Here is a 288358-nt window from a genome sequence, read left to right as displayed (position 1 = left end):
TATGTCAGGCCGGTAACTTTTATTGAATGCTGAACTACACGTCAAAGTGACACAGGTAAATGATACTATTTTTCAGTGTAGTCACCAAGTGTCTGTAAAGAAAGGTTGGAACGTAACACTAGTCGTGCAATTATTAGACGATACAACAGGCTTGCCGCAGTGGATACACCGGTTCCCGTCAGATCAGCGCTGTCGGGCGTGGCCGGCAGTGGTATGGGTGACCGTCCGGGCCGCCATGCTCTGTTGCCATTTTTCGGGGTGCACTCAGCCGTAATGCCAATTGAGGAGCTATTCGACAGAATGGTTGCGGCTCCGGTCACAGAAAACCATTATAACGACCTGGAGAGCGGTGTGCTGACCACACGCCCCTCCTATCCGCATCCTCAGCTGAGGATGATACGGCGGACGGATGGTCCCGATAAGCCACTTGTGGCCTGAAGACGGAGTTCTAATTATTAGATGACAGAAATCTTGGAGCCATTCGAGGAACCGCAAATTATCTTTGCTCCAGATGTTCTTTCTTTACTGTCTGGACATTATAAATGCATTAAATGTTATAATGGGTAAAACTGATGAACGTATAGGTTAATGAAAGCTCGTTAATCTACTATTGCTGAATATTTTGAAGTCCTTGGAGATTCGCACTACCGATTTCGCTACACATTCTGGTGCATGTACTGCCGTTACATGTTAGTTTGTAATTGGCAGGTCTCACGATCGACGCCGTAATATCCTCAGCGATTGTGAAAATTAAAACTTGCCTGACCACCTTTGTGGGTATCGTACCAGCAGGAACATCTCATCGGATGTGCACATGCCCTGTGCAAACAAGAGCAAGTTACCAACAGTAATGCTCGTTCCGCTCGTCGTCGACCAGTACCGTGGTGGACCAAGGACGTCGCAGTCGCTATCCAGAACCGCCAAGGGCGCTGCAACGATTTAAACGACACCCTCCACAGATGAACCTTGTCATTTTCATCTTCTTTGTGCTAAGGCCGGCTGCCTTTTCAAGCAGATTAAAAATGATTGCTGGGAGCGCTGTGTTTCCTCTCTCGGGACGTATGTCTCTTCATCACTAGTAGTATCTAACCTCTGTAGCCTTCTGTGCCGCCAGCGACAACCAGCTGTCCTGATTCTTCTAATACAGGGTGGTCTGTATACTGATTCATCGGTCCTTACAGAACACCTCTCGAGGCGCTTTGCGACGTGATCAGCGTCCTCTTCCTATCCTACTACATCTTCCCGGCAGAAACGACGAGTTGAAACCCCCCCCCCCCTCTGTCAACCCCCATCCAACTGAAAAATTGTTCAAATGGCTCGAAGCATTATGGCACTTAACATGTGAGGTCATCAGTCCCCTAGACTTAGAACTACTTAAACCTAACTAACCTAAGGACATCACACACATCCTTGCCCGAGGCAGGATTCGAACCTGCGACCGTAGCAACAGTGCGGTTCCAGATTGAAGCGCCTAGAACCGCTCGGCCACAGCAGCCGGCCCATCTAGCTGAAGCCTATAATGAACCCTTCACTGAATGGGAATTCGTGCACGCTCATCCAGCACTTGGACGTTACCCAGAGGCAACATCTGCTCAGGGTCTTCAACCGGATTTGCTTCACAGGTGCTCTCTCCTTGCAATGGCTAGGAAATATAGCTATACCCGTCCTTAAATCCGGAAGCACCCAACATCTCTGGACAGCTACCGACCAATTACCCTGTCCAACGTACTTCGTACGCTGCTCTAGAGAATGGTTAGCTTCAGATTATGGTAGGTACTCGAATCCCAGGGCCTTTTGTCACCATATCAGTATGGCTTCCGGGAAGGTCGATCTCCATGTCACCATTTACTCATATTAGAAATCCGAGAGGCTTATACTAATTGCCGAAACCTTGTCACGGTCTTCTTTGACCTACATAAAGCATACGACATGGCTTGACGCTGTCACATTTTAGTTATCCCATATGGCTGGGGCTTTCGCGGCAGCCTTCTGATTTTTGTCCCACTGGCTTTTCCGGATCGAGTTGACACCTTACTCAGCACCTCTTGGACCGAGGAGAACTGTATCCCACAGGTTTCTGTGTTGTCACACTTTTCTTAATCAATGACCTTATACTTTATGTTGAGCCTCTGACTACCCCATCGTTGTATGTCGACAGATTTCTGCATCTGGTGCACCTCCCACTCGGTAGCATCTGCTGAACGCCAACACCAAGGTGCCATCCGATGGGTCTCAGGGTAGGCCACTTCGCATGGCTTCCCATTTTCTCCCTACAGAACACGGGTTATGCACATTTGCCGTAGACCCATAGTACATCCCGATCCAGAACATTATTTAGGCGATCGACAATTAGATGTTGTAGCTCATTTCCATTCCTTGGGCCTTCTTTTTGACAAAAAGCTGACGTGGCTGCCCCATATCCGACACCTGAAGACTGCATGGAGACGGAAGCGTAATGCTCTCCTCCTCCTCCTGACCCCACACCTTGGGATGCAGACCATGCTATCCTTCTCCATCTTTACCATGCCAGACTAGATTATGGTTGTCAGCTTTATTGCTCAGCGGCTCCTTCCATTCTGAAACTGCTTGATCCTGTTCATCATTATGGGGCGACAGCCTCCTTGCAGAAGTGGGGATTCCCGTTCTGTACATACGACGGAGCCAACTCCTGGTTCTTTATGCACACGCCATTCGACAATTCCCTGACCATCCAGTTTACGCTGTCCTCTTTGCAAACGGCTAATGTCACCCTTCTGATATCCGTCCTCAGAGGGTATTGTTGATTGGAATGCGTCTCACTTCCTTCTGTCGGAATGTCCATCTCCATTCACTGGAAAGTTCCCTGTGTATTTCCTCCCGCACCCCCTTTTGGATGGTGCCTCGACCACGGATTAGGACAGACCTATTCCAGGATCCTAAGTTTTCTGTCGCCCCTATGATATACCGCCATCTTGTATATTCCATCCTTGAGGAGTTCCAAGGTGCTACCATCTTCTTTTCTGCTGGTTCTAGACGGATATATGACGGGACATGCTTTTACGTTTCCTACTCGCAAAGAACACGATTTACTGCTAGAGTCATGTTGTGTGTTCACAGCAGAGCTGCTAGCCATTAACAGGGCCCACCATTTTGCTAGTCAGGCCTACACACAGTTTTAATATATACCGACTCAATGAGCAGTCTGCAGGCTATAGGCAAATGCTTCTCTCGTCACCCTTTGGCCTCTGCTATTCATGAGCTTCCCTCTGCCCACGGCTGTGCCGTCTGTTCAGTTGCCTTCCTCTGCGTCCCAACTCAGGTGGGCATCCCAGGGAATGAACTGGCTGACTGTTCGTCTAGGGAGGCACACTCCCCATTCTCTTTCACGATTCCAGGTGCAAATATGCGGATTCACACCAAATCTCTTTTTGTCCAAAACTGGAATAACATTTGGTGCGCTACCGCTATCAGTAATAATCTCCGCACAATCAAGGAGACTACTACAGTTTGGCGCTCTTCCGTCCGCTTTCCTTGGAAGGAGTCTACTGTCTTATGCCGTCTACGCATCGGTCATATTTTCTCTTGCGTAACGAGCCCCCCCCCCCCCCCCTCTCCTACTGGTTGTGGAGCCAGACTGACTGTATCCCATATATTGGTGGAATGACCATTTCTTTTGGCCCTTCTTACTAAGTATAGCCTTCCAGATTCCTTGTCTTTAATATTATCAGGCGATTCATGGATGATTGAACTGGTCGTGAAAGCGGTTTTCATTTTCAGTTATAAGGTTTTGCTTTCCTCCTGGAGCAGGGGCGGGTGGTTTTGGTTGGGGTGTCTCTTCATGTTTTCTGGGTCTGGCACCCATGACCACTCCCCTGTGCAAAGACCACTCTTTTATCCATCTGTTTTTCCAGCTATTTAGATTTGGATTATCCTTTTATGCCATCTAGTACGTGTATTTTTAACTTCCTTGCTTTATTGTTTGGCCTCTTTGAGTGGATCCGCCCTCTTTTAGCAGACACCTCTGTCATACATAAGTAATTTTTGAACTGTGGGACTGATGCCCTCACTGTTTAGTCCCACAACCCCCCCACAATCTATCGATCAATCAGTCATGTGTTACCTCTCATGCGGCTGGTCCCGGCGGAGGTTCGAGTCCTCCCTCGGGCATGGGCGTGTGTGTGTTTGTCCCTAGGATAATTTAGGTTAAGTAGTGTGTAAGCTTAGGGACTGATGACCTTAGCAGTTAAGTCCCATAAGGTTTCACACACATTTGACATTTTTGTTTTTTTTTTTTTTTTTCTCTCTCGTACAACGGTCTCATACACCCATTTTCCAACAGACCATTCTCGTCCACGCACGGTACATGTCTCTATAAACAGTTTGCGTGTTGTTGTAATACTCCTGTGACTAGCACGGTCGCCAAATCTGTCACAGATAGAACATGTGTGCGACTAGCTCGAATGTCAACTCTGTCCCTGCATCCAAGACATCAAGGATCAGTTAAAACAGCTATAGGCCGGTATGCTTCATGAGAGGATACAATGGCTTTTGACACCCTTCCCAACCGAATCAATACTTACACAGAGTGCGCTACATCGCACTGGTGACTGGCCTCATAGTGGCAAGTTATTTTTGAAATTCACTCGAATTTAAAATCACTGCAGTAACATCAGATACCACTCAACTCGTGAAGTTTAATTTCGGTTTCCTCATCCACTTGTGAGTGCTCCATTTTTCTTCACATTACGTCACTTGCTCGCAGGGCCATCATGCGATGTTCAACTCGCGGTGGACAGTGTCGGCTCATCAGTTTACGTTATTACACAGCAGGTAACATCGTAACAAAATCGTTATGTCGTCGACATTTTTGTGCGAGGTTGACAAATTTCCACTTTGCCGTACCACACGCTGTAGCGCCAACCGCGCCATTGGCATGAACTACGGCGTGACCAAGTGACGTCAGCAGGTGACAATTGTGCTCTGGAGCTCACCTCTCGTTCCACCCCCGCCACATGGCCTATGGATTATCATAATTTATTCCGGCTTATCTGCCTCCCCGCACCTGTTACGCCAATAATCACAGCCCGCCGCCATTACGTATGGTAATTTATTCCTCAAATTACCAGCCAGTTGCGCGCCACCCAAGTGATGGGCGCAGAAATTGGGTTGTTCGCATTCATTGCGTGACGTGAATCTACTCTTCCGCGGTGCACAGTCGGGGCGAAAGGGTAATCTCCTCTTATTTGTCCGACTGGTTGGTAGTCCCGTGCTATTTATCCTGATGCACAGCAAAGCGTGCAATGGAATTGTTGGAATTTTTAATACGACATCGATCACTGTTGTTACAGTTCCGAACGACAGCATTTCCTCCTTGTGAGTGCATTGCTGTTCCGAATTCATTTACCACGGCGATTTGTACATGGCTCGCGCTACAACTTCAGATCCACCACCATGTCGTGGCTAATTGCCGATTTTATATCTGCTTTCGATTATACTTGTTATATGAGATAACAGGAAGTCTATAATTTCGAGTGTTCCTTTAGTCCGATATGCAAGATTTTTTCCTTGTTGTGTTGGTAAACATGTGTGAAAAGTATCTGAACACCCATATCTGATATTTAGTCTCGTCGTAATCAGAATGAGATTTTCACTCTGCAGCGGAGTGTGCGCTGATATGAAACTTCCTGGCAGATTAAAACTGTGTGCCCTACCGAGACTCGAACTCGGGACCTTTGCCTTTCGCGGGCAAGTGCTCTACCAACTGAGCTACCGAAGCACGACTCACGCCCGGTACTCACAGCTTTACTTCTGCCAGTACCTCGTCTCCTACCTTCCAAACTTTACAGAAGCTCTCCTGCGAACCTTGCAGAACTAGCACTCCTGAAAGAAAGGATATTGCGGAGACATGGCTTAGCCACAGCCTGGGGGATGTTTCCAGAATGAGATTTTCACTCTGCAGCGGAGTGTGCGCTGATATGAAAGGTTCGCAGGAGAGCTTCTGTAAAGTTTGGAAGGTAGGAGACGAGGTACTGGCAGAAGTAAAGCTGTGAGTACCGGGCGTGAGTCGTGCTTCGGTAGCTCAGTTGGTAGAGCACTTGCCCGCGAAAGGCAAAGGTCCCGAGTTCGAGTCTCGGTCGGGCACACAGTTTTAATCTGCCAGGAAGTTTCAACTGTCGTAATGGTTACATGTGTTTGAGAAGTATTGGTTATTATTTACGAAAATGGGCCATATCTTTGTATTAAATTTAGATATGAGAACGGCAGAATGTGCCGTTAGTTTAATAAACGCTAAGTATTCCTTTTGATGGGGCTACTACCAATATATCAAGGATTTACGACTGTCATGACGACCGTGAAGACAACCAGCGCCATAGTCGCCTCAGATCATCATCAACCGATGAAATCGTTGGAAAAAATTGAGGAAATGATTATAAACGAAGGCTAAATCGGAATTAGAAAAGTCGCTAATGGTGTTGGTATACTTTTTCAGATATTTCGGATACGAAACATGTAACAGAAAATTTCTTACAAAAATGTTAAATTTCGACGAAAAACACCGGCGAATGGAAGTTGCTTAGTAATCGCTAGATAAAGTCAACAACGATACACATAGTGAAACATGACTTAACGGATGATGGAGCATGCACTCAAACATTTGACGTCGAAATTAAGGCACAACCGACACGGTGTAGTTATTCTTGATCACCAAGGTCGAAAAAAGGTCTATATGTGTGGTCCAATATGAAGGCTATATGCGCAATGTGTTCTTCGATCTCCATAGTGCACAACGGGTTATTGTCAATAGGTATGAATTAGGGGTACTACATACAGGTTCAACGCCGTTTTCCTGAAATAATTCAAAAAACCCCCCGGACTCATGGCGAGACAAATAGTCTCTTTTGTAACGTAATAACACCTCCACTCTTACTTCGTTCCTAGTACGTGAATGTTTGGCCAAAAGAAATACTCTAATGATGTCCCAGACTCTTTATTTTCCAATCATTACGTGTGAGACGTTTTTCTGTTTCCGAAACATAAGGAATACTGTAATGACATGTTGTGTACAAGTACAGATTAAAAGTGCATCGCTGAGGGAGTTAAAGCCTTCTCGAGGTCCAGAAGTGTTTCGGGAATAAGAAAAAGTGCTGGTAACGGAGAGTAATGAACAGGTAAAATTGATGTAGAAGAGAGGTGGTCAAACTTTTCTGCGCGACAGCCAGACCTGGTGTTATGGGGTGCCATCTCGGCCTGCATGTACACCCGTCTTATTAGTAATTTGTAACGTTCATAAATTAGTATGTAGTGATTCCCCAGTAGACAAGATACAGTAAGGGCGCGGTAAGTTGGCCACCGGCTCCAGGCTTTGAGGTTCGCCGATGACATTGTAATTCTGTCAGAGACAGCAAAGGACTTGGAAGAGCAGTTGAACGGAATGGATGGTGTCTTGAAGGGAGGATATAAGATGAACATCAACAAAAGCAAAACGAGGATAATGGAATGTAGTCGAATTAAATCGGGTGATGTAGAGGGTATTAGATTAGGAAATGAGACACTTAAAGTAGTAAAGGAGTTTTGCTATTTGGGGAGCAAAATAACTGATGATGGTCGAAGTAGAGAGGATATAAAATGTAGACTGGCAATGGCAAGGAAAGCGTTTCTGAAGAAAAATTTGTTAACATCGAGTATAGATTTACGTGTCAGGAAGTCTTTTCTGAAAGTATTTGTATGGAGTGTAGCCATGTATGGAAGTGAAACATGGACGATAAATAGTTTGGACAAGAAGAGAAGAATAGAAGCTTTCGAAATGTGGTGCTACAGAAGAATGCTGAAGATTAGATGGGTAGATCACATAACTAATGAGGAGGTACTGAATAGGATTGGGGAGAAGAGGAGTTTGTGGCACAACTTGACCAGAAGAAGGGATCGGTTAGTAGGACATGTTCTGAGGCATCAAGGGATCAACAATTTAGTATTGGAGGGCAGCGTGGAGGGTAAAAATTGTAGGGGGAGACCAAGAGATGCATACACTAAGCAGATTCAGAAGGATGTAGGTTGCAGTAGGTACTGGGAGATGAAGAAGCTTGCACAGGATAGAGTAGCATGGAGAGCTGCATCAAACCAGTCTCACGACTGAAGATCACAACAACAACAACAGTTGTCCAACGAAGTTGTGTTGCGTTATCTGTGTGAGCGAATGATCACCTCATCAACAACAGCAATTATATTTAAATGGATTATGCAATATGAGTTACCACCACAAAAGTATACAAAATGAATATCTTACTTAGGGTATAGTCAACAGCACGTACCAGTTTAAAAAAAAATGTGTTAACAATGTCCTGCCCGTAATAATGTTGTTTTATTTTGCTATCGGTTTCGATTCTGAACCGTGATCAACGATAGCTGTACAACATACAAAAGTGGACAATGTGACAGGTAAAAGGTTAAATCGATCGGAATACTCACGAACATTATCACAGATATATCACATGTCAAAGACGCTATGACATAAGTTACAAAGGAAAACCACAACTGCCAAGAAAAATGCAAAATTGTGGCGAGATTAAAATATAATGGCACATTGACACAAGAACAACCTGTGATACACAGCAAAACAAGTCAAAGAACTTCAAAGTCAAAAATGACAGTCTTGACCGAATCCAAAGAAGTCGCCATTAAATACTTCTGTGATAATCAGATTACGATATTGAAGTATTAACAGTTATACACCTGATTGATATTGCATAAAAATACCAATAAAATGAAATATAAAGTAACAGATAATCAGGACTAACGTGCGAGTAAAGGTTGTAGATGAATGGTTTACAACATATGGAAGTTTGGCTCTGGCCGTGAGTCGTGCTCGGGTAGCCAAATGGTACGGCGACCGCACGCTATAAGCGACAAATCCGGATTCGAGTCCCGGTCCGGCAAAAATTTTTATTGACCCCATTCCACTATACAGCTGCGAATATACATAATGTAAAACGTCTTGTGTCCCGCTTTCAACTCCCACTCCGACTTAAATAACAAACAATGACGACCGGAGACTTCGATTATAAGGAGTTATCCTCGATCTGCCGACGGCATTATTAAAGAGGCCACAGGATCCGGAGAGGTTCGGACACCATCTTGAATTTGCTCAGCAATGGTGAATGGCGTGGCGACGCAGAAGACGACGGAAACATACAACGTGTATCCACAGGATATGTGGCCTGTAATTGAAGAAGTGTCATGATGGTCTCTCCATTGACAAAAGATTTCAGAATCTCTGGGAGGGGACTGCCAATAGGTAGCTGAGTGGTCAGCTGAGTGGTCGGCGCGACAGACTGTCAATCCAAAGGGCCCGGGTTCCATTCCCGGCTGGGTCGGAGATTTTCTCTGCTCAGGGACTGGGTGATGTGTTGTCCTAATCATAATCATTTCATCCCCATCGACGCGCAAGTCGCCGAAGTTGCGTCAAATCGAAAGACTTGCACCAGACGAACGGTCTACCCGACGGGAGGCCCTCGTCACACGACATTTCATTTCATAGGGAGGTGACCAGATGAAATAGAATAAACAACGAAAAGATAACGTCTGCTAGTCGGGGTGTAGAATGTCAGAAATTTTAAGTTGCCAGGGAAGCTACAAAATCTGAAAGGGAAATGCTAAGACTAGATCTAGATAGAGTGGGGTCCAGTGAAGTGATGTGGAAAGAAGACAAGGATTTCTGGTCAGATAAGTACGGGGTAATACCAACAGCAGAATAAAATAGTATAACAGGAGTAGAATTCGTTATGAATAGGAAGAAACGGCAAAGAGTGGGTTACTGTGAACGGTTCAGTGATAGGCTTGTTCTCATCAGAATACATAGAAAACCAACACCGACAACGATAGTTCGGGTATACATGCCGACATCGCATCGAAAATGAAGACACAAAGGAAGTATACGACGATGTTGAACGGTAATTGGAGATGAAAATCTGATAATCACGAAGGATTGGAATGCGCTTGTAGGAGAAGGAGTAGAAGAAACGGTTACGGGAGAATATGGGCTGGGTACTCGGAATGAGAGAGAATAATAGAGTTCTGCAATAAATTTCACCTAGTAAAAGCGAATACGGTGTTCAAGAATCACTTGAGGTGGACACGTACTTGGAAAAGGTCGGCAGTTACGGTAAGATTTCAGTTAGGTTACATTATGTTCAGGCTGAGATTTCGAAATCACACATTGGATTGTACGGTGTACCCAGGAGCAGATATAGACTCAGATCACAATTTACTATTGATAAAGAGTAAGCTGAAGTTTGAGATTAGTCAGGAAGAATCAATACGCAAAGAAGTAGGATACCGAAGTACTAAGGAATGACAAGATATGCTTGAACTTCTCAGAGGTATACTTTGGAGACAGTTCAACAGTACAGGAATGGACATTTTTAAAAAGGGCAATAACAGAAGCTGGGAAAAAATATAGGTACAAAGAAGGTAACTGCGAGAAAACTATGGGTAACGGAAGAAATACTTCCGTTGATCGATGACGGAAGTACAAAAATATTCAGGAAATTTAGGAGCACAGAGATACAACTCATTTAGGAAGGAAGCTCACACAGAGAAGCTAGGAGGCAATGGCTGCATGAAACATGTGGAGGAATCGAAAAAGAAATGATTGTCGGAAGTACTGACTCAGCATACACAAAAGTCAAAACAACGTTCGGTGAAATTAAAAGCAAGGGTGGTAACATTAAGAATTCAATGGGATTTCCACTGTTAAATGCAGAGGAAAGAGAGGATAGGTGGAAAGAGTGAGTTGAAGACCTCTATCAGGGGAAAGACTTATCTGATGGCGTGATAGAAGAAGAAACAGGGCTCAATAAAAAGAGACAGGGAATCCAGAATTAGAATCATAATTCAAAAGAACTTTTGAAGACTTAAATTCGATTAAGGCAGAAGGGATAGATAACACCCCATCAGAATTTCTGAAATCAATTGGAGAAATGACAACAAAGCGACTATTCACGCTGGTGTGTAGAATGTTTGCGTCTGGTGATATACCATCTGACTTTCGAAAAAATAGCATCCACACAATTCCGAACACTGGAACAGCTGACAAGCGCGAGCATTATCGCACAATCGGCTTAACAGCTCATGAATCCAAGTTTCTGACAGGAATAATATACAGAAGAATGGAAAATAAAATTTAGGATGTGTTAGATGACGATCAGTTTGGCTTTAGAAAAGGTAAAGGAACCAGAGAGGGAAATCTGACGTTGCAATTGAGAATAGCAGGAAGACTAAAGAAAAATCAAGACACTTTCGTAGGATTTGTCGATCTGTAAAAAGCTTTCGAAACGTCAAATGGTGCAAAAAGTTTGAAATTCTGGTAAAAATAGGGGTAAGCTATAGGGAGGGACGGGTAATATACAATATGTGCAATAGCCAAGAGAGAATACTAAGAGTGCAAGACCAAGAACGAAATGCTCAGATTAAAAACGGACATAAGACATGGATGTAGTTGTTCATCCCTGCTATTCAGTCTATACATCGAAGAAATAATGACGGAAATAAAAGAAAGTTTCAAGAGTCGAAGGATGTCAACAATAAGACTGGCAGATGACATTCCTATCCTCAGTGAAAGGATCTGCTGAATGGAATGAACAGTCTATTGAGAGCAATTCGGAGAAAGACAAAGTAATGAGAAGTATGAGAAACAAGAATAGCGAGAAACGTAAGAACAGAATTGGTGATCATGAAATAGACCAAGTTGAGTAATTCTACTACCTAGGAGCAAAATAACCCATGACGGATGGAGCAAGGAGGACATTAAAAGCAGGCTAGCACTGGAAAAAAAATGGCGTTCCTGGCAAAGAGAAGTCTACTAGTATCAAACATAGGCCTTGATGTGAGGAAGAAATTTCTGATGTTCGTTTAGAAGACAGCGTTTCACGGTAGTGGAATAAAGACTGTGGGAAAACCGGAACGAAAGAGAATGAAGCATTTGAGACGTGGTGCTACGGACCAATGTTGAAAATTAGATTGGCTGATAAGGTAAGGAATGACGAGGTTCTTCGCGGTATCTGCGAGGAAAGGAACATGTGGAAGACACTGAAAAGGAGAAGTGACAGTGTCACAGGACAGCTGTTAAGACATCAGGGAACAACTTCCATGTCACTAGAGGGAGCAGTAGAGGGTAAAACCTGTAGAGGAAGACAGAGATTTGAATGCATCCAGCAAATAATTGAGGACGTAGGTTGGAAGTGCTACTCTAATATAAAGAGGTTGGCACAGGAGAGGAATTCGTGGCAAACCACCTGAAACTAGTCAGAAGACTGAGGACCCAAGGGAAAAAAACTGAAAATGCTAAGCTGGCAGTTAAGCAGCAACCCTTCATTATTTGAAATGAAAATGAGTCAAAAAATTTGAAAAGGGTACTACAGAGAATTGAGGGCGTTGCTCCATATGTTGATGAACTGTGGTAAGCCTCCAAGGTCAATAAGAAGAAATGATGGAAAAGTAGTTTTGGAAGTTATCATGTAACAAGAAGAGAGACAAGTATGGACAAGTCGCAGGAACGATGGCCTTCTAAAATACACTACGTGATCAAAAGTATCCGGACACCACCAAAACCATACGTTTATCATATTAGGTGCATTGTGCTGCCACCTACTGCCAGGTACTCCATATCAGCGACCTCAGTAGTCATTAGACATCGTGAGAGAGCAGAATGGGGCGCTCCGCGGAACTCGCAGACTTCGAACGTGGTCAGGTGACTGGGTGTCACTGGTGTCATACATCTGTTGACTGACAGAGACCGCCGACAGTTGAAGAGGGTCACAATGGGTGATAGGTCGTAATGTGTGATAGGCAGACATCTATCCAGACCACCACACAGGAATTCCAAACTGCATCAGGATCCACCGCGAGCACTATGACAAGCGAGAGGTGAGAATAATTGGATTTCATAGTTGAGCGGCTGCTCATAACCCACACATCATGCCGTCAAATGCCAAACGACGCCTCGCTTGGTGTAAGGAGCGTAAACATTGAACGATTGAACAATGGAATAACGTTGTGTCGACTGACGAATCACGGTACACAATTTGGCGATCTGACAGCAGGTTGTTGGTATGGCGAGTGCCCGGTGAACATAATCTGCCAGCGTGTGTCGTGCCAACAGTAAAATTCTGAGGCGGTGGTGTTAGGGAATGGACGTATTTTTCAGGCAGAGGGCTTGCACCCCTTGCTGTTTTGCGTGGCACTATCATAGCACAGGGGCAACGGCCTTACCGTAGTGCTTACACCGGTTCCAGTGAGATCACCGAAGTTAAGCTCTGTCGGGTGTGGTCGGCACTTGGATGGGTGGACCCGCATCTCGTGGTCGTGCGGTAGCGTTCTCGCTGCCCACGCCCGCGTTCCCGGGTTCGATTCCCGGCGGGGTCAGGGATTTTCTCTGCCTCGTGATGGCTGGGTATTGTGTGATGTCCTTAGGTTAGTTAGGTTTAAGTAGTTCTAAGTTCTAGGGGACTGATGACCATAGATGTTAAGTCCCATAGTGCTCAGAGCCATTTGAACCATTTTTGAACTTGGATGGGTGACCAACCAGGCCGCCATGCGTTGTTGCCATTTTTCGGGGTGCACAGCCTCGTGATGCCAATTGGCGAGATACTCGATCGAATAGTAGTCAAGAATACCATCATAACGACTGGGAGGGCGGTGTGCTGACCCCACGCCCCTCCGATCCGCATATTTCTCTGAGGGTAACACGGCGGGCGGATGGTCGCGGTAGGCCACTCGTGGCCTGAAGACGGAGTGCTATATCATAGCACAGGCCTACATTGATGTTTTAAACACCTTCTTGCTTCCCACTGTTGAAGAGCACTTCGGGGATGGCGATTGCATCTTTCAACACGATCGAGCACCTGTTCATAATGCACGACTTGTGGGGGAGTGGTTACACTACAATAACATCCCTGCAATGGACTGGCGTGCACAGGGTCCTGACCTGAATCCTATAGAACATCTTTGGGATGTTATGGAACGCCGACTTCGTGCCAGGTCTCACCGACCGACATCGATACTTCTCCTCAGTGCAGCACTAGGCGAAGAATGGGCTGCCATTCCCCAAGAAACCTTCCAGCACCTGATTGAACATAGGACAGCGAGAGTGGAAGCTGTCATGAAGACTAAGGGTGGGTCAACACCACATTGAATTCCAGCATTAGCAGTGGAGGGCGCCACGAACTTGTAAGTCATTTTCAGCCAGGTGTCTGGATACTTTCGATCACATAGTGTATGGCGTTAGACACTTGCTTGACACTGGAAAAGTGGAAGACCGCGCTTACACTTTAACGCTGGACTGAGATCAGAGCCATCCAAGACTAGAAAGATGGAAGGAGTTGGAAACTCGGATGCGAGAGACGCCGCGTGGTGTGGAAAACTAGTAAACAGAAGGAGTAAGACAGGTTCTAGATTTTCGGCGGTTCTCCGTTTTCGGAGAGTGCCCCAGTAAGAGAGTGTAGACTGGCGCAATGCGAGCAGAGGCCACACACGCGAACTGCGGCCGCCGCATCGCCTCTGCCCGGGACGAGGAGCCGGCGCTTATCGTTAATTACAGCCGGCCGCTGATTAACGAGGCGCTAAGTTTTAATTATGCAAAGTTTGGCCCGCCGTCACGGCGAGTCTGCAGGATCAGAGGGCGCTTGCGTGCCGCGCGCTGGCCCACATCCCAGCTGATCCACCGTCTCCACCGCTACTGGGGCTGGGGAGGTGGGCAAGACGTGCAGACTACCCACGTCTGGGGGCGGGTTCCATAATGGACAGCACACGCTAGTAAAGGAGAGGGGTGTGTGACATCTCCCCTCTCTTTATCCTGCAGCGTATAGTGTGAACGGTCTGTGATCTATGTGTAGGCACTTCCATGTGGTACCATTTGTAGACGAACGGGACGAGAATCCTATTGCAAGCAACAACTTATTTTTATTACTTTTGAATGCATTACGGGAACAGCAGTGATCAATGTCTTATAAATATTTACTATTAAAAACAGTCTTGATCACGATTTATTTCTCAAGGTGACCGGTTTCGACCACTACTGTGGTCATCTTCAGACCATTGACTAGGAACCTCTTTCTGTTGGAATGGTCTGAAGATGACCACAGTAGTGGTCGAAACCGGTCACCTTGAGAAATAAATCGTGATCAAGACTGTTTTTAATAGTAAATACTTATTTTTATGGTTACAGTATCTGATCAGATTTGCCTGACCATCCGTGTGTAATGCGGAACTGATGCGGTGAGAGGTGTACCCGCCGGAATAAAACGAGGCAGAGAGTATTTTGGTGGAAGTAGAGAAGCAGTAACGCCAGAATAGCTCAGGCCACCTCAGTGACTTCTCTGAAGTCAATGAGATGACAAAAGCCATAGAATACCTTCTAATATCTGTGGGGCCTTCTTTTGACCGACTTAGTGCAGGTAGGTTAGAAAATTTAAAAACGGATAGGTCAGACATAGTGGGAAATTAGTGAAGTTCGGTGGCAGGATGAACAAGACTTCTGGTCAGGTGAATACAGGGTTATAAATACACAATAAAGTAGGGGTAATGCAGCAGTAGGTTTAATAATGAATAAAAAATATGAGTACGGGTAAGCTACTACAAACAGCATAGTGAACGCATTATTGTGGCCAAGATAGACACGAAGCCCACTCCTACTACAGTAGTACAAGTTTATATGCAACTAGCTCTCCAGATGACGAAGAAATTGATGAAATGTATGAGGAGATAAAAGAAATTATTCAAATAGTGGAGGGTGACGAAAATTTAATAGTCATGGGTGACTGGAATTCAAGCGCAGGAAAAGGGAGAGAATGAAACATAGTAGGTGAATATGGATTGGGGCTAAGAAATGAAAGAGGAAGCCGTCTGGTAGAATTTTGCGCAGAGCATAACTTAATCATAGCTAACACTTGGTTTAAGAATAATGAAAGAAGGTTGTATACATGGAAGAACCCTGGAGATAATAAAAGGTATCAGATAGATTATATAATGGTAAGACAGAGATTTAGGAATCAGGTTTTAAATTGTAATACATTTCCAGCGGCAGATGTGGACTCTGACCACAATCTATTGGTTATGAACTGTAGATTAAAACTGAAGAAACTCCAAAAAGGTGGGAATTTAAGGAGGTGAGATCTGGATAAATTGAAAGAACCAGAGGTTGTAGAGAGTTTCAGGCAGAGAATTAGGGAACGATTGACAAGAATGGGGGAAAGAAATACAGTAGAAGACGAATGGGTAGCTCTGAGGGATGAAGTAGTGAAGGCAGCAGAGGATCGAGTAGGTAAAAAGAAGTGGGATAATATAAATCCTTGGGTAACAGAAGAGATATTGAATTTAGTTGATGAAAGGAGAAAATATAAAAATACAGTAAATGAAGCAGGCAAAAAGGAATACAAACGTCTCAAAAATGAGATCGGCAGGAAGTGCAAAATAGTTAAGCAGGGTTAGCTAGAGGACAAATGTAAGGATGTAGAAGCATGTATCACTAGGGGAAAGACAGATCTGCCTACCTTTGGAGAAAAAAGAACCAATTGCATGAATATCAAGAGCTCAGATGGAAACCCAGTTCTAAACAAAGAAGGGAAAGCAGAAAGGTGGAAGGAGTATATAAAGGGTCTATACAAGGGCGATGTACTTGAGGACAATATTATAGAAATGGAAGAGAATGTAGATGAAGATGAAATAGGAGATATGATACTGCCTGAAGAGTTTGACAGAACACTGAAAGACCGAAGTCGATACAAGGCCCCAGGAGTAGACAACATTCCATTAGCACTACTGATAGCCTTGGGAGAGACAGCCCTGACAAAACTCTACAATCTGGTGAGCAAGATGTATGAGACAGGCGAAACACCCTCAGACTTCAAGAAGAATGTAATAATTCCAATGCCAAAGAAAGCAGGTGCTGACATGTGAAAACTACCGAACTATCAGTTTAATAAGACACGGCTGCAAAATACTAACAAGAATTCTTTACAGACGGATGGAAAAACTGGTAGAAGCATACCGTGGGGAAGATCAGTTTGGATTCCATAGAAATGTTGGAACACGTGAGGCAATACTAACTCTACAACTTACCTTAGAAAATAGATTAAGGGAAGGCAAACCTACGTTTCTAGCATTCGTATACTTAAAGAAAGCATTTGATAATGTTGATTGGAATACTCTCTTTCAAATTCTGAAGGTGGCAGGTGTAAAATACAGGGAGCGAAAGGCTATTTACAATTTGTACAGAAACCAGATGTCAGTTATAAGAGTCGATGGACATGAAAGGGAAGCAGTGGTTGGAAAGGGAGTAAGACAGGGTTTTAGCCTCTCCCCGATGTTATTTAATCTGTATATTGAGCAAGCAGTAAAGGAAACATAAGAAAAATTCGGAGTAGGTATTAAAATCCATGGAGAAGGAATAAAAACTTTGAGGTTCGCCGATGACATTATAATTGTGTCAGAGACAACAAGGGACCTGGAAGAGCAGCTGAACGGAATGGACAGTGTCTTGAAAGGAGGATATAAGATGAACATCAACAAAAGCATAGCGAGGATAATGGAATCTAGTCGAATTATATCGGGTGATGCTGCGGGAATTAGATTAGGAAATGAGACACTTAAAGTAGTAAAGGAGTTTTCCTACTGCCGCGCGGGATTAGCAGAGCGGTCTAGGGCGCTGCAGTCATGGACTGTGTGGCTGGTCCCAGCGGAGGTTCGAGTCCTCCCCCGGGCATGGGTGTGTGTGTTTGTCCTTAGGATAATTCAGGTTAAGTAGTGTGTAGGCTTAGGGACTAATGACCTTAGCAGTTAAGTCCCATAAGATTTCACACATATTTGAACATTTTTTGAGTTTTCCTATTTGGGGAGCAAAATAACTGATGATGGTCGGAGTAGATAGGATATAAAATGTAGACTGGCAATGGCAAGGAAAGCGTTTCTGAAGAAGAGAAATCTGTCAACATCGAGTATAGATTTAAGTGTCAGGAAGTCGTTTGTGAAGTATTTCAATGGAGTGTAGTCATGTATGGAAGTGAAACATGGACTATAAGTAGTTTGTACAAGAAGAGAATAGAAGCTTTCGAAATGTGGTGCTACAGAAGAATGCTGAAGATTAGCTGGGTGGGTCACATTACTAATGAGGAGGTATTGAATAGAATTGAGGAGAAGAGGAGTTTGTGGCACAACTAGACTATAAGAAGGGATCGGTTGGTAGGACATGTTCTGAGGCATCAAGGGATCACCAATTTAGTATTGGAGAACAGCGTGGAGGGTAAAAATCGTAGAGGGACACCAAGAAATGAATACACTAAGCAGATTCAGAAGGATGTAGGTTGCAGTAGTTACTGGGAGATGAAGAAGCTTGCACAGGATATAGCAGCATGGAGAGCTGCATCAAACCAGTCTCAGGACTGAACACCACAACAAAAACAACGCTACTAAATGAGAGGGGGTGGGGGTGACATCTCCCCTTCATGTATCTTTTCTTTATCCTGTAGCGTAATGGGTACCCGATCTCTGATCCATATGTTGGCACTTCCATTTGGTACTATTTGTAGACGATCGGGACGAGAATCCTACTGCAAGCAACAACTTATTTTTAAGGTTACACTATCTGATCAGATTTTTCTGATCATCCCTGTGTAATACGAAACTGGTGCGGTGACGGGTGTACCCGCCGGAACAAAGCGAGGCAGAGAGTATTTTGGTGGAAGTAGAGAAGCAGTAACGCCAGAATAGGTCGGCTACGCGACCTCAGTGACTTCTCTGAAGTCAATGAGATGACAAAAGCCATAGAGTACCTGCTAATATCTGTGGGGCCTTCTTTTGGCCGGCTTAGTGCAGAAACTCGACGTGGCATAGATCAACAAGTAGTCGAAAGTCCCCTGCAGAAATTTTTATCCATACGGCCTCTATAACCAGCCATTATCACGTTAATGTTGCCGGTGCAGGATTTTCTGCTCGGATTGACTCCTCGATTATCTCCTATAAACTCTCGATGAGAATCATCTCAAGCAATTTAGGTGGTCAAATCATTCGCTCGCACTCTCCAAAATGTTCCTCAAACCAGTCGCGAACGATTGTGACCTGATGATATGGCGTTGTCATCCATACAAATTCTACCTTTGTTTGGGAACATGAAGTCCATGAATGGCTGCAGATAGCCTTAAGTAGCCGAACGTAACCATTTCCAGTGAATGATCGGTTCAATTTCTATCATAAATACAATAGGATCTATAGGAAGGTGCTGCTTGCTCCAAAAAGTCATTTAATGACAAAATAGTACATAATGCAGAGAATAAAACAAAGCAGTCTGGGATGTTATAAAAAAGAAAACGGGGAGAGGCAAACAAACGCTGAATAACATACTGCTAAGGGAGGGGGATAAGGTAATAAATCATCCACAGCACTTAGCAAACTATGTAAGCGAGCATTTATCAAGTATTGCAGAGAAGTTATGTTACTTCCAACCACAGAGAATGAAGTCAGTAGGCTTAGATGAAGTACCAATGTTTGTACTGAAACAATGCATAGGGATTACACAAGGCCCCTTAACAAATATAATAAATGAATCCTTCACATCAGGGACATTTCCAGAGCAGTTAAAACAGGCAAGAGCTCTACCGTACCTTTGCATTAGAAAGGTAATGCAGAAGACATAGAAAATTACCGGTCCATTTCCCTGCTGTCAGCATCCTGAAAAATAATAGAAGCAATTATGAAAGACAGATTAATGAATTACCTGAATAAATACAATGTTTTAAGCAAATCAGTTTGGTTTCTGAAGTGGCAAAAATACGGAGTCAGCCATAGTAGAATTCACAAAAGTTGTACTTGATGCTCTTGGTAAAGATGAGTGTGTAACAGGTTTATTTTTGGGCCTTTCTATGGCGTTTGATACAGTCGACCACAAGATTATATTAAATAAATTAGAAGCATTAAGAATAAGATGGGTAACTAATGACTGGTTTCGATCATACCTAACAGATACGGTACAAAGATTAGATATAACACATATTTAAAATAGATCTAAACATTTAGTAAAACACTTCTCAGAACCAAAATACATTAATATAGGAGTTCCGCAAGGTAGCCTATTAGGAACAGTACTGTTCCTGATGTACATCAATGACTTTCCCAGTAGTGTTACTCATGGTGAAAACATCCTCTTCGCTGATGACAGCAAATTATAGTCACTGAGAAAACAAGAGAACTCCTTGCCGAGAAAGCAAATGAAACTCTCAAGGAAGTTTATGATTGGTCAATAAGTAATAAAGTGACATTGAACATAAAGAAAAGTAATGCCATGAATTTCAGTTTGAAGAGAAAAAATGGCAATTTTAAATTAAATGTAGATGGCACCTGTATAGACTGTGTAACAAATGCAAAATTTCTAGCAATGAATATTGATTCTCAGTTGAAGTGGTGTGAACACACAAAGGTACTTGCAAACAGAATATCATCAGCATATTATGCCTTAAGAATTTTATCATCAGTGTGTAACATGCAGTGTCTTTTAGTTACATATTATTCATAAGTACACTCAATTCTGTTTTGATATGAACACAATTTTCAGACTCCCGGGAAGAGCCATAAGAATAATAAGCAAAAATACTAGTCGAGCTCATTGTAAAGATCTGTTCAGAACACTGGGGATTTTAACTGCTCCATGTGAATACATTTACCAGTCAGTTGTACACATCAAAAATAACATTGGTAATTACTGCGCCGGCCTGAGTGGCCGAGTGGTTCTAGGTGCTGCAGTCCGAAACCGCGCGACCGCTACGGTAGCAGGTTCGAATCCTGCCTCGGACATGGATGTGTGTGATGTCCTTAGGCTAGTTATGTTTCAGTAGTTCTAAGTTTTAGGGGACTGATGACCTCAGAAGTTAAGTCCTATAGTGCTCAGATCCATTTGATTTGAATTACTGCACAAACAGCTCTGTCCATGGCCATGCAACAATAGATAGCCCCGACTTACATTTACCAAGAAAAAATAAACATAAAACTCAAAATAGTATTTTCTACAAAGGAATAAAAATGTACAATAAATTACCAAAAGAGATTAAAGAGATTGCCAAAATACGCATATTTAAAAAGGCAGCTAAAAAGTACCTGTTATGCAATACATTTTATACATTGAAGGATTACTTAGCTAAAACAGAGTAGGGGTTTAATAAATAATGTTATACAAATAAATAATAATAATTATTATATCGATCATTCCACATAACGCCTTCACTTTATGTTTCTTCCTTCTTTTTCTCCTTTCTAGAAATACTTACCCCAAAGCTACACATAGCACAATACTATTCCTCTTTCTGAGCTCAACATCTCACTTATTATGGAGAGATAATTACTCAATTTTTCAGGATAGGAAATGGAAAGTTGCGGTACAGAAAATGGACCAGGGATCATCAGTGTGTGTGTGTGTGTGTGTGTGTGTGTGTGTGTGTGTGTGTGTGTGTGTGTGTGAAGTGTTATGGAACACTATGTGTATAGTGTGTGCAGTGACTGATAGTGAGATATGAGTGAACAATGTGACATTACATTATTTAATAAGTAACCCTGATCCAGCCTGTTGTTCTATATGGCTGTGAGACATGGAGTATCCGGAAACAGGACTTCCATAAGCTCCTTGTCTTTGAGAGAAAAGTGCTTCGGAAGATCTTGGGTCCGGTTGTGGATGCAGGTACAGGGGAATGGAGGATCAGATACAACCAAGAGCTTGAGGAACTATTACCAGCAGCCCAACATAGCAGTAGCTGTCAAAGCCAAACGAATGCAGTGGGCTGGCCATGTGGCCCGCATGGAGGATCACAGATGGCCTCGGAAGCTCCAGGATTTCACACCTACAGGAAAGAGACCGCCAGGGAGACCCAAGAAGCGTTGGAGGGATGGACTCCATGAAGATTTAAAACAAATGTCAATAGATGTGGACGGATGGCGGATAGCAGCAATGGACAGAATACAGAGGAGGAGGAAACTTGTAGATGTGTGCGGTCCACTGGGCCTGATCACGTAGTAGTAGTAGTAGTAATAAGTTATTTGAAAACAAAGTATTGTATACCAGGAGTAAATCTAAACAGAAGCTGTAAATATATGTGTATACAAATTAGCTTATTTTAAATTGATCTAAATTTGTAAATACTTTGACATGTCGTGTATCCTTGTAAAAAGAGATCTACGGATGAATAAAGTTACTACTACTAGTACTACTACTACTACAGAGGTCCCAGTCCAGTCCATGTAAAAGCACCCCATATTATAATGGAGCCAGCACCAAGTTGTACAGTGCCTTGTTCACAGCCTGTGACCATGACTTGGTGGGGTCTACTCCAGACTCGAGCCCTACCATCAGTTATTACCAACTGAAATGGGGACTGCTATGACCAGGCCACGGTATTTAACTCGTTCAGGGTCCAACCGACATGGTCACCAGGCCACGTGAGGTGCTGCAAGACATGTCGTGCTGTTATCAATTTCATTGTAGCCATTTTTGTTACTGCTTTTGGTGAATAAAAATAAAAAAAGTTAAAAAAAAAAGGTATTCGCGTCAGTAGTCTGCTGCAGTAGCCGATTGATCCCAAATTTCACCGCGCTATCGTAACGGATACGTTCTTACGTCCCACATTGTTTTCTGCGGTTATTTCACGCAGTGTCGCTTGTCTTAGACCAATGACAACTCTACGCAAACACCGCTGCTCTCCTCCGCAGCTCGTGGTCGTGCGGTAGCGTTCTCGCTTCCCACGCCCGGGTTCCCGGGTTCGATTCCCGGCGGGGTAAGGGATTTTCCCTGCCTCGTGATGACTGGGTGTTGTGTGATGTCCTTAGGTTAGTTAGGTTTAAGTAGTTCTAAGTTCTAGGGGACTGATGACCATAGATGTTAAGTCCCATAGTGCTCAGAGCCATTTGAACCATTTTTGAATCGCTGCTCTTGATCGTTAATTGAAGGCCGTCGGCGACTGGGTTGTCCGTGGTCAGAAGTAATACCAGAATTTTGGTATTCTCGGAACACTCTTGACACTGGGGATCTCGGAATATTGAATTCCGTAACGATTTCCAAAATGAAACATACCATGTGTCTAGCTACAACTTGTATTCCGCGTTCAATGTATGATACTATTCGATATACAGGGGGGGCATTTAAACAGTTATACGTTGCCTTATTGTTTGTAATTTTGTATATCTAACCATTTTGATTAAGAATTTTTTTAAATATTTAAAGAATTTCTAGAATAATTTTCTGTAATGATAAAAAGGTTTTTATGTGTAAATTATATTTAATGAATTTATAGATAGTTTTTTTTTACACTGTAGAACGAGGACTTGGCTTATGTTATGATGGTAATTTAGGCATATGTAATGATCTGACATAGTATATCGATGTCGTAGTCTAATGTGAGATTATGATGTCGATTCATACCAGCATTGCCCCATCCGACGTCCTTATGTATCAGTAAGAATGTTCACACTGGGATCTGCCAGCTCTAAAGTGGCGATGAATGGAGCACTTGTAATCGGCGCAGTAACGTGTCTACATAGCTGATATTTTAAAACTGACATGCCGACTTCCGGTTTTGTTCGTGGTAGCATTGGATCACTTACTGTCATGATGAAGGCGATTGTGTACTGATGTTGGAATCTGGTTTTTGCTGGACAGAGCGGATCAGGTTATGGTTGTGGAAAGGGGCGAAGATCAGTTACTGTTAGTAGCACACAACACACAAACTTTATTTTCCTAAAAACACTTAATCACAAATGCCCTTAAAAGGATTCGAAAACAATACTGCTGAAGGCCCGAACACAAGTTATTAAAATTGCCTTAAGCGATACACACGGCTGAAGGCCTTAGTTACAAAATTTTTACATAAATACTCGGCTGAAGGCCACACACTAGACATAGAACTGAGGCTTAAGATCTGGATAACAAAGATTTCAAATGGAGGCAAATATGCTTTTTAAAATAGTTTTAAACCAATCAATTTTGAAAGCTTAGTTTAAGTCGGCTGAAGGCCTTATTTTAAAATTAAAACAAACTAACAGACGCCTGAAGGCCTCGCACAGTACATCAGACAAAACTGAAAATCACAATCTAAAACCAACAGAACAGTAGTGCTCAGAAGTGTTCCAAGAGGGGGCCTCAAGAGGTACCTCTAACGTAAAGTTAGGTGAGACAGGCAGCCAAGTAAGATTAAATAATCGGATGGCAACCCGACCCAGGGACGGCTGAAGGACCGACCAACAACCTAATCAATTCCCTTCCGGCCGACCAACGGCACGACAACGGAAAATAGCGAGGACGAAGATACCAACAGCACTACGTCTTCAAATATTGGCGTCTAAATACAGCCATGGCACAATAACCACTCAAAATATGAACATACACCAAGGGCTGTCCAACTACACGCCGTGCCGGACAGCATCAACACGAGGAGGAAACACACACTCGCTGCTCTGTCCGAACCGCCCGACCGTCTACTCCAGTACGCAGAGGGCATTCGTCTGCTTAGTGGAAATCACAGAAGCTAAACACAGTTCCACGTAAACACTTGCTCCAAGAACGCCGACAATCCTAAAACCAATCTCTGTGGAACCACAACAAGAAATCACAATTCGACACAAATAGAGTTTCCATAAGCGGTCGGCGACCAATAACACTTCGTCCGACCAGACGACCGACTGAACGACCAACCAATGTCGTCCCCACTTAATTTATGTGTGTCGGCAACAGTTCGGCGAGTCATGGCTGTCCGGAGCTCACTGCAGCTCCATCCCGACTCCCTCGATGTCCGTTCGGAACTCGGAGACACGGCGACCCGGGCACACTGGCTCGGACCCAACCATGCAGAGGGAACACTTGCCCATTGGCCACCCGACATCTCTGCACAAGGGAGGAACCGACCCACGGCCCATAGACGCTGAAAAGACCAAATACACGTCGCCCGATGAGACGACCAAGCGAACGACCAACCAACGGTCGTCGCCGCTCAAGTCTTCTTCCGTCGTACAGTGCATGTGTGTGTTCCCAGCGGTCGGGCGAGTACTGGCTGTCTGGACCTCACTGGCGCTCCGTCCCAACTGAACTGCCGACACACGACTACCCGTAAATACTAGCGGTCGCTCCAGAGACAGTACGACAGTGCACTTATCGATAAGCGCTGCTGTTGCCACTCATGGGCAGGCAGGCAGCAACTTTGTGACGCCAGTAAATCGAATAAGATACGAGGCGACAGTTCCGTAAAGACTAATTGTCAAGCAAGAAACGCCATGAACACGAGCCACGCATGGCTCAGATGTAAACATAGGTATGGTGTTATTCTTCGTATATGTTAGGTGTACTGTTATGTTAGTTGCTGTAGGCTAGCATTATCAGTCCCATCTTTTGCAGACCCGAGGATGGCAGCAGAGAACTGTCGAAACAGGTTACCTATATGAGTAAATTGGTTGGTTGGTTGTGTTGGGGAAGGAGACCAGACAGCGAGGTCATCGGTCTCATCGGATTAGGGAAGGACAGGGAAGGAAGTCGGCCGTGCCCTTTGAAAGGGACCATCCCGGCATTTGCCTGGAGCGATTTAGGGAAATCACGGAAAACCTAAATCAGGATGGCCGGACGCGGGATTGAACCGTCGTCCTCCCGAATGCGAGTGCAGTGTCTAACCACTGCGCCACCTCGCTCGGTATGAGTAAATGATTGCAGCGATTTGGGCAGCTGATAATTTATTCAGTGTGATGACAAAAGTCATGGGATACCAACATGGACATATACAAATTGCGGTAGTATCGTGTACGCGAGGTTTAAAAGCGGTGCAGTGACGGGACTGTCATTTTTACTCAGGTGGTTCATGTGAAAAGGTTTCCTACTTGATTATGGCCGCACGACGCCAGTTGACAGACTTTGAACGCGGGATGGTAGTTGGAGATAGGTGCATGGGACGTTCCATTTCGGAAATCGTTAGAGAATTCAGTATTCCGATATCCATAATGTCTAGAGTGTACCGGGGATATCAGATTACCTCTCACCACAAACAAAACAGTGGTCAACGACCGAGAGCAGTGGCGTTCGCTCAGGGCTGCCAGTGCTAGCAGACAAGGAACACTGCGTGAAATAACCGAAAAAGTCAATATGGGGTGTGTGACGAATGTATCCGTTAGGACAGTGTGACGGGCTGTGGCAGCAGATGACCGACTGGAGCGTCTTTGCTATACGCACAACCACGCCTAGAGCGCCTCGCCTCGCCTCACCTCGGGTCCTAACCATATCGGTTGGACTCAAGACGACTGGTTCGGTCAGAAGAGTCCCGATTTCGTGAGAACTGATGGTAGGGTTCGAGTCTGGCGCAGACACCTCGAAACCATAGACCCAATTTTGTCAACAAGGCACTGTGCAAGCTGTTGGCGAGTAAATAACAAAGTGACCTGTGTTTACGTGGAATGGACGTGGCCCTCTGGTCCAACAGAACTGATCGTAGATTGGAGATGGTCATATTCGGCTACTTGGAACCATTCTCAGCCATTTATAGATTTCATGTTATGAACAATAATGCACCATGTCATATGGGCACAGTTGTTTGCTACTGGTTTGAGCAACATTCTAGACAATTCGACCGAAGGACCTGGTCACCCATATTGCCCGAAATGGAACGCATCGACAACATGTGGGACGTGATCGAGAGGTCAGTTCGTGCACAAAATCCGGCGCCAACGTTTCGCGACTATGCACGGCTGTAGCGGCAGCATGGTTCAGTATTTCTACAAGAGATTTACAGCGAGTTGTTGAGTCCGTGCCACACTGATATGCTGCATTACGCTGGTCAAAGGAGGTCCGGCATGGAACTGGGAGGAATCCCATGACTTTGTCACATCGGTGTACGTAGCTTAATTTTAATACACCCAGGAATGGCTCGCTATCTACACGCACTGATACGATATTGCGGTGTGAGCAGAGAAGCAATAACAGTAAAACGCTTGAGTGACGTAGACCGTGGACTAGTCTTTGGATGTCACCTCAGTATCGAACATTTCAACCCCTCAAAACCCTTCTGTAGGTCGACCGCACAGTAATAGCGGAATGTGTGGACGCTGGGATCTGGACCAAAGTCGACGCTCTAACTCATTCCAAAGGTTTTCCAGTGTGTTCAGGCTGGGCCTCTGGGCAGGACTGTCCATTTCAGGAACGTCATTGTCAAGAAACTATTGTCTCACAGAATATGCACAGTCATACTGCTGCAATAATCGTCTCGAACTGTTGCTCTACAGTGCTTCAAAATGTGTTCGAATCCTTTCAAATTTTGCGTTTCTTAAGCGCAATAACAGGACCACACTCTGACCACGGAAAACACCCCCATGACGTAACACGACCTCCTCTGAACTTTGCTGTTGGCACTGCACATGATTGTAAGTAACGTTCTATAGGCAATCACTAAGTCCAAACCCATCCGTCTGATTGCCCCCCCCCCTCCCCCAGTATATAACGTGATTCATCACTCCAAATCACTTATTTCCAGGTATTCACTGTCGCTCTTTACACAGTCTCGAGAGCCGCTTAGCACTGACTACAGAAATGTGTGGTATACGAGGAGCTGCTCAAGTCATCTGAGTAGCCTTCTTAGATAGTTTGCAGATGATGCTGTCATTTACCGTCTTGTAAAGTCATCAGATGATCAAAACGACTTGCAAAATGATTTAGATATCTGTATGGTGCGAAAAATGGCAATTGACCCTGAATAAAGAAAAGTGTGAAATTATGCACACGAGTAATAAAAGAAATCAGCTAAATTTCGATTACGTGGTAAGTCACACAAATCTGAGGGCTGAAAATTCGACTAAATACTTAGGGATTACAATTACAAATAAACTAAATTTGAACGATCACATAGATAATATTGCGGGTAGAGCAAACCAAAGACTGCGATTCATTGGCAGAACACTTACAAGGTGCAACAGGTCTACTAAACAGACTGCTTATACCACGCCTGTCCCATTGTGGAGTACCGCTGTGCGGTGTGGGATCCGCATCAGGCGAGACTGACGGCTGACATCGAAAAAGTACAAAGAAGGGCAATTCGTTTTGTATTATCGCGAAATAGGGGAGATAGTGTCACAGACATGATACGTGAATTGGAGTGGCAATCATTAAAACAAAGGCGTTTTTCGTTGCGACGGGATCTTCTCATGAAATTTCAATCACCAGTTTTCTCCTCCGATTGCGAAAACATTCTGTTGGCACCCACCTACATAGGGAGAATTGATCATCACGATAAAATAAGAGAAATCAGGGCTCGCACGGAAAAATTTAAGTACTCGTTTTTCCCGCGTGCTGTTCGAGAGTGGAAGAGAGACAGCATGAAGGTGGTTCATTGATCCCTCTGCCAGGCACTTTATTGTGAATAGCAGAGTAATCACGTAGATGTAGATGTATTGTACACCATTCTTTCTAACTCCTTACGCCAGTCATTGTGCTAGCTGGATTCCTTCCACCGATATCACGAGATTTTTGCAACTGCTGTACGCAGTTGTCGGTGGTTTCTGTCCTTCAGTACGTGAGGTCTTTCTGGTCTCAGTTTAGGTACATTTGTACTTCAAATTAACAGTTAACAATGATGTTACCAGCAATCGACCTATAGAAGGGTTTTGAAGGGTTCAAATGTTTGATACTGAGGTGATATCCAATGACTAGTCCACGGTCTAAGTCACTCTTGCATTTTACTATTATTGCTAAAGCAAAGGATCAAAGTTTGAATACTAGACACTTTCTCCAGCTTAGGCAAGTGGAGCAAATCGGTTGGTTCTCTTTGCGCTAGATTTGGTCTACGGCGTGCTTTAAGGGGCTCATAGAGGCACCATTTAGTTCGTGGTCTGTTCCTGCGAAATTTTCACCATTTGTTCCACTCAGCTGCGGATATCTAAATTACCAACCGCTCAAATTTTGATGGTATATTCTCTACGCATTCCTCTAGAAGCACAATCTCCACTTTTTCTAAAATCTTTATCAGTTGTCGAGAAACATCAGTTTTACAAATTTACTATTAGCACAGATAGATATTCTTTCACCATGAATTTTAACCCCAATCCTGGCCGTTATGAGGTGGTATTTTAAATGAGAAAATAAAATGTGCTGAGCTATTCTTACGTAGAAACTGTAAACATAAACACACAAGAATCCATCGGGTAGGTAGATAGGTAAGACACCGTGATACATATGGAGAGTTGCATGTAATTTGCTGTACAATAAAACACGCCAACACGTTTGAAACTACAGCGCAACACAACTCGTGCCACACAGCTCGAGGCTGCCTGGCGCTCAGACATGTGTTCCTAGAGTGCTGTGGTACAGAAGGACGTCAGAAGAACTCCGTTGTCCATATTGACTCAGCGCCAATGCAATCACTGTGGTCAAATCCGCAACCAAACGTGTTTCAACTCCTGCTTTCAAGAAGTGTTCAGATCCTAGAAAGAACCCGTTTTCGGTCACAGGTTTATTGAACTTTTTCCCTCTAGTGCAAAATTATAGAGTCCGTGGAAGTTTATGAACTGATTAGTCAGAACTAAAAAATGTTATCAGACTGATCGTATTTCATAACAAAGGACAGCCTATCTTGAAAGTAATTCAAACTAGCTTCCGGTGTATCCATGACAGAGTCATTGTCAAAGTTAGTGAACTGCCCCTTGCAGCAGCTTGTATGAATGGGGATAATGTATGGGACAGTAGGAAAAAGGCTGTCCGACCTGTGGAGAAAGCGTCCTGGTCGCTCTAAGGTTGCCAGGGAGACGCAATGTAGGTCGATCAGTACATGATATGAGTAAGTGATATGCGCATGAGTTCCTGTTACCATTAAAAATTTTAATTAAGACACCTTGTCCACAGGTAGCCTCTTTGGCCCAAGTAAGACTAGCAGGTAGCCATGGTTGCTAGATTGGCATCCCTGCTATCATCTTTGGCCCTAGTAAGACGATTAGGTAGCCATGGTTACTACAGTGGCGTCCGTTCCATCATCTTTGGCACTAGCAAGACGAGTAGGTAGCCATGGTTACTACAGTGACGTCCTTTCCACCTTTCCATCATCTTTGGCCCTAGTAAGACGATTAGGTAGCCATGGTTACTACAGTGGCGTCCGTTCCATCATCTTTGGCCCTAGCAAGACGAGTAGGTAGCCATGGTTACTACAGTGACGTCCTTTCCACCTTTCCATCATCTTTGGCCCTAGTAAGACGAGTAGGTAGCCATGGTTACTACAGTGACGTCCTTGCCATCATCTTTGGCCCTAATAAGACGATTAGGTAGCCATGGTTACTACAGTGGCGTCCTTGCCATCATCTTTGGCCCTAGCAAGACGAGTAGGTAGCCATGGTTACTACAGTGGCGTCCTTGCCATCATCTTTGGCCCTAATAAGACGATTAGGTAGCCATGGTTACTACAGTGGCGTCCTTGCCATCATCTTTGGCCCTAGCAAGACGAGTAGGTAGCCATGGTTACTACAGTGACGTCCTTTCCACCTTTCCATCATCTTTGGCCCTAGTAAGACGAGTAGGTAGCCATGGTTACTACAGTGACGTCCTTTCCACCTTTCCATCATCTTTGGCCCTAGCAAGACGAGTAGGTAGCCATGGTTACTACAGTGACGTCCTTTCCACCTTTCCATCATCTTTGGCCCTAGTAAGACGATTAGGTAGCCATGGTTACTACAGTGGCGTCCGTTCCATCATCTTTGGCCCTAGCAAGACGAGTAGGTAGCCATGGTTACTACAGTGACGTCCTTTCCACCTTTCCATCATCTTTGGCCCTAGTAAGACGAGTAGGTAGCCATGGTTACTACAGTGACGTCCTTTCCACCTTTCCATCATCTTTGGCCCTAGTAAGACGAGTAGGTAGCCATGGTTACTACAGTGACGTCCTTTCCACCTTTCCATCATCTTTGGCCCTAGTAAGACGAGTAGGTAGCCATGGTTACTACAGTGGCGTCCTTGCCATCATCTTTGGCCCTAGCAAGACGAGTAGGTAGCCATGGTTACTACAGTGGCGTCCGTTCCATCATCTTTGGCCCTAGTAAGACGAGTAGGTAGCCATGGTTACTACAGGGCGTCGTTGCCATCATCTTTGGTTTGGTAGATAACAGTACATGATAGAGGGCCACACTGTTTAGGTCGCAGTAATTACCTTTTTACACTATATTTTATAAGCTATAAGATTTTAACGTGTTTTATAAGTGCTATAGATGCTAATAATGACTAACAGTAACTACCACGTTACTTTCTTAAGAGGCAGAAATGCAATTTACGTGATTGGCTATCCATGACGTTATGCCGGAGACGGTGGGCGGGGCTTCATGTATTTAATTAGCGGCTGGTGTTCTTCACGTTGCAGTACACCACCAGCCCCAAGGAAGAGGGTTGCCAAGCGCCACCGCCTCCGGCAGACATTCTTGGTATATCAGCGTTATTTACTGCTTTATGAATATGATTTCGTCCTTTATATGTTCATATCAATTTCTGTTTATTGTAGGTCTGAAGATGATCCGATAAAAAGTTCGAAACCGGTCACCATATTAAAAAAAGTTAATAATTAAAGATCGCTGTTTTCCTATATGAGAACTATGTTCTTTAAATTGTTAAATCTTCTGTAGCCCAAGGGCTATCAAAAGGACTTGGCCCTACCATTCTGTCACCAGCAGAAGCCGAGTTGTGAGCCCCAGAGAAGTCCCGTTTTATGCGCGGTCTTTTGGAACAATGGTAGCACATGCTGTCGCATGCAAAACGTTTATTTACTACCTTTGTCACCAGGCAGTAGCATCTTATAAAACCGTAAGTTCGTGGCATGTCATCTTTAGTTAACTGTTGCTACTGCCGCTAGATGATGTAAGCGTTTACAAAACTACACTGCTCAGCAAAAGTTCGTAATACTATCGTATTACGATACTAGAGGTCTCATTGACCAAGGCACTTCATGCATTTTCCAGTTACCATATGCCGGACTGTTTACTACTGGCATGCTCTGTGGTCGTTTCCCAGGCATGTAAACATACCGCAGCCGCAGCGGCACCCCGCGAACAGTCCAATATCGATAACAGCTTCATTCAGTTTGTTCAAATGGTTCAAATGGCTCTGAGCACTATGGGACTCAACTGCTGAGGTCATTAGTCCCCTAGAACTTAGAACTACTTAAACCTAACTAACCTAAGGACATCACAAACATCCATGCCCGAGGCAGGATTCGAACCTGCGACCGCCTAGAACCGCTCGGCCACTCCGGCCGGCTGAGAAATGTGGACGATAGACTTCGCAGTGATTGTTCACGTATGACAACACCGATGCAGGATCGTTTTCTTCAACTGTAGTCTCACAGGCACCCAGCATCAACTGTCAGAAATATTGGAAATGACTTCTCCCGGACAACAGGGATCCGTTATCTCAGACTAAACAATGGGTAGAAGATTGCATCAGGGTGGTCTTCATTCCAGAAGACCAATGAGATACTTTGCACTGAACCAACGGAACCGACGCAGTCGAAGCGCCTAGGCTGTTGCACATAAACATTGTAATATTGCAGAGTGGAGTAATGTCACCATTGCTGACCAGGACACAGGACGTGTTAGGGTTTGGAGATGCCCTAGACGACACCAAGAACGCCGCTACCTTCACCTAGTCCATCCGTTTGCAGGTGGAAGTTTAATGTTCTGGGCGGCAATAATGATGGGACGTAGATTCCCATCTACGGCAATGTGATTGGTCCCCGATAGCTCAAAGAGGTCCTGCAAACGTTTGTAAGGCCCTACAGACGCGAAGCCGGCGAAAACTTCATTCTTGTCGATAATAATGCAAGACTGCACAGTAGCAGTTCTCTTTATTTTCAATGATGCAACATCAACCGGATACATTGGCCAGCACAGTCCCCAGACATGAATGCAATTGAGCGTGCATGGTACCAGTTGAAGGTGGCCATTGCACAGCGTCAGAATCCACCTGACAATCCTCAGGAACTCACCAAAGCTGCCATAGGAGTGGGGAGCTCACACCCCAAGATGATGGTTTCATCCAGAGCATGCCTCGCAGAATGGAAGAAAACCGTCTGAAATGAGGACACATTCACTACTAAAGATTTATAATCACAATAATGAGATACAGATGTTCATTGTTTTTGTTTTTGAGATATCCAGTTAGGAGAGAGCCTGCATTGCTTTGTAATGAGTTTTTGTAACTAACCAAAATCGTTCTTGTCTTCAGAAGGAACTATGTTTATTTTGTTAATAAGGTATTGTACAAACCTCTGTGGTTGTACTGTAAGAAGCCATTGCAGTAAACGTGGTGATATTCCAAACTTTTGTTGAGGTATATAATAGTTGAGGTGTGTAATAGCTGCTAGTACATGTAGACAACGCAACGAAATAAAACAATTAATACATGTATCACTCTAAAGTCTACTAGAAGTTTATGAGAACGTACGTTTGTAGCATAGCACTGTATGAATGTGAATCGTGGTGCGTGGGAAACACAAAAAGGAAGAAATTAGAAGTTTTGAGATGTTGTAAATGAAGTAGACCGATAGCATGAGAACTGAGAAAGTTCTGCGAAAAATCACCGAGGGTAGGGACGTGTGGAAGTCGTTGACAAGGAGAAAGGATAGGGTAATAAGATACGTGTACTTGAAGGAGTTGTTAGGGTAAAAACTGTACGGAAACACAGATACTGGAATATATCGAACAAATAGTCGATGATTTTGGGTACAGCCGCGCGGGATTAGCCGTGCGGTCTGGGCGCTTCAGTCATGGACTGTGCGGCTGATCCCGGCGGAGGTTCGACTCCTCCCTCGGGCATGGGTGTGTGTGTTTGTCCTTAGGATAATTTAGGTTAACTAGTGTGTAAGCTTAGGGACTGAAAACCTTAGCAGTTAAGTCACATAAGATTTCACACACATTTGAACATTTGAACATTTTGGGTACAAGTTATACTCTGAGATAAAGTGTTTGGCGCAAGGGATGAAGGACCGCAACAGACCACTCCTGTATCCCGACTCAAAAAAAGAACAATATCTTAATAAGAGAGATGGTGCTTAATACTTTCTCGTACGGTTTAGCAAATTGAAGTAGTCTGCGGCTCTGTGCCCACAACTAAGGAAAATATCACCCTGTAGAGATGTATTACTAATAAGCTGTTTTGCTCAATTTTCCAACGTCTTAGGCCCGTGTTTGCAAATATCTCTGATAAGCCTTCCTTATATGAGCTAGGACCACTACGGGACATATGGACACATACACTCCTGGAAATTGAAATAAGAACACCGTGAATTCATTGTCCCAGGAAGGGGAAACTTTATTGACACATTCCTGGGGTCAGATACATCACATGATCACACTGACAGAACCACAGGCACATAGACACAGGCAACAGAGCATGCACAATGTCGGCACTAGTACAGTGTATATCTACCTTTCGCAGCAATGCAGGCTGCTATTCTCCCATGGAGACGATCGTAGAGATGCTGGATGTAGTCCTGTGGAACGGCTTGCCATGCCATTTCCACCTGGCGCCTCAGTTGGACCAGCGTTCGTGCTGGACGTGCAGACCGCGTGAGACGACGCTTCATCCAGTCCCAAACATGCTCAATGGGGGACAGATCCGGAGATCTTGCTGGCCAGGGTAGTTGACTTACACCTTCTAGAGCACGTTGGGTGGCACGGGATACATGCGGACGTGCATTGTCCTGTTGGAACAGCAAGTTCCCTTGCCGGTCTAGGAATGGTAGAACGATGGGTTCGATGACGGTTTGGATGTACCGTGCACTATTCAGTGTCCCCTCGACGATCACCAGTGGTGTACGGCCAGTGTAGGAGATCGCTCCCCACACCATGATGCCGGGTGTTGGCCCTGTGTGCCTCGGTCGTATGCAGTCCTGATTGTGGCGCTCACCTGCACGGCGCCAAACACGCATACGACCATCATTGGCACCTAGGCAGAAGCGACTCTCGTCGCTGAAGACGACACGTCTCCATTCGTCCCTCCATTCACGCCTGTCGCGACACCACTGGAGGCGGGCTGCACGATGTTGGGGCGTGAGCGGAAGACGGCCTAACGGTGTGCGGGACCGTAGCCCAGCTTCATGGAGACGGTTGCGAATGGTCCTCGCCGATACCCCAGGAGCAACAGTGTCCCTAATTTGCTGGGAAGTGGCGGTGCGGTCCCCTACGGCACTGCGTAGGATCCTACGGTCTTGGCGTGCATCCGTGCGTCGCTGCGGTCCGGTCCCAGGTCGACGGGCACGTGCACCTTCCGCCGACCACTGGCGACAACATCGATGTACTGTGGAGACCTCACGCCCCACGTGTTGAGCAAATCGGCGGTACGTCCACCCGGCCTCCCGCATGCCCACTATACGCCCTCGCTCAAAGTCCGTCAACTGCACATACGGTTCACGTCCACGCTGTCGCGGCATGCTACCAGTGTTAAAGACTGCGATGGAGCTCCGTATGCCACGGCAAACTGGCTGACACTGACGGCGGCGGTGCACAAATGCTGCGCAGCTAGCGCCATTCGACGGCCAACACCGCGATTCCTGGTGTGTCCGCTGTGCCGTGCGTGTGATCATTGCTTGTACAGCCCTCTCGCAGTGTCCGGAGCAAGTATGGTGGGTCTGACACACCGGTGTCAATGTGTTCTTTTTTCCATTTCCAGGAGTGTATTTATTAGCAAACGGGTATCAAGGCTCATGGTTCGTTCATCACAATTCAAGCTGCGGGCTGCCTATTTAACGACTTGCAGGGGCAATAGGCAATGGATTTTTAACATTTCATGTAATTATTCACTAAATTGGAAAATATAAAATACTGCCATAATCCACTCAGTAAGAGGTAAAATCTTATATTAAAAATTTGAAGGCAAGCATTACAGTTAGAAATCGTGTGTTCGTCTAGAGAAAGAGAACTCTCCTGCCCACACACCGGTATTATATTGTTTCGATATTTGATAATGAGATCACTTAGCGACTACCAACAAACTTTACAGTAATTTCAAACCTTTATGAAACATTTCCTCGCTGACAGACCCTCCAAAATGACGAAACGAAAAAAGTTTATCGCTTTTTACATTTTAGCTGATCTTGCAGTAAAACTTCAGGATCAGGTATGACATTTTAGTCTATCACTTCCTTATTACTGACTCTATTCACAACACACGTTGCAGTTAGTATTAAGTTGTGTTTGATCCCCTCATCAACACTTCGCATAATCCTCTCAGTTTTCCAGTACTTCCCACATCGTCTGTTTCGTCTTATTCTTCCATTTTCCTGCATTTTTTAACTTCTTTTTATGTTATTCTGACTGCCTGTGTACCCCATACATTCTTTTTTACAACTGCTAATCCTTTCTTTTACTTGGTTTCTGTATCGTTTTCGATGGGTAATACATCTTTAACGGGGCTTGTCACGTACTAAACTTATTTTATTCGGTTTGTTTATTTAATGTAAACCGTTATATAGGCTCCGTTTATCGAGTTTAGTGTTTATGATACTCCTGTTTGCACGCTTTATATTTATTTATTGTTCAACTTTTTACCTTTTCAACCGCATTACCATCGCACTGTATGTTTGTACCTTCGTCTAGATAGGTAACCTCTTTTCCAAATTTGTTTACAAACAACATGACTTCTGTAAAGATAAAGTTAAAGAAAATGTTCAAATGACGATTTTTTAAATTCTTTCCGTTTATCCTTATGTTAAAGTATTATTTATAACTATTTTTGTGAAATCTAATGGGACATAACTTCTAAGGTCATAAGTCCCTAAGCTTACAAACTACTTAACCTAAATTATCCTAAGGACAAACACACACACCCATGCCCGATGGAGGACTCGAACCTCTGCCGGGACCAGCCGCACAGTCCATGACTGCAGCGTCTCAGACCGCTCGGCTAATCCCGCGCGGCAGCCAGTTAAAGTCTGATGATGGTCTCGTAAACTGAAAACCAGTTAACCTGAACTAATTAAGCAATATAGCGCTTTGCATTTATTATTAGGTTGCTGTATCAATAGCCGGCCAATGTAGCCAAGCGGTTCTAGGCGCTTCAGTCTGGAACCGCGCGACCGCTACGGTCGCTGGTTCGAATCCTGCCTCGGGCATGGATGTGTGTGTGACGTCCTTAGGTTAGCTAGGTTTAAGTAGTTCTAAGTTCTAAGGGACTGATGACCTCAGATGTTAAGTCCCATAGTAATCAGAGCCATTTGAACCATTTGCTCTATCAATAATAGCCGGAAGAATCAGTTAACACGATATAACACTGTGATTCATTTGTAAAGTAATGAGAAGATTCGGGCTGTTTTTACATAGTATTTCGATACCTTAAAGTATCAGAAGTTAACTGGTGCTCTCTATCATCCGCAAAGGTTAACGGTGGAAGACCCGCTCAGTCGTTACTCCAGAGATGGACGGAACTTCTGGAAGCAGAGCGCGTTGATTGAGTCATGCTCTAGAATTCTTCGTATTTCATGAGTAACTGCAGTATACAAACCATCTTCAGCGTATCCACGCTCTGAGGACACAAGAACGCTATGGCAGATTTCAGTTCTGCCATAGCATTTTGCAAAGATGTGGTGCAGATCCTGTACTTGGGGAGGAATTGAGATTTAGAAGAGGTGGCGTTGCTAATTTTCGTAATCAGCATACTCAAAAAATGGTTCAGATGGCTCTGAGCACTGTGGGACTTAACTTCTAAGGTCATCAGTCCCCTAGAACTTAGGACAACTTAAACCTAACTAACCTAAGTGTTGTGGATTGGCAGGAGGGCCAACCCACGAATGTTAAAGGAAGCCGAAAGGCACGCGTTTTAGCTCACGCAGGCTGGCGTGAGGTCTGGAACAGGACAAGGAAATTAGAACTTAGAAAAACGGACGCAGATGGTGGAATACTTAACTTTAATCCATTAATGTTGAACGTAGCTCTTGTCTGTACATTATTTACAATATCAATAGTAACTGAACATGGCGCCTTGCTAGGTCGTGGCAAATGACGTAGCTGAAGGCTGTGCTAACTATCGTCTCGGCAAATGAGAGCGTATTTTGTCAGTGAACCACCGCTAGCAAAGTCGGTTGTACAACTGGGCGAGTGCTAGGAAGTCTCTCTAGACCTGCCGTGTGGCGGCGCTCGGTCTGCAATCTCTGATAGTGGCGACACGCGGGTCCGACGTATACTAACGGACCGCGGCCGATTTAAAGGCTACCACCTAGCAAATGTGGTGTCTGGCGGTGACACCACACTAAGGACTTCATACACATGCATGCCCGAGGCAAGATTCGAACCTGCGACCGTAGCGGTCGCGCGGTTCCAGACTGTAATGCCTAGAAGCGCTCGGCCACCCCGGCCGGCTCAGCATACTCGATGTGGTGAAAATCCATGTGCAACTGCAGAATGAGCATTATTTCTCAGTCAATGTACGGGTAGATTAGAAGGGCCAAACTTGACACCCCAGAGAGAATAATAATAACCAACCCCACTTATCGAACTGGGGAGAGGGTACCCAAAGTTTAACGTGGAATCCGAAGCACGTGTCGCTCCTGGCAAATCTTCACAACACTGAGAGGCAAAGAAGAGATTAATGAAGACTGAAAATTTCCATGGTCCGACCGGGGTGCTATCCCGTGACCTCTCAAATTCGATGCAAGTGCCTCACCACTAGACCATCAGACACAACTTGTATACTGTCTTATGTTCCTATTTCATTAGCGTGAGAGGGAAAAGTGGAAACCTAATTGCGAAGGTGTCGTTAAGTAAACTGATGAATCAAAAATTCGAAACAAAAAGAGAGGAAAGGGTTACTATATGTGTGTTGGTTGTTGTGGGGTGGGGGGGGGGGGGCTGGTTAGGGGGGGTATTTAACTGGTTTTTTGTGTTTTAATAATAGAATTGCCAAAACTATGATTCATTTGTTCAGCGTATTATGGATGATGAGTTCAACATTATTTGGGACTGAATTATCGGGTCAGTTATGAGAAGTTGAAAAGCATGGTTATAATTATTTCGGTGTCAATCACAAGTTTGATATTAGGAACGGCTAGCTTGGTGCTTCCAGTGACACTATACAAGGGCACTGATGATCTCAAGAAATAGGAAAAGAATTTTTGTACTTTTGGTGGTGTACAAACATAGGAAACCTCTCAAGATAAGTGGAAGTTTCTCGTCAATATATCGTCTACTTTGCTGGAGAATGTGCCGTCTCAGAAAAGACTAAAGATGTGATTCATGCACAGTGGCACACCAGCACATTTTCGCGACAATGCGCTTGAACATCTGACGCTGAAATTAAAGAATGGACTGGTCAGAACAACGTTTTCCCTTCGCTCCACAGAGGTCAATCCCTAGGGCGTTCGGTTATAAAGACACTCGAATCATTTGGTCTACGCCTCTAGAGCTATTGATGCAGGACCGCAGGTTCACTGAGTGGAAGCACTTACAACAACCACTGGATCAGTTTTAAGGGATGTGTAGATTCCCTTACATATGTAGGGTCCAGGGATGCATTGCTGTGAATGAGCGTCGGGTTGAGCCGTTCCTACGAACAAGCTTCCAGATCTCATAAAGTATACGCTTCCACGATCGACCGCAATGGTCTTATTTTTTCTTGTTTATGTGAGTACAGCCGGCTCTCTAAAAAAATTGGAGACTGTTCAGGGTTTCGTACCTCAATTGGTAAAAACGAAGCTTTTATAGTATCATTTTGTCCCTTTGTCTGTCTGCCTCTCCAACCGTTAATACCACTTTTTTCCCAGTAACTGCTAGAGGTATGAAGTTTAAACTTATGTCCCATACTAAGATCTACGGTCCCTTGACGATGTGAAAAACTTAAGTTTCTAAGTCAATGAAATCAAAAAACACGGCTAATTTTTGATACTCGCAAACTCGCTCTCAAAACACACAGGGTTGACATAGAATCATCAAATTTGGCAAAAAACAAATTTTCACAGTACAAGCAAAAGAAATCCAAGAAATTTCTAATTTGTAATTGTATTACACAAACAAATATTTTTGCCGTTACAAATTTACACGTCATTCGTAATATGTCGAGAATCTCGGATTTTGATCTGGTTTCCAGCAGCACGAAGGCTTGTGTATTTCGTTGTGGCTGACCGAGCTATGACCAAGTGAAGTACCCTGGCGCTGTAAAAAAAGATGCCTTTGCCACGTAGCAGCGATAGACGTAAGGCCACGCCAGTGCTTGCATTGCAGGTCGCTAACGAACTGCTCATTCTGCGTACAAACAATCCGTGACAATCTACGCATACGACACGTACATCATGTGTAATGTTTCAAAGCAAAGTAACACTGGTAACTGATGCAGGGTTGTACTTTCATTATTTCGAATGAAGTTCCAATATCACGTATGTCACATATTTTAACACTCGCAACCTCACCCATCAAAACCCATAGGGTACTTCCCATTGGCCTAGACTCATGAAATTTGGCAAAAAGGAAGGTTTTGTAGTACAACCAAAGAAAAAATCAGAATTTGTGGCTGTATCATACGAAATAATTTACGCTATGGTCGCTGGTTCGAATCCTGCCTCGGGCATGGGTGTGTGAGATGTCCTTAGGTTAGTTAGGTTTAAGCAGTTCTCAGTTCTAGGGGACTGATGACCTCAGAAGTTAAGTCCCATAGTGCTCAGAGCCATTTGAACCATTTGAAATAATTTTTTCTGCCCTTACTTGTCTAACTCTCGGCAACGGCCTTGCCGCAGTGGATACACCGGTTCCCGTCACATCACCGAAGTTAAGCGCTGTTGGGTGTGCAGGCACTTGGATGGGTGACCGTCCGGGCCGCCATACGCTGCTGCAATTTTTCGGGGTGCAGTCAGCCTTGTGATGCCAATTGAGGAGCTACTCGACTGAAGAGTAGCGGCTTCGGTCAAGAGTACCATCATAACGACCGGGAGTAAGATGTGCTGACCCCACGCCCCTCCTATCCACATCCTCAGCGGAGGATGACACGGCTGTCGGATGGTCCATTTGTTGCGGAGAGCATTTTATCTAACTCTCTATTCGTCCGTCTATTAGACCCCTTTTTCTAAGGAACAGGTAGACGTATTTAAGTCACATACTGAGGTGTACAGTCTGTTCACGGTATAATAAACGTTAGCGTTTAAGTTAGTTTAAGCAAAAGGCACGCCGCTGTATGTCATATTTTGATACTCGCAAACTCTCTCATCAAAACCTACAGGGTGACCAAGAATCAAGAAATTTTGCAAGAAGCAAGGTTTCACACCGTTAGATAAAGGAAAAACTCCGACAATTGTTAATTTGTACTTACACGACAAGAAAAAAAATTTCTTTTGTCATTTATTATCCGATGACAAACCTGAAAATTTTCACAAACCTAAAAAGAAAAAGATCTCAGAGGACGACGATCTGAGAATGACGATGCAGTTATTGATTCTGTGAACGCTCGGTTGGACTCGAAATCGAAGATCTTTTATTCGTGCCTGCAAATGTATTATTGTACACGGTACTATATATTGAGAAATAAATTGGTATTATGAAATTTCTGTCAGTCGTTATTTGTTAAGCTAGAAACTTTTCGACCCCCCTCATACATAATTACGTTTTACGGGACCCGCATTGCGCGAGTCCTAATCGCACTTGGCCAGTTTTTTCTTGTCTGGAGATTTCCGTCAAATCTTACTACTAATCGCAACAGGAACAAGAGCTATGCCAGTTAGCATAGCACGTTAGTTTAACCCGAAAAATGATAGAATAAATGAAAATTTAAAATAGTGAATCCAAAATTGCACAAAAAAATGTAAAGAAAAAACTTAAAAGCTTCAGAAAATCTTGGAATTCCGGGACCGATATATTGCCAGTATCGATGTCGATAACAGGCCAAAACCCTCGAGATTCTCAATACCCGGTATGGATGAACTGTCTACGTCCATAATTAAATTTTTAGGCTACCCTGAGAGGGCGAGTCATACTCGCAACTGTCCGCCTTTTTATTTTTTGTACCCTGTCTACTGGCTCCAACAGGACAGTTAGTGTAAGCAGTTGTGGAAGGACCAGCTGTACATAGATGGTCAGCAGGTCAGGCCATCAGCGCACAGAAACGTCTGGTTCGATCTGCCCCGAAGCCACGCTGGCGCTCTGGAGACGAACCCCTCGAGGCGAGGGTGGTGTGTTGACGTATCGACCCACTGTCGACCGCGCGCGCCCTCACGCCTTTTACCACCCCTTACAACCCATCCCCCACCCCGAATCACATCCCGTGCCCGAACACCCCTGCACCCGTCCCCCCACCGAGGAGGCGAACGGAGGCGTTCGACTGGCGGGTCTCCAATCAGCATCTATATTGCGGCATTTACACCTTGATTCTGCGCCTTGTCTGCTGTGCCGACACCGAAAGGTGCTGGTGGGCGAGCGAGGCGGGTTTACTACGGCACCGGCCCACATCTGGAGTCACCACTGGTAGTGCTGGACATTTTCCCATATAGTCACGCATCCACATACGCTACTGGCCATTAAAATTGCTACACCAAGAACAAATGCAGATGATAAACTGGTATTCATTGGACAAATATATTATACTAGAACTGACATGTGATTACATTTTCATGTAATTTCGGTGCATAGATCCTGAGAAATCAGTACCCAGAAGAACCGCCTCTGGCCGTAATACGGCCTTGATACGCCGGGGCATTGAGTCAAACAGAGCTGGGATGGCGTGTACAGGTACAGCTGCCCATGCAGCTTCAACACGATATCACAGTACATCAAGAGTAGTGACTGGCGTTTTGTGACGAGCCAGTTGCTCGGCCACCATTGACCAGACGTTTTCAATTGGTGAGAAATCTGGAGAATGTGCTGGCCAGGACAGCAGTCGAACATTTTCTGTATCCAGATAGGCCTGTACAGGACCTGCAACATGCGGTCGTGCATTATCCTGCTGAAATGTAGGGTTTCGCAGGGATCGAATGAAGGGTAGAGCCACGGGTGGTAACACATCTGAAATGTTACGTCCATTCTTCAAAGTGCCGTCAATACGAACAAGAGGTGACCGAGACGTGTAACCAATGGCACCCCATACCATCACGCCGGGTGATACGCCAGTATGGCGATGACGAATACACGCTTCCAATGTGCGTTCACCGCGATGTCGGCAAACATGGATGCGACCATCATGATGCTGTAAACAGAACTTGGATTCATCCGAAAATATGACGTTTTGCCATTCGTGCACCCAGGTTCGTCGTTTACACCATCGCAGGCGCTCCTGTCTGTGATGCAGCGTCAAGGGTAACCGCAGCCATGGTCTCCGAGATGATAGTCCATGCTGCTGCAAACGTCGTCGAACTGTTCGTGCAGATGGTTGTTGTCTTGCAAACGTCCCCATTTGCTGACTCAGGGATCGAGACGTGGCTGCACGATCCGTTACAGTCATGTGGATAAGATGCCTGTCATCTCGACTGCTAGTGATACGAGGCAGTTAAGATCTAGCACGGCGTTCCGTATTACCCTCCTGAACCCACCCATTCCATATTCTTTTAACAGTCATTGAATCTCGACCAACGCGAGCAGCAATGTCGCGATACGATAAACCGCAATCGCGATAGGCTACGATCGGACATTTATCAAAGTCGGAAACGTGATGGTACGCATTTCTCCTCCTTACACGAGGCGTCACAACAACGTTTCACTAGGCAACGTCGGTCAACTCATGTTTGTGTATGAGAAATCGGTTGGAAACTTTCCTCATGTGAGCACGTTGTAGGTGTCGCCACCGTCGCCAACCTTGTGTGAATGCTCTGAAAAGCTACTCATTTGCATATCACAGCATCTTCTTCCTGTCGGTTACATTTCGCGTCTGTAGCATTCCATTTTCGTGGTGTAGCAATTTTAATGGCCAGCAGTGTATGTACCCACGGTTGGCTATTGTACAACAAGCCACACATACGAGAAAACTGACGTAGCCTACATCACGACTCGAACCACACAGCTGACTGCAGACCACTTACTGGTACGTACAGTACTGCGAGTGAGACATCATAATACACTGCCGACACATGTGACAGGGCGCCAATGCAAATCACTATGCTAATATCCGCAACCAAGCGTCGTGAAGCCTTTCCTATAAACACTTGTTTATCTCGGATAGCATGCACTTCCGGACCCACGTTTATAGGACTTATTTTGCTTGTTTCGATGAGTACTACCACCTCTCAAAGTTTTCGACATTTTTTTTGAACACCCTGCATATCGCGCGAGTTCGAAACGAGCAGCGCCAGGAACGTCTCTGGTAATCGATATCAGGGAGGCTTGCATAGAGTGTACGTAGCTCATGTAATCTGAGACCGTGGAGGAAGCGCAGTATTGTTGGCTAGTTTAGAGTCTATGATCAGTACGTTCGTCTGCCACTTCTCGCTGCCCATGTATGGAGTACAGCGCCTGGATTAGTACTGTGCAGTTGCGAGCATCTGGTGCAGGCTATCTGCCTCTGATTTTCTTGGTGCCGTGTACAGAAGAAGACACCCCTACAGATGCCGCCGAGTTGCAGGCAATGGGTGCAGGCCATCTCTACCTGCTGTCTACTCGTTGATGCATATGGAATACGGCTCCTGTACTCCTGTCACATTGCGCTAGGTTTTTTTCTGGTCATCAGTCTGCTGACGGGTTTGATGCGGCCCGCCACGAATTCCTTTCCTGTGCTAACCTCTTCATCTCAGAGTAGCACTTGCAACCTACGTCCTCAATTATTTGCTTGACGTATTCCAATCTCTGTCTCCCTCTACAGTGTTTGCCCTCTACAGCTCCCTCTAGTACCATGGAAGTCATTCCCTCATGTCTTAGCAGATGTCCTATCATCCTGTCCCTTCTCCTTATCAGTGTTTTCCACACATGCCTCTCCTCTCCGATTCTGCGTAGAACCTCCTCATTGCTTACCTTATCAGTCCACCTAATTTTCAACATTCGTCTATAGCACTACATCTCAAATGCTTCGATTCTCTTCTCTTCCGGTTTTCCCACAGTCCATGTTTCACTACCATACAATGCTGTACTCCAGACGTACATCATCAGAAAGTTCTTCCTCAAATTAAGACCGGTATTTGATATTAGTAGGCTTCTCTTGGCCAGAAATGCCTTTTTTGCCATAGCGAGTCTGCTTTTGATGTCCTCCTTGCTCCGTCCGTCATTGGTTATTTTACTGCCAAGGTGGCAGAATTCCTTAACTTCATTGACTTCGTGACCATCAATCCTGATGTTAAGTTTCTCGCTGTTCTCATTTCTACTACTTCTCATTACCTTCGTCTTTCTCCGATTTACTCTCAAACCATACTGTGTACTCATTAGACTGTTCATTCCGTTCAGCAGATCATTTAATTCTTCTTCACTTTCACTCAGGATAGCAATGTCATCCGCGAATCGTATCATTGATATCCTTTCACCTTGTATTTTAATTCCACTCCTGAACCTTTCTTTTATTTCCATCATTGCTTCCTCGATGTACAGATTGAAGAGTAGGGGCGAAAGGCTACAGCCTTGTCTTACACCTTTCTTAATACGAGCACTTCGTTCTTTATCGTCCACTCTTATTATTCCCACTTAGTTGTTGTACATATTGTATATGACCCGTCTCTCCCTATAGCTTACCCCTACTTTTTTCAGAATCTCGAACAGCTTGCACCATTTTATATTGTCGAACGCTTTTTCCAGGTCGACAAATCCTATGAAAGTGTGAGAGGCACCCAAATGCCTTGCTCATACTGTGGCATCAAGCAGTCAGGCCTGCAAGATGAGTGGTCTGCCAAGCGAGTGAATTCATTCTTATTTATCGAGTAACATGAACTCTCGTACTCACAATTAAGTTACAAATTATCCTCCTGTATGAATAATACGCAACGGAAACACGAATCTGACTATCAGTAATTTACAGATCTCTGACTGTTCACTACGCACTGGCAATACCACATTTTCGTTTTGTCTTTTATTTAACGGCTTTTATCAACACGTGGCCACCGCACTGAATATGAATGGCGCACACATTATAAATTCGGGATATCATGACAACATACAATTCGAAGCAAAAGTCCACCAATCTTTTTCTTTTCACTATCTTATTTATTCCGGTAAATTCTATAACCTAAACACACAAATTCTATAACCTACAACAATAACACATGAGAAATTCCGCCCAGTGGGCATGGCTTTACATTGGTGATTCTCTACCTTATGGTCTCGTAATTATTTAACGCTACAGTGCACTTTCTGGATAGGATGGTGGATCTTTTATTATATCTCACACTTCGACTCTCAGAATCATTATCACGAAACTTTCCTCCAGATAGAGCGCTACAGAAGGAACACGCATAACCCACTAATCTTTTGAAACTACCTCGCTACTCTCCCATGCAAACCACACATACCCAAATTACATGACATACACCACACTACAACATGGAATACAATACCATAAATAGTCACAATACTATCACTTTCATCTTTCCCACTTCAATTAGTATTTATCCCAGTTTCACACGACACTGCCCCACTTTGTAATTCTACTTTCCTATTATGAACTCTGGAGATATATGCACGTCTTCCTGTGCAATGCAAGCCAAGTGGCGTTGCTGGATAGACGGCCGACTCACCTTGCTTCTCTCTCAGAGTTTGAATCTAGCGTCACACGGAATCATATCACGCAAAGTAATATTAAGAACATATTCATCACACACGCGAGTCCGCAACTGATACCATGGACGAGTACTTCTCTTTATCCTTTGTCTCATACACAGATTGAGACTCACACAGTACTCACCACGTGGAAGTACTCGTCTTTAATTTCAAGTCCTGCACACGCCATTTCTTAAATATTTCAACTTATGGTACACACGCTATTTCTTAAATATTTCAACTTATTGTACACACGCTAGTAATTCAGCTTAACTTAAGCACACAGAAGTATTTCAACTTATTGCTACACGTGGTTTCATTGTGACCGTTGGTCACTTCCGAAGATTACTACGATCCCATTAATATTACCTGCCTGACATTTAATTCTCCCCACAAAAGTTCCTGAAATAGAGAAATTATTATTTCAAACTACTCTTAAATATTCCACATGCATACCATGTCTCCACTCTTTTGTCATTACGGAGCACAACTAAAACAGGTCTTAACAGCACAAGATCCAGCGGCAGAGTGCTGAAACATGGCCGTTCTCTAGGTTCTCTCACACCTCTGTCGAAGTGGGGGGAGCACCTTCTTACCGTATTGGTCAGCCACATTTCAGGCGCTCAAAGCTCAGGTAAATTTCATCTCTTTGGTCCCACCAAAGGTGGCCAAAGGATCGTCTCAAAGATGATCATATATTCACATTCACTATCTGCGGTTAGCAGACGACCATACATTCATTCATTTCACAGATCTCACCAAACTGGCTGTAGGGATTTATTTTGTGGGAGTGCACATGTGATCAATTAAATAAATAAATTGTCATTCTTTCCCACACTGGTATCCGGCTTCGCTGTATTAATTGAAATTGAGTTATTATTAGAAAAAAATAAGTTGTACCTATTTTCAATGTCGGGCGGTACTGTACCCTTTCAAGTGTCTTGATTTTTCTTTAGCCTTGTTTCCATTACCATCCGTAACGTCAGAATTGCCTCTCTCGTCCCTTTGCTTTTCCTAAAGCCAAACTGATCGTCACCTAGCGCATTCTCAATTTTCTTTTCCATTCTTCTGTATATTATTCTTGTAAGCAACTTCGATGCATGAGCTGTTAAGCTGATTGTGCGATAATTCTCGCACTTGTCAGCTCTTGCCGTCTTCGTAATTGTGTGGATGATGCTTTTTCGAAAGTCAGATGGTATGTCGCCAGACTCATATATTCTACACACCAACGTGAATAGTCGTTTTGTTGCCACTTCCCCCGATGATTTTAGAACTTCTGATGGAATGTTATCTATCCCTTCTGCCTTATTTGACCGTAAATCCTCCAAAGCTCTTAAAAATTCCGATTCTAATACTGGATCCCCTATCTCTTCTAAATCGACTCCTGTTTCTTCTTCTATCACATCAGACAAATCTTCACCCTCATAGAGGCTTTCAATGTATTCTTTCCACCTATCTGCTCTCTCCTCTGCATTTAACAGTGGAATTCCCGTTGCACTCTTAATGTTACCACCGTTGCTTTTAATGTCACCAAAGGTTGTTTTGACTTTCCTGTATGCTGAGTCTGTCCTTCCGACAATCATAGGTTTTTCGATTTCACATTTTTCCTGCAGCCATTTCGTCTTAGCTTCCCTGCACTTCCTATTTATTTCATTCCTCAGCGACTTGTATTTCTGTATTCCTGATTTTCCCGGAACATGTTTGTACTTCCTCCTTTCATCAATCAACTGAAGTATTTCATCTGTTACCCATGGTTTCTTCGCAGCTACCTTCTTTGTACCTATGTTTTCCTTCCCAACTTCTGTGATGGCCCTTTTTAGAGACGCTATTCCTTATTGCTTTATCTATAGCGTTAGAGAACTTCAAACATATCTCGTCATTCCTTAGTACTTCCGTATCCCACTTCATTGCGTATTGACTCTTCCTGACTAATGTCTTGAACTTCAGCCTACTCTTCATCACTACTATATTGTGATCTGAGTCTATATCTGCTCCTGGGTACGCCTGACAATCCAGTATCTGATTTCGGAATCTCTGTCTGACCATGATGTAATCTAATTGAAATCTTCCCGCATCTCCCGGCCTTTTCCAAGTATACCTCCTCCTCTTGTGATTCTTGAACAGGGTATTCGCTATTACTAGCTGAAACTTGTTACAGAACTCAATTAGTCTTTCTCCTCTTTCATTCCTCGTCCCAAGCCCATATTCTCCTGTAACCTTTTCTTCTACTCCTTCTCCTACAACTGCATTCCAGTCGCCCATGACTATTAGATTTTCGTCCCCCTTTACATACTGCATTATCCTTTCAATATCCTCATACACTTTCTCTATCTGTTCATCTTCAGCTTGTGACGTCGGCATGTATACCTGAACTATCGTTGTCGGTGTTGGTCTGCTGTCGATCTAGGTATCGATGACGATTTCACGGGATCGTATTAGTATGGTGCTCAGCTGTGGCTGCAAGATAATAGACAGCTGCCACGCCCATAATCGTCGGAGTGAAGTCATTATTTGCGTGTTGCAGTACGCCATATGTTTTGCTCTCGCACAGGCTGTTTCATCTGTTTTACACCCTACTGCTGTTTGATGGTTCTGCGGTCTGACGGGCATGTCAAATGTGCTTGCTGAATTTCTGAGCGACGTTATTTGGCAGAAATTATTGTTAATCAGTATTAGTGTGATGTTGGTAGGCAGAAATAGAAAGAAATGTTTCACTACAATCCAGAAACTAACTCAAAAATATACGCAACGAGACGAACACAAATTACTCTTTTATTCAAAAAAATGTTCAAATGTGTGTGAAATCTTATGGGACTTAACTGCTAAGGTCATCAGTCCCTAAGCTTACACACTACTTAACCTAAATTATCCTAAGGACAAACACACTCACCCATGCCCGAGGGAGGACTCGAACCTCCACCGGGACCAGCCGCACAGTCCATGACTGCAGCGCCTAAGACCACTCGGCTAACGCTTTTATTCAAAGACAAAAAAAATACACAATAGTCATCGTGATTTATTATGATATACATATTTCCATGTGTATAAGCGAAGTTGTTTTGCCAGTCATTGTGGTTCGTTATGAGGTTATCATTTTAATTGTATCTTTAAGACATGTCTGTGTCATTAGCTGGTTGGGTTACTATTACCTCCTCAGTTGAACTTGGGCCATTGTTAAACTCAGTATATGATTCTTTGTCTCTGGTATAAGCGAGAACCGTATCGTTCGTACCCAGCTTTAAAATTAGTGTAAAGTTTGGATGGTTTTTGCTTATATAACCCTATAACGGTATCTCTCTTGAGTGAAGTTTCACTGAGAAATTAAATTATGAAGTTTGCCACCAGTTGATTGCCTTTAAATATTTCCAGCCCTGATAGCGTCGAGGCTGTCCACCAGATAATTCGAAATATGCGAAGCTATTGATCTCAAGTTGGCACCATTTGTTTATCTATATTTTAGAGCGCCAGTTGCGTCAAGGTTATCTGACGACTTCAATATGTGCCTGGGCAATTCTCTTATATTTGTTATCTACGTTTTTAGAGAGTTTTGTGTCAAAGAAATTGTTAATTACTTGTAAATGTCTTTTGCGATTCCCAAGGAGAAAGGATTGTTGCTTGTAAAGTTACTGTTACTGTAACTTCAGATATTGTTGTGACATTTTTTGTTATGAAGTTGGCCCTCAGCATTTAGTTTTACAGTCACTTTTGGTGAACGATTGTGTCTTAGTACTATGTATGAGGTTGAGTGCTGATTTTCTTATAACGTGCCTGAAATATTAGAGCAATATGGTGTCAAATTGCTCTTTCAGTGGAGTGTAACCTTCAAATCTCTTTTCATCCCCCCTGCCCCCGTCCTAGCGTATGAAAAAAAGTCTAGAAGCGGCCCTAGGTCACACCATCATTGGTTCGCAGTAAAGCATAGCGTGGAAGCAGCGACGCTGAAGGCGACCAGGGCAACAGCGCCACGGGGACAACACTTTAAATTTATTTACTTAATTTACGCGTCTAGTTTCTTAGGACCAAATTGAGGAGCAAATCTCCCAGGTCATGGAACGTTTCAGTACATGAAATTACAAAAGAAAAATAAATAAGATAAAATAAAATTTTTATGATCCCAAAAAAATACCAGCCGTAGGTTTATGTAAACGCAATCAACAATACAACACAGGAATCAGCTTAGCTTTACAAGGAACTTCTCGACAGAACAGAAGGAGTGACCCATGGAGAAACTCTTCATCTTCGATTTGAAAGGGCTTGGATTACTGTTAAGATTTTTTAACTCGTGTGGTAGCTTATTGAAAATGGACGCAGCAGTGTACTGTACACCTTTCTGCACAAGAGTCATGGAAATGCGATCCAAATGCGGATAGGATTTCTGCCTAGCATTCACTGATATACTGTTAACAATAAACGACAGTAAAAAATATGTATATAGAGAGGCCAATGTCAAAACACCCAGACTAGTGAACAGGGGTCGACAAGAGCTTCGCGAACTCGCACCACTTATTACCCAAAGTGCACGTTTCTGAGCTAAAAATATCCGTTGAGAATGGGAAGAATTTCCCCAAAATTATAATACCATTCGTCATAAGTGAATGAAAATAAGCAAAGTAGAGTACTTTTCGTGTCGAACTATCACTTACTTCAAATACCATTCGAATAGTAAAAATGTCAGCATTAAGTATTTGAACAAGAGCCTAAATGTGGGCTTCCCACGACAGTTTACTGTCTATTTGAACATCAAGAAATTTGATGTGTTCAGTTTGACTAATCATATGCTCATTATGTGAAATCAGAATTCTGGGTTTTGTTGATTTGTGTGTTGGAAAATGTAAAAACTGAGTCATACAGTGATATGGCCTTAATTTATTTTCTGTAAGCCATGAACATATGTCATGAATTGCACTATTTGAAACAGTGCCAACGTTGCACACAACAACCTTTACTACTGTCATCAGCAAACAGAAATACACTCCTGGAAATTGAAATAAGAACACCGTGAATGCATTGTCCCAGGAAGGGGAAACTTTATTGACACATTCCTGGGGTCAGATACATCACATGATCACACTGACAGAACCACAGGCACATAGACACAGGCAACAGAGTATGCACAATGTCGGCACTAGTACAGTGTATATCCACCTTTCGCAGCAATGCAGGCTGCTATTCTCCCATGGAGACGATCGTAGAGATGCTGGATGTAGTCCTGTGGAACGGCTTGCCATGCCATTTCCACCTGGCGCCTCAGTTGGACCAGCGTTCGTGCTGGACGTGCAGACCGCGTGAGACGACGCTTCATCCAGTCCCAAACATGCTCAATGGGGGACAGATCCGGAGATCTTGCTGGCCTGGGTAGTTGACTTACACCTTCTAGAGCACGTTGGGTGGCACGGGATACATGCGGACGTGCATTGTCCTGTTGGAACAGCAAGTTCCCTTGCCGGTCTAGGAATGGTAGAACGATGGGTTCGATGACGGTTTGGATGTACCGTGCACTATTCAGTGTCCCCTCGACGATCACCAGTGGTGTACGGCCAGTGTAGGAGATCGCTCCCCACACCATGATGCCGGGTGTTGGCCCTGTGTGCCTCGGTCGTATGCAGTCCTGATTGTGGCGCTCACCTGCACGGCGCCAAACACGCATACGACCATCATTGGCACCAAGGCAGAAGCGACTCTCATCGCTGAAGACGACACGTCTCCATTCGTCCCTCCATTCACGCCTGTCGCGACACCACTGGAGGCGGGCTGCACGATGTTGGGGCGTGAGCGGAAGACGGCCTAACGGTGTGCGGGACCGTAGCCCAGCTTCATGGAGACGGTTGCGAATGGTCCTCGCCGATACCCCAGGAGCAACAGTGTCCCTAATTTGCTGGGAAGTGGCGGTGCGGTCCCCTACGGCACTGCGTAGGATCCTACGGTCTTGGCGCCCCACGTGTTGAGCAATTCGGCGGTACGTCCACCCGGCCTCCCGCATGCCCACTATACGCCCTCGCTCAAAGTCCGTCAACTGCACATACGGTTCACGTCCACGCTGTCGCGGCATGCTACCAGTGTTAAAGACTGCGATGGAGCTCCGTATGCCACGGCAAACTGGCTGACACTGACGGCGGCGGTGCACAAATGCTGCGCAGCTAGCGCCATTCGACGGCCAACACCGCGGTTCCTGGTGTGTCCGCTGTGCCGTGCGTGTGATCATTGCTTGTACAGCCCTCTCGCAGTGTCCGGAGCAAGTATGGTGGGTCTGACACACCGGTGTCAATGTGTTCTTTTTTCCATTTCCAGGAGTGTATTTATGAATCACCTGTAATACTAGAGGGCATATCATTTATATAAATAAGGAAGAGGAGTGCCCCAGTACTCGTCGCTGGGGTATTCCTCCCACCTCCCCCCCCCCCCCCAACACATTTGACTGCGCCCTGCTCAGACCCCACATCATAGTCATTCTCAACACTCTGGATAAATCCCTTTGGCGGTGAATGGTTGAGAACCCGTGATGACAGGGCCCGTATGATGGCAGTCTTACAGAGCGTTTCGGGAGAGATATTAAACATTTTAGGAAGAGCTAGGACAGACTGATTCGAATAAATCCTCGCGTACAACTTGTTACAGGGATACACCTGGTTATACAGATAAGTTTGCCACTCCAGTGGCCATGAGTTTATTCGCCAATTGTCATTTACGTTTTGATGTTCAAGTTGTGAAATTATAACAGAATGTACATAATTTACCTTCCCAGCAGTGATTGTGATTTGGTTCATCACAGTAATAGAAGAGATTTCCTGAATTCGTTCGAAAGCAGCTTTCTGCTTCCTGATGTACTTCACTTGAGTGAACAACGCGGTACTTCATTTTTATCTTTCCTTGCCTCAATCGGAAACAACGGAACCCTGGAAACGAAAAGGTTGTGGAATCGAATCGCATTCGAATCACGTGCCGTTTTTCTTCGTTTTAACCTAGCCATCCCCTCTCAATGATGTGAGGAGTCGTTAGAAGCAACACGTGGTTCAGATGCCACGTTCAAGTGGTTGGATAACTGGGGTAGTTCAGAGACATGCAAGACGATAAAGTGGCGTCCGATAGAGAGACTTGCACCGGGCCATTCAGCCACACGAAATTGTTATTACTATCATCATCATCATTATTATTATTATTATTATCATTATTATTATTATTATCTATATGTACAGTTAAGTTTCGACAGAGCCTTCATAGCGCTAGTCCAACTTGCACTTGTGCCACGTTTTCTAAATCCACTTCTATTTTTTTCAATCTGTCGCCTTGCTATAGCGAACTACAATTGTTTCTGAGTATTGGTTGTTGTTGTTGTGGTCTTCAGTCCTGAGACTGGTTTGATGCAGCTCTCCATGTAGAATCGAATCGAATCGAAGACTTAAACCAAGGACCTCTCGTTCCGCAGCTACTCACACGAACCACGAGACCACGGCGCTCTTGAGCTCGCAGTGTCCTTGATATTGCCTATCTTCCACATGGACTACTCAGTTTGTATATTTTGCTTATGTTTTTCATAGTTCCACACAACTTCTTCTTGTTTTCTCGAGTGATCTGTGTTCAGTTTTTCAAGGCCTATCCACTGTGCCAACTTATAACTAAATCTGAGGGGGGTGCGATGTGGAGGTTCCCTTGTAAGATCACTGGCCACCGACTGACTTGGTTCGCGCCCGCCAAAGCGCGCCAAACGTTTCCGCTCCCACCTTTTCCTACGCTTACACAACTTTCCGTTCCTGACGGAACTACTCCATCTTTTACACTACACATATCTTATACAGCCCTAAGTGAGTGCGAGTGACTATTACATACATAATTACATTATAGCACCTTTTTACTTTTAATAGTTATAACAAATAGATATCTTTACAATATTTAAAAGTAAATATTACACCCTTTTTCTTGATATATACATTCATTTTAATCTTATCAAAGAGAATCAGTATCGATCTCGCTTCAAACAAGATGTCTCTAGAATGAGATTTTCACTCTGCAGCGGAGTGTTCGCTGATATGAAACTTCCTGGCAGATTAAAACTATGCGCCGGACCGAGACTCTAAGTCGGGACGTTTGCCTTTCGCGGGCAAGTGGTCAACCAACTGAGCTACCCAAGCACGACTCACGCCCCGTCCTCACAGCATTACTTCTGCCAGTACCACGTCTCCTACCTTCCAAGGCAAAGGTCCCGAGTTCGAGTCTCCGTCCGGCACACAGTTTTAATCTGCGAGGAAGTTTCAAGATGTCTCTACTTCTGCTTTAACAGTTTCAATAAAATATTTAAAAAAAATTTTTTTTTAATGTGAACAGTAATGTCACATACGGAGCATTTGTAAAGCTGGCAGTCGTTAGGACGTAGTCCTTTCATAAGAACACGCAGAATTTCTAGAAGTATTGGTGTACCACACACAGAATGTGGCAGATATTACGCATGCGCGCATTACGCATCTGTTGTGTAATCAGAACCTTCGAGAAGGAGATGAAGAAAGACGATTTGAATTTTGACTTACAAGGAGACGGCACGACCGTGGGGTCGGGGATTTGTCCGAAATTTTGTGTGGTGGAAGAGGACCCCTAACACCTCACGTGGTTAAAATATTAGTACGCACTACTCGGAAAATCCCGAGAAAAATCGATCCAAAGTTTCTTAGGTGCCGTATGAGTATAAAATGTTAGTCCATTCCCCAGCCGCCGCTTGGCCTACATGGTTAGCGCTCGGACCGTTACGCCAGAGGTCTCGGGTTCGAGTCATCCTCTGGTACTTTTCTTTTCTAACTGTTGCTTGCAAAATTGCAGCGCATTGTTACAGGAGGATCGTGAAATTTAATCCCTGGAAGATTGTATAAAAATTCATTCTATAATTCACATTCAATTATCGTCACCAATATTCCGAGACATGATTCAATATTCCTGGTTTGCCTCAAAATTATCAGAAAATCGAAACATTTTCGTAAATGTTAATGGGGCATGTTTTTGTACAGATTTATTGCAAACGCCCTGTGATTGTAAAAAATCCGTTTTTATATGTTGCGCAAGATATCGCAAAAATTATTGCTTTGTTTGTTTTTACGATAATTACCACTGCAGTTCTTGTTTATAAATATTATATGTATAAAAATTGAATGTTTCCCAATCGACTTTGTTATTATGATTAAAAACCCAATGTTTTTACTCATATACTTTACAATGAAAAATGGAAAACCCACCGCCATCAATTTTGTTGTTGGACAAAAAGAAAATAATTTTTATTCAATAATGTAACTAATTTGTTAAAGGTAATGTAGGCTGCAAAATACTAACGCGAATTCTTTACAGACGAATGGAAAAATTGGTAGAAGCGGACCTCGGGGAAGATCAGTTTGGATTCCGTAGAAATGTTGGAACACGTGAGGCAATACTAACCTTACCACTTATCTTAGAAGAAAGATTAAGAAAAGGCAAACCTACGTTTCTAGCATTTGTAGACTTAGAGAAAGCTTTTGACAACGTTAACTGGAATTCTTTCAAATTCTGAAGGTGGCAGGGGTAAAATACAGGGAGCGAAAGGCTATTTACAATTTGTACAGAAACCAGATGGCAGTTATAAGAGTCGAGGGGCATGAAAGGGAAGCAGTGGTTGGGAAAGGAGTGAGACAGGGTTGTAGCCTGTCGCCGATGTTATTCAATCTGTATATTGAACAAGCAGTAAAGGAAACAAAAGAAAAATTCGGAGTAGGTATTAAAATTCATGGAGAAGAAGTAAAAACTTTGAGGTTTGCCGATGACATTGTAATTCTGTCAGAGACAGCAAAGGACTTGGAAGAGCAGTTGAACGGAATGGACAGTGTCTTGAAAGAAGGATATAAGATGAACATCAACAAAAGCAAAACGAGGATAATGGAATGTAGTCAAATTAAATCGGGTGATGCTGAGGGGATTTGATTAGGAAATGAGACACTTAAAGTAGTAAAGGAGTTTTGCTATTTAGGGAGTAAAATAACTGATGATGGTCGAAGTAGAGAGGATATAAAATGTAGACTGGCAATGGCAAGGAAAGCGTTTCTGAAGAAGAGAAATTTGTTAACATCTGGTATAGATTTAAGTGTCAGGAAGTCGTTTCTGAAAGTATTTGTATGGAGTGTAGCCATGTATGGAAGTGAAACATGGACGATAACTGGTTTGGACAAGAAGAGAATAGAAGCTTTCGAAATGTGGTGCTACAGAAGAATGCTGAAGATATGGTGGGTAGATCACGTAACTAATGAGGAGGTATTGAATAGGATTGGGGAGAAGAGAAGTTTGTGGCACAACTTGACTAGAAGAAGGGATCGGTTGGTAGGACATGTTTTGAGGCATCAAGGGATCACAAATTTAGCATTGGAGGGCAGTGTGGAGGGTAAAAATCGTAGAGGTAGACCAAGAGATTAATACTCTAAGCCGATTCAAAAGGATGTAGGCTGCAGTAGGTACTGGGAGATGAAGAAGATTGCACAGGATAGAGTAGCATGGAGAGCTGCATCAAACCAGTCTCAGGACTGAAGACCACAACAACAACAACAGGTTTGGGAAACTTTCTGAATAATTGGTGGAATAGCAAAAGAAAATGAAACAGAAGAAAAAACAAGTGCCGGAGGAGGAATCAAACCCGAGACCTCTGGCGTAAGAGTACGAGCCCTAAACATCTAGGACGGACGGCGGCTCGGCAGTGCACTAACATTTTGTACTCATATGGCATCTAATAAACTTTGGATCGATTTTCCCGGGATTTTCCGGGTAGTGCGTCTTAGTATTTTAACCACGTTAGGTGTTAGGGGCCCTCTTTGACCACACAAAATTTCGGACAAATCCCCGACCCCACGGTCGTGCGGTCTCCTTGTTAGTCCAATTGGAACCGCCGACTAAACCCGTTAATACAGGTTGCTGGTGAAGCGAGCTACACTCGTGTCGGCATCAGCGTCACTCCTGCTGCATCCCGCCCCTAATGCGGGTGAAGGCCGAGACCCAGTGATGCTCCGCTACGTGCCCGAGGCGCTGCCCCGCCGCCTTCGCACCTGCCTTCTGCAGAAATCTTGACGCGGAGCCGCTCCGCCACCCCCTCTCTCCCGCCCCTCCATCAACCCCATCCTTCACCCAGAGCTGCCAGCGCTTTTCCGGCCGTTTCCCAATTTTCTGCAGGTGTCGGCGCAGGCGTCGGCGCCGAGCCCTGGGGCTGCTTATAGTCGCGCGCTTCTGCTTTGCGTCTCTTGCCGCGTAACAAGTGGGCCGTCGCTACGGCTTTGCGCTGCAAAGTCGGAACCCCTCCCCCACGTTTCTATTCTACAGCCTCCAGCACACACTCTTTGCCGGTCTTCTCATCGCACAAAGTCGTTAACTTACTCCTCATCTCACTGCGTGGTTTCTTACTTTCAGCGTTCGACCTGACTTACTACATAATTTCACACAACTGGTTATATACTTGAACCGTGAATTTACTTCCAAACGTTTCTTAAGAATTAACTTTAATTACCAGGGATTCATCAAGAACATTAACACATTTAATCACACTAGGTGAGCGTGGAAGTAGTTGCCAGGGAGTAACTGATGAAATCAAAATTAAATTACTTTTAACTAATGGCAATTTTATTCCTAAGCTTTTTTTTTAGAAACAGATTTAAAATTAAAAGCAGAAAGCACCCTCTAAATATCAAGTTTTTATTCAGAGGCAGAAAGAAACACATTTTTGTGTGTATGAGCTTTCGGGCTGAGAACCTTGCCGCTCCCTTTTGACACGGCCGTAGTCACGACCGCTCACAACAACCACTGAAAGACTATACAGGTGCAAATCTGCAACACACCAGATCACCTTAAAGTAAAAGTTTTAACAATTCACACAAGCACATAAACTATGCACCTCGTAGGAGGGATGGAAATGATAAAGACACTAACATTAAAAGATTAACTTGCCACCGAAGGTGCAACTTGATAAAAACAAAAACAAAAAAAAACTCCTACGGTGGAATGGTGGCAACTTTATATACTAAAATGACCATTTAAATGAAAACCCATGAAATGCAGTCGTACATAAAATATACAAGGTTGGCCAAACATGCTCTACATTACACACATACAGCCTCTCAAGGTGATAGGCAAGATGAAAACATACATCAGGAATTCGGCCGTTACACTTCAAGCAATAAATTCGTTATCACCGAATCCGACAAACATGACAGCGGTAGCTATTAACGTATGGCAGATTGACAGGGAGATTACCGAACAAACCGCAGGTTGCTCTAACCCGCCCCTACTCCACAAGGGAGAAACGGACCACCCAATTTATAAACAACCACCTTCCCGCGGGTGGGAAAAGAATGGTGGGACGACCCCAAAGCAAAACGGCTGGGGACCTCACAAGAAAACAAGTAGAATTTAATTTTAAATGAAACAACATATCACCAATCACTTAACTTCTAATAAACTGCGATTTCTCGAGAAGGCCTGGCGCAGCACCCTCAAATCGCTCTCCCGAACCGTCCGCTGCCAGCTGCTCAAACGGACGCAGGAAGGCGCGCCGATCTCCCATCTCACGGCGTCGCCAGACCGATGTCGTGGGTTGACTCCTGTTGCTCTCGTGTCGGCCTCGAAGCCACTACCCCCTCGCTATACGGAGCGACCCACTGGACTCACGTGGTGACCTCACATGCGCCGACGCTCAAGACGGACCAGTCATCTTGTGTCTCAGTGCGCACCGACCAACCGATCGATCCAACCGCCAATGACCGTTGCCTCAGCAACTCGAGCTGACTGGCGGCCTAACGCGCAGACTCAGATGCAGGAACTAAGCCCCGACCGGGCGACCACTAGCTGAGTTCTGTTACTGGCGGAGTGGCAAGACTCTCATTTTGCCGGCTTTAAGGTTTGATCCAAACGACAGACATACTCGCACTCCGAAAGAGAGACAGACACTAACTGCCGCACAAATGCGGACGAGAGACAGACTAGCAAGCTGGGGACGAGAGACTGACCCAGACTCACTCCGACTGACCAACTGACCAGACTAGCCGCCTAGCGAGCTCATAGCGCCCCTTAAATTCACGTGAACAGGCTACCTTTCCCCTTTCCCACCACAGGGAGACATCAAAGCTGCGATTGCCACAGCGGCGCCACCGCCAGAAATGGAGGGCGACTTATTCACACTACGCGCTGCGGCGCGCTCTTTAAAACAGCAGATTTACCACGGCTCAATACTGACGGAAAAATCGCAACACCAAAAAGTAATTAATGTACGGTAATGAAATTTCGGGAGTATATTTGCGTAGGTAACATTTAGTCCGCCTCTCGTGGTCTCGCTGTAGCGTTCTCGCTTCCCGAGCACGGGGTCCCGGGTTCGATTCCCGGCGGTGTCAGGGATTTTTCCTGCCTCGAGATGACTGGGTGTTGTTGTGTCGTCTTCATCATCATCATTCAACCCCATTACGGTCGGAGGAAGGCAACGGCAAACCACCTCCATTAGAACCTGGCCTAGCAAGGCGGTGCGGGTCTCCCGCATCGTTCCCCTGCGCTCTGTAAAGAAGCATGGGACTTCATTTCCAACATATTTTAGGTGATTAACATTGCAAGGCCAAAGGTTATTATAAGAGCGAGGTAAGTAGTGGAATATGTGAAATGCAATATTGAATGCAAGCATGTTAACGTGCGTGAATTACACTGAAGAGCCAAAGAAACTGGAACAGCTGCCTAACATCGTGTAGAGACCCCGCAATCACGCAGAACTGCCACACCGCGACTTAGCATGGACTCGACTAATGTCTGAAGCGGTGCTGGATGGAACTGACACCAAGAATCCTGCAGACCTGTCCATAAATCCGTAAGAGTACGAAGGGTGGAGATTTCTTCTGAAAAGCACGTTGCAAGGCATGCCACATACGTTCAGTAATGTTCATGTCTGGGGAGTCTGGGGGCCAGAGCAACTCTTTGAACACAGAAGAGTGTTCCTGGAGCCACTCTGTAGCAATTCTGAACGTATGCGACGTCGCATTATCCTGCTGGAATTGACCGTCGGAATGCACAGTGGACACGAATGGATGCAGGTGCTCAGACAGGATGCTTACGTACGTGTCACCGGTCAGAGTCGTATCTAGACGTATCAGGAGTCCCATATCACTCCAACTGCACACGCCCCACACCATTACAGAGTCCAACCAGCTGCTGACATGCAGAGTCCATGGATTCCTGAGGTCGTCACAGTACCCGTACACGTCCATCCGCTCGATACAATTTGAAACGAGAGTGGTCCGACCAGGTAACAGCAGTCATCAGCAGTCCCATGCCGGTGTTGACAGGCCTAGGTGAGGCGTACAGCTTTGTGTCCTGCGGTCCTCAAGGGTACACGAGGCAGCCTTCGGCTCCGAAAGCCCACATCGATTACGTTTCGTTGAATGGTTTGCACGCTGGCTCTTGTTGATGGCCCAACACTGAAATCTGCAGCAATGTGCGGAAGGGTTGCACTTCTGTCACGTTCTTGCAGGATCTTTTTCGGGCAGCAGCGATGTCGGAGATTTTATGTTATACCGGATTCCTGATATTCACACTATAATCATGAAATAGTCGTACAGGAAAATCCCCACTTCATCGCTACCTTGGAGATGCTGTGTCCTATCGCTCGTGCGCTAACAATAAGTCGTTCAAACTGACTTAAATCTTGATAACCTGTCATTGTAGCAGCAGTAACCAATCTAACAACTGCGCCACACGCTTGTTGTCTTATACAGTATAGGCGCTGCCGACAGCAGCACAGTATTCTTTCTGTTTACGTATCTGTATTTGAACACGCATGCCTATACCAGTTTCTTTGGCGCTTCAGCGTATGTTGTAAAGGTGTCGGATGTAAGTTTGTGGGATGGAGTTCCATGCCTGTTGGTCAGTCAATACAGCGTATGTTAATACAGGTTGTTGGATGACACTGGAGCTGCCATCCGATGATGACCCATATGTGGCCGACTGGATACAAATCTGGTGATCGAGAACGCCGAGGCAACATGTCGACACTGTAGAGCATCCAGAATGAGATTTTCACTCTGCAGCGGAGTGTGCGCTGATATGAAACTTCCTGGCAGATGAAAACTGTGTGCCCGACCGAGACTCGAACTCGGGACCTTTGCCTTTCGCGGGAAAGTGCTCTACCACCTGAGCTACCGAAGCACGACTCTCGCCCGGTACTCACAGCTTTACTTCTGCCAATACCTCGTCTCCTACCTTCCAAACTTTACAGAGCCTACAGAGGCTCAATGATATTGATGTCTGGCGACTGTGGTGGCCAGGAAAGATGCGCAATTCGTGTTCCCGAAAACAGTCCTGGACGATGCGAGCTGAGTGAATAGCGTCCCTGCCATCGCGGAACGCAGCATCACCGTTGGGGAACAGACACTGTACGATGAAGCTGATCTGATCTGGCAAAACAGTCACAAAATCCTTGGCAGCAACGCAGCCTTGTAGAGTTACCATGAGGCCCATGGAACAATACGATATGGCGGCCCAAATCGTCACCGAACCCCCACCATCTGTCACCTTTGGGAAATGGTAAACAGTGTGAAATAAGACTCGTCCGATTAAATGACTTTCTTCCATTGCTCCACAGTCCAAGTTTTATGGCTTCGGAACCACGTTTCCCAGTTACGGGAATTTGCATCACTGGTGAAGGATTTTGGAATTCCAGTTCGCCTTCCTATTCCGCGGTTACAGGATCCGCGAGTACGTACATTTCAGTTCTACAGTGACTTTTGCAGCTGTTGTCCTCTTATTTTTCGTCAAAATCCTCTTCAATGAGCGTCTGTCATTGTGACTTAGCGGATGTCTTTTTCCGCTTTCCCTCTATTCTGCGTAAGTCTTCGCTACGGGCAAACGTACTCAGACATTTCTCTCTTTACTTATTCCTATCATCACTAAACTGACACACAATCTTTTTAACGCAACGCAATCTGACTTTCAATAATCCCTACAAAAGAATGGCCCTGACTAACAATAACCTATACCTTTCATGAAGCACTCGCCTCACAAAAATCGTCGTTATTCGAACTACTGCAATACAGGGAGCGCCGATAGTGCCAGCTAAATAAAAGATTCTAACTACTGAAGGCACTAACTACTGGCGGGCATAGCAAATGAAAATTTTGATAGAAAACAAACAATGTATTTACCTTAATAGTGTTCAAAAGTCATTATATAGTCAGTTCATGACATCCAGTCTTACAAATTTCATTTTTGTGGGGGACCCACGTCCAGATCGTCCGCTCTCAAAACTCTGCCATCTCTCTCCTCACATCCACCACTGCTGGCGGCTCACCTCCAACTCTCCAACACTACAATAGTGAATATTCCAACAATGCCAACCAGTCACAGACTGCACACAGCACAGTCAGAGATTTTCATACAGAGCGCTACGTGTCGTTACCAACATGAAAACCTAAACAGCCTACTTATAGTATATTCATGGACTTTCTCTGTAGCTTATTACTGTTTCTCTGAGAATGTCGCAAATTTGCTCCTTTTATATCATCGAACGCGTTTCCCGGGTCGTCAACTCCTATCGACACCTCTCGATTTTCCTTAAGTTTTGCTGCCACTATCAGTCGCAACGTCGGAGCTTCCTCTCTGGCGCGTTAACCTTCCCTACCAGAAAAGAGGAATCAATTTAAGCGATAGCACAATTTTCGGACACCGCCCACGATGGTCTCTTTCGCCCGCTGCCTTCTCCTGCGCCAGGCCGCTGGAACTGGAATTCCCGACCAGCCGGCACGTCGCCCGCGCGTTCCTCCAGTGGCGCTCCAGGCTTCTCGATTGTTCGCCCGTCGCGGTCGGACATGTGCCGATAGTCGCACATCGACTTTCCCGCGGGCGTGCTTCGCATATCGACCCATCGCTAGGCCGCTCGCTGCTGCAGAGGACCGCCCGTGGCGACGCCGCGCCGGCGAGAACACTCCAGACCGCAGCCGCTGGAGTCCAGCGCCCGCGCCTGCCGACCAGTTCGCGAAGCGAAGCACAGGGCATTCCGACCACATTTCTCGAGTGCGCCGTAGTATTTACAAAACAGTCAGTTGTACGAATGAATTTTGAGGATCTGTTAGATGACTGGCCGGCCAGTGTGGCCGAGCGTTTCTAGGCGCTTCTGTCTGGAACCGCGTGACCGCTACGGTCGCAGGTTTGAATCCTGCCTCAGACATGGATACCAGTTCAATTTTACACTACGTGAAGGAACTTGCCCCCCTTCTTCCAGCGGTGTACCGTAGGTCTCTAGAAGAGCGTAGCGTTCCAAAGGATTGGAAAAGGGCACAGGTCATCCCGTTTTCAAGAAGGGACGTCGAACAGATGTGCAGAACTATAGATCTATATCTCTAACGTCTATCAGTTGTAGAATTTTGGAACACGTATTATGTTCGAGTATAATGACTTTTCTGCAGACTAGAAATCTGTAGGAATCAGCATGGGTTTCCAAAAAGACGATCGTGTGAAACCCGGCTCGCGCTATTCGTCCACGAGACTCAGAGGGTCATAGACACGGGTTCCCAGGTAGATGCCGTGTTTCTTGACTTCCGCAAGGCGTTTGATACAGTTCCCCACAGTCGTTTAATGAACATGGTAACAGCATATGGACTATCAGACCAATTGTGTGATTGGATTGAAGAGTTCCTAGATAACAGAACGGAGCATGTCATTCTCAATGGAGAGAAGTCTTCCGAAGTAAGAGTGATTTCAGCTGTGCCGCAGGGGAGTGTCGTAGGACCGTTGCTATTCACAATATACATAAATGAACTTGTGGATGACATCGGAAGTTCCTGAGGCTTTTTGCGGATGATGTAGTATATAGACAGGTTGTAACAATGGAAAAGTGTACTGAAATGCAGGAGGATCGGCAACGAATTGACGCATAGTGCGGGGAATGGCAATTGAATCTCAATGTAGACGAGTGTAATATGCTGCGAATACATAGAAAGAAAGATCCTTCATCATTTAGCTACAATATAGCAGGTCAGCAACTGGAAGCAGTTATTCCATAAATTATCTGGGATTGCGCATTAGAAGTGATTTAAAATGGAATGATCATATAAAGTTGATCGTCGGTAAAGCAGAAGCCAGACTGAGATTCATTGGAAGAATCCTAATGAAATGCAATCCGAAAACAAAGGAAGTAGGTTACAGTACACTTGTTCGCCCACTGCTTCAATATTGCTCACCAGTCTGGGATCCTTACCAGATGGGGTTGATAGAAGAGATAGAGAAAATCCAACGGAGAACAGCGCGCGTCTTTACAGGATCATTTAGTAATCGCGAAAGCGTTACGGAGATGACAGATAAACTACAGTGGAAGACTCTGCAGGAAAAACGCTCAGTAGCTCAGTACGGGCTTTTGTTGAAGTTTCGAGAACATACCCTCACCGAGGAGTCAAGCAGTATATTGCTCCCTCCTGCGTATATCTCGCGAAGAGACCATGAGGATAAAATCGGAGAGATCAGAGCCCACACAGAGGCATACCGACAATCCTTTTTTCCTCGAAGACTGGAATAGAAGGGAGAACCGATGGAGGTACTCAAAGTACCCTCCGCCACATGCCGTCAGGTGGCTTGCCGAGTATGGATGTAGATGTAGATGTCCTTAGTTAGGTTTAAGTAGTTCTAAGTTCTAGGGGACTGATGACGTCAGATGTTAAGTCCCATTGTGCTCAGCGCCATTTGAACCATTTGTTAGATGAGGTGGCTGTAGGAAACGTAAAAGCACCAAGAGGCAGCTCAGACGATTCGATTGATATTAGATTAAAGGCTCCAGAATGCTCAGAACACATTCATAGGAACAGTCATGCTGGTTGTGGTTGGGCGCGTGCTGGAGCGGAATCAAAGGCTGTCCGAACAGGCGAAGTACCTTACAATGCATTTAATGCAGTTCACTCCATCTATCAATTGCACCTCACCCGACACAAATATGTCACATTTTATGGAAAATTGAGAATTTCTTTTAACTTATGCTATGTCGACTGGAATACTCTCTTTCAAGTTCTGAAGGTGGCAGGGGTAAGGTACAGGGAGCGAAAGGCTATTTACAATTTGTACAGAAACCAGATGGCAGTTATAAGAGTCAAAAGGCATGAAAGAGAAGCATTGGTTGGGAAGGGAGTGAGACAGGGTTGTAGCCTCTCCCCGATGTTATTCTATCTGTATATTGAGCAAGCAGTAAAGGAAACAAAAGAAAAATTCGGAGTAGGTATTAAAATCCATGGAGAAGAAATAAAAACTATAAGGTTTGCTGATGACATTGTAATTCTGTCAGAGAGAGCAAAGTACTTGGAAGAGCAGTTGAACGGAATGGACAGTGTCTTGCAAGGAGGATATAAGATGAGCATCAACAAACGCAAAATGAGGATAATGGAATGTAGTCGAGTTAACTCGGGTGATGCTGAGGGAATTAGATTAGGGAATGAGAGATTTAAGTAGTAACGGAGTTTTGCCACTTGGGGAGCAAAATAACTGATTGTGGTCGAAGTAGAGAGGATATAAAATGTAGACTGGCAATGGCAAGGAAAGCCTTTCTGAAGAAGAGAAATTTGTTAACGTCGAGTATCGATTTAAGTGGCAGGCAGTCGTTTCTGAGAGTATTTGTATGGAGTGTAGCCATGTATGGAAGTGAAACAAGGACAATAAATAGTTTGGACAGGAAGAGAATAGAAGCTTTCGAAATGTGGTGCTACAGAAGATTGCTGAAGATTAGATGGGTAGATCATATAACTAATTAGGAGGTATTGAAGAGAATCGGGGAGAAGAGGAGTTTGTGGCACAACTTAAAGAAGGGATCGGTTGGTAGGACATGTTCTGAGGCATCAAGGGCGGTGTGGAGGGTAAAAATCGTAGAGGGAGACCAAGAGATGAATACACTAAGCAGATTCAGAAGGATGTAGGCTGCAGTACGTAATGGGAGATGAAGCAGTTTGCACAGGAAAGAGTAGTATGGAGAACTGCATCAAACCAGTCTCAGGACTGAAGACCACAAGAACAACAGCTTTATGTGGTCATTACGTTGACTGATTCTTTACCACATTGATCTCTGCGGTTATTTCAAGCAGTGTTGGTTGTCAGTTAGTACTGACAATTCTACTCGAACGCCGCTTCTCTCGTTCGTTAAGTAAAGGCCGTCGGCCACTACGTTGTTCTTGGTGAGAGGTAATGTCTGAAATGTGGTACTCTTGGCACACTCTTAACACTGTGGATCTCGTAATGTTGAATCCATCGACGAAATGGAATGTCGCATGCATCTGGCTCCAACCACTATTCCGCATTCAGTGTATGTTAATTCTTGTCGTGTGGGCATAATCACGTCAGAAACCTTTTCACATGAATCCACTGTTTATACCTTGTGTACGCAATACTACTGCCATCTGTCCGTGTGAATATTGCTATACCATTCCTTTCGTCACCTCAGTGAATATTGCAAAATACATTGTTGGCAGGGAGGGGAGAGGGGTAGGAGCGAGTAGAAGGTGTGAAATGATATTGAGCCTTGCACGGCTAGTGCTAGTGCCGTTTACTGCTTGACATCTTGTCTTTGCGGTACTGCCGTCCCGTTTCGTATTCGATTTACTGGTGTCACTAAGTCGCTGGCTTGCCTGCCCGTAAGTGCCAGCAGGAGCGCTTGATAAGAGCACCGTCGTACTATCTTCAGAGCGACCGCTAGTATTTCCAGATCGTTGTGTCGGGAATTCAGTCGGGACGGAGCAGCAGTGAGGTCCGGACAACCATGACTCGCCCAACCCTAGCCGACACACATTTGAGTGGGGACGACCTCGGTTGGTCGTTCAGTCGGTCGTCTCATCGGACGACGTGTATTTGATCGCCGACCGCTTCTGGGTTCTCCGTGTGATTCGTCCTTGTTGTTCCACAGTCACTGATATTATTATTGTTCGAGTTGTTTGTGCAAGTGTTTTCATGGAACCATGTGTAGCTTATCATACAATGAAGGCTTTCACGACCGGATGGTACTGTTGTTGATAATTCTTCCGGGTTATATGACCGTGGTCCCTGGAATACTTCTGTTCCTAACGTTTCGTCCAATACTAAGTTGGACATCCTCAGAGGTATGGCTGGTCCTGTTCAGTCCTGCCGGCAGGACTCAACAGGACCAGCCATACCTCTGAGGATGTCCAACTTAGTATTGGACGAAACGTTAGGAACAGAAGTATTCCAGGGACCACGGCCATATAACCCAGAAGAATTATCAACAACATGTGTAGCTTGTGTGGTTTTGACTGAGCAGCTAATTTAAAGCTGTCTACACGCTGGTGGCAATCGGTCGGTTGGGACAGAGCAGCGAGGAAGTCTACGTGGCGCGAGGTCAGGCCGGGCCCCCTGGCGGCGTGCACGCGCTCTCGGATTGTGAGGCGCTAGCCGCGAGAGCTACAAAGTTCGTTGACCACCGAGCCTGGACACTGAAGTTGAGTGATCAATTAAACTGTTATGAAACCTCAACGGCTGTGACATCTCTTCGTTCATTGCTGGTTGTTGCTTCTTGGGGCGTTCTGGCTAGCAGCAGTGTATGGTGTGTTGTAGTTGGCGAAATTTTGCAGCCGTCTTCGTGTATGGTCTTTAACTATTAAATTGGTTGTTACTTATCGGTGAAGTATACCAGTGGTATTTTCTGCCTTCTGACCATTAACGCCCCAGTCACCTGCCCTGGTCGTTAGCGTAGTGTTCCGGCAGTGTGTTCTTCGTCGCCATGTTAATGCTGTCCAGCACGGCATGTAGTTCGACAGCCTTTTAGTTGTTTGTTCATATTTCTTTTAGAGTGGTTATTGTTCCTTGGCTGTTTTTAGACGCCAATTTTGAAGACGCAGTGCTGCTGGTATCTTCATCCTCAGCTGATACTGTTGTCGTGCCGTTGGTCAGGCGGAAGGGAATTGATTAGGTTGTTGGTCGATCCTTCAGCCGTCCCTGGGTCGGGTTGCCATTCGATTATTTAAGCTTACTCTTGGCTGTCTGTCTCACCTAACCTTACGTTAGAGCTACCTCCTCAGGCCGACTCTTGGAACACTTCTGAGCACCACTGTTTTGCTGGTTTGAGATTGTGATTTTCATTTTAATCTGAAGTACTGTGTGAGGTCTTCAACTAATTTAGTTTGTTTTAATTTTAAAATAAGGCCTTCAGCTCACTTAAATTAAAATTTGAAGATTGATTTGTTTAAAAAGCAAATTTTGAAACTTTGTTCTATCTGAAATTCTTCGTAACCAGGCCTTAGGCCCTGAGTTGTTCAATATCCGCCGGCCGGAGTGGCCGTGCGGTTCTAGGAGCTACAGTCTGGAACTGCGCGACCGCTACGGTCGCAGGTTCGAATCCTGCTTCGGGCATGGATGTGAGTGATGTCCTTAGATAGGTTTAAGTAGTTCTAAGTTCTAGGAGACTGATGACCTCAGAAGTTAAGTCCCATAGTGCTCACAAGGGAACCTCCCCATCGCACTCCCCTCAGATTTAGTTATAAGTTGGCACAGGGATAGGCCATGAAAAACTGAACACAGATCAATCGAGAAAACAGGAAGAAGTTGTGTGGAACTATGAAAAAATAAGCAAAATATACAAACTGAGTAGTCCATGCCCAATGTATGCAACATTTAGGAGAGTGCCAGCTTACGAGCGACGTGGTCCCGTGGTTAGCGTGAGCAGCTGCGGAACGAGAGGTCCTCGGTTCGAATCTTCTCTGGAGAGAAAAGTTTAATTTTTTATTTTCAGACAATTATCAAAGTTCACGCTCTCACACATAATCAACTTCGCTCTCCAAAATTCCAGGGCATGTTCAGATTTGCTTGGACATATGCAAAATTTTACGGTCTACACACGGAAACATTTGAAAACGTAAAAAACATATGTTTTGACAGAGCACAGGGAAAAATGTGCGACTGTGAAACTGTTGCATTCATTTGTTGCAGTTTATGTGACAAACTCTTGTGTTTTCATCACTTTTTTGGGAGTGATTATCACATCCACAAGAAAACCTAAATCGGGCAAGGTAGAAGAATCTTTTTACCCTTTCGCCTAGTGTGCAAGTTAGGTGGGTCGACGCACATGCCGTCACCTGTGTCGTATACAATATATCAGACGTGTTTTCCTGTGGAGGAATCGGTTGACCTATGAACTTGCGATCAAATGTTTTGGGTTCCCATTGGAGAGGCACGTCCTTTCGTCTACTAATCGCACGGTTTTGCGGTGCGGCCGCAAAACACAGACACTAAACTTATTACAGTGAACAGAGACGTCAATGAACGAACCGTCAGATCGTAACTTTGCGAAAATAAAGAAAGTAAAATTTTCACTTGAGGGAGGACTCGAACCCAAGACCTCTCGTTTCGCAATTGCTCACTCTAACCACGGGACCACGGCGCTCCTCAGCTTACATTGTCCCTAATGTTGCATATGTTGCACATGGACTACTCAGTTTGTATATTTTGCTTATTTTTTCATAGTTCCACACTTCTTCCTGTTTTCTCTATTGATCTGTGTTCAGTTTTTCAAGGCCTATCCACTGTGTCAATTTATAACTAAATCTGAGGGGGGTGCGATGGGGAGGTTCCCTTGTCAGATCCATTTTGTTCAATATCCAGTGTATGGCCTTCAGCCGAGCTTTTACGTGAAATATTTTTAAGATAAGGCCTTCAGCTGTCTTAAAATAAAATTTGAAGATACATTTGTTTAAAACGAATTTTTTTTAAATAAAATTGCTCTATCTGAAATTCTTGTTATTCAGGCCCTAAGCCATGAGATGAACAATCTCATGTGTTTGGCCTTCAGCCGAGTATTTACGTGAAATATTTTTTTATTTAAGGCCTTCAGCCACGTACATTCTTTAAAGCAAATTTTTATAACGTGTTCAGACCTTCAGCAGTTCTTGTTTTTGGTGTGGTTTTGGCCTTCAGCCCAGGAGGTATCTCGAGCTTTCTTAACTAGGCCTTCAGCCATATTTTTTTATTTCCATCCTTTTAATGCAACGTGTAATTAAGTGGTTCTTAGGAAAATAAAAGTTTGTGTGTATTGTGCAACTGACAGTAACTGACTATGGCTCCCTCCACAACCATAAATTGATCCGCTCTATCCTGCGAAACCAGATTTCAGATATGCAGCAAATCGCTGCTGCTGTTTAACTTTTCTTTTGAAAAGGGCACGAATCACGACCGATGGCTTTCTATCTTTAAAAGGGCGTAAGTCATTGATTGATGCCCGTATAAAAATAACATCGTTCTTCATATTCCCACAGAATGTGCACTAACGGACGGACTGAAACCAATTCAATGTCAATTTCTACAATTACATTTTTAGCATCTAGAGGGGTAACAAACTCAAAGTCACCAGATTTCGGACTCGTGCCTTATTAAAAATATACGATTAACTCACAAAAACCGCCGCCATGCTGCAGTAAATTATGACGAGATTTGTTCTCTGCCAGAACTACGGTTCGGTAATTTTGGTACAGTACGCAAATAGTAGGATTACCGGCTGTATTGGTAGAAACATAAATGAATGTTTGAGAGAGGAACTGTCTTTTGTTTATTTTGCACATGATTAGAAACGCATATCTTTTAGTGTTAGTCCGCTGTGTATTTTATATCGTTGTAGAATATTAATTGCATTTTATAACTAATAAAAATTAGCTGCTCTCGTAACTGCTACTCTTTTATGTAACCAAAGAGTTTACTTTTGATGCAAGCACAGTTTAAATGCACAAACACAAAGAAACAATATAATTATTGTTGTTGTAGTTTTGTAGTCAATACATTTTTCATCAAGATCAAAGGGAGGAATTCCCAGTTATATTTATTGATAAGAATGGAAGTAGGTTACCAATAACAGAAACATGTTTTATATAAGCGCGACAAAGCACTGAAGCAATGTTTGATATTTTTTGTTATGCATTTTTTTAAAATTTAACCCTCTTTTTTTTAGTAGTAGCGTTTTCAGCGCTATATGATAAATGTGTATTTTAAAAAAAATTACGACAAGATCCCTCCCTTTCACGTTAAAAATCAACAATTTTCGAATAAAACCTCAACTAAACAACGGAAGTTTCAAGTTTGTCATGAAATCTTTTTGTTTTTAATTAACAGACATGTAGAACAAAAATTTTCTGTAGGTTACACGGCTCTTAATATACCCACACTCAGTTTCAAGGTGGTTCAGTGCTTCCGGTTTCTATGAAATCAAGTAAGACACAGGTCGCATACGCAAACAAAGCAATCGAAATAAAGTAACTCCCGATACATATGCATCACGCGTAACATATAGGTAATGCGGTTGCGATCTTGATTCACCAAAGTTACGAGCAGAACTACAACAGTCTATGCTTGCTTACGACAATCTACCGTAGCCTATGGTAGTTTTACAACTCTGGTTATGACACCTAAAATCAGTGAACCAAAATGCTTAACTATTCGGGCGAGCTATCCACTCGGAGTTCGCTGACGTCCCCTCCGCAACACTTTAGGGATGAGGCCCGACGAATCATGTCGAAACCTCGTCTTACCCTGGTGACGGCGTTTGCGAGGGTGGTGGGCATATCACCAGCCAAGCCGAGAGTTGCCCTGATACCAGTAAGCAAGGTACAGTAAACCAAACCACGCTGTACCGGAAGTGGTACACCAGAAACTTTACCCTATTATTAAGTCTGGTGAGCAGCATTTCCTTCCATCGGTATAGTTGGCACAAAGTACGCTATGCTTGCGTGTTCGGCTGAGTGACCCCAGGTTGTTATTCACCACTTATAACCGTTCGGTTTTCCACTGACGCATAATTCTTCTGTGCGACATAACATGATCGCGTGAAAGGCGATGGCACATGGACAAATGACAACATCCCGACATGGTTCCTCTGTTTCTCTGTCGACTGCATCGTTTCACTGTATGCGGACATGTTCCAGAGAACAGCAGAAGACTCTCCTTGCCTAACTGCTGCTTCCGATGTAAGATGTCATGCATGATCCGAATCAACTGGACTAATTTATACGTTTGCTTGTCGCCCTGAGCGAGTCAGAACACACGAGAAATTTTGGATCATTCACCCTAAAAAAGCTTTAGGTCTTTTAAAATGCTGTAAGATGTTCGAAATTCTGCGAAAAATAGCAGTAAGCTATTTTCACAAGCTACGACATTGTCTTGAATAAGACAGTGACCCTTATATAGAATAAATTTCCTTTAATTTACGTCTATGGTCACAAACTTTTTGTTCACAGATTACCGGTTTCGGTCTACAATGACCATCTTCAGATCTTTGTTTTATAAAAAACAGTGTAAGCTATATTTATGAGGCATCAGGCCTCTGAATGGTTTTCATGCTGTCCACGACGAATTCCTCCACTGTGCCAATCTTTTCATTTCAAAGTAGCACTACAGCCTATGACCTCAATTATTTGCTGGATTCATTCCAATCTCTCTTCCTCTACAGTTTTTACCCTCTAGAGCTTCCTCTAGTACGACGGAAGTTATTCCCTCATATCTTAACAGATGGCCTATCATCCTATCGATTCTTCTTGTCAGTGTTCCTTTCCCCGCCGTTTCTGCAGAGAAACTCTTCATTCCTTACTTTATCAGCTTACCTAATTTTCGATATTCTTATGAAGCGTCATATCTCAAATGCTTCGATTCTCTTCTGTTCCGATTTTCTCACAGTCCATGCTTCACTGTCGTACAATGCCGTGCTCCAAACGTACATTCTCAGAAATTTCTTCCTCAAATTATGGCCTATGTTTGATACCAGTAGACTTGTCTTGGCCAGGAATGTCCTCTTTGCCATTGCTAGTTTGCTTTTGATGTCGTCCTTGCTCCATCCGTCATTAGTCATTTTTCTGCCTAGTTCGTGGCCATCAATCCTGATGTTAGGTTTCTCGCTCTTCTCATTTCTGCTTCTTCTCATTACTTTCAACTTTCTTCGATTTACTCTCAGTCCATCTTCTGTACTGACTAGACTGCTCATTCCATTCGGCAGGTCCCGTAATTCTTAATCACTTTCACTCAGGATAACAATGTCATCAGAGAATCATACCGTTGATATCCTTTCACCCTGAATTTTGATCCCATTCTTGATCCTTTCCTTTATTTCCGTCACTGTTTCTTCGATGTACTGACTGAAAGGAAAGGGTGAAAGACTTTTCCTCTCCCCTACACCCTTTTTCACCCGAGCACTTCGTTCCTGATCTTCTAGACTTATTGTTCTCTCTTGGTTTTTGTACACACTATATATTACCCTTCTTTCCCTATAGCTTACTTCTATTTTTCTGAGAATTTCGAACATCTTGCACCATTTTACATTGCCTTTAGTTTTGTATCGCGCCTGGATAGGCGGTGCGTGGGTCTGTTCCTGAAACTTGAAGGGTAGGCCGAACGCAGGAAGCTAGGAGGAGCAGATGAGGTAGAACACATGATACTGCAATTAAAAGTGCTTTTACTATGTACTTTGGCTGAGATGAGCACGCAGGTGCGAAGCAGTACATCAAGTTACGAAGTTACAAGTAGTGTCTCCCCACTATGAAGTAGAAACAATGTTGCTTGGTCGTCTGCTCGGCATCAAATAGGGTGAATCCGGAGCGGCGCTCGTACAGCTGCACATCACCGGCTAGAGGGCGCTGTCGTTGTCGTCGGTGTTGTAGTGCCAACCTAGGAGAGCACACCTACGTTGTGGCATCGTAGTTATCGACACCACATTTGCCTTTGCCACAGCCAAACTGATCGTCATCTAATAGATCCTCAATTTTCTTTTCTATTTGTGACATAGCTCTAGTCAGTTGAACAACTGCAGAGTCTGTTGAATGGTGTGACGAGTCTAATGAGCACAGAATATACATTTAGAGTGAGAAGAATAGAGACGTAGGTAATGATGAGTGGTCTGAAAAAGACTAGTGATAAACTTAACATGAAAACTCAGGACCATGAAATAGATTAGATAAAGACATGTTCCTGCTTTCGAAACAAAATACACATCACGGATGAGGCAAAGAGGATATAAAAAAGAGACTAGGGCAAGCAAAGATGGCATTCCTGCAGAAAGATGTATACTAGTATCAAACATTGATCTTAACAGCAGACTCCACCCTAAAACTTTCTTTTTTGTTTCAGAAAAGTTTTAATGGCTATTTCACAGCGTTGCAATATTTATTCTCAGAGCCCAAAATCGTTTGGCGGTATTCGAATTACAAGTCATCTAAGAAATATTTGAAATATAGACTACTTGAGGAGGGGTGTTGTGGCCCACTGACAGATACCAAATTGCTGAAAATAATACCTGTCTACCAGAGACTTTTATCTGATGCAGTACTGGCATGGTACACCGATGGTAAGAAACAAAATGTGCATAAAATTCTGCATTTGTCATTTGACCCAACTGTCCCAAAGAAAAAAAAATGCCGAAGTGCGAATAGGATCCGCGTGGTTATGATTCCGTACAACATCAATTAGGTATATAGGTAGTTCATCCATTTCAAGAATCGAAAGTCAGGACGATTTTTACCTCTTTTCGGTATCGATACTGGCAGGCTATCGGTGGGAGTATCAAAATCTCTATAGTAGTTCCTGAGACTAGCCTTGGGATACAAAAAGAAGCGAGCAGGGGCTTCATTTTAAAAATGAGTAGGTTTGAAAAATGTTTTTATGTACTTACTAAAATATTAATCCAACTTTCGCTTTACGTCTGTAGGCAGTAACATTTTGTTATACTTACGACGGATGATAATGTTCTCTAAGATGTAATGGCAAAACGATATTTTTATGTGATGTGATAACAATTTAAGAATTATCACATTCCTTTTACATGTGCTGTGAAACGTTGCTTCTCGACAAATTTCATGATTCTGGGTCAACGGGAAGTACGCTATAAGTTTTGATGAGAGAGAGAGAGAGAGAGAGAGAGAGAGAGAGAGAGAGAGAGAGAGAGAGTGTGTGTGTGTGTGTGTGTGTGTGTGTGTGTCAAAATACAGGATGATCAGAAACAAACTGGAAAGCTTATAAAGATTTAGCAGGGTAGGTTATATTGAGGAATAATTGTTAAGAATAAAATTCGGTACGTTGCGCGGTTCCCGAGTTAACTGGAATTGAAGTTAGCCAGTCAGGCAGCTGCACGCTCAAATTCGGGCGTTTGATTACAGTTCTCACAGTACAGTTGATAGCGCACAAGACTGCTCAGCCTTTGGCTCGGCTTCCGTTCTTACTATCGTCCCATATCCAATTTTTGTATCGCTTTCATCTTTTATTTCAGTAAACCAAATAAGGAACTCGTCTCTGGTGACCCTCTTGCACGTGCGCACGCAACGGCCTGATCGACTAACTTTAATGCCAATTAAATCAAAAACGGCCCAACGTACAGAATTTTTTCTTAACAGTGACTTCCCAGCACAACCTACCATGCAATAGCCTTGCAGACTTTTCAGAAAAATCGTAGACTTTGGTACGTGACACAAATTTGAGCTCGGTACTCTACTCGTTCTTGACAAAAAAGTATCTTAACAGATGGACAGATAAACGTATAAAAATAACAAAAGTGTTTTTTCGTGTAGTATAGTTTCCAATAAACAATTTTCGGAATGTGTGCTGTACTTTTACTGTGTAACCGTTTTTCTTGTCAAATTTCCTTACTCTAGGTAAACAGGATAGCCTTTGACGAATTGGCAAGAGTACCAGTTTCCGTTTTCTCGTTAGTAACTTTCCTTTAACGGATATGTTTGCGAACCGTTAAAGATCCAGTTGTTCTCAATTTATCATACACATATTTAAATGTACGTGTAGGATAAGTACGTTGAGGGTATCTTTCAGTCTATAAGCCTCTAGCTCACATTGAATTTCGTTGGCATTCTCCGTAAATGAGAAGCGTATCCACTTGTTCTTCGAAGAAATACATCATTTACATTTGCGAGATTCGACGATACTAGTCTTACCGTTCCTATTAGTGTCGTATTGCGAAACCGTCGAATGGTGTTGACATGTCAAATGGTTCAAATGGCTCTAAGCACTATTGGACTTAACATCTGAGGTCACCAGTCCCCTAGACTTAGAACTACTTAAACCTAACTAACCTAAGGACATCACACACATCCATGCCCGAGGCAGGATTCGAACCTGCGACCGTAGCAGCTGCGCAGTTCCGGACTGAAGCGCCTAGAACCGCTCGGCCACAGCGTCCGGCTTTTACATATCAATGGCACGTTAGATCGACACGCCGTACTCGGTGAATATTTACTATTTGCACGATACACGAGACAGAATTGTCAGAGCATGTGCTTCGATAAGTGCCGAAGTGAAAAAGAATACCACTCAATCCATTATAAGAAGATTGCAGCACTGCATTGATACCAATGGTCGTCACTTCGAACACCATCTGTAAGTGGACGATCATGCCACCTTTATGACCTTCGTTGACCTTCGAAGACCTTACTGTTACACATCACTGGATTCGTCTCGATAGCCGCTATCAGAAAATGAGTACCAAACTATAGCATCCCATTTAGAAAAAAACAAAGTTGACCTTCATATCTCTGACGCGCCCCTACCTAGCAACAAAAAACCAGCGTCATATTATGGCACCTTTGTCCACTATAACATTTGTCCCACAGACGTTTCAGCTACTATCATACTTTCGGAGTTAGTGACTTGGTTCAAATGCCTCTGAGCACTATGGGACTTATCTTCTGAGGTCATCAGTCCCCTAGAACCTAGAACTACTTAAACCTAACTAACCTAAGGACATCACACACATCCATGCCCGAGGCAGGATTCCAACCTGCGACCGTAGCGGTCGCGCGGTTCCAGACTGAAGCGCCTAGAACCGCTCGGCCACTCTGGCCGGCAGCTAGTGACTAATCCTGTATATAAATCTGTGCATAATCCAACTGGATCGATTTCAGTCACACTTGGTACACGTATAACTTACTGTCTGAAGTCTGAAGAGAATCATGGCACTGGGGTGGGAGGGAGGGGGGGTAATAACCTAACCACGTATTACTACTCAAAGGGTTGGAGTTAGGGGTGAAAACCCAGCTTAACTCATGCCATACAAATAATCAGCCTATATTCATCCATTATTTCAGAACGAAATGAAATAGTCACTTGCGACATAATTTCCACAAAGTTTAAACCCCAACGAGAGTTGTTCTCATTGACACCCGCCACAAAATAATAAAAGGGAAAGAGTTCATTGCTTACCACAGTTTTCGCCGTTTATGGAGTAAAACAGCCACATCGTGCATGACTTTAATTTATTACCTTTACCCTACTAACTCAATTCGCAAAAAGTTTTGAGGAACGTATAAACATTTACCACCAGCCTTCAGAACTATGCTCGTGCTCGCTCCGCGTCTGATCTCTGTTACCCCGCCGCTGGCTTCGCGCGTTCTGCACACAGCCGCCGAGCCCGCGACGGATCACAGCGCGTAGCCAGAGCAGCGGTGCGCCACGTGACGTCATTAGGCGCGTCATCAGCGACCAATTAGCGCCAATATCCAGCCGCCCTGCACCACGCAGGCGTTTGTTTCGGTCCTGCGGTCGCCCGCAACAGGCCTGCGTGGCGCAGCACGCACAGTGGACGATGGTGTCCAGCTGGTCTCACGTGGGAAATTCCCCATCTCAACCCCTTCAGATTTAGTGGTAAGATGGCCCAGTCAAAAACTGAACACAGATGAAGCACGAAAACAGGAAGAAGGTGCACTGAACTCTGAAAAAGAAGCAAATTAGAAATAGTTAAGGGTCCTAGCTCAAGATGAGGGACATCGAGCGCTTGTCAATAGTCGCTGCGTCGTGGTTATGTGCTCACGGTGTAGGACTGCGAAGGGGCAGATCCGTGTTCACTTGTGCCCCAATTTTTTTTTTTCCACAAAATTAAGAACTGTGTGTCGGGTCATTGATGTGTCTGTACGCTGTATTCAAATTTGTGTCTAAGTCGTGGTATAACGTCCGTTTGCAACAGCGAGGTTTACCGAAAGGGCCTCCAGATGCGCGTACCTCCTATTTGTTCTATACAAGTTGAAGCGTAGCGCCGTATACCGATCCTGCCTTGAAGGTGGTTAAGTGGGAGATGTGTCTCAGAGCTGGATAGTGACAGATGGTGACGCGAGACTGGACGCGCACGTAGTTTATGTATCAGGCGATAGAGGACAGTATTGGATAGGGGACTGTGATTTAGTTTCGATTGTGCCCACTAGAGTGCACTAAAGTAATAAAATGTTTTTCATAAACTGTTGTAGTATTTTCATAGTTATTATGTCTTTTTGTGTATGTAAAATGTTATAAATGTGTTTTAGCAGTATGAATGATGCGTGAGTGTGGTTTAAGGTTAATATGATGTGGACAAAGGGGATTTTTGTAGAATAGATTTGTAAAGTAAGTTTATGGTAAAGGGAAAGTTAATTCAGGTATAAATAACAATAGTAAATAACTTTATGCATAAACGAGACTTCAGCATATTAGATAATTACGTCGGTTAAAAGTGCAGTCGTTAGGTTCACTATTTTGCGATTGGTTATTGATGAAAAGCGCGGACTGACGTGTGAGAATGTTGTTTTGCTATTGGCTGTTAAGTAAACTGACCAATGGTAAAGCAATATTCGTCGCGCGCCTTTCTCTGCTGCTAGAGAAGACTTAAAGTATTCTAGAGAGGAGTCGGAGCCTAGCCATGAAACAGTTCGGACGTGTGTAGTAGTAGTTCCGATGGAAATGATAAGTTGCCGGATCTAGCAGTGTTTCATACATCAAAAGTGTTGTAAAGTGACGGCATAATTATTCCTATGGGTGTGTAGAAATTTCGGAATTTTTGAGTGAATTTTGTGAAGAAAAAAGACATATATTCCGCGTGGCGTATTGAGCAGGTCGGTGGCTAAAAACTTTGACTGCATTTGGTACCGACAGACTTAATATTTGTCGAGCATTCTCAATGAAGAACAATCCGTATTTTTGTAGCTATTACGTTTTCGGGAAATGCAGCACCATAAACTTGCTAACGTGAGTGAAAGGGATTGTGCGTGACTGTGTTAAGGCTAGCACGGGCTTCGCAGTGATACTTGTTCACCTAAGTTTCAGAATATATTAATTAAGGAAAAAATTTCCAACCTTTCATTTCGTGTGAAAACTTTCTCCCGAAACGTAGATTAGTGACTTTAATTGCAGCCTGTTTCACGTCGAAGTACAGTAGGTTTCGCTCGGTTTCCGTACTGATCTGTTGAGACAATGTTCGCAGGAAGGTGCAGGTTCGTCGTAAAGGGACGGAAGGAACCGCGCCGTCGCAAAGTACCGTATGTTACGACTCTTGCGTCCCATTTTGGAAGTTTTGACTCTTGAATTCCTGTGTTGTAGCGTAGTTCATACCCGTTTATTTATTGTTTCCACTTCAGTGAGAGGTCTATGCAGCATCCTCGCCTGCTCTCACTATTCATCACATTTACTTTTGACAGTAATATATTATTATCACATTACCCCTATTCCGTAAGCAATGTATAGTGTCAAAATTGCCAACACTACAGAAGTAGAACACACGGGATGGAAAGTACATAATTTTGTAAAAAAAAAAAAAAAAAAAAAAAGAGAAATGGGGCACCAGGAAGATTTTAACACGCATCACCTGCTCTGAAGTCCAAAACCATAGCCACACAACTATGTGGCCATGGGTCTTTCGCTCTACGTTACACATGTTGAGCTTGGACTGGTCCCTGTTTCTATTTTGCTTCCTTTTTCATAGTTCAGTACATCTTCTTCCCGCTTTCACGCCTGATCTGTGTTCAGTTCCTGACAAGCTATCGATTGGGACATTTTTCCCTTGTGAAGACTGCACGTCGAACCTCCGTGTACTGCAGTTGTAAATCCGCTAACGAGTCCATGCGTTGCACCACAGACCGGTCAGCTCTTTGCTGATATTTTAAAATATAGATGATACAGACAGTGCGTGACGTCATTGTGCTGAAACCATTATTTCGATCAGATCATTGGTGGCGATAGCCATTTGCAGGCGATATTTGTAATGCTGGTCAATTCGTCTCTCGAAGAGGCAGCGTGCTTAGCTGAGTTTGGGTGTTACCTTTACCTCGCTTTTTAATGAAGTGTTACAGGTTAGAGTAGTGCCGACCTCGGTCAAAAATTGTCTTAATCCCGAAGCGCACTGGACCGGCGGCCCCTGACTGGTGGTTTCGGTTTCGGTTGCTGCTGTAACGTCCGTCCCTTGTGCCCTTGCTTCTCTACACTTCAAAAAAATGTTCAAATGTGTGTGAAATCTTATGAGACTTAACTGCTAAGGTCATCAGTCCCTAAACTTACACACTACTTAACCTAAATTATCCTAAGGACAAACACAAACACCCATGCCCGAGGGAGGACTCGAACCTCCGCCGGGACCAGCCGCACAGTCCATGACTGTAGCGTCCTAGACCGCACGGCTAAACCGCGCGGCTTCTAGACTTCGGTAACGCGTTTCATCGTGTTAATCACAACTTTCTGCTTGGAATTCTGGAGGCAGTTGGTTTCACTGTTGACACACGGCGAGTGCTCTCAAATCTGTTTACGGGTATTTCGGCTTCGGTAGTTGTTAATGGCCAACTGACGCCCCTAATAAATATCCGTAGGTGAGTGCCTCAAGGAAGCCCGCTGTCAGTGACTTTGTTTGTGTTGTCTCTGGAGCCCGTACTTCGGATGCTAGCATCCCACCTGACAGGTTGGACGCTTTCCGGCGGGACTGTAGCTTTTCGTGCATAAGCAGATGACGTGATGGTTCTACTTTGTAATCCTGCTGAGATACCTCGACTGAAGGCTGTAATCGATGATTTTTGTTGGAGTTCAGGTACGAAACTTAATGAAGGTAAATGAAAGCTTCTTGCCTTACGAGATTTTAATGACGTGGTTCTTCCATGGGTTACTGCGTTGGATCGGTATACGTTTCTCGGTATCATCATCGATCGTTGTCCACTCAAAATGGCGGTGCTCAGCTGGAAGTTTGTTACGCGAAAAATTCAGGGAGCGATACTAGAGCATGAAAGACGTTCTCTTACTCTGCTCCAGAAAGTCCGAGTACTGGATACATATGTCTTATGCAAAGGTTACTACGTGGCCCAAGTTCACCCGCTTCCCTCGATTGTGGCGAAGAAACTACAACAATTGAGTGGTCGTTTCTTATGGAGAAGACATATATGAGCTGATCACGAGGCTGTACCTGATATACGAAGGAAGGTTGGTTGGTTTGGGGAAGGAGACCAGACAGCGAGGTCATCGGTCTCATCGGATTAGGGAAGGACGGGGAAGGAAGTCGGCCGTGCCCTTTGAAAGGAACCATCCCAGCATTTGCCTGGAGCGATTTAGGGAAATCACGGAAAACCTAAATCAGGATGGCCGGACGCGGGATTGAACCGTCGTCCTCCCGAATATATACGAAGGAAGCAGATGCTATAGTTGCGTCGTACTGGTTTCGACAATGGCTCAAGAAAATCTCATATTCACGTCTCATTTATTTCTCTGTGTCCGTCCTACTAGTCTTGAACCTTCTGCTGATGTTGGTCGCATAAAATATAAAACATATTCGTAACTTTTTTTCTTGCGGTGAGCTATTTAGGGACTAACATCTTACGGAGATCTGTCCTCACCATGAGATTCCTAAAGACTCGTTGGGAAGTGTTCCCTTGCCCGAACCTCTTTGAAAGAGAATCGCCGCAAACAATCTGGACAACAGTTTGGTTCAATATCAGTCTTCCGATTTTGCCGATGCACGTAGCGTCCTCGTAGTAAAAGGTAGTAAATAACTTGATTCCAACGAACGAGCGACTTTTCCGTATCGGTCTTAGTGACACGGATTTATTTAGTCGTTGTACATCTCCAGATACGATACGACATCGCTTTACTTGGTCATACGGCAAACTGGTCTTGGATCAGGACACAATTGGCCTTCCTTACTCGATCTTCTGTGACTGCGTACACTACGGACATCATACCGAGCCCAGATTCTTCTTTCTTTCCACGGTCGAAAACCCATACCGTTATGTGGTTTTGGGATCGTTTATTATGTTGTAGAAGGCGATGGGGAAGATCACATGACCTTCGTGCAGTACATAATCACTGCCTATTGGACATGCTTACGAATGCCTCCATATTGAGACCTCTTCGCCATCATGTTGAATCTTGTTTTCCATCGGCAAAGTATGGGTTAATTTAATTTTTCTACTGATAAGTTTTTTTCTTTGTTATGTATTTTCCCATCTGATTGCTTCGGCTTGTCCTCTCCTGGTTTCCCTGTTCGTTTTGTTTTGTGTTTTGACTCAGCCTCGCTCCAGTTCTATTTTAAAGTGTGTATAGATGAAGTATAGATACACATGAGCGTTTACAATCCTTCAATCAAATTGGGAATTTCATTAGTTTGCTTTTTCGAATGTAGTCTGGTTTCGTTTTTCCTTCTACTTTTAGATTCTATTACAAACTATAAAAAATATATTAAAAAACAAAATAATAAGAAAGAAAAAAATTGCTAAAGAACCACACAAAGATATTTGGTGATACATACCGTGTGAGCTTGGTGGTGGTTTTTCGGCTACGTTCTAGGTTTTTTCCTTCTCCTTTTATTTATTATTCAGTTATCATAATTTTTCTCACATTTGTAGCTTATATTACATGATGATTTGACGATGGTCTACGGAAGTGTCATGATAGTACCAAGTCATTATGATAATAAAAAGAGTAGTAACGTGTTTGGCTACCATGCAACTGGTCGAGGTTCGATTCCCGGCCGAGTTGAAGATTTTCTCCGCTCGTAGGTTGGTTGTTGTGCTGTCCTCATCATCCTCTCGTCATCACCGACGCATAAGTCACCCAATGTCACGTCGCCTGAAATAAGACTTGCAAACCAGCGGCAGAACTTCTGCGGATGGGGCCTCCCGGCCATTAAAGCGTCACGATCATTTGTTATCTTTAGGGGAGAGTGTTGTACCTGGAGAACTATGTTCCTAGGAACACATGATGTTTCCTAGTCAGCTTTTCCGTATCATGATTGATTTTAGACTCACATGAACAAATTTGCACTAGAAACTGCCGTAAGCAGTTTGACATTTCCCACTGCATTTATTGTGTTGAGACATGAGGCTGTCTTCTGTGGAGCATCTGTAAATATTACGTCTTCTATATAATTGAGTACTGAGTAATATATTAAAACTATTTGGAGGAAACCGTTTTACAAAAGTGTATGGTGAGCAAAATTCTGTATATTTTTTAAAACTAGTTACATAACGTTTTGATCGTCAAACTACACTTTGTTGGTCGTGCACCATCTTGGTCCTTGAAATGGAAGTAATTTTTCTGCTATGGAACACACAATATTATCGAATGAACTAAATTTGTTTAATTTCTTATCCGTTTTATCCGTCTTCAGAATATCAATTCGTGTTACTAGCTAATAGCTTCTATTCCTCAAGGTTTTTAACTTGTAACTGGTTTTTGATGATATTTTTTCTTAATTTGACTGATTATTCGTGACTATGAGAGTAATATCGTAACACATAGAATACTGAATACAATACTGACAAGGTTTTCTAGATTGCTACACTTTTTTAATTTGAATAGAATATTTTTTGTAAGTGCAGGACCATGTTGTACCTTGAAACAGTTTTCACATTGGAAAAAACCTTACTGTTGTGGAGAAATTTTTGTGAATTCAGAAAAAAGGGTTCAGCACGCATGAAGTGAATGTTGTCGTTTGAATGTGGGATAAGAAAATACGTCAAACTTTTATTACAGGGATGAAAAGTGTTGCAAGGTAAAACATTCTCCCATACTTCAATGACGTTTAACATGTTTAGTCTTGGTTAATACAAGTTCATTACGAGATAGACATCCGAGCTTAGGATCCTGGTGCCTTCATTTGATGAAATATTAAGTTACAGAGGCATTTATGAGAGTGGTATATGAGATGGGGTCTTTCGTGTGAGTGAGTGTGTGTGTGTGTGTGTGTGTGTGTGTGTGTGTGTGTGCGTGTTTTAGTCTTGGGTCTGTAGCTTCATAGTAGCTCCTTAGTTGCTAAAAGTTAAGGATTCTCTAAAATTCTGAAATATGTATTGTTTGCTAAATCATTTAAGATTGTGGCGTGATTGAATGTTAGAGTGAAAACCTCTGATTGTCCCAGAAAGTCTCTATTTACTCCCTTGTCAAGAGTGTGTAAAATATGGAGATCGGATTTTTTTATGCCTGTAATGGAGTGACTGTTTTGGCTGGGTAGGACGCAAAACAGAATTTATTGAGGCTTTTTAAGCTTCTTTATATCGGATTTTCAAAGTTTCTTCCTGTTTGCCCTATATAGTATCAGCTGTCACAAGTTAGTTTACGTATACCAGATTTGTGAAGAGGTGTGGTTTTTAATCATTGTGTGGTTTTGAAGCTCTAGTAGTAGCCATGTTTGCAGGGTACATTGAGGGAACGATTCAAGCAACTGCTCTTTTTAATGCATTGACGTGTTTCGAGAATCTTTGAGCCATTATCAGCACATCCTTTTATTCGGGTCTTATTCTCTAGAACGTTAAGTTCTATAAATGTTTTCTTAGCACAAAACGGGGTGCACGATGCTGAAACTAAAAGTAAAATCTGAAAAAAAAGGAAAAAGGTTATCATTTAAAACTCCTATTCCGTAAAAGAATTGCTATTATTGTGATGTGTAATTGGTACTGGGCAAGAATTATTGACTCACATCAGTATATTTAATAGTAATATAATAATAACTATAATAATGATGAAACTTATAAATGTTTAACATGTACCTAAATGTAAAAAAAATTGCCGATGTGAATGTAAAATAACTCATTCAACATCACTACGATTTATCGCGCAAATGATCCATGGAACATGAAACTAAGTAAAAAACTAACACATTTTGAAGATAGTATCCTCACATACCACTGAATACGGATACAAAATTATATCACATAACTCAGGAAATATGACGTCATAGATACTGAGGTGCGTAAAAAGTAAGATTTTTCTCAAAACGGAGCAAAAATGAGGGATGCTACATTCATCCATGTCGGCGCCTAATATTTGGCACATTAACTCATTTGGAGATTAGTCATAAGTCTCAGTCTTAAGTCTGAACCTTTTTCACACGTGGGAGCTAGATTCTTTAAGGGTCTCGCTGTGAGGTTACTGGTTTGTACAGGAATGACATCAAACATAGTAGAATATGCGGTGCAGTCGAAAGTAGACCTACCCTACGAGATGCGCTTCACAGATGTTTCCACAGCATGGATGTAGATTTAGACAGAACCTTTATTCTTAACGTGGTTTCTGGAAGGCATATTCAACATCGCAGATATTGCGGGAATGGAAAGTGGTATTGATATGTGGTTTCTACACAGTGCATTGGCGATCAGGGATTCATACTGTTAACCAGTAAGAATATTGTAATAAAAGCTAGGAAGTGTATTTTTTTGCAAATTTACACTTTTTTAAATAGGACAATGGCTCTTGACATTAACAGACAAAACGTAGGGTAAATTATAACGTCGGTGACGTTCGTTGCGGGGTTTCTAGTGCGAGTCGTTTACGAGGCATCGTATTTTGAAAAGTTCCGACACTGACACTTGTACAATACCCGTTACACTATGTGGATTCTGACCAGTAACGAAACAACTGACCATCACAAGATGACCACCGGCAACGGCAATACACGCTTCACGTCTGGTGTGAAACAAATGCTGCATTTCAGTGGAGATGTCCGAGCAGGCTGCAGTAATACGTCATTGCATAGCAGCGGGTGTAGTAAATATATCTTTGTAGACAGCATCTTTCAGCTTTCGGAGCAGAAAAAATTGTCTACAGGCATGAAATACCGGGAATCGGCTCTCCAATGCACGGGTCCTCTGAGTCCACTCCAACGATTTGGAAACTTTTCGTGAAGACATGCTGTAGTTCCTTATGCACTATGGGTTGGACATTCACCATGTTGGCACCACCATGCTGGCATCACAGGTTCCTGCTAGTCTGCAGAGGAACTTCTATCATACGTGAAGGATGGTCTGTTACTTCTGCGATACTTCTGCGCTTTCTGTGTTCGGTGTATGAAACACGGGCCTATGACCTGATGGTTCATCACCACAAACCAAACGTTTACACTCCATGGACGCTCAAATTCCACCTGCCGAAGCCAACGGTGATTGTCAACAGCCAAATAGTGAATTTTTCGGCGGTTTATCTCTGAAGATTGATAAATATGGCTTCATCACTAAACAAAACACATGATACGAGGGTTGAATGAAAGGTAATGCCTCCACCTTCGTTAACTGTATTTGGATGGGATTATTTTCATAAATCAAATGCAGAATTAATCCTTAGAATGTGATTTTTTTATTACCAATATTCTCTTTTCCAAATAACCTCCAGCCAATTGGATACATTTCTGACAACGATGCACAAGTTCTCTGAAGCCGTCACGGTAGAATTCGACACTCTGTTTCCGCAACCACAGTCTCACAGTTCTCTCAAGGTCTTCAACAGAAACATAACGATGTCCCCGCAGATCGTCTTTCATTATCGGTAACAGATGGAAGTCAGTACTGTATGGAGGATTGTCGTAAGGTGGTGAGAGTCAGTCTCTGAAGATCTGTTGTGGTGGAACGTGCAGTGTGTGGTTCGGCATTGTCATGCTGCAGAAAAACATTTCCCTTTTCCTTTAGAGACCCTTGTTAGCCGTCGTTCCAGAGTTCGCAGCGTTCTGATGTAACGCTCTGAATTTATTGTTGTTCCACGTTCAAGGAAATCAACGTGGATAACACCATCTGCGCCCCAGAACACTGTGACCATGATTTTTCCAGCTGAGGGCTGCGTCTTGAATTTTTTTTTCTGGGGGAGTCTTTGTGTCGATATTCCATAGACTGACGTTTCGTCTCCGGGTCGTAATGGTGTACTCAGGTTTCGTCTCCTGTCACAATTGAATGGAGAAAGGCGTCACCTTCAATCTCGTAACGTGTGAGGAGTCCCTGGCAAATTTCAAGTCCGTACTCTTTCATTTCAGGAGTCAGCATCTGGGCCACCCATCGTGCACAGCTATTCCGATAGCCAAGCAAAGCAATAATGTGACCCACACGTTCCTGTGAAATTCCGGTTGTGCTTCCAATTTCTCTCTGAGTGATACGACGGTCGCCCTCAATGAATCTGTCAATATTTTGCTTGTGAAACTCGGTGGTTGCTGTCACAGAACGTCCCACTATTTGTTTCTCAAGCAGGCCAGATGTTCCCTCTTCACCATCTTAAAACTTACTCGCCCTACGACGCACAGTGCTCACATCAACACAATCACCTTAAACTGTTTTCAGTCTCTGGTGAGTCTCCTGTGAGCTGAAACCTTATGCTGTCAAGAATTCAATGACTGCACGTTGCTTAAGTCGTATTGACCGATAGTCTACGCAGGGTTCCATACATTACACTGTAAAAACACAGCCGTTCAATGCTAAGGCTTCCCGCCAACTGGAGCTGTAGAGAAGAGGCTGCGGAATAAGCCAGTACTTGCCGCATACCAATTCTGCCAACTGTTGAAGAGTTACGAGTGTACATTACTTTTCACTCAACCCTCGTACATCTGGAGTATGCTGTCTTAATGCCCATGTACCGAGGCTAACACGATTCCCATAGTCATTTCCATGCAGGTCTTGATGGAGAGAGATGTGGGCGCTATGTCTTCACAGAAGGCGTAAACCACATGCCTGACTAACGGGCGGATGAACTGCACGAGCAGCAAGTACATTAATTTGCCCCTCTTCTGTCGTCCCTTGTTTCCTTCTGACACGTCATTACTGCATCACGTTCACGTAACTTGTTGAAGACGTTGATAAATAGCTGCCGAGGTCGTTGACTTCTGTTGTGATACCTTGCCTCGCTTACACCGCACAAGAATGAGCTGCATTCTTCCTACGATCTCCACACTTCACGAGCATGCCGTCTTTTTTTGCATTGGTAAATCTCATCGTCCACTCACGACTCTCGCACACTAACTGACTAGCAAGTCGAAATGTGCTAAAGTGAAACACAAGCACATTGTAAGCTAACATAGCAAAACACCACCGACGTAATTTACCCTATATGTAGTATGCTAAAGTCAATAGATACTGCTCCATTCAAAAAAGTCTATGTTTGCACAAGAAATACAAATTATGAATATTATTACACTCTGTTGATTGGATAACAGTAAGAGCCCCTGTCTATTAATCCGTTCTCTGAAAACCGCACATCAATAGCACTTTACATTTACTTAACATCTTCAGTGTAAATTTTAGTTGATTGACCCTATATATACTGTAGTCACTTGTTTGCGTCCATCTATATATGCAGGCTAAGATCAGGAACTACTGTACGGAATTTGATTTGGTGCTGACTAATAAATACACTGATTTACGAGGAAGGTATTTGTATGCAATTTATAAATTTTTCATTAAAGTTTTCTGAATTATGGTGAATTAAAGCGAAGTTCTTTAAAAGGTATCATTGTCCCCTAGCGAACAGCCAACATAATGTGAGAAAGCTGTATTGCCCCAAGACCACAGCAAGTGGAATCGAATTCACATCTGATGTGGTGGTCTTGCGATAGAATACGAGGGTGGAATCTGAAAGATAGAGAAATATGAGACTTACAGTATGAAATAATCAATTATTTTTAACCAATAGTTACCCTGCAGTCATTTGACAACAGCCGCATAGCGAAAAAGATGCAAATCTAAAACATGTGATGTTCTACTTCTTATGGTACAAGTAAAATGTTTTCCGAAAAGCTGCTTCAGCAACTTTGCTTGGTTACATACATTATGCTGTTTCAGCAGCGCAACAGATAAATCAACTTTCAGTTTTCTGCCCTCCTTGAACGAACCCTAGGTGTGGATACGACTCCTTGCGTGATCGGCGCAGAAGTCTGCCATTAAGAGTCCACGACAATGAATTGCAGCGATGAATTTTAACAATGCGTCACAGTCTTACTAAGCCTTACAAGAGGAATGCTGTAACATGAACTAAACACGTACATCGTTTCTTTTATTCGTGCCACCTCGACCAGCTTATGATACATGTTGAATCATTCAAATACACATAAACCCATTATGGCATACAATATTTGCACTGGTTGTAAACATATTATTTATATCGTGATATGCTCCAATCCGGCAACGGCTTCACCGCAGTGGATACACTGGTTCCCGTGATATCAGCGAAGTTAAGCGCTGTCGGGTGTGGTCGGCACTTGGATGGGTGACCATCCAGGCCGCCATGCGCTGTTGCGATTTTTCGAGGTGCACTCAGCCTCGTGATGCCAATTGAGGAGTTACTCGACCGAATAGTAGCGGCTTCGGTCAAGACTACCATCATAACGTCCGGGAGAGCGGTGTGGTGACCCCACGCCCCTCCTATCCGCATCCTCCTCTGAGGATGACACGGCGGTAAGATGATCCCGACGGGCCACTTGTGGCCTGTAGACGAACTGAATTGAATATGCTCCAGTCATTGCCATGAGATGTCACTCCAAACGCCAAGCCATTGTGGAACACACAATATTCACGCTTCGAGACAACTTTTTTTCCGTGCGCTGCTTACATCGCGTAAGTTATATGAAAGTGACGATATTAAGATATTCAACAGTTGTTATCTACATTTTATTCATAACGCTACGCAATGGCCCGAGAACAAAATACGCAGCTGCAGTTCACAATCAATGCAAGCCTTTTGAAGCCAGTCCGGACTGCTGAATCAGTCATCTTTACTCTTCTGATTAATTCAGCTAGGAAAAGAGCAGGGCTTTCTATCAAAGCATACTGCCCAGTAACATAAGTGCGACTACCTGTCAAATGCCCGAATAACAACCTTTTGCAGTGCGGACCGTTGCCATACGTGCAGGGACAGTCAGTGAGGTTCTGGAAGGTACGGACTGGGATGGGGAGCCATACTGACTGTAGTGCCATAGGCAGCCGCATTACGTTTCTCGTTTGGATTCATGTCGCGATTAACTCGATCGAGGTCGTCCTACGATTTCTCGGTTGGTCTTAAATCGGGAGAGATTGGTGGGTAGCAGAGTACTGTAAATTCATTCTGGTGCACGCACGTACGCTACGAGCCGCGTGACAGTTGCTTTGTCCGGCTGGTAGATGCCATCCTGTCGAGAAAAAGAAACTGCATGTAGGGGTGGACATGGTACCCAAGAATAGCTCCATACTTGTGCTTAACCATGGCGCCTTCCAGATTGACGAGACCACCCAGGAAATACCACGAAAACATTCTCCAGACCATGACGCGCCCTCCTTCGGCCATGGCGCTTCCAACGATTATTGAGCGGTGTATGCAGTTTCACACTGATGCAGCATAAAACGTAATTCGTCTGAAGAGACCACCTGCCGCCATTCAGTGGGTGTCCATCTGCGGTACAGGGGTGTAAACTCCCGCCTTCTTCGCTGATGAACAGCAGTCACCATGGGTGCGTAAACCAGGTACCTGCTATGGAGGACTACCTGCTATGGAGACCCACACGCAACGACGTTCGCTAAACACTCGTAGAGAAGACAGTGTTGGTAGCGCCCTAGTTCATCTGGAGGGTCAATTGCTCAAAACTTGTTCATCTGTTTGGCTATATATCTCTTGTACATCGTTCACCCCTATCATCTATAGTCGATTCTGTACTGCAGTTGGCTCAGCGCCGGATTTGGATGGCGCCATTTCGCCTTGCATTACGTACTTTATCAAGGGCTGCACGTGAAAAAACTACTGGCTATTAAAATTGCTACACCACGACGATGACGTGCTACAGACGCGAAATATAACCGACAGGAAGAAGATGCTGTGATATGCAAATGATTAGCTTTTCAGAGCATTCACACAAGGTTGTCGCCGGTGGCGACACCTACAACGTGCTAACATGAGGAAAGTTTCCAACCGAATTGTCATACACAAACAGCAGTTGACCGGCGTTGCCTGGTGAAACGTTGTTGTGATGCCTCGTGTAAGGAGGAGAAATGCGTACCATCACGTTTCCGACTTTGATAAAGGTTGGATCGTATCCTATCGCGATTGCGGTTTATCGTATCGCGACATTGCTGATCGCCTTGGTCAAGATCCAGTGACTGTTAGCAGAATATGCAATCGGTGGGTTCAGGAGGGTAATACGGAACGCCGTGCTGGATCCCAACGGCCTCATATCACCAGCAGTCGATTACAGGCATCTTATCTGCATAGCTGTATCGGATCGTGCAGCCGTCTCTCGATCCCTGAGTAAACAGATGGGGACGTTTGACAGACAGCAACCATCTGCACTAACAGTTCGACGACGTTTGCTGCAGCATGGACTGTCAGCTCGGAGACCATGGCTGCGGTTACCCTTGGCGCTGCACCACAGACAGGAGCGCAAGCGATGGTGTACTCGACGCCGAACCTCGGTGCACGAATGGCAAAACGTCATTTTTTCGGATGAATCCAGGCTCTGTTTACAGCATCATGATGGTCGCATCCGTGTTTGGCGAAATCGCGGTGAACGCACATTGGAAGCGTGCATTCGTCACCACCGTACTGGCGTATCACCCGGCGTGATGGTATGGGGTGCCATTGGTTACACGTCTCGGTCACCTCTTGTTCGCATTGACGGCACTTTGAACAGTGGACGTCACATTTAAGATGTGGCTCTACCCTTCATTCGATCCCTGCGAAACCCTACATTTCAACAGGATATTGCACGACCGCATGTTGCAGGTCCTGTACGGGGCTTTCTGGATACAGAAAATGTTCGACTGCTGCCCTGGCCAGCACATTCTCCACATCTCTCACCAATTGAAACCGTCTGGTGAATGGTGGCCGAGCAACTGGCTCGTCACAATACGCCAGTCACTACTCTTCATGAACTGTGGTATCGTGTTGAAGCTGCATGGGCAGCTGTACCTCTGTGCACGCCATCCAAGCTCTGTTTGATTCAATTCCCAGGCGTATCAAGGCCGTTATTACGGCCCGAGTTGGTTGTTCTGGGTACTGATTTCTCAGGATCTATGCACCCAAATTGCGTGAAAATGTCATCACATGTCAGTTCTAGTATAATATATTTGTCCAATGAATACCCGTTTATCATCTGCGTTTCTTCTTGGTGTAGCAATTTTAATGGTCAGTAGTGTACTTCCACACTTGGCGTAAAGCCAACGGTCATGCTCTTTTGAACGTCATATAAAACGCTCCGTTCCCGCATTACGGCCACGAGTGTATTCTTGTCCACTTTATACACACAGCTGGCAGCTGTCTTCTATGAGTGGTTACTGCACGGCGACATCGTGCGTAGTTGGTGGTCACATTAATGTGACTCGCTAGTGTACATAGGACGGAGCTGAAAGAGTGATGCTTAACTGAAACAACATCTATGATCGTGTGGTTGTCGAACCACGAACGTTCGGAGAGGTAATCACACCCAGATAATCAACCAAAAATGATTTTCTTATAGGAATGTATTATCCTGGTAAAAACCGAGAGACTGCATTAATTTTTTTAAGACACTTATTTAGTGTTTAACAGTTTATACGATAAATCAATAGTGATGCTGTGTAAATAATCGAAAAGCTACAAAAGTAGGGCATCTTGCTAAATGACTCTACTGACGCAAATTTTTATTGAGCGGGAAAGCTACATTAGACTCGAGGGTGAATTTTGTAATGCTAACCAACAGCTACTTCAGTGATCCTGGATTCGTCACACAAATACATGTCTGTAAGACAGAGCTTACTGTTGCGTTCTCGTAACGGGACTGAAAGTCCGTGATTAGCGACGAATGGTCATTGTGAACATAGTTTCAAATTCTGCTCGTGGTCAGTCTGGTAATAGATTAATAATAACAGTATGCCAAATTACATACATTCAATACCGCGTCAATTAATTTTTCAAACTTAATTTTTCATCTGAGTATGCTATAAAAAACGTGAAATATGGACTACCTTGCTGATTAATTTTAGGGGCCCCCGATAAAGAAAGAGTAATTTGCATGTAAATGAACCTGAAGGAAATTACCTTAGAGAGACGAGCATTAGTTCTTTTGCATTTTAGGTATGATGAACAGTTTTTTGCTCTGCCTCCTACGTCACCTTATTTTTCTGCCTTCTTTACGAGCTGCAATACTCTCCGTACTCCACAGCAGTCGCTAAAGAAGTGAGCTGTATTATATTTCGCCATTTTTTCATATTTTGTGCAGAATTACAGTACTTTCATCACCTATACAATCGTATGATGACTTTTGTAAAAGAGAGAAACTGATTGTTTTTATTCAGTCAGTCAGATTTATTTTCCACCCTTGTGACCAACTTAAAAAGTTGCATTGCAAGTTTCCTACCTTAATGTCATTACATTTAATCTGATTAGTTCAAATGCCTCTGAGCACTATGGGACTTAATTTCTGAGGTCATCAGTCTCCTAGAACTTAGAACTACTTAAACCTAACTAACCTAAGGACTCACACACATCCATGCCCGAGGCAGGATTCGAACCTGCGACCGTAGCGGTCGCTCGGCTCCAGACTTTAGCGCCCAGAACAGCTTTTTTTTTAATCTCATTTTTGTTCACTTTTGTTCGTTGCATCTGTTCGGGGCGGACGTCGTAAGACATCTGTTTAAGTTCGTTGTTGATCGATTAGCTTAGTTTTTTTTTAATTACAGAGGGCTGTTAACCCTCTGACCGAACACGCTGAGCTACCGTGCCGGCGATTGGTTTCATTCTAGATAACGCTAAGTAACTGATGGACTGGAACATCCTTGAGCCGGCCGCGGTGGCCGAGCGGTTCTAGGCGCTTCAGTCCGGAACCGCGCGACTGCTACGGTCGCAGGTTCGAATCTTGCCTATGGCATGGATGTGTGTGATTTCCTTAGGTTAGTTAGGTTTAAGTGGTTCTAAGTTCTAAGGGACTGATGACCTCAGATGTTAAGTCGCATAGTGCTTAGAGCCATTTGAACCAAGAATATCCCTGTTTTTGACGGGGCACACTGAGCTAACGAAAGCCATGGGATACCTCCTGATACCGTGTCGCACCTGCTTTTGCCCGGTTTAATGCACCAACTCGACGTGGGATGGACTCAACAATTCTTTGGAAGTTCTAACAACCTTACCACAACAAAGGTCAAAAATTAATTATGATTGTAGTGTTGCTCACGCTGCTAAATATTGCATTTTCGGGCAACAACGAAGTTATATTATGTGGCAGGTGTCATTAGAGCACAGTTAATAAAGTCATTTCATGAAATAATGAATAAATTAGGCACTCATCTTCTCGTGTTTCCCACGCTGGTCTCGTTGTGAACTCGTGACTCAATCGTCGAAAATCTAGGTGGTGATGATTCCAAGCTCGGATGCAAAGAGGCGTAGGTGTTATTCTGCGATACTCAAAAGTTTTATAGATGTGTTTCACAAACCATTCTTGAAGATTAAACCTTTGAAAGTTAGGACAATGGTGATGTAAAAACGTAATCAGCACTCCGAATTTAAGTTACACTTTTTTTACTTTTGTTGCAATATCTCGTAACTCACAAAACATCACTTCACTATATAAAACATACTTGAAAATATCTTTCTCACTGTTAAAGTTCACATTTTATAAACTGACTACAATTTGCGTCTTTTCAACATTACGACCAAGACTTGACTCTTTAATAACCGCTCACGCGCCCAAAAGTACGACAAAGATCATTGTAACAAAGAAAGAATTCACATATGAATAATATCATTGCAATATAAACATATCGATGTATCAAAGTACCTCTACATTAATAAAATCAAATCCGAATGTTGTCTCAGAAACATGTTAACTACTTTAGAGAAACACAGTAGAATATTGCTGGTATCGAGAGGTTGAGGTGAGGTGCATTAATGGTTACGTAATTCAGCCATACTGCCTCTGTAGCCGTCCGTAGTTGCAAAAGTGTTGCCAGGGCACGATGTGGTTCACGAACTGACCTCTCTCTTTAGTAGCACAAATGTTTTTGGGATTGACGTTAGGAAATGTGGGTGGCCAAACCATTCACTCGGATTGCCCAGAATGTTCTTCAAACCAATTGCGAACAACTGTGCTCCAGGTAGCAACAGAACCGTTTCCCGTCTATGATTAGTTCAGCTGGAGCTGAGTCCAATCCATGTGTACACAGCCATTATGGGGCGACCATCAGCTTGCATACTGCCTTGTTGACAACTTAGGTCAATGGCTTCGTGGAGTCTGCGCCACACTCCAACCTTGCCGTCAGCTCTTACCAAATGAAATCAGTGCTCATCAGACCAGGCCACGGTTATCCAGTCGTCTGGTGTCCAATCGATATGGTCAAGAGCGTAGGAGAGGCACAGTAGGCGATATCGCGTTGTTATCAAAATCTCTCTCGTCGGCCGTCTACTGCCATAGCCCGTTAACGCCAAACTTCGCCGCACTGTCCTAAGGTATACGTTCGTCGAGCGTCCCACGTTGTTTTGTGCGGTTATTTCACGCATTGTTGCTTGTCTGATAGCACTGACAACTCTACGCTGACACCACTGCTCTCGGTCGTTAAGCGAAGACCGTCGACTACCGCACTGTCCGTGGTGAGAGGTAATGCCTGAAATTTCGTGTTCTCGGCACACTCTTGGCGTGCGATCTTCAATGTTCGTGTTGTGTGTAACGTTGATCCGTCTTGCTGAATGTAGCCGGTGACAGTAATTTGTAGAAATGTCTTATGCGACAAAGGTTTCTATCATGGCGACGTGCCGATCCTATACGGGAGTAGTCGCATGGCCAACTCACGCTAAAATAAATAAATAAAACATAATAATGCCTGTTACGTCATATCACGACACAGCCCACCACGCGGTAACTTAGTTGCATTGCAATGGAGTTTGCTGTAGCTGAGTAGGTTTTTCTTGTGCCCAGTAACGAAAGTTTTATGTATTAACGAGTCCATTAAGATATAAGTGGGCTGCTTCTTGCATCCTCCGGTGAATAACAAACTCAACTGCCGGCTTCATTCTTTTCAGCAATTCGTTCACACAGCTGTTGTCGCGTTAGGTGAGCGCTGGGTTTCGGTTCGTGGACGATATAAACGTTGTGTGTATAGAAATGTAAGTCCTGAACCAATATTCTTCGAACACTTGAAATATGCAACTATAAGACAATGTGTAACGACAGATTCAGTGATGTGGGCTTCCAATTACAACAGCTCGTATACCTTCGACATTGTGCGGTGTACGAACGGTTCGTACACGGCCCTCGAGGTTTCTGTTTGACTGCTGAATCTGCACAAAATTACATATCCACTTGTTACGTATATATGGTGATGGAACTTCATTGTGGCCTCTTAACTAAAAGTGATGGCGAAATTCTCTCTGGGCAACTTCTACACTGTCATTGTTTCCGTAAAAGGCTTTGTCGGCAAATACTCGTTCCACACCTCTCCTAGAATACATGTTTATTAAATGGCAAGATGGTCTGAGCTGGTTTCTATATGTTATTCAGAGTTGACAATCGCCTAGAGCTGTCTCGTAGATTTCGTCTTCCTTTGTGTGAGAAACGCGTTCAGTACTGCACTACGTCGTTGATATACACCTAGGATACGATAGACAGAGTGTGTTTGTTCATTGCGATGAGATAGCCTCGATGAACTTTAGGCCAACGCAACCTTGAATTTAAAAAAAAAACTCAGTAAATGTAGACGATTTATTGTACATGGTCCAGTCACGGTCTACATCCATATTCCTCAAGCCACCTGACGGTGAGTGGCGGAGGGTACCTTGAGTAGCTCTATCACTTCTCACTTCTTGTTCGTGGAAAGAAAGATTGTCAGTATGCCTCTGTGTGGGCTCTAATCTCTCTGATTTTATCCTCATGGTCTCTTCGCGAGATATACGTAGGAGGGAGCAATATACTGCTTGACTCCTCGGTGAAAGCATGTTCTCGAAACTTCAACAAAAGCCCGTACCGAGCTACTGAGCGTCTTTCTTGCAGTCTTCTACTGGAGTTTATATATCATCTCCGTAACGCTTTCGCGATTACTAAATGATCTTGTAATGAAGCGCACTGCTCTCCGTTGGATCTTCTCTATCTCTTCTATCAACACTATCTAGTACGGATCCCACACTCGTGAGCAGTATTCAAGCAGTGGGCGAACAAGAGTACTGTAACCTACTTCCTCTGTTTTCGGACTGCATTTCCTTAGGAGTCTTCCAATGAATCTCGCTCTGGCATCTGCTTTACCGACGATTAATTTTATATGGTTACTCCATTTTTAATTAGTCCTAATGTCTACTCCCAGATCATTTATATAATTAACTGCTTCCAGTTGCTGACCTGCTATATCGTAGTTAAATGATAAAGGATCTTTCTTTCTATGTATTCGTAGCACATTACACTTGTCCGCACTGAGATTCAATTGCCATTCCCTGCACCATGCGTCAATTCGCTGCAGATCCTCCTTCGTTTCAGTACAATTTTCCATTGTTACAACCTCTCGGTATACCACAGCACCGTCCGCAAAAAGCCTCAGTGAACTTCCGATGTTATCCCAAAGGTCATTGATATATATTGTGACTAGCAACGGTCCTACGACACTCCCCTGCGGCACATCTGAAATCACGTTTACTTCGGAAGACTGCTCTCCAATTGGCCGTGCGGTTCTAGGCGCTTCAGTTTGGAACCGCGTGACCGCTACGGTCGCAGGTTCGAATCCTCCCTCGGGCATGGATGTGTGTGATATCCTTAGGTTAGTTAGGTTTAAGTAGTTCTAAGTTCTAGGGGACTGATGACCACAGATGTTAAGTCCCATAGTGCTCAGAGCCATTTGAACCATTTGAACTGCTCTCCATTGAGGATGAATGCTGCGTTCTGTTATCTAGGAACTCTTCAATCCAATCACACAATTGGTCTGATAGTCCATATGCTCTTACTTTGTTCATTAAACGTTATTGTGACCACCGCCTACACTCGACGTCAACGTGCAATAACCACTCACAGATGGCAGGTGGCAGCACTAGCAGTGGAGGGTATATAAAGCACGTCGGGGCATGTGGAAAGCAGCGCAGTCGTTCTCGTAATGCGGAAAGAGAGCGATTTATCTGACGTTCAAACTGGCTTTCGGGTTAAGGGTGGAAGCATTTCCGAAACTTTTCGCGCTGCCGTCGTTAAAGTATGCCGTGTATGGCGAAACAGTGCTGTCCAAAATCAGCGCCGAGGCAATTATGGTGTACCACAGGCCATAGGTGACTCACTTGAATGACGGCTGCGGAGATGTGTGTGGGTGAATGGGCAAGTAGCTGCTGACAGCTGACCGCCCAGATAAGTCAGGGGGCTACCAACAGTCTGTTGTCAACCACCGTTCAGTGAACGTTGCTGCCTATGGGCCTCTGGAACAGGGGCTTTGTTCGTTCACCCATGCTGACTGCTGTTCATCTGCGATGGAGGTTGGAATGAGCACAGTAACTGGACGTCCACCGACTAGGGACACATTTCCACATCCGCCTTTTAGCCTGGTGCACCACGGTTGCCTAGCCACCGGTTTTGGAGAGTGCTATGGTGTACTTTTACCATGGCCGCATTCGAACAGTTTTACAAACTTCGGAAATGCTTCCACCCTTGGCCGGAGAGCCAGTGGTCGTGCCCCTTTATACGCCAGATAAATCGTTCCGTTTCTGCGTTACGACAACGACTGCGCTGTTTCCCGCCTCCTAGCGACACACTTCGTACACCCTCCACTGCTAGTGCTGCCACCCACCTCTGTGAGTGGTTGTTGCACGATGACGTCGAAGCTAGACGGTGATCACATTCATGTGACCCGTGTATGTCGGTGCGTGAGAAGCAGCTCGGAAAACTGGAAGCATAAACTCGAAGAGTCCGTCCACAAATGGCACACCCTCTCCTTTCGCATGACAGAGTAGAAAAATGGGAAAGCATTATGTTTCAGCCCGTTGTACTACTTTCACTGTGATGCTCTAAGTAAGCAGGTGTTGACAGATGTGAAAATTACCGATCTATCAGTTTAATAAGTCACGGCTGCAAAACACTAACGCGAATTCATTACAGGCGACTGGAAAAACTGGTAGAAGCCGACCTCGGGGAAGATCAGTTCGGGTTCCGTAGAAATACTGGAACACGTGAGGCAATACTGACCACACGGCTTATCTTAGAAAATAGATTAAGGAAAGGCAAACCCACGTTTCTAGCATTTGTAGACTTAGTGAAAGCTTTTGACAATGTTGACTGGAATACTCTCTTTCAAATTCTGAAGGTGGCAAGGGTGAAACACCGGGAGCGAAAGGCCATTTACAATTTGTAGAGAAACCACATGGCGGGTTATGGAGCCCCTCAGGAAAATAGCGGGTAGGTCGGGGAAGAATGCCAGTGTGCACTCGGTGTGCTTGCCGGGGGGTCTCGTCCGTAATGTGGAGGAGGCCCTTCCGGCAGCTATTGAACGCACTGGGTGTGACCGGCTGCAGATAGTAGCACATGTCGGAACGAATGACGCCTGCCGCTTGGGTTCTGAGGCCATCCTTGGTTCCTTCCGGCGGCTGGCTGATTTGGTGAAGACAACCAGCATCGCACGCGGAGTGCAAGCTGAGCTTAATATCTGCAGCATAGTGCCCAGAGTCGATCGCGGTCCTCTGGTTTGGAGCCGTGTGGAGGGTCTAAACCAGAGGCTCAGACGACTCTGCGACTATAATGGTTGCAAATTCATCGACCTCCGTTATTGGGTGGAGAACTGTAGGGCCCCCCTAGACAGGTCAGGCGTGCACTACACACCGGAAGCAGCTACTAGGGTAGCAGAGTACGTGTGGCGTGCACACAGAGGTTTTTTAGGATAGAGGGACCCCCCCTTGGGCGAAACGATAAAATACCTGACGGCTTACCAGAGAGAACATCAGCATCGTTGATAAAGAACGTCCGTCCTCAGAGACCAAAAACAGGAAAAGTTAACGTAATATTGGTAAACTGCAGGAGTATCCAGGGCAAGGTTCCTGAATTAGTATCGCTTATTGAAGGAAATAGTGCGCATATAGTATTAGGAACGGAAAGTTGGTTAAAACCGGAAGTGAACAGTAACGAAATCCTAGACACAGAATGGAATATATACCGCAAGGATAGGATAAACGCCAATGGTGGAGGAGTATTTATAGCAGTAAAGAATTCAATAATATCCAGTGAAGTTATTAGCGAATGCGAATGTGAAATAATCTGGGTTAAGTTAAGTATCAAAGGTGGGTCAGATATGATAGTCGGATGCTTCTATAGACCACCTGCATCAGCAACCGTAGTAGTTGAGCGCCTCAGAGAGAACCTGCAGAACGTCGTGAAGAAGTTTCGTGATCATACTATTGTAATAGGGGGAGACTTCAATCTACCAGGTATAGAATGGGATAGTCACACAATCAGAACTGGAGCCAGGGACAGAGACTCTTGTGACATTATCCTGACTGCCTTGTCCGAGAATTACTTCGAGCAGATAGTTAGAGAACCAACTCGTGAAGCTAACGTTTTAGACCTCATAGCAACAAATAGACCGGAACTTTTCGACTCCGTGAATGTAGAAGAGGGTATCAGTGATCATAAGTCAGTGGTTGCATCAATGACTACAAGTGTAATAAGAAATGCCAAGAAAGGAAGGAAAATATATTTGCTTAACAAGAGTGATAGGGCACAAATCGCAGAATATCTGAGTGACCACCATCAAACGTTCATTTCTGAGGAAGAGGATGTGGAACAAAAATGGAAAAAATTCAGAAACATCGTCCAGTACGCCTTAGATAAGTTCGTACCGACTAAGGTCCAAAGCAAGGGGAAAGATCCACCGTGGTATAACAATCATGTACGAAAGGTACTACGGAAACAAAGAAAGCTTCATCATAGGTTTAAGAGTAGTCGAATCATAGCTGATAAGGAAAAGCTGAACGAAGCGAAAAAGAGCGTAAAGAGAGCAATGAGAGAAGCATTCAACGAATTCGAACATAAAACATTGGCAAACAATCTAAACAAGAACCCTAAAAAGTTTTGGTCATATGTAAAATCGGTAAGCGGATCTAAATCCCCTATTCAGTCACTCGTTGACCACGATGGCACCGAAACAGAGGACGACCGAAGAAAGGCAGAAATACTGAATTCAGTGTTCCGAAACTGTTTCACTGCGGAAAATCGTAACACGGTCCCTGACTTCAGCCGTCGCACGGACGCCAAAATGGAAAATATTGAAATAAACGATATCGGAATTGAAAAACAACTGCTATCACTTAGTAGCGGAAAAGCATCCGGACCAGACGAGATACCCGTAAGATTCTACAGTGATTATGCTAAAGAACTTGCTCCCTTTCTATCAGCAATTTATCGTAGATCTCTGGAAGAACGTAAAGTACCTAGCGACTGGAAGAAAGCGCAGGTCGTTCCCATTTTCAAGAAGGGTCATAAATCAGATGCGAATAATTATAGGCCTATTTCGCTTACGTCAATCTGTTGTAGAATAATGGAACATGTTTTATGTTCTCGTATTATGACGTTCTTAGATAATACAAATCTCCTTCATCATATCCAACATGGATTCCGCAAACAGAGATCATGTGAAACTCAGCTCGCCCTATTTGTCCAAGAAATTCACAGTGCCGTAGACACTGGCGAGCAGATTGATGCCGTATTCCTGGACTTCAGGAAGGCATTTGATACGGTTCCGCACTTACGTTTAGTGAAAAAAATACGAGCTTACGGAATATCGGACCAGGTTTGTGATTGGATTCAGGATTTCCTAGAAGAAAGAACACAACATGTCATTCTTAACGGTTCAAAATCTGCAGATGTAGAGGTAATTTCGGGAGTACCGCAAGGAAGCGTGATAGGACCTTTATTGTTTACAATATACATAAATGACTTAGTTGACAACATCGGTAGCTCCGTGAGGCTATTTGCAGATGACACGGTTGTCTACAAGAAAGTAGCAACATCAGAAGACTCGTACGTACTCCAGGAAGACCTGCAGAGGATTAATGAATGGTGCGACAGCTGGCAGCTTTCCCTAAACGTAGATAAATGTAATATAATGCGCATACATAGGGGCAGAAATCCATTCCAGTACGATTATGCCATAGGTGGTAAATCATTGGAAGCGGTAACGACCGTAAAATACTTAGGAGTTACTATCCGGAGCGATCTGAAGTGGAATGATCACATAAAACAAATAGTGGGAAAAGCAGGCGCCAGGTTGAGATTCATAGGAAGAATTCTAAGAAAATGTGACTCATCGACGAAAGAAGTAGCTTACAAAACGCTTGTTCGTCCGATTCTTGAGTATTGCTCATCAGTATGGGACCCTTACCAGGTTGGATTAATAGAAGAGATAGACATGATCCAGCGAAAAGCAGCGCGATTCGTCTTGGGGACATTTAGTCAGCGCGAGAGCGTTACGGAGATGCTGAACAAGCTCCAGTGGCGGACACTTCAAGAAAGGCGATACGCAATACGGAGAGGTTTATTATCGAAATTACGAGAGAGCACATTCCGGGAAGAGATGGGCAACATATTACTACCGCCCACATATATCTCGCGTAATGATCACAACGAAAAGATCCGAGAAATTAGAGCAAATACGGAGACTTACAAGCAGTCGTTCTTCCCACGCACAATTCGTGAATGGAACAGGGAAGGGGGGATCAGATAGTGGTACAATAAGTACCCTCCGCCACACACCGTAAGGTGGCTCACGGAGTATAGATGTAGATGTAGATGTAGATAAGATTCGAGGGACATGAAAGGGAAGCAGTAGTTGGGAAGGGAGTGAGACAGGGTTGTAGCCTCTCCCGAATGTTATTCAATCAGTATATTGAGCAAGCAGTAAAGGAGACAAAAGAACAATACGGAGTAAGAATTAAAACCCATGGAGAAGAAATTAAAACTTTGAGTTTCGCCGATGACATTGTAATTCTGCCAGACACAGCAAAGGACCTGGAAGAGCAGCTGAACGGAATGGACAGTGTCTTGAAAGGAGGATATAAGATGAATTATCAACAAATGCAAAACGAGGATAATGGAATGTAGTCGAATTAAATCGGTTGATGGAGAGGGTATTAGATTAGGAAATGAGACACTTAAAGTAATAAATGGGTTTTGCTATTTGGGGAGCAAAACAACTGATGATGGTCGAAGTAGAGAGGATATAAAATGTAGACTGGCAATGAAAGCGTTTCTGAAGAAAAGAAATTTGTTAACATCGAGTATAGATTTAAGTGTCAGGAAGTCGTTCCTGAAAGTATTTGTATGGAGTGTAGCCATGTATGGAAGTGAAACATGGACGATAACTAATTTGGACAAGAAGAGAATAGAAACGTTCGAAATGTGGTGCTACATAAGAATGCTGTAGATTGGATGGGTAGATCACATAACTAATGAGGAGGTATTGAATAGAATTGGGGAGAAGAGAAATTTGTGGCACAACTTGACTAGAAGAAGGGATCGGTTGGTAGTACATGTTCTGATCATCGAGGGATCACCAATTTAGTACTGGACGGCAACGTGGAGGGTAAAAATCGTAGAGGGAGACCAAGAGATGAATACAGTAAGCAGATTCAGAGGGATGTAGGTTGCAGTAGGTACTGGGACATGAAGAAGCTTGCACAGGATAGAGTAGCATAGAGAGCTGCATCAAACCAGTCTCTGGACTGAAGACCACAACAACAAACAACTGTAAGTACTAGTAATAAATAACTAAGTGAAGGCACCAGAGAAGCCATTCCGATGTTGCGCTAGATAATGGTAGCAAGACTGAAGAAAAAGTAAGTCAACTTCATAGGATATGTCGACCTGGAAAAAGTGTTCTACAATGTAAAATACAGCAAGACATTGGAAATTCTTAGAGAAGTACGAGTAAGCTGTAGGGAGATACTGCCGACATACAATATATGCAAGAAACAAGAGGACACAATAAGAATGGAAGATCAAAAACGAAGTGCTCGGACAAGAAAGTGTGTAAGAGAGGCCTTCAAACTTTCGCCACTTCTGCTCAGTCTATACATTGCAGAAGCAATGACGGAAGTGAAAAAACAAATTCAAGATTGGGTTTAAAATTCAGTGTGAAAGGGAATCAATCACAAGATTAGTTGATGACATTGCTACTATGAGTGAAAGTGAAGAAGGATTACAGGTTCTGCTGATGAAAAGAGGCCAATGGCCTAGCCGCAATGGTAACACGGGTTCCCGTCAGATCACCGAAGTTAAGCACTGTCGGGCTGGGCTAGCACATGGATGGGGGACCAAACAGTCTGCCGAGCGCTGTTGGCGAGCGAGGTGCACTCAGCCCTTGTGAGGCAAACAGGGGAGCTACTTGATGGAGAAGTAGCGGTTCCGGTCTCTGACATACGGCCTGGAGAGGGGTGTGCTGACCACGTGTCCCTCCATATCCGCATCCAGTGTCGCCTGTGGGTGAGGGTGACACGGCGGCCGGTCGGTACCTTTGGGCTTTCCAACGCCTGTTCGGACGGAGAGAGATGGAATGGTCAGGTGAGTACAGAATAAGGATTGAGAATAAACTGAAGAAAGACGAAAGTAATGAGAAGCAGCAGAAATGAGAAGAGCGAGAAATTTAGCATCGGTATTGGGGATCACGAAGTAGACGGAGTTAAGGAATTCTGCTACACTGGAGGCAAAGTAATCCATGACGGACGGATCAAGGAGGGCATAAAAAGCAGACTAGCACGACAAAAGACAAGTCTGCTGATGTCACACGTAGGTCTTCATTTGAGTAAGACATTTTTGAGAATATACGTTTGGAGAAGAGCGGTGTGTGATTGTGAAACATGTGCTGTGGAAAAGCCGAACGGAAGAAAACCGAAGCATTTGAGGTGTGGTACTACACAGTAATGTTGAAAACTACGTGGACTGGTGAAGGTAAGAAGTGAGGAGGTTCTCCGAAGGAACGACAAGGAATGAAATTTATAGAAGAATGGTTGGACATCTGTTAAGACATCACGGAATGACTGCCATGGTACTAGAGGAAGCTGTTGAGGGTTAAAACAGTTGAGGGAGACAGAGATTGGAACACAACTAGCAAATAACTGAGGTCGTAGGTTGCAAGTGCTACTCTCATATGAAAACGTTGGCACAGGGGACGAATTCCTAGTGGACCGCATCAAACGGTCAAATTGGTCAGAAGACCGATAACACAAATTAAGAAAAGAAAATGACGAAACACCTTTTACAAAAGGAACAGCTAATAACAGCAAACAAAGTGTTGTCAGTTCGTCGCCAATTCATGTGGCTACTGTCACTTCCGCAAGTTGACGACAGCCTACAATGTGATGCTGATACGTCTGTGTGAACAGACGCATTTCTCCTCCTTACACGAGGCATCACAACAACGTTTCACCAGGCAACGCCGCTCAAGCGAATCACAGCATCTTCTTCCTGTCGGTTCAATTTCGCGTCTGTAGACAGCGCTACTCCCATCGAAAGGTATCAGGAACGCATGCACATACACTACTGGCCATTGAAACTGCTACACCATGAAGATGACGTGCTACAGACGCGAAAATTAACCGACAGGAAGAAGATGCTGTGATATGCAAAAGATTAGCTTTTCAGATCATTCACACAATGTCGGCGCCGGTGGCGACACCTACAACGTGCTGACATGTGGAAAGTTTCTAACCGATTTCTCATACACAAACAGCTGTTGACCGGCGTTGCCTGGTGAAACGTTGTTGTGATGCCTCGTGTAAGGAGGAGAAATGCGTACCATCACGTTTCCGACTTTAATAAAGGTCGGATTGTAGCCCATCGCGATTGCGGTTTATCGCATCGCGACATTGCTGTTCGAGTTGGTCGAGATCCAATGACTGTTAGCAGAATATGGAATCGGTTGGGTTAGGAGGGTAATACGGAACGCCGTGCAGGATCCCAAAGGCCTCGTGTCACTAGCAGTCGAGATGACAAGCATCTTATTCGCATGGCTGTAACGGATCGTGCAGCCGTGTCTCGATCCCTGAGTAAACAGATGGGGACGTTTGACAGACAGCAACCATCTGCACTAACAGTTCGACGACGTTTGCTGCAGCATGGACTGTCAGCTCGGAGACCATGGCTGCGGTTACCCTTGACGCTGCACCACAGACAGGAGCGCATGCGATGTTGTACTCGACGACGAACCCGGGTGCACGAATGGCAAAACGTCATTTTTTCGGATGAATTCAGGTTCTGTTTACAGCATTATGATGGTCAGTATCAAGGCCGTTATTACGGCCAGAGGTGGTTGTTCTGCGTACTGATTTCTCTGTATCTATGCACCCAAATTGCGTGAAAATGTGATCACATGTCAGGCCTAGTATAATATATTTGTCCAATGAATACCCGTTTATCATCTGCATTTCTTATTGGTGTAGCAGTTATAATGGCCAGTAGTGTACATGGTAACGTTCTCTGAACACTTTCTAGCCAGTTGGTTCATCTGAGCGGTCAGATGGTAAACAGCGGCACACCTATTCTCCAGTACAATTGTCTGCAGCCGTTGTTCCCCACTGCCGTCAATAGCCTGTAGTACATCACAGATGTCTTCGCACCGGTTTTGGATAGCAGTATTCCTGCCATGCACGGTACACTTTAACCACAGCAACATGCGAACAGTTTACAAACTTACATGTTTCGGAAATGGTTCCATCCTTGGCCCAAACCTAACGGTCATGCTATTTTGTGCAGCAGATAAATCTCTCCGTTTCTGCTTTACGGCCGGTTGGAGTGGACGTGCGGTTCTAGGTGCTGCAGACTGGAACCGAGCGACCGCTACGGTCGCAGGTTCGAATCCTGCCTCGGGCATGGATGTGTGTGATGTCCTTAGGTTAGTTAGGTTTAATTAGTTCTAAGTCCTAGGCGACTGATGACCTCAGAAGTTAAGTCGCATAGTGCTCAGAGCCATTTGAACCATTTTTTTTCCTGCTTTACGACTACGACTGCATTGTTTTCCGTATCCCCCACCCCACGTGCCTTACATACCCTCCACTGTCAGTGTTGTCAGTGCCACCTGCCGCCTGTGAGTGTTTACTGCACGTTGATGTAGAACAAGGACGGTGCTCACATTAGTGTTTACTGCACGTTGATGTAGAACAAGGACGGTCCTCACATTAGTGTTTACTGCACGTTGATGTAGAACAAGGACGGTGCTCACATTAGTGTTTACTGCATATTGATGTGGAACGAGGACGGTGCTCACATTAGTGTTTACTGCACGTTGATGTAGAACAAGGACGTTCCTCACATTAGTGTTTACTGCACATTGATGCAGAACAAGAACGGTCCTCACATTAGTGTTTACTGCATATTGATGTGGAACGAGGACGGTGCTCACATTAGTGTTTACTGCACGTTGATGTAGAACAAGGACGGTGCTCACATTAGTGTTTACTGCACGTTGATGTAGAACAAGGACGGTCCTCACATTAGTGTTTACTGCACGTTGATGTAGAACAAGGACGGTCCTCACATTAGTGTTCACTGCACGTTGATGTAGAACAAGGACGGTACTCACATTAGTGTTTACTGCATATTGATGTGGAACGAGGACGGTGCTCACATTAGTGTTTACTGCACATTGATGTAGAACAAGGACGGTGCTCACATTAGTGTTTACTGCACGTTGATGTAGAACAAGGACGGTCCTCACATTAGTGTTTACTGCACGTTGATGTAGAACAAGGACGGTCCTCACATTAGTGTTTACTGCATATTGATGTGGAACGAGGACGGTGCTCACATTAGTGTTTACTGCACGTTGATGTAGAACGAGGACGGTGCTCACATTAGTGTTTACTGCACGTTGATGTAGAACAAGGACGGTGCTCACATTAGTGTTTACTGCACGTTGATGTAGAACAAGGACGGTGCTCACATTAGTGTTTACTGCACGTTGATGTAGAACAAGGACGGTCCTCACATTAGTGTTTACTGCACGTTGATGTAGAACAAGGACGGTCCTCACATTAGTGTTTACTGCATATTGATGTGGAACGAGGACGGTGCTCACATTAGTGTTTACTGCACGTTGATGTAGAACGAGGACGGTCCTCACATTAGTGTTTACTGCACGTTGATGTAGAACAAGGACGGTCCTCACATTAGTGTTTACTGCATATTGATGTGGAACGAGGACGGTGCTCACATTAGTGTTTACTGCACGTTGATGTAGAACGAGGACGGTGCTCACATTAGTGTTTACTGCACGTTGATGTAGAACGAGGACGGTGCTCACATTAGTGTTTACTGCACGTTGATGTAGAACAAGCACGGTGCTCACATTAGTGTTTACTGCACGTTGATGTAGAACAAGGACGGTGCTCACATTAGTGTTTACTGCACGTTGATGTAGAACAAGGACGGTGCTCACATTAGTGTTTACTGCACGTTGATGTAGAACAAGGACGGTGCTCACATTAGTGTTTACTGCACGTTGATGTAGAACAAGGACGGTGCTCACATTAGTTTGACGCTCACATTAGTGTGACTGGACCGTGTACTTCGTTCTATGCTGGCGATTTTTGCTGTGGAGCGCTCGGATTGCTAACCATGTGCTCCGCCTGGAAGGTTAAGCTACCCGCGCGTCCTGACTTGCTAGAGGGAAGGCTAGCTTACAGTGGAGTTACAACTTCGCGACTCGCAGCCACAAACTAACGAAAGTGAAAATCCTTTCCCATTGCTCTGAAACCATGTGTATATTATATTAATTATCAACTAATATATTTTAAAATAGTAAGTATAAAATTTTGGGTCTTACGAGTCCATCTTAATGCAATTGGGCTATTATAGCGTCTTCATGTGTTCTTATACACGGTTTTTTGCATCCGCTGTTAATGTCATATGACATATGTATGCTGGATATTGCCATAGAAATAAATTGTTTTGTTATTAAAAGAGACGTTTACGACTGATGTGGCAACGTAAAATAGCTCCAGAAACAGAGAAAATGATTTACAGTAATTTAAGGATGTTTCAATGTAGGTAAGGATGTCAACAAACTAAAGATGAAAATGTGTGAAAAGCGATGTTATGAAGAAAACTGAAACAGAGGTACAGGTAAGTTTACGAAGCACATTAAACACTTACCCATTGGGATAACCAGGGTTCACACATTACGTAGGCAGTTCGTTGTAAACATACATTATGCTTATCGTATAGGCTAGAGTGGAAGAAGTTTAAAAAACGATTTTCAGATTGAGAAAGGCATAAAATGTTTTAAACGTTCACATCCACCACGATGCAGAAAATGACCAAAGCTCGAGTTACTCTATCATTAGAAAATTTATCAACAAAACTTAAAGCAGCCAGCTAATTTGCAGAACGATGAAACTAAATTTAAATGACACCACAATCTGAATAACTTCACTGATGCCCCTCTGCTAAATTAATAATCGTTTCACATAAAGGTAAAGAGTTTTAAGTAGATATTTTCATACATCTACTCTCTCAACTCAAGAATAATGTGTATTTGCCTTAATATGTAATGATTTAGTATTCGCTGAATGATTATCTGTAAAAAGCAGTATCCCAAACACGAACAACCGATGTTTCTCTCCATACAGTATACTTTTAGGCGTGTCTTCTTACGCCAACATAATTTTCCACCACTATGTTGTTGAATATTATTCGGCTGCAGTAGGGCTACCCACACTGCAATTGCACGAGTTTTGACTGCAACGAACATTGTGAGCAAAGCAAATATCCAGAAGCGGTGAGGAGTATAACTTAACATTTTCTAAATACCGTAATTCGAAACGACGCAGCAACACAAGGAACACAATCTTATTGCCAGGAAAGCACTACTAAGCTATAAGTTTTTGTTACCCGTCTGAAGATCGGTAACATTTAGTGAACGTGAAACTTAGAAACGTACGTATTAAACCAATTATTAGTTGAATGAAATGTTCTCGGGTTTTCACACGCGACAAGAGCTTAAAATGCCACGAGCTTTCGACGAAGCATTCCCTGGTCATTGTCAAGTGGAATAACTGGCGATGAGCTGCAGGTACGCCTTACATACGCTAGCTGACGCCTGTGACGCCACTGGTGCTTGCGGCATCGCCAAATATTGGAATACGTTGGCGCGGCGTTCGATGCGCCTGCTTCAGCCCTCGATCGATGGGTCCAAAGCTGCACTGCGTTGCAGCACATCGTGTCTGTTAAAGATGTTGTCGGTGGTATTTATTTGAGCAGCTTCTTCAATTACACAGTCCCACCAGAAGTCGTTGGAGCGAGTCACGGCAGAGTTTTCGTCAAATTTGATCCGGTAACCGTTTTCTAGAGCATGTCTGATACTAGCGTAGATTATAACACCTTTCATGCTCCTTCCTATGTTATTATGCGCTACGTACAGTCTGTCCGACGTAAGAGTGGCCGCACTCACAAGGTAACTTGTAGATTCTGAGACTTGCTGTGTCTTCAACTGATCTCAGTAATTGACGGACGCCTGAAGATCGACTTGACCTTGTGCCTTTTCAGCAGCCACCTTATCTTGCCCGGCACGGAGGCACAAAACGGCAAGGAAGCGATTTCTGCTCTTCGTCAGTGATCTCACTTTGATTCTTGCTTCAGATTACATCATATACACTACTGGCTATTAATATTGCTACACCAAGAAGAAATGCAGATGATAAACCGGTATTCATTGAACAAATATATTATATTAGAACTGACATGTGATTACATTTTCACACAATTTGGGTGCATAGATCCCGAGAAATCAGTACCCAGAACAACCACCTCTGGCTTTGATACGCCTGGGCATTGAGTCAAACAGAGCTTGGATGGCGTGTACAGGTACAGCTGCCCATGCAGCTTCAACACGTTCAACATGATAACACAGTTCATCAAGAGTAGGGACTGGCGTATTGTGACGAGACAGTTGATCGGCCACCATCGACCAGACGCTTTTATTGGTGAGAGTTCTGGAGAATGTGCTGGCCAGGGCAGCAGTCGAACATTTTCTGTATCCAGAAAGGCCCGTACAGGACCTGCAACATGCGGTCGTGCATTATCCTGCTGAAATGTAGGGTTTCACAGGCATCGAGTGAAGGGTCGTAACACATCTGAAATTTAACTTCCACTGTTCAAAGTGCCGTCAATGCGAACAAGAGGTGACCGAGACGTGTAACCAATGGCGCCCCATACCATCACGCCAGGTGATACGCCAGTACGGCGATGACGAATACACGCTTCCAATGTGCGTTCACCGCGATTTCACCAAACCCGGATGCGACCATCATGATGCTGTAAACACAACCTGGACTCATCCGAAAAAAAATGAAGTGTGGCCATTCGTGCACCCAGGTTCGTCGCTGAGTACACCATCGCTCATGTCTGTGATGTAGCGTCAAGTGTAACCGCAGCCATGGTCTCCGAGCTAATAGTTCATGCTGCTGCAAACGTCGTCGAATTGTTTGTGCAGATGGTTGTTGTCTTGCAAACGTCCCCATCTGTTGACTCAGGGATCGAGACGTGGCTGCACGATCCGTTACAGTGATACGAGGCCGTTGGGATGCAGCACGGCGTTCCGTATTACCGTTCTGAACCCACCGATTCCATATTCTGCTAACAGTCATTGGCTCTCGACCAACGCGAGCAGCAATGTCGCGATACGATAAACCAAAATCGCGATAAGCTACAATCCGACCTTTATCAAAGTCGGAAACGTGATGGTACGCATTTCCCCTCCTTACATGAGGCATCACAACAACGTTTCACCAGGCAACGACGGTCAACTGCTGTTTGTGTATGAGAAATCGGTTGGAAACTTTCCTCACGTCAGCACGTTGTAGGTGTCGCCACCGGGGCCAACCTCGTGTGAATGCTCTGAAAAGCTAATCATTTGCATATCACAGCATCTTCTTCCTGTTGGTTAAATTTCGCGTCTGTAGCACGTCATCTTCGTGGTGTAGTGTAGTTCAGGCACCTGACGTCTGTGCGTAGTTATTGCATGCTGACATCGAACGCAGGTGGTCTTCACATTAATGTGCCCCGACCATGTGCCACTGCTACAGCCACGTTTCTAAGAATCAGCGTGAAATGTTGCAGAATGTATCTCATTTACGTATAGCGATAATAATGATGGCCCTAACACTAATCCTTGAGGGAACACTGATTTCATATGCGTCCATTGCCAAATTTCGAATAAACTCGCATCTTTGACTTATCATCCCCGCTCTGGAGACAGCGACGCCGCTCCTCAAGAGTAGGGAGGGTGGCGCTAGGGAAATTTCTTTTCTCGGCCGGCTGTAGATTTTCGCCCGCGTTATCGCCCGTCGGCCCAGCCTCGGGTCGGCTTGTTGACTGTCGGCGCGCAGAGGAGAGCAGGGCACGGCACCGCACAGTAGATAAGCCGCGCGGGGCGGGCGCGCCGCCGCGTTTCCGGAGACGTAAACACGGTTACGCGGCGTGCGGCGCGCGCATCGACCGACAAATTACCGCCTCCGGAGATTGCCGCGGGCGCTACTTCGATGGGTCGATACACCACGAGGCGGGAACCCCCTCGCGTCTCGGAGCTTCTGTTGCTCCTCCACTTCAGGCGGTGCGACTCGAGCGTCGCCGTAGCTTCCGCCTCCTCCTATCAGCTCACATCTGTTGCATCTCGACTGCCTGCTGTGTCGTGTGGCACACTAGCCACGTAATTACGAACCTCTGGAAGTTCGTCTTGCTACAGATACCGAAAAGCGTCAGTGCAGAACGTTTTGCCTCTTCCAATCCAGCGTTACGTTATTATGGAGATTGGTCACATTTTTACATGCAAATTAGAGTCCATTTGATACGCAAATCAACTGCTTTTCGAATGCAATCGAAATCCGGGAGACTGTAAAAACGCTAGTTTATTTTCAATTACAATACAACAGCAGTGATTGCGTAGCCTTTTTCCTTCCTTTCCTTCGAGCTAGACAGTTGTACATGTTACAGTGGATGTAATTGGTATGGGCTAATACTACTTCTGCTTGCTGTGCCAACCACAAAGCTGCAAGGCAGTGCAACAGAAGAACCACGCCAACCGGTGCTAGTTTCTACGATACTGCAGCGCCTGCGTAGTTCATAAGAACGATGCAGTGTTCCTTCAGATGCTCATGCATATGCGAAGGAAGAGACACTGCGCCGACTACAGCCATAATGAAATATATGAAATGCATTCGGAGTTGCGAGTACGGACAACCATCAGATGTATAATGGATTAACAGCAATGAAAATTTATGATGTGTTGGGACTCAAACCCAGATGTCGTATTTATCGTGAGTGGTCGCCTTAACATTAGGCCTTCCGAGCATGCTTCACTTCTATGTGTAGACACATGGTTGACGACATATCAATGTTTCGGGTTAGCCGTGAAGTGTGCTCGGATAGCCTATTTGTAAAGCGACGACTCAGGATTAGCAGGAACTCCGGGGTCGAGCCCCACTCCGGCACAAAATTTCACTGTCGTCGTTTCATGATGGTTGCCCGTATTTGCAACTACGAATACATTTGATGTATTTCCTGCTGGTTTGTGTCGATCTCTGGCGCCAGACTCGAGGAGGGGGAACACAGATGCTGCAGACAGCCGTGCATTGTTGTCTATTGGCTTCCTGGAGAGACTTTTTCAGCTAACTGCATCAGTTTTTTGAGCCGTTGTTGGAGAAGAATTTCTGTAGGAGACAACGATCTCGAAAGCTTTCTAAAAGACACGAGGAGTCCCTAGAACAACGATCACACACTTTGGGCTCCTGTTCGTCTTCTAGCCCAACACTTTTCCCTTTTCTTTTTTCTCTTTCTGTGTTCCCCTGCTATAAAACAATACGTGAAAGGCGCCACGCACAAAACATCAGAGATGGCTGAAATGTCGTGACATAAAATTCTTTAGACTCTGAAAAGGTGTTTCAGTACACTTGATTGGGAAGGCCACATTTTTCCTATGGCGGTGGTAATACAGCGGCGTCTGTTTAATTTTACATTCACAGGACAAAGGTGTTATTTTGTTATTGGCAATTACTGCTTGAGATGAAGGAAATGTCCTCAGAACAGACGCGCTCTGTAAGCCGCTCTTTCTCACAAATAAAAATGAATGTCACGACCTTACTTTTCACTGGTGATTATTTAAACTTCATCACTTCCTGCTGTAACTTCACTTCGTTTCCAATCGATGTGCTCACACTGACTAATGAAAGGCGTAGCTTCCTTAAAATGTACCACTTTTGAGATTTAATTCGTTGTAGCCTGCTCAGTAAACAACTGCAGGATGCTGTTCTTGGTATCTGATTTACAGACGAGAAATTCCGACAAAAATAAACACACTACACTTGATTTTTTTAAGAATTACAAGTGGTACGAATTAGGAAACCGGTTTCTTACTTTGTACCTATCGGGGTAGAGCTTCTACCACCCTCATAAATTGTCTGAGTTCTATCACATGTCTTAGGTTAAGTATAAATAAATATTCCATATTTAACTTCTTACATCACTATATACAGGATGAGCTGTGCTGCGGCTCGCGTTGGTGCTGTTGGTAGGTTTCCGTCCTCTGTTGGAGGCCAGACCATATCGTTTAGCTGACATGGTTGTGGTTGTTTGTCTTCTTCTCGTGTTAACTGGCGCCACTTGGTTTCGCAAGAGTTGCCTGTCCACTATTGGCAGAAGCGGCTGTTATCGATATCTAGTAACTGTGGCTCTATCCTTGGGGCGACGTCGTTGTTGTTCCGGGTCGTCTGAGTCAGGAGGAGCCAGGTCCACGCCGGGACCGCTGGCAGCGCGCATGGACTGCTGGATCGAAGGTCTGTGGTCACGAGGGCGCACGACCTCGTCGTAAACCGGATCCTGCAAGTTTTAAGTTCAGTGCATTTGGATTCAAGTAGAGAAACCTCCACCATTGTGACATCTCGCGATTCTCGAGTGACTTGGGTCGGTGTTGCTGATTGTAGTGTTGCCGAGGTGAAGAGCAGCGAGTAGAATGCTTGGGGAAGACGGATCTGATTAGCTTTCCTGGACTTCTAATTACTATTTATTGCGTTCATTTTATTATTTTTTAAGTTCAACCAGCGGTATTTTCCCTGCCTCGTGGCCGCTGACGCCCCAGTTACCTGCCCTGGGGGTTAGTGTATGTAACGGCACTGTACGTTTCCTCGCCTTGCCGCTGCTGTCCACTGAGGCGTGTAGTTTTGACAGCTTTCTTGACTGTAGGTTGGTTGGCGATTCTCCTACTCATGTGGTAATAATAATGAGCGTATGGCGTTGGTGTCCGGGAGACCCCTCGCGGGGCGGTTCGGCCGCCGCTTCACAAGTTCTTTAACGCCACTTAGGCGACTTGCGAGTGAATGTGGATGAAATGATGATGAAAAACACACAACACCCAGTCATCTCGAGACACAGAAAATCCTTGACCCCACCAGTAATGGAACCCGGGACCCCGTGCGCGGGAAGCGAGAACGTTACCGCAAGACGACGAGCCGCGGACACTCTGGTGGTAGTGATTCCATTCTCGTTCCAGGCGCTCTAAGCACAGTATTCCGGGGGTGTAGTGCAATCTGCCGGTTCCGGCTTTGGCGTTCTTGCATTTGTTTTATTGGACGTTAGGTAGGAAGATTATCATTAGTCATTCGTTAGACTGCCACTAGTCTCAGTGAAGTGAAGTGAAGTGAATGCAACTCTTGGCTGCCTATTTCATCGCTCGCGAAAGTGTTTGTTGCCGGACCTTCTCAGAGGTCGATTCCTGGTGCACCATCTATGACTGGCCCTTGTGTTTTATTATTGTATTTGCTGTTTTATTCTATGTTTTGAAATTTTTTTATATAACTGCCATTCTTGGCGTTACAGCAGGTTTAAATGGTTGTGCTACCAAGTTTACCATCATTTGTCTCACCCGTTTGGTGATCAGTTACCTACCTGTCGTTTTAAATTAACCTTGCTATTGCATTGCTGTTTTACAGTATGTTTGTTAAATTTTTTATAATTGCCGTTCTTGGCGTTAAAGGCTTCCAGCCGTGACTGGTTACTTGCCTTAATATTCTAATTGGGATCACAATGGCTTGTTTTTAAAATATCATTTGCTGTGTCTGTATTTTATGCTCATTTGGTAAATTGTAACGCACTGAAAGCACTATTAATTACACAGTTGTTTATTCCTTCATGAATAACGTATGGTATCATTATTTATTTCTGCGTCTGGAATTACCGTTTTAAAATAAATATGTGTAATTGCAAAACGGAACCAACAGTAAACGATTACGGCCCCGTCCACAATCGTAACCAAATCCTGCCTTCCTTGATTATACCAGGTTCCACTTTGTGCTTTTAATTTCGCTTTGGATTTTGCTCTGGGCAGAGCGGCTTTAGGCGCTACTTGGGGAGAGGACACTTCGGCCTCAGATTGCAGCAGAGACACTTAGGGTCGGCACGCAGCTCTGGTCAGGTGAAGACTTCGCCCAGGAGACTCCTGGGTCAGACGTCGGCTGCGGAGCCCATACAGCGGCGGTTAGCGAGCCATCTGTGCCTCCCGCAGTCAGGAAATTCACACGCCAACGCTGGTGGGGATTAACGGCAGCACCGGCTATGTAGCAAGCCATGAATTTAATAACCGTCAATAATTTCACAATCAGGTTGAACCTGGACAATAGAGCTGCTACTTCACTTACCTGGGGACAGTTATTGAAGTACACTCCTGGAAATTGAAATAAGAACGTGAATTCATTGTCCCAGGAAGGGGAAACTTTATTGACACATTCCTGGGGTCAGATACATCACATGATCACGCTGACAGAACCACAGGCACATAGGCAACAGAGCATGCACAATGTCGGCACTAGTACAGTGTATATCCACCTTTCGCAGCAATGCAGGCTGCTATTCTCCCATGGAGACGATCGTAGAGATGCTGGATGTAGTCCTGTGGAACGGCTTGCCATGCCATTTCCACCTGGCGCCTCAGTTGGACCAGCGTTCGTGCTGGACGTGCAGACCGCGTGAGACGACGCTTCATCCAGTCCCAAACATGCTCAATGGGGGACAGATCCGGAGATCTTGCTGGCCAGGGTAGTTGACTTACACCTTGTAGAGCACGTTGGGTGGCACGGGATACATGCGGACGTGCATTGCCCTGTTGGAACAGCAAGTTCCCTTGCCGGTCTAGGAATGGTAGAACGATGGGTTCGATGACGGTTTGGATGTACCGTGCACTATTCAGTGTCCCCTCGACGATCACCAGTGGTGTACGGCCAGTGTAGGAGATCGCTCCCCACACCATGATGCCGGGTGTTGGCCCTGTGTGCCTCGGTCGTATGCAGTCCTGATCGTGGCGCTCACCTGCACGGCGCCAAACACGCATACGACCATCATTGGCACCAAGGCAGAAGCGACTCTCATCGCTGAAGACGACACGTCTCCATTCGTCCCTCCATTCACGCCTGTCGCGACACCACTGGAGGCGGGCTGCACGATGTTGGGGCGTGAGCGGAAGACGGCCTAACGGTGTGCGGGACCGTAGCCCAGCTTCATGGAGACGGTTGTGAATGGTCCTCGCCGATACCCCAGGAGCAACAGTGTCCCTAATTTGCTGGGAAGTGGCGGTGCGGTCCCCTACGGCACTGCGTAGGATCCTACGGTCTTGGCGTGCATCCGTGCGTCGCTGCGATCCGGTCCCAGGTCGACGGGCACGTGCACCTTCCGCCGACCACTGGCGACAACATCGATGTACTGTGGAGACCTCACGCCCCACGTGTTGAGCAATTCGGCGGTACGTCCACCCGGCCTCCCGCATGCCCACTATACGCCCTCGCTCAAAGTCCGTCAACTGCACATACGGTTCACGTCCACGCTGTCGCGGCATGCTACCAGTGTTAAAGACTGCGATGGAGCTCCGTATGCCACGGCAAACTGGCTAACACTGACGGCGGCGGTGCACAAATGCTGCGCAGCTAGCGCCATTCGACGGCCAACACCGCGGTTCCTGGTGTGTCCGCTGTGCCGTGCGTGTGATCATTGCTTGTACAGCCCTCTCGCAGTGTCCGGAGCAAGTATGGTGGGTCTGACACACCGGTGTCAATGTGTTCTTTTTTCCATTTCCAGGAGTGTACATCCAAAAATCCATTTACCGTAGAAATGGAACAGGGCAATAGAATATCCTTCCTAAATGTAAGGACATAAAGTTGTTCTAAAAGTTGCGCATGGGTTCAAGAAATTAAAAGTCCCGTTAGGAGCGCCCTGAAAAGTACCAAAGACGGAACATCTCTGTACGTTTGTCGTGGGAACGAAGGGCCATAACCGACTATGGGGTGTGGAGGCAGTTGGTATAAATATTGACCCACTGCACTTGACAATCAGTCTCAGGTAGCTCCCGATGAAAAGAACGAGTTACCGAGTCATAAAATTGTGCATAGACGACACAGCTATCCGGCAGATCGCACCCTCAAGAATTACGAAAGAGGATGGGACAGTAACGAACAGTAATTTTCTTCTTCTCTGGTATTGCAGCTGGAATGTTAAGATTTCACTACGATATGTATGGAAGTTTACACTACAGAGGGTATTTTCATGTGCAGTTTTAGCAAGAGAAGCCTGAACTACAAAACAAACACAGCCATTCACAGGACTGCCGTCTGCCTTGATGATGCTGAGGCCTTAGGCCATGAACGTGCTGTAGATGATGTGTGTACAGAAATTGTTCATGAAGTAACCCAGAGATAAGAGAGTGACGCACGCCTTCTGGTGCTGCAACCCGTCGGACTCTGGTCCCGAACGTAGCACACGCTCCTCCATGACAGGCGTGCGAAGTTATGCTGGTATTTCCACTGTCAATCTTCCCAGGTGCAAGAGTACCTGTCCCTCAGGACGCTGGAAAAGTATGCTGAACAGCTCATCAGAGGGCGTTCTGCACTGTGGATATGTTTCGGCGTAGAAGGCAAGGGCTAGCAGGCTATGTCCATTTGCTAAACACACTACTGGCCATTAAAATTGCTACACCAAGAAGAAACGCAGATGACAAACGGGTATTCATTGGACAAATATATTATACTAGAACTGACATGTGATTATTCACGCAATTTGGGTGCATAGATCCTGAGAAATCAGTACCCAGAACAACCACCTCTGGCCGTAATATCGGCCTTGATACGCCTGGGTATTGAATCTAACAGAGCTTGGATGGCATGTACAGGTACAGCTGCCCATGCATCTTCAACATGATACCACAGTTCATCAAGAGTAATGACTGGCGTATTGTGACGAGCCATTTCCAGGAGTGTATATGAAATAAAGTCGTCATAACTTCTGAACTGTTTGCGTTGGGGCGTTCAATCTTCATTGGTAGCCGTGGGCCATGCCATGATGGGAATTAGTATGCGCGGTATGGTTTGGTTTAGCGACGAATTCCGCTTTCATTCGTCGATAAGCAAAATTGGCGCATTTGGGGGGACTGAAAATCCGCATTTCGCGATCGAGAAGTCTTTTATCCTCAGCGGGTAACTGTGCAGTGTGCAATGTACAGTCACGGAATAATCGGTGCGATATTCCTTGATGGTGCAGTGACTATCGAACGGTACGTGTTGGTTTTGGAAAACGATTTGATCCCCGCTATCCAAAGTGACCCTGATTTCGACAAGATGTAGTTCATGCAACACAGAGCTCGACGCCATCGAAACATGAGGGTGTTTGACGTCCTGGAGGAGCACTTTGGGGTTCACATTCTGTCTCTGGGGCACCCAGAGGCCACTAGCATGGGTCTCGATTGGCCGCCATCTTCTTCGGATATGAACACCAAACGACTTCTTTCTGTGCGGAAGGTCCAGTGCCGTCTGCGATAAGCCAACAGGAATCAACCAGGAACGGTAGATGTATGAAAGACAAGGTGTACAGCAATAACAATGAAACCATTGCTGAGCTGCAAACACCCATTCTGGAGGTCATCGACAGCATCGATGTTCCGACACTTCAGCGTGTCATGCAGAATTTTGCAATTCGTCTGCTCCACATCGTCGTCATTGGTAGCAGGTATATCGAACACGCCATAACCTAAATCGGAATATCTGTAGTGACGTTTACGTATTGAATAAAGAGTGTGCACGCAATAGTTTGTAACTAAATTATGTTGTTCATATATTTCAATAACTGTGATCATGTATATTCCAAGTATGTACGCAACACCGTTGTCGAGTCGTGGTTTTGAATCAGTCAAAGTTTAATATGTTAGCTGAACTTACCGAGCTTCAAAATGGTTCAAATGGCTCTGAGCACTATGGAACTTAACATCTGAGGTCATCAATCCCCTAGAACTACTTAAATCTAACTAACCTATGGACATCACACACATCCATGCCCGAGGCAGGATTCGAACCTGCTACCGTAGCAGTCGCACGGTTTCTGACTAAAGCGCCTAGAACCGCTCGCCCACCGCGGCCGGCGAAGATTTCAAGGCAGATATTCCAGGAGTTTCGTCTTCTATACAGCAATTAGTAGTGTGCGGTGATTCTGATACATACTGCTGGCAGCTGTGTAAAGTTTCAGCCACCCGTTCCCTACAACGCTAGTTGGAGCTAAAAACAAATGGCGACTCGTTTGGAAAAGGCGGATAGTGAAGAATTCCGCCCAGTTATTCGATTTCTGTGGCCAAACAGGTGAAATTCCCGGCAGCTGGCAAGGGTTCTACATCTACATCTACATTTATACTCCGCAAGTCACCCAACGGTGCGTGGCGGAGGGCACTTTACGCGCCACCGTCATTACCCCCCTTTCCTGTTCCAGTCGCGTATGGTTTGCGGGAAGAACGACTGCCGGAAAGCCTCCGTGCGCGCTCTAATCTCTCTAATTTTACATTCGTGATCTCCTCGGGAGGTATAAGTAGAGGGAAGCAATATATTCGATACCTCATCCAGAAACGCACCCTCTCGAAACCTGGCGAGCAAGCTACACCGCGATGCAGAGCGCCTCTCTTGCAGAGTCTGCCACTTGAGTGTATTAAACATCTCCGTAACGCTATCACGGTTACCAAATAACCCTGTGACGAAACGCGTCGCTCTTCTTTGGATCTTCTCTATCTCCTCCGTCAACCCGATCTGGTACGGATCCCACACTGATGAGCAATACTCAAGTATAGGTCGAACGAGTGTTTTGTAAGCCACCTCCTTTTTTGATGGACTACATTTTCTAAGGACTCTCCCAATGAATCTCAACCTGGCACCCGCCTTACCAACAATTAATTTTATATGATCATTCCACTTCAAATCGTTCCGCACGCATACTCCCAGATATTTTACAGAAGTAACTGCTACCAGTGTTTGTTCCGCTATCATATAATCATACAATAAAGGATCCTTCTTTCTATGTATTCGCAATACATTTGTCTATGTTAAGGGACAGTTGCCACTCCCTGCACCAAGTGCCTATCCGCTGCAGATCTTCCTGCATTTCGCTACAATTTTCTAACTCTGCAATTTCTCTGTATACGACAGCATCATCCGCGAAAAGCCGCATGGAACTTCCGACACTATCTACTAGGTCATTTATACATATTGTGAAAAGCAATGGTCCTATAACACTCCCCTGTGGCACGCCAGAGGTTACTTTAACGTCTGTTGACGTCTCTCCATTGATAACAACATGCTGTGTTCTGTTTGCTAAAAACTCTTCAATCCAGCCACACAGCTGGTCTGATATTCCGTAGGCTCTTACTTTGTTTATCAGGCGACAGTGCGGAACTGTATCGAATGCCTTCCGGAAGTCAAGAAAAATAGCATCTACCTGGGAGCCGGTATCTAATATTTTCTGGGTCTCGTGAACAAATAAAGCAAGTTGGGTCTCACACGATCGCTGTTTACGGAATCCATGTTGATTCCTACATAGTAGATTCTGGGTTTCCAAAAACGACATGATACTCGAGCAAAAAACATGTTCTAAAATTCTACAACAGATCGACGTCAGAGATATAGGTCTATAGGTTTGCGCATCTGCTCGACGACCCTTCTTGAAGACTGGGACTACCTGTGCTCTTTTCCAATCATTTGGAACTCTCCGTTCCTCTAGAGACTTGCGGTACACGGCTGTTAGAAGGGGGGCAAGTTCTTTCGCGTACTCTGTGTAGAGTCGAATTGGTATCCCGTCAGGTCCAGTGGACTTTCCTCTGTTGAGTGATTCCAGTTGCTTTTCTATTCCTTGGACACTTATTTCGATGTCAGCCATTTTTTCGTTTGTGCGAGGATTTAGAGAAGGAACTGCAGTGCGGTCTTCCTCTGTGAAACAGCTTTGGAAAAAGGTGTTCAGTATTTCAGCTTTACGCGTGTCATCGTCTGTTTCAATGCCATCATCATCCCGGAGTGTCTGGATATTCTGTTTCGAGCCACTTACTGATTTAACGTAAGACCAGAACTTCCTAGGATTTTCTGTCAAGTCGGTACATAGAATTTTACTTTCGAGTTCACTGAACGCTTCACGCATAGCCCTCATTACGCTAACTTTGACATCGTTTAGCTTCTGTCTGAGAGGTTTTGGCTGCGTTTAAACTTGGAGTGAAGCTCTCTTTGCTTTCGCAGTAGTTTCCTAACTTTGTTGTTGTACCACGGTGGGTTTTTCCGTCCCTCACAGTTTTACTCGGCACGTACCTGTCTAAAACGCATTTTACGATTGCCTTGAACTTTTTCCATAAACACTCAACATTGTCAGTGTCGGAACAGAAATTTTCGTTTTGATCTGTTAGGTAGTCTGAAATCTGCCTTCTATTACTCTTGCTAAACAGATAAACCTTCCTCCCTTTTTTTGTATTCCTATTAACTTCCATATTCAGGGATGCTGAAACGGCCTTATGATCACTGATTCCCTGTTCTGCACATACAGAGTCGAAAAATTCAGGTCTGTTTGTTATCAGTAGGTCCAAGATGTTATCTCCACGACTCGGTTCTCTGTTTAATTGCTCGAGGTAATTTTCGGATGTGCACTCAGTATAATGTCACTCAATGCTCTGTCCCTACCACCCGTTTACGGAGAGACTGTAATGTCTCGTCAGTATGTCGCAGAATGGTGTCGACTGTTTGCGGTCGGCAGAGAAAACACCGAAAGCTGTAGCAGTGGCCGACACAGCAAGGCCTCAACAGATTTGAACACAGCCAGCGTGGAGAAGGCGATTCGGGTGCACAGCATGATCGCGTTAAGACATATGACGGTAGAGCTGGGAACGTTCTTCGGAAGCGTTCGTCACATAGATAACCATGTTCTGCATTACGGGATGTGTTCCACGATACCAAGAAAAGGAGAAGCGCGTGGGAGCAGGCCTGCAATTTTTGCTACGGTTCTCCACCGAAGGTAACAGTTTTCTTCACCGCACTGTCACCGGTGACGAAATATGGATCCACCCAATAATATCCAAACAGCAGACTCTGTATACAATTTATTAAATTGCCAATACTAAACTCTTTTAAATAACAACAAATTCATATAACTTACAGAACTTAACAAATGGTTAAAAGTATAAGCTTTAAAAACAATAACGGCGGCTTGCTACCATAAAATCAAAGAACCTTTTAGAATAGTGCTTTCAGATTTTACGCAAGAGACAAAATCCAATAATAAGTTAACTTGGCAATACAACTTAAGATCATTTACAAAAACCTTTAAGAATGATATTGACACTTGGCACCATAAAATCGGAAAGCATTAAGAGCAGTAATAAACTAAAAAAAATTAATAATAATGGCAACTTGGCACCAGAAAATAAGATCAATTTCTTCTGCGAGAAGTAATTACAATGGCGCTTTAAAAGATTTTACTCCACAGACCAAGATCCAATAATAAGTTAACTTGTCATTACAATTTAAAATCATTTATATAAAAAAACATTGAGAAAGATAATGGCACTTGGCAACATAAATCAAAGAAGCGCAACACACAACCAATAAATATAATAACAAAATAATAATTTGATACAACCAAAGGGCGAGGGCAACTCCCAACGCAATCACAGACGAGGGAGCTCTCAACGCTTCGGAGCCTTCCCACTTGAAACGGTTCAAATGGTTCAAATGGCTCTGAGCACTATGCGACTTAACCAGAAACGGTCCCCGAAATAAACCGCTGAGAGCTCCCCGACATGCCTCCCACAACTGCCCATCACTGACGCACCTTGGTTATGTTCTGTAACACACGGCAGATAATATCAACGAAAGATAAAATTCAAAAATCATCCCGACAGCACATGATAACCACGGCGCCGTTAACTCTGGCGCTCTTAACACGTGCCGGAAGCCAACACACACAAATCTTAATAAACAATTCTCGCTTCTTATAACAAAACAATAAAAGCCAAGCACACATGAATAGTCAAACCACAGTCTTAGAAGTGCCTTAACGACACCAAACGCGACTATTCTACCAAGTTAATAATAACACAGTGAGATAAAAATACAGAACATACCACTAAATGCTGTTACACAAACCAAATTGACGAGATCGTGTTGTTCAGGTCCCAGAAGACCACATATACCAAGCAGCAGTAATTCACTGTGTATATACTGTCCAAAACCGCCTTTCTTAGGCAGACTTTACCTAACACATCAAATGCCATATATACCATACATGAACGCAACTCCGGGCAGGTAACAGGAACCACCTACGTGAATTCCTTCAAAAAGGAACAAACAGGCACCACCAAAGGTAAAGCTGAGCAGACCGGGTGGCCAACGACCCACTCAGCGGGATAACCAAAAGATACTCCAGTTGAGCAAATACATTAGCACCAACAAATATCGTAACGTGCCACACACACACACACACACACACACACACACACACACACACACACACACACACACACACACAGAGAGAGAGAGAGAGAGAGAGAGAGAGAGAGAGAGAGAGAGAGAGAAAACTTCCAACAACGCCGTCCCACATCAGAATGAAGTTCAGAAACCGCTGCTGGAGCTTCCAGCGGAAAATGTGACGAGCCAACCGAGCCCACACCCTAACTTGGCAGACGACTCCAAAATTCAGCAGCTAGTTGTCTGCGGGCCAGAGTATCACAGGACCCCACCGGACCTCCACATCAGATAGGCAAGCAGAACGAGTACACCGACTCCAATTAATCCCCACCGCATGGCCAGCACAGCGGCGAGTCGCCTCCGCCCCAGACCACTCTGCTCATATTGCGAGGCACAACAACCATAGCGCTAGTCACCAGCAGGTCAGGCAGAGCGAACTTCACGCTCCGTACAATACCCGGAAACTGACTGACGTCTCGCTTTCCGCCGGCCACCGCAAACACACGCCAGCGACGTAATAGCAAATCACCACCGGAGCGCCACCCGCACCAGAACAGCGAACTATAATCGACTATAGCGCGAGCGCTAAACAAGATCACAGGATAGCGGAGCGCGCCATATCAATAGAGACTATGTCGAAAAATAACCTAAAGTATGTACTACCAGTTGGCTCTATTCATTGTAAGAAGTAACATATACACATTTCGCTGCAGGCTAATCCTATTTTCTGACCACCCCTCGTAAAACGTTTTCCTCTCTGTGGGATAACACTCGATAGCTTGTGTAGTTGCGTAATGGGGTTGCAATGTTGCTATATTGTTGTGGTCTTCAGTCCAAAGTGACTTGATGCAGCTTTTCATGCTAGTCTATCCTGTGAAATCCCCTTCACCTCTGCATGACTACAGCAACCTACATCCACCTGAAATTTCTCACTGTACTCATCTCTCGGTCTCCTTCTACAGTTTTTACCCCTAACACTGCTCTCCATTACCAAACTGGCGATTCCTCGATGCGTCAGGATATCTCCCAACAACTGATTCTTATTATTACTCACATAACTTTCTTTTTTTCCAATTATATTCAGAACCCATTAGTTAATTATTCGATCTGCCCACCTCTTGTTCACCATTCTTCTGTGCCACCATATTTCAAAAGCTTTTGTTCTCTCTCACTACCCCAAAATGCTGTCATCGTATCTCTGCCAGCAGAGAGCGCTACCTTCTTATTTTTTGATGATTGTGCGTGTTGCCGCTCCAGTTACTGCCTATTCCTTTCCAGCTCAAAGTGTGACAGCCGAGGTTTCGTCATCGGCAATGATCCGTGACAGAAAGGCTTCGAACTGCACCAACAGTTCAGCTCAGACTGATTGATATTATTGTTGTGATCATTCGTGAAGCCTATCTTGACCACACTTTTGAATGTCCAAGAGTTTCAGTTGATGCACTCGCGTTTCTGATACTCACCGAAAGCTGTAGGGCTAACTGTCTAATTGCGATGCGCCCGTCTTTGCGATTCCCCATGTCGGGGGCAGTAGCTGTGACACGATGTTCCGAACGTGACAGATCTTGGAGTTCAGTTCCTGCACTTCGTGACGTTTTAGCTCTGTTTACCCATCGACCAACGGTACACCTGTCAACTGCATCATTACTGTACAACACTGTACAGAAACATCTTTAAACTTCGTCACAGTTTTTCAGTAATCAAGAACTCTATTACAGCACATACCTTGTAATGAGTGTCTTGTGTAGAAGTCATTTTGTTGGCTCAGCACGGTTCTGCCGTCTGTACGAATTGACAGAAACTTTGCATACCTGATTAAGAGACATCAAATTTGGAACACCGAAAACAAAGTTTTCGTGTGTATAAGGTGTGCCCAAATGGAAAGGAGAGTAGCTGTATGTATATATCAATAACAGTTTTTCAATTACACTTCATGTGGAATTGTGTAACCATACACGATTGCTATTAATATTGGTACATCGGTCTTAGCGAGTAGGAACGGAGTATGCAGAAATTCATACGTTATTGACGGATCTGGTTTCCATGTCACAAGTAAACGTCTGAATTTTCAGAGATTGTTTTAAGGGACCGAAGTTGCGTGAGTTACATGGAGTTTGTTTTCTCCAACTCACGTCTTCTACTTATTATTTGTTGCACGTATTCAAATCTCTGTCATCCTATACAGTTTTTACCCTGAACAGTTCTCTATGATTTAAACCAATAAACTCCACTTGGCCAGGCCTGCCATCTTTGTCCGTGCTAGGCTGCTTTTTATGTCCTCCTTGCTTCGTCCGCCATGGGTTATTTTGCTTGCGGGGCAGAAGAATTTATTAACTTAGTCTATTTCGTGATTCCCAATTTTGATTTTAATCCTCTCGCTATTCCAATTTCTGTTGCTTCACATTACCTATGTCTTTTTCCTGTTTATTCTCAATCCGTATTCTGTACTTATTAGACTGTTTACTCCATTCAACAAATCCTGCGATTGGCTTTATTTTCCACTAAGGATAGCAATGTTACCAGGGAATCTTATTGTTGATATCCTTTCACCCTGAATTTTAATCCCACTCTTGAATCTTTCTTTTATTTCAGTCGCTGCTTCTTCGATATACAGATTGAACACAAGAGGCGAAAGATTACATCCCTGTCTTACATCCTTATTACTCCGAGCACTTCATTCTTGGATTTCCAGTTTTATTCTTGTAATCAGTGTGTATCACACGTCTCGCCCAATAGCTTACTCCTATTTTCCCCAGAATTTCGAATAACTTGTACGATTTTGCATTGTCGAATGATGCTTCTAGGTCAATAAACCCTATGAACTTATCTTGATTTTTCTCCGGTCATTCTTCCATTTTGAACAGCAATGTTAAACTGACTCCCTTGTGCAGTTACCTTTTCTAAAGCCAAAGTGATAGTCATGTAACAGATCCTTTACTTTCTTCTCCATTCTTTTGTATATTTTTCCTAAGAAACTGACCTTATTTTTCCTCAGTAATAAACTTAACAAAGCATTGCTTAAGAACGCTCTCGCAGTTGCGTCTACAGAACACGTTAGTGAGATGACACTGTGTAAACTCTGCCATGTTTTGGCAAAAGAAGCAAATTTTAACATGACAAGAAGAGAAGTGTGTAGGTTTTACTCAGAATTCGTCGTTCATGATGCTTCTCTGAAAGTTGCAAACGGTTAAAACGGTAGGCGAAAATAAACCACTGCATTTACAGCAGACTTATTTTCGACACTAACCAAAACAGAGGTGTCAGACCTTTTCGAATGGTCACCATGCAAGTGTTTGCATCGAGAAGCTCCACTTAATATTTACAAAAAATGTGAGAGTAGTTTCAGTTTATAAAAGCACTTCCCCTCCAGCACGCGGAGTTCCCCTACAACGCCTGCCCACAACCCCCACTACTACCGCTCTCCCACGTGCTCCCTGCTACCGGCCACGTTATTCTGCACAGAGTTCCCTCTTCCATTCACTGTACAGTGGCTTCCAGAGTATTCATGTAGATGTAACCACTGTGTTCCTCTGTGTGAAGATAAAAAATTCATGAATAATTCTGCATTTTGTCAGTGGACAACTCAACCCTGTTTTGGCTCCCCAACTGGTGTGCTACAGTACTGTGACATGGACATTTCAGAGTGTACCAGGTCTGACAACATGTACTTTCTCATAGATAATAAATTAATGTCACAACCTTGTTTTTCAATGGTGAATATTTAAACTTTATGACTGCCTGCTGTAACTTCACTTCGTTGCCAATCGATATGCTCACAGTGTCGAATGAAGGGAGAGTTCCCTTAAAATGTACCACTTTCAAGTTTTAATTTGTTGTAGCCTGATAAGTAAATAGTGCTGTCCTCAACTGCAGAATGCTGTTCATGGTATCTGATTTACAGACTGTAAATTCCGACAAAAATACACTATACTTGATTTTTTAAGGAATGTACAAGTGGTACGAATTAGGAAACTAGTTTCTTACTTTGTACCTTTGTCTACCACCTTCATAAATTGTCTGAGTTTGAGCACATGTCTTAGGTTAACTATAAAGAAATCCTGTATATTTTATTTCTTACATCACTATATGCAGTAATTACAACATTTTTCACTTCTTTACGCTCCCCCACATTTTCTATTTCATGCATCTGATCATTTCTTCCATTCGATCCTCCTCACACGCGTCTCTACACTACTCCTCTGTTTAACGAATGACTTACTGTGGTGGACGCCACGCAGAGTCCCCAAAACACTTGCTTTTCACAGCTGGAGCTGTAGTTCTAGGTTTCTTCTCATTTGCTTCGGTTAGCTTTTTTTTCTTGGAGCATTGATTCCTTCTCATCTCACAGGCTTTTTGGCTGGGGTTGAAGGTTTTTGGTTAGAGCTTTCATCAGAACCTTCGGATTCGGCGTTATTTCTTGGATGGACACTTTCAGCCCACTTTCTGTCTGCCATGGCTTCTTCTGCCCTAAAATGATGGAGCAAACCGTTTCTTATCGCCATGTCTAAAGCAAGTTTTCTTACGTCCGACGTGCTTAAACCGGACAACATCTCTTCAAACTTAAGAGTATGTTTTTCCAATTCGTTTCCGACTTCATTGCAAAACACTTTACTGTGACCAAAACTGTTTATTTCCCAGTTTGCATTTTCCTTTTCCTTTTCAGCATGCCTTTTACTTGTACCTTTAGGCAGTTTTATACGCTTGCACATTCATTTAATCCGTGATACCCGTTTAGATATACGGTTACAGCTAAATGCAATACATCTATACTATATTTTCCAAAATACATTTTTGTTGCCATATTGCAATACAAAACAATTATTTAATTTATAACTTACCTTAGAATAAGGAAGACATAAGAAAATTCACAACATCATTTGTACTAATAATGCTAAACACATATTTAACGTCGCTATACAAGCAAGTTTCTCAAATTGTACCGGTACAATATCGTATACGTATAACGGTACATTATAGGCAACTTCGCCATTTTCTCTTTGTCAGTCTGCTATACACGGGCCGCAACGAATATATATACGTTATTGTCTGAAAATTAAAGTTATTTCATTTTCACAAACTGCCTATTGGCTTCTGTCTCGGGTTCTTCGGCCGACGTTCATCTAATAATTTTTCTGACGTTTCGCCAGCACGAGTGGCTGGCATTGTCAAAGCTTCACCCTCCATTGCCGGTGGTGAACTGGAGCCGAGCTCGCGGGCGCAGGCTATATGTACCTGGCGCGCCAACGTCCGAGGGCTTCTCCGCGGTCATTTCCGGTGCGGTTCTCCTCTTGCTACCTGCGACGGTCGTTCGCTGCAGTACGGGAAGCCAGGATCCGTTGACCTTAAGGCTTTCCTCTTTCTTGTTCAAACTGTTCGCGTGTTTTTGTATTTCTACAGCTTCTCTGAACAAGCGCGTGTGATAGTGCTTCTCTACAGCCAGAACTTCCGTGTCGGCGAATTTTATTACATGGTCGGTCTCATTCAGTGCGTGCTCTGCCACGGCCGATTTCTCCACCTGCCCCAACCTGCAATGTCGCTTATGCTCTTTGATCCTGGTGTTAATGGATCGTCCAGTCATTCCGACATAAACTTTTCCGCATGTGCATGGTATGCGGTATATTCCCGACATTGCAAGTGGGTCTCTTTCCTCCTTCGCCGATCTAAGACACTCTTTGATCTTCCTTGTCGGTTTGAAAATCGTCTTTACGCCATGTTTGCGCAATATACGGCCGATTCTGTCCGTCACTCTGGGAATGTATGGCAGAAAGGCCGTACCCGACAATTCTTTTTCCGGTTCCTTACTTCGCCGAGGTTTGGGCTCTGTTACACTTCTAATATAATTTGTGGAGTAACCATTGCTCCTCAGGACAGTTTCCAGGTGTTGCATTTCTCGTTTGAGGTGTTGCGGCTCACATATTCGTCCTGCTCTCGTTACGAGCGTACTAATCATGCCTCTTTTCTGGCTCGGGTGGTGGTTTGACAGTTTGTGCAGGTATCGGTCCGTGTGAGTCGGTTTTCGATACACGCTGTGTCCCAGATCTTCGCCGTCCCTTGTGACCAGAACATCTAGAAATGGCAGTTTCTTGTACTTTTCTACTTCCATGGTAAATGTTATGTTGGCATGGAGGCTGTTCAAGTGTCTTAGGAAGTCACTGAGCTGTTCTTCACCATGGCTCCACACCACGAAAGTATCATCGACGTACCTGTACCACACCTTAGGTTTGCAAGTCGCCGAGACCAGTGCCTGTGCTTCGAATTGTTCCATGAAGAAGTTGGCCACCACTGGACTGAGAGGACTACCCATGGCGACGCCTTCCAGCTGTTCGTAGAAATCGCCATTCCACGTGAAATAGCTCGTGGTGAGACATGCATGGAAGAGCTTTCTGATGTCTAGCGGAAAAATGGAACCGATGTGCTCTAGAGCGTCACTGAGTGGCACTTTCGTAAATAACGAAACAACATCAAAGCTGACCAGGATGTCGTTTGGTGCAAGTTTCAGTTTCTTCAGCTTCTCAATGAAATGTCCTGAGTCCTTAATGTATGTGTCGGTCTTCCCCACGTGTGGCTGGAGCAGAGAGGCCAAGTGTTTTGCCAGTTTATATGTCGGTGATCCAGGAGCGCTAACGATCGGTCTCAGTGGAACGTTGTTCTTATGGATCTTGGGTAATCCATACAGCCGAGGTGGTAGGGCTTCTGTGTTGCGCAGGTTTCTCTGTATGTCCGCCGGCAGAGAAGACGCCTTGATTAATCGATTCGTATTCCGTGTGATACGTTGCGTCGGATCTGCGCTTAGTTTTCGGTACGTCGTCGGATCTAGCGCAGATCTCTATGCAAACAGCGCTAGGATGCGGCAGTGTCTGTTGAGAGACTTAGTTCGAGTTAGTACACACGACTGGCTTCTTCGTAGAGACGAGTCCGTGGCGACGTTTTGTATTATCGCTGGGCTGCTGACTCAACACTGGACTTAACGTCAGTGATTCCTTCGGAGCTGCGACAGGACTGTCACTGCCAGAGTTGAGCCGCGGAGCGACACTCAAACCCTGATTTGAGCAGTGATATTAACTGCGCACTATTTGTTCCGCACGACTGCTGATGTACAACATATGAAAGGCAATAAAAAAAATCTCCCCTTCGAACCCCGTACAGTCAAGAATCGGTATTCCAACCAGGCAACATCGCCGTGAGCACGGGGGCAATTATACCACCGACAACCCAGGTTACACTCATTTGGTGAAACACCGTTTCCTGCTACATGAAGAAGTCCGTAATTGCCTGCTGCACATTCTCGTCCGATAGGTGTGATCGACTCTTCAAGGCGTTTTTTGAAGGACAAAATCTATGATAACGACATGTGGAGAGGTCTATAGGGAGTGTGTTCGAGTGTCTCCCACTTCAGTTGCCCGCATCTCGTGGTCGTGCGGTAGCGTTCTCGCTTCCCACGCCCGGGTTCCCGGGTTCGATTCCCGGCGGGGTCAGGGATTTTCTCTGCCTCGTGATAGCTGGGTGTTGTGTGATGTCCTTAGGATAGTTAGGTTTAAGTAGTTCTAAGTTCTAGGGGACTGATGACCATAGATGTTAAGTCCCATAGTGCTCAGAGCCATTTGAACCATTTTTGAACCCACTTCAGTTGTTGCAACTTCTGCGTTACGACGTCCGCAATACGGGGACGTACGCTATTACGACGCAGTAGCATCGTTTCTCACGCCATTTCACAACGGTGGTTTTCGACAGATATACTGTCCCACGCACATACTTTATTCTCCAATGGATGTGACCTGTTTACACGCATTGGACAGCAACGTCGCCATAGTTAACGTTTCTGCATTTACCACATGCACGTCGTAAAAACATAAATACCTCACTGATCCCTTGCCTACATCTACATCTACATCTGTACTCCACAAGCCACAGTACGGTGCGTGGCGGAGGGTGCTCTGTACCACTACTAATAACTTTCTTTCCTGTTCCACTCACAAACAGAGCGAAGGAAAAGCGACTGTCTATATGCCTCCATAAGAGTCCTTTATCTTATCTTTGTTGTCCTTGCGCACTATGTATGCTGTCGGCAGTAGAATCAATCGGTAGTCAGCTTCAAATTCCTGTTATCTAAATTTTCTCAAGAGTTTTTCTCGAGAATGACGTCTCCTTCCCTGCAGGTATCCTTATTTGAATTGCCAAAGCATCTCTGTAAACCTTACGTGCTGTTCAAACCTACCAGTAACAGATCTAGCCATCCGCATCTGCACTGCTTCCATCTCTTCCTTCAATCCGACGTAGTAAGCATCCCAAATACGCAACCAATACTCAAGAATAGGTCGCACCAGCGTCCTATATGCGGTCTCCTTTACAGGTGAACCACCCTTTAATAAAATTCTCCCAATAATCCGAAGTCGACCATTCGCCTTAACTACCACAGTTCTCACATGCTAGTTCCACCTTACACCGCTTTGCAAAGTTATGCCCAGGTATTTAAAAGACTTGATTGTGTCAAGAAGGACGCAATTACTACTTTATTCGAACATTACGAGTTTGTTCTTCCTACTCATCTGCAATAACTTACATTTTTGCACATTTAGAGCTAGCTGACGTTCATCACACCAACTAGAAATTTTCACTAACTTCTCTTGTATCTTCCTAGTCACTTAACTTCAACACCTTACCGTACGCTACACCATCACCAGCGAACAACCGCAGAGTACTGCCCACCCTGTCCGCCAAATCATTGATGTATATAGAGAACGACATCGGTCCTGTCACGCTTCCCTGGGCACTCCTGACGTACCGTTATCTCTGATGAACACTCAGAGGACAACATACTGGGTTCTATTATGTAATAAGTCTTGGAACCTCTCACATATTTGTGAACTTATTCCTTATGCTTATATCTTCATTCACAGCCTGCAGTGGGGTACCGTGTAAAATGCTTTCCGAAAATCTTGAAATATGGAATCTGCCTGTTGCACAGTATATCATGTGAAAAAAGGGTAATCTGAGTTTCGTACGAGCGAAGCTTTTTAAGGGGACATTGCAAGTGAAATTCGTTGAAATTTGACAATTTCTGTTTTCTACTCTACAATGTACTTTGGATTTTCCTGATCATTTTGGTATAATACATTAAAATCAGACAATTGTGAGACCTTCAAATAATATTTTGAGTGTTGACGTGTGACTGTCAAATTTCGCAGCTACGCATATACTGCCACAGTTGAGCAGTCATGTCTTGGGAACTACACAGTCTAGAAGGCTGTGAATTGCTTTGTTTTGTGCCTACTGCTACGTCTCAGAAGTTGCCATTACGAATAAACAAATCCGTCCTTTGTTTCTGATACTAGTTTTCGTTGAAAGTAGTGTGATTATCGGCTATTTTTGTAGTAAGCTAACTTCTATTGCTTTTTATACGTAAATAAAATGGCCAAGCGTAAAAGTAACATCAAGAAAAGCAAATTTGCGGGTAACAGATATGTGAGACCTGTATTTTCTTCTGAAATACTTAAAAACACGTCTGCTAGCAGTGGAAGAAACCACGATAGTGTTTCTGAAGTGATCACACCCTCTAGTGCATCGAAAAGGAAAGTAACTTTAGAAATGGGTGACAATGGTAAACATTCTCTTCCTTTGGCAGTAATGGAAGAAATCAAACCTATTTACAGAGATCTGGCAAATCTTGAGGTACTAAAGAAGTGTTTACATGGGAAGACGCAGTATTTGAATGAGTCCTTCAATAATGTTGTGTGGTGCGGTGTGCCTAAAATTGTATTTGATGGCCTTGTGACTCTAACGTTAGCAGTGTCTGATGCTGTAATAACTTTTAATGGTGGGAACTATGAAATGCTTAAGGTTCTGTAGAAGTTAGGGTTAGATTTGGACAGAATACAGCTAAAGGACTGCGGGAACTGGATGAGCTTCGTGTACGTGAACGAGAGTTATCTGCCCAGCAAATGCCAAAAGAAGCAAAAAAGAAAAGGAGAAGGCAAGCACTGGGCTGTTGTGTCACTGAAGAAGACACATACTACGGGCCAGGGCAATTATAGTGCATAAAAGCCGCAGAAATACAAGTCTGTAGAAGAAATTGTAATAAAAAAAGTTTTAAACCTCAATATCTCTGAACTAAATTTTTGCGGTAAAAAAAGTACTGATGGTAGAGACATGACATTTTTACAGCGTGCCAAGTGTGAGATTCAAGACATATGGAACTAGAATAATTAAAATGTCCTGGGTTGTTTTGTTTCTATATTCATTTATTTACAAAATTCTATCAAAAATTGATTATTTGAAAAAAAAGATGACATGCCCCACAATACAATTTTAGTAATAATTCTAGTTCAGTGTATCTAGAAACGTGCATTCAATAATTAAGGGAAATTGTAAGCTGGTGTCTTAAAAAGTTTCCAGGATAATGGGTCACAAAATTCGATTATTTAACATCGGGGGCATAGGACATACAGTGTCCCCTTAAAATCATGCTTATTCGTGGACATTAGCTTCACAGTCTCAAGAAAGTTTAATATATTCGAACTGAGAATATGTTCAAGGATTCTGCAGCAAACCTACATGTCGGGGCTTATAAACTCTCATCGGAGTCGTGCTACGTTGCATATAATCTGTAGCAACGCCCTCTAACGGAAACTTTTTGGTTGTCCCTTATACTGTAGTTTCCGCTTTGTTGGCGTCATCTGTAGTATGCCGCGCAAATTGCTCGAGTACTCGCCGCGCCTGGAGTGTAGGCTGACCCGTGCAGCCGGCGTTGTTAGAGGGATGGCTGAATTGCAGTGGAGTTGCGACCACGCTACCCACGGTCACATCACTATTCTTCGTAAGCCGCCTAGTAGTAGTTGTCCTGAAGATGTTTACTTTATCGTTTTGTAATGGTCCCTAACCATTACTAGCTAGTGTTCCTGCCGTGACACATTACTGCGTGTGATACGCTCATAGTACGTGCTGTTCCTCGTGAATCTTTGCGTATTCTCCTTTGGAGTTACGGAAACCAGATTTGAGAAGTTGTCAGTGTGGATAATTTCGAAAGTCTAGTTCGAGTGTTGTATAAACATTTACATATTATTAACAGAAGTCATGTATTTGCTCTCAGTGCGGCATGGGTCGTACTTGCACCTCCGTTCCCACGCTCTGTGACGGTCTGTCGTGTTACGGGTTGGGGATTGCTATCGATCGTAACTGCTTCCTGGCGTATATCAGCATGAACCTTTCTACACTTTGTGAATCGACATGTTATAGAAATGCCACAGTTTTCATTTTATTGAGTTTCTAAAATGGTTTTTCAAAACTTTGGACTTTTTATCGGTACGCATGCCACAGCATTCGCAACCAGTAGTTCCTAAATACTGAGCATAAAAACGGGATTATTCAGGGGCTCATACTTCGGGTTCTGTCGGTAATAGGAAGGTAGAAGTATTAGGTATAGACCTATTACCAATGGAGACAACCTGATACAGCTAATGTCAAGGAATTCGAAGTCAGCGAATTAAATTGCGAAAATGTTTGGTGCAGCTGTAGATCGTCAATAGTGTCTGTTCTCTCAGACGTGCATCTAAGTAACTTTCTTTTATTTTCACGTGTTTCACTCCATCTTCAGAAATGGGCCACGTATCACAGATATCTGGCAGTGTATAGCACCACCGTCATACATTTTGTGTCTGACTGAGGCTCTGCACGTAGTCAGATATTTGTAACTTGTAACCATTGGCCAACGAAAGTTCTGAGGAGTCCCGTAATCCCACGTTGATGGAGTGAAACATGCAAAAAAAATTTAAAAAAAAATAGTAAGTTACAAGCAACTTGTTGCTGTTTTATGATTTTAATGCTGTAACCTGTTATTTTAATGCTGGATAATGCTGAAACTCGTACCAAAATTTAATTTCTCAGGGTGTGATCGTAATCTCAAGCGGTTTTTACTATTTGAAATATGCAGGGTTTCCCAGGAAGAATTGTCAATATTTAGGAATTGTCGAATGATAGGAAGGATGATTCGAAAGCAAAAAATTCTACTACACATAGGCTACAAAATCTTGTGAGCCCTTCCGCATCTTCGCTAGTGTGGTACACATTTCTTATACTGAATAGGTGCTCATAGCTCTTAAGACATGCATTTTAGAGCCTGTATTTACTAGACAACTTTGCTTCGAATGATCGTCCGTCTCATATTCCTCAATATTGACCATTTCTCCCGGGATACCCAGCGTGGACAGAGCATAAGTTGTTTTTCAGTATTTCTTTGTAAATAAAATATCTTCTTAACTTCATAAATAAGTACGACGTAGGATCAGCTTTCAACTCAATACAAATTTATTGCCTTCTAGTTACACAGACAAGTGGTGCCCACCCCATTGCACCGTCCCTCCCGCCTTTGCAACCCCAGAACATCTCATTGCCCCTACCGCTATTTATTTTATTTATTTATATATTTTTTTCTTTCTTTCTTTATTTTTTTTTTTGCTTCTTTCCAAAAATTTTACAGTACTCTGCAATCCAAACTTTAGTAAAAGTGGGTGATCAAATGCTAATAATACAAAACTTTTGCATTTCAGAGAACTTGGTAGCAGAAATATCTTTCTTAAATACCTAATGATACTGTTTTCACTTGAGCAACACTTTTCACATCAAAAATTTTTTTATACCATGGAAGTTACAAATTGTTTTTCTTTAAGCAGCTCTTGAATCTTTGGTCTCAAACTAGTTAAAGTACTTCTACGATCACTCTCCACGTTTAGGCGACTGCGGTGTTTTGTCTGCATGATGGTTAGTGTCGAGAATCCTGTCTCACACTGGGGTGTACATGAAAACTGTACGAAAACTTTGAAGGCTTCCTTTCCCACTCGTGGTTAAAAGGAAGGAAAGTGGCCTATTTGTAGCACGAGAACCAAATTTCAGTTCAATTGTATGCTCCTGTGTTTCATCATCAGGAAGTGCACGCCCATCAGTCGTGACGGATGATCTTGTAAATTTACAATCCAGTTTCATTTGATTTACAGAATTTCTTTTTCCAGGAAAAACACCTTCGGTTTTTTTACAACACCAGGTGAGCTAATGTTAAGTGACGTTCTAGACAAGCCGCAGTGAGTCGTTACTGAAGGCATTATGACACACAACACATTGTAGCGTTGGACATAGTCTTTTTCAACAAACGTGACTTCATATTTAATGTAGTCTGCATTATACAATCTAGTTTTAACAGACAAGTCCACTTAAAGTACAGAAGCAATAAGAGCACTATTTATTTCTATTGAGCACAGAGCAGTACTGAGGTGCGAATGCAGAGCGCAGACTGAAGAATGTATTGAGCCAGCAATAACTTAGCGACGCGCGAGGATAAACTGATGGCGCCAGCTCTACAAAAGGTGGACAATCTAGCATTTCTAACCGCAGTAGTGGAAACTCTACCCTCAACATATTGCGTCGCCATTGGTCCTAACATAAAATAAATATTCATTCAATATATATATATATATATATATATATATATATATATATATATATATATATATATAGCAAACTTCACTTTCAAGGCAAGAGGAAGAGAACTGTGCGGATAAGATTTCGTAATCTTACTTATATGTAATATATAAAGGAGAAAAGTTGTTTCCAAAAATTCTAAAATTTCATGGCCAATTTACTTCCAATTTCTACATGATCCCCTAATCAACATTTGGGAGGACATAGGTTATATATCTTTTTAATATACACAATATCGCCTATATATATATATATATATATATATATATATATATATATATATATATATATAACGAGAAACGTTGTTGCCAAACAAAGCGAAAAGTGCTTGACCGATTTACTTAAAATTCTTGGCCGATATACTTCAAATTTCTACGTTCAGATGACACGATGAAGAAAATTAATGCAAAATTAAATGCCTGACAGGCGAAAAGTATCGTGGTAAATTGACTGTAGTCCTGCAGCCTTGCGCAAAGGTAACGCCGGTTGCCGTCAGTTCACCGAACTTGAGCGCTGTCCGGCTGGGCTAGCACTTCTGGGTGACCATCCGGTCCGCCGAGCGCTGCTGGCTGGCGGGGTGCACCAGCCCTTGTGAGGCAAACTGAGGAGCTACTTGACTGAGAAGTAGCGGCTCCGGTCTCGTAAACTGACATTCCACCGGGAGAGCGGTGTGCTGACCACGTGCCCCTCCATATCCGCGTGGGCTGAGGATGACACGGCAGCCGGTCGGTACGGTTGGGCCTTCATGGGCTGTTCGGGGGGGGGGGGGGGGGTTAGGTTAAGTTTTTAAATTGACTGTAGTTCCTAACACGTAAATAAATTATAGCGCCAAGACTCGTCTTGGATATAGTACCATCATACGTCAGTAGATCGCGCGTTACGAGCGAAAGCTCGAGAATTTGACATAATATGACATATATTGAAGAAGATGTTTCAGTTCGTGTTCCACAGTTACTTTTATTATTAAGCTCCACAGCGCCATAAATTCTCAAAGGCAGGTCGTGGAAATAGTACCGACAAAAGTCACTACATCGCAGGCCGATGAAAAGATCGAGCCGGCCGCGGTGGCCGTGCGGTTCTGGCGCTGCAGTCTGGAACCGCGGGACTGCTACGGTCGCAGGTTCGAATCCTGCCTCGGGCATGGGTGTGTGTGATGTCCTTAGGTTAGTTAGGTTTAAGTAGTTCTAAGTTCTAGGGGACTTATGACCTAAGATGTTGAATCCCATAGTGCTCAGAGCCATTTGAACCATTTGAAAAGATCGAAAAGAAGCCGACATTTCCCGAACTTCAACGTAAACGGTTCGTACAATTGGAGTCGTGTTCATACACAGCCCTACTTGAAACAGTGAAAACTGAGCTGAAACATACTTCTTTAGTTTACTCCGGATGTTTCCTCCGAAATATATTGCAGTTTCCACTTGTTCTAGTGATTTATGGCGAACAGTGTAGTGGCAATAAAGGCTCTTCCCTCCCTTTCATGGGCAATACGCTACACTGATTTATGTTTATGTTCAACTGACTGTCCTCGCAGCAATCGTTGCTACTATGAAAGGTTTCCAGCCTCTTGCCACAGTCTTCTGACATGGCAAGGCATCATCCCCGAAAGTAGCAACCTTTCAGTGTTGTCCACCAGATCGCCTTTGTGTGTTCAAAAAGGAAAACTGGATCCTGCATTCCGTAAACCTGTTCAAATGCCTCTGAACACTATGAGACTTAACATCTGAGGTCATCAGTCCCCTAGAACTTAGAACTACTTAAACCCAACTAACCTAAGGACATCACACACATCCATGCCCGAGGCAGGATGCGAACCTGCGACCGTAGCGGTCGCGTGGTTCCAGACTGAAGCGCCTAGAACCGCTCGGTCACCCCGGGCGGCCGTAAACCTGTAGTTATACACTTGACGACAGCGCGAAACTAAAGCTATCGCGCACCGGAAAGTATATAACACGATTTTATGTGGGTGCCGATATCTGATGTTCCTCTGTCACGTGTTGTTGCATTGTTGCATTTATGTGAAACCCGAGTCTTCCGTCATCATTCAATGATATGTAATGCCCCAGAAGAGGTAGAAGAGGTACATATCATAGTTAACGTCTCCGAAGTGGGGCCACCCCAGAGTATACTGTAGACTAAATTATATTCAGTAATTTGGAGCATCGGGAAGCGTCTCTATTCGTTCATTATCCTGTCACAGGATTACAATCTTGCACAAATACATCTTTTGCTGGCCTACGTGTATGAACGACTACCATAAGTTTCCGATACCACAGAATCGCCATCGCAGGTTCCGTACGATAACAGAAATCAGGTGTTCCAACCTGCATGATCGATGCAACTGGCCAGTGACAAATGATCGCTTAGTAGCGGTAATGTCGAAAGCAAGCGGTGATGATATGCTGCGGGCTGTTTGTACAAGTGCCATGGAAAGGTCTTACCAGTAATACAAAAAGGTTCTTTTTTTTTGTCTCCAAGGATTTCACATCACAGGCTTAAACGTAAATGTAAACTGGTAAGTGTTTATGATGATGATTTGGTGTAATCTTCTCTTTACATTAACTTTACTTTTTCTAAAAAAACTGTATCTTTTACTTTACTGTCTCGGTTGCACATTTTTTGCAGTGTAACTAGTTCCGATCACAATCGATGATCTACGGATTAAAAAAACAAAATTAAAAATCCAAGAATGGGGATACCTAATGTTTAATAATTTTTGTAGTATAAAGTAACAGAAGAAAATACTTCTCTCAGGTATAAAAAACCACCTTGCGATATAACCTAACGTTCCGTACTTGCAAATCACTTACAACTATAAGTTATGTAAGTTTTACATATTTTCGAAGAAATGGTTGCATATATTCCTTTCTGTCCCACACACGTGACAGAATAGGATATGGGAAATTTTTTGTTATATTATTTCATAAAAGTCTAAATTATTAGGAAAACGAAATGCTCAAGATTAGATGGATAGATCACGTAACTAATGAGGAGGTACTGAATAGAATTGGGGAGAAGAGAAATATGTGACACAACGTGACTAGAAGAATATATCGGTTGGTAGGACAAATTCTGAGCCATCAAGAGATCACGAATTTAGCACTGGATGGAAGCGCGGGGGATAAAAGCCGTAGACGGAGGTCAAGAGATGAATACACTAAGCACATTCAGAAGGATGTAGGCTGCAGTAGGTACTCGGAGATGAAGCGGCTTGCACAGGATGTGGTAGCGTGGTAAACTGCATGAAACCAGTCTTTGGACTGAAGACCACAACAACAACAACCATCTTAAAACTAAATGAAGGACGTGAAGTTGTTTAACGTGTAATTTAGACAGGAATATGGAATTTTCAAAAAGAATCGTTAACAATAAGAAAATATTTTAATATCATTTTAAAAATGTACTGTTATTTTTAATGACTAATACCAAGTCACTGTTACTTCGGCCGCCCGGTTAGCCGTGCGGTCTAACTCCCGGCTTTCCGGATTGGGAAGGAGCGCCTGGTCCCCGACACGAATCCGCCCGGCGGACTTGTGTCGAGGTCCGGTGAGCCAGCCAGTCTGTGGACGGTTTGTAGGCGGTTTTCCATCTGCCTAGCCGAATGCGGGATGGTTCCTCTCATTCTGCCTCAGCGACACTATGTCGACGATTGCTGCGCAAACAACTTCTCCACGTACGCGTACACCACAATTACTCTACCACGCATACATAGGGGTTACAGTCGTCTGGTGTGAGACGTTCCCTGGGGGGGGGGGGGGGTCCACCGGGGCCCGAACCGCACAATAACCCTGGGTTCTTGTGGGGCGGCGGAGGGGTGAAGTGGACTGCGGTAGTCGTCGTGGGGTTGTGAACCACCGCGGCTGCGGCGGGGACGGAGCCTCTCCGTCGTTTCTAGGCCCCCGGTTGACATACAATACAATACTGTTACTTCACTGAGTCCGCTCGCTCGTGCACCAGATCTGTTTTCTGGCATGCTAATAGACAACATACCGCGCCTAGTAAGAAATCCCATAACCTAGTCTTGTCCAGCTAGCCAAGGCTCTTTGTAGAAGCTGTGTGCTAAGCCTTTTCCTTCTGCTACTTGACAGGCCAGTGGTCAACGAGATGTTTCATCATTTGAGTGAAGAGCCTGCTCTCCATCGTCTTTAGGTATGCTACCATCTCATCTTCTTGTGGTACAGCGAACATTCCAACTTCTGCCTCCCATCTGTCCACTCTGCAGTTGCAATTACTCTTGATTTACGGCTCTGTATCTCCATTGTTTGTCTACCTATGCTAAATTCCTTAGATGCTTTTGAAACACCCATTTCGCAATTCAGTATACAGGGTGACAATTATGGTCGTGCTGTTAGGGAAGACATTCGCGTCAGTTATCTGCTGCCATAGACCATTAAAGCCATATTTCGCTGCACTGTCCTAACTGATCGTAGTCCCAAATTGATTTCTGAGGTTATGGCAGTGAGTGTTGCTCGTCTGTTAGCACTGACGACTCTGCTGCTCTCAGTCGTAAGTATAGGCCGTCGGCCAGTGCGTCGTCCGTGGTGTCTCAGAACACTTCGTATTCTCGGCACATTCTTTATACTGTGGGTCTCGGAATATTGAAGACCCTAACGATTTCCGAAATAGAACGTCCCATGCATGCATTTCCAACAGACATTCCGCATTCAGAGACTGTTAGTTCATGGCGTGTAGCCAGAATGACGTCGGAAACCTTTCCACATGAATCACCTGAGTGCAAACGAGAGCTCAGCAATTCACCATCCTTTTACACCTTCTATACGCGGTACTACGCCGTGTGTATCGCTGTCCGATGACTTATGTCACCTCATTGTACATTCTGGAGAAAAGTGTTAGTAAATGAAGTGGTATGATTACCATCTGTTTTAATTTATCTATTGAAAAGAAAGATTTTATATTTTGGTCAAAAGAATTTACACGTAATGGAGATACATAAAATGAGCTGCTGTCAAAATACTGCACATATTCAGTGGAACATTTTGTCAGTACAGTCTTGGCATGCAGTAGTAAATTTTTAAGGCAGTTGCATTTTTGAAGTTCTGGTTTTTATGTTTTTACTATTGCTGTACTATGATCTCGCAGTTGATTGCAGGTCACAGATTTTCACAGCACAAAGCTGTGCATTTCTCTCAGTTAACTTTTATGCCAATATCTTTGGTATTACTCTTTGCTGGAGGTGGTCTTGTAGACGCGCAAAAGAAAGCTTCCCCAAGAATTCTCTTCTTCTCGGTTGTTGTTTCTTATTTGCGTTGAAATAATGGTGGCATCCAATTCTCTCATTTTTTTTTCCTTGTAAGAATTTGTCATGCCCGGCCGCAGTGATCAAGCGCTTCTAGGCGCTTCAGTCTGGAACCGCGCAACCGCTACGGTCGCAGGTTCGAATCCTACCTCGGCCATGGATGTGTGTGGTTTCCTTAGGTTAGTTAGGTTTAAGTAGTTCTAAGTTCTAGGGGACTGATGACCATAGATATTAAGTCCCATAGTGCTCAGAACTAATACGCCATGATACAGTTATAGTATTTACAAGATACTAAATTAAGGTGTAAAACAAGAAAACATCTGAAGAAACGGAATATTTTTTATTACTATTTAGTAGGTTTCAGTTGTACTGATGTATAATTTTGCTACAGTGGTTACCAGTTTCAGTTTCGAGCTGACACGCTCACTTTCAAAGAATACACCTTGTTACTGACCGAATTATTCATACAGTGCGGTTCCAAGAGGCTCTAATAGCTTAGTAGTGAAAGATAGAGAAAGGCGTAGTGTGGGCAGCAACTACCATCACTGATATTAGCCTACGCGTCTGTCGCAATGACTGACGTACCCAAACCGTACTGAACAGTTATGGACACATCGCCCCGTGACAGCATGCCTCGAATGAGCAAGAATTCAAAACCGCATGTACGTACCCACGGAAATAACCAAAAGCAAACAATAAACTGACTCCAGCGCTTGCATCTGATCCGTCATCCCTAGAACTGTTTGTTGTACGCTAACGGGTATTGCTGTTATCAGAATACCAGGTACACCATACCAAACGGCTGAGAAGACAGCCTCTTGGAATCAGTTGCCGCCGGCCGCTGTGGCCGAGCGGTTCTAGGCGCTTCAGCGGGAACGGCGCTGCTGCTACGGTCGCAGGTTCGAATCCTACCTCGGGCATGGATGTGTTTGATGTCCTTAGGTTAATCAGGTTTAAGCAGTTCTAAGTCTAGGGGACTGATGACCACAGATGTTAAGCCCCATAAATAAATCGTCAGACGTTGTATACTGTGCAGTCATGATCAGAAAAAATAACGGAACACCTTGAACGACTAGATAGAACGTTCATACTCACAAGACATGTACATTAGTATGTTCTGCAGAAATGATTAGCATTTCAGTTACCTCTGTTCAGCTTGTGTTTCGTTGCACAGTAGGTACAGGGTCCTCCATGGGCCCTGATAACTTGTTCCACGCGTGATGGCATCGACGAGTATAAAGCGCGGAAACAAAATGTCCAGACACTCTGTGACCAAAATGGTACTGAAACAGTGGATGGCAGACTAAAGGCCGAAATACTAAATGTATTTTTCCAAAGCTGTTTCACAGAGGAAGACTGCACTGTAGTTCCTTCTCTAGATTGTCGCACGATGACAAAACGGTAGATATCGAAATAGATGACAGAGGGATAGAAAAACAATTAAAATCGCTCAAAAGAGGAAAGGCCGCTGCACCTGATGGGGTACCAGTTCAATTTTACACAGAGTACCCGAAGGAACTTGCCCCCCTTCTTGCAGCGGTGTACCGTAGGTCTCTACAAGAGCGTAGCATTCCAAAGTATTGGAAAAGGGCCCAGGTCATCCCCGTTTTCAAGAAGGGACGTCGAACAGACGTGCAGAACTATAGACCTATATCTCTAACGTCGATCAGTTGTAGAATTTTGGAACACGTATTATATTCGAGTATAATGACTTTTCTGGAGACTAGAAATCTATTCTGTAGGAATCAGCATGGGTTTCGAAAAAGACAATCGTGTGACCCCAGCTTGCGCTATTCGTCCACGAGACTCAGAGAGCCACAGACACGGGTTTCTAGGTAGATGCCGTGTTTCTTGACTACCGCAAGGTGTTCGATACAGTTCCCCACAGTAGTTTAATGAACAAATCACGAGCATGTAGACTATCAGACCAATTTTGTGAATGGATTGAAGAGTTCCTAGATAACAGAACGCAGAATTCATTCTCAAAGGAGAGCAGTCGTCCGTAGTAAGAGTGATTTCAGGTGTGCCGCAGGGGAGTGTTGTAGGACCGTTGCTATTCACAATGTATATAAATGACCTTGTGGATAACATCGGAAGTTCACTGACGATTTTTGCGGATGATGCTGTGGTATATCGAGAGGTTGTAACAATGGAAAATTGTACTGAGATGCAGGAGGATCTGCAACGAACTGACGCATGGTGCAGGGAATGGCAATTCAATCTCAATGTAGACAAGTGTAATGTGCTGCGAATACATAGAAAGAAAGATCTCTTATCATTTAGCTACAGTATAGCAGGTCAGCAACTGGAAGCAGTTAATTCCATAAATTGTCTGGGAGTAGGCATTAGGGGTGATTTAAAATGGGATGATCATATAAAGTTGATCGTCGGTAAGGCAGATGCCAGACTGGGATTCATTGGAAGAATCCTAAGAAAATGCAATCCGAAAACAAAGGAATTAGGTTACAGTACACTTGTTCGCCCACTGCTTCAATATTGCTCACCAGTGTGGGATCCGTACCAGATAGGGTTGATAGAAGAGATAGAGAAGATCCAACGGAGAGCAGCGCGCTTCGTTACAGGATCATTTAGTAATCGCGAAAGCGTTACGGAGATGATAGATAAACTCCAGTGGAAGACTCTGCAGGAGAGACGCTCAGTAGCTCGGTACGGGCTTTTGTTGAAGTTTCGGGAACATACTTTCACCGAGGAGTCAAGCAGTATATTGTACCCTCCTACGTATATCTCGTGAAGAGACCATGAGGATAAAATCAGAGAGATTAGAGCCCACACTGAGGCTTACCGACAATCTTTCTTGCCACGAACAATACGAGACTGGAATAGAAGGGAGAACCAATAGAGGTACTCAAAGTACTCTCCGCCACACACCCTCAGGTGGCTTGCGGAATATGTATGTAGATGTAGATGACGTCCTGTGGTACAGCCATCGATGCTGCATTCACCTGGTTCCAAGGTTCATCAGGCATGGTTGTTATTGGGTGACAGCACTGCATCTGTCATTTCACCATAACTCGCACATTTTCGATTGGTGACAAGTGTGGTAATCCGGCCAGCCAGGGCAAAAGGCTGACATCCTGTGACACCAAAAAGGCACGTTCTCTTGCAACAACGGGTGCTCGTGCGTTGTCTTACTGAAAAATGGCATCTGGGCTGATGTGTAGAAAGGATACGGCTAGGGGACGCAGGATGTCAGACACTTAGGCCACACTGTCCTCAGTGCCCTGGACACACGCCCAGTAGCACCCCACACCATAAGGCCGTGAGCTGGCGCTGTATGTCTTGTGCGAATGTATTGTGATGCCACTCCCCCTGTCTGAGGCGGACCAACATGCGGTCAACATCTTCGAACAAAGAGAACCTGTGTAACCTCCCTCTTACTAATCGGTCTATCCTGCTTGCGATATAAAATATGACCGTGGATCGCTTGTATGCCTAATGTATTTTTTCTAATTGTTTAAGGCTATCTTTCCCGAAGAAGTGATACCGATAAGTAGGAGGAAAGTGTATAACCGACCCTTCTGATGGAAAGTCACTAAAACTAAAAGTAATTAAACAGAACAGGGCTATAATTTGGAAAAATGTAAGTTATTTTGTGCATTCACTCACGAACAACACTGGACCGAAAAGAGGTACCACTGATCATGAATCCAAAAGTTACACTAATGAACGAAAAGGAAATAATTACGGTCGCCAGCCCAGTAGGGCGATTTACATCCAAAATCCTGTACAAGTTGATGGGAAAGAAAAACTTTATCATTAAACACTGACCTGGCAGCTGAAGGTTGTCACGTTTTTTGACACTAATTTTAAGTGAGTATGTAATGATAAAGAAAACTGAGAAATTAAAGGCAATCGAGTAATCATTTGAAAACATCCACGTAAAATGTATGTTAGTATCGAACTTTGTTACGTGAACAATGATTTTCAGAGACGTCAAGATAACGTCATCAAAGAAATTTAGAAAAAAGGCAAGCACTTCTTACTTTGCAGTTACTTAATTTTCAAATTGGATTTCATATTACTGTCTGAACAGCTGAGCCTTTTTTACTGACATGAACAGAATTAAAGTGTAGTGTTGTGTTACACTTTAATTCTGTTCATGTCAGTATTAAAGTGTAACACAACACTACACTTTAATTCTGTTCATGTCAGTAAAAAAGGCTCAGCTGTTCAGACACTAGAATACGTACCAAACCAAACAGCTATGTGCTCCAAGCTATATGTAAAATAAATGAAACTTCAGCACTCTTAATTTGTGCATTTTCTTTAGATTTGGATTTTCCAGTGATAGATTCTCAAACTTCGGTTAGCATATGAGGAAAAAAGGGAACAAGGACCCTGCTTGGTAACAATCCCTGGGGACAATGAGGACACAATCACTCTGAATTTAACTGATTATTACTTAAAGTTCATTAATCAGATCACATTCAGTTGTGCTGCTGGGTTAGCCGTTAATACCTTCTACCAATGATCAGTTTTACTTCGGTGCTGTGCGAGCGACGAAATTCGGAGCCGACGACGAATCTGTGTTGCTGGAATTGCTGCTGTTGTTGAAGACGGTAGCATCTTGTGGGGACACGGCTAGTTACAGGAACGGGCAACTGTAATTAATACAGTCTCTTCCGCCCGTCCACTGTCCTTCCTCCTGCTACAAGTCATCTGGCCGGCGCGCGTACATGATGCCGCCGAAATGGTACTCAGGTTGTATACCTGGAAGAATCCTGGAGGTAGTAATAGGTATCAGATAGATTATATAATGGTAAGACAGAGATTTAGGAACCAGGTTTTAAATTGTAAGACATTTCCAGGGGCAGATGTGGATTCTGACCACAATCTATTGGTTATGAACTGCAGATTGAAACAGAAGAAAATGCAAAAAGGTGGGAATTTAAGGAGATGGGACCTGGATAAACTGAAAGAACCAGAGGTTGTAGAGAGTTTCAGGGAGAGCATAATGGAACAATTGACAGGAATGGGGGAAAGAAATACAGTAGAAGAAGAATGGGTAGCTCTGAGGGATGAAGTAGTGAAGGCAGCAGACGATCAAGTAGGTAAAAAGACGAGGGCTAATAGAAATCCTTGGGTAACAGAAGAAATATTGAATTTAATTGATGAAAGGAGAAAATATAAACATGCAGTAAATGAAGCAGGCAAAAGGGAATACAAACGTCTCAAAAATGAGATCGACAGAAAGTGCAAAATGGCTAAGCAGGGATGGCTAGAGGACAAATGTAAGGATGTAGAGGCTTATCTCACTAGGGGTAAGATAGATACTGCCTACAGGAAAATTAAAGAGACCTTTGGAGAAAAGACAACCACTTGTATGAATATCAAGAGCTCAGGTGGAAACCCAGTTCTAAGCAAGGAGGGGAAAGCAGAAAGGTGGAAGGAGTATATAGAGGGTTTATACAAGGGCGATGTACTTGAGGACAGTATTATGGAAATGGAAGAGGATGTAGATGAAGATGAAATGGGAGATAAGATACTGCGTGAAGAGTTTGACAGAGCACTGAAAGACCTGAGTCGAAACAAGGCCCCGGGAGTAGACAACATTCCATTAGAACTACTGATGGCCTTGGGAGAGCCAGTCATGACAAAACTCTACCATCTGGTGAGCAAGATGTATGAGACAGGCGAAATACCCACAGACTTCAAGAAGAATATAATAATTCCAATACCAAAGAAAGCAGGTGTTGACAGATGTGAAAATTACCGAACTATCAGTTTAATAAGTCACAGCTGCAAAATACTAACGCGAATTCTTTACAGACGAATGGAAAAACTGGTAGAAGCGGACCTCGGGGAAGATCAGTTTGGATTCCGTAGAAATGTTGGAACACGTGAGGCAATACTAACCTTACGACCTATCTTAGAAGAAAGATTAAGAAAAGGCAAACCTACGTTTCTAGCATTTGTAGACTTAGAGAAAGCTTTTGACAACGGTAACTGGAATACTCTCTTTCAAATTCTGAAGGTGGCAGGGGTAAAATACAGGGAGCGAAAGGCTATTTACAATTTGTACAGAAAACAGATGGCAGTTATAAGAGTCGAGGGACATGAAAGGGAAGCAGTGGTTGGGAAAGGAGTGAGACAGGGTTGTAGCCTCTCCCCAATGTAATTCAATCTGTATATTGAGCAAGCAGTAAAGGAAACAAAAGAAAAATTCGGAGTAGGTATTAAAATTCATGGAGAAGAAGTAAAAACTTTGAGGTTCGCCGATGACATTGTAATTCTGTCAGAGACAGCAAAGGACTTGGAAGAGCAGTTGAACGGAATGGACAGTGTCTTGAAAGGAGGATATAAGATGAACATCAACAAAAGCAAAACGAGGATAATGGAATGTAGTCAAATTAAATCGGGTGATGCTGAGGGGATTAGATTAGGAAATGAGACACTTAAAGTAGTGAAGGAGTTTTGCTATTTAGGGAGTAAAATAACTGATGATGGTAGAAGTAGAGAGGATATAAAATGTAGACTGGCAATGGCAAGGAAATCGTTTCTGAAGAAGAGAAATTTAACATCGAGTATAGATTTAAGTGTCAGGAAGTCGTTTCTGAAAGTATTTGTATGGAGTGTAGCCATGTATGGAAGTGAAACATGGACGATAACCAGTTTGGACAAGAAGAGAATAGGAGCTTTCGAAATGTGGTGCTACAGAAGAATGCCGAAGATAAGGTGGGTAGATCGCGTAACTAATGAGGAGGTATTGAATAGGATTGGGGAGAAGAGAAGTTTGTGGCACAACTTGACTAGAAGAAGGGATCGGTTGGTAGGACATGTTTTGAGGCATCAAGGGATCACAAATTTAGCATTGTAGGGCAGCGTGGAGGGTAAAAATCGTAGAGGGAGACCAAGACATGAATACACTAAGCAGATTCAGAAGGATGTAGGTTGCAGTAGGTACTGGGAGATGAAGAAGCTTGCACAGGATAGAGTAGCATGGAGAGCTGCATCAAACCAGTCTCAGGACTGAAGACCACAACAACAACAACAACAACAACAACAACTGCGAGAACGTGAACACCACACTTCCGCACACTACCAGCGCTGGAAACCGTCTCCTGCTCTCTCCGCGCGCTCTGTGCAACAACTCCCTACCCAAAGATTTTACAACGCTCAAGCACTGCTATTATCGTTGCTAGTCGATGCGAATAACAATTCCTTTGGCTTCTTCCCAGAGCTTATAGGTTTCACCACGAAACGCAGATAAATACAATGAAACGTCAACAGACTTCTACCTAAACGTACACATACCGTGAAGCACTGTTGTTACTTATTAAAAGAAAACATTTAAATTACAAATATTTACATACAATTCAAAAAAACATATATGTCGGTAGCAGGTGCCATGCATTCTGCATTTTCGGTGTTAGACATGGATTCGTCCGAAAACGCTATATGATGCCATTTCCGACCCCAGTGACAGCGCTTGTACACCACTGCCGTCTAGCATGTTTCTGCACATTCGCCAGAGATAGATGGAGAAATGGATGAGGCGCACGGAACCCATACCATTTTGAAAGACGACAGACTGTCACCCCTGATAGTGAACAATGTGTTCCACTGTTGCACCAGAGCCGAGGAGGACGCAGATATGCTCTATAATGCCAGTCGGATGAGATGTCTATCTTCTCAGGGGATGGTCTGGGTGGTGTGACCTGCCCCATCTAGTCGTGTTCACGACCTTCCGTGAACCATTCTGTACGCACCAGTTGCACTGCAGAAACACTTCGTCCCACACGGGCAGCAATTTCCCGGATGAATGAACCACATTCTCTCATGCCAATAGTGCGCCCTCTTCCAAACTCACTGATTTGATGGTGCGGCTAGCGTACACGTCTGTGAGGCATCCGTACGTCTGCTTAATGCACATTGATCCGTTACCATTTTTTATAGGGATAACGAGAGCTGCAGGCGCATTTTACCAGGTGATGGTGTTGCACTGCAATATCGAAGTTTACGTTGAACCCATGGACCGACGTAGTTCAAATGATAATCATTTCTGCTGAACATACTAATGTACATGTCCTGTGACTGTCTGTAGTTGTTCAATGTGTTCCGTTTATTTATTTATTTGAACACGAGTGTTCTTTGACATCGATCTGTTGTAGAATTTTAGAACATGTTTTTTGCTCGCGGATCATGTCATTTCTGGAAACCCAGAATCTACTCTGTATGAATCAACATGGATTCCGGAAACAGCGACCGTGTGAGACCCAACTCACTTTATTTGTTCATGGGACCCAGAAAATATTGGATCCAGGATCCCAGGTAGATGCCACTTTCCTTGACTTCCGGAGGGCGTTCGATACAGTTCCGCACTGTCGCCTGATAAAGTAAGAGCCTACGGAATATCAAACCAGCTGTGTGGCTGGACTGAAGACTTTTAGCAAACAGAACACAGCATGTTGTTATCAATGAAGAGACGTCTACGGACGTTAAAGTAACCTCTGGCAGGCCACAGGGGAGTGTTATGGGACCATTGCTTTTCACAATATATATAAATGAACTAGTAGGTATTGTCGGAAGTGCCACGCGGCTTTTCGCGGATGATGCTGTAGTATACAGAGAAGTTGCAGCATTAGAAAATTGTAGCGAAATGCAGGAACATCTGCAGCCGATAGACACTTGGTGCAGGGAATGGCAACTGACCCTTAACATAGACAAATGTAATGTATTGCGAATACATAGAAAGAAGGATCCTTTATTGTATGATAGCGGAACAAACGCTGGTAGCAGTTACTTCTGTAAAATATCTGGGAGAATGCCTACGGAACGATTTGAAGTGGAATGATCATATAAAAGTAATTGTTGGTAAGGCGGGTGCCAGGTTGAGATTCATTGGGAGAGTCCTTAGAAAATGTAGTCCATCAACAAAGGAGGTGGCTTACAAGACACTCGTTCGACCTATACTTGAGTATTGCTCATCAGTGTGGGATCCGTACCAGATCGGGTTGACGGAGGAGATAGAGAAGATCCAAAGAAGAGCGGCGCGTTTCGTCACAGGGTTATTTGGTAACCGTGATAGCGTTACGGAGATGTTTAATACACTCAAGTGGCAGACTCTGCAAGAGAGGCGCTCTGCATCGCGGTGTAGCTTGCTCGCCAGGTTTCGAGAGGGTGCGCATCTGGATGAGGTATCGAATATATTGCTTCCTCCTACTTATACCGCCCGAGGAGATCACGAATGTAAAATTAGAGAGATTCGAGAGCGCACGGAGGCTTTCCGGCAGTCGTTCTTCCCGCGAACCATTCGTCACTGGAACAGGAAAGGGAGGTAATGACAGTGGCACTAAAGTGCCCTCCGCCACACACCGTTGGGTGGCTTGCGGAGTATAAATGTAGATGTAGATGTACTGCGAAACTGTCCTGTTTGTACTTGAGCGTTAATGTAGAAGTGTTTTTAAGTAGATTGGTAAGAGAGGCCCCCAGCACCGAAGTCGCGAGCCAGCAGGTGTTGAGGTGCGCGCGTGGTGTGCCCGCAGGAAGCTGCGCCGGCAGCGGGAGCGGCTGTGCCGGTTCACGGTGGGGCGGCTGCTGCCGCAGGGCGCCGACTGCGTCTTCCTCAACGGCTCGTCGACGCTGGCGCCGCCCTGGGACCTCGACTACCCGGACTGGCCCGCCGGCGGCGCCGCCGTCGGACTCGGCGTCGGCGTGGGCGCCGCCAACTTCACCAACGACACCGGCACAGGTACCTGTCGTGTGTGGGAGTGTGGGCACATCACGGGTCTTGGCACTTACTCCGGCTATGGCGGCCACTTTTATTGACATGCTCTTTCACTCTGCTTTCGAATCGAGCTACACACGAATATCATCACCTGGTGTATCTCGAGATTTACCCAAGGCTTTTTATTCTCTACTTCATTTGGGAAAGATTATAGACACTTAAAAATAACTCATTTTATCAGTGCATAAGTTATTACATTTTTGTTTTGTATGTTGGTGTTCCGACTGCTACGGGTTTATTTTTCGATGATCGTTTTTCATTTCTAGTTCACTACTGCTATTTTAGTTTATATAATGTCATTTTGTCATTTGGAAATAGTGAGTGGAGCTGAAAACGCTGGAAAATGGAGTGACAAGTGGAGAAATTGGAACATCTCCGACATAGTCGTCTCTTTCAGGTCAACAGAAGGGTGACAGCAGCGTATACAGGTAGAAATATTAGCGCCGTGTATGGGAATAATGCCTTGGACAGAGCACGGCAGTAAAATTGTCTTCTCGTTTTAAGGGGAGCCGCAATGATGAAAATGACAAAATTAACGATTTTCGTTTGTTTTTCATTATAAAATTATTTGGAGTCTTCTGAATAAAACAAATCAAGTTTCACCTTCCTAAGTGAATTATAAGTGTGTTTTTTATCGCTGCAAAGTTGATGCGCCGCGTAAAAGGTTGTAGCGACTCGGCGTGTCACCACTGACGGCGCCGCTCGATGGCTGCAACCAAGGTATCTTTGCGGATTTAGACAGTGTTTTGTTTTCCAACGTTGTATAGCTTCATCTGTGTGATAAGTGACTTCATATCGGTAAGCATAAACACTGTACCGTGTGTGTTGACTTGCGGAGTTTGCTTTGTGTTGTTTAGCTGTTCAATTTTGCGTATTTGACGAATTTTGCTCGTATCTGGCTTACGTATTTGGTTTGTGGATATGAGTATGCCCCGTTTCAGCAATCGAGTGTTTAAGAAAAGGCACAATGAGTGGAAGAAGAAATCTTTTGTTGTTTCAAATGGAGATGCTGCTCAGACTGCTTCACCGACTACTCCAAATGAACTTCTTCCAGCAAGGAACTTTGTGACAGGAAAGAAAAATTTGAAAACTATGAAAGTGACGGTAATGATGCGAATGAAATAATTAACATTTCCTTGCTCTCTAATATTTTGAAACATAACGTATTATGCCAGTTCGCAAAGAAAGAGGACAGGAATCGAAAATAACTTCACACATTGGTTTGGCATGTAAAATGTTATTGAAGTGTAACAAATGTGCTGCAGAAGTTTCGTTTTCTAATTCTAACAGTATTCCTCGTAGTGGTAATAGTGGAAAGAAGGTGTATGATATAAATGTTAGGCTAGTGTATGGCTTGCGTTGCATTGGGAAGGGCAGTGCTGCAAGGACAATGTTACGTGGAATTATGCAATTACCAAAACCACCAACCAAGTTTGGATTTTATAATGAATTGGTGGGATCTTCGGCTGAAGATATTGCTCAAGCACCAATGAAGAAAGCAGTTGAAGAAGCTGTGACACATAATGAGAATTGTAGAGATTTAGCTATTGCTTTAGATGGATCATGGCAACGTAGAGGTCATAAATCTCTAAATGGATTTGTGACAGCTACCAGTGGAGACAGTTGCAAAGTAATTGATGTTGCCATTCTCTCAAAACATTGTAGATGTAAAGGCAATGCCAATGACGAACATAGTAAAAGTTGTGAAACAAATGTTCACGGCACGAGTGGAGCGATGGAAGTAGAGAGAGTGAAAGCAATTTTTTTCCAGATCACAGGAGTGGTATAATGTACGATGCACTAACTATCTAGGAGATGGTGATTCTAAGGGATATAAAGCTATACAGGAACTCAAACCTTATGGCAATGAAATTCACATTAAAAAACAGGAGTGCATCGGACATATGCAGAAGCGGATGGGGGCTCGCTTGCGCAAACTAAATCAGACATTAGGATCCCAGAAGCTTAGTGATGGTACGACCCTTGGAGGAAGAGGAAGATTGACAGATGAAGCAATTGATATATTGCAGAGGTATTACGGGTGTGCAATTAGCAAAATACAAGAAGCATTGAGCATATGAGGAGAGCAGTATGGGCATTACTTTTTCATACTGCATGACAGATGAGCACCCACAACATGCACCGTGACCCACAGGTGATGACACACGGTGTAAGTACCAATCAGAACAGGAATATGCCCATAAAAACAGTTTGCCAAATGCTGTAATTGATGTAATTAAGCCCATATTTAGAGATTTATCACAGCTAAGTTTATTGGAAAACTGTTTACGTGGGAAAACACAAAACCCAAATGAAAGTGTAAATAATTTAATTTGGATTTGGATTCCCAAAAGTTTGTACAGATAAAAACATTGCATTTCATAGTGTATGATGCAGTGGCAACATGCAATGAAGGAAACATTATCAAATGTGGTCTGCTGAAAAGTTAGGTTTCCAACCAGGACACAACACCATTTCCACAATGCGCCTAATTGATGAAGAAAGACTAGGAGGTGCAGGAAGAAGAGGCAAAAGCGTAGAACATGCAGCAAAAGGCAAGAAAAGACCAGTGAAAAGGAAACTAACACCGGAAAAAGAAGAGGATGCTGATAATCCATCATATGGGGCAGGAATGTATTAAAAAACTTTGGAAGCAATTTCCTGTAACTTCAAAATTTTCATTTTTGAGGAACATTTTCTCAAAAACTGCTAACAGTATATCAATGAAATTTATACAAAATATTGTTTACTTCTTTTCCTTCATTTTTGTTACAAATTGTAAAAAAATATTGTATTATTCAAGAGTTATAGAAGAAAAAGTGCAAAATTTTAGAGAAAAAATAAGCATCTATTTAAAAAAAAGTTGTAAAACAAAAACCAATAAATATTTCTTAACATAGCATTATAACTTTGTAGAGAAATATTCACTGAAAATGTAGTCCAAATTTCATAGCAATATGTTTAATGGTTTTAGAAAAAATGTTCCTTCTATTTGCTAAAATTAAGATGGAGGAGATGGACAGTTCCAGCTACCCTTAAGGAGGACCTTTGTGACACTCCATGTTCAGGAAGACCTTCGGGGTTTGAAGAAGATCGTTTAAAAGAGTTAATCCATAATGGTCCACGTCAGTGTACACGAGAAACGGCAAATCTGATGAACTGTGGTCATTCCACCATCGTGCGACATTTGCATCCAATGGGGAGGTTCAAAAATCACGTGGATGGATACTGCAGGCTCTAAGCCACAATCAGAGAAATCAGCAGATGCCCATATGTGTGTCTCTGCTTGCTCATCATCAATTGGCTCGTGAACAACACCGACCATTCCCGGGCTGTATCGTTACTGGTGACGAGTAATGGTGTGCTTATGCTAACACAAGGAAAATAAAGAAATGGTGGAGCCCAAACCAAGCACCAACTCCTCGTACAAAGACTGGCGCGCATCCACAAAAGATAACGTTACGCATCTGGTGGAATAATAACGGTGTAGTGCACTATAAATTGCTTCCCCGAGATGTAACCATCGCTGCTGACAATTATCGCCAACAATTGAGATATCTTACAGACGCAATCCAAGATCAACCTCCGGTAACGCGTGAATTAACACTTTTTTTTTTTTGGTCATCAGTCTACTGACTGGTTTGATGCGGCCCGCCACGAGTTCCTTTCCTGTGCTAACCTCTTCATCTCAGAGTAGCACTTGCAACCTACGTCCTCAATTATTTGCTTGACGTATTCCAATCTCTGTCTTCCTCTACAGTTTTTGCCCGCTACAGCTCCCTCTAGTACCATGGAAGTCATTCCCTCATGTCTTAGCAGATGTCCTATCATCCTGTCCCTTCTCCTTATCAGTGTTTTCCACATATTCCTTTCCTCTCCCATTCTGCGTAGAACCTCCTCATTCCTTACCTTATCAGTCCACCTTATTTTCAACATTCGTCTATAGCACCATATCTGGAATGCTTCGATTCTCTTCTGTTCCGGTTTTCCCACAGTCCATGTTTCACTACCATACAATGCTGTACTCCAGACGTACATCCTCAGAAATTTCTTCCTCAAATTAAGGCCGGTATTTGATATTAGTAGACTTCTCTTGGCCAGAAATGCCTTTTTTGCCATAGCGAGTCTGCTTTTGATGTCCCCCTTGCTCCGTCCGTCATTGGTTATTTTACTGCCTAGGAAGCAGAATTCCTTAACTTCATTGACTTCGTGACCATCAATCCTGATGTTAAGTTTCTCGCTGTTCTCATTTCTACTACTTCTCATTACGTCTTTCTCCGATTTATTCTCAAACCATACTGTGTACTCATTAGACTGTTCATTCCGTTCAGCAGATCATTTAATTATTCTTCACTTTCACTCAGGATAGCAATGTCATCAGCGAATCCTATCATTGATATCCTTTCACCTTGTATTTTAATTCCACTCCTGGGCCTTTCTTTTATTTCCATCATTGCTTCCTCGATGTACAGATTGAAGAGTAGGGGCGAAAGGCTACAGCCTTGTCTTACACTCTTCTTAATACGAGCACTTCGTTCTTGATCGTCCACTCTTGTTATTCCCTCTTGGTTGTTGTACATATTGTATATGACCCGTCTCTCCCTATAGCTTACCCCTACTTTTTTCAGAATCTCGAACAGCTTGCACCATTTTATATTGTCGAACGCTTTTTCCAGGTCGACAAATCCTATGAAAGTGTCTTGATTTTTCATTAGCCTTGCTTCCATTATTAGCCGTAACGTCAGAATTGCCTCTCTCGTCCCTTTACTTTTCCTAAAGCCAAACTGATCGTCACCTAGCGCATTCTCAATTTTCTTTTCCATTCTTCTGTATATTATTCTTGTAAGCAGCTTCGATGCATGAGCTGTTAAGCTGATTGTGCGATAATTCTCGCACTTGTCAGCTCTTGCCGTCTTCGGAATTGTGTGGATGATGCTTTTTCGAAAGTCAGATGGTATGTCGCCAGACTCATATATTCTACACACCAACGTGAATAGTCGTTTTGTTGCCACTTCCCCCGATGATTTTAGAACTTCTGATGGAATGTTATCTATCCCTTCTGCCTTATTTGACCGTAAGTCCTCCAAAGCTCTTAAAAATTCCGATTCTAATACTGGATCCCCTATCTCTTCTAAATCGACTCCTGTTTCTTCTTCTATCACATCAGACAAATCTTCACCCTCATAGAGGCTTTCAATGTATTCTTTCCACCTATCTGCTCTCTCCTCTGCATTTAACAGTGGAATTCCCGTTGCACTCTTAATGTTACCACCGTTGCTTTTAATGTCACCAAAGGTTATTTGACTTTCCTGTATGCTGAGTCTGTCCTTCCGACAATCATAACTTTTTCGATGTCTTCACATTTTTCCTGCAGCCATTTCGTCTTAGCTTCCCTGCACTTCCTATTTATTTCATTCCTCAGCGACTTGCGTTTCTGTATTTCTGATTTTCCCGGAACATGTTTGTACTTCCTCCTTTCATCAATCAACCGAAGTATTTCTTCTGTTACCCATGGTTTCTTCGCAGCTACCTTCTTTGTACCTATGATTTCCTTACCAACTTCTGTGATGGTCCTTTTTAGAGATGTCCATTCCTCTTCAACTGTACTGCCTACTGCGCTATTCCTTATTGGTGTATCTATAGCGTTAGACAACTTCAAACGTATCTCGTCATTCCTTAGTACTTCCGTATCCCACTTCTTTGCGTATTGATTCTTCCTGACTAATGTCTTGAACTTCAGCCTACTCTTCATCACTACTATATTGTGATCTGAGTCTATATCTGCTCCTGGGTACGCCTTACAATCCAGTATCTGATTTCTGAATCTCTGTCTGACCATGATGTAATCTAATTGAAATCTTCCCGTATCTCCCGGCCTTTTCCAAGTATACCTCCTCCTCTTCTGATTCTTGAAGAGGGTATTCGCTATTACTAGCCTAAACTTGTTACGGAACTCAATTAGTCTTTCTCCTCTTTCATTCCTTGTCCCAAGCCCATATTCTCCTGTAACCTTTTCTTCTACTCCTTCCCCTACAACTGCATTCCAGTCGCCCATGAGTATTAGATTTTCGTCCCCCTTTACATACTGCATTACCCTTTCAATATCCTCATACACTTTCTCTATCTGCTCATCTTCAGCTTGCGACGTCGGCATGTATACCTGAACTATCGTTGTCGGTGTTGGTCTGCTGTCGATTATGATTAAAGCAACCCAGTTACCGAACTGTTCACAGTAACACACCCTCTGCCCTACCTTCCTATTCATAACGAATCCTACACCTGTTATACCATTTTCTACTGTTGTTGATATTACCCGATACTCATCTGACCAGAAATCCATGTCTTCCTTCCACTTCACTTCACTGACCCCTACTATATCTAGATTGAGCCTTTGCATTTCCCTTTTCAGATTTTCTAGTTTCCCTACCACGTTCAAGCTCCTGATATTCCACGCCCCGACTCGTAGAACGTTATCCTTTCGTTGATTATTCAATCTTTTTCTCATGGTAACCTACCCCTTGGCAGTCCCCTGCCGGAGATCCGAATGGGGGACTACTCCGGAATCTTTTGCCAATGGAGAGATCATCATGACACTTCTTCAATTACAGGCCACATCTCCTGTGGATACACGTTACGTGTCTTTAATGCAGTGGTTTCCATTGCCTTTTGCAGCCTCATGTCGTTGATCATTGCTGATTCTTCCGCCTTTAGGGCAATTTCCCACCCCTAGGACAAGAGAGTGCCCTGAACCTCTATCCGCTCCTCCGCCCTCTTTGACAAGGCCGTTGGCAGAATGAGGCTGACTTCTTATGCCGGAAGTCTTCGGCCGCCAATGCTGATTATTTATCAAAATTTAGGCAGTGGCGGGAATCGAACCCGGGACGACACTACTCCACGATAACGCCCGCTCGTATTCTGCTATTGACGAAGAACCCTGGAGTTGGGATGGGAAGTCAGTCAGTCAGTCACCTGACCTATCCTCCTCAGCTTTCATAGCCTCAATGATTGCAACAACACACTCTAACAACCCTACTACAACAAAGGTCAAAAATTAATTATGATTGTAGTGTTGCTCACGCTGCTAAATATTGCATTTTCGGGCAACAACAAAGTTATATTGTGTGGCAGGTGTCATTAGAGCACAGTTAATTAAGTCATTTCTAGAATTAATGGATAAACTAGGCACTCATCTTTTCGTGTTTCCCACGCTGGTCTCGTTGTGAACTCATGGCTCAATCGTCGAAAATCTAGGTAGTGATGATTCCAAGCTCGAATGCAAAGAGGCCTAGGTGTTATTCTGCGATACTCAAAAGTTTTATAGATGTGTTTCATAAATCATTCTTGAAGATTAAACTTTTGCAAGTTGGGACAATGGTGACGTAAAAAAGTAATCAGCACTCCGAATTTAAGTTACACTTCTTTTTTATTACTTTTGTTGCAACATCACGTAACTCGTTCCAAAACATCACTTCACAATATGAAACATACTTGAAAATATCTTGCTCACTGTTAAAGTTCACATTTGATAAACTGACTACAATTTGCGTCTTTTTAACATGACGACCAAAGCTTGACACTCTAACAACCGCTTGCGCGCCCAAAAATCAGAGTTACAGGTACGTCATTGATCATAGTGACAAAAGAAAGAATACACATAAGAATAATATCATTGAAATATATACAAATCGTTGTATCGAAGTACCTCTACATTAATGAAATCAAATCTGAATGTTGTCACAGAAATATGTTAACTATTTTACAGAAACACAGTAGAATATTGCTATTATCGAGAGGTTGAGGTGAGGTGCATTAATGGTTACGTAATTCAAGTACCATTACAATATCCACCAACTGCTGGTGACAGCTCCAGTGTCCTGGTTGACTAATACGAACCATTTTATTTTACACATAATTTGCTGTCAAATGTTCAGTTTGGTTTTAGAAATGGTTTAAAAACTGAAAATTCTATATTCTCTTTTCTATGTGAGGTTTTGGACGGATTGCTAGGTGTTTTCTTTGATTTAACGAAGGCTTTTGACTGCGTTTACCACAAAATATTACTGCAGAAGTTGGACCATTATGGAGTAAGGGGAGTAGCTTACAATTTGTTTGCCTCTTACTTTAAGAACAGAAAGCAGAAGGTAATTCTCCGCAATATTGAGAGTGGTAGTGATGTTCAGTCCCAATGGGGCACTGTTAAGTGGGGCGTTCCCCAAGGGTCGGTGCTGGGGCCACTGCTGTTTCTTATTTATATAAATGATATGCCTTCTAGTATTACAAGTGATTCAAAAATATTTCTGTATGCTGATGACACCAGCTTGATAGTGAAGGATCTTGTGCGTAATATTGAAACAGTATCAAATAATGTAGTTCATGAAATAAGTTCGTGGCTTGTGAAAAATAATTTGTTGCTAAATCACAGTAAGACTCGGTTTTTACAGATTCTAACTCACAATTCAACAAGAACCGATATTTTGATCAGACAGAATGGGCATATTATAAGCGAGACGCAACAGTTAAAGTTCCTAGGCGTTCGGATAGATAGTAAGCTGTTGTGGAAAGCCCATGTCCAGGCTCTTATTCAGAAACTGAATCCTGCTTTATTTACCATTAGAACAGTATCTGAAATAAGTGACACTTCAACACGAAAAGTAGTCTACTTCGCATATTTTCATACGCTTATGTCATATGGTATTATTTTTTGGGGTAATTCTTCAGATTCAAAAAGGGTATTTTTGGCTCAAAAACGGGCTGTTCGAGCTATATGTGGTGTAAGTTCGAGAACCTCTTGTCGACCCCTATTCAATATTCTGGGAATTCTGACATTGCCCTCACAGTACATATTTTCTTTAATGTCGTTTGTTGTTAGCAATATTAGCCTATTCCCAAGAGTTAGCAGCTATCACTCAGTTAATACTAGGGAGAAATCCAATCTGCATGTGGAATGCACTTCCTTGACTCTTCTGCAGAAAGGAGTGCAGTATTCTGCTGCATCCATTTTCAATAAGCTACCACAAGAAATCAAAAATCTTAACAGTAGCCCAAACTCTTTTAAGTCTAAACTGAAGAGTTTCCTCATGGCTTACTCCTTCTATTCTGTCGAAGAGCTAAAAAATTAAGTAAATTTCAGTGTTACATTGTTGATTTTCTTTATTTAAATTTACGACTTGTCACCTGAATATGTTTTTTTTTTATATTTCATTTTATCTGCTTCTAATATCGTGTTATAATTTCATGTATTGACTCGTTCCATGACCATGGAGACTTCTCCTTAATTTGGTCCCACGGAACAATAAATAAATAAATAAACAGAGTCGGTGCATGCCACCCCCTCTCCCCACAGAGTCCATTGCTGCCACCCTCTGAGCTGTGGCAGATGATCTTGATAGCTCCTTACGTAGGTTTAGCTCACCGCCTGCTCTCGTGCTGGACGACTGGTGAGCGCCCTCCTGTGTTGCGCAGCGGTGGTGCAGACGCCTCCTCCGCTGGGCCCAGTGCTGCCACCCTTCGAGCTGTGGCAGACGGTGCTGATCGCGCTGTGCCTGGGCGCGTGTATCGTCCTCACGGTTGGTGGCAACATCCTCGTGCTGCTCGCCTTCATCGTAGACCGCACCATCCGACAGCCGTCCAACTACTTCATCGCCTCCCTCGCTGCTACGGACATGCTCATCGGTACGTGCTATAATGGTCGCCTAGTCGTAGATATTACTATCATCGCACTATTTCACTCTCATTTACGGAGCTTGTTAGCACTTGATGTCAGGTTGGCGCCATTAAAATGCATTGTGGTAATCGCTGCTGCTTGCTGGATCGCTGCTGTGTCTCGATGCTAATACTGGCTCTAAATCTGGTTGTCTAGGGGTAAAAAGATGAGGCCCCGTTTTTTTATGTGCTTTTGATGATAAGTAATGAGCGAAACCAACAAATATTTAAACTTCAAATATTTATTACTCTGGTGGCCATCTTAATTGGTTCAAATGGCTCTGAGCCATGTGGGACTCAACATCTGTGGTCATCAGTCCCCTAGAACTTAGAACTACTTGAACGTAACTAACCTAAGGACATCACACACATCCATGCCCGAGGCAGGATTCGAACCTGCGACTGTAGTGGTCACGCGGTTACAGACTGACGCGCCTAGAACCGCACGGCCACACCGGCCGGCCATCTTAATTCCACTGTCCACCAAAGACAATGACACAACACAATGTACCACTTCTTTTACATGTTCTTTGCAATGTTTATCCACCTCGAACAATAACACACATACACCCTACCAAAGTGACATTCAGACTCCGCTCCCGACCCTTCTTGCTGCTTGTATTTATAACCTTGTCAAAGAACTACTAAAAAGAGATATAGTTTATAAGTCACATGTACATCTGTTATCGTAATTTGTGCAGAAAAGTTATTAATTTATATCGAGTGACATAATTTAACAGGTTATTAAAATGACAGATTTGTTGTCTTGACAGAATAATTCTTTGTTGCAAAAAGGCCGTTTTTTTGAATTCTGTCAATTGACTTCTCTAATTTGCATATATAAGTAAATAACATGAATTATTAAGAATTACATTGGTTTTCGTCTAAAATAGGAGAGTTTACATGAATACTGAGTGAAAACGGTCCTAGTGAACAAATAGGTTTCACTGGGTGATTTTTATTTAAGGAGATCCAAAATACGTAAGTTGGCCACTTTTTTTCGTACTTCGTATTAATTATTTAAGATGAACTTAGTGTTTTTACATGATGACATTTGCTGTATCAGTGTTCAAGTGATATTAACTTTTGTGTGAGTCAGTTATTCAGTATAACTTAATGGGTTGACTGTTTATGGAGACATGTTATGCAGTCATTGTTAACATACCCAATAACTTATCTATAATCATAAATACTCGTTAAACTGGTTGAATTTGGAGGGTATCGCATACTTCGGTAAAGTAAATCCTTTAATAGGTTGCTTTACAGTACTCTCCAGCAATTTCACACTCCCCCCCCCCCCCTGCTGAAAACTATTTCATGGCGCCAGTTACTCTGTAATGGCTGGTAGAGGATTCTAGTCAAGCATGATCAAGTAACAACAATAATGTTAAAAACAATGAAATATGTAGGAACAGACTGGGGTGACAAGAAATTAATGAGGGCACTCTATTTACAACCTAGAACAGCAGTGAGGCCACAGGAGGAACAAAAAAAGACGGAACAGCTTAGAAGAGCGATATGAGAGAACATTGTCCCATTTAGTAGGCGAGACCAGTGGAAGTTAACGATTGGGATAAAATGACTAATCACATGGTTTAAGTTCATGCTTTTAGGTAGCACGACCATAAGGATACTATTAATGCTTCAATGTAGACAAGTGTAATGTGCTGCGAATACATAGAATGAAAGAACATTATTTCGCTACAATATAGCAGGTCAGCAACTGGAAGCAGTTAATTCCAAACATTATCTGGGAGTAGGCATTAGGAGTGATTTAAAATGGAATGAAGTTAATCGTCGGTAAAGCAGATGCCAGACTGAGATTCATTGGAAGAATCCTAAGGAAATGCAATCTGAAAACAAAGGAAGTACATTACAGTACACTTGTTCGCCCATGGCTTGAATATTGCTCACCAGTGTGGGATCCGTACCAGATAGGGTTGACAGAAGAGAAAGAGAAGATCCAACGGAGAGCAGCGCACTTCGTTACAGGATCATTTAGTAATCGCGAAAGCGTTACGGTGATGATAGATAAACTCCAGTGGAAGACTCTGCAGGAGAGACGCTCAGTAGCTCGGTACGGGCTTTCGTTGAAGTTTTGAGAACATACGTTCACTGAGGATCAAGCAGTATATTGCTCTCTCCTACGTATATCTCGCGAAGAGACCATGAGGATAAAATCAGATTAGAGCCCACACAGAGGCATACCGACAATCTTTCTTTCCACGAACAATACGAGACTGGAATAGAAGGGAGAACCGATAGAGGTACTCAGGGTACCCTCCGCCACACACCGTCAGGTGGCTTGCGGAGTATGGATGTAGATGTAGAAGGCAAGACGCTAAAAAGTCGCACAGTGGTGCTGCTGTCGCTAGTTCAGTGTGTGATAGGAAATTTTGGTGTACGCTGTCTGAAGTGCTATAATTTTCAATACGTTCTGTATAAGCTCTTGTGGAATACATTTACGGTATATGTGTCTCACAGCCACTATTCATTCATGTCCCATTCTTGTTAAGCCCGCTCCAAAAATTAAAAGACTTTGGACGTAACCAACTGGGGCAAGATAAGTGGGGTACGTTTGACTACCACGTCATCCGCTGTGCATCTACTGAGTTCCGCTTACTACAAAACAGCTACTCTTGGTAATACAATTAATATGTGCAAAAATGTGGCATCGAGCCGTATAATCAACCTGTGCTTAAAGAGGATGATTTAGCTGCTGCAAAATATACAGATCGAATTTTTAAGGACTACTTCAGGCTACAGCATCTAAGAAACAAACAATAGCAGTTCGTAATGAACCTCCTCATAGAACATCAGGTGGAGCAAAATGAATTGTTAGTATCTTCAACAACTTCTGTTCCTGTAGCGTCGAAGTAATTTTGGTTTCAAACCACATCATGCACAAAAAAACAGAATACCCACAGTACGTAAAGTACAAATGTTTTAACAAGCTGACCTACGAAACGGTTGTTGCTTAGTAATGAAACATAAAAGGTGGGACAAGGTAATTTAAAGCAATAGAGAAAACCTTCAAAGAAAGTGTGATACGGTGTCCAGCATATGATGAGGTCTGCTCTGACCCTATACCAGAAAACGGGAGAGAGTGCTGCAGTTGCTACCCATGTGGCGTTAGGACTGTCGAATTCTAAAGAAGGAATCTCTGCTTGAGATTGTTAGGAATGAAATATACTGAGCTTGAGTGGTATTAGTTTTTAACATACTGTTTAAAAGGAAATACATAAGAATGTTTCATTAATTAATGTTCTGTCTCATAGTTTCTAAAAAAAATAAAAGCGTGTACAACTTTTGACAGTAGTGTCTTCTCACCCCATGGTCGTTTTGATCCAGTACTGCAGCAAGATGCTGCTCTTTTATTAGTTTGTAAAATTGGTAAAATGATTGCAATTATAAGAATATAAACATTTATAGAAATGGGTGCAATAGAAGAGAAGGCCATTCTAGTTATACATGCAAAGAAAATACTAACTGAAAATGGTTAATCGTTAGAATCGTCAATTTGCCCCAGGTTCCCTAGCTATGATGACAGACTTATTGACGAATCCTTGAAAATTTAGGCATAATAAGAGGAGAATGGTTACTGATGGGTATTAAGTAAGTAGCTGATCAAGTGCTTCAAATACAAATAGGAAATAACGTTCAGAAGATGATGGAAGAGATAGCCAAAAGAGGGAAAAGTTTGAAACGCTTATCCACGTGCCGAAGGCAACAGTAATGAGAGCAGCGACGACACAGAACCGAGTAAATATAACAGTAGTGTGAATGCGGCCCGCCACGAATTCCTCTCTTGTGTCAACCTCTTCTTCTCAGAGTAGCACTTGCAACCTACGTCCTCCATTATTTGCTGGATGTTTTCCAATCTCCTGCCTTCGTCTACAGTTTTTGCCCTGTGCAGCTTCCTCTAGTACCACGGAAGTTGTTCTCTCATGTCTTAACAGATGTCCTATCATCCTGTCCCTTCTATTTGTCAGTGTTATCCACATATTCCTCTCCGATTCTGCGCAGAACTTTCTCATTCGTCTGTAGCACCACATCTCAATTGCTTCAGTTCTCTTCTGTTTCGGTTTTTTCATAGTCCATATTTCACTACCATACAACGCTGTGGTTCTAACGTACACGCTCAGAAATTTCTTCCTCAAATTAAGACCTATATTTGATACTAGTAGACTTCTCTTGGCCAGGAATGCCCTTTTTGCCATTGCTAATCTGCTTTTGATGTCCTCCTTGTTCCGTCCGTCATTGGTTATTTTGCTGCCTAGGTAGCAGAATTCCTTAACTTCATCCACTCCGTGACTATCAGTTCTAATATTAAGTTTCTCGCTGTTCTCATTTCTGCTACTTCTCATTACTTTCGCCTTTCTCAATCCATATTCTGTACACAATAGTCTGTTCATTCTATTCATTCTATTCAACAGATCATGTAATTCTTCTTCACTTTCAGTCAGAACAGCAACGTCATTAGAGACTAGTATCATTGATATTCTTTCACATTTAATCTTAATTGCACTCCTGAACCTTTACCTCCATCATTGCTTCTTCGATGTACAGACTGAATAGTTATACCCTTTTAGTTACACTGTGTTACATCCTTTTTATTCCTCTTGGGTTTTGTACGTATTGTTATGTTACACGTCTCTTCCTATAGCTTACTACAGCTATTCTCAGAATTTCAAACATGTTGCACTATTTTATATTGTCGAATGCTTTTTCCAGGTCGACAGATCTTATTAACGTGGCTTGATTTTTCTTTAGTCTTGCTTCCGTTATCAACCGCAACATCAGAATTGCCTCTCTCGTACCTTTACCTTTCCTAAAGCCGAACTGATCGTCATCTAACACATTCTCAGTTTTCTTAAATAATAAGTACTCTTAAAACAGACAGAAGGTGTACTAGAGACATAACAGGAATATGTTGCAATTGTCAACCGTCATCAGAAAATGGTTTGTGTAGCTGTGAGGACATTATATCGGCACTCAGAGCATTCTAACATGGGCAGATTGTTGGTGTACTGTAGTGGAAGCTTCCGTAACAAAGGTAGCCGAAGTGTTTGTTGTTTTTAGAGGTACCGTATCGAAGATTTCTACCGAATGCAAAGAAAGCGGAAAAACATCATCGCTGAGCCACAATGTGGGTGAAAGTGTGTGTTGAGTGATCGTGGCGGACAGTCACTGAAGTCGATTGTGACGAAAAATAAGAGGATGACCGCTGTAAAGTGCAGTGCACAACTGAATGTCGCACTCGCGATCCCTGTCAGAAGCGAAACAGCACGATGGGACCTCCATAGAGAGGGACTTGCTAGGCGAATACCAAAACCAAACATCGGTGGTGCAGATGCGCGTAACAAGAAAATGTGGTGCCAAAGCCATAAATCTTGGACTATGGAGCATAGGGAGGATGTCATTCGGTCGGATCCGTCTTGTTTCACCTTGTTTCCAACTTCTGGCCACCTTCACATCCCAAGAGGGAAAAATGATGTTTTGCGCAGCCATATGGCGGTATTCCAAGGGCCCCATGGTTACTTTGCAAGATGGCATTACTGTCAAGGGATGTGACTGTTCTGGCTAATCAGGTCCATGCCAAGGTACAAAGGGCATTCTTCTCCCGCAAAAAATAAAAAAAAATTAGACGACTGTGCAAAACCTTTTGAACTCCCTTTGTTCAATGTTTGCCTCAGATGGTGGTGCTATGTTCGAAGACAGCAGAGCTCCTGTTCACAGTGTTCGCATCCTTTTTGGTTTTTCTGTATTGTTATCCATCCCTGTATGGCAGATCTCAGAAAGATATTTGCAAAATTTTTTATTATGAACATTGCTACGTAATAGTAAATGAAAAGCACCAGTTTGCCTTTGTTCTACAATATTACTTTTATTGTTAACCGGTTTTCGCCATACAAGGCCATTTTCAGACATTTACTGAGTATTACCTCCAGAGAAGTTATAATTGCTATGTAATACTCAGAACTTTCGAGTTACAGAATGTCAAGGAGAATTACTCAGAAAGATTTAGTATCTGGCTGCGAAGAGGAATGGGGGAAGTAAATGGGTAGAAAAGCAGGAAGTGTTCCGAAGAATAATGGGAACAAGTAATCTGCTGAAGTGTATCAGAAAGGGGAAACCGAGCTGTTCCTAACTGACAGACAGAATGGTAGAAAATAGGATAGTATTTTGGAGAATCTGAGAGAAGAAATATCCAACTAAGAACTAAACAAAACGAATGTTAGGTGAAACCTGACTTGACACATTTGTATAGGGCTATGACACTAGCTATCTATATCAACAAAGGTATAGCAAGGGCAACCGAGTGAAGTAAAATTAACTGAGATGACTCAGGTCCTGGAGTACCTCCTAATATTGTGGCTCAAATGGCTCTAAGCACTACGGGGCTTAACATCTGAGGTCATCAGTCCCCTAGACTTAGAGCTACTTAAACCTACCTAAACATAAGGACATCACACACATCCATGCCCGAGGCAGGATTCGAACCTGCGACCGTAGCAGGAGCGCGGTTCCGGACTGAAGCGCCTAGAACCGCTCGGCCACAGCGGCCGGCTCCTAATATAGTGTCGGATTTCGTTTTGCCAAGTGTAGAGCAGTAACTCGACTTGGCTTGGACTCAGTAAGTCGTTGGAAGTCCCCTGCAGAAATACTGAACCATGCTGCCTCCGTGCTAAATTTTTGCCGATGCAAGGTTTCGTGGAGTAACTGACCTCTCGATTATGTCCCATAAACGTTCGATGGGATTGATGTCAGGCGATTTGGATGGCCAAATCATTCACCCGAACTGTCAAGAGACTTCTTCAGACCAATCACGAATAATGTGGGCCGGTGACAAGTCGCACTATCATCCAAAAAGATTTCATCATTGTTTCGAGAAGTGAAGTCCATGAATGGCCACAAATGGACTCCAGGCAGCCGAACATAGCCATTTCCGGTCAGTGTTCGGTTCAGTTGTACCAGATGACCCAGTCCATTTCCTGTAAGAACAGCCTTCACTAGTATGGAGCCACCATCAGCTTGGAAGGTGCGTTGTTGACAACTTTGGGGAATGGCTCCGTAGGCTCTGCACCACATTCGAGCCCTACCGCCCGTTCTTACCAACTGAAATCTGGATTCATCTGGTCTGGCCACAGTTTTACAGTCGCCTAGGTTCCAATCGATATGGCCACGAGCCCAGAAGAGGAGCTGCAGGCAGGGTCGTACTGTTGGCAAAGACACTCGCGTCGGTCATCTGCTGCTACAGTCCATTAACGCCAAATTTTGTCGCACTGTCCCAACTGGTACGTCCATCGTACGACCCACATTAATTCCTGCGGTTATTTCAAACAGTGTTGCCGGTCTGTTAGCACTGACAAAAAAGTGGTTCAAATGGGTCTGAGCACTATCCGACTTAACAAAATGGTTCAAATGGCTCTCAGCACTATGGGACTCAACATCTTAGGTCATAAGTCCCCTAGAACTTAGAACTACTTAAACCTAACTAACCTAAGGACATCACACACACCCATGCCCAAGGCGGGATTCGAACCCGCGACCGTAGCAGTCCCGCGGCTCCGGACTGCAGCGCCAGAACCGCTAGACCACCGCGGCCGGCACAACATCTGAGGTCATCAGTCCCCTAGAACTTAGAGCTACTTAAACCTAAGTAACCTAAGGACATCACACACATCAATACCCGAGGCAGGATTCGAACCTGCGACCGTAGCGGTCGCTCGGTTCCAGACTGTAGCGCCTAGAACCGCACGGCCACTCCGGCCGGCTAGCACTGACACCTCTATGCAAACGCTGCTGCTCTCGGTCGTTAAGTGAAGTCCGTCGGCCACTGCGTTGTCCGTGGTGAGAGGTAATGCCGGGAATTTAGTGTTGTCGGCACACTCTTGACAATGTGAATCTCCCAATGTTGAATTCCCTGATGATTTCCAAAATGAAATGTCCCATGTGTCTAGCTCCAACTACCATTTCGCGCTCAAATTATTTGCCGTGGTGCGGCCACAATCACGTGAGAAACTTTTCACATGGCTCACATAATTACAATCGACAACTCTCCCGATGCGCTATCCCTTCATACCTTGTGTGCACGGTGCTATCGCCATCGCTGTTTCGTTATCCCACCTTAGTGCAGATTGGCAAATGAGAACAGATAAATTATAAGAAGGTTTTCTGTTTGGACACGAGAGTAACTGATGATGGTCGCTGTTGAGCGGATCTAAAATACTTACAGGTTGTAGCAAGAAGGTTGTCTCCAAAAATGAGAAATTTCATGATATACTTGAGTTTATACACTCCTGGAAATGGAAAAAAGAACACATTGACACCGGTGTGTCAGACCCACCATACTTGCTCCGGACACTGCGAGAGGGCTGTACAAGCAATGATCACACGCACGGCACAGCGGACACACCAGGAACCGCGGTGTTGGCCGTCGAATGGCGCTAGCTGCGCAGCATTTGTGCACCGCCGCCGTCAGTGTCAGCCAGTTTGCCGTGGCATACGGAGCTCCATCGCAGTCTTTAACACTGGTAGCATGCCGCGGCAGCGTGGACGTGAACCGTATGTGCAGTTGACGGACTTTGAGCGAGGGCGTATAGTGGGCATGCGGGAGGCCGGGTGGACGTACCGCCGAATTGCTCAACACGTGGGGCGTGAGGTCTCCACAGTGCATCGATGTTGTCGCCAGTGGTCGGCGGAAGGTGCACGTTCCCGTCGACCTGGGACCGGACCGCAGCGACGCACGGATGCACGCCAAGACCGTAGGATCCTACGCAGTGCCGTAGGGGACCGCACCGCCACTTCCCAGCAAATTAGGGACACTGTTGCTCCTGGGGTATCGGCGAGGACCATTCGCAACCGTCTCCATGAAGCTGGGCTACGGTCCCGCACACCGTTAGGCCGTCTTCCGCTCACGCCCCAACATCGTGCAGCCCGCCTCCAGTGGTGTCGCGACAGGCGTGAATGGAGGGACGAATGGAGACGTGTCGTCTTCAGTGATGAGAGTCGCTTCTGCCTTGGTGCCAATGATGGTCGTATGCGTGTTTGGCGCCGTGCAGGTGAGCGCCACAATCAGGACTGCATACGACCGAGGCACACAGGGCCAACACCCGGCATCACGGTGTGGGGAGCGATCTCCTACACTGGCCGTACACCACTGGTGATCGTCGAGGGGACACTGAATAGTGCACGGTACATCCAAACCGTCATCGAACCCATCGTTCTACCATTCCTAGACCGGCAAGGGAACGTGCTGTTACAACAGGACAATGCACGTCCGCATGTATCCCGTGCCACCCAACGTGCTCTAGAAGGTGTAAGTCAACTACCCTGGCCAGCAACATCTCCGGATCTGTCCCCTATTGAGCATGTTTGGGACTGGATGAAGCGTCGTCTCACGCGGTCTGCACGTCCAGCACGAACGCTGGTCCAACTGAGGCGCCAGGTGGAAATGGCATGGCAAGCCGTTCCACAGGACTACATCCAGCATCTCTACGATCGTCTCCATGGGAGAATAGCAGCCTGCGTTGCTGCGAAAGCTGGATATACACTGTACTAGTGCCGACATTGTGCATGCTCTGTTGCCTGTGTCTATGTGCCTGTGGTTCTGTCAGTGTGATCATGTGATGTATCTGACCCCAGGAATGTGTCAATAAAGTTTCCCCTTCCTGGGACAATGAATTCACGGTGTTCTTATTTCAATTTCCAGGAGTGTATGTTGGGAATTATCTCCTGACAGAGTTTGTGTAGCGTGCAGCCTCGTACAATAGTGAAATACAGATAATACGAGTAAGTAAAGAAGACAAGAATGGAATAGAAGCTTACGACATGTGGTGGTACAAAAGAATGCTGATGATTGTATGAGCGGATCCGACAACTAATCGAGATACTGAATCGAGCTGTGGACGTAAGAAATTTGTGGCATAACTTGAGTGAAAGAAGGTCGGTATCACACACCATGAGGCATCAGGTAATAGTAAGTTTACTTAAAGAGGGAAATGTGGGGGAGAGGGTGATGTAAAACGATTACAGAAGTTATGCAACGATGGTGAGCCTTGCACGGGATGGACTAGCATTGAAAAATGATGTGAGGACGACAAAAGCTGAATCCAGTCCTTTCTGCAAATTAGCGCTTTCCAGTTGTCTCCACATTTTCTTTTCCTTTGCCAGTTCTGTAGAGTATCTCCTTATTTCTTATTTTATCATACCACTAATTTCAATCATCGCCATGTGATGATACCACATCCCAAAAGCTTCAGTTCTTTTGGGTTCCTATTTTCTACCAGTCCACGAATCACTCTCACGCATCCTCAGACGAATACTCTGCGAAATACCTTTCATAAATAAAGACCTATATTTGAGACTAGTAAACCTTGTTTGGCAAGTAATGTTGCCTTTGGCTGTAGTAATTTCCTTCTCATGCTCTCGTCTCGTATGTCCGGCTTTACTTTGATTCCGCGGTTAACACAATTCCTTGGCTTCATTTACTACATCGTCTCATCCTTTGATGTTAAATTTGTCGCTCATCTCATTGCTGCTACACCTCAATATTTTTGTGTTTCTTTGATTTACTTGTGCTCACTAGTGGATACGGGTGTGCCTCGGTGACTTAGTGAAAAGGTTCCATAATTCACATTGAAACATCGTTTATTTCCCTAAATCGATAAGTACGAACGCTTGGATGGTTCCTTAGAAAGGGCAAGGCTGATTTCCATCTACATCCTACCACCAATCCGAGATTGTGCTTAGTCTTTAGTGACCTCGTCACTGACGCTGCGATAAAGTCACTTGTACCTTCCTCAGATATCCTGGTTCGATGTTACTGTCTCTCATTCACATCGATGATTTCAATGTCTGTGTTTCTAAAGTGTCTGTATCTTTGCGTTTCAACTGTTCTTGAGAATTACACCTGCGCTAAATGTAGCAAACGTATTAGCAGTTTGCGATTACGTATCGACGTTAGCTACTTGTGATATATTAAAATTTGTCTCGCACCGGGACTCGAAGCCGGATTTCCCACCTAAGGCGAGGAGTCAGCTTAACCACTTCGGCTATCTGTGCACTCCTGCAGGACCGACCCAAACGTCCATACGTCACTTTGTGCGGTTAAAGCCACCGAGCGAGGTGGCGCAGTGGTTAGCATACTGTACTCGCATTCGGAAGGACGACGGTTCAATCCTGCGTCCGGCCACCCTGATTTGGGTTTTCCGTGAGTTCCCTAAATCGCTCCAGGCAAATGTCGGGATGGTTCCTTTGAAAGGGCACGGCCGACTTCCTTCCCCATCCTTCCCCAATCCTATGAGACCGATAACCTCTCTGTTTGGTCTCTTCTCCCAAACAACCAACCAACCAACCGACCGGTTAAAGCCACCGCTCGCATTAAGCGGGAAATCCGGATTCAACTCCCAGTGTGGGACAGATTTTCGTATATCACAACTAGCTGACGTCAATATATATTCGTAAATTGCAAATCTATTTCTTAATATTTATTCGCATTACTCGTGTTATTGTGATGTAATAATTTAAATTATTTCATTGGTTAATAATAGTTAAAAAGTATTGGTCCTACAGTCTTTCTGCTACCTCTCGCTCCTACCATCTGTGGTAATAATTTGTCAATGTTGTAAATGCCAAGTTGCAGTCCTGGTTTAGAGTTCCATTCAAATATTCCCACATGAGCAAATTCAACGCGTTGAAGTCGGGGGAACTTGAAGGCCATGGTATTGGTGAAGCACGAATGATATGCTTGCTGACGAAATGGTACGGTACCTAGGTACCCGGAATGACGATAAAATCTTACGAAAGCGGTTTTCAGAAACTTGGTTCAAACGGCTCTAAGCACTATGGGACTTAACTTCTGAGGTCATCAGTCCCCTAGAACTTAGAACCACTTAAACCTAACTAGCCTAAGGACATCACACACATCCATGCCCGAGGCAGGATTCGAACCTGCGACCGTAGCGGTCGCGCGGTTCCAGACTGTAGTGCCTAGAACCGCCCGGCCACCCCGGCCGGCAGCGGTTTTCGCTTTGCAGTTTAAGCCTCACTTGGATGTTACGTCATAAATGTCGCCTTAGACATAAAAAGTGAAGTAACACTGGCATATCTGCACTCGTATCGGAAAACCGTTGGTTCCGGACCTATGGTTATTGGGATTATTTGCATGTTCCATTGTTCTCTACTCGTCTCTTTCGTAGTTATCTGTAATAACCAGACACCCCTCTATAAGTAACCTTGGGGATAATATCGGAAGGTCGATGAGGTTGTTCGAAATGATACTGTCATATACATAAAGGTAGCACTACTAAAAAATTGAAGCAAAATGCGGGAAGAATTGTGGAAGATTAAAGCTCGCAACAGGGAATGGTAGTTGGCCCTCGACGTACGCAGATGTAACATACCTATATTACAAAAAAGATATCCTGTTTTAAGATTCATCGTTTACGATGTTAGTTCCAGGTTGTCTATCGAAAGACTTCCAAGGACAACAAACGTTTGATTTTCAATATTTCGCGGTTATAGACAGGTATTAGAGTTAGAAAGCGTTTATATACACACAACAAAAAAAGTTTTGCATCATCTCGGTTCCCAGAACTCCTGAAGATAGACTGTGGATATTGTATCAGAGACACAATCCCTTTGACTGTGCAGAGATGTCACTAAATGTAAACAACCATGCATGAGCAGCGCCTATTAGACGCAGAGGGTCAAACAGCCTATCAATTCAAGTCATTCCACCAGGAACACGGCTCGTGTTGTCTGTAGTTCAACCATGCCTAGACGGTCAATACTGCGGTCCGATTGTGTACGCATTGATACTTTGTGCCAGGAAGGGCTCTCAACAAGGGAAGTGCCCAAGCGTCTCGGAGTGAACCAAAGCGATGTTGTTCGGATATGGAGGAGATACAGAGAGACCGGAACTGCCGATGACATGCCTCGCTCAAGCCGGCCAAGAGCTTCTGCTGCAGTGGATGACCGCTACCTGCGGATTATGGCTCGGAGGAACCCTGACAGCAACGCCAACATGTTGAATAATGCTTTCCGTGCAGCCACAGGACGTCGTGTTACGACTCAAACTGTGCGCAATAGGCTGCATGATGCACAAATTCACATCCGACGTGCATGGCGAGGTCCGTCACTGCAACCACGACACCATGCAGCGCGGTACAGATGGGCCCAACGACATTCCTAATGGACCGCTCAGGATTGGCATCACGTTCTCTTCACCGATGAGTGTCGCATATGCCGTCAACCAGAAAGTCGTCGGAGACGTGTTTGGAGTAAACCCAGTCAGGCTGAACGTCTTAGACACACTGTTCTGTGAGTGCAGCAAGGTGGAAGTTCCCTGCTGTTTTGGGGTGGCATTGTGTGGGGCCGACGTACGCCACTGGTGGCCATGCAACGGCTGTACGACACTTGAATGCCATCCTTCGACTGCCAGTGCAACCATATCGGCAGCAAATTCGCGAGGCACTCGTCTTCATGGACAACAAACGGCGCCCTCATCGTGCATATCTTTGAGTTCCTTCAGGATAACGACATCGCTCGCCAGCATGTTCTCTAGACATGAACCCTATCGAACACACTGGGATAGATTGAAGGGCTCTTTATGAACGACGTGACCCACCAACCACTCTGAAGGATGTACGTCGAATCGCCGTTGAGCAGTAGGATGATCTGGACCAACAGTGCGTTGCTGAAGTTGTGGATAGTATGCCACGATGAATACAGGCATGCTTCAACGCAAGAGGACATGCTACTGCGTATTAAGAGGTACCGATGTGTACAGCAATCTGGACCACCACATCTAAAGATCTCGCTGTATGGTGGTACAACATGCAATGTCTGGTTCTCGGATGTTTATAACTCAAGCAGCGTAACTCGCCACGTGCAAATACACTGTATTCTTCCAGTATTTGAGACTTAGTTACTTGCAACAAGCTTTGTACATAACCTTACGCTTTCACGAAATATTTTTAAGCTGATAATCCCCCCCCCCCCCTCCTACCCCCTTAATATGATGAATGAAATAAGTTTGTCGCCTACTACATTTTAGCTGTAGATGCAGTAAAACTGACGCGTCTGGGATGACGATTTAATTTATTACTTCTTTACTACTAACACTATTCGCAGTATAGTCTTCAGACAAGTCCGCATATACCATTAAATGTACCTGCACGATTATACAGGATGGTCCATTGATAGTGACCGGGCCAAATATCTCACGAAATAAGCATCAAACGAAAAAACTACAAAGAACGAACTTGGAGGAGCAAACCAGATGGTTCTATTGGTTGGCCCGCTAGATGGCGCTGCCATAGGTCAAACGGACATCAACTGCGTTTTTTTAAAGGAGGAACCCCCATTTTTATTACATATTCATGTAGAACGTAAAAAATATCAATGTTTTAGTTGGACTACTTTTTGCGCTTTGTGATAGATGGCGCTGTAATTGTCACAAACGTATAAGTACGTGGTATCACGTAACATTCCTCCAGTGCTGACGGTATTTGCTTCGTGATACATTACCCGTGTTGAAATAGACCGTTTACCAATTGCGGAAGAGGTCTATATCGTGTTGATGTATGGCTGTTGTGATCAAAATGCCCAACGGGCGTATGCTATGTATGCTGCTCGGTATCCTGGACGACATTGTCCAAGTGTCCGGACCGTTCGCCGGATAGTTGCGTTATTTAAGGAAACAGGAAGTGTTCAGCCACATGTGAAACGTCAACCACGACATTCAACAAATGCCCAACTAGGTGTTTTAGCTGCTGCCACGGCTAATCCGCACATCAGTAGCAGACAAATTGCCCGAGAATTGGGAATCTCAAAAACGTCGGTGTTGGGAATGCTACATCAACATCGATTGCACCCTTACCATATTTCTATGCACCAGGAATTGCGTGGCGACGACTTTGAACGTCGTGTACAGTTCTGCCACTGGGCACAAGAGAAATTACGGGACGATGACAGATTTTTTGCACGCGTTCTATTTAGTGACGAAGCGTCATTCACCAACAGCTGTAACGTAAACCAGCATAATATGCACTATTGGGGAACGGAAAATCTCCGATGGCTGCTACAATTGGAACATCATCAACCTTGGCGGGTTAATGTATGGTGCGGCATTATGGGAGGAAGGATAATTGGCCCCCATTTTATCGATGGCAATCTAAACGGTGCAATGTATGCTGATTTCCTACGTAATGTTCTACCGATGTTACTACAAGATGTTTCACTGCATGACAGAATGGCGATGTACTTCCAACATGATGGATGTCCGGCACATAGCTCGCGTGCAATTGAAGCGTTATTGAATAGCATATTTCATGACAGCTGCATTGACCCGCACATTCACCTTATCCGACGTCCCCGGATTTCTTTCTGTGGGGAAAGTTGAAGGATATTTGCTATCGTGATCCATCTACAACGCCTAACAACGTGTGTCAGCGCATTGTCAATGCATGTGCGAACATTAGGGAAGGCGAACTACTCGCTGTTGAGAGGAATTTCGTTACACGTATTGAAAGATGCGTTGAGGTTGACGGACATCATTTTGAGCATTTATTGCATTAGTGTGGTATTTACATGTAATCACGCTGTAACAGCACGTGTTCTCAGAAATGATATGTTCACAAAGGTACATGTATCACATTGGAACAACCGAAATAAAATTATCAAACCTACCTACGTTCTGTATTTTAATTTAAAAAACCTGCCTGTTACCAACTGTTAGTCTAAAATTGTGAGCCATATGTTTTTGGCTATTTCAGCGCCATCTATCGCAAAGCGAAAAAAGTGGTCCAACTAAAACATTCATATTTCTTTACGTACTACACGAATATGTAATAAAAAATCGGGGTTCGTATTTTAAAAAACACAGTTGATATCCGTTTGACCTATGGCAGCGCCATCTAGCGGGCCAACCATAGCGCCATCTGGTTTCCCCCTCCAAGCTAGGCAAATTTCGTTCTTTGTAGTTTTTTCGTTTGAAGCTTATTTCGTGAGATATTTGGCCCGGTCACGATGAATGGACCACCCTGTATAACTGCAAGTCACGTACACCGATTAGCCAAAACATTATGACAACGTGTTTTATAGCGTGTTGGTCCTCTTCACAAACACAGTACAACAGAGATTCTACTTGGCATGGTTCAAATGGCTCTCAGCACTATGGGACTTAACTGCTGAGGTCATCAGTCCCCTAGAACTTAGAGAAGTACTTAAACCTAACCTAAGGGCATCACACACATCCATGCCCGAGGCAGGATTCGAACCTGCGACCGTAGCGGTCGCGCGGTTCCAGACTGTACTGCTTGGCATGGATTCTACCAAGCCCTTAATAGGTTTCCTGAAGCATGTGGCATCAATTATCTATCCGCAGGTCACTAAATTCCCGTAAATTGTGGGAAGTTGGTTTGTGGTTCCGCAGCTGGCGCCCGATGTGTGTTGAAATGGGTACAGATCAGGAGCATTTCTGGCTAAGATGTCAATGTGAGTTCACCGTCAAGCTCCTCAAACCACTGCAGCACGAGTCTGGTCCTGTGCCGCAGAGAGTGATCCTGCTGGAAGATGTTACCGCCATGAGAGAAGACTTCAACCATGAAGGAATGACGATGGCCCACAATAGTGTTCACATAGTTCACTGTTGTCTTCGAGTACTATCATACTTTCCGTAAAGCCCAACTCAGTGTACCTCATATAATAATTCTGCTCTCGCTGGTCTGGATCTGTGGGGCGGTGCACGTTTCAAGCACCATTCGAATGGATGACGTTGTGTAACGACGCAACCATCTACTTGTTGTAACAAAAAATGCGATTCATTCGACTGGCGACACGTTTCTATTGGTCCACAGTGAAAGTGATGCTGTGCACTCTGCAATCGTAAATGACGATGTCGTTGGGTCAACACAGGAACAGGTAGGGGTCGTGTGATGTGGAGCTCCATGTTCAATAGTGGCCTTTGAACCTGAAAGACTTGTGCCTGCAACAACATTGTACTCTGACATCAAATCTGCCACAGATCGATGGCTGTCCTGTACTACTCGGTGGGGGAACCTCCGACCTCTACGTTTTGTAATGACACGTGGTCGTCCAATACCACACAGCCTACGCGTTATTCCGCCATCCTTCAACCACTTTCTATATGCGCTCACGATAGTACGCCAACAGGCGACCAACCTCGCCGTTTCAGAGATTCTCGTTTCCGTCCGCAGCGCCGCAACAATGTGTCCTTTGTCAAAACCGCTTACATCAGTAGAGTTCCGCATTTGTGGCCCGTATCTTCGCTATAATGAGTGCGCGCATTCGTCTCTCCTCCGCTTACGTTCTCTCCCTACTGTGTCACGTGCCCGCACCATCACCAGGAGGCATTCAACCTTGCGGTGGGCAGCGGTCGTAATATTTCGGCTCATCAGTGTAGTTCACGAGATATGACGTGATAAACATTGAGATCCGTAGAAAACAATCTTTTCTTAAAACGTATCTACTTCCTTATACTGAGAGTGTTTATGGACTTGCAACAAACCTCATACGTAATTTCAAACCTTTTCTAAATTTTTCACGCTTATATGCTCAACGACAAATTTTAATAAATTATTTTTTTAAATTCACAATGGTTGCAGTTATTGTTCCTTTATTGGGCGTGAAAATAACCGCTACCAGTCACAGTAGACGATGATTTTAACACACGACCGGTTTCTGGCTTGCGCCCGTCTTCAGGTGGTTTACCTTCAGGTACAAGTTTCCATGTTCAGTGTTGGAGATACATAAAGCTCGTGTATCCGTATCGTTTCTATATTATATTTATCACATTTGTTATAAAAATATTTAGTTTTTTACACGTTAACTGTATGTTAGTCACGGTTATAATTACTTCCATGCTATGCCTTTAAATGTTAGTAACTTCAGGCACGCATGCATTCACAGTGGCACTTGAATGTGACTGTTTCATGCACGGTAGTTTGGTTGTTTTCCTGGTTGCGTATAAAGAGACAGCGTTGCTCATTATTCTATGGTTACATGTTGGCAGAAAAATCACTAGAACGAGTCGCATGCGTTACATATCTGGTCGCATACATAAGGTGCGATTTAAGGTGGAACGATCCGAAGTAAGGTACGCTCTGACTACGTTTACATTTATTTTTAAAGGTCTTACCAAGAGCTCAAGTAATGACAACTAATGTATGACGGAGGAAGGGAGAAGGGGGAGGCGCTAAATGAAAAATTATGGCGATGTGTGGAAAAATCGGCGGGGGAAGGGGAGTGGTGCCAATGGATAAGTCACTTGTATGGAAAAATGTTCTCGAACGGACCCTGAACGTAGTTCGCCCACAGAGGAGGTAGCTCACAAAACCCTAGTTCGACCAATACTTGAATACTGTTTGTAAGTCTAGGACCCATATCGGATAGGACATAAACAGATTATACAGGGCGACAATTATTGAACTATATTAAATAAAATAGTCATAACTTCTGAATGGCTTGCGTTAGGACATTCAAACTGCACGGTTGGCCGCGGGACATGCTGGCAATTAGTATACGCATGTATGGTTTAATTTAGCGACGTAGCCCACTTCCGTTTGAATGGAGTCGTGAATAAGCAAAATTGGCGCATATTGGTGACTGAGGCTCCGCATTTCGCAATGGAGAAGTGTCCTCACCCTCAACGGGTGACTACGTGGTGTGCAGTGCCCAGCTACAGAGTAATCGGTACGATATTCCTTGATGGTACAGTGACTACCGAACGATACGTGAAAATTTTGGAAGATGATTTCATCTCCGTTATCCAAAGTGACTGGTTTCGACAAGATGTGGTTCATCCAAGATGGAGCTCGACCCCATCGAAGAAAGAGATTGTTTGATGTCCTGGAGGAGTACTTTGAGGACCGCATATGTGTGGGGTGCCAAGAGCCCACTGGGTCTCGATTGGGCACCATATTCTCCGGATCTAAACACATGTGATTCCTGTATGGCTACGAAGTCTTTCGCGACGTATTTCTTGAGTAAAAATCTCTCTGTGTACATGCTGCGTCAATTCAGGATAAAACTCCAAGCTTTCGACCACTACCTCAGGAAGCCAACCCATACAGACTTATATCTGCATAGACATAGCTTCCATCATCCGTCTCAGAAGAGAGCTATGCTGAATACTTTAGTACACAGAGCCAGGACTATTTCTGACAAGGACCACCTCGGTCCCGAGATTAACCATTTGACGACTGTTTTCAAGAGGAATGGTTATTCTGCCGGTGAAATTAAATCAGTATTGCCCAAGAAAGTAAAACACGATGCCGGCCACATACACGAAGAGGACCAACACATAGCGCGACTTCCTTTTTGCGGTGCTATAACGAGCAAGATAGCCAGAGTCCTGAAGAGGCAAGGAATAAAACCAGTTTTCCGACCACCTAGGAAAATTAAGGAAATGTTGAGACCAGTCAAAGATAGTCTCGGCTTAAGAGTGCCGGGAATTTATACTATTCCTTGCGAATGCGGCAAGAATTACGTGGGCCAGTCTGTAAGAACCGTTGCCGACCGCTGCATCGAGCACCAACGCCACCTGAAATACAGGTATTTGGAAAAATCAGCGGTGGCTGAACATAGCCTTCTTAACAAGCATAAGATTTTATTTGAAGAAACCAGAGTAATAGCCCACGCATCGAATTACTGGGACTCTGTGATCCGGGAAGCAGTCGAAATTAGACTTAGCGATAGTAACTTTAACAGAGACAACGGCTATGCACTTAGCAACACTTGGAAGAGTGCACTGGATAAAGTAAAATCGCAGAGAAAAACTTCTCGCACTTTACCTCCTGATTCAAGGGATGGCGCTGCAAGCAACGCGGGATAGCAACTACATCTATGGAAGTAGAGGGCACCACTTCACTACGCGCCATATCGCTGCTGCCATGACGCATTCCAGCCAATCAGAAGTCGCCCTTTGCATATAAAAGTGGGAACCTTGCTAGTTCACGACAAATCCTTGAACGTCATGCTCTCCGCCTCGCCTATCGCATCCGTCTCCCCTCCCCCACGCGGATCTTGTACGATCTCATCCCCTTCCCCCACCTCCTCCTTTTCCTTGAAAGGATACGGATCCTGTACACCTCCCGCAAACTCAATCCTCCTCACCCGCTCGTCTCCCCGATCCTCTCCAACTCCCGCCCGCTGCCGCGCCTGTATTCGCACGTCCCACCCGGTCTCCATCTCTCCACCCTCCTTACCCTCTCCCAAGGTGGCTTCCGCCAGCTCCCCCTCCCTGATGATGCCCTCCTCCCCTCCATCTACCCCTCCTACCAACTTTGATCCTCCCGCCCTCCTCCTGTGCTTGCTCCTCTGGGCACTCTCCCTCCCTTCTCTCCCTTTTCCCTCCCTCCTCCTTTTCTCCCCCCTCCTCCCCAGGGCATCCCCTCCCCTATCCCTCTCCTCCTGCCCCCGTCTCCTCAGCCATTGGCATCCTTTTTCTCCCCTCTCCCCCACCTCACCCCTGTTCCCCTCTCAGCAGGTCCCCGGACTCGCACACGCTAAGTGGACTTTCGCGCGCCGGAGATCACCGCCATCAGTGTTTCGTGTGTGCCGTCATGTTTGGTGTTCAGTGTTCACCGTCACACTCCATCGTTCACCAGTGCCATCGACATCTTCAGTGTTTGTGCCTCGTGTCAACAGTTTGTAGTGTGCATTGTCTTCGAGTGTGAACGGCCTCATGTTTTTTATGTTCATGTGTCTACTGTTTTTTCTCCCGCCGTTTTGTTCCAACCCATGTGTCTTCTCTGTTTTATCATTGTAATATCTTTGGCTGAAGAGCGGCGTATTGTGCTGCTGCCAGCCTACCTGTTATACTGGTATTAAAATCACAATAAAGAAAAAACAAATAGTTCACGACAGTCAGTTTTAGCCCTGACGACGACCATGGAGGTAGTGGTCGAAAGCTTGGAGTTTTATCCTGAATTGACGTGGCATGTACACCGAGAGATTTTTACACATGTGATTCCTTTTTGTTGGGCTGTATTAAAGACAAGGTATACAGCAATAACCCCGAAACGAGTGCCGGGCTGAAAAGAGTCATTCAGGATGTCGTCGGCAGCACCAGTGTTCCGTCAAGCACAATTTCCCTATTCGTCTGCGCCACGTCATCGCCAATGATGGCAGTCATATCGAACATAACATAATCTAGATGCGAATATCTGTAGCTGTTTGTATGCTGAATGAAGTGTGTGCACGCTGTAGTTTGGAACTAATTAACGTTTTTTTATTAAATACAGTTCGATAATTGTCACCTTGTACAATATTCGAAGAAGAACAGCGTATTTCGTCATCGGTTCGTCAAGTAAGATCGAAAGCGTCACGGAAATACTCAGCCAACTCTAGTGGCAGACCCTGCAAGACAGGCAGAGTGCCTGATAGTGAGATTCACTGTTAAATTTCTTAAAATGTACGTTCGTAGAAGAGTCAACGAATACACTAATTCCTCCTACATATATCTCTGGAAAACATCATGAAGACAGAATCACAGATATTCGAAACCGCACGTAGGCTTAAGAACAATCCTGAGCGGTAAGAAAGAAATTTTATTTCCAGCGCCAACAACGTCGACTATCAAGAGCATTGTAAAACACTCTTTAAATGGGGATGATCCAAGCATTGGTGAGAGGGATGGAAACGACGCACCGCGTTTCTAAGGCCGTTTTAGAAAAAAAAAAAGCAGCAAATAGCGCTTCACCGCCAAATTAAACATACCTAAAGCCTCACAGAGAGACAAAAAGTAAACGAAGCCAAAACTAGTGTAAAGAACCATGCGTGCAGCGTTCAGTAAATTCGAAAGTAAAAATTCTGCATACCGACTTGACAGAAAGTCGTAAGAAGTTTTGGCCTTTATTTAAACCTATAAACGTATCGATGCCATCATTAGTCTAGACACCCTTATGACCATAATTGCAATGAAACGGAAGACGATACAGAAAAGATCAAAATACTAGACGTCATTTTCCGAAACTCTTTCTCAAAAGAAGATAGCACTGGAGTTGCCCCTTTACATCGTCGCCCGAACCACTAATTGCCTGATAGCGAAACGACTGACCGTGGGGTAGAAAAGCAGCTGAAATCAGTCAGCATAGGAGAGGCTACGGCAACTGGAGGGATACCAGTACGATTCTACACAGAGTCCACACTGATGCGCCAAAGAATCATAGCAATTCACCCTCAAAACAAAGAAATGTAACGTATTGCCAGTAATTAGACAGAAATAGCGTTTATTGAATGGTTACAAAATTGCAGAACAATCACTGGAAGCAGTTCGAACTGATGTGAAGTGGAACGACCACATAAAATTAACTACGATTAAGCCAGATGCCAAACTGAGTCACTGGAAAAACCCTCAGGAATGTAGTCTATCAACAAAGGAAACAGCTTAGAAAATGCTTGTTCGACCAATACTTGAGTATTACTAGTCAGTATGGGATCCGTACCAGAGAGGATGATAGAGAAAATAGAGAAAATCCAAAGAAGAACGGCGTGTTTCGTTACAGGTTCATTTAGTAAGCACGAAAAGGTCACAGTAATTATTAACGAACTCCAGCGGCAGACGTTGCAAGAGGGGCGTACTGCAATACAATGTGGTTTATTGCTAAAGTTCTGAGAGCGTAGGTTCCTAGAAAATTCATCTAGTATATGCTTCCGTCTACGTATGTCCCACTCAAACGCCATTAGAGATTAGACGATTACCGACAATCGTTCTTCCCAAGGAACCATTCGCAACTGGATCAAGGGGAAAGCGACAGTGCTACACGAAGTACCCTTCGCCGCACACCATAACGTGGTTACCGGCGACAGAGATGTAGATCTACAGGCAGAAGAGATTCTGCCTTACGGTGTGGACGCACTGACCGTGCCAAACAGATGGTCTGAGCTCCAGTGTCGAACCGCTTGGCAGTGGTTTTCTCAGGGAGGGCAGTAGTAGTAATGCAGCGGAGAGGGGTTATTGAAGATGCGGACGAAAATATTGCCGGCCTGGCTCTCTACTGGGGGGCCGGATTCCTTCCCACCGCCCGCCCCCATAGCAGATTCGGCCCATCTTGGGGCGTTCCACGCCCCCCCCCCCTCCTCCCACCGGGTTCCACCCCCCCTCCCCCTCTGCGCCTCCGAGATATTCTTGAGGCTTTAATCTCGGCCGCCAGAATTGGATATTTTAATTACGCGAGACAAAGGGCCACCGACGCGCCTTTATGGCGGCGACAAAGACGTCGCCGGCTGCCCTAATCATTTCCAGTCTCCTGAACATTACGGCGGCCCGCTCCGGCTCCCCATTGTATTGGGCGCAAAGTGTGGCAGATAAACCCGAGGAAAGAAATCGGCAGGAGCAAAGATCTACTCCCTCAAGTGGAATCGAATCCGCAGATATTGAAACTCACGAAAATTCCTTCGATGATTCCGTTCTTTTACACACGAAAATTTTTGCAGCCAAACGACCCACCACATGCAGATCAGTCAAACGAAACGGATAGAGTCTTGCAAAGAGGTCATGAAATGAAGAGCGACACAGATAAGACAGTAATTATGGAATGTAGTCGATCAGGAAGTGATGAGGGAATAAGTTATGGAAAGGACACTGAAAGTAGTACACGTGTTTTGCTATTTTGGTAGCAACGTACTGGGTGGTTACAATTAAAGTGCAATTTCTCACAAAGGTCCAGTGTGGTTTGCAGCGAAACTAATACGGAAACGATTTACGCTGGAAAAGAATTTGTTTCACTTTTGGCCACCAGGTGCAAATCTGGTGCTGTAATGCAAGAAAGACGTATAGACATTTCGCATATGTAATGGATTAGGAACGGGGCATGGGCAGAAAATATCAAGCAAGTGACAAAGGCCCGATGTTGATGTTATTATTAACTGTTGCTTACACAATGTGTTCAGTCTGAGCACCTGAGGCGCCTACGAGATGCTGTACAGTGACAGATTTCCACCTGGTGGCCAAAATTGGAACTAATATTCGTCCAGTTTAAATCGGTTCCGCACTAACGCATTAGAATATCTACCAACTTTCGCTGCAGTTAGATGATTGCAGCACACGCTGGAAATACAGGGTGTTTCAAAAATGACCGGTATATTTGAAACGGCAATAAAAACTAAACGAGCAGCGATAGAAATACACCGTTTGTTGCAATATGCTTGGGACAACAGTACATTTTCAGGCAGACAAACTTTCGAAATTACAGTAGTTACAATTGTCAACAACAGATGGCGCTGCGGTCTGGGAAACTCTATAGTACGATATTTTCCACATATCCACCATGCGTAGCAATAATATGGCGTAGTCTCTGAATGAAATTACCCGAAACCTTTGACAACGTGTCTGGCGGAATGGCTTCACATGCAGATGAGATGTACTGCTTCAGCTGTTCAATTGTTTCTAGATTCTGGCGGTACACTTGGTCTTTCAAGTGTCCCCACAGAAATCACAGGGGTTCATGTCTGGCGAATAGGGAGGCCAATCCACGCCGCCTCCTGTATGTTTCGGATAGCCCAAAGCAATCACACGATCATCGAAATATTCATTCAGGAAATTAAAGACGTCGGCCGTGCGATGTGGCCGGGCACCATCTTGCATAAACCACGAGTTGTTCGCAGTGTCGTCTAAGGCAGTTTGTACCGCCACAAATTCACGAAGAATGTCCAGATAGCGTGATGCAGTAATCGTTTCGGATCTGAAAAATGGGCCAATGATTCCTTTGGTAGACATGGCGGCCCAGACCAGTACTTTTTGAGGATTCAGGGACGATGGGACTGCAACATGGGGCTTTTCGGTTCCCCATATGCGCCAGTTCTGTTTATTGTAAAAATAAGCTTCGTCAGTAAACCAAATGCTGCCCACATGCATATCGCCGTCATCAATCCTGTGCACTATATCGTTAGCGAATGTCTCTCGTGCAGCAATGGTAGCGGCGCTGAGGGGTTGCCGCGTTTGAATTTTGTATGGATAGAGGTGTAAACTCTGGCGCATGAGACGATACGTGGACGTTGGCGTCATTTGGACCGCAGCTGCAACACGGCGAACGGAAACCCGAGGCCGCTGTTGGATCACCTGCTGCACTAGCTGCGCGTTGCCCTCTGTGGTTGCCGTACGCGGTCACCCTACCTTTCCAGCACGTTCATCCGTCACGTTCCCAGTCCGTTGAAATTTTTCAAACAGATCCTTTATTGTATCGCTTTTCGGTCCTTTGGTTACATTAAACCTCCGTTGAAAACTTCGTCTTGTTGCAACAACACTGTGTTCTAGGCGGTGGAATTCCAACACCAGAAAAATCCTCTGTTCTAAGGAATAAACCATGTTGTCCACAGCACACTTGCACGTTGTGAACAGCACACGCTTACAGCAGAAAGACGACGTACAGAATGGCGCACCCACAGACTGCGTTGTCTTCTATATCTTTCACATCACTTGCAGCGCCATCTGTTGTTGAAAATTGTAACTACTGTAATTTCGAAAGTTTGTCCGCCTGAAAATGTACTGTTGTCCCAAGCATATTGCAACAAACGGTGTATTTTTATCGCTGCTCGTTTAGTTTTTATTGCCGTTTCAAATATACCGGTCATTTTTTAAACACCCTGTATGTGAGTAGCTGCTCTTTAATTATAACCACTTTGTAGCTGACTAAGAGAGAAGCAGAGAGGATATGAAATGTAGCCTGCCAATAGCACCAAAAGCGTTTTTGATAGAGATAAATTCGTTAACATCGAATACAAATACACTGTGAAAAATAATTAATGGACCACTTTTTCCAAACACTAATTTTAATTTTAATAATCAACAGCCTCAGTTGCACCGTTTACCTAGGTTTGAGTCGGAATAACCCAACCTTCTTCAGAATAACAGTAACTACCGTTTGTGTATAGTGGACAATATGTATGGGAAATATACGATATAAGGTGAAATAGAGGGAATTTATGAGATTAGTTTTGAAAAGGTAAAATACTTTTATTGTCAGAAGTATGGGGCGTTTTGGGCATCTGCAGAAGGCTTGTATAGAAGAGCTGGGTGCCCTGTTTCCGAACACAGTTGAAACGCTATAGTTAGTCATAAAATTAGACTGAAGATAGAGGTGGAGAGACTTAATAAATGTGTCATTGTGGATGTAACATGTATATTTAGCCTAGGTGAAAGAACTGAAGAGCCGGCCGGAGTGGCCGTGCGGTTCTAGGCGCTACAGGCTGGAACCGCGTGTCCGCTACGGTCGCAGGTTCGAATCCTGCCTCGTGCATGGATGTGTGTGATGTCCTTAGGTTAGATAGGTTTAATTAGTTCTAAGTTCTAGTTGACTGATGACCACAGCAGTTAAGTCCCATAGTGCTCAGAGCCATTTGAACCAAAGAACTGAAGAAACTATCAAGAAATTTAATAGTGACGGTCGCGAAGTGGGTCCGCGGCGGTTCCAGACAAGTTTTACAGTCAGACAATAATTTACGAATTTATAGTTTGAGCTTGACGATGTCCACTATGGTTATTCTGAAGAAGGTTGGGTTATCCCGGCTGAAACCTGGGTAAATTCTAGGTAAACGGTGCAACTGAGGCTGTTGATTAATAAAATTAAAATTAATATTTATACAGTTGCTGACAGGGCCGCGGAATGTTGAAGATATTTTAGAAACACCGTAATTATCTGTCACTGCGAACAGAAGTTTGAAATGTTGCTCAATGGTGCCTACGACCATCCTCTGCCACTGTGCAAAAGGGTGGCGCCCTGCGACTTTCCATTCGCGCTCGGTGATACTTCAAACAGCAACGCGTGTACACAGACGGAAAGGACATGGGGGGGGCTCAACAGTTCACGTGAGATGTAAAGCGGATTAATGATGTCATATTGGCATCAACTTTCATCATAATTCTGTCCAGTGCCATCGTGGACGTTTCAGACCAAGGGAAGGCCCTCACACGCCCTCTAGCCCACATTTCACGCCTCCTTCGAAAGCCTCTCTGATGGACGTCAGAACGGCAACGCTCAGCTTTGAAATCGCGCGGTTTTCCTATGGGCGGGCAGGGAATACATTTCAGACACACCGCCGCTCAGAATCAACGAGAAAAGGACTCAGGGGTTCGCATAAATGGCGTATATCGACCAATCTTTTCTCTGTGGATTTGATTCCCACACGATTTGCGGTCGAACGAGATAGTTCACAGTGTTATGAGCATCAGGACGACTTTCTCGACAACCACTGATACTGCTGACACCCCCCCCCCCCCAAGACGGATATCCAGTTGAGCACTACTGAAATACCGATAGTCGCAGTACAACCAATGTGCCTTTGTTCTTTGGTTCTTTCGTACTCGGGCTGATACTTTATTCATTAGTACTGTCCCACAATGGATGATTAACGAACTCCCAAATCATTGGCTAGGTGATGAGATACACAATTTGGTTTACAGTACACTGATGATTTGTCCTCAGTCAGGATTCTGTATTGCATCACTGGTAAAGACCAGTGAGGATTAAACAATTCTTCAAATTCTCCATTGCTAATTTCTCTGTTTCTTCTGAACGTTTCACTGGCTCACCTAATGCAGTTGCACAGGCGGTTTGCTTATGGCTATGGTTCAAATTCATCCTATCCAGATCATTTCATCTAAAACATCCAAACTGTCAACAATTAACCGGTATCTTTGGTCTAAAATTATTTATACCGGTAGGCACTACCTGCTTTCCGTCTATCTCCCATACACATACTATACTCCAGTGGAAAGGCCACCGAGATTTCTCTAATTCACCATATTCTCCCTTTGGTTCTACCACAGATAATTCGCTTATTGACAAACCCTGTTTCCCTGTATCTTGCATCATTTCATTGTGCAAATTGATCCTTAGTGGCGTTGCACACAATTTAACTGGTTCACCTTTCATGGGAGATGAACCTGATGGAAGAGTGGCAATGAAACGCTTTTCCCCAGACAAAACGATTCTCCATTAAATTTTGCTACATGTTGTCCGAGCTTAGTTTTAGCTTCATGCTTATACAGGAAATGCCTTGGCCCCACCTGAAAACTTAATATTACTGAACCCAGCAAATATACATCTTCAGCAACCACTACACGTAACCTATAACATGGACTGACTCTTTCCCATGAGATCCAAACCGCACTTTTTTGTTGCGCACTTCAAAAATTTTCCTGTACAGTGAATTATTTCTGGGCGCCGGCGTGTTAGGCATCCCGTCTGACACTCCTTAGTTTTCGCGTGCAGCCAACCTGTGCTGTTTCTGCGACGTAGCACCACTCAGTTTAGGGATGTCGAAATGATTGCCTGTCACACCGCCACCTAGGAATCACTTACTTGTTGTCTCTCAAATAGTTCAAATGGCTCTAAGCTCTATAGCACTTAACATCTGAGGTCATCAGTCCCATAGAACTTAGAACTACTTAAACCTAACTAACCTAAGGACATCACACACATACATGCCCGAGGCAGCGACCGTAGCAACAGCGTGGTTCCGGACTGAAGCGCCTAGAACCACTTGGCCACAGCAGCCGACCTGTTTTCTCTCGGCAGGAACGTGTTCAGAGTTCCCATCAAAGGCGGGTGCGTAGCACTGGGGGCCTTAATGAAAGGTCTTCTTTGAGGGAAATTTCGCCGCTTTGTTAACGCATATGTCGTTGTCGCATCCCTCTTTGATCACGTCACAGTAGAGTGTGAAATAGGACGGCTGAAACAGAATAAGTACCGTTTTCCGTGATCACATATCGCCCCTAGTTGTTCCACCCTACACATCAGAGCAAAAACTGTGATCACACTGCAGTCCAAAGGGGTGCGATAACGTCGAGTGGAGTTTCTAGCCCACCATGTCCTTGAGAGTTGTATCTTACCGAGGGCGTCAGCAAAGATTGTCAAGAACGTCGGCCTGTTGCTCATCACACTGCGAACTGTCGTTTTCGACCCGAAAACGTGTGGGAATCAACGCTGCAAGGAAGCGGATATGTACGTTGACAATCCTTTACGGCACCCCACAAGACCCATTCGTGTAGATTGTGAGCGGCGGAGTGTCTGAAATGTTTCCATCTATAAGGAAACTGCGTTGGGTGCTGCGGTTCTGACCTCCATCCGAGAGACATCAAAACAATTGATGTGACGATCTTCCCATCTTGTACGTATCCACGGTGGCGTTGGGCCGAATTGTGGAGAAATTTAGCGCCAATGTGACATTTCTTTCACATTTCCGAATTTTCATCTCATTATAAAATTTTCAATTTTCCGAATAAAATCATATATATAACACTTATAAACTCATGGGGGAAGTATTTTATTTTATTTTTTTAAATATAATCTACACCACCTGAAAATATTAAAATTTTTATGTGCATTATTTCAAAAAAATTGTTTAAATGGCTCTAAGCACTATGGAACTTAACATCTGAGGTCATCAGTCCCCTACTACCTAAACCTAACGAACCGAAGGACATCACACACATCCATGCCCGAGGCAGGATTCTAACCTGCGACCGTAGCAGCAGCGCGGTTCCGGACTGAAGCGCCTACAACCGCTCGGCCCCAGCAGCCGGCTTGCATTACTTCAAGATCTAATAATATCGGTAATTTTTATATACAAGGCTGTGGATTGCTGTGTAGTAAAGGTTAAATTACGTGTTTGTAATGGCCATGTCCAGAAGAGGATGGTCTCCAGGTTGAGGAAGTTGAAAGTTTGCGAGACAAGAAACTTGGTGATGGTAAAACCGTAAGAGGCAGGCTAACAGACAAAATCATTGGTGAACTATGGGATGGCAATTAGAAATAATACTGAGGAATTGCTGAAAATGAGGCAGGCAGTATGGGCTGCCTTCTTTCACATACTGTCAACTGATGAGAAACCAGTACACCCTTTTTTTCCCTCCTGGACCTGATTCGTGGTGCAATTACCGTAATGCCCAGTACTCAAACAGTTCATACAGCCATTCCATCCCAGCAGCAGTCATGGCTATCATTAAACCTATTTACAGAGACCTGGCAAATCCTGAATTATTTAAGAAGTGTCTGCATGGTCAGACTCAAAATCCCAATGTGTCGTTCAGTATTCTTACATGGACTCGGTTCCCAAAAAATGTTTTTCTTCGAATGAAGACACTAAAGTGGGGGGTCAGTGATGCTGTTATTGCTTTTAATGATGGTAACATTGGTAGGGTGAAAGTGCTACAGCATATGGGAATTAATCGTGAAGCAAACTGCAACGGATGGACAAGGTTCGCATTGATAAAGCAGAGTATGCAGCACAGTTGGCCACTAAGGAGTCCAGAAAGAAGAAAAGAAGGAAACACTTGGAAAAGGAGGATGATATACAGTGTGGTACAGGGTACTTCTGAGTGACTAAAAAAAATTAACCATATTTGAGTTACAGTCTTTTGAAACTTTAGAAGCCGTTCCTGATAATTTACAATTTCTGTTGCATTTTTACCTAAATCTCAGAAACAACATCGAGTAGAGTATTCAAATTTTCAGGTAGTAATAGCGTACATATCCTGAGTCTACTGAACTAAAAGAGGAACATAATGTTATGTGTAATTAAAATTATTTAGGATAACGTACAATAAAATACACCAAATTTTAACCATGTGATTAAAAAATTGTATTTGCGAAAGCAGTGGCTGAAATACAATTATTGTAGTTCAGTAGACTCAGACCATACAGTTTAATGCCCTGTAAAAGTTTCATGTCAGTGGCTACAGTGGTTTCTGAAATACAGGGAAGCCAAGTCACTAAATTTGACATTGTCGGGATAGGACGTTCCAACTCCCTTAACCCACCTTCCACTTCACAATAAGTACTGGGTTTTGCTTCGCATGGGTCGACACCCTCCTAAACTGACGGCGATGTCACACGGCGCCACTCTTTTCCCCCATTACACAGGAAGGTTGGCGGCACTTTTGAGCTACATTTCATACTCCCACATCGCAATGGAAGAGAATTACGATGTTTAGAATAAGAACCCCATAAACTGTGTTAGCAGTATTAGGAATTTTCTCTGAAGTTATTTAGCTGGAGCGTAGTCTTGAATGAAAGTGAGAGTAGGACGATAGACAATTAAAACTGGAAGCTTTAGTAATGTGACTGTAGGTGCTACAGAAGAGGGACGAACATTAGACTGATAGATCGGATACCATTGAGGTTCGCAGTGAACCGAAATCGGAAGAAAAGAATTTTGTGACATATCTTAACTAAAAGAACACTTCGTGAGCCATCACACACATTTTTTAGTTTGGGGGATAGAACTGGGGCCGACCGGAGTCTCCGAGCGGTTCTAGGCGCTTCAGTCTGGAACCGCGCGACCGCTACGGTCGCAGGTTCGAATCCTGCCTCGAGCATGGATATGTGTGATGTCCTTAGGTTAGTTAGGTTTAAGTAGTTCTAAGTTCTAGGGGACTCATGACCTCAGATGCTAAGTCCCATAGTGCTCAGAGCCATTTGAACCATTTGATAGAACTGGGGATGAAGACCAATGTTTGACTACAGAAGCAGGTTCAGATGTATGTAGGTTGTCGCAATTACGTAGAGATGGAGACTTGTACAGGATAGAGCAGAACGGACAGCTGCATCAAACCAGTCATCGGGTTGAAGATTACAAAAAATGGAGTTTAAAAATAATCTCAAGGAAAACTAGGTATGTGATAATGGATAGTGAAGAAAGCATGACTTCGAATTTTCGATTATACGAATTCATTATCAAAATGTTGTTCTTCCAAATATCCATGTGTAAATAGGTACACGAATGGAAGAAAGAGTGTGGAAGATTTTAAAAACTAAATTGGGTAGAGGAAACATGTAACTCGACAGTCAAAGTAAAACGTTTGGTCAAATGAGATCATAAATAAAACTAACAAGATTGTGTATGAAACAACAGTAGCAAGCAAATGTAGGTTTGGGTCCGAAGTTTGGCAAAACAGAGAGAAAGGCACAGCGTCACTCCATTGCAGAGTGAAAAATTCGTCCTGGAAACATCTCCCATGCCGTGGCTAAGCGATGTCTCCGAAATATCACATCCAGGTGCCTAGTGTAGGAAGTTTTGCATTTGTGTGAAGTTTGAAAGGATTTGAGATGAGATTCTGGCGGAAGTAAAGCTGTGAGGACGGGTATTGTGTCGTGCCTGGACACCTCAGTCGGTAAAGCACGTGTCTGCGCAAGAGGAGGTACCAAGTTCGAATCCCGCTCTGGCACACAGTTTTAATCTTGCAGGAAGTTTCATGTGAACACAAACTCCACTGCGGAGTGACAGATTAGTTCCGGAAAGATCACCCTGCCTGTGGCATGTGAGCGATCTGTTGCTCGAGAGAAAGTGATAGAGTCTCAAGATTAGACCACATTGGAAATAAAGGGTTCACGAGAAAAGTGGATGACTTTGAAAGCTCAGAACTGTACGAAAATGTGCTTATAATATTAATTATCCCAAAATCATTGCTATGATCCATTCACACGCAAAATACGTGTCTACGTATTAATGATAACCTATTCAAGGTCTGATAGAGGAACATTGGCAACTCTAATAAACGAAATATTGACATGACATTCACTTTCTAGTGTAAGTGAACGTGGACACAGTGTTGACACCGCTCTACAAGATGTGCGTCCCAGTGGACTACTGTACGTATTCCTCTCCCTGAAACACTCTTGGAGTAGGAAGGCTACATTGGTCTTTTCATGTACCAGAATGCTATGCTCCTCATTACCATTAAGTTGTTCTAGCGTAGATAGTATCGTGCCCATTTCAGTCTTCAAAGTGGAAGGGCTTATTTATCAACTGGGACTTAACGTTAGGTGACAAAAGTTGTGGGATACCTCCTAATATCGTGTCGGACCTCCCCCACAGTGCAGCAGCTGGTCGTAGCGTGGATGGAACAAGTCGTTGGAAGTTCCCTGCAGTAATATTGAATCATGCTGTCTCTACAGTCGTCCGTAATTGCGAAAGTGTTGTCGGTGGCCATATCATTCGCTCGAATTATCCAGAATGTTATTCAGCCAATCGCAGACAATTGTGGCCCAGTGACATGGAGCATTATCCACAAAAAAATCCATCGCTGTTTCGGAACAAGAAGTCTGCTAATGAGAGAAAATAGCCTCCAAGTAGCCTAACATTGCCATTTACAGTCAGTGACCTGTTCAGTTGGGCCAGAGGGCATAGTTCATTCCATGAACACACACTCCACACCACTATGTAGGCACCACCACATTGACTTGGATCCAGAGATTTATGGGGTCTGCGTCGCACTCAAATCCTACCATCAGCTCTTACCAACTGAAATCGGGATTCACCTGACCAGGCCGCCATTTTTCAGTCGCGTTGGGTTCAGCTGATATGGTCACGAGTCCAAGAGAGGCGCTGCAGGCAATGCCGTGCTCTCAGCAAACGCATTCGCGTCAGTCATCTACTGCCATATCCCATTAACGGCAGATTCACTCGCACTGTTCTAACCGCTACATTCGTTGTACGTTCCACATATATTTCGAGCAGTATTGCTTGTCTGTTAGCACTGACAACTCTAAACAAACGCCACTGCTCTCGGTTATTAAGTGACGGCCACCAGGAAATGCATGAAATTTGGTATTCTCGGCACACTCTTGACACTGTGGATGTCGGAATACTGAATCCCCTAACGATTTCCGAAATGGAAAGTCTCATGTGACTAGTTTCAGCTACCGTTCCGTGTTCAATTCCCGTCGTGCGGCCATAATCGCGTTGGATTCCTTTTCACATGAATCACCAGAGCACACATAACACTTCCGCCAATGGACTGTCCTTTTATACCTTGTGTACCTCCATCTGTTTATGGGTATTTCGCTATCCCACGGCTATTGCCGCCTCAGTGAATCGCCCGTGTAGCGATCTGTAACATTAAGTGAATATCACGGTATAAGAGTATATTTTTTATTTTTATAAGTATATATTTTAGGATTTTGGTTGGAGTGGCTTTAAATATTGTGGGCTAGCATGAGACTTAACTTATACCGCGATAACACTCGTACGGACATCGGCTGCCCCGAAGTACGCACGATATAATATTTTTTTTAAACACAGCGCGCGACTCACCGCCTTCTAATAAATAGTTGGCGTGAGCGCTGCTATTTAGAAAAGAAAATGTGCGTATTTTTACGCAAATTGTAATTATTAATATGGGTCTCAGGTGCTACTCGTTCTTCATCTACCAAATTACACAAAGATTAACTGAGATATTGCGGAATGTAATGCTTTTCAATATTTCTTTTTCATTATTTGCAAGGCAAAACTGGAGAGAATCTCGTCTGCCGTTAGGCAGCCAAAATGACACATACTGAACTCACTCAGTATTCTAAATTTAATAAACCAAATCTATTTCGACTCTTTTTAACTTCGAAATTAATGAAAGATCAAAATTGAGAAGTCTCTCGCATTTACATTTAACATTATGACATGATATGTTAATTACGTAATACAGTCAGCGTAATGGCCGACTAAATCCTGCTAGGGGATATGAGCTCCCCGTACTGCGAAGTTCTGTAAAAACTTTGTTAATTATAATTAATGGTTGAGATCATGAGAGGTGACAACTAGGTTAATAATACACACTTTCTAATAACAATTTCTATTATATTTTTCAAAAATACAGATAAAACTTATGTTAATTATCAGACACCACTACAATGGCGGCCTACCGCTAGACGAAACAAAACAGGAGAGCTGGTTCAATCAGAGCATTGTCTCTGATCTCCATGGCCTATGTTACACAGAGATTACACCAAAAAACTGTGTTTTGTTAATTACATCGATATTTGTGTTTTGATAATAATAACTTAGGTTCTTTACTATTTCTTATACATCGCCCCGCGCACATGTACACAGTCTTGAAATAATTTGTAATTCACGCGGCTCATAACAAAAACTTCCTTTCCCTTTCTCCAAATGTCCATGTATGTGACGTACCGTCACATGAACCACAGAGTGGAACCTAGTTTTTAGAGCTCTCCCGGTGCTCCAGGCACGGTGTCGATGCCGTTCTACACGGTGTACGTGCTGATGGGCTACTGGGACCTGGGCCCCATCCTGTGCGATCTGTGGCTCTCGGTGGACTACACGGTGTGCCTGGTGTCCCAGTACACGGTGCTGCTGATCACCATCGACCGCTTCTGCTCGGTGAAGATCGCGGCCCGGTACCGCAGCTGGCGCACCAAGCAGCGCGTCATCTGGATGGTGACCATCACCTGGATCATCCCCGCGCTGCTCTTCTTCATCTCCATCTTCGGCTGGGAGCACTTCATCGGCTACCGCGATCTGCTGCCCGGCCAGTGCGCGGTCCAGTTCCTCAAGGACCCCATCTTCAACACGGCGCTCATCATAGGTGAGTGCCGATGACAAGTACAGGTCTTAATACGGTCTGAAACCTTGTGACCGGGTCTATTTAGTGAAGCTTGTCTTACAACTGCAGTTCGTGTAATAGTCTTCAATCAGTTTCAGGCATCTCTCCACACTTGTCTATCCTGTGCATGTCTCTTCATGTCTGCGCTTTCCGATAACGACATCCCATGATTAATCGCAATTTTTATATCCTAGTCAAGGACTATTTTGGCAACGGCCTTGCCGCAGTGGATACACCGGTTCCCGTGAGATCACCGAAGTTAAGCGCTATCGGGCGCGGTCGGCACTTGGATGGGTGACCATCCAGGCCGCCATGCGCTGTTGCCATTTTTCGGGGTGCACTCAGCCTCGTGATGCCAATTGAGTGTTACTCGACCGAATAGTAGCGGCTTCGCTCAAGAATACCGTCATAACGACCAGGAGAGCGGTGTGCTGACCCCACGCCCCTCCTATCCGCATCCTCCACTAAGGATGACACGGCGGTCGGATGTTCCCGGTAGGCCATTCGTGGCCTGAAGACGGAGTGCTTTGAGTGATTGAAGGACTATTCTAACTGCAAAATACTTTACCGAAAGAAATGTTATCATCATTAAGCCGCATGGTAAAGTTGCATGCCATTCGAAAAAATACCAGCTCTAGTTCCACTTTGTTTTCAACTGTTTACATTATCAACAGCAAGGCCATGTTGGCTAATGTTCTCAGGTTAGTCAGTTATCCAGATGTGTGCCACTGCAACTATTTTAAAGGCTATTGCCCCTTTTCAAGAACCAACGGTTAGCCTGGCATCTTCACAGATATCTCTCCATGTGGTTACACTTAGTGCTTGAGTTGTGACGGTGTATGCACCTGTATGCTCAAAAATGAGATCGACAGGAAGTGCAAAATGGCTAAGCAGGGATGGTTACAGGACAAATGTAAAGATATAGAGGCATATATCACTAAGGTTAGGATAGATACTGCCTACACGAAAATTAAAGAGACCTTTGGACAAAAGAACCACCTGTACGAATATCAAGAGCTCAGATGGAAAACCAGTTCCAAGCAAAGAAGGGAAAGGAGAAAGATGGAAGGAGTATATAGAGGTATAATGATTATAAAAAAAATCCGCCTCCATTGCAAACAGAAACCGGATGTTGACCTAGGTTTCGGCGCGGGTAACCACGCCTTCTTCGGAACACACTAAAACTACAAACTGCCTAAAGAGGCATGGTCCAACATTAATACAGAACGCCAAAAAGGGCAAAACACGCGCCGAAACCTAGGTCAACATCCACCTATTTGCAATCGAGGTGGATTCTTTATATTCATTAAATTATTCACGATTGCTGACGCGCTCCAATGATAAAACTTCTCAGTATATAGAGGGTCTATACAAGGGTGATGTACTTAAGGGTAATATTAGGCAAACGGAAGAAGAGTCAAATGCAGGGAGCGAAAGGCTATTTACAATTTGTACAGAAACCTGATGGCAGTTATAAGAGCCGAGGGACATGAAAGGGAAGCAGTGGTTGGGAAGGAAGTGAGAAAGGGTTGTAGCCTATCCCCGATGTTGTTCGATGAAGATTAAATGGGAGATACGATACTCAGTGAAGAATGTGACAGAACAATGAAATACCTATGTCGCACCAAGGTGCCTGCAGTAGACAACAGTCCATTACAACTACTGATAGCCTTGGGAGAGCCAGCCATGACAAAACTCTACCATCTTGTGAGTAAGATGTATGAGAGCCGAAATACCCTATGACTTCAAGAAGAATATCATAATTCCAATCCCAAAGAAAGCAGATGTTGACAGGTGTGAAAATTACCGATCTATGAGTTTAATAAGTCACTGCTGCAAAATACTGACACGAATTCTGTACAGACGAATGGAAAAACTGGTAGAAGCCGTCCTCAGGGAAGATAAGTTTGGATTCCGTAGAAATGTTGGAACACGCGATGCAATACTGACCCTCTGACTTATTTTAGAAGATAGATTAAGGAAAGGCAAACTTACGTTTCTAGTATTTGTAGAGCTTTTGACAATGTTGACTGGAATACTCTCTTAACAAAATCTGAAGTTGGTAGGGCTCAAATACAGGGAGCGAAAGGCTATTCACAATTTGTACATAAATCAGATGGCAGTCGTAACAGCCGTGGGACATGAAAGGGAACGAGTGGTTGGGAAGGAAATGAGACAGTGTTGTAGCATACCCCAATGTAATTCAATCTGTATATTGAGCAAGCAGTAAAGGAAACGAAAGAAAAATTTGGAGTAGGAATTAAAATCCATGGAGAAGAAATAAAAAGTTTGAGGTTCACCGATGACATTGTAATTCTGTCAGAGACAGCAAAGGACTTGGAAGAGCAGATGAACGGAATGGAAAGTGTCTTGATAGGAGAATAAAAGATGAACATCAAAAAAAGCAAAACGAGGATAGTGGAATGTAGTCTAATAAATTTGTCCTCTAACCATCCCTGCTTAGCCATTTTGCCCTTCCTTTCGATCTCATTTTTGAGCATACAGGTGCATACACCGTCACAACTCAAGCACTAAGTGTAACCACATGGAGAGATATCTGTGAATATGCCAGGCTAGTTACAGTGGAATGTAGTCTGAGGGAAATAGATTAGGAAACGAGACATTTAAAGTAGTAGATGTGTTTTGATATTTGGGCAGCAAAATAACTGATGATGGTCAAAGTAGAGAGGATATAGAATGTAGAAAGGAAATGGCAAGGAAAGATTTTCTGAAGAACAAAAGTTTGTTAACATCGAGCATAAATTTAAGTGTCAGGAAGTCTTTTCTGAAAGTATTTGCGTGGAGTGTAGCCATGTATGGAAGTGAAACATGGACGATAACCAGTTTGGACAAGAAAAGAATAGAAGCTTTCGAAATGTGGCGCTACAGAAGAATGCTGAAGATTAGATGGGTAAATCACATAAGTAATGTGGAGGTACTGAATAGGATTCGGGAGAAGAGGAGTTTGTGGCACAACTTGACCAGAAGAAGGGATCGGTTGGTAGGACATGTTCTGAGGCATCAAGGGATCACCAATTTAGTATTGGAGGGCATCGTGGAGGGTAAAAATCGTAGGGGGAGACCAAGAGATGAATACACTAAGCAGATTCAGAAGGATGTAGGTTGCAGTAGGTAATGGGAGATGAAGAAGCTTGCACAGGATAGAGTAGCATGGAGAGATGCATCAAACCAGTCTCAGGACTGAAGACCACAACAACAACAGATGACAATGCCGATATCAACGCTCTCCTCCCAAGCAGCGCTCTAACTGGAGACTGCGGTACCGAAGCAGAGCTTACACCACTCACCAGTCTGATATACGCGTCACCAACGTGCACCTTTTCAGAATTCTTGTGTTCACCTCATACACCACACTTGTCGTAATTCTTCGTCGGAATCCAATCGAGCAGAACCAAGAAATCACTTCCCAGCCCTCGAATGACCACACGACGATCACCATCGGCACAACAGCGGCCCTCCACACACGTTGGAATCTTCGAGCCCACGGCGTTCCGTCCCAGACGACTTCTTCCGCGGGGCCCACCGACCCTGCCTTGACCTCCGTCCCCAGTGTCGCTCCTCATGCACAGTCCAGAACTAACTCACAGCAATCCTTTCTTCCTCGCTCTGTCCGCCTCGCGGCGTGCGGAAAACCGACTCGCCAAATATAAGCGGCGACCAGAGACTACAACCCGATCTCGATATTGACATTGCGGGGAGTACTGAGAAGGCACGTACCGGCTCAGTATAAACCTGATATTTACAACTTTTCTTTACTGCTGCCTTAAGAGACTTTGTATGTGACGAAGAGTTTGGTTAGTGTAAAAGAGTTCGAAAGTGAGGAGCTATGTTGTGGCAGAGCCAGAATATGCTCTTAGCGTTTCGTCATGAGGGACAATAAATTGTTTGGATAAGAAGAGAATAGAAGCTTTTGAAATGTGGTGCTATAGAAAAAAGTGGTTCAAATGGCTCTAAGAACTATGGGACTTAACATCTGAGGTCATCAGTCCCCTAGACTTAGAACTACTTAAACCTAACTAACCCTAGGACATCACACACATCCATGCCCGAAGCAGGATTCGAACCTGCGACCGTAGCAGTAGCGCGGTTCCGGACTGAAGCGCCTAGAACCGCTCGGCCACAGCGGCCGGCTGGTGCTATACAGGAACGCTGGAGATTAGATGGGTAGATGACTTAACTAATGAGGGGGTACTGAATAGAACCGAGGAGAAGATTAATTTGTGGCACAACTTGACTAGAAGAAGGGATCGGTTGGTAGCACACGTTCTGAGGCATCAAGGGATCACGAATTTAGTATTGGAGGTAAGCATAGAGGGTAAAAATCGTAGAGGGAGACCAAGAGATGAATACACTAAACAGATTCAGAAGGATGTAGGTTGCAGTAGGTACTTAGAGATGAATAGGCTTGCACAGGATAGAGTGGCATGGAGAGCTGCATCAAACCGTTCTCTGGACTGAGGACCGCTCACACATACACACATACACATGATAGAACTTTTGCCGTGGTTGAAGCGATGTGACACAAATATTGTATTCACACTTTCAGAATGCTCAGAAAAGCGTTAAAATAAAAAGTCAAAATTTCAAAAACATCCCTGGAATGTCACAGTACCGGAACCTCCCTTTTTACGAGTTAGGCATAAGGTTGCACCTATGGTACAACTGTCTGTATTGCTGAAGTTAGCAGACCTCCCCACTGTGTCCAAATTTGTAGTTCAAGGGGGCTTAAGTTTTACGACAGTTATTACCATTTAGCTATGTCTCTAACTATTCTGAAACGTCAGTCTCACCAATTGCTGAGGACTCTAGTCATGTAGTTGCGTTCACTGTCTGTATTGACAGTCTCTACTTTACGTTTCAAGCTGAAATCATCTATCTATTATCACGGCAAACTTAAACTTTATATCAATAAGTTACCCTTTCCATGAGATATTTGATGTTGTTATCACAATTGACTCGTTTTGTATATATCGGACAAATGAACTGCTGTAAGAGCACTAAAACCTCTTCAGTGTGTTAGTTGTCTTTTTTTCTCTGCATCTGACAGTCTACTCTGAAATTTAGCACCTTATATTTTCTGCACAGTCGTAACTATGCCACAACGTGAACTGCGCCTGTAAATACAGACTCTGCGTTTGGTTCACACGTCTCCAACGAGAGACCATTTTGTTGATGCCGTCACTGGAGAGTGTCTGACAGAGCCACAAACTCACCTCCGTTTGCACCAGTTCATCACTATCAAAGTGAAGTGCTCGCCAGTGTCCTTCAAGTTTTGGATACAAATGAAACACGGATGGGGCCAGTTGGGAATATGGGGAGGAAGACTGATGACAGTGAAGCAAAGAGTCACAAAGGTTGTGTGTGGTGAGGGAGAGTGTGCTGCACGTGAGGATGAACTCAATGAATTCATGAAACTCAATTGCAGTACGCAGTTTTCCACGCACTGACACAGTTACGTTAGACACCGCCCATGTTTTACGGTACAGTTTGGACTCCTCTAGCGGCATAGGGTTTGCATCTTACGCCAGCGAAGTAGGAATGTCGACTGAGTAATATGCATGACATGTAACACCTCAAATGATAATGAGAGCAGAATAAAAAGTTCGGAGGCATTACTTGCAGCACACCCTCCTGTACTAGATGGAAGGTTGTTTAGGTACAACGAAGACCCAAATAAACTGGTACACCTGCGTAATATCGTGTAAGAGCCCCCCCCCCAAGAGCACGCGGAAGTGCCGCAACACGATGTGGCATGGACTCGACTAATGTCTCTATTAGTGCTGGAGGGAAGTGACGCAATGTATCCCGCAATGCTGTCCATAAATCCTTAAGAGTACGAGGGGTAGACCTCTTCTGAATAGAACGTTGCAAAGCATCCCAGATATATTCATGTCTGCGGAGTTTGGTGGCCAGTGGAAGAGTTTAAACTCATAAGAGCGTTCCCGGAGCCACTCTGTAGCAATTCTGAGCGTATGGGGTGTCGCATTGTCCTGCTAGAATTGCCCGAGTCCTTCGGATTGCACAATGGGCACGATTGGATGCAGGTGATCAGGCAGGATTCTTACGTACGTGTCAGTATCTAGACGTATCAGGGGTCCAATATCACTCCAACGGCACACGCCCCACACTATTATAGATCCTCCACTAGACTGAACAGTTGCCTGCTGCCATGGAGGGTCCATGGACTCATGAGGCTGTGTCCATACCCGTACACATACATCTGCTCCATACAATTTGAAATGAAACTCGTCCGACCAGGCAGCACGTTTCCAGTCCAATATCGGCGTTGATGGGCCCAGGAGCCGCTGATTCCTGATCACTGTACACTCGCGGAATGGTCGTGCGGGAAAATCCCCACTTCTTCGCTATCTCGGAGATGCTGTGTCCCATCGCTCGTGCGACTCACTTGAATCTTGATAACGTGCCGTTGTTAATAAGACTAAAGAATTGCGACCGAGGGCTCATTTGTTTCAATTTTAATTTACAAACGGTCCCTGAACCAAGCAGCCATTTTCAAAACTTTGCGATATTTCCAGTCATCAACAGTCCAATGTCGGCTCAGGCGAGGCATAAAGCTTTATGTCGTGCTGTCATCAAGGGTACACGAGGGAACCTTCGGCTCGTAATGGCCATATCGTTGATGATTCACTGAATGGTTCGCGCACTGACACTTGTTGATGGTCCAGAATTGAAATCTGCAGCATTCTGCGGAAGGGTCGCACGTTGAACGATTCTCTTCAGTCGTCGTTGGTCCCGTTCTTGCAGGATCTTTTTCCGGCCGCAGCGATATCGCAGATCTGATATTTTACCCGATTCCTGATATTCACGGTACACTCGTGAAATGTTCGTACAGGAAAATCCCTAACTTCTTCGCTACTTCGGTGACGCTGTGTCCCATCGCTCGCACGCCGAATAACACCACGTTCAAACTCACTTAAATCTTGTTAACCTGTCATTGTAGCAGTAGTAACTTGTTATCTTATATAGGCGTTGCCGTCCGCAGCGCCGTATTCTGCCTGTTTACATGTCTTTATATTTGAATACTCATGCCTATAACAGTTTCTTTGGCGCTTCAGTGTACATCAGAAACAATAGTGGATCTAAGATAGAGCCATGTGGAACTCCATACGTCTTTTCTTCTCAATAGGAACGATGAGGTGCATTCTACACCAATGGGTTTATGGCCTTACGATGTGTTGGTGTGTGTGTGTTTTCTCGTCCCTGTCAGGCTACTACTGGACGACGCTGGTGGTGCTGTTCGTGCTGTACGGCGGCATCTACAAGACGGCGTACGACATGCAGAAGAAGAGCGAGGCCAAGCAGCGCAAGATGCAGTCGATGGTGGCGCTGTCGGCGGGCGCCGTCTCCGGCATGGCGGGTCGCGCCGCGGGCATCGGCCTCTCCAAGACGCAGAGCACGCTGCTCAGCCAGGACAAGCCGAAGGCGCCGGGGGCGGCGGGCGCGGCGCCGGGGGCGGGCGCGGGGGCCGCGGGGGCGGCGGACGGTGCGGCGACGGCGGCGGCGGGCGGCGGCGCTCCGGCCGCCAACGCTCAAGGTCAGGGCGCACCGCACACAGTCTTTTGTTTTTTACTATCAAAAACAGTCTTGATCACAATTTATTTATTCCGGTGACTGGTTTCGACCACTACTGTGGTCATCTTCAGACCAATGAGTAAGAACCTCCTTCTGGTGGTAAATCACTAGTATAAGTTCTTACTCATTGATCTGAAGATGACCACAGTAGTCGTCGAAACCGGTCACCGGAATAAAGGAATTGAGATCAAGGCTGTTTTTGTTAGTAAATATTTGTAACAACCTTTATCACTGTTCGGTCCCACAATGTATTCAAAAGTAAAGAACACAGTCTGCTCAAGGAGCATGCTGGCCAGAAACTGTCGTTCCTCGCATACACCTATCTCCCAACAACTCCTATCGTCATTGGGCTGCTTGTAACAGCCAGATATTTCACACAAACGCTGCGGATGCATAGTACACTTCATACACACGCCACAATTTTTTGCCACTCACCTTGCATCTTCTGTAGTAGTCTGTGCGCAGAAGGTACCGAATGTTCGTCACTCGGATGACAGCGCTCACTTTGACTATAGTGTCGCCACAAGTTTCATACGCTGCTGAAATTGTATTAAATTGTTTTTGCAGGCGTATCACGACTTTTTTCATACAATGACGTTACAAACATCTTGGGACACTTCCTAATACCCTTTACCTGGCGTAGTCCGGCAAATCAGCGTGCCATGGACACAACAAGCCGTCGCAAGTCCTCTGCAGAAATATTGAGCCATGCTGTCTCTACAGGCGTCCATAACGACAGTAGTCAGTGGAGGATCTTGTGCGCGAACTGATACCTCAATTATATCCCATAAATGTTCGATAGGGTTCATGTCAGACGGTTTGTGTCACAAAATCTTTCGCTCGAATTTCCCGCGATGTTCTTCAAGCTAATCGCGAACACTTGTAGCCGGTAACATGGCGCATTGTCATCCACAAAAGTCCCATAGGAGTATGGGAACATGAAGTCCGTAAATGGCTGCAAACGCTCTTATAATATCCGAACATAACCATTTTTGGTCAATGATCTGTTCAGCAGGACTATTCCGTATAAACACAGCTCACACCATCATGGAGCCACCACCACCTTGCACAGTGCTTTGTTGACAACTTGGGTCCATGGATTCGTGGGATCCACACCACACTCGAATCCTACCATCAGCTCTTATCGGCTGAAATTGGGACACGTCTGACCGGGCCACGCTTTTCTAGTTGTCTAGGAAGAACCCAGGAAACGTGCTTCAGGCGATGTTGTGGTCTTAGCAAAGGCATTCGCGTCAGTTGTCTGCTGCCATAGCCCATTAACGGCAGATTCACCCACACTGTCCTAACTGTTACGTTCGTCGTACGTTCCACATCGATCTCTGCCGTTATTTCACGGTGTTGCTTGTCTGTTAGCACTGACAACTCTAAGAAAACGCCGCTGCTGTCGGTCGTTAAGTGAAGGCCGTCAGCCACTGCATTCTCCGTGACGAGAGGAAATGCATCAATTTTCGGCACGCTCTTGACACTGTGGATCCCGGAATATTGAATTCCCTAACGATTGTCAAAACGGAATTTATCATGCGTCTACCTCTCACCACTATTCCGCGTTCCAAGATTGTTACTAACTGCAGTAGACATCCTTAAGGATAGAGTGTAGGAGTGAAGAGGTTAACGTGAAAAAATTTCTGAAAATGTGAGTTGTTATAGTACAATCCATTGCTTTAGAAGTTCTTGAACATTTAGTTTCGATGTCTTGCAACCGAAAGAAATTGATATTAAGGATAGTTGCGGAATCCAGTTCTTTGTATCAATGAGTTAGCAAGCTATACTGGAAATAATAATAATAATAATAATAATAATTCCCGTCGAGGCCCGGGAAAAGAATAGGCCTCCAGAATGTTCTGGCAGTCGTAAAAGGCGACGAAAAGAACAAACCACTAATAGGGCTAAACCCCCTTTTAGTGTGATTAGTTGGTTCAGGACAGAACTAAAGAAGCCTCGGACAAGCGCCGTCATGGTCGGGGACGACGCTTGAACCCTATGCCCGCCCACAATGGTAACGACAATGCTAGCCAACTGGAAAATGATTTAAATCCAAATAGAGGTGTTTAGCAGGATATGCTTCCTGCAACCACCCTAGAAGGCAAACAAAGAGGATGAGATGGTCAGATGAAGTTAATCGACACCTCATGTTCTGTTATTACCAAGCAACAAACCTAGGAACCAACACAACTGGATACAGATCACAAGTATACACAACATTTATTACCAGATACCCAGAATTAAAATTTTTAACAGAACAACGACTAGCTGATCAGATCCGTGTAGCCGGCCGAAGTGGCCGTGCGGTTAAAGGCGCTGCAGTCTGGAACCGCAGGACCGCTACGGTCGCAGGTTCGAATCCTGCCTCGGGCATGGATGTTTGTGATGTCCTTAGGTTTAACTATTTCTAAGTTCTAGGGGACTAATGACCTCAGCAGTAGAGTCCCATAGTGCTCAGAGCCATTTTTGAGATCCGTGTAATAATCAAAAATAACAGGATACCCCAGTCAGAATTAGAAAACATCAAACAACAAGTACAACAAATACTGGAACAAAATAATGTGCAATCAGAAGAAGAAGAAAATACAGTAATGGACTCAAACATCCCAGAGCAAACAAACAAAGAACAACACGCACCAATTAAACAATCAGAGGAAAACGAAATCTTAAGACAGCGACCAGAACAAGCACAAATAGAACACGAAGTGACACAGATGTTAGATATAGAAGAAAAATTTCAGCTAACATATATAGAATACAAAGACACAAATACAGACATTAGATCATTCTTGCATAGACCACCAAATAACCCACAAGTCGAAACAACAATAAAAACTATCAACACAATCATACACAACAAAATAAATGAAAACACAACTATGGAAGAGTTACAACTACTGGTTTATATAGGAGCATTCGCGACACTAAATATACACACTAGGCAGAGATCAGAACCAACCAACACACAGAAGAAACCCACAAAACCAGCATGGCAACACAGGCTACAGATCAAAATAGAAAAACTGAGAAAAGACATCAGACAGCTAACACAATTGATAAGAAATGAAATCTCGGAAAAAAACGAAAAAGGTTAGGTAAAATCTCACAACAAGAAGCGACAGAGCAATTAGACGAAAAGAAGCAGAAATTACAAACATTAGCCAAACGACTCAGAAGATACAAAAAAAGTGAAAGTAGAAGGAAACAAAACCAAACATTCAACACAAACCAAAAGAAATTTTACCAGACAATAGATAACACACACATTAAAATAAACAATCCACCAAACATAACAGACATGGAACACTTCTGGAGCAACATATGGTCAAACCTGGTACAACATAACAGGCATGCACGGTGGATACAAGCAGAAACAGACACATACAAGATGATACCACAAATGCCTGAAGTGATAATTTTGCAACATGAAGTCACCCAAGCAATTAATTCTACTCACAATTGGAAAGCCCCTGGAAATGATAAAATAGCAAATTTCTGGTTAAAGAAGTTCACCTCAACACATTCACATCTAACTAAATTATTTAACAGTTACATTGCAGACCCATGCACATTCCCTGATACACTTACACATGGAATAACTTATCTGAAACCTAAAGATCAAGCAGACACAGCGAACCCAGCTAAATATCGCCCCATAACATGCCTACCAACAATATACAAAATATTAACTTCAGTCATTAAACAGAAATTAATGACACATACAACACAGAACAAAATTATAAATGAAGAACAAAAAGGCTGTTGCAAAGGAGCACGAGGATGTAAAGAGCAACTGATAATAGCTGAAACTAAACAAAGGTCGCTACACTACGCATACATTGATTACCAAAAAGCTTTTGATAGTGTACCCCACTCATGGTTACTACAAATATTGGAAATATACAAAGTAGATCCTAAATTGATACAGTTCCTAAACATAGTAATGAAAAATTGGAAAACCACACTTAATATCCAAACAAATTCAAATAATATCACATCACAGCCAATACAGATTAAGCGTGGAATATACCAAGGAGACTCATTAAGTCCTTTCTGGTTCTGCCTTGCTCTGAACCCACTATCCAACATGCTAAATAATACAAATTATGGATACAATATTACTGGAACATACCCACACAAAATCACACATTTGCTATACATGGATGATCTAAAACTACTGGCAGCAACAAATCAACAACTCAACCAATTACTAAAGATAACAGAAGTATTCAGCAATGATATATGGCTTTTGGAACAGACAAATGTAAGAAAAATAGCATAGTCAAGGGAAAACACACTAAACAAGAAGATTACATATTGGATAACCACAGCGACTGTATAGAAGCGATGGAAAAAACGGATGCCTATAAATATCTAGGATACAGACAAAAAATAGGAATAGATAATACAAATATTAAAGAAGAACTAAAAGAAAAATATAGACAAAGACTAACAAAAATACTGAAAACAGAATTGACAGCAAGAAACAAGACAAAAGCTATAAATACTTATGCCATACCAATATTGACCTACTCATTTGGAGTAGTGAAATGGAGTAACACAGATCTAGAAGCACTCAATACACTTACACGATCACAATGCCACAAATATAGAATACATCACATAAATTCAGCAACAGAAAGATTCACATTAAGCAGAAAGGAAGGAGGAAGGGGATTTATCGATATAAAAAACCTACATTATGGACAGGTAGACAATTTAAGAAAATTCTTTATAGAACGAGCAGAAACTAGCAAAATACACAAGGCAATCACTCATATAAATACATCGGCTACACCACTGCAATTTCATAACCACTTCTACAACCCTTTAGATCACATAACATCAACAGATACGAAGAAAGTAAATTGGAAAAAGAAAACACTACATGGTAAGCACACGTATCATCTAACACAGCCACACATCGATCAAGACGCATCCAACACATGGCTAAGAAAAGGCAATATATACAGTGAGACGGAAGGATTCATGATTGCAATACAGGATCAAACAATAAACACCAGGTATTACAGCAAGCATATTATTAAAGATCCCAATACCACAACAGATAAATGCAGACTTTGTAAACAACAAATAGAAACAGTAGATCACATCACAAGCGGATGTACAATACTAGCAAATACAGAATACCCCAGAAGACATGACAATGTCGCAAAAATAATACATCAACAGCTTGCCTTACAACATAAACTTTTAAAACAACAAGTTCCTACATACAAGTATGCACCACAAAATGTACTGGAGAATGATGAATTCAAATTATACTGGAACAGAACCATTATAACAGATAAAACAACGTCACATAACAAACCTGACATCATACTCACCAATAAAAAGAAGAAATTAACACAACTAATCGAATTATCCACACCCAATACAACAAATATACAGAAGAAAACAGGAGAAAAAATTGAAAAATACATCCTACTGGCTGAGGAAGTCAAAGACATGTGGCATCAGGATAAAGTTGACATCATACCAATTATACTATCAACTACAGGAGTCATACCACACAATATCCACCAGTACATCAATGCAATACAGCTACATCCAAACATATATATACAACTACAGAAATCCGTAATTATTGATACATGTTCAATTACCCGAAAGTTCCTAAATGCAATATAACACATACCGTACAGTTAATAGGAAGTGACGCTTGATGAAGGTCCGCGTCACTTTCCATTCTTAACCAGACTTAACGTCTGAGAAAGTAAAGAAATAATAATAATAATGTGTATTAACTACTCTGTCTTATCGCACAACTTTTATTTTTGTCTCTCAAAAAGGAATGTATTTCGGCATCGGCGTCATCAGATTGGTAATTAAAAATAATACGTGCGTAAAGAACGATTACTTCTGATGGAAAGGAGAACACTGTTTGTATCGGAACTTACCTTAAAAGTAAGTGGGATTTGGAAAGAGTGAAATACACAACGTACCATGTTTTAAGCATGTGTACGCAGTTTCTCGCAAAATGCCAAATTCTGCTGCATACATTTACATTCGTGCTGGCAGTATTCGGCAAACGAAACGCTATCTTCGCGTTTACGTTGTCTTATACAACCTGTCAGTTTCTTTACAATTTTCATTTTCTAGTGAGTACACGAAAATGTCTGCCAAATCCACAACCAGGCGGAATGTAATTTCATTGTACACGTTCTGCTCCGTGCCTCAACTTGTAAACAAAGTTTGCAGCCCACCATGCCATGTGGGAGGGGGCAGCATGGCATCAGCATACCGCTTTACAGACCGTTGTCGACTTTGCAGACAATCGAGCCGCTACTTCACACTCGAATATCTCCCCAGTGTTCTCACAAGTCTCAATGCAACCCCTTCCAAGCAATACCGGGAAATGGTCCTGTGTGCTTCTCATGTCAGGCAGGTAAAGCGCTCAGATACGGAGTCTGCGTGTCGCCTCAACGTACACTGTCTCATCAAAAGCATTCGGATACCTATTTAAAAAAAACCGAGAGGCATTTGTTCAGCACACCTCTCTGCCAGCCGTTGTCAGTTTTCGTGACTGGTGCTGCTTCTGCTCAGTCAAGGAGCTCCTCAATTGGCCTCACAAGGGCTGGGTGCACCCAGCTTGCAACACCACTTGGCAGATCCGGATGGTCACCCATCCAAGTGCTAGCCAAGCCCGACAGCGCTTAACTTCGGTGAAGTGACAGAAAGCAACGTTACCACTGTGGCAAGGCCGTTGGCTAGAATACCTATTATGTGTGGTGTGCCCACCCTTCGCCTTTATAACGGATCGGATTCTGCTGGGGACACCTTTAATGGCGTCTTTGAATATCTGTGAAGAAAAAGTAGCCCTGTCTTCCTTAAGAGTCGAAACCAAAGAAGGTAGTGATGTTGGACGCTGGGGTCTGATGGAAGTCGACGTTCTAACTCATGCGAGAGGTGTTCCATTGGGTTCAGTTTCGGACACAGGGCCAATCCATTTCAGGAATATTATTGTTCACAAACTACTGCCTTACGGATGCTCAATTGTGAGAGTGTGTACTGTCCTGGTGATGCGATCATGGCCTCTAAACTGTTCCCCTACTGCGTGCTACACGCAATGGTGTAAAATGTAATCATGTCCTTCCGCATTTAGCGTTTTCTTAAGCGCAATAAGGGGGCCACACCTTAACCACAAAAAACATCTCATACAGTAACACCACCTCCTCTGTACTTCACTGTAGACACTATACATGATAGCAGATGGCGTTTCCCAGCCATTCACCAAACCCAAACCCTAGCATCTCCGTGACACAGACCGTAGCATGAGTCATCAATCCAAATCACTTGTTTTTAGACACCTCAGACGCTTAGCATCAACGACAGAAATATGTAGTTTGTAATGTGCTGCTCTGCCACTGCACCCAATCCATTTTAACTCCCTCATTGTGCTAGCTGGACAACTGATAACACTTCGGAACTCAGAAATAACTCCATGCGATCTTTACAATTATCATGCGATCTTTACAATTATCCTCCGCGAAATTCGATGGTCCTCGTCCATCAGTATACAAGGTATTCCTGGTCTTGATTTAATTGTATTGTTCCATAGCGTTTCCACTTCACAGTCAGTAACTGCAATGCCTGTACAGATTTAGAAGGGTTGAAACTTCCCTGATTCATTTCTTACACGACATCCAATGACTAGTCGACATCCGAAGTCAGTGAGCTCTCCAGGCTCGCTAATGAAAACATGTCTGCTGCTACCACATTTCTGGCGGACTATTTCCACAGTTTCCTGTGAAGCTCAATATAAGGTAGCTACACCTCCAAATTCTGGTGTGAGCTTTTAACCTCCTTAGGAGAAGAAAAACTGTATTGTGGATAAGAAGTTTCGGTAAACTATGTTACGATCATCAGACCTGTAATAACATTACAAAAGGTGCTACAAAACCGTTTAACAAATAATGCCAGATTAAACCATAAAGGAATCAGTGACAACATACCTTCGTACAGGTTATTAAAAAAATCTTGTGCTACATGCACACAAAATCTCTCCACTAAAACTCCAAATGCGCAACATATCACATGAATAATGTGCTGGCACGTCAAAAGTAGAAGTTAAAATTACTATGTACACAAATCGCCACACACATTGGATCCATACGATTACACGTCATGCCTACTAGGGCGCCACAAGACTGAGTGTCAACAGTCAATCCATGACACGAACGGACAACAAGCACGACAGGCGTCACTGCAGCGTATACTTTCTACCATTAAAAGTCAAATACGTAATTTAAAATCAACCATGATTCCAAATATATAAGTTCTGAAATGCTTTAATGCATTATATAATCACAAAATTGCAAGTACTTTTATGACAGCATAGTTAAGTATGCGTCATCATAAATATTTTAAAAAATTAAAATTTTTAAGCATTATAGAAATAAGTTAGACTGAATGCCAAAAAAACTTTAAGGAAATTATTAAAATACAGTGGTGTTCAACCCAAAGTCTGGCTCTAGCGCAACTAATCTTAAAATTGTACTATTATAGTGCAACACACCATGCGTAGAGCACGGAAGGGTTAGGCGATGTGATTGCCTGTATCAGGGCCATAATTACTACTTGGCATGCCAACAGAAAGCGATCAATAATAGTTACAGCTTGCTTCTTATATTGAGCACATGGGCGTCTGTAGCCAAATAAAAAAAAATGGCCCATCAGGATCATCCAACCGCCGTGTCACCCTCAGAGGGGGATGCAGATAGGAGGGGCGTGGGGTCAGCACACCGCTCTCCCGGTCGTTATGATGGTATTCTTGACCGAAGCCGCTACTATTCGGTCGAGTAGCTCCTCAATTGGCATCACGAGGCTGAGTGCACCCCGAAAAATGGCAACAGCGCATGGCGGCCTGGATGGTCACCCATCCAAGTGTCGACCACGCCCGACAGCGCTTAACTTCGGTGATCTCACGGGAACCGGTGTATCCACTGCGGTAAGGCCGTTGCCGTTGTAGCCAAATAATACTGAACAAAAAACAAAACGTGACTCTGAATCACAACTCTACGAAAGCTCTTTCTTTTCATTGCATTAATATAAATTACGAACTAATGTATAACGATGCCTAGGTATATTGTCATGTAGCCAACAAACTGTCTTCGCCCATTAATCCAATGAGGATGGAACTCTGAATGACTCACAGGAAACGCCAGAAATCCAGCATGAGCTCAAATAATTAATACTAAAATACTTGGCGGCTACCCTTAATAAATCGTTCTATTACACTATTGTAGCTCGATGTCCAGGTGCATCAGCATGTAGTCGCAGGTACTAAAGATCTAACAAGACCATTAAAGATTTAACAACACCTCCTCTCTCTTGGTTGGCCTGACGGTTTTGCTTTTCGATTATGGGTGTCCTCATTGCCTACACTTGGTGAAAGTCAGTTCCAAAGGAGGTGAGGCTCTCGAGTGATATTCAGATGCCGCACGCCGGTTCCAAATGTGCAGATCTGGCAGTCTGGAGAGAGAGGAGGCATCTGATAAAATGTTCACCCCGCCTATCGGAGCCTCTAGCGTAGTGATCCATTGCAGGTCTTAAGTCGCTAGTGTATTGGGTAGATGCATGTAAAGCCAGAGTGCCCTATTCTGGATAGAGCTGGATGTGAGTCTCCCCTTGCCTCCTTTTACACTGGCGGGTCCCTCTTGACATCTAGTGGCCAGGGGGTGTCGGGATACTTCTGGTCAGATAGTGTACAACTTATCAGCCATTCACTGTATTACGTAGTCTCCAGCAGGTCGTTAAACTGTCGGCAGCAGCCACTCCGGTGGGAGCAGCCGTCTCCGGGGACTCGACCTCGTCCCAGAAGACGTCGTCGCAGCGCTGCACCAGCAACAGCCACACGGCCACCACGACCACCACCACGACCGCCGAGACGGCCAGCTTCGCCGACCGACAGCACCACCACCAACAACAGCAGCAGCAGCAGCAGCAGCAGCAGCAGCATCACCAGCAACAGCAACAGTCGGCCAAGTCTGTGGCGCCCACCCCAGTCACTGCCAACAACACCATCGAGGGCGAGCGCTCTTCCAGTCCGGCCTTTGAGTCCGATGAGGACAGCAGCACCAACATTGGTACGTCTGATCCTCGCATCTGTTGCTTGTTTCTCTCTTCCTGTCGCTGGTTTGGGGCAATCCGTCAACATTCTGTAACTTCTACTGACCTCTTCATCTCAGACAATCACCTACCTTCAATGTCCTAGATCATTTGTTGTACGATGGTTGTTACATTTGTCGATTATTGGAAGTTGAAAAAAATGAGAAGGGTATTTAAAAAATTAATACATTATCAAAGTTACTTAGCCTCACCACTGTCGCACTTGTCGTACCGGTGGACAAGTTTTCCCCGGAAGATCTAGTGGAGCCGACCGACCGCCTTGTCATCCCCAGTCGACAGGCGTCACTCGATGCGGATATGGAGCATGTGGTCAGCACACCACTCTCCCGGTCTTTGTCAGCCTTCATAACTAGAGCCGCTACTTCTCAATAAAATAGCTCCTCAATTGGTCTCACAAGAGCTGAGTGGACCCCGCTTGCCAACAGCGCTCGGCGGACACGGATGCTCACCTATCCCTGTGCTAGCCAAACATGACTGTGAATTTTCCCTAGATTTTCTTCATAAAACGTTTGCAGCCAATGAAATGAAATGAGAAATATTTTGTATAGACTATGCTGTACAGCTTTGATGAGGGTTAAAGACTGCGTTGTTTAAAAAGCAACTGTACTATTTTATTTTTATTAACACGACCGATTTCGATCATCAATCGGACCTGAAGATGGTCTTATTTATGACCCAAATCGATCGTCTTTAATAAAAAATTAAAACTGATGTGAGTTTCGATGTTGTTTTGAAGCTTTACGTTAGTTCGGAAGGTCTGTCCCCTAGCCACTTGTTTACCTCAGGGTAAAGACGGAGGTCACTCGGGACTGCACAGCAAGTGGTCGGAAATGTCCCATTGCAGTTGCTCAAACGGTCGTTGGGCCGTACCATTACTATGAGGACAGACGTTATCAATGCACCAGAACAGTTCCAAACTTAAGCATGTTTCTTCTTCCGTTTTTAATCGCTCTTCGCTCATTCTTCCATAAACTTCTGCTACACTATTCCTTTCTGTTTGAAGGGAACGATTAACAGATTTCAACTCCATTCATTGGCTACCACATTTTATGAAAGGGACATGGGAAAGTTGGTCCGCAGGTACGACAAGTGCGTCTGTTTTTACGGTGATTACGTCAAGAAGTAAAGATAAATGTGCTTAACTTTTAGTGATTAAATATGTTTTGATCTATACTTTTATTTATGCCCTATCGGAAGTTGAAAAAAGAGGGCTCTTGTATATATATTCAACCCTTCTTTCCCATTACAGTTTCTGCCCTCTACAGTACTACTGAATATTTCCGTAATACCTTAACACACGTCCTCTCATCCCATCCGTTCTTATAGTTAGGTTTTTCTTCATATGCACGTTATCTTTTTGTTTTTTGGCATGTCCTTCCGCAACCATAATTCTACAAGTAACATGGGACTTCTTCCGCCTTTTACGATTGAAATACTCTAAAGTCCTATCTGGACCAAAATCGTTTCCCTTTATTAAAAGAATCTTCAGCGATCAGATATGTGAACAAATGATGATCGCATTGCGCACGATCTAAACAAAATACACGGAGTGAACTTGGCTATGTAAAAATGTGTCAATGAAGTGTGTTAAAAATCGTATGTCTGTCTGTACTAGAGCTCAAGCCTTAATTAAAACGGAAGCATCTGAGACTTGAAACAGTCACAAAAGACGGAGTAACTGCCATATTACTTGTTCTTCTCATGCTCCTTACCCCGTCGATTGTGTGCAGAACGTTCCCATTTCTTACCTTATGGTCCACTTTTAGTAACTTTCCGTAACACTACATCTTCAAATCTTTAGACCCGGAGTCCATGGTTCACCTCCAATGGTCCGCTCTGGAGGTGTCTTGAGAAATGTCATTCTCAAATGTGGTAACTGTCTGATACCAGTACCTTAATACGGTAAGGTATACTCTCGCTGTCTGCACTATATTCTTTTTATGTCCCTCTTGCGTCATCCATCATAAAGTTTTTTTCTTTCCTGGATGGCATAATTCCTTCATTTGCCATGCGACCCCTAATTTTAATGTTAAGTTTCTCACTACTGTCATTTGTGCTACTCCCCAGGCCTTTGATATTTCTTTCGTATCCTCTTAATTTTCAATCTGTGGCGTGTAGTCCGTTCATTCAATTAAACTTGTTATCATTCCTACATCCACAGAGTATTGCAATGAAATCTTTCATCCCAAATTTTGGTCACATTCTTCAAACTTTGTATCATTGGCTTCACAGATTCTTCGATTTTCAGGTTTAACAGTACATGATACAAGAGACTGTGGTCTGCTCCAAGCCTTCTTTAATCCATGCACGTCTCTCCACTTCTATTCTTATTGTCCCATCTTGGTTCTTCGTCTGCTGCTTATTACTCGAAGTCTCGGGCAGGCTGTTTACTCATAGAAAGAAAAATTTTGTGTGGATATTGAAATTAAATAGGATTTAATTAAAACGCTGTTGGCTGACGCTCAAATTGGATGCTAGACACGTTGCATGACCATATGTGGGAGGAGCCAAAATATCGGATTCATACAGTACTGTATGACGAGATAAAAGAAATTATTCAGGTAGTGAAGGGAGACGAAAATTTAATAGTCGTGGGTGACTGGAATTCGTCAGTAGGAAAAGGGAGAGAAGGAAACATAGTAGGTGAATATGGATTGGGGGCAAGAAATGAAAGAGGAAGCCGCCTTGTAGAATTTTGCACAGAGCATAACTTAATCATAGCTAACACTTGGTTCAAGAATCATAAAAGAAGGTTGTATACCTGGAAGAATCCTGGAGATACTAAAAGGTATCAGATAGATTATATAATGGTAAGACAGAGATTTAGGAACCAGGTTTTAAATTGTAAGGCATTTCCAGGGGCAGATGTGGATTCTGACCACAATCTATTGGTTATGAACTGCAGATTGAAACTGAAGAAACTGCAAAAAGGTGAGAATTTAAGGAGATGGGACCTGGATAAACTGAAAGAACCAGAAGTTGTAATAAGTTTCAGGGAGAGCATAAGGGAACAATTGACAGGAATGGGGGAAAGAAATACAGTAGAAGAAGAATGGGTAGCTCTGAGGGATGAAGTAGTGAAGGCAGCAGAGGATCAAGTAGGTAAAAAGACGAGGGCTAATAGAAATCCTTGGGTAACAGAAGAAATATTGAATTTAATTGATGAAAGGAGAAAATATAAAAATGCAGTAAATGAAGCAGGCAAAAAGGAATACAAACGTCTCAAAAATGAGATCGACAGGAAGTGCAAAATGGCTAAGCAGGGATGGCTAGAGGATAAATGTAAGGATGTAGAGGCCTGTCTCACTAGGGGCAAGATAGATACTGCCTACAAGAAAATTAAAGAGACCTTTGGAGAGAAGAGAACCACTTGTATGAATATCAAGAGCTCAGATGGCAACCCAGTTCTAAGCAAAGAAGGGAAGGCAGAAAGGTGGAAGGAGTATATAGAGGGTTTATACAAGGGCGATGTACTTGAGGACAATATTATGGAAATGGAAGAGGATGTAGATGAAGTCGAAATGGGAGATAAGATACTGCGTGAAGAGTTTGACAGAGCACTGAAAGACCTGAGTCGAAACAAGGCCTCGGGAGTAGACAAAATTCCATTAGAACTACTGATGGCCTTGGGAGAGCCAGTCATGACAAAACTCTACCATCTGGTGAGCAAGATGTATGAGACAGGCGAAATACCCTCAGACTTCAAGAAGAATATAATAATTCCAATCCCAAAGAAAGCAGGTGTTGACAGATGTGAAAATTACCGAACTATCAGTTTAATAAGTCACAGTTGCAAAATACTAACGCGAATTCTTTACAGACGAATGGAAAAACTGGTAGAAGCGGACCTCGGGGAAGATCAGTTTGGATTCCGTAGAAATGTTGGAAGACGTGAGGCAATACTAACCTTACGACTTATCTTAGAAGCTAGATTAAGAAAAGGCAAACCTACGTTTCTAGCATTTGTAGACTTAGAGAAAGCTTTTGACATTGTTAACTGGAATACTCTCTTTCAAATTCTGAAGGTGGCAGGGGTAAAATACAGGGAGCGGAAGGCTATTTACAATTGGTACAGAAACCAGATGGCAGTTATAAGAGTCGAGGGGCATGAAAGGGAAGCAGTGGTTGGGAAAGGAGTGAGACAGGGTTGTAGCCTCTCCACGATGTTATTCAATCTGTATATTGAGCAAGCAGTAAAGGAAAAAAAATGGTTCAAATGGCTCTGAGCACTATGGGACTTAACATCTGAGGTCATCAGTCCCCTAGAACTTAGAACTACTTAAACCTAACTAACCTAAGGACATCACACACATCCATGCCCGAGGCAGGATTCGAACCTGCGACCGTAGCGGTCACGCGGTTCCAAACTGAAGCGCTTAGAACCGCACGGCCACACCGGCCGGCAGGATAATGGTATGTAGTCAAATTAAATCTGGTGATGCTGAGGGAATTAGATTAGGAAATGAGACACTTAAAGTAGTAAAGGAGTTTTGCTATTTAGGGAGTAAAATAACTGATGATGGTCGAAGTAGAGAGAATATAAAATGTAGACTGGCAATGGCAAGGAAATCGTTTCTGAAGAAGAGAAATTTGTTAACATCGAGTATAGATTTAAGTGTCAGGAAGTCGTTTCTGAAAGTATTTGTATGGAGTGTAGCCATATATGGAAGTGAAACATGGACGATAACTAGTTTGGACAAGAAGAGAATAGAAGCTTTTGAAATGTGGTGCTACAGAAGAATGCTGAAGATAAGGTGGGTAGATCACGTAACTAATGAGGAGGTACTGAACAGGATTGGGGAGAAGAGAAGTTTGTGGCACAACTTGACTAGAAGAAGGGATCGGTTGGTAGGACATGTTTTGAGGCATCAAGGGATCACAAATTTAGCATTGGAGGGCAGCGTGGAGGGTAAAAATCGTAGAGGGAGACCAAGAGATGAATACACTAAGCAGATCCAGAAGGATGTAGGTTGCAGTAGGTACTGGGAGATGAAGAAGCTTGCACATGATAGAGTAGCATGGAGAGCTGCATCAAACCAGTCTCAGGACTGAAGATCACAACAACAACAACAGAGTACTGCTGAAAGTGTTAATGAGATAGAAAAATAGCGTGATAAACCGCTTAGACTTAGCATTAGTAGCAATAACGATAAGACAGAACAGCAAGGGATGTCCACGACGTTCAGTTTTTACCCAATGGATACTTAACCAAACCGATATTACTGTACTTTCTGCAAGTCGAACCCGAAATGTGAAATAATGACTTGACGTTGATATCGAGCCGCCACTTAACAAAAAGATCCCTAAAGAATTGATTGCTCTGTTTAAAATCATGACTGCACTAGTTATACCAAATATTCATGAAATGGCTCAAGACGGTTCTAAGCAACTAAAGACTGTTAAAACTGCATTGAGCTAACATATCACTAATAATGACAAAGCTTTAGTTGACTAATTAACTGTTGGCACTATAAACAAAAAGATTATTTTTGGGAAGTACATGGCATTGCTACAAACGTCGACAAAGGAAACAGAATTATGATAATTGAGGAGTAGCAATAGCTTGCAAACATGTCGACCATTTCCATTTGTTTTTCTAGTCCTCCGACTGGTTTGACGGGTCCTGCCACGACTTGTCCTCCTTTGTCTTCATCTCAAAGTATCACTTGCGCCCTGTATCCTCAATTATTTACCGAGCGAGATGGCGCAATGGTTAGACACTGGACTCGCATTCGGGAGGACGACGGTTCAATCCCACGCACGGCAATCCTGATTTAGGTTTTCCGTGATTTCCCTAAATCGCTCCACGCAAATGCCGGGATGGTTCCTTTCAAAGGGCACGGCCGCCGTCCCTCCCCGTCCTTCTCTAACCCGATGAGACCGATGACCTCACTGTCTGGTCTCCTTCCCCAAAACAACCAACCAACCTCAATTATTTGTTGTGCGTATTCCATTCTCTCCGCTCCCTTACGTATTTTACCCGCTACAGCTCTCTCAAGTACCATGCAAGTTATTACTTGAGATCGTAACACATGTCCTATCGCCGTGTCGCTTCTCCTAGTCTAATTTTCCACACGTTCCTCTCCTTGCCGACTCTGCAGGTAACCTCCTCGTTTCTCGGCAGCGGCAGTCCATGATTCTCTTGCGTCCAATACTGTGCTCGAAACGTACGTTCTCAGAAACGTAATGCCGGCTTTTATACTAAGAGATTTCGTTTGGCTACGAATGGCCTCTTCGCCTGTGCTGACCTTCTCTTTATATCCTACCTACCTCGTCCGCCAAATGTTATTTTACTTTCAAGAAAGAATAACCCATTTCACCGCTTCGTGGTTCCCAATTTTGATGTCAAGTTTATCGATAGCCGCATTTCTGCTACTCCTCGTTACTTTCTTCTTCGGTTTGCTTTCTGTGCGTACTCATTCGATTGTTCACTCCATTCTACATGTTCTACAGTTCTTCCCCGCATTCACTGAGGATATTAGTGTCATGAGCGAACCTTAACATTGGTAACTATTCATCCTGCGTATCAATGTGTCTCTTCAGCTCTTGCTCTACTTCCATCATTCCGTCTTCGATGAACAGAGTCGGGAAGAAATCCTGCATCCCTACTTCTTCGTAAGGCACCCCCTCCTGACAGAAGCCGGCGGTGCGCGTAACAAGCACTGGACGTGACGCTGTAGCGTTGAAGGCATCTTGGGTCGTGCAGCTGTACCACCTCCGAATGTCCTTCAGCCACGTGTTGCTTCGTCTTCCAACAGATCTTTGCACTTGCATTTTCCCTACAGCGATGAGCTGTGACAACTGGTATCTTTCGTCTCTTACAGTGTGTCCTGTATACTGAGTTTTTCTTTGTTTTATAGTGAGCGAAAATTCTTTTTGCTTTTTTAGCACGAAGGTATGCATAAGAGACGGCCATACAGATTCATGTCAGAGGCATCAGTTATTTTCTCTAGATATTGGACAATGGTCTGCATATAGATCCACATAGGTATTCTGCAAATCACGCTTAAGAGCCTGGCAGTGGGTTCATCGAACCACCTTCACAATAATTCTCCATTATTCCAGTCTCGAATAGCGCGCGGAAAGAAAGAACAGCGATATCCTTCCGTACGAGCTCTGATTTTCCTTATTTTATTACGATGATCGTTTCTCTCTGTGTAGTAGGTTGGCGTCAACAAAATGTTTTCGCATTCGGTGGAGGAAGTTGGTGACTGAACGTCCGTGAGCAGACTCCACCGCAACGAGAAACGTCTTTGTTTTAATGGTGTCCACCGCAAATTCTGTATCATGCCAGTGACACTCTCTTCCCTATTTCGTGATAACACAAAACGTGTTCCTCTTCTCCGAACATTCTCGATACACTCTGTTTATCCTATTTGGTAAGGATCCCATGCCTCCGAAAGAGGACGGGCAAGCGTAGTGCACGCATCTCTATAGTAGATCTGTTACATTTTCTAAGACTTCCGCCACTTGCCTTTCCCACAACAATTTAAACCCTTCAGACCTGATTTGTTTTTTCTGGACGAAGGAAATTGTTCTCTCTGTGGTAATGCTCTTAGATGATTTTTTTAATGATTTTAGATGCAAGACTTATGCAAAATATGTACTCATATTCAAAACATACCTTGTACACTTTGCTTTATTTTACGGATTAAAATAACTAATTAGGAAATATTCTCTATTGCAGTAAATAGTAAAATGGCCATTAAATAATTACCGTGCAAAATAACAATAATGATATTCAATTATACAGTGGAACATAGCAAACTGACCACATCCTGCGTATTCTGGTGGTCACAAGCTGCTGCGCATTGCTACATTAACTTGCTGATAATTTCATAGAGATGCCAGACAGTTGGCAGCACTTGTGCATGATGAAAAGACCAAAATTCATAAATGTGTACCTCATGTTTCCACTGGGAAAAAATATTTGTGTTGCAGCTAAGACTGAACAAAAATTATGTACACAAATGTAGCCATAGGGTCTGAAAGTGTTAAGTAGTTCGTAATTGTAGTTCCTGGGTATTTAGCTGAAATTACGGCCTTTAGATTTGACTTTTTACCGTGTATCCGAGGTATAGGTCCTACTTTCGCATCCTTAGAGAAAAACAGAGAACGAATTGTTCTAAGTTGCAGACTAAGATCCGATCTCATGAAGAGTTTCTTCACGCTAACAAATCGTCTCCTTGCCTGTTCTATTGTAGATCTGTTCTGTTTCTTGCAATCACATTGCTCATCCACCACAAAGTACTTCAAGCAGGATACTTGTTCGGTCACATTTCGTTTTATTGACAGGACTGCTTGGATTCTTCAGCTACTGAAGACTAGAACTTGGTCTTTGAAGTGCTGATAACGAATCCAAACTCTTCACTGCGCTGGATTAAATTTCTGTCTTGTATTGGAGCGCAGGTAGATGGCTTGCGATGACATCAGCTTTGTCTTGGTACCAAGTACTCTTTATAATAGCCCCTTTGCTTTCTTTGGCGCCGGCCGGGGTGGCCGAGTGGTTGTAGGCGCTACAGTCTGGAACCGCGCGACCGCTACGGTCGCAGGTTCGAATCCTGCCTCGGGCATGGATGTGTGTGATGTCCTTAGGTTTAAGTAGTTCTAACTTCTAGCGGACTGATGACCTCAGATGTTAAGTCCCATAGTCCTCAGAGCCATTTGAACCATTTTTGAATAGCAGTGATACCACCAGCGGTCGAGTAATGGTGTAAACGCCCAGAAGATGACCCATACGTCGGCTTGAAACCGGTTGGTGGTATAATAATAATAATAAATGCGATTAAGACTGTTTTTGAACAATTGATTAATCATACTAATCGCTGCTTCATCTCCACAACCATGTTGTCCAAAACTCCAAGTGAGTGTGTTGAGCTACATGCGGCTTGTCAATCTTCTGTACCGCCTTCCTCGCCGATTTAAGGGCTTTATCGAGGCTATAGTGGCACGGCTAATGTCGCGTGCTCAGGCCCGCCGCCGACGCCGTGGCGCGGGGCGCAGAACCACCAGCCGAAGCGCTGCTCGCTGGCCAACCTGGTGGTGCAGACTGGCGCCAGCGTGGCGGCGCTGCCCGCCTTCAACGGGCAGGCCTGCGTCGCGCTGTACCCGGTGGGCGGCCGCACGGCGCCGCCCATGCCGGCGCACCTGTCCGGCCACCCCCAGCAGCCCCAGCAGCAGCAGCAGCAGCAGCAGCAGCTGGCCCAGATACCCGAGGCGTCCTCCGGCGGCTGCAGCCTGCTCGACACGGACAACCCGTCCGCCGTGGCCGAGCTGTCAGTCAGGACGCTCACGCCGCTGCTTCTGGCGCAGCCCGCCGTGGCGCCGGTCCCGGTGGCGCCAGTGCCGCAGCCACTCACTCCGTCACCCCAGCAGCAGCTCACTGGCGCCAGTCCCATCCCGCCGCCTGCTGCCTTCCAGACAGAGGTATCCGCTCCACACATCCACTGTGCGCTCTGCATGCTGCGCCACTCCCATTTTCTATGAGACTTCCTCAGCCGTCTTGGCAACATTACCACCATCAGACGCCGCACGGTTAGAGGCGCCGTGTCACGAATTGCGTGGCCCCTCCCGCCGGAGGTTCGAGCCTTCCCTCGGGCATGGGTTTGTGTGTGTTGTCCTTACCGAAAGTTAGTAGCCAGGTACTCCATATCAACGACCTCAGTAATCATTAGACATCGTGAGAGAGCAGAATGGGGCGCTCCGCGGAACTTACGGACTTCGAACGTGGTCAGGTGATTCGGTTTCACTTGAGTCATACGTCTGTACGCGACACTTCCACACTCCTAAATATTCCTAGGTCGACTGTTTCCGATGTTATAGTGAAGTGGAAACGTGAAGGGACACGTAAAGCACGAAAGTGTACAGGCCCACCTCGTCTGTTGACTGACAGAGACTGCCGACAGTTGAAGAAGGGTCGTAATGTGTAATCTGCAGACATCTATTAAGACCATCACACAGGAATTCCAAACTGCGTCAGGACCCACTGCGAGTACTACGACAGCTAGGCAGGAGGTGAGAAAACTTGGATTTCATGGTCGAGCGGCTGCTCATAAGCCACACATCACTCCGCTAAAGCCCGCCGGAGTGGCCGAGCGGTTCTAGGTGCTACAGTCTGGAACCGCAAGACCGCTACAGTCGCAGGTTCGAATCCTGCCTCGGGCATGGATGTGTGTGATGTCCTTAGGCTATTTAGGTTTAAGTAGTTCTAAGTTCTAGGGGACTGATGACCTCAGCAATTACGTCCCATAGTGCTCAGAGGCATTTGACCCATTTTTGAACTCCGCTAAATGCGAAACGACGCCTCGCTTCGTGTAAGGAGCGTAAACATTGAACGATTCAACACTGGAATAATGTTCTGCGGAGTGACGAATCACGGTATACAACGTGACGATCCGATGACAGGGTGTGGGTATGGCGAATGCCCGGTGAACGTCATCTGCCAGCGTGTGTGTAATGACAACAGTAAAATTCGGAGGCGGTGGTGTTACGGTGTGGCCGTGTTTTTCAGGGAGGGAGCTTGCACCCCTTGTTCTTTTGCGTGTCACTATCACAGCACAGGCCTACATTGAAGTTTTAAGAACCTTCTTGCTTCCCACTGTTGAAGAGCATTTCGGGGATGGCGATTGCATCTTTCAAGACGCTCGAGCACCTGTTCATGGTGCACGGCTTGTGACGGAATGGTTACACGACAGTAACATCCCTGTAATGGACTGGATTGCACAGAGTCCTGACCTGAATCTTTGGGATGTTTTTGAGCGCCAACTTCGTGCCCGGCCTCACCGACCGACATCCATACCTCTCCTCAGTGCAGCACTCCGTGAAGAATGGGCTGCCATTCCCCAAGAAACCTTCCAGCACCTGATTGAACGTATGCCTGCGAGAGTGGAAGCTGTCGTCAAGGCGCCACGAACTTGCAAGTCATTTTCATCAGGTACCTGGATACTTTTGATAACATACTCTACGTTTGTTAGAATTCAGTATACAAAATTTGATGTAAATCGGTCAAGAACGTTTCGAAATTTTTGGTAACAACTTTATACAACTACCTGTTTTCATGTAGCATCGTAAATATTGCTACTTTTCTTTAGTTGGGAACGCCATACTGCCAGCGTGCCGGCCCCACTCCCTGTTAGCCAACAGCCAAGCTCCCCACTGGCAAACTCATACAGAGTGAGATGGGCTAGAGGTAATATTACAGTGGCCAGCGAGTTAAGAACGAGCGCTATGAGGAGGCGGGACTATTCCTTCCAGGTGGAGCCGACGCCGCCCCCGCCGCCGACGCCCGCCGCCCTGACGGCGCCGGCGGCGCTGTCGCTGTTCCCCGCCCCCGGGGGTGGCTCGGCGTCGGGCAGCTCCTGCGGGTCGCCGCCGCTGCCGCCCGCGCTGCCGCCCCCGCCGCCCCCACGGGCCCGCCCCCGCAGCCTGCTGGTGGCGGCGGCCCAGTCGCTCTGCTCCGCCACCTACGACATCCTGGTGGGGCTCGACGGCGCAGACCTGCGGTACATGGACGAGAGCTCCATCACGGTACGCCATCACTTGGTAATCCTTGAACAGTAGAGCTGTGTATACAAGCACTAACCTAAGCTCATTTATTCCTAATTTTGCTATTTCGATATGTTAATCAAAAATACCGAATAGGTGCCAAAAGGATATGCGCCCTGACGGTCCCACCTTAACACATAGCAATAATAATTTGGTGTGGTTCAAAGGCCTAGCGCGTCTTTCTATTGGCGTCTTGCGTGTCCCTACAGTAGACTACTCCACCTATCCAACCTGGGAAAGAAGACCCAAAGTTTGACGTGAAAACTGAAATACACTATGTAGCACCTCTTTTCTTTTGTCCCAGTAGCCGGTCGGGATGGCCGAGCGGTTCTAGGCGCTACAGTCTGGAACCGCGCGACCGCTACGGTCGCAGGTTCGAATCCTCCCTCAGGAATGGATGTGTGTGATGTCCTTAGTTAGGTTTAAGTAGTTCTAGGGGACTGCTGACCTCAGAAGTCCCATAGCGCTCAGAGCCATTTGAACCATTTTTTTTTTTCTCCCAGTAACTCACCGAAAAATCTTTAGTAAAATATTTAATTCTAGCATTACTGAGGATGAGGACCCGGGGAATATGAATCACCCACAAGCTTCACTTCAAGTTTGCATTTATTGCAACACAAGAAGCTAGAACACCAATAATTACGTGTTGCAGTTGATTAGGTAGATCACAGTTATACTGACAACAATGTACACAAAACAGATTAAGGCTTACAAATTTAGAAATTTTAAATTCCACGAAAATTAGGGAATAAACAGTTAAACTGCAGAACAAGTTGGTTTAGATTTGACTGGTATACATTATAGCATAGGAACACTTTTCGACGATATAAATCGTAGGACACGGAGAACTAAGCAAATTCACGGGTTACAGGAAGCCGCATCAGTTAATTTGATTTGAGAGTGATATTTCAGTGGGCTTACTCAAACACTAAATAAGACAGGATAAATCAAGCCCCATTAAAGGGGTATATACATTAAATCATGGAAATAGCAAAATAAATTTAAAGATATCATAAGTATACATTTACAGGCTTCTAACACTCTTTCACCCTGAAAAATTCAGCATATAAAAGGGGTTACAAATTATTATTAAAACCATCACTTTGGGATCACATTGACCATGTAAAACCAACTTAATAAACTCGACCACAGTAAGTTACTCTGTAGAGCTTTATAAAACTGTCGTAAGATCAAAGGAAACCTAATGGACCAGCGCTGGCCTAAAGCTAGCTTGAGAAATTAAACCCCTCTATATGGCTGAGGCCGGTAAAGAAAGGGTGAGACTGACCTCCACAAGGTGCTAAACTCATTAATTGAAGCGATTGGCTGAAGAACAAACAAGTCACCATAGAAATCGTAACAGCCACCAGGAGCCGGGCAACTGTAACGGCGTATAGCAAGAGACATCTTTCCAGATTACAGGCATTCACTCTTCCAGAATAAGGGCAGAAAATACAAGGCCTTGTAGTCACTCATGAAATGGGAGGACTGGAATGAACCGAATAAAGTTACTACACTACTGGTCATTAAAATGGCTACACCACGAAGATGACGTGCTACAGACGCGAAATTTAACTGACAGGAAGAAGATGCTGTCGTATACAAATGATTAGCTTTTCAGAGCATTCGCACAAGGCTGGCGCCGGTGGCGACACCTACAACGTGCTGACATCAGGAAAGTTTCCAACCGATTTGACATACACAAACAGCAGTTGACCGGTGTTGCCTGCTGAAAGGTTGTTGTGATGCCCCGTGTAAGGAGGAGAAATGCGTACCATCACGTTTCCGTCTTTGATAAAGGTCGGATTGTAGCCTATCGCGATTGCGGTTTATCGTATCGCGACATTGCTGCTCGCGTTGTTCGAGAACCAATGACTGTTAGCAGAGTATGGAATCGGTGGGTTCAGGAGGGTAATACGGAAAGCCGAGCTGGATCCCTACGGCCTCGTATCACTATCAGTCGAGATGACAGGCATCTTATCCGCATGGCTGTAACGAATCGTGCAGCCACGTCTCGATCCCTGAGTCAGCATATGGGGACGTTTGCAAGAGAACAACCATCTGCACGGACAGTTCGACGACGTTTGCAGGAGCATGGACTATCAGCTCGGAGACCACGGCTGCGGTTACCCTTGACGCTGCATCACAGACAGGAGCGCCTGCGATAGTGTACTCAACGACGAACCTGGCTGCACGTATGGCAAAACGTCATTTTTTTCGGATGAATCCAGGTTCTATTTACAGCATCATGATGGTCGCATCCGTGTTGGCGACATCGTGATGAACGCACATTGGATGCGTGTATTCGACATCGCCATACTGGCGTATCACCCGGCGTGATGGTATGGAGTGCCATTGGTCACACATCTCGATCACCTCTTGTTCGCATTGGCCGCACTTTGAACAGTGGACTTTACATTTCAGATGTGTTACTACCCGGAGCTCTATCCTTCATTCCATCCCTGCGAAGCCCTTCATTTCAGCAGGATAATGCACGACCGCATGTTGCAGGTCCTGTACGGGCCTTTCTGGATACATAAAATGTTCGACTGCTGCCCTGGCCAGCACATTCTCCAGATCTCTCACCAATTGAAAACGTCTGGTCAATGGTGGCCGAGCAACTGGCTCGTCACAATGCGGCAGTCACTATTCTTGATGAATTGTGGTATCGTGTTGAAGCTGCATGGGCAGCTGTACCTGTACACGCCATCCAAGCTCTGTTTGACTCAATGCCCATGCGTATCAAGGCCATTATTAGGGCCAGAGGTGGTTGTTCTGAGTACTGATTTCTCAGGATCTATGCACTCAAATTGCGTGAAAATGTAGTCACATGTCAGTTCTAGTATAATATATTTGTCCAGTCAATACCCGTTTATCATCTGCATTTTTCTTGGTGTAGCAATTTTAATGGCCAGTAGTGTAATTTTCAAAGAAAACTTAGTTTTTGAGTTTATACTGTACATAATTATACAGTCGTATCTGTCACTATGAAACCTGTCCCTAATTTTTAACTGTCGCAGTGATGATACGCGACGTTGACATGCTTTATCACACAACCGCTATACAAGCATTACATCAATACTGCATGTGTCTGTTTGTTGCATAATGTACTCCACCAGTGTGAGAAATCTTCATGCTCTCTCCTCCTGTGTCTTCTTCTTCATCACTTTCATCATTACTTCCTGCACGCTTTTGATTATTTCTTCATCTGTTAAAGTTTGGTCCCTATCGCAGTTTGCCTCATTCAGCCACTTAGTAACATCTTCATCATCATTTTCTCCTCCTCCTGGAAGGTTGTGGAATATGTCAGTGTAAAAAGTGTAAAAAGTAAAATATGACATACTTGCGTAGGGTGACGAGTAATTGATAGGTGGAGTGCACTGCATTAAATGCATTGTAAGGTACTTCGTCTGTGTGGACAGCCTTTGACCCCACCCCACCAAGTACCCAACCACTACCAGAATAACTGATCCTATGAATGTGTTCTGAGTATTCTGGAGCCTTCAATCTAATATCAATCGAATCGTCTGAGCTGCCTCTTGGTGCCTGTACGTTTCCTACAGCCAGGTCATCTAACAAATGGTTCAAATGGCTCTGAGCACTACGGGACTTAACATCTGTGGTCATGAGTTCCATAGAACTTAGAACTACTTAATCCTAACTAACCTAAATACATCACGCACATCCATGCCCGAGGCAGGATTCGAACCTGCGGCCATAGCGGTCGCGCGGTTCCAGACTGAAGTGCCTAGAACCGCTCGGCCACTCCGGCCGGCGATGTCTTACATAATCGTTGCCGAACGCAGCACCGTATTCTGCCTGTTTACATATCTCTGTATTTGAATACGCGTCCCTATACCCGTTTCTTTGGTGCATCAGCGTATGTTATGAATAAGGTAAATATTAAGAAGTAACAAATCAAAACATCATGCCTGATGTTGAAGTTTGAATAGCGGAAACACCGTAAGTGATTTATCGTTTCATTTTTGCTCTCTCTTGGCAGTTATGGTATGTTCACTGTGGCTGAAGGTAATCATTTTTGCTTGTATCTACTCCTCTGTGAATAGCGAACTTAAGTCGTAACCGTCCGCAGAACGGTGCTATTCAGGGAAACTGCAGGACATGACGACAAAGTAGGAATGGCTGAGCTGCAAGAATTCAATGGGGCTGCCTATAGGCACTGAACTGTGAGTGTGGACATGACGCGTCACCTTCTCTGCCTTTCGGGGGAAGAATCTACACCTCTGCCTGTATAAGGCTTGCTCTCTTTGGCACTGAGAGAACTATTGGCGTACTAATACGACGCACTGATGGATGTGGCGGCAGAAGCAGAATGTGGTCCCAAGTAGCAAATGTTATCTGGAGGCTGCAGCATGGGACGGAGAGACGCAAGACGAGATGTTGCGCTTGCCTAGCGGCGGCCTATAGGTGTATTGTTGAGTAGCTCTTGAGCCATGTACACAACAGTACAAAGTTGAAATGAATGATTTTGAAAAAGTGTAAACTGTTTGAACGGATGCAATGATGATTCGTGAAAGAGTTCAGTTTACCAGTATTAGTTTGGCACTTGATTACAAAACAGAATTAATTTAAGTAGTGGAGGGTAAGGTTAGTGGTCAACATAATAGCAGCTGCTACGTACCATCAGGTAACTTGCGGGATATAGTCGTAAGTGTAGATGCAGACATCTCTGATGACAGTTCTGGCCATCACAGGTCATTGAAATTCTGGTAACGTCCAAAAGTACTGATAGTAAGCATGAGTACAAGCAGAGATATGTGTCTAAACCTTTTTGGCCAAAGATTAGAAAGAATCAGATAGAAGACTCCCTAGAAATTACACAATGGACTTATGTCTGAATTTTCATAGCCAAATGGAGAGTGGGCAATGGACAAATGGGGCACCAAACTGACCAATGTGAGATACTAGTTCTAGAAAGTTGGCATATTTCACGATCATCTGTGTAGATGAAGTGCCAAGAATGTCATATCATCAAGAGCTATCAATTTTGTGCATAAAAAGCTACACTGGTGTGATATTTAACTACCCTTTATTTAAATATGTTATATTTCTTGGTTTCGATACGATCTGGCAGTTCCTGTGTTCTTCAGAATTACGATGAAATTAACCTTCGGACAAGCATGTGTAACATATGGAACTTTGGCTCTGGTTGAGTCGAGCATTTCATGTATTTTCTTCGTTCCTGAACAAAGCTTGAAATAAAAAAATATTGAAAAAATATCATCAACTGCTTTGTGATGTAATTTGTCTGAAATTATAGAATAAAACAGACTACAGAATCATATGATGCGCCTTTGAATCATGATCGAAATGTTACTGTTGTAGTGGTCTTCAGTCCAGAGACTGGTTTGATGCAGCTCTTCATCATACTCTATCCTGTACTACTCCAACCAACATCCTTCTGAATCTGCTTAGTGTATTCATTTCTTGGTCTACCTCGACCATTTTTACCATCCATGCTTCCCTCCAATACTAAATTGGCGAACCCTTGACGCCTCAGAAAGTGTCCTAACAATCGGTCCCTTCTTTTAGTCAGGTTGACCACAGTTTCCCCTGCTCCCCAGTTCTATTCAGTGCCGCCTCTTCAGTTACGTGATCTCCCCACCTAATCTTCAGCATTCTTCTGTAGCACCACATTTCGTAAGCTTCTATTCTCCTCTTGTCTTAACTATTTATCGTCCATGTTTCACTTCCATACAGGGTTACACTCCATACAAATACTTTCAGAAAAGACTTACTGACACTTAAATCTATACTCGATGTTAACAAACTTCTCTTTCCTTACCATTGCCAGGCTACATTTTATATCCTCTATACTTCGTCCATCATCTGTTATTTTGCTCTGCAAATAGAAAAACTCATCTACTACTTTAAATGTCTCATTTCCTATTCTAATTCCCTCAGCATCACCCGATTTAATTCGACTACATTCCATTATCCTTGTTTTGCTTTAGTTGATGTTAATTGTATATCCTCCTTTCAAGACATTGTCCATTCCGTTCAGCTTCTCTTCCAGGTCCTTTGCTGTCTTTGACAGAATTACAACGTCATCGGCAAACCTCAAAGTTTTTATTTCTTCTCCATGGATTTTAATTCCTACTCTAAATTTTTCTTTTGTTTCCTTTGCTGCTTCCGCAATGTACAGATTGAAAAGCATCGGGGATAAGCTACAACCCTGTCACATTCTCTTCTCAACCATTGCTTCCTTAGCATGCCTTTCGACTCTTATAACCGCCATCTGGTTTCTGTACAAATTGTAAATAGACTTCCGCTCCCTGTATTTTACCCCTGATACCTCCGGAATTTGAAAGAGAGTATTCCAGTTAACATTGTCAAAAGCTTTCTCAAAGTCTACAAATGCTAGAAACGTAGGTTTGCCTTTCCTTAACCTCACGTGTTCCAACATTTCTACAGAATCCGAACTGATCTTCCTCGAGGTTGACTTCTGTCAGTTTTTCCATTAGTCTGTAAACAATTCGTGTTAATATTTTGCAGCCGTGACTGATAGTTCGGTAATTTTCAGACCTGTCAAGTTCTTCTTACTTTGGGATTGGAATTATTATATTCTTCTTGAAGTCGGAATGTATTTCTCCTGTCTCATAAATCTTGCTCACCAGATGGTAGAGTTTTGTCAGGGCTGGCTCTCCGAAGGCTATCAGTAGTGTCTACTCCAGGGGCCTTGTTTCGACTTAGGTCTTTCAGTGCTCGGTCAAATTCTTCACGCAGTATCATATCTCCCATTTCATCTTCATCTACGTCCTCTCCCATTTCCGTAATATTTCCCTCAAGTACATCACCATTGTCTAGACGCTCTATATAGTCCTTCCATCTTTCTGCTTTCCCTTTTTGATTAGGACTGGTTTTCCATCTGAGGTCTTGATATTCATAAAGGTGGTTCTCTTTTCTCCAAAGCCCTCTTTAATTTTCCTGTAGGCAGTATCTATCTTAACGCTATTGATATATGCCTCTGTCTCCTTACCTTTATCCTCTAGCCATTTTGCACTGTCGTTCTCATTTTTGAGACATTTGTATTCCTTTCACCTGTTTCATTTACTGCATTTTTATATTTTCTCCGTTAATCAGTTAAATTCAACATCTCTTCTGTTACCCAAGGATTTCTGTTAGTCCTCATATTTTGACCTACTTGATCGTCTGCGGCCTTCACTGTTTCATCTCTCAAAGCTACCCACTCTTCGTCTACTGTTTTTCTTTACTGTGTCTCTAAATGATATACAGCAAATGAGGTGCTGATTGACTTTCCATAGCGACAGTATCTCATCTGGATAAATATTTCACCGATCGACTTCACATAGCAGTAGTAAAGGCCACATGATAGCAGAAAACGCGGTCTGCATAATCTGCCGAACAAATATATTCTTGATCTCCTTAAATACCAAGTTAAACATTTAACTTCAGATTCTCAGTCGACACCTCATTTTTCTGTACATGGTTGCGAGCATCATTCAAAGGCACATCAAACGTTTCTCTGTTTATTTTATCTCTTACTTGTCGACAAATTATTTCACAAAACATGTGAGCGTCTGTCTTTCTTTTTTTTCAGTCGGTATATATTCTCCAGGCCGCTAGTGACAGAGACGGCCGTTTCCAGGCGGCACATGGGGTCTCTAGAGTTCGCCCCTCCACCAGACGTCTGCCGCGGTTTTCATCTGCTGCCACAGTTGGCAGACCTGTCTAGAGTTTCCTCTCCCCCCCTCCTCCCCCTCCCACTCCACCTCGCTACGTCTCGCTTTCCACAAGCCGGATAAAAGGGGATAAAGGGTTGGAACCCCTCGCTTACATCTCCCTACCCCACCCCAGACCACCAACTCCGCAGCCCCACCCCCTCAGCACACGGCAAAATGTTCCACTTTTTATGCCCCGTCGTCCGCCTTTACGACCCATTAAAATTTTCGTTTACCGGAAATTTAACTGCTTATAAACCGAATGCGGCCGTCTTTTTAAGTCGCCGGCGCACGTTCGCCGGGCGAGCAAAGCAAAATTATTTGCCGTATAGCAATGCTCTAATGCGCCCCTGTTGCTTTTCTAGTTTACTGCATTCATTAAGGAGATGTACCATCTAGCGTCTTAAGTCGTTCACTAAAATCCGCATTGCCGTACACGCCCCGCTCTCTATAGTTGCAGTATAATGCTACGGTAATTTGGAGTCGATGACATCACAACTTTAGGAGGACGTCATCGTATCGACACCAACATATTGTCTGAATATTTTTCGTCGGTGTTAGAATGTAAACAGTGTGTTAAAATTTCGAGACCCAAACTAATTACCTCAGGGCTATTTGGACGCAAGCAGGGAATGGGTAGCGATAAAAAGCGACACTTTTCGTAGGTGAAGAGTTTAATGTTCCGTCGATAACGACGCCATTAGAGACACGACCAAGAGCTCAGCAAACCAAAGCAAACAGCAGTAGTTCTGCTTTCATACCGACGTCAGAAGCAGAAGATGAAAAGATAAAGTGTGTGGGGTAGGTCAACGTGTAATTCAGTATGCAAAGAGAGATGAAAATCTAATAATCGTGGACGAATGGAACGCAGTAGCTGGAGAAGGAATAAGTCACACAGTTTCGGGAGTATGTGGGTTTGACAGTAGGAATGTGAGAGGGAAAAGACTAATGGATTCAAATGGCTCTGAGCACTATGGGACGGAATAAGTCACACAGTTTCGGGAGTATGTGGGTTTGACAGTAGGAATGTGAGAGGGAAAAGACTAATGGATTCAAATGGCTCTGAGCACTATGGTACTTAACATCTGAGGTCATCAGCACCCTAGAACTTGGAACTACTTAAACCTTGAGAGGCACCCACTTGCCTTTCTCATACTGTGGCATCAAGCAGTCAGGCCTGCAAGATGAGTGGTTTGCCAAGCGAGTGGATTCTTCCTTAATTTATCGAGCAACATGAATTCTCGTATCTTACCATTTAGTTACAAATTATCCTCCTGCATGAATAATACGCAACGGAAACACGCATCTGACTATCAGTGATTTATAGAACTCTGACTGCACACTACGCACTGGCAATACCACATTTACTTTTTGTCTTTGATTTAACGGCTTTTATATAAATTCGGGACATTATGACAACATACAATTTAATGAAAAAGGCCACCAATCTCTTTCTATTCACTATCTGATTTATTCCTAAACACACAAATTCTACAACCTACGGCAAAATCACATGAGAAATTCCGCCCAATGGGCATGGCTTTACGTTAGTGAATCTCTATACTATGGTCTCGTAATCTGTTTACCGCAACAGTGCACTCCCTGGATCGGATGGTGGATCTTTTATTATACCTCACACTTCGCCTCTCACAATCATCCTCACGAAACTTTCCTCCAGATCGAGCGATACAGAAGGAACAGGCATACCCACAAATCTTTCGAAACTACCTTGCTACCCCCATGCAAAACACACATACCCAAATTACATGACATATACAACACAACAATATGAAATGCAACGCAAAGAACTGTTACAACATCATCACTTTCCGCTTTCCCACTTCAATCAATATCTATCCCAGTTTCACACGACACTGCCCCACTTTGTAATTCTACTTTCCTACTGTGAACACTGGAGATAAACGCACGTCTTCCTGTGCAATGCAAGCCAAGTGGCGTTGCTGGAAAAACGGCCGACTCACCTTGATTCTCTCTCAGAGTTTAAATTTAGCGTCACACGGAATGATATTTCTTAAATACTTCAACTTATGATACACACGCTATTTCTTAAATATTTCAGCTTATTGTACACACGCTATTAATTCTTAAATATTTCAGCTTATTGTACACACGCTAGTATCTCAACTTATAACTACACGTGGGCTCATTGTGACCGTTGGTTTACTACAATCCCCTTAAAATTACCTGCCTCACTTTGTAATTTTCCCCACAAAAGTTCCTGGGAAAGAGAAATGATTAGTTCTAACTACTCTTAAATATTCCACATCCATACCATGCCTCCACACTTTCATTACGGAGCACAACAAAAAAACAGGTCTTTACAGCAGAAGGTTCAGCGCCAGAGTGCCGAAACATGGCCGTATTCTGGTCCTCTCGCACCTCTGTCGAAGTGGGAGAAGCACCTTGCTACCTTATTGGTCAGCCACATTTCAGACGCTCCAAAGCTCTGGTAACTTCCATCTCTTTGATCTCACCAAAGGTAGCCAAAGGATCGACTCAAAGATGATCATATATTCCCATTCACTATCTGTGGTTAGCAGACGACCGTACATTCATTCATTTCACAGATCTCACCAAACTGGATGTAGGGATTTATTTTGAGGGAGTGCACATGTGATCAATTAAATAAATAAATTGTCATTCTTTCCCACACTGGTATCCGGCTTCGCTGTATTAATTGAAATTGAGTTACTTTTACACAAAAAATGTGTTGTTCTGACAAGAATTTCGTACCTATTTTCAATGTTGGGCGGTACTGTACCCTTTCACCACCGGCTACCCATGCAGAAAAAAATGGCACGGTACTATCCTTGCAATGCGAGGGTAGTTCCGAACATTTTTTTAAGAAAACTGTATTAAAACAAACGTAGCAATTCATCAAAATAACCAGGAGGAGACCTTAGCCCCTGGAGGCCTCAAATAGACGACCAAATTATTGACAGTTGTTGCATTATTGTACTCTCCAAAATCCGGAGTAACGTACACATACAAATATATAACAATCCACATGACAAATAAAACATCACATCATAGAAATGAAAAAATAATATTGAGATAAAAATTTGCTTTAGTGACTGGGATCTTCGTTATTTTCATGAGTAATCCAAATTTCAATAATTCTAAAACAAATAAAAAAAATACTAATTGTACTCATGAAATTTTAAATAGCTCACCGTTCAAACACAGAGTAAGTAATCTGACATTCATAAATTGCGCTGTAAAAACCCTTACACAGCAAAGTCTAAATACAAAACAAAATCAACAAAAGAAAAAAAATTCGTACACTAGTTACACGTAGAATGTCAGGCTCCATACCATTACTCTAAAATATACCTCAAACCTACAGCGAAATAAAACTGAGAAGGAAAACAATGAGATATACCACAAGTTACATACTGGTTACGTAATATAGTTCGTCTAAGACATCATGTCATACCTCATTAACTATCATCACCTAAACAATTGCCACAGCTACTCGACAGTGAGTTTAACCTTATCCTATATCCATCAGTACAAATACCTGCTGCTGAGCTAGTCAGTCCATCAACTTTGATCAATACTCGCAATAAATAGTTAGCAATAAGTGCTTGAATCTACCAGTAGCTCTCTTATCTTACTCTACTGTTCATTTCTCTGTTGTCACACATATAGACGACAAGAACTTGCATTTCGCCTAGCCTTCGTTACACTTTAATGTGAAATATCACCACTGTGATAATAAAAATAAGTGGCTTCAGTCAAAACACCAACAAGATTATATGCACGACATCAAAATACATCAGTTAATTCCGATATTTGTTGTGCAATGCAAACTCTTGTCCCCTGTGACAATCTTACTGATCAATGCTACATGAACCGCTACGTTAGTATTACGCCACTGGCTTATAATTAGAGCATCATTGTACCAAATATTCTAATAAACATGCTACGTGAACTTGATAACCCAGAACAGACAAAAAACAAACTATTCTAAACACAAATATTAATAAAATACAATTACGCTTGCTGTCCCTTCAGGAATGAAACATATAAAAAAAAACATTTACACAATTACAAATACATTATTCCCTATCTTGCGAGTCACACGGAAACATTTCATTCTGTGATTTTCTTGGGGTCAAAAGGTTGCTGATAGTTTTCCTAGAACCACTGTCTCGGTGTCAAAGCTCTCCCATGGTTACCCGGACGAAAGTCTTTGAGTCACTCAATTCGGCATTTTGAACACGCACTGAACAGTAAACTGTATCTCTCATTAAACACAAATGTCATAGTCACTCTCAGAGTACCATCCACACGAATCTGTTCGTCCAAAAAATGGCCCTACAACTACTATTACCCACGGTTCTGTCCTTTCAGTTCATGGTGTAATTAAAAGTCGTAAGTTTCAACAAACAGCACTTATTCCCGCGCCAATTCAAGAAATGTCTCCTACTACAGACGCCAATGTCAATGTCCCACTCTAATTTCTTGCCTTCATACAATAATTGTTCACCAAACGACAACTGTCCTCTAAGTATACCAAGTGTCCCACATGCAATTCACAAAGCACACTTAACAAGTCATTGTCAAAAGTTTATGGATCCCACCATTCAGTGGTCAAGACAAAACAAAACGATCGTCCTGTCTGCTAAAGACAAAATCTTTTCCACCACTCACAACGTGGAATCACCAGTCCTTCACTTTCCACCTTATAGAAAGTCGCAGTCATCTTGTTTCACGGCTCCACAGTCCAGTACTAGTTAATAGTTGCTGGTAACAAATGCTCGCCGGGCTCTGCCGCGCCTCGTCCATTCTGCAGTAGCGCCGCTGCGCGCGCCGTTGAGCAGAAGACACCACCCGCTGTTGCCTCCGCAGGATACCTTCCCCAGTCGTAAGGGTGGCGGAACTCATGAATGGCCAGTGATACGTGCGTGTCGCCCCAGGCCGTTGACCTGCTGTAGCGGGCGCGTGGAGTGTACCTCGTCCGACGGTGGAGTGGGGAGTGCCGCGGCTGTGTCGCCTGTCGCCGTGGCGACGTCAGCCCGGCCCGTTAGCGGTATGGGCGTTACGACACCCAATTAGCCAGATCTTCCGTGCATCTCGCAACATTACAGACAAAAGGAAATTCTTACATTAAAATTATACACCCTAGTTTTCTACACATACAACATCAACATTTATCTCTTTTCTATAGACAGCCCACACTCGTGCTATTCATTGTACCTGTCGTCCCTCATACAAAACATGAAAGTGTAAAAAAAAGAACAAAAGGAATGATAAACAATCTATACTGCTCATAATTACAATATCAAATAGTAGGCTACTCTATCATCCTATCACAGTGAAAGTGTTCGAAACTGTTTATTCTAAAACTACAATATACAATGAACTTTTGTGCTTGTGACTGACTGAAATTAATACCCCTTGAAAGTGCTCTAACAAAAAATAAGAATAATCCACAAGGCTCACAATTACCTACCACATGTTATTAAATAGTAAACTACTTTAACATCCTAACACAACAAACATTTTAGAAACTGATGATTCTAAATCTACAACATACAATGCACCTTTGTGCTTGTGACAGACTGAAATCAGTATCTCTTTACATATTTTACATTTTATTATATATAACAACATTTCTAGGACACGTATGAACCATCCACATGATGTCAGATCCTGACCTGCCATCGAGGTTCATCCAAATCAAACAATACATAATAATGTTTTGGTTACGAATCGGTAGCATCCCCTTTGCAGGAGTGTGCGCATTGATCACACTACTCTACGACTCTCACTCACCAGACATCACATTTTCCTTCTCATTCAATCCAGTAATACACTAACAGAATAGGTCTAGAAGTCAGCTAACCTTAACACCACCACACTCACTACAACATACCATACCTTTGCTCCCTTATACTCAACCACATAACACATGAAGCTGTTTCGGAGATAGCATTCCAGTCTCCGAATTCGTCCTTTCACTCTGGCACCTCTCTCCATCGGCTTACCTCTGCATTCACTTTATGCTAAATATCAACTTAGAATCGCGACATTTCATCTAAGAACAAAAATACACAAATTAATCAACCTGCAAAAATAACTGCACACATTCTTGGTACCGTTTTGATTGGTTATACTGGTACCAGGCTTCAACAACAACAAAAAATATTAATTTTGCCCAATCGCAAATTTTATGCTAAGAATTAGATCTACACTTATATTACATCTTACGTCAGTATTCCACAACGTTCACCATCTGGGTCTCATACTCCCTTTACGTCCTTTCACATTGTGCAGTTGTCCTCATCTCTTCATTCGTATTTCGGCTCTCCGTCCGTCCATTACTCCATCATTTCCTGGTCTTCCTTCGCCATTGGCATCAATCTCTATTGCAGCATACACAGGCCTCTCTGTAACATACATCTAAGACATCTCCACATTATTCAATTCTACTCACCTTTATTTACCACTGTTTCATCACGTCGAATCTCTCTTTATTAATCACACTGCTTCACGTCGCTTTTCTCCTCACATACCACCTTTATCCACTACTATTTATCACGTCGCTTCTCTATCTACCATCTTTATTCACTCATTAATCATCACGTCGTTTCTGCTTGATCCTCATTCATATGACAAAAAATACGTACATACACCACTCTGTCGACTCCTGTTCATGACTCATTTGACCAGTCTATTCCGTCATACTTCCTGACATCCCGCATGAAAATTCTTACGTTCGATTTGACCCTGCACAACGTTACACACCACAAATAAATACACTGACTATTTACCATAAATTGCCTACCTTAGATCTATCCTTAACTTTTCCATAATTTGATGTTAGAAATGTGATGAAGCCCACGAGATTGTTTTCCCTTGATCGTCTCAATCAGTACAGCATTTTCATGTACAATCCGCCTCACTCTGAATGGTCCACTATACACAGTAAAGAACTTGCTAGTTAGGAATTTGTGCTTACACGAAAATTAAATGTATGCAGAGAATATACAAGCTGGGAGAATTGGGCAGCCCAAGTGTTAGAAACTTAGGTGCTAGTGGCCTCTCTCACTAACACCAGATTCCGAACAACCATACACAGCACTTCATTATAACTGTCACCACGACAATGACATACTATAGATCAGATGGCATCCAATTTAAAAACTTCGATCACAACGTTTACTTTTTACATTACGTGTTAAGTACCTGCAATAGTCAAATCATACTAATTGAACTGGACTCATTGGCATTACTACATAACATTTCTTTTACTTTACTGTTCGAAATAAAAATTTGCAACTTTTACTGAGATACCAGCCTAACAGATTCCATTACTGCCGTTTTATTCTCTGATCAGAAGTATGGTATTTGCATTCCTACATATTAGTTGAGTTTGTCTGCTACATAGACAATTTTCAGTGCCAGCTGCATGTGTTTTAAGAGCAAGATATTAAGGGCTGATATGTTGGATTAGTTTCTCCTATTCTTGAATCCATTATGACAAGAATGAAATGCCTGGATTCCACGCTCTCCTGTCATTGTGATAGTTTCTGCCGTTCCTATCCTCGACACTAACTGACCTATGAGTCGTGTCTCCGTTCACGATATTGCTCTCATTACCCAATCCTTGTAACAAGTGCTGAAGTGACGCGGAATCGTCTAAGCCTCTGCCTGCCATCGCTATACCTCTGCTCAATTTCACTGGCAACTTCGTTATACAGATCCTAAAGAGCTCCCCAGGTTCGTATGTCACATTCAAATACCTGTTTCGTCTGAACATTTCCTGACAGCACGACACTGAATCCCTTATGCCACCTTCGTTACGATTTTGCATCATCAATATGCTTAGCGTAACCTGGTCCTGCTTACTTTTCGGCCTGAATTCATTTAAATAGCTACTACAGTCTTTAAGGTCTTCCTGCATTTTCGCTCTTGCCTCGTCCCTCAAATAGTTATACACAAACTTCGTTTTGAGGAGCAGTCCCCACGATGAAGGTAATGAATCTTGAAATTGAGACAGCCTTGGACTATACCCAGTTGAGTTTGCCACCTGTTTTATCCGACACAACCGTTCTTCTGACTCTGTGAATTCGCCTTTCTCTTTCTGCCTATTTTCGCTTTCTGAGTTTATCTCACTCTCCCTCTGCAATCTACCTGGTGGTGTGTCACCTTCGCTACTGCACGCTAATTGCAACTGTGCTAGTTCACTATGTTTCCTACTTATTTCTAATTGTGCCTCTTTAAACTGTAATGGTGATTGTATCTCCTCCTGGTCGGCATAAACCTCTCGCTGCGTACTGTCAGAACCTGTCTCGCCTCTTTTACTGATCTTTTCTGCATCTGCACTAATCGTATTCATTCTGACCACTACCTCTTCGATTCGCTCATCCGGCAACACGTCCCTACGTTCAGTAGTATCACACTCTATTGCAAATATTTGTACCTCCACATTATTATCTTTTTCTTTCACTGCGTCACACACTTGCTTTACCGCATCCAGATTCTTCTCCCCCTCACCTAACCGATTATTGACTGCGGGCAGACGCTCATCGATAACTGTGTGTAGCTTCCTCATTGCCTCTTTATTTCCCCTATCCATTGTTTCCAATCTCTCCTTAGTCTCCCTATCTCTCTCCTTATTATCTCTATTGATTGCTTCTAATCTTTCGTTATTTGCTTCCAATCCTTTCTTAGTTGCTTCAAATCGTTCCTTATTCTCCCTATCTCTCTCCTTATTATCTCTATCTAATCTTTCGTTAATATCTCTATTCATTGCTTCTAATCTTTCCTTATTCTCTCTATCTCTCTCCTTATTATCTCTCACCAAACTCTGTAACAACTGTAGCATCATATCGTCATTTGCAACTTTCGACGCGCTCACCTCGTTCGCCTGTGAAACCGTAGCCTCGCTAAGAGTAGCTGCACTTTCACTGCATACCTGTCCTAATCTCGGCTCGCCCGCGTCGTCTGGAAAGGCCCGCGTTTGTGGACAAAGCCCGCCGCATAAAGGATCACCCAGGAGCGGTCCAGTGAACAATTCAACCCCTTCCGAGTGTTTGTCTTTCTCGCTCGTTAACACATGGTCAACAGCTACTTCCTGCTGCACTGCTACGTTCACGCCAGAATCGCTATTCTCCATGGTGACTACACTTTTAGACTGCAACCTAGTTACTACGGACATTACGCAAAAGAAATTATTCCACGATCTTCCAGCCTTGTACGATATAGCAATTAAATAAAATAAAAGATCCTCACCAATCCAGAAAGAAATTGCAAACAAAAAAAATTTTACTTCTTAGCGCTATCACAATATATTCAATCAAAAAATAAAAAAAAATCTTAACAGCAATAATCCTGGCAACAAAATAATCCTAACAAAAGGAATCCTGGCAGGGTCGAAATTATGAGAGGCACCCACTTGCCTTTCTCATACTGTGGCATCAAGCAGTCAGGCCTGCAAGATGAGTGGTTTGCCAAGCGAGTGGATTCTTCCTTAATTTATCGAGCAACATGAATTCTCGTATCTTACCATTTAGTTACAAATTATCCTCCTGCATGAATAATACGCAACGGAAACACGCATCTGACTATCAGTGATTTATAGAACTCTGACTGCACACTACGCACTGGCAATACCACATTTACTTTTTGTCTTTGATTTAACGGCTTTTATATAAATTCGGGACATTATGACAACATACAATTTAATGAAAAAGGCCACCAATCTCTTTCTATTCACTATCTGATTTATTCCTAAACACACAAATTCTACAACCTACGGCAAAATCACATGAGAAATTCCGCCCAATGGGCATGGCTTTACGTTAGTGAATCTCTATACTATGGTCTCGTAATCTGTTTACCGCAACAGTGCACTCCCTGGATCGGATGGTGGATCTTTTATTATACCTCACACTTCGCCTCTCACAATCATCCTCACGAAACTTTCCTCCAGATCGAGCGATACAGAAGGAACAGGCATACCCACAAATCTTTCGAAACTACCTTGCTACCCCCATGCAAAACACACATACCCAAATTACATGACATATACAACACAACAATATGAAATGCAACGCAAAGAACTGTTACAACATCATCACTTTCCGCTTTCCCACTTCAATCAATATCTATCCCAGTTTCACACGACACTGCCCCACTTTGTAATTCTACTTTCCTACTGTGAACTCTGGAGATAAACGCACGTCTTCCTGTGCAATGCAAGCCAAGTGGCGTTGCTGGAAAAACGGCCGACTCACCTTGATTCTCTCTCAGAGTTTAAATTTAGCGTCACACGGAATGATATTTCTTAAATACTTCAACTTATGATACACACGCTATTTCTTAAATATTTCAGCTTATTGTACACACGCTATTAATTCTTAAATATTTCAGCTTATTGTACACACGCTAGTATCTCAACTTATAACTACACGTGGGCTCATTGTGACCGTTGGTTTACTACAATCCCCTTAAAATTACCTGCCTCACTTTGTAATTTTCCCCACAAAAGTTCCTGGGAAAGAGAAATGATTAGTTCTAACTACTCTTAAATATTCCACATCCATACCATGCCTCCACACTTTCATTACGGAGCACAACAAAAAAACAGGTCTTTACAGCAGAAGGTTCAGCGCCAGAGTGCCGAAACATGGCCGTATTCTGGTCCTCTCGCACCTCTGTCGAAGTGGGAGAAGCACCTTGCTACCTTATTGGTCAGCCACATTTCAGACGCTCCAAAGCTCTGGTAACTTCCATCTCTTTGATCTCACCAAAGGTAGCCAAAGGATCGACTCAAAGATGATCATATATTCCCATTCACTATCTGTGGTTAGCAGACGACCGTACATTCATTCATTTCACAGATCTCACCAAACTGGATGTAGGGATTTATTTTGAGGGAGTGCACATGTGATCAATTAAATAAATAAATTGTCATTCTTTCCCACACTGGTATCCGGCTTCGCTGTATTAATTGAAATTGAGTTACTTTTACACAAAAAATGTGTTGTTCTGACAAGAATTTCGTACCTATTTTCAATGTTGGGCGGTACTGTACCCTTTCACCACCGGCTACCCATGCAGAAAAAAATGGCACGGTACTATCCTTGCAATGCGAGGGTAGTTCCGAACATTTTTTTAAGAAAACTGTATTAAAACAAACGTAGCAATTCATCAAAATAACCAGGAGGAGACCTTAGCCCCTGGAGGCCTCAAATAGACGACCAAATTATTGACAGTTGTTGCATTATTGTACTCTCCAAAATCCGGAGTAACGTACACATACAAATATATAACAATCCACATGACAAATAAAACATCACATCATAGAAATGAAAAAATAATATTGAGATAAAAATTTGCTTTAGTGACTGGGATCTTCGTTATTTTCATGAGTAATCCAAATTTCAATAATTCTAAAACAAATAAAAAAAATACTAATTGTACTCATGAAATTTTAAATAGCTCACCGTCCAAACACAGAGTAAGTAATCTGACATTCATAAATTGCGCTGTAAAAACCCTTACACAGCAAAGTCTAAATACAAAACAAAATCAACAAAAGAAAAAAAATTCGTACACTAGTTACACGTAGAATGTCAGGCTCCATACCATTACTCTAAAATATACCTCAAACCTACAGCGAAATAAAACTGAGAAGGAAAACAATGAGATATACCACAAGTTACATACTGGTTACGTAATATAGTTCGTCTAAGACATCATGTCATACCTCATTAACTATCATCACCTAAACAATTGCCACAGCTACTCGACAGTGAGTTTAACCTTATCCTATATCCATCAGTACAAATACCTGCTGCTGAGCTAGTCAGTCCATCAACTTTGATCAATACTCGCAATAAATAGTTAGCAATAAGTGCTTGAATCTACCAGTAGCTCTCTTATCTTACTCTACTGTTCATTTCTCTGTTGTCACACATATAGACGACAAGAACTTGCATTTCGCCTAGCCTTCGTTACACTTTAATGTGAAATATCACCACTGTGATAATAAAAATAAGTGGCTTCAGTCAAAACACCAACAAGATTATATGCACGACATCAAAATACATCAGTTAATTCCGATATTTGTTGTGCAATGCAAACTCTTGTCCCCTGTGACAATCTTACTGATCAATGCTACATGAACCGCTACGTTAGTATTACGCCACTGGCTTATAATTAGAGCATCATTGTACCAAATATTCTAATAAACATGCTACGTGAACTTGATAACCCAGAACAGACAAAAAACAAACTATTCTAAACACAAATATTAATAAAATACAATTACGCTTGCTGTCCCTTCAGGAATGAAACATATAAAAAAAAAAACATTTACACAATTACAAATACATTATTCCCTATCTTGCGAGTCACACGGAAACATTTCATTCTGTGATTTTCTTGGGGTCAAAAGGTTGCTGATAGTTTTCCTAGAACCACTGTCTCGGTGTCAAAGCTCTCCCATGGTTACCCGGACGAAAGTCTTTGAGTCACTCAATTCGGCATTTTGAACACGCACTGAACAGTAAACTGTATCTCTCATTAAACACAAATGTCATAGTCACTCTCAGAGTACCATCCACACGAATCTGTTCGTCCAAAAAATGGCCCTACAACTACTATTACCCACGGTTCTGTCCTTTCAGTTCATGGTGTAATTAAAAGTCGTAAGTTTCAACAAACAGCACTTATTCCCGCGCCAATTCAAGAAATGTCTCCTACTACAGACGCCAATGTCAATGTCCCACTCTAATTTCTTGCCTTCATACAATAATTGTTCACCAAACGACAACTGTCCTCTAAGTATACCAAGTGTCCCACATGCAATTCACAAAGCACACTTAACAAGTCATTGTCAAAAGTTTATGGATCCCACCATTCAGTGGTCAAGACAAAACAAAACGATCGTCCTGTCTGCTAAAGACAAAATCTTTTCCACCACTCACAACGTGGAATCACCAGTCCTTCACTTTCCACCTTATAGAAAGTCGCAGTCATCTTGTTTCACGGCTCCACAGTCCAGTACTAGTTAATAGTTGCTGGTAACAAATGCTCGCCGGGCTCTGCCGCGCCTCGTCCATTCTGCAGTAGCGCCGCTGCGCGCGCCGTTGAGCAGAAGACACCACCCGCTGTTGCCTCCGCAGGATACCTTCCCCAGTCGTAAGGGTGGCGGAACTCATGAATGGCCAGTGATACGTGCGTGTCGCCCCAGGCCGTTGACCTGCTGTAGCGGGCGCGTGGAGTGTACCTCGTCCGACGGTGGAGTGGGGAGTGCCGCGGCTGTGTCGCCTGTCGCCGTGGCGACGTCAGCCCGGCCCGTTAGCGGTATGGGCGTTACGACACCCAATTAGCCAGATCTTCCGTGCATCTCGCAACATTACAGACAAAAGGAAATTCTTACATTAAAATTATACACCCTAGTTTTCTACACATACAACATCAACATTTATCTCTTTTCTATAGACAGCCCACACTCGTGCTATTCATTGTACCTGTCGTCCCTCATACAAAACATGAAAGTGTAAAAAAAAAAAGAACAAAAGGAATGATAAACAATCTATACTGCTCATAATTACAATATCAAATAGTAGGCTACTCTATCATCCTATCACAGTGAAAGTGTTCGAAACTGTTTATTCTAAAACTACAATATACAATGAACTTTTGTGCTTGTGACTGACTGAAATTAATACCCCTTGAAAGTGCTCTAACAAAAAATAAGAATAATCCACAAGGCTCACAATTACCTACCACATGTTATTAAATAGTAAACTACTTTAACATCCTAACACAACAAACATTTTAGAAACTGATGATTCTAAATCTACAACATACAATGCACCTTTGTGCTTGTGACAGACTGAAATCAGTATCTCTTTACATATTTTACATTTTATTATATATAACAACATTTCTAGGACACGTATGAACCATCCACATGATGTCAGATCCTGACCTGCCATCGAGGTTCATCCAAATCAAACAATACATAATAATGTTTTGGTTACGAATCGGTAGCATCCCCTTTGCAGGAGTGTGCGCATTGATCACACTACTCTACGACTCTCACTCACCAGACATCACATTTTCCTTCTCATTCAATCCAGTAATACACTAACAGAATAGGTCTAGAAGTCAGCTAACCTTAACACCACCACACTCACTACAACATACCATACCTTTGCTCCCTTATACTCAACCACATAACACATGAAGCTGTTTCGGAGATAGCATTCCAGTCTCCGAATTCGTCCTTTCACTCTGGCACCTCTCTCCATCGGCTTACCTCTGCATTCACTTTATGCTAAATATCAACTTAGAATCGCGACATTTCATCTAAGAACAAAAATACACAAATTAATCAACCTGCAAAAATAACTGCACACATTCTTGGTACCGTTTTGATTGGTTATACTGGTACCAGGCTTCAACAACAACAAAAAATATTAATTTTGCCCAATCGCAAATTTTATGCTAAGAATTAGATCTACACTTATATTACATCTTACGTCAGTATTCCACAACGTTCACCATCTGGGTCTCATACTCCCTTTACGTCCTTTCACATTGTGCAGTTGTCCTCATCTCTTCATTCGTATTTCGGCTCTCCGTCCATCCATTACTCCATCATTTCCTGGTCTTCCTTCGCCATTGGCATCAATCTCTATTGCAGCATACACAGGCCTCTCTGTAACATACATCTAAGACATCTCCACATTATTCAATTCTACTCACCTTTATTTACCACTGTTTCATCACGTCGAATCTCTCTTTATTAATCACACTGCTTCACGTCGCTTTTCTCCTCACATACCACCTTTATCCACTACTATTTATCACGTCGCTTCTCTATCTACCATCTTTATTCACTCATTAATCATCACGTCGTTTCTGCTTGATCCTCATTCATATGACAAAAAATACGTACATACACCACTCTGTCGACTCCTGTTCATGACTCATTTGACCAGTCTATTCCGTCATACTTCCTGACATCCCGCATGAAAATTCTTACGTTCGATTTGACCCTGCACAACGTTACACACCACAAATAAATACACTGACTATTTACCATAAATTGCCTACCTTAGATCTATCCTTAACTTTTCCATAATTTGATGTTAGAAATGTGATGAAGCCCACGAGATTGTTTTCCCTTGATCGTCTCAATCAGTACAGCATTTTCATGTACAATCCGCCTCACTCTGAATGGTCCACTATACACAGTAAAGAACTTGCTAGTTAGGAATTTGTGCTTACACGAAAATTAAATGTATGCAGAGAATATACAAGCTGGGAGAATTGGGCAGCCCAAGTGTTAGAAACTTAGGTGCTAGTGGCCTCTCTCACTAACACCAGATTCCGAACAACCATACACAGCACTTCATTATAACTGTCACCACGACAATGACATACTATAGATCAGATGGCATCCAATTTAAAAACTTCGATCACAACGTTTACTTTTTACATTACGTGTTAAGTACCTGCAATAGTCAAATCATACTAATTGAACTGGACTCATTGGCATTACTACATAACATTTCTTTTACTTTACTGTTCGAAATAAAAATTTGCAACTTTTACTGAGATACCAGCCTAACAGATTCCATTACTGCCGTTTTATTCTCTGATCAGAAGTATGGTATTTGCATTCCTACATATTAGTTGAGTTTGTCTGCTACATAGACAATTTTCAGTGCCAGCTGCATGTGTTTTAAGAGCAAGATATTAAGGGCTGATATGTTGGATTAGTTTCTCCTATTCTTGAATCCATTATGACAAGAATGAAATGCCTGGATTCCACGCTCTCCTGTCATTGTGATAGTTTCTGCCGTTCCTATCCTCGACACTAACTGACCTATGAGTCGTGTCTCCGTTCACGATATTGCTCTCATTACCCAATCCTTGTAACAAGTGCTGAAGTGACGCGGAATCGTCTAAGCCTCTGCCTGCCATCGCTATACCTCTGCTCAATTTCACTGGCAACTTCGTTATACAGATCCTAAAGAGCTCCCCAGGTTCGTATGTCACATTCAAATACCTGTTTCGTCTGAACATTTCCTGACAGCACGACACTGAATCCCTTATGCCACCTTCGTTACGATTTTGCATCATCAATATGCTTAGCGTAACCTGGTCCTGCTTACTTTTCGGCCTGAATTCATTTAAATAGCTACTACAGTCTTTAAGGTCTTCCTGCATTTTCGCTCTTGCCTCGTCCCTCAAATAGTTATACACAAACTTCGTTTTGAGGAGCAGTCCCCACGATGAAGGTAATGAATCTTGAAATTGAGACAGCCTTGGACTATACCCAGTTGAGTTTGCCACCTGTTTTATCCGACACAACCGTTCTTCTGACTCTGTGAATTCGCCTTTCTCTTTCTGCCTATTTTCGCTTTCTGAGTTTATCTCACTCTCCCTCTGCAATCTACCTGGTGGTGTGTCACCTTCGCTACTGCACGCTAATTGCAACTGTGCTAGTTCACTATGTTTCCTACTTATTTCTAATTGTGCCTCTTTAAACTGTAATGGTGATTGTATCTCCTCCTGATCGGCATAAACCTCTCGCTGCGTACTGTCAGAACCTGTCTCGCCTCTTTTACTGATCTTTTCTGCATCTGCACTAATCGTATTCATTCTGACCACTACCTCTTCGATTCGCTCATCCGGCAACACGTCCCTACGTTCAGTAGTATCACACTCTATTGCAAATATTTGTACCTCCACATTATTATCTTTTTCTTTCACTGCGTCACACACTTGCTTTACCGCATCCAGATTCTTCTCCCCCTCACCTAACCGATTATTGACTGCGGGCAGACGCTCATCGATAACTGTGTGTAGCTTCCTCATTGCCTCTTTATTTCCCCTATCCATTGTTTCCAATCTCTCCTTAGTCTCCCTATCTCTCTCCTTATTATCTCTATTGATTGCTTCTAATCTTTCGTTATTTGCTTCCAATCCTTTCTTAGTTGCTTCAAATCGTTCCTTATTCTCCCTATCTCTCTCCTTATTATCTCTATCTAATCTTTCGTTAATATCTCTATTCATTGCTTCTAATCTTTCCTTATTCTCTCTATCTCTCTCCTTATTATCTCTCACCAAACTCTGTAACAACTGTAGCATCATATCGTCATTTGCAACTTTCGACGCGCTCACCTCGTTCGCCTGTGAAACCGTAGCCTCGCTAAGAGTAGCTGCACTTTCACTGCATACCTGTCCTAATCTCGGCTCGCCCGCGTCGTCTGGAAAGGCCCGCGTTTGTGGACAAAGCCCGCCGCATAAAGGATCACCCAGGAGCGGTCCAGTGAACAATTCAACCCCTTCCGAGTGTTTGTCTTTCTCGCTCGTTAACACATGGTCAACAGCTACTTCCTGCTGCACTGCTACGTTCACGCCAGAATCGCTATTCTCCATGGTGACTACACTTTTAGACTGCAACCTAGTTACTACGGACATTACGCAAAAGAAATTATACCACGATCTTCCAGCCTTGTACGATATAGCAATTAAATAAAATAAAAGATCCTCACCAATCCAGAAAGAAATTGCAAACAAAAAAAAATTTACTTCTTAGCGCTATCACAATATATTCAATCAAAAAATAAAAAAAAAATCTTAACAGCAATAATCCTGGCAACAAAATAATCCTAACAAAAGGAATCCTGGCAGGGTCGAAATTATGAGAGGCACCCACTTGCCTTTCTCATACTGTGGCATCAAGCAGTCAGGCCTGCAAGATGAGTGGTTTGCCAAGCGAGTGGATTCTTCCTTAATTTATCGAGCAACATGAATTCTCGTATCTTACCATTTAGTTACAAATTATCCTCCTGCATGAATAATACGCAACGGAAACACGCATCTGACTATCAGTGATTTATAGAACTCTGACTGCACACTACGCACTGGCAATACCACATTTACTTTTTGTCTTTGATTTAACGGCTTTTATATAAATTCGGGACATTATGACAACATACAATTTAATGAAAAAGGCCACCAATCTCTTTCTATTCACTATCTGATTTATTCCTAAACACACAAATTCTACAACCTACGGCAAAATCACATGAGAAATTCCGCCCAGTGGGCATGGCTTTACGTTAGTGAATCTGTATACTATGGTCTCGTAATCTGTTTACCGCAACAGTGCACTCCCTGGATCGGATGGTGGATCTTTTATTATACCTCACACTTCGCCTCTCACAATCATCCTCACGAAACTTTCCTCCAGATCGAGCGATACAGAAGGAACAGGCATACCCACAAATCTTTCGAAACTACCTTGCTACCCCCATGCAAAACACACATACCCAAATTACATGACATATACAACACAACAATATGAAATGCAACGCAAAGAACTGTTACAACATCATCACTTTCCGCTTTCCCACTTCAATCAATATCTATCCCAGTTTCACACGACACTGCCCCACTTTGTAATTCTACTTTCCTACTGTGAACTCTGGAGATAAACGCACGTCTTCCTGTGCAATGCAAGCCAAGTGGCGTTGCTGGAAAAACGGCCGACTCACCTTGATTCTCTCTCAGAGTTTAAATTTAGCGTCACACGGAATGATATTTCTTAAATACTTCAACTTATGATACACACGCTATTTCTTAAATATTTCAGCTTATTGTACACACGCTATTAATTCTTAAATATTTCAGCTTATTGTACACACGCTAGTATCTCAACTTATAACTACACGTGGGCTCATTGTGACCGTTGGTTTACTACAATCCCCTTAAAATTACCTGCCTCACTTTGTAATTTTCCCCACAAAAGTTCCTGGGAAAGAGAAATGATTAGTTCTAACTACTCTTAAATATTCCACATCCATACCATGCCTCCACACTTTCATTACGGAGCACAACAAAAAAACAGGTCTTTACAGCAGAAGGTTCAGCGCCAGAGTGCCGAAACATGGCCGTATTCCGGTCCTCTCGCACCTCTGTCGAAGTGGGAGAAGCACCTTGCTACCTTATTGGTCAGCCACATTTCAGACGCTCCAAAGCTCTGGTAACTTCCATCTCTTTGATCTCACCAAAGGTAGCCAAAGGATCGACTCAAAGATGATCATATATTCCCATTCACTATCTGTGGTTAGCAGACGACCATACATTCATTCATTTCACAGATCTCACCAAACTGGATGTAGGGATTTATTTTGAGGGAGTGCACATGTGATCAATTAAATAAATAAATTGTCATTCTTTCCCACACTGGTATCCGGCTTCGCTGTATTAATTGAAATTGAGTTACTTTTACACAAAAAATGTGTTGTTCTGACAAGAATTTCGTACCTATTTTCAATGTTGGGCGGTACTGTACCCTTTCAACCTAACTAATCTAAGGACATCACACACATCCATGCACGAGGCAGGATTCGAACCTGCGACCGTAGCGGTCACGCAGTTCCGGACTGAAGCGCCTAGAACCGCTCAGCCACCGCAGCCGCCGACTAATGGAGTTCTGAAACTTCCTGGCAGATTAAAACTGAGTGCCCGACCGAGACTCGAACTCGGGACCTTTGCCTTTCGCGGGCAAGTGCTCTACCACAATAAGTTTCGGCTAGTAATAGCGAATAAACTGTTCTAAAAGAACAATGTATACTTGGAAAAGGCCTGGAGACACGGGAAGGTTCCAGCTGGAATACGGCAGAAATCAGCTTCTGGATTCTAAAGCATACCGAGGAGCAGATAGAGACTCAAATCACAATTTAGTAATGATGGAGAAACAGTGTAGCAAGAAGTGGGATACTGTAGTGCTTAGTAATGATGAAGCGTAGTTAAAATCTGGCTAGTTAGGTCGCATCACATTTCTTCAAACAATCGACGATTCGATCCCTCTGCTGAGGTATTCTCCAGGAATTACTTTTGAATACACTGTGGGAGTGGGCAGTGATCAATGTGTTACAGATGTTTACTATCAAAAACAGTCTTGATCACAATTTATTTATTACAGTGACCGGTTTCGACCACTACTGTGGTCAGCTTTAGAACAATGAGTAAGAACCTCCTTCTGGTGGTAAGTCCACCAGAAGGAGGTTCTTACTCATTGGTCTGAAGATGACCACAGTAGTGGTCGAAACCGGTCACCATAATAAATAAATTGTGACGAAGACTCGTTTTTGATAGTAAATATTCTTCAGGATCCTGCGGCGTCCACTGTAGACTGTACACCACAAGGTGCTTAAGAGGATCCCAGCAAAGAGGCCGAAGCATCGATTCTTTGAAGCGATATATCACGTATAATGGGGCATCAAATAATAACGAGAGGTACAAAAAGTAAGTAAACTGTTTATTACTTCAAAATTCATCGGCACAACTGCTGATATACACTGAAGAGTCAAAGAAAATGGTACACCTGCCTAATATCGTGCAGGGCCCCCCAAGAGCACGCAGAGGTACCGAAACATGACCATTAACTCTGCAGAACTGACCGTAAATCCATAAGACTACGAGGGGGGAGGGGCTAGGATGGGGGGGGAGGGGGGAGATCTGAACAGCACGTTGCAAGGTATCCCAGACATGCTCAATAATGGGCATGTCTGGAGAGTTTGGTGGCCATCGGAAGTGTTCACACTCGGAGGAGTGTTCCTGGAACCACTCTGTAGCAATTTTGGACCTGTGGGGTGTCGCATTGTCCTGCATGGAATTGCCCAAGTACGTAGCAATGCACAATGGACATGAATGGATACAGGTCATCAGATTGGATGCTTATGTACGTTTCATCTGTCAGAGTCGTATATAGACGTATCAGGGGACCCACTCCAACTGCACACGCCCCACACCATTACAGAATCTCAATCAGCTTGAACAGTCACTTGCTGACATGCAGGGTCCATGGATTCATGAGGTTTTCTCCATACCCGTACACGTCCATTCGCTCGATACAATTTGAAACGCGACTCGTCCCACCAGACAACGTGTTTCCAAACAGCCCAGTGTCGGTGTTGACGGGTCCAGGCGAGGCGTAAACCTTTGTGTTGTGCAGTCATCAAGGGTACTCGAGTGGTCCTTCGGCTCCAAAGCGCGTGTAGATGATGTTTCGTTGAATGGTTCGCACGCTGACACTTGTTGATGGCCCAGCATTTAAATCTGCAGCAATTTGCGGAAGGGTTGCACTTCTGTCACGCTGAACGATTCTTTTCAGTCGCCGTCGGTCCCGTTCTTGCAAGATCTTTTTCCGGCCGCGTTGATGTCGGAGATTTGATGTTTTACCGGATTCCTGATATTCATGGAACACACGTGAAATGGTCGTACGGTAAAATCCCCACTGCATCGCTACCTCGGAGATGCTGTACACCGTCGCTCGTGCACCGACTATAACACCGCTTTCAAACTCACTCAGATCTTGATAACTGCCGTTGTAGCAGCAGTAGCCGAACTTACAACTGCACCAGACACTTGTCTGACCGCAGCGTCGTATTCTGCCTGTTTACAGTCTCTGTATTTGAATACGCGTGCCTACACCAATTTCTTTGGCGCTTCATTGTACACTCCTGCAAATTGAAATAAGAACACCGTGAATTCATTGTCCCAGGAAGGGGAAACTTTATTGACACATTCCTGGGGTCAGATACATCACATGATCACACTGACAGAACCACAGGCACATAGACACAGGCAACAGAGCATGCACAATGTCGGCACTAGTACAGTGTATATCCACATTTCGCAGCAATGCAGGCTGCTATTCTCCCATGGAGACGATCGTAGAGATGCTGGATGCAGTCCTGTGGAACGGCTTGCCATGCCATTTCCACCTGACGCCTCAGTTGGACCAGCGTTCGTGCTGGACGTGCAGACCGCGTGAGACGACGCTTCATCCAGTCCCAAACATGCTCAATGGGGGACAGATCCGGAGATCTTGCTGGCCAGGGTAGTTGACTTACACCTTCTAGAGCACGTTGGGTGGCACGGGATACATGCGGACGTGCATTGTCCTGTTGGAACAACAAGTTCCCTTGCCGGTCTAGGAATGGTAGAACGATGGGTTCGATGACGGTTTGGATGTACCGTGCACTATTCAGTGTCCCCTCGACGATCACCAGTGGTGTACGGCCAGTGTAGGAGATCGCTCCCCACACCATGATGCCGGGTGTTGGCCCTGTGTGCCTCGGTCGTATGCAGTCCTGATTGTGGCGCTCACCTGCACGGCGCCAAACACGCATACGACCATCATTGGCACCAAGGCAGAAGCGACTCTCATCGCTGAAGACGACACGTCTCCATTCGTCCCTCCATTCACGCCTGTCGCGACACCACTGGAGGCGGGCTGCACGATGTTGGGGCGTGAGCGGAAGACGGCCTAACGGTGTGCGGAACCGTAGCCCAGCTTCATGGAGACGGTTGCGAATGCTCCTCGCCGATACCCCAGGAGCAACAGTGTCCCTAATTTGCTGGGAAGTGGCGGTGCGGTCCCCTACGGCACTGCGTAGGATCCTACGGTCTTGGCGTGCATCCGTACGTCGCTGTGGTCCGGTCCCAGGTCGACGGGCACGTGCACCTTCCGCCGACCACTGGCGACAACATCGATGTACTGTGGAGACCTCACGCCCCACGTGTTGAGCAATTCGGCGGTACGTCCACCCGGCCTCCCGCATGCCCACTATACGCCCTCGCTCAAAGTCCGTCAACTGCACATACGGTTCACGTCCACGCTGTCGCGGCATGCTACCAGTGTTAAAGACTGCGATGGAGCTCCGTATGCCACGGCAAACTGGCTGACACTGACGGCGGCGGTGCACAAATGCTGCGCAGCTAGTGCCATTCGACGGCCAACACCGCGGTTCCTGGTGTGTCCGCTGTGCCGTGCGTGTGATCATTGCTTGTACAGCCCTCTCGCAGTGTCCGGAGCAAGTATGGTGGGTCTGACACACCGGTGTCAATGTGTTCTTTTTTCCATTTCCAGGAGTGTATATATACCACAAGTGGCACGTATTGAATCAACCATTTGCAGTGAAGAAACGCACTATGTGCAAGTTGAATGCTGCGCATGTATTCCTCGCTCTAGAGGGGGGAGTCAGCGAATTAGAGGGAGAAGTCAGATCGCTTACCAAGTAACGGATGGACGGGTACGGGTATGGTGACACCCTCATGAATCCATGAACCCTGCATATCAGTAGGGGACTGTTCAAGCTGGTGGAAGCCCTGTAATGGTGTGGGGCATGTGAAGTTGTAGTGGTATGGGCCCCTGATACGTCTAGGTACGGCTGTGACAGGGGACATGTACCTAAGCATTCTGTCTGATTAGCTGCATCCAGTTATGTCCACTGTGTGTTCCGACAGACTTGGGCAATTCCAGCAGGACAATGCGACACCCCACACGTCTATAATTGCTACAGAGTAGCTCCAGGAACAATCTTCTGAGTTTAAACACTTCCGTTGGCACCAAACTTCCCAGACATGAACATTATTGAATATATCTTGGATGCCTTGCAACGTGCCGTTCAGGAGAGATCTCCACCCCTCGCACTCTTACGGATTTATGGACAGCCCTGCAGGCCTGATGGTGTCAATTTTCTCCAGCACTACTTCAGACATTAGTCGAATCCATTCCACGTCGTGTTGCGACAGTTCTACGTGATCGCTGGGGGCGCTACATGATATTTGGTAGGTGCACCACTTTCCTTAACTCTTCATTTTATATAGTCATATGTAACCGCTGTATTCATATTTAATTGCCCTGTTACGTCTAAATTAAATGCGACAATGCAGGGTGGTTACATTTAAACTTCCCGTACTTGAGCTTCGTAGATTTTCCTGAGACCAATACCGGAAGTTTTGTTTATTAACATAGCCAGTTATGAAAGACTTTGTCTCGGGGACATCACCTGCTGCCGAAGAAGCAGTGATTTAGGATGTCTCTGCAAGAATGCTAGTGCAGTTCTTAACTCCGTTTCGCCTATCAGTGTGTTTCAAATCTCGAAGCATATACAGTCCGCGATAGGTGATCATTACTGGTCCGTCGCAGTGGCTACCAACTCTCCGCGACGTAACATGTTCGAATTAATTTACCAAGGAAAATCACCAAATAGCCGTGTTTTTAGAAGTTATTCTATTTAGACAACCAGTTCCGGCATCTATTTTCAAGCCCCTAAGATATTTCGATACTTGCATTATTGGAGCCGTTAATAAACTAATTACCATATGAGTACCCAACTTCATGGGAATTATGTTCAGACTGTGAGCTGCCGAACCTACGTTGTTAGCAGTGTTAATGTCGTGACTTGCAGTTAGGCGCCGGTACTGATACGGTGACGTAGGGTTCAAACGCAAGTGCCAGTGTGCGTTACAGTCGCAGACAGTCAACATGGCGACAATGTGAGCAGGCCTGTACTCATAAAACTGATTTATCCAAATAACAGCAATATTACTGCTGCTCTTCGCGAATATCTCCGCAGGAAAGGAATACGGGGCGATCCTCTTTCCGCATAGCCGTTGAAGAACGTAATTTGGCCAATTAGCTGGCAATCCGCCCATCAAGATCACCAAATTTGATCCTGTGTGATTCCTGGCTGTGGACTGGCCTCAAGGACAGAGTTTACCAACGGGACACATACGTCGGATTTTGAAAATGAACGGAGTGAGTAAGGTAGCTAACGTCCCACCTGAGATGTTTCAGGCAGCGGTAGGGCGATTCCTGGTTGTCGTCACAGAGAGCATCGTTTGTGACCCGGAACGTAAACATGCTGCGCAAATAACAAATGTTAACCTCTCGTATGGAAATTGAAACGTGTTTCTTTCAACGGTTTATTCTTTATTTCTCTTCCGAATGTTCTTAGAAATGTTCCCACGAACTTTCGTTGTTCCACGATTACTCATTCTCCATGGTGACCTTCTCTATTAGCAAATGTTTAGTTACAACCACCCCATAAACGTAGGTGCAGTATTGTGCACGTTAATTGGGACAAACCGATTGAGCTTTATTTCTGCATATTTATTACTGTAGGCACTATACAGTTAGCAGCTTCATCTTTATTAATAAATAATGTGTCCACCTTTCGCTTTAATGAGGTTCTGAATACGTTGTGGCATAGATTCGACCATTGTAGGGCAAATGTTTCGTATTTCGTCGTCATGAAACCAAACTTTTAGTACATTTACTAATATGCATGCTTTTGTTGAACAGTCCATTTTACCAAGACGCCTTTTAAAAATACTCCACAAATTCTCGGCAGGATGTACCTCTGGTGACTTCCCAGGCCACTGAAGCACACTAAAGTTGTTTTCTTCAGAACGTCTTGACTGTTTTAGAAGTGTGACACAGGGCCATATCTTGATGAAATGTTCTTCCACCATCTTCAGAGGTCTGTAGGAGTGGCACAAGCATGCACATAAGGATTTTCATATATTTCATTAAAATCATAATGCCATCAACTGGAGCTACTACCCCAGCCCCACTTGCAGTAAAGGAACCCTAAAACATTTTTTTAGGGAGGAGGAATTTTACATTCTTTAAGATGCTCAGTTCTCATGGCTGCATCGCCTAAAAAACACTTGTTCTGTATCCTGTGATAATGAAAAGTGACTCATCACTGCAAATCATATGTTTCCAGTGCTTGTAGGCCCAAGATTTATATTTTTTGGCACATGCCAAAGGTTTTTCTTTGTTCAGGACAGGTGATAGCAACTGCTTGTTTATTGGCTTTAGTGCCTTCCACTCACCATCAAGAAGCCTACGCTGCACCGTTGAAGACCCAGTTTCAGCCTCAGCAGCCAGTAAACCTCGCAGAAAGTCCCAGACTTGTGAGGATGAATCATGCTAAGTAGAGTTTTGTCGGATGTAGAGGTGGTTTTTCGTTTTCGCCCACATCTGACTTTTCTGTTTGGAGACAATGGAGCAGTATCACTAATTCCCCTAGTAAGTCTTGAAACGCTAGATTTTCCAACACCAACAACAAACGAAATGTCTCTTACAGTACGTACGCGAAGAGCAACAAGGTTTGCCCGCTTCAGAGCTGAAATTTCCCTTTTAACACAAGCAGAAAGTTCTCCTGTCGAGAATACAGGAATGACATACGCTGTTGCTTATAGAGCTCTCAACTGCACTTGAGGGGACCTAAAATTATTGTTTATAGTCAAGGCAACAATAGTCCGCCAAGAGTCCAACAACTGGGTGGATAAGCTGGTTACAGCTAAGCAACTTCAGTTCTTTGTAAAATATGTACTTGTTCCAGTAAACTTGTACACGACAGTAGGTCTCATACTATGCACGTAATGTTGAGGCTGGAGCTGTGAGACAACCCTTCCCGTGTACTGGCGCCGTGAGCTGACACCTAGCTATGTGACCCGCAGGTGCCGTCTCCGGCGTTCGAGTCGCCGCCGACGTCCTCGTCCCTGGGGCTGGCTCACGGGGGCGGCGGCTCCGCCTCCACGGCGCCGCCGTCACCTGTGCACTTCTGCACTTCCGCCCCCGCGCCCACCCCCCAGCTAGGACAGGCGCCGAGCATGTCGCTACTGCACGCGGCACTCGTCCGCGCTGCCACGCAGCAGCAGCAGGAGTTGATGCAGCAACAGCAGCAGGAACTGCTGCAACAACAGCAACAGGAACAACAGCAGGAGCTGCAACAACAACAGCAGCAGCAGCAACAGCAGCAGCAGCAGCAACAACAACAACAACAACAACAACAACAGCTGTTGCACCAGCAACAGCAACAACTGCTGCATCAGCAACAGCTACTGCACCAACAACAGCAACAGCTGCTGCACCAGCAGCAACAACAGCAGCATCAACAACAGCAGCAGCAACAGCCAGTGCCGAGACTGGTATTGTATCTCTAATACATTACTCCTCCTCATTGTAGATAAAATGGTCCTAGTGCTATTAATCTTAACTTCAAGATAATGGCAAAACTGTGTTCATAACGCACATATAATATTGATTGATATAGACAACACTGGACACCTGTAAACTTTACGTAATATGATAGGTCCTGCTAAATACCAGGTTATCAAAAAGTCATTATAAAGTTGAATACGTAATAAACCACGGAATAATGTAGAAATAGAGGTAAAAATTGGTACACATGCTTGGAATGACATGGGTTTTTATTAGAACCACTCCATATTGCTAGACGCGTGAAAGATCTCTTGCACGCGCCGTTTGGTGATGATCATGTGCTCAGCCGCCACTTTCGTCATGCTTGGCCTCCCAGGTCCCCACACCTCACTCTGTGCGATTATTGGCTTTGGAGTTACCTGAAGTCGCAAGTGTATCGTGATCGACCGATATCCGACGCCAATGCCTCACCATAACTCCGGACATGCTTTACAGTGCTGCTCACAACATTATTCCTCGACTACAGCTATTGCTGAGGAATGATAGTGGACATTTTGTGCAATTCCTGTAAAGAATATCATCTTTGCTTTGTCTTACTTTGTTATGCTAATTATTGCTATTCTGATCAGATGAAGCGCTATCCGTCGCACATTTTTTGAACTTTTGTATTTTTTTGGTTCTAATAAAACCCCATATCATTCCAAGCATGTGTGTCAATTTGTACCTCTCTATCTACATTATTCAGTGATTTATTGAGTTTTCAAATTTATACTGTCTTTTTGATCACCCGGTATAACGGTAATGTTGTATACCGTTAGTTGGGTTGTTACTGGTTCACAAGCATTTTGTCTATTCGTTAAATAAGCAACATCTATTTTCCAAATACACTTAGGGACAAAAAAATCGACACACTGCAAAGGAATTATAAGAATGGGACGGAAATCAGTAGATCTGATGTACATATACAGGCAAATAAATGATTACAGTTCATAAAAAGTTGCATGATGTATTCAAGATAAAGAGGTTCATGCATTGGTCCACCTCTACTATTCGGTTTGACAATGATATTGAATGTCCTCATGAGGGATATCGTGTCATATTCTGTACAACCGGCGCATCAGATCGTCAAAATCCTGATCTCGCTGGGTTGGGGGTGTTCTGCCCATAATGCTCCAAACGTTCTCAGCTGGGGAGATATCTGACGACTTTTCAGGCCATGTAGAGTTTGGCAATCACGAAGACAAGCTGTAGAGACCCTCGTCGTGTGTCGGCGGACATTACCCTGCTGAAATTTAAGCCCGCGATCGCTTGCCATGAAGGGCAACAAAACGGGGAGTAGAATATCATCGACGTACCGCTGCGTTGTAAGGGTGCCGCGGATGACAAGGGAATGGATCCTACTGTGAAAAGAAATGGCCGTCACTCGTGGTTGTCGGGCTATGTGGAGGGCGACAGTCGGGTTGGTATCCCACTGCTGTCTGGGCCGTCTCCAGACACGTCTTCGGCCTGGAATCTCATTGACTGGATTAGAATCGTCTTCAGAGACGAGTCCTGCTTCGAAATGGACTCCGAGGACCAGAGAATGGAGATGCCCTGGACAGCACTGGGATACCAACCTGAATGTCCCCGGCTGTACGGCCCGAAAACAAGGAGTGATGCTCTGGGGTGCCGTTTCTTTTTATAGAAGGATCCCTTCAGTTGTCCTCCGCAGCACCCTTACGTCGCAGCCGTCCATTGATGGCATTTTCTACGTCCCCTTTTGTTGCTCTTCATAGCAAGCTATCTAGGCTTACTTTTCAACAAGATAATGACAGCCTGCACATGGTGAGGCTTTCTACTGCTTGTCTTCGTGCCAGAAACCATAACTTGGCCAGCAAGGTCGCCGGATCTCTCTGCAACTGGGAACGCTTGGAGTATTATGGGGAGGTTCCTCCAATCAGCCTGGGCTTTTGACGACCTAACACGCCAATTCGACAGAATTTGGCACGATATCCCTTAGGAGGACATCCAACAACACCAATGCGAAGACGGATAAGTACTTGCATAAGAGCCAGAGGTTGATAAACCACTTCTTCCGGTTATGAAGCTCTTTGTCTTGAATATTTCGTCCATTTTTTTCTGAAATCGTAATCGTTTGTTTGTCTGCACATGAACCTCGCATTTACCAATTTCCATTCCATTCGCATAATTCCTTCGTGGTGCGTCTATTTACTTTTTTTGTCTAAAAGGGTGGATGGAATTTAATAGCCTTGATCCTCCAGTTTTGACAGCACTAATGTTTTTGTGTGCAGTGAGGTATTCGAAATACGGAATATTATAATTTTGTTAAGTTTATCAATTTGGTGTGGTTCATTTTTCCTAATTTTCTTCAAATACAAACAATTGTAGGTCTACCCTCATTGAGAGCTAATAAAAATGAAAAAGTTAAACTGCATCAAGCAAGGCTTTCTTTAAAAAAAAAAAAAAAAAAAAAAAAACTTTCTATTTATTCTGTGGAACCGTATCAGAAAAGAACATATAGGGTATTTAATCAAAATTGTTAGACGCTTAGTTATAAAGCAGTGATATCAGAAGAAACATCTACATCTACATCCATACTCCGCAAGCCACCTGACGGTGTGTGGCGGAGGGTATTTTGAGTACCTCTATCGGTTCTCCCTTCTATTCCAGTCTCGTATTGTTCGTGAAAAGAAATATTGTCGGTATGTCTCTGGGTGGGCTCTAATCTCTCTCATTTTATCCTCGTGGTCTCTTCGTGAGATATACGTAGGAGGGAGCAATATACTGCTTGACTCCTCGGTGAAGGTAAGTTCTCGAAACTTCAACAAATGCCCATACCGAGTTACTGAGTGTATCTCTTGCAGAGTCTTCCACTGCAGTTTATATATCATCTCCGTAACGCTTTCGCGATAACTAAATGATCTTGTAATGCAGCGCGCTGCTCTCCGTTGGATCTTCTCTCTCTCTTCTATCAACCCTATCTGGTACGGATCCCACACCGGTGAGCAGTATTCAAGCAGCGTGCGAACAAGTGTACTGTAACCTACTTCCTTTGTTTTCGGATTGTATTTCCTTAGGATTCTTCCAATGAATTTCAATCTGGCATCTGCTTTACCGACGATTTATTTTATATGGTAATTCCGTTTTAAATCACTCCTAATGCCTACTCCCAGATAATTTATGGAATTAACTGCTTCCAGTGGCTGACCTGCTATATTGTAGCTAAATGATAAAGGACCTTTCTTCAAAGTGATGACAAATTTAGCACAATATTCTCAACAACTGTTAACTAAACTCAAAAAACTTATAAAACGAAATAAAACTTTGTCTTTTTTTAGTACATCATTCCCTAACATCGTTAACGGGGCTTTGGGCTTGCTTTCTACAGTTTCTACTGCCAGTCTTGTTTTTGCCTGTATATGTGCTGCCATGAAGTTACCCCTATTATCTACGGAAAACAGCCTTTTTCCACTTTCCAATGGCTGAAGACTATTTCTGTAAAATTTAAGTCTTACACAGTATTTTCCGCGCACGTACTTTACTTACATCAACCCGCCTTCAGTCAGCTCTTCTAAGTTATCGGCAGTAGCGAAATGTTTCCAAGAAATGTACAATCTCGTTTTTCAAACTGCCAGCACAATGGCGTTGTGAACAGCTCAAGCGTAATACACGCACCTTTTGTCTCCGTCGCTAATGACAGCACTCTGCACGAATACGCTGCAGCAGAGTCACGTGTTGCATGCTGACTCGAGTTCCAGTACTTAAAAACATAAAGTGTTACAGCGTATTGAGACCACTGCGTAATGCCTCCATCACAAAGTTACCCAATTTTACGATATTGCTAGTTCCAATAAATGAATTATAATTATTACCTTTCAGACGCCTGTTTCATTCTCTATCCTCCAAGGAGTAGACCATGCTGTTTGAGGTCCATCCCATTACAGAGCTTTGGTTGGATACGCTACCCTTACCAACCTACATCTACATCTACATGACTACTCTGCAATTCACATTTAAGTGCTTGGCAGAGGGTTCGTCGAACCACAATCATACTATCTCTCTAACATTCCACTCCCGAACAGCGCACGGGAAAAACGAACACCTAAACCTTTCTGTTCGAGCTCTGATTTCTCTTATTTTATTTTGATGCTCATTCCTACCTATGTAGGTTGGCCTCAACAAAATATTTTCGCATTCGGAAGAGAAAGTTGGTGACTGAAATTTCGTAAATAGATCTCGCCGCGACGGAAAACGTCTTTGCTGTAATGACTTCCATCCCAATTCACGTATCATATCTGCCACAGTCTCTCCCCTACTACGTGATAATACAAAACGAGCTGCCCTTTTTTGCACCCTTTCGACGTCCTCCGTCAATCCCACCTGGTAAGGATCCCACACCGCGCAGCAATATTCTAACAGAGGACGAACGAGTGTAGTGTAAGCTGTCTCTTTAGTGGACTCGTTGCATCTTCTAAGTGTCCTGCCAATGAAACGCAATCTTTGGTTCGCCTTCCCCACAATATTATTTATGTGGTCTTTCCAACTGAAGTTGTTCGTAATTTTAACACCCAGGTACTTAGTTGAATTGACAGCCTTGAGAATTGTACTATTTATCGAGTAATCGAATTCCAACGGATTTCTTTTGGAACTCATGTGGATCACCTCACACTTTTCGTTATTTAGCGTCAACTGCCACCTGCCACACCATACAGCAATCTTTTCTAAATCGCTTTGCAACTGATACTGGTCTTCGGATGACCTTACTAGACGGTAAATTACAGCATCATCTGCGAACAACCTAAGAGAACTGCTCAGATTGTCACCCAGGTCATTTATATAGATCAGGAACAGCAGAGGTCCCAGGACGCTTCCCTGGGGAACACCTGATATCACTTCAGTTTTACTCGATGATTTGCCGTCTATTACTACGAACTGCGACCTTCCTGACAGGAAATCACGAATCCAGTCGCACAACTGAGACGATACCCCATAGGCCCGCAGCTTCATTAGAAGTCGCTTGTGAGGAACGGTGTCAAAAGCTTTCCGGAAATCTAGAAATACGGAAGCATCTTGAGATCCCCTGTCGATAGCGGCCATTACTTCGTGCGAATAAAGAGCTAGCTGCGTTGCACAAGAACGATGTTTTCTGAAACCATGCCGATTACGTATCAATAGATCGTTCCCTTCGAGGTGATTCATAATGTTTGAATACAGTGTATGCTCCAAAACCCTACTGCAAACCGACGTCAATGATATAGGTCTGTAGTTGGATGGATTACTCCTACTACCCTTCTTAAACACTGGTGCGACCTGCGCAATTTTCCAATCTGTAGGTACAGATCTATCGGTGAGCGAGCGGTTGTATATGAGTGCTAAGTAGGGAGCTATTGTATCAGCGTAATCTGAAAGGAACCTAATCGGTATACAATCTGGACCTGAAGACTTGCCCGTATCAAGCGATTTGAGTTGCTTCGCAACCCCTAAGGTTTCTACTTCTAAGAAACTCATGCTAGCAGCTGTTCGTGTTTCAAATTCTGGAATATTCCATTCATCTTCCCTGGTGAAGGAATTTCGGAAAACTGCGTTCAATAACTCCGCTTTAGCGGCACAGTCGTCGGTAACAGTACCATCGGCACTGCGCAGCGAAGGTATTGACTGCGTCTTGCCGCTTGTGTACTTTACATACGACCAGAATTTCTTCGGATTTTCTACAAAATTTCGAGACAATGTTTCGTTGTGGAACCTATTAAAGGCATCTCGCGTTGAAGTCCGTGCCAAATTTCGCGCGTCTGTAAATTTTAGCCAATCTTCGGGATTTCGCTTTCTTCTGAACTTCGCATGCTTTTTCCGTTGCCTCTGTAACAGAGTTCGAACCTGTTTTGTGTACCACGGGGGATCAGTTCCATCTCTTACCAATTTATGAGGCACGAATCTCTCAATTGCTGTTGCTACTATGTCTTTGAATTTGAGCCACATCTCGTCTACATTTGCATAGTTCGGAAGGAATGGAGATTGTCTCTTAGGAAGGCTTCTAGTGACACTTTATCCGCTTTTTTAAATAAAATTATTTTGCGTTTGTTTCTGGTGGATTTGGAAGAAACGGTATTGAGCCTAGCTATAACGACCTTGTGAACACTAATCCCTGTATCATCATGATGCTCTCTATCAGCTCTGGATTGTTTGTGGCTAAGAGGTCAAGTGTGTTTTCGCAACCATTTACAATTCGCGTGGGTTCGTGGACTAACTGCTCGAAATAATTTTCGGAGAAAGCATTTAGGACAATCTCGGAAGATGTTTTCTGCCTACTACCGGTTTTCAACAAGTATTTTTGCCAACATATCGAGGGAAGGTTGATGTCCCCACCAACTATAACCGTATGAGTGGGGTATTTATTTGTTACGAGACTCAAATTTTCTCTGAACTGTTCCGCAACTATATCATCGGAGTCTGGGGGTCGGTAAAAGGAGCCAATTATTAACTTAGTTAACCTCCACCCATACCAATTCGCACAGAGTATCTACTTCGACTTCACTACAAGATAAACCACTACTGACAGACACAAACACTCCACCACCAATTCTGCCTATATCTTTCCTGAACACCGTAAAAATTTCTACAGAACTTATTTCAGGCTTTAGCCAGCTTTCTGTACCTATAACGATTTCAGCTTCTGTGCTTTCTATTAGCGCTTGAATCTCAGGGACTGTTCCTTGACCCAAGCACGTCCTGTATTTGCCATGCACCCTTTGAGATTTCAGCCCACCCCGTACTTTCCCGAGGCCTTCTAACCTAAAAAACCTCCCAGTCCACGCCACACAGCCTCCGCTACCTGTGTAGCTGCCAGCTGAGTGTAGTGAACTCCTGACCTATTCAGCGGAACCCGAAACCCCACCACCCTATGGCGCAAGTCAAGGAATCTGCAGCCATCACGGTCGCAAAACCGTCTGAGCCTCTGATTCAGACCCTCCACCCGGCTCTGCACCAAAGGTCCGCAGTCGGTTCAGTCAACGATGCTGCAGATGGTGAGCTCTGCCTTCATCTCGTAAGCAAGACCGGCAGCCTTCACTAAATCAGATAGCCGCTGGAATCCAGAGAGAATTTCATCCAAAGCGACACACGTCATTAATGCCGACATGTGCCACCACCTGCAGCTGGCTGCACCCTGTGCTCTTCATGGCATCCGGAAGGACCCTTTCCACATCAGGAATGACTCCACCCGGAATGCACACTGGATTTCTTCCCCTCCTTAGCCGCCATATCCCTAAGGGGCCCCATTACGCGCCTAACATTGGAGCTCCCAACTACCAATAAGCCCACCCTCTGTGATTGCCCGGACCCTGAAGACTGAGAATCATCCTCTGAAACAGGGCAGGCAGCTGCATCTGGCTCAGCCAGAGACAGTGCCTGAAACCTGTTTGTCAGACGCACCGGGGAGGCTTTCTGATCAGCCTCCGGGGACGTCTTTCGCTGCCTGCCACGCCTTGGAACGACCTCCCAATCAACCACAGGCGAGGGCTCAGCCCCACTGCGGGCAGCAACCGGGGCAACCACAGCGGCAGACCGATCTGGGGACAGACGGGACGAGGTTGATATCCCCGTGATATCCAAGTCCGGCTCCCCACAATGGTGCCCATTGGCAACAGCCTCAAGCTGCGCGACCGAAGTCAGCGCCGCTTGCAGCTATGAGCGAAGGGATGCCAACTCAGCCTTCATCCGAACACAGCAATCACAGTCCCTGTCCATTCTAATCGATGTTGAACAACAGTTACTGAAACACGAGTCAGTGCCTAGGTAACGCAAGGGAAACACGCAAAGAATGTATTAACTAACCTGTACAAATGCCTACCGACTGCGCTACAATCTGCCTGAATTTACGATTACAGTAACTAAAACTCGAAATTACACCTCCTGTACGAACCTACTTGCGAAGACTTCCGAGACCAGAGTCAGTTGACGTAAGAGTTTTCTGAGTGTCGTACGAGGTCACGAAATCATTTGTGTCAACATTCCATTTACCAGTTTTGCTCTTAGCCCAACTTGTCTTGAAGTGTCTGAAATAATATCCTGAAAACTGACTCTAGAAAGAGTAGTGGCAAATTACACACGCCAACGAAAAAAATTTTTTATAAACTTTTTTTACTTTGATAGCTGACCTTTATAGATTTTTATGAGCTGAATCCAAATTTAGCCTTAGTTGTTCTGTATCACCCATAGTTTTTGAGCAATATGCTTTTTATTAGATAGTATAAAAATCCTATGCTATACGGTAAATGGGGAAATTAATGAAACGCTTTGTTACGACATAAGCATGGCCTGTATTTACAGTAAGCTACTTAAAACAATAATATGTGTTAACAGAGGTTTCACTATTCAGCTGGAATTGGTTTGTATTTTCTTTCTCTTTTTTCTTTGAAGCTTCTTGTGTAGCTTTTTCTACGATGAGTCTCTTGCTGAACTTCTCGGTGAAGTGACCAACGGTAGTCCCCCATTATGTTGGTTTCCAGAAGCCTTGGTAGCGTTTTTCCATCACTAGTTTTGGATGCATCAATAAACAGCCTACAATGTTCCTTTTTGTATTCGCCGGCAGTAGTGGCCGTGCGGTTCTAGGCGCTACAGTCTGGAACCACGCGACCGCTAAGGTCGCATGTTCGAATCCTGCCTCGAGCATGGATGTGTGTGATGTCCTTACGTTAGTTAGGTTTAAGTAGTTCTAAGTTCGAGGGGACTGATAACCTTAGAACTTAAGTCCCATAGTGCTCAGAGCCATTTTAACCATTTTTTTTCGTTTTTACCTTTTCTTTGTATTCAATACCAAACTCATTCACCAGACCGGGAATGTCTGAGCAGTACACTAAATCACCTTCTTGTTGAAAAAAATTGGAAAATTTTTGCTCTCTCTTTCTATACATGTACTGTATATGCTGGTTCCAACTGTCACTAAGTTCTTTTCTTTCAATCTAGAGCCAAACAATTCAGCTTTTCCTTTCGTTAAGCCCAGATCCCTAACCAAATCGTTAAGCTCGGTCTGAGTTAACAATCTGGGCTCTAGACTTTCTGTATTACGATGGAATTCATCATCAGCTGATTCATCTAAATCAGATTGTACATCAGAAAATACTTCTGTTGGAATAGAATTTAAATCATCTGGTGGTTCAGGATCCGGCAAATCTACACCATGCCCTACTGGTCGGATGGCTGACAGAAGGTTAGGGTAGCTTATTACCTTCTTGTTTTTCGAATTATGACCAGTAATATCAACACTGAAAAAGTAGCAATCATCGGAATGATTTCTTGGCCCCTTCCCTATCATAGGAACAGCTTTTCTCCTTTTTGGGCCATCTTCGCAGATCTTCAACACACACATAACATACTTTATGCTGCGCCCAAGATTTATCTTGATCACCAAGTTTAGGTTCAAAGTATGATAGATAAACCTTTTTCACAAAGTCTGTAATTTTTCTCTGGTGTTTTGTAATCACAAATTCACCACAAATATAACAAAAACTGTCAGCAGATTTTTTTACAACCACGATTAGACATTGAACTAAGCACATGTACAGGAAACGGAAAAGTGAAGTTAGGTTAACAGTAAACAAAACACCATCTGTTAACACAAAAATAGAGTAGACCTTTTTTTGCCAGCAATTGTTTTTCAGCAGTGTTACCAACGTCATCTGCATTCATTACACCCCCTTTTTAAATTATTTTAACTATATAAAAGCTGTTAAATTCTTTAAAGATCAGTTAATTTAATAAATTTAACTGTAAAATCTGAAGAAATGGTGGGGGATACAGTTTTTTAAGTATCATATTTGGATTTCTCACACTAAAAACATAAAATAAGGTATTTTCAGCAACAAAGTTTTTCCACCGTTGGCCTGTGTTATTGAAGACGCTCCGTGGCTGAAATTAAGTGTAACTTAGACATGTTGTTGTGACGATCTGTGTACGTATACATTGTGAAAGCCAAGGTCACTTGATTTCAAGACCTTTATTCCAATTATTAGTTTCGACAGATCGTGCTGTTATCTTCGGACTGGCATTACACTTTGCTTATATGTTCACAGACCGGCCGGAGTGGCCGTGCGGTTCTAGGCGCTACAGTCTGGAGCCGAGCGACCGCTACGGTCGCAGGTTCGAATCCTGCCTCGGGCATGGGTGTGTATGATGTCCTTAGGTTAGTTGGTTGGTTGCTTGGTTGGTTTGGGGAACGAGACCAGACAGCGTGGTCATCGGTCTCTTCGGATTAGGGAAGGATGGGGAAGGAAGTCGGCCGTGCCCTTTCAGAGGAACCATCCCGGCATTTGCCTGGAGTGATTTAGGGAAATCACGGAAAACCTAAAACAGGATGGCTGGACGCGGGATTGAACCGTCGTCCTCCAGAATGCGAGTCCAGTGTGTAACCACTGCGCTACCTCGCTCGGCCCTTAGGTTCGTTAATTAGTTCTAAGGGAATGATGACCTAAGATGTTAAGTCCCATAGTGCTCAGAGCCATTTGAACCATTTTTTAATATGTTCAGAAACAAGAGTCGTCGGCATTTTGAGAATTACACTTCGTTCTCAAAATGTCGACGATACACACATATGAACACATACGCAAAGTGTAATGCCAGTCTGAAGGTGACATCATTATTCTGTCGATACTAGTAACTGGAAAAGGCGATATTGGCTTTCACAAAAAATATGTATGAAATTGATTCCTTCCCATCTTATTTGCACTTAGAAAATTTTGACAACCAGTTCCTGTCGTACAATGCATAATTTTTACGGGTACAGAAAGTCGCTGTACACTGTCCACTGTACACTAACTTCGTTCTAATTCAGTGACACACTATTCTTTGAACATCATAATAAAAACTCGACATGTTGGCAACACATTACAACACATCCGGCGCACACGTCATTTTCGGGTAGAAACACGACGCGATACTTGTCGTATAAATAGGGTTTATACCACAATCACACTTACACTTTGCGAGTTTACTAACGCGCCCGTGTTTTTAAGACACATAGATTCACTGTGCAGTCACATTAATGTGACCAACTCTCAACAGTCTGACTAATCACCTTTCGCAGAGCGAACCCCTGCAAGACGCGCTGGGAGAGTGTCACTGAGGCTCTGGATGGTACCAACAGCCGTGTCGACTCCAGCTGCGCTAGGTTTGTCGACAGAGGATCCAAGGTGCGAACAGCCCGATAGAGGTGGTGCCAAAGATTCTCAGTTATGTTTAAATCTGGGGAGTTTCGTGGCCAGGGGAGTACGGTAAACTCGACCTGTTGCTCTTCGAACCACACACACACGCTATGAGCTGTGTGAAACATTGCATTGTCCTGCTGGTAGATGCCATTGTGACGGTGAAAAGCAAACTCCATGTTGTAGTTGGCGTGGACACCGAAGGGTAGGTGAGTACGTGTGTTGATCCAATGTGTCTTGAAGAATGAAGAAAAAAATGGTTCAAATGGCTCTGAGCACTATGGGACTCAACTGTCGAGGTCATTAGTCCCCTAGAACTTAGAACTAGTTAAACCTAACTAACCTAAGGACATCACAAACATCCATGCCCGAGGCAGGATTCGAACCTGCGGCCGTAGCGGTCTTGCGGTTCCAGACTGCAGCGCCTTTAACCGCACGGCCACTTCGGCCGGCGAAGAATGAAGAGCTCACACTGTATACACCTACGGCCGTCAGTGCGATGGGGCATAAAACGGGAGTCATCTGAAGAGGCCACGTGTTGTCACTCAGCGGACGTCCAGTTGCGAGCAAATTGCAGCCGTCGTCGCCGGTAAACACCAGTCAGCATGGAAGCATGATCCAGACGCCTACTGCAGGGGTCCATACAGGGCAACGTTCGCGGAACAGTCGTCAGATAGACAATGTTGTTACCCCTCGGTTCATCTGCACTGTCACTCACTCAACAGTTGCACGTCTGTTCGTCCGTACACCACCGCAGCTGTCATTCACCCTTGCCATGTGTGACTCATGGCGCACCACAGTTGCCCTTGGCACCGGTTTCGGATAGCGCCGTTTTGCCATGGACAGTATGCTTTAACTACGGCTGCACACAAACAATTTACAAACATAGCATTTTAGGAAATATTTCTGCCGGCCCGAAGGTCAATGATCATCCCTTGTTGGACGTCAGATAAAGTTTTATATGGAAGTGTAACGTGTCAATTAGCAGTGCTCGCAGGATGAGAATAGAAGCTCTTGAAATATGATGCTACAGAAGAATGCTGAATATCAGATGCGCTTATCGGTTGACTATTGTAGAGATACGGCAAGGAGTAATTCAGATCAAATGGTTCTGAGCACTATGGGACTTCTGAGGTCATCAGTCCCCTAGAACTTAGAACTACTTAAACCTAACTAAACTAAGGACATCACACACATCCATGCCCGAGGCAGGATTCGAACCTGCGACCGCAGCGGTCGCGCGGTTCCAGACTGAAGCGTCTAGAACCGCTCGGCCACTCCGGCCGGCGGCATGGAGTACTATGTTCTACTTGACCAAAATATGGGATCGATTGATAATACACATACTGAGGCATCGAGCAGAAGTCAGTTCGGTAATGTTCGGAAGTAATTGGGGGCGACAATTAAAAATTATGCAGGAAGATCGAGAGAAGAATACAGTGAGCAAGTTCAAACGGATGTAGGTTGCACTAGTCATTCGGAGATGAAGAGTGTTTCACAGGGTAGAGAGAGCTGCATCAAACCAGTCATCCGACTGAAGACAACAAAAACAATTTGTTTTCAGTGTTAAAGTGTAAATAAGGTTTTGGGTTACAGTAATTGTCAGTGAGCTCACCGCACCTTTTTCCTTTGCAGGCGGATCCCCCGCCCCCGGCGCCGCCCCCGGAAGCGCCGCCGGTGGCCAAGGTGGAAACGGCGGTGCGCCTCCGCGGCCCCCAGGACGCGGTGACCACCGTGGTGGAGCAGCACCCCGCCGCCCCCGTCGCGACGCTGGCGCCGCCCCCGACGACGCCGGCGCCGCCACCGGCGACTGCCGCCTCCACCGCCGGCGGCGTCTCTCGCACAGACACCGTCCGCACGCTGCACTCCGACAATGAAAGCGTCGACGGTGAGCACGGCCCGCCCTTTACTTCCTGAACAAGGCCTGCGGCGGAATAAATCTCGCGCCTTTTGCTATCCTTAAGGATGAGAGGTAGAGCAATAATAAGATCATATTGAGAGGGGAATACAGTACGTAAAGGGAGACGAAAATCTAATAGTCATGGGAGACTGAAATGCAGTTGTAGTGGAAGGAGTAGAAGAAAATGTTAGAGGAGAATATGGACTCGGGACAAGGAATGAGAGAGGAAAAGGACTAATTGAGTTCTGTAACAAGTTTCAGCTAGCAATAGTTAATACTTTGTTCAAGAATCACGAGAGGAGGAGGTATATTTGCAGAAGGATAGGTGATACAGAAAGATTTCAGTTACATTACATGGTCAGACAGAAATTCCGAAATCAGATACTGAATTGTAAAGCTTACCCAGAAGTACAATGAGTAGGCTGAAGTCAGAAAGAATCAATATGCAAAGAATTGGGATACGGAAGTACTAAGAGATGACGAGACACGCTTGAAGGTTTCTAAGGCTAGAGTTACAGCAATAAGGAACAGGTCAGTAGGCAGTACAGTTGGAAAGGAATGGACATCTCTAAAAAGGGCCATCACAGAAGTTGGAAAGAAAAACATAGGTACAAAGTAGGTAACTGTGAAGAAACTATGGGTAACAGAAGAAATACTTCATTTGATTGATGAAAGGAGGAAGTACAAAAGTGTTCCAGGAAACTCAGGAATACAGAAATACAGGTCGCTGAGGAATGAAATAAATAGGAAGTGCAGGGAAGCTAAGACGAAATGGCTGCATAATAAATGTGAGGAAATCGAAAAAGAAATTATTGTCAGAAGGACAGACTCAGCATACCAGTAAATCAGAAACAACCTTCCGTGACATTAAAACAGGGGTGGTAACATTAAGAGTGCAACGGGAATTCCACTGCCAAATGCACAGGAGAGAGCGGATAGGCGGAAAGAATACATTGAAAGCCTCTATGAGGGGCACGATTTGCATGATGTGATAGAAGAGGACACAGGAGTCGATTTAGAAGAGATAGGAGATCCACTATTACAATCATAATTTAAAAGAGCTTTGGAGGACATGATCAAATAAGGCAGAAGGGATAGATAACATTCCTTCAGAATTTCTAAAATCACTGGGGGAAATGGCAACAAAGCGACTATTCACGTTGGTGTGTAGAGTATATGAGTCTGTAGATATACCATCTGACTTTCAGAAAAATGTCATCCACACAATTCCTAAGAATGCAAGAGCCGACAAGTACGAGAATTTTCGCACAATCGGATTAACAGTCATGCATCCAAGTTACTGACAAGAATATTGTACAGAAGAATGGAAAAGAAAATCGAGGATGCGCTAGGTGACGATCAATTTGGCTTCAGAAAAGCTAAAGGCACGAGGGAGACAATTCTGACGTTGCGGTTGTCAATGGCAGCAAAACTAAAGAAAAATGAAGACACGTTCATAGGATTTGTCGACCTGGAAAAAGCGTTCGACAATATAAAATGCTGCAAGCTGTTCGAGATTCTGAAAAAAGTAGGGGTAAGCTATAGGGAGAGACGGGTCATATACAATATGTACAACAGCTAAGAGGGAATAATAAGATTGGACGACCAAGAACGAAGTGCTCGTATTAAAAACGGTGTAAGACAAGGATGTAGTCTTTCCCCGCTACTGTTCAATCTGTACATCGAAGAAGCAATGATGGAAGTAAAACAAAGGTTTAGGAGTTTAATTAAAATTCAAGGTGAAATGTTATCAATGATACGATTCGCTGATGACATTGCTATCCTGAGTGAAAGTGAAAAAGAACTGCATGATCTGCTGAATGGAATGAACAATCTAATGAGTACAGAATATGGATTGAGGGTAAATCTAAGAAGGACAAAAGTAATGAGAAGTATCAGAAATGAGAACAGCGAGAAACTCAACATTAGGATTGATGGTCACGAAGTAGATGAGGTTAAAGAATTCAGCTACCTACGCAGTAAACTAACCAATGATGGACGGACCAAGGACTTCAAAAGCAGACTAGCAATGGCAAAAAGGGCATTCCTGGCGAAGAGAAGTCTACTAGTATCAAACATAGGCCTTAATTTGTGGAAGAAATTTCTGAGGACGTACGTCTGAAGTACAGTATTGTATGGTAGTGAAACATGGACTGTGGGAAAACAGGAACAGAAGAGAATCGAAGCACTTGAGATGTGGTACTACAGACGAATGTTGAAAATTGGGTGGGCTGATAACGTAAGGAATGATGAGGTTTTGCACAGAATCGGAGAGGATAGGAATATGTGGAAAACATAAGTAGAAGGGACAGAGGGACAGGATGATAGGACATTTGTTCAGACATGATGGAATAACTTCCATGTTACTAGAGGGCGCAGTATAGGGTAAAACCTGTAGAGGAAGACAGAGATTTGAATGCATCCAGCAAATAATTGACGACGTAGATTGGAAGTGCTACTCTGAGATGAAGAGCTTGGCATAGGGGAGGAATTCGTGGCGGGCCGCAACAAACCAATCAGAAGACTGACTGATGACCTGAAAAAAAAATAAAAAAGGGATGAGTAGGAACCTAAATACGCTACATATACGGAATGGAATTTCGTCCCTAAAAATATTTCACAGTTTTAAAAACTGAAATATACAGATCTCATACTTAACAATTTATTTAGCTGTTTGTAAACCACCCTTCGGCCTCTGGAAATCCTGAGGCAACTTTAGTATTAAAGAGATATTCCCCACAACATAACCGAGATTTTATTGCTGTTCAGAGATTCTTTTTCGAAAGCATCTTTCAGACTCGACATAATCTAGAGACGGGTGCAATTTCAGTGCCGGCCGCGGTGGTCGTGCGGTTCTAGGCGCTCCAGTCCGGAGCCGCGCTGCTGCTACGGTCGCAGGTTCGAATCCTGCCTCGGGCATGGATGTGTGTGATGTCCTTAGGTTAGTTAGGTTTAATTAGTTCTAAGTTCTAGGGGACTGATGACCACAGCAGTTGAGTCCCATAGTGCTCAGAGCCATTTGAACCATTTTGCAATTTCTGCCTGGTCACACAGACGTGCATCTCAAGAACTCTGCCGGTATCTCAGATATTACGCACGCAATATGACAACAATGACAATTAAGAAATATTCACAAGCTGCGACATTGTCGAGAATAAAACAGTGACCCGTATATACAATAAGTTTCCTTTAATTTACGTCTATGGTCACAAACTTTTTGTTAACAGATTACCGGTTTCGGTCTATAATGACCATCATCAGATCTTTTTTATAAAAACAGTCCTAATGTACTGCATCCATAGTGGCATCGTCAAATGTTAATTGCTGGTGCTGATTCTGCATTTAACATCTGACAATGCCACTATGGATGCAGTACATTAGGACTTTGTTTTTATAAAACAGATCTGATGACGGTCATTATAGACCGAAACCGGTCATCTGTTAACAAAAAGTTTGCGACCATAGATGTAAATTAAAGGAAACTTATAAAAAATATTGTCGCGAGGCGAAAATTAATTTTATTGTTGGAGACAACTTTACTACCCATTCCTTCAATATTAATGATACATAGCATGCAGCCAAACTAACGACTAAACTTAAAACGGTTGCTACGACAGCGCAAAGACAGTCGTTAAGTGACATGAAAATGCATACAGTGACAATAATGAATATAAAAATGAAACAACATGAAGCAGATGGTGCAGAATTACCGCGAAGGGCAGGTTGGTAATTGCCATGGATTCACTTAAAGCAGTCCGCCTGTTTAGCTGAGTGGTAACGTGCTTGCCTCCCATGCACCAGGCCCGGGTTCGATTCCCGGCCGGGTTGGAGATCTTCTCCGCTCGGGGACTGGGTGTTGTGTTGTCCTCATCATGGGCCGCAAGTCGCCCAGTGTGGCGCCGTCTGAAATAAGACTTCCGTTTCGCGTCCGAATCCCATAGGGACCTGCCGGCCAACAATGCCATTTCATGATTTTACAGCTACATTCAGTGGTACCCGTATATAGGGTGAGTCTAAAAGGACTTCACAGCTTAAGAATGGTACAAAAATTTACTGGGATAACTTACGGAATCGCAATGAACCTCACGTTTCACATAAAAGTGTCAAGAATCATTTTCGTTTGAAGTGATGTGACAAACATCCGACGAGTAATCATTTCTTCCCACACACGGGCGTACTCTGTCTCAGCAAAGTTATTGTGCTAAGAGTAAATTGTAGACCTGCTTCTAGGTTCTTTAGCGTATTCGGTGCGAAATTTAGGATGAATAGCTGTTGCACAGTTCGTTTCATGAAACCAGAACACGCAACAAGCACTCTCCACACCAATAAAAGTAGCCATTTTAATTGTGCAGTGCACTGGCGCATCTAAGGGCGGAACTGGACGCTGCTCCACTGCTTGAATCAAACTCGTGGTTCTTTGCTACAAAATGACACATCTACCGATTCTGTAAGTTATCTCAATAAATGTCTATTTCATTCCAGAATTGAAAGGTCCTTTTGACTCACCCTATCTATGGATATGGCCTCCGGAGTGTATTGCGAATAGTAAATTAGTAATACGTTAAGTGTTTTTTGAATAGAGTTAGTAGTAAATAACTGATAAGTTCTAACGTCTCACCTTATGTGGCAATTTTACTGCATGAAAAGCGAAATGTAATAAGAGATGATCCTGAAGAACAGAGGACTTGATGGAACTACAAAACAACTCATAAAAGATATTCTGACATACACAAAAGCAAGGGTGAGATTCAGAGGAGCACGGTCAGAAGAATTTGAGATCAAGACTGGTGTTAAACAGGGAGATGGATTGTCACCATTGTTGTTCAATATAGCACTGGACGAAGTGATCAGGCAGTGGAGAGCAATAAACGATGAAATGGGAATACCAGAGACCCATGTGGGGGACAAAAAGGACAACAGGGCTCAAGCGGACTGCCTATCCTTTGCAGACGACACAGCAATAGTAAGTGAGACTTAAATAAGGTAGCCAGAAAGGTGGGACAGAGGATCGCTTATAACAACATAAAGACATTAAATACCACTGGATATGTAGTTAGGATGAGTATGGACAGAATGACGAAGAGAGTGTGGGAAACAACAGGGAGGACAAGGGGAAAGACAGGAACCAAGTGGGCTGTTGAACTTCAAAAGACTGGTTTGAATTGGGGATCAAGGTCGAAGGAAAGGAAAGTTGCAGGAACAAATATACAATGACCAATATGCCAGAGATCAATGACAGAGAAGAATACAGAAAAAGATTAGAATGTCACCAGTGGAGCCGACAGGAGAAACGGACGCTGAAGATCTCGGAAGAACAGCGGGAGAGACGAAGAGACTGAATGAAGAGGTTCTGGGAGGAGGAGAATGCAGTCCATGAAGGGGCTACCCGTGGTCCTACAGAGGTCGTAACGCAAGAAGAAGAAGAAGAAGAAGACGATGATGATGAGCCTGTTTCCTTCCAACATTTTGTGGTGGGTGTCAGCTAGGAAAAGTCTCGTAAAAAAAAATGGTTCAAATGGCTCTGAGCACTATGGGACTCAACTGCTGAGGTCATTAGTCCCCTAGAACTTAGAACTAGTTAAACCTAACTAACCTAAGGACATCACAAACATCCATGCCCGAGGCAGGATTCGAACCTGCGACCGTAGCGGTCTTGCGGTTCCAGACTGCAGCGCCTTTAACCGCACGGCCACTTCGGCCGGCCAAAAGTCTCGTAAAGGTTTGAAATTAACTGTAAAGTTATTTCCGAGTCGCTAACCGCCATCTTTCTCAAATACTGCTGTTAGGACGTCGTGACCTAAGCTTCTATTTGACCACAACTCACACCCCTTTGAGATGTAGATGGTTCATATTTCCACAGTGCTTCTTCACAGACACTAAAGTTGTACGTGTATCGAGTTTGGTTGAAATCTGGCCATTTTATATAATATGTATGGATTGGTGACCGATCCTCTGACTGTTCGCAGTTGGCAGCAGTGTGGGCGGCACGACGGTGATCGCCCGGGAGAGCGGGGGCGGCGGAGGCGGCGGCAGCACTGCGGGCAGCTTCATCCTCGGGGGCGGCTCGCGTCGCGACTTCGTGCGCAGCATCGGCAAGCGCTTCAAGGGCGGCGGCAGCAAGCGGCGCTCCAGCAAGAAGGAGTCGTCGGGTCGCCAGAAGTCCAAGTCGGAGAACCGCGCGCGGAAGGCGTTCCGCACCATCTCCTTCATCCTGGGGGCGTTCGTCGCCTGCTGGACTCCGTACCACATCCTGGCGCTCGTCGAGGGCTTCTGCGCGCAGCCGCCCTGCACCAACGAGCACCTCTTCATGTTCTCCTACTTCCTCTGCTACGCCAACAGCCCCATGAACCCCTTCTGCTACGCGCTGGCCAACCAGCAGTTCAAGAAGACCTTCACCCGCATCCTGCGCGGAGATCTCCACATGACGTGAGGGGACCACGACTGTTCCTCGACCGTCTCTGGTCCGTGTGGCGCACTCCAGTGTCCACTGCTCGACTGGGTCACCAGCCTCTACAGGGCCAGCTGCTCCATTGGACCAGAAGCTAGTACAGGCCCAACTTGCAAGCAAATGTATCTGAATATTTCACTGTGTATTGCAGGTGCATTCTGTGGACATCTCCAATTGAAACTATTGGGGATACTATAAGCTCATTACTTGTAACTCATTACCTTTTAGGATCTAAAAATAAGGAAGAAACGTGGTAGTTACTTAATCCGTTTGATATTAGAAAAGAACCCCATTAAAAACACGTGCTACACGCTGGCTATCCGGCACTTCAAAATGACCTACACTTGCAGTCCTTGTGGAGACGTCCACATGACCTGGGAGGTCTGTAATTCCTTCTTGAGGGTCTCCAGTCTGCGTGATACACTGCACTACCCACTTGCCAGGATAGGCAGGTCCAACTGCTCAACTGGATTACTGGATACTACAGGCACAACTTGCAAGCAAATTAACTTGTATTGCAGGTGTCTTCTGCAGAAACCTCTAGTTGGTTGTATCAGGGATTCAACAAGTTCGTTACTCATAACTCAGATTTTGATATCATCTCCTGATATGGGACAAACATGACAGTTACCTGGTCCATTTGGAGTTAGAAAATAATCCCACGAAGTCCATCTACCACCATCTGCTACATGCTGGCCAACCAGCAGATCGAAAAGACTTTTAACCATATCACACATGGAGAACTTCACATGTCGTCAATGGACCGCCTCCAGTTCTGCAGTGCAGCACGTTGCCGACTGTTGGCGTTGGGACAACTAGTCAGTACAGTCTCAAATGCAGAGTTGGATAACCTGTCACTAGAGTCCCAAGTTGCAAGCAAAAGTGTCGTATTTTGTGAATACGACTGTGTATGGTTAGTCTGTTTTAACGACACCCTCATCTGGATTTTAGACATCCTTTAAGTTCATTTCGCGTAACACTAGTCTTTGCAATCTCCAAATATGGAACAAACGTAATACTTACGTGATGCATTTGGTATTAAGAAACAGACACATGGAATCTAACTCGCAATTCAAAATGACTTCCGCTCATATCCCACGTGGACCAGTCTACCTATCTCCAGTGGACTCTCTCCAGTCCTGCGAGGCCCTACAGTGTGCACCACTCGACTGGATCAGTATGGGACCAACTGCTCGACTGGCCAACCCACCAGTATATTCCCAAACTTCTAGCATATACGTCACAAAATTCGACCGTATATGGTTCGCCCATTTTGTGAACATTCATAATTTTAAGTATCGGGGATCATTACCCATAACTCACATTTTTTGGATCTCTACATGTGGAACGAACATGGTAATTATTTGATCCAACTGGTATTAAAAAACAATCCCATAAAACGCTTCTCTTACACACTTATTAACCAGTAGTTCAAAAAGACCCCCATCCATATTCTCCATAGTGGCCTAACATAGTCTGAATGATGTGTTACTCCTCCTCAAACATATCTACTCAACTGGATAACCAGACCATCTAGACCGAAATTGAAAGTAAACGTGTCTGAAAATTCGACGGAATATGGTTCGTCTTATATGTGAATACTTCCTTTTGCATCGATCGGAGATACTACAAAATTGTTTGTCATTACTTAAATAGTTTTCATGGTCTTCGAATGTGAACTAACGTGATAGTTCATTTGCCATTAGAAAACATGCCTATAAAACCTCTTTGTCTCACGTTGGCTCAATAGCTGTTAACGAAGACCTGCCCTCACAGCTTGCTCATGCCGCGAAGAGTCTGCAACCATTCCCAACCACCTTTGTTCTCCACTGGAAGCCCTGATACCCACCAGTCATGAGCGGCCCAGAACGTGATAGAAAATTCAACTTGTAGGTAATCCATTCTGAGGATTCTGTCAGATGAGAGTATTATGGTCTCATTCCCACAAATGGAATAAAATTAATGGTTACTTGATTTATTTGGTATTAGGAGAAAGCCACATGAACTTCGTGAGCTACTAGCTGGCCAACAAGATCATCAAGTGACTTTTTGTGGAGACCTTTGCATGATGGCATGATGGAAACATAATGTGTCTTCAACTGTACCAGGTGTCCACATTGCAGTTTGCTGCCGATTTCTGAGCTGGATCAGCTAAACGAGTAAAACTATAAGCATGTACGTCCAGTCCATTCTGTGAGCACCTCGAATTCGAAGTGTCAGGTATCTCACAATCTCATTCCTCACTATGGTTTTTTAACATCTCTGTACAAGGAACAAACTTTGTAGTTATTTGATCCATCAGGCATTAGCGCAACGGCTTTTTGGTCATTTTAATGAGCTATGTCCCAAATAGGCCATAGATGATACAATCAAAAAATCAAATTTAGTTCACTCATAACCGGGGGGGGGGGGGGGGGGGGGATAAATGTTAAGTAATCTGGAAGATAGTTCTGCGCCATTATGAATACTTCAAAACTAACTGCAATAGCTGTCTCATTTCCAAGAAGTACCCCCTAAACCGAACAAAAAAAAAAAAAAATGATGTCTCATCCAGTTCAGAGTCAGTCTCCATAGTATTTTCTAAATACTGGTCTAAAACACCAAATTCATTGTATAACAGATGCTGGCAAGCTTCTACACTTTAGGCAAACTATTCTAAGTACTTCTCATTGTATCTTCTTTACTCATTGTTCATTTAACTGTCACGATCTCCACTTATGTCTCAGATTGGACTTATTACGAATCCTGTAACATGGTAATCATTCAGTTTTCAGAAATTTTACGTAAAAGATAACAGAAACCAGGCGACAACAAGGTACTATCCTGAAAAACATTTCTAGGACACTTTGCGCTTTATATGTAATTAGTTCCTTTTCGTTAATATAAATGTAGACTTATAACTTCAATATTTTCTTGTATTCCTGAGACAGTTAGTTTACCTTATTATTTAACGACATGTAGGTCATATTATTTCCAGTTTTTATGTTTCTCATGATCATTTCCTTTAAGAATGTATCTTTTATTATATTTGGTGGTTACTTGCGATTTGTACCTCTAATTTCGACAAAGTTGCTAACATTCTCTCTATAACTCTTTCAACTTCATTTTTGTACTTACTTCTACAGCTATCCCCAAGAGTTGTGTCCTGGAATTCGAAGCTTGTTAAATTGTTATATTGAATTCAGATGGCTGCAGGTAGCAGGCACAATAGTACCAGTCGAGAAAACCGGAAAATTCCCTTACCTTCTCATCTGTCAGTTTACTTGGTTTTATGTGTTATGTAAACGTACGTGGTTTAAATCCCCTAATTCTAACGTCTGTGAAACAAAAAACGCCTCAGTGCAGTTTCGCACAAACAAGTGGTTTTTCAAATCGATATTGAAGCACGTGAACAGCATCCAGTTCTTCCCTTAGATGAGTAAACATCAGAATAAAATATTTCAATTCCCTATTAGTCACTGACAGAGCTGTATACGGACCTGTCATAGACGGTGACTCTGTTTCAACTGCAGTAGAGCTAAAACAGAACAAACTATGTCTACTCCAGCACAAACCTTCATAGGGAACTTTAAACATTCCGTGCGAGCTTGCTCATGCGCCACGTGCTTTAGGGATGTTTACAAGAAGTAACTACTTCACGCGATCACTGCATGATAGAGCGCTGCCAGTTGTGGATCTCTTACCACTTACACCAAATGTTGTACAACTATCACGAAATCCCCATCATCTTGCAATGATGACTTAGATCTCCTCGATGGATGGTACGTCACTGTGAACTTTGTGTGCCTACTAAATCTTCTTGCACCTCGCAAAAATCAGTCTTACAGCTGCATGTTGGAGACTACTATCTAATAACAATGGCTCAGCTGTGAATTATCCTTGTATGTCGAGTGACGCAAACGAATTAAATATGAAAAAGCCTACCGAAACCCAATTGTGTCTGTTTTGACAGTATTTTCCTAAGACAAAAAAATACAGAGAATGAGATTTTATGAAACAATGTAACGTTGTTAATTCCATTAGTAGCTTATTAGGTTTTCGAGAAAATGACAAAACAAATTTATCGTAAGAATATCTGTTTAGCAATTAGTGTTTTAAAAATGAATATGAATGTCGATTTTTGTAAAGCAGACAAATAATCTCTACGTTTCTAAGTATACAACCGACAATATTAGGTGTAACATGTAAACTAATTGCTAGAAATATTGGAGATACATGGCCACGAATTCCACTGGTGAGGGAGAATTGTCAGTGATTCGCTGTGCAGTACACAAAAGATAATGACTTCTCTGAAATAGCAATTTTTAATCAGAACGTGATAGAAGTATTCTGTAAGAACCTCCATCGTCTTATTTACACATGTTACATATCGACAATAACATACGGAATGCGGTATTCTCTAGCAGTTGTGAATCACCCAAATCCGACAAATTCATCGCAAATTCTATTGGCAAACCTGTGCACAAGTGATGTAACTCACAAACTCCCCTGAACGTTGAAACATATAAAAATTCCTATTGCTGTTGGAACTTCGTTTTTTTTTTTTTCATGCAATCGATGAAATTTACGTTCTTCAACAGCTGGAACGTTTATTGAGAAGCCAGCGTGATAGCAAAGTGAGTTAGTAAATACTGTGTACATACGTTTACTGGCCTCATATTGTTAGTGATAGTCTGTTGTTTATTGGATGTTAATGTTGTAGTTTTTTAAAAAACAGTTCTACGAGCTGTTGAAGCTCTTAGACGGCCAAATGCTGTGGTGTCGATGCTTTACAACGCAAATCTCATGGTCACCTCCGCTGGAGGTTGATGTAACTAAATCCTCTATCACGCCCTCCCTGCAATGCAGATCACAGCTAGCATCTCATTATCTTTCAACTACTGTCAACAAAATCTTATGAACGTATTCTATAGCCCGTTCATTCGTCTAAACCAAGGTTTTCATTGGGCCAGGTGCTGAAACAGTGCCCTTTTCTTTCACCCAAGAATGCAGCATAAATATATAAATTATTTCGTAGTACATATATATATTATTCTGTCTCTTTCATTATTCCAGTCTATATCTTTGGAGGCACTTGTGGTACTTCTGCAAGACTGATATCACTGTTTTTCTTCTTCTTCATATCCTTGTTCTCAGTCAACTCCTTCAAAATCATCTTCTTCATCGCCAACGTCACCATCACAACCAAAAACTCTTTCTTCTCCTCCACCATCACTATCCCCTTGCATTTCACCTTGTCGTTTCTCCTCCTGTTCTTGCATCAGTTCTTCCCTTCCTTCACCAGCTTCTTCTCCTTTATCAAATTCTTCCCTTGATCATTTCCCAGTCCGTCACCTGTTCCATTATTACGATTATTTTAATTATATCTGCCCTTCCTTCTTATCTTCATCTTTTATTGGCCCCTTCTCCTTCACTATAATCTCCTTCTCCTTCCGTTCTTTTTTCTTTTTCTTTTTTGCTTTTGGCAATGAATCTGCAGTTTGTAATACTGTCACTTGCTACACTTTCACTTGTATCTTACAGGATACTGTCTACATTTTTACCTCAAACTAGGCGAAACTAGTTTTTGAACTTCCAATACAACCATTTTTATTCAGCGAGAGGGCTCAACAGTTGAGACAGTGGAATCACAATAGGCAGGACTTGATTTCAAATCCCCGTCCCGTGAACCTGATTTAGGTTTCTCGCTGTCTCCATAAATAATTTCACGATACTTGTTCAGTCGGATTAGTGCTTGGCGTATGATCTCAATATTGGCGAAGCCATGTACTCGCTTTATTTATTTTATCTTCTTATTCTTGTGCTGAAACCGACGAACTGTGGACAATGTGAAAAAATTACTCAAAGGGGTTGTCCTTCTGAATTATGTTCTTTTCCCCATTTTTCCATTCTGCTGTTATTTTTCTTCCTGGATGAATTTTCTTACAGGTTCCCTTTTTTTTCTTGTGAAACTTTGAAGTTTTGTTTATTTTGGTGCAAAATTTTTCTCTGTTTTGAATATCTTCTTCAGTTACAGCACTCTCTTCTAATTCGTTTTAGTATCTTTGATCCACTGATTTTTGTCCTTTCGTTACTGAAATATTATTGAAAGATTTTTACTTTACTCCATTCTTTCCACATGCCGAAACAAACTGATCTGCCCTCTCCAGATAGCGAGGATTTGGC

The 288358-nt window shown here is 43.8% G+C and overlaps 1 protein-coding gene and 2 pseudogenes across 1 annotated transcript; 2 read left to right on the top strand and 1 right to left on the bottom strand.

Moving 5' to 3' along the window:
- The first annotated feature begins 105053 nt into the window (after positions 1-105053).
- On the top strand, positions 105054-282175 carry LOC126214897 (5-hydroxytryptamine receptor 2A). The gene is made up of 13 exons (XM_049941540.1): positions 105054-105061; positions 153508-153713; positions 163212-163421; positions 198442-198801; positions 206069-206395; positions 216228-216352; positions 216389-216545; positions 225560-226014; positions 227989-228114; positions 262167-262343; positions 275481-275620; positions 280695-280708; positions 281712-282175. The coding sequence occupies exons 1-13, from the start codon at positions 105054-105056 to the stop codon at positions 282173-282175; spliced, it is 2769 nt and encodes a 922-aa protein (XP_049797497.1).
- On the top strand, positions 199028-199145 carry LOC126215457 (5S ribosomal RNA; annotated as a pseudogene).
- Positions 215304-215421, bottom strand: LOC126215594 (5S ribosomal RNA; annotated as a pseudogene).
- Positions 282176-288358: the final 6183 nt, after the last annotated feature.

Source organism: Schistocerca nitens, chromosome 12, assembly GCF_023898315.1.
Source record: "Schistocerca nitens isolate TAMUIC-IGC-003100 chromosome 12, iqSchNite1.1, whole genome shotgun sequence".
In the NCBI taxonomy this organism is placed as follows: domain Eukaryota; kingdom Metazoa; phylum Arthropoda; class Insecta; order Orthoptera; family Acrididae; genus Schistocerca; species Schistocerca nitens.
The sequence above is the reverse complement of the archived record's forward strand: the minus strand, read 5'-3'. Positions and strand labels throughout refer to the sequence as shown.

Coding starts and splice junctions, on each gene's coding strand:
- LOC126214897 (XM_049941540.1), top strand. Junction 163,422..198,441: donor TGCTACGGACATGCTCATCG/GTACGTGCTATA, acceptor CCGGTGCTCCAG/GCACGGTGTCGATGCCGTTC. Junction 216,353..216,388: donor CCACGACCGCCGAGACGGCC/AGCTTCGCCGAC, acceptor CACCAACAACAG/CAGCAGCAGCAGCAGCAGCA.